General features: G+C 40.7%; 6 protein-coding genes across 31 annotated transcripts; 4 read left to right on the top strand and 2 right to left on the bottom strand.

Moving 5' to 3' along the window:
- Nucleotides 1-101,971: 101,971 nt before the first annotated feature.
- On the bottom strand, nucleotides 101,972-141,686 carry plppr5a (phospholipid phosphatase related 5a). Its single transcript, XM_079819388.1, has 6 exons — nucleotides 141,204-141,686; nucleotides 125,512-125,644; nucleotides 122,544-122,794; nucleotides 117,011-117,187; nucleotides 110,460-110,594; nucleotides 101,972-104,036 (listed from the first exon to the last, which is right to left on the bottom strand). Exons 1-6 carry the CDS (start codon nucleotides 141,405-141,407, stop codon nucleotides 104,007-104,009), a joined length of 930 nt encoding a protein of 309 aa, XP_079675514.1. The 5' UTR covers nucleotides 141,408-141,686; the 3' UTR covers nucleotides 101,972-104,006.
- Nucleotides 141,687-151,565: 9,879 nt separating this feature from the next.
- On the top strand, nucleotides 151,566-187,225 carry plppr4a (phospholipid phosphatase related 4a; the record flags this gene model as incomplete). Its single annotated transcript, XM_079819145.1, has 7 exons — nucleotides 151,566-151,643; nucleotides 156,595-156,780; nucleotides 181,316-181,445; nucleotides 181,719-181,914; nucleotides 184,353-184,410; nucleotides 184,543-184,716; nucleotides 185,726-187,225. 7 exons carry the CDS (start codon nucleotides 151,566-151,568, stop codon nucleotides 187,223-187,225), a joined length of 2,322 nt encoding a protein of 773 aa, XP_079675271.1.
- Nucleotides 187,226-216,985: 29,760 nt separating this feature from the next.
- Nucleotides 216,986-229,252, top strand: palmda (palmdelphin a). 3 transcript variants are annotated; one of them, XR_013816687.1, is made up of 9 exons: nucleotides 216,986-217,055; nucleotides 220,227-220,278; nucleotides 220,558-220,638; nucleotides 220,751-220,869; nucleotides 222,587-222,701; nucleotides 222,847-222,871; nucleotides 222,962-223,078; nucleotides 225,613-227,763; nucleotides 228,235-229,250. XR_013816687.1 is itself a non-coding variant. In XM_079819368.1 (8 exons), exons 2-8 carry the CDS (start codon nucleotides 220,234-220,236, stop codon nucleotides 226,545-226,547), a joined length of 1,437 nt encoding a protein of 478 aa, XP_079675494.1. In that variant the 5' UTR covers nucleotides 216,986-217,055; nucleotides 220,227-220,233; the 3' UTR covers nucleotides 226,548-229,252. The 3 variants fall into 3 exon arrangements, 2 of the variants coding, with proteins under 2 accessions (XP_079675494.1, XP_079675495.1); XM_079819368.1 differs by having other exon boundaries at nucleotides 225,613-229,252; XM_079819369.1 differs by lacking the exon at nucleotides 216,986-217,055 and adding an exon at nucleotides 217,667-217,792 and having other exon boundaries at nucleotides 225,613-229,246.
- Nucleotides 229,253-231,839: 2,587 nt separating this feature from the next.
- Nucleotides 231,840-239,031, top strand: LOC307127870 (uncharacterized protein). Of its 6 annotated transcripts, XM_079819361.1 has the most exons (5): nucleotides 232,052-232,123; nucleotides 232,254-232,909; nucleotides 235,740-237,783; nucleotides 237,882-237,970; nucleotides 238,140-239,031. In XM_079819361.1, the coding sequence occupies exons 2-5, from the start codon at nucleotides 232,856-232,858 to the stop codon at nucleotides 238,149-238,151; spliced, it is 2,199 nt and encodes a 732-aa protein (XP_079675487.1). In that variant the 5' UTR covers nucleotides 232,052-232,123; nucleotides 232,254-232,855; the 3' UTR covers nucleotides 238,152-239,031. The 6 variants fall into 6 exon arrangements, with proteins under 6 accessions (XP_079675490.1, XP_079675489.1, XP_079675487.1 ...); XM_079819364.1 differs by lacking the exon at nucleotides 232,254-232,909 and having other exon boundaries at nucleotides 231,840-232,123; nucleotides 238,140-239,027; XM_079819363.1 differs by lacking the exon at nucleotides 232,254-232,909 and having other exon boundaries at nucleotides 231,847-232,123; nucleotides 238,167-239,027.
- frrs1a (ferric-chelate reductase 1a) lies at nucleotides 238,424-247,096 on the bottom strand. The gene is made up of 16 exons (XM_079819367.1): nucleotides 247,075-247,096; nucleotides 245,213-245,448; nucleotides 244,945-245,084; nucleotides 244,519-244,613; nucleotides 244,250-244,394; nucleotides 243,972-244,154; nucleotides 243,777-243,875; nucleotides 243,481-243,628; nucleotides 242,024-242,137; nucleotides 241,306-241,421; nucleotides 241,064-241,150; nucleotides 240,036-240,133; nucleotides 239,864-239,922; nucleotides 239,631-239,774; nucleotides 239,350-239,408; nucleotides 238,424-239,192 (listed from the first exon to the last, which is right to left on the bottom strand). The coding sequence occupies exons 2-16, from the start codon at nucleotides 245,406-245,408 to the stop codon at nucleotides 239,100-239,102; spliced, it is 1,776 nt and encodes a 591-aa protein (XP_079675493.1). The 5' UTR covers nucleotides 245,409-245,448; nucleotides 247,075-247,096; the 3' UTR covers nucleotides 238,424-239,099.
- Nucleotides 247,097-247,372: 276 nt separating this feature from the next.
- Nucleotides 247,373-275,139, top strand: agla (amylo-alpha-1, 6-glucosidase, 4-alpha-glucanotransferase a). Of its 19 annotated transcripts, none has more exons than XM_079819343.1 (35): nucleotides 247,382-247,474; nucleotides 248,382-248,528; nucleotides 249,384-249,594; nucleotides 249,680-249,849; nucleotides 250,810-251,013; nucleotides 252,532-252,713; nucleotides 252,810-252,921; nucleotides 253,686-253,812; nucleotides 253,944-254,046; nucleotides 254,121-254,218; nucleotides 254,449-254,588; nucleotides 255,838-256,025; nucleotides 259,701-259,824; nucleotides 261,662-261,825; nucleotides 261,910-262,011; nucleotides 262,102-262,257; nucleotides 263,051-263,201; nucleotides 263,723-263,847; nucleotides 264,140-264,252; nucleotides 264,954-265,088; nucleotides 265,363-265,493; nucleotides 265,595-265,731; nucleotides 265,884-266,017; nucleotides 266,506-266,681; nucleotides 266,829-266,931; nucleotides 267,283-267,508; nucleotides 268,754-268,865; nucleotides 268,947-269,082; nucleotides 269,216-269,328; nucleotides 272,599-272,810; nucleotides 273,823-273,920; nucleotides 274,024-274,111; nucleotides 274,200-274,333; nucleotides 274,619-274,768; nucleotides 274,885-275,139. In XM_079819343.1, exons 2-34 carry the CDS (start codon nucleotides 248,450-248,452, stop codon nucleotides 274,734-274,736), a joined length of 4,602 nt encoding a protein of 1,533 aa, XP_079675469.1. In that variant the 5' UTR covers nucleotides 247,382-247,474; nucleotides 248,382-248,449; the 3' UTR covers nucleotides 274,737-274,768; nucleotides 274,885-275,139. The 19 variants fall into 19 exon arrangements, with proteins under 19 accessions (XP_079675468.1, XP_079675469.1, XP_079675472.1 ...); XM_079819346.1 differs by lacking the exon at nucleotides 259,701-259,824 and adding an exon at nucleotides 259,293-259,416; XM_079819348.1 differs by having other exon boundaries at nucleotides 247,428-247,474; nucleotides 253,950-254,046.
- The last annotated feature ends 13,219 nt before the right edge of the window (nucleotides 275,140-288,358 follow it).

The raw sequence follows: 288,358 nt of genomic DNA, 5'->3' as shown, positions 1-288,358 counted from the left end.
CAGACAGACAGACAGACAGACAGACAGACAGACAGACAGACAGACAGACAGACAGACAGACAGACAGACAGACAGATAGATAGATAGATAGATAGATAGATAGATAGATAGATAGATAGATAGATAGATAGATAGATAGATAGATAGATAGATAGATAGATAGATAGATAGATAGATAGATAGATAGGTGTGTAATATGTTTTTGTATAGGTGCTATAGGCCTATAAGCTATGTTACAAAGGTTTAGGTAACATTTTTAAACTGATTTTTATTCATTAATAACAAAAGAACAAAAAAAAATAATATAACTCAATAGAGAAAAATAAAATACAGTTGATTCAAAATGAGTAATAGTCTAATTGACTTGAATTTGTGATGTTAGACTTGAATAGTCAATATATTTCCCATATTTGTATATGTCTGATATTAACTGAGAATTATATATAAAAAAATTACGTGTTTGTTAGTAAAAAGGTTGTGAACTAGTGTTCAATACAGTGACAATTCACGTGGAATGACTCAAACGTCAAACCCGAAAGACTCGTAAGAACTAATCTTTTCTGTTTCCGCTACTGACAGCATAGACTCTATGGGACTGACAGGAAGAACGAAAGACTCAAACCCGAACTCGAAAGAACGAATCTTTTCTGTTTCCGCTACTGACAGCATACGAGCCCTATTTTTACACAGCTTACATGCAGTGTTGTAAATCCATGTGCATTCAAATAATGTATAATAATAAGCTATCTAAATATTATGTATAATCATATTTTAAATAAATGTATAATAATTTATCATTTTGACTCCTAATTTCCCTGTTCTTAAAAATAGTTTAAATTCAATTATACAATGTTCATACTTTTATAAAAATGCATTATTTATTAATACAATTTATTAACTTTATTCGATGATCGATGGCCAGTTATGCCCTTGATGGAGGCCCAAGATGACATCTCGGAGACAAGGAAAGTTGTCTTTTGTGGTCTAGTTGGGAATGATCAAAGTTCTGGAATTCCTGATGCATCCCAGTACACTTCCTGGAAAGACTTGGTTGATGCTACTTACCAGTTTCTTCACGGGGCGGCTACCCAAGACATGAGCACGCAACACCCTGATACCGGAGTGCGGAAGCACTCATATTGAGTCAATGCCAGGAGGAGACCTTCACAGAAGAGTTTAGGGCCTTGAAGGCAGTGAAACCTGTGCCTACATCCAGCCGTCTGAACACACTTGCACCAGAGTTTGATCGCACACTGCGAGTGATACGTGTGGGAGGAAGACTGCGTAAACTGGATGGCTTAAGTCAAGCTGAGATCCACACAATAGTTTTACACCCGCAGCATAAGGTGACTAAACTTCTTGTAAAGCACTTTGATGAACACCTTCTCCATCCAGGACCTGACAGGGTTTTCGCCGAACTGTGTCGCCACTACTGGATCCTGAGAGGCAGACAAGCAGTAAGGCAACATCAGAGAGAGTGCGTGGAGTGGCAGAAGTGGAGAGCCAAGCCGACTGTGCCTATCATGGCTGACTTGCCTTTAGCTCGCCTGCGACCGTACCAACCGCCTTTTTTCTCAACTGGAGTTGACTGCTTTGGTCCCTTCATTGTGAAGATTGGCCGACGCACTGAAAAGCGATGGGGAGTCATTTTCAAGTGCTTGACGACCAGATGCATTAACCTTGACCTCCTCAACAGCATTGATACGGATGCATTTTTGTTGGCACTTAGACACTTTATAGCCCGCAGAGGAACCCCATTCGAAGTCTTCTCGGATCAGGGGACCAATTTGCGAGGAGCTGAGACCGAGCTAATGGAAGCCTTCAAAGTAATGGAACCCAAACTGCAAACTGCAGTTGCTGGCTGGTTATCAGATCAACTTTAGGAGGAATCCTCCTGCCGCACCACACTACGGAGGTGCATGGGAAAGGGAGATCAGATCAGTAAAGTGACTGATCACTACCTGTGGGTAGTTGTTGGGAGCCAGTCCGTTTCAGAGGAAGTACTACGCACAGTACTGATTGAAGTACGGGCATCCTCAACAGCAAACCATTGGGATATGTCTCATCCGATGTGGCAGACATAGACCCGGTTACCCCTAACATGCTGCTTATGGGGCGGCGAGATGCCTCACTCCCCCAAGTAATCTACACTCCTGAACCACTATCAAACCACTTCTGGGCATACTATAATCTATATGTGCATTTCTGAAATACATAACATCCTTTATCCTTTATGCATTTGGCAGACGCTTTTATCCAAAGCGACTTACAGTGCCCTTATTACAGGGACAATCCCCCTGGAGCAACATGGAGTAAAGTGTCTTGCTCAAGGACACACTGGTGGTGACCGCTGGGATCGAACCAGCAACCTTCTGTGTATCAGTTCCATTTTTAACCCACTTGGCCACCATCTCAAGTGTACAAATCTATTTAAATTGTAATGTAGATGCATTTTCTGTGAAGCTGCTTTGAAACGATATGTATCGTGAAAAGCGCTATACAAATAAATTTGAATTGAATTGAATAGAATAATCGGATCGATATCGGCACCGACCAAAATGAGTTGAAAATATCGGCAAAAATCCAATATCGTGCATCGCTAGTGTTGATCACCATTGTAATTTACGCTACACGTCTTTTTTTCTTTCTTTCACACCAGGTGTAATTCTGTGTTAGAGACATAGTCTCATGACTTATGTGGCGTTCACGCGAAGGTGGACGCGTGTACATTTTGAGTTTACTCGTGCGAATCGCGCGTGACATTCACTGCACAACAGACGCGAATTCGCGTCATGGGCGGGGCTTCCGCCAGCAGCTCGTCTCGTTGAGAAATGGCTGACATGGGCTGTGTTTACATGTCTTTTTTTTTGTTAAAATCTACTGTTAATGTGTGAAAAAACGTAGTTTTAAGACTTTTTCAGTTGATAATGTGGTTGTTTAAAGCTCAAATCTGTGGTTTATTTATATAAAGAGTGGATCAATAATTTGTTCCCTGGCAAATCGTTTAGGCTGAGGGCAAAGATAAGTTTCATTACTTTATATTTTTAGGCTATAACTGTACGTTGCAGTTGTAACATTAGCCTACTAGCACTGACTTTGAATGTTTGACTGCATTGTTTGCTTTATTTAATGTATAGCTTGTTATACATTACGTATACTTTTGTATTATTGATCATACATAAACTTGCATTTAACAAAAAGAGACTGGGTTGTGTTTCATGTCATTTAATGTTATCAAAGTGATAATCATATTGTCTGAACCAGATATTAAAATACATATTTTCTCCTCATTGTTGTCACTACTAGAGCAAGCTCCTGATTGGTTAACGCGGCGCGAAATATCCGCCAAAGTTCAGAATGCCATTTCGCGTCTCCGCATTGACTTAACATGTAAATCACTCGCGCGAATCGCGTCCGTTGTGAACGCACCATTACACCCTTTCACATAAAATTGACCTTCACGAAAACTCTCAAAAATTGAGATTCACAAACGCTTCGTATACTACGGGTTCAGCAGTTAAATGTGTGTATATTAACGAATTCCAAACATTCATAAATGGGGCGAGCGTGCACGCTTATTCATAATTAGCATAATCCCCATGAGTTACAACTGCAAATGACGTGTCCAAACATAAACGCTGTGGAATCTTCTGGACTCCCTTCTCAGGTTTGGCTCCAGTATTTTGCATAAATGCTAAAGAGACTAACTGACCATATGCATAGCAATACATATTAGGGATGCACCGAATCCAGATTTTTGGGGTTCGGCCGAATACCGAATCCACTGGTTAAGATTCGGCCGAATCCGAAACCAAATACCGAATCCTTCTCCCATCCTTAGTCCCTTATCACAGTAAACACATTAATGAAGTAAACAACGTCCACAGCAGTGTAGGGATGCTATTGACCATTTAACTGTTAACCGAAAGTAAGAACTTTGACCGATTAATACTACCAGTTAAATGGTTTAATTGTTTTTTAACGCTTTTTTGTTTGTTTGTTTTTTGATGCATGGTTAAGAAAAATATGCTGTATAGCGTTATTTGTTCACTCACAGAGCACGTCAAAATTAAGCAATGGAAAAGCTTACTGTGTGGGACCATTTCGACAGAAAAATACAGCAGTAGTACAAGCTCTGACTGGTGGAAAGCAAATGAATGGCGCTTCCCGAGGCTGGCCACTCTAGCGAGGCATTATCTCTGTATTCCCGGGACATCAGTGCCATCTGAAGCCTCGTTTAATGCTTTTAATAGTGTGGTTTTGGTCAAGTTTACTAAAGTAAACATTGTCGCGCATGTTCTTCTCGCCGCTGTTTCCTGATGGTTTATAGAAAAATTACCCCGAGTCCTCTGTCGTTTCAAAGAACAACATAACGGAGAGCGCAGGAGGCGCGCTGTCAGCCGAGGCTTGCGCGCTGCAGAGACAGAAGGATTGAGGTTGTTTTCTGCCGCGGGTTTAACTGTCAACAGGCTGTGCTCCAGACTAACCCACATCACTTAGATATGTTACTTAAAAAACAAACAAACAAACAAAAACATACAAGGTGTGGATTGAGGTAGTCTAGGCCTTCTATTTTTATTTGACAAAAAAAAAAAACGATTCCGGATCTTCAAAGCTTACGGATTCAGTGTATTTTCGTTTTGTCATCTTAATTTGGTAATTATTTAAGTGAAAAATATTTAGTGTAGGCCTATGTATTTTATTCTTTTTATTTATTTTTTATCTGATCTATATGCGGCTGTTTGCACAGTAAAATAAAATACATTTTGGCTGCTGTCTGTAGATTCCTTCATGCACAACTCGTATTCTATCGGATGTTTCATACGCAAATGTTTTAACAGCGGCTGTTGTTTAGGGTCCTTGTCATCACGAGACAAATCGGCATTGCAAATTGAACATGTAGCTCGACTTGAATCACATTCTTTTGACTTAAAGTAGCTACTGCCACGTTTTCTGTTCATGAGTTCCATTTTCACTTTCAAAGGCGGCATCATTACGTTCGACCAGCCACGTTAATTACACCGGTTAAATACACGCCGATTAAATACATGATTAAATAAAGTATTCGCCCCGCGCATAGTGCAAGCTAGGGTTCGGGTTTGGTGGAAAAAAATTCTGAGGTTCGGCAGAAACCGAACCCCATCATAGAGCCCAATATTCGGCCGAATCCTGGATTCGGTGCATCCCTAATAAATATCAAATTGTGTGTCCACCACTTTAAATGTTTAGTTTTACCCAAAACATTTAGATTTGACATTTAGATTTAACATTTAGATTAAACATTTAGATTTAGATTTAGCATTTAGGTGTACATTTATGCATTTGGTAGACATTTAATATTTATATCTATATAATATTTAATATTTATAATATATATATCTGAAACCAGAATGACATTTTTTTACATTTTTTTTGCTTAAAATGGTGGTGTTTCCAAACAATAATAAACATATAATCGGGTCGATATCGGCATCGGCCAAAATGATTTGAAAAATATCGGCATATTGGCAAAAATCCAATATCGTGCATCCCTAGTGTTGATCACCATTGTAATTTATGCTACACGTCTTTTTTTCTTTCTTTCACGCCAGGTGTAATTCTGAGTTAGAGATATAGGGTCTAAGTCATGAGACTTTCACATAAAATTGACCTTCACGAAAACTCTCCTCCAGATTCACAAACGCTTTGTATACTACGGGTTCATCAGTTAAATGTGTGTAACGAATAGGGCTGAACGATACATCGAATTTTCATCGTCTTCGCGATATGAACTCGCGCGATGAACACATCACAACAGACAGCCTGACACGATAAATAAGGGAATACAGTTTATTACATGCGCCAATCTGAGTAACGTATTCTGGATACTTGGATTACTTCCACATTGAATTGCATTTTATAAGTCTAGGAATGCGGCCATCAAATCCTGCTTACTAAACATATATTATAAAATATTTAGCTAACGTCAAACGGGGCCAACGGCTCTTGGGCTAGTAAATCAGCGGCGCATAGGAGAATGTAAAGTTGCACGTCAACTAAGCAGGGAGCACCGGCGGTGGGCGGCAGTGATGCGCGGGTCAATGTATAAACAACCCGCACCCGACCGACGTTTTCAACTAACCCGCCCGCAACTCGGACCGCAAAAAAAAAAGAAGAAAATATTGTACCCGACCCGCTTCCTGACCCGCATTTTTTTAAAGTAGTAAATGCTCATCGTAGCTCATTGGGCCATTGAGAAAATGTTTCAGGCCCTGACGTGGTGTGCTCAGAGGTGCAGCAGCGAGAGCAGGAAGTTCTTGAGGCGGCCCATCATTTTCCATTTCAGCTCCAGATGCATATTATTGATGAACGCGATGTTTATGTTTCGACCCGGCTTGAAGAATTCATCAGCCCACATTTGGAAAACATTTGGAAAAGTGTGAAAGCCCTTAGGAGCGCAAACTGTTATTTTTCTGAATGCTGTATGATATAGCCTAGTGTTCTGTAATACAGGCTTGATTTATTCATTTATTTCGTTTAATTTTCTTAACAATTAAGATGCTGCATGTGTTTATCCAGTCTAATCGAAGTGTGCGTCTCTCCCCCGACTTTCCCAACAAAAATCCCGCCCCCTCTCAGAAAATACATAAAACTGACTTTAAATGCGTTTAAAAGTAGCCTATTAAAATGGTACAATGGCATTGCTCAGTTCAACGTTTTGGGAAATCGGGCATTTTGTCCCGCGTCAGCATTTATTCAAAAGTTAATAACGCTCAACATTCAAAAGGTAAATAAGGATTTATTGACGATCCGACCGACCGTGACCCGAATATCATTAAAAATATTTTTGGATGACTCGTAACCGCGGGTAACCGCGGGTGGCCGCGGGCACCCGCTCATTTTGGATCAACCCGCGCATCACTGGTGGGCGGCCAAAACACTTTTTTTTTTTTTTTTGTATGTGAAGCTGTTTCACATGAATATGACACGAGTGAAGCACAAAGCTTTATTTACTAAATAAATAATAGTTCGCAATTAAATGTTACATCACAGCCATGGAAACATATGGATTCATGCCGAACGAGAGAGGAAGCTTTTGTGTGGTGAGACAAATTTAAGTTTGCTTGCGTTTTGCTATCTGGTCACACGATTTTCCACGAATTTAACGATAGGCTTAGGCTTACTCCATTTTATTCTACTGGACATGGAATCTCTTATTTATTTTTCCCAAATCCTCATTTACGTCTCTCTCAGGGGATTAAACGTTTCTTTGTTTGATTAGGCTATATTCGCATCTTACTGTGGTAAATACGGAGTAGGACAGATACATTTAAAATTTTACTTTATTTAACACAGTTTGTTCTTGCTATTAGACTTGGTCAAGTTTATGTGTAGGCCTATAGCGTAGGCTATTTCATACACGCCGGAGATTTTTAGTTTCGCTTTCTCTCACAGCGCATAATCAAAAGCCAAAGTTCTTGACCCTGCGGAAGATAATTTCGTTCTTCACATTTTACTACAAGTATAGCCTATCAGTTTTGGAACATCAGAAGAAAACATGAAGATATTAGAAAACGATGCTTCTTTCCTGCTCGTGTCATCCCTTTCAGCGCAAAGGCAGATGACGCACGTCTGTGGGGAAATATAAACTAATCTTTTCTTTAACTAATATTTAACTTATATTATTTATATTTCGATTATTTACAGATATTTATTTAATGTTTTACAGGCTGTAGTTTATTGTTTCACTGACGGAAGTAGGCCTGATAAAATAAACACGCATGTTTGAGCCTTATATTTTTTATTTTGAAAATGTAGGCAATTTAATTGATATATATATATATATATATATCAATCTCAATTAAATAGCCTACATTTTCAAAATAAAATATAAACTAAAAATATATTTAACGAATAGGCCTATATAATGAATTTATATATAGCCTGTAATATAGGCTATATAAAAAAATATAGGTGTGCGTGCGTGTGTAGCCGCCACCCCAAACCACGAACTGCAGTGTTATATTTCGTTCTCCCTTCTCTTTCTTTAATATGAAATGCTGTTTGAATTTCCGAGAAAGAAACGCTTTATTGCCCTGGCTCTGTTGTTCTGGCTCCATCTCTACCTCTAGCTCCCGCTGCTCTTCCGACTCCAAATGTGACCGATCACGCAAACTGTGCATTTTTTCGTTTTCATATTGGGGCGTTCTGAGAAATGCCTTGAGTGGCCTTAATTTATTTAGAGAGTAAATAAACTCATGAAACAGAGAAGTATCGTTAATGTTATCCATTGATTTCAACAATGTAAATGTAGACCTATTCTAAATATCAACTATTTAAATTGTAACTGTAAAGGAATAGCCTACAGTTATGTATTCTGAATACGTAATGCCGGTTCATGTATTCCGTTACTGCCCAACACCTGAACACGACCTATTAAAGCACTAAGACGTGGGAACAGTATAGCTAACATTCACATTTGAATATTTATCGCAGGTCATATCGTCATCGCAATATTAAACAATGTTATCGCACATCGCAGCTTTTCCTCATATCGTGCAGCCCTAGTAACGAATTCCAAACATTCATAAATGGGGCGAGCGTGCACGCTCATTCATAATTAGCATAATCCCCATGAGTTACAACTGCAAATGACGTGTCCAAACATAAACGCTGTGGAATCTTCTGGACTCCCTTCTCAGGTTTGGCTCCAGGATTTTGCATAAATGCTAAAGAGACTAACTGACCATATGCATAGCAATAAAATATCAAATTGTGTGTCCACCAAAGCATTTTAGCCAGCTAAAAAAACGGCTGGTGCTCTTCTGAAAACGGCCAGCTGGTGGCGCTTGAAAGTACTTTGCAAGCTCAGCGTTTTTCCAGCTGAGATACTTCAGTTGCTGATACAGAATATCCATGGCAGTAATGTGTTACTAGTATCTAATTTTGAAGAATATTACTGAATATAAAAATGCAGTAATAAGCAATATTAACGTCATTGTTGTTCAGTCTGTGTACAAGTGGGATGATTGTTCGGTGTAGTATTTGTCCCGCCCCTCCTCCACTGTGATTGGATTGACGTGATTCTGATCGAAACCAGGTTGGATTGGTTGTCAACTCAAAACCTACTCTTGAGTTTGTTCAACTAGCTTCATGCAACAGGCCTCAGGTGTATGAACACCACCACTCAGATGGTTTACACATTTTCAACGTTTTTGAATAATTTAATTCGATAAAGTATCCACAATTTCAACCCTTTCATGACAAAAATAGAATAAAAATGGTTTAAATTAACCTATTTGGCCTATCAGTCCGCAATAGACAATGACGTACCTTCAAAGCCAGCAGGCTGCAGTTGATCGCCGCAGTCTCCACGATGGTGTGCCGATCATTGCTGCTGACATCAGTGTCACGTTCATTCCCAGCAAGATCCACCAGAGAGAACTTCCCATAGAGGTAATTCCCCCGCCTTAAGATCACTTGCAAAACCGCATGGGAATGTGATGATTTGGCATTTGCAAACGTTTAGCTACACGTTCTGGTATAGAGTGAGAGACAGTGTTAGTGTTGAACTAATTAACTGAAACTGAAATGTGACCCTGGAGCACAAAACCAGAGTCGTAAGTCTCACGGGTATATTTGTGGCAATAGCCAACAATACATTGTATGGGTCAAAATGATCCATTTTTCTTTTATGCCAAAAATCATTAGGATATTTAGATCATGTTTCATGAAGATATTTTGTAAATTTCCTACTGTAAATATATAAAAAATGTATTATTATTATTAGTAATATGCATTGCTAAGGACTACCTATATGCAGTTGGACAACTTTAAAAAGGAGATTCTCAATAAATTCTTTGCACCCTCAAATTCCAGATTTTCAATATCCTATCATAAACCATACACCAATGAAAAGCTTATTTATTCAGCTTTCAGATGATGTATAAATCTCAATTTCAAAAAAATGTATCCTTATGACTGGTTGTGTGGCTCCAGGGTAAGTTTAAGGGTAAAGTTAGGCACAGGTGTGTTGGTGAGAATAAGTTTAAGGGTAAAGTTAGGGACAGGTGTGGTGGTGTGGGTGAGTTTAAGGGTAAAGTTAGGGACAGGTGTGGTTGAGTTTAAGGGTAAAGTTAGGGACAGGTGTGGTGGTGTGGGTGAGTTTAAGGGTAAAGTTAGGGACAGGTGTGGTGGTGTGGGTAAGTTTACGGGTAAAGTTAGGGACAGGTGTGGTGGTGTGGGTAAGTTTAAGGGTAAAGTTAGGGACAGGTGTGGTGGTGTGGGTGAGTTTAAGGGTAAAGTTAGGGACAGGTGTGGTGGTGTGGGTGAGTTTACGGGTAAAGTTAGGGACAGGTGTGGTGGTGTGGGTAAGTTTACGGGTAAAGTTAGGAACAGGTGTGGTGGTGTGGGTAAGTTTACGGGTAAAGTTAGGGACAGGTGTGGTGGTGTGGGTGAGTTTAAGGGTAAAGTTAGGGACAGGTGTGGTGGTGTGGGTAAGTTTACGGGTAAAGTTAGGGACAGGTGTGGTGGTGTGGGTGAGTTTAAGGGTAAAGAGGGACAGGTGTGGTGGTGTGGGTGAGTTTAAGGGTAAAGTTAGGGACAGGTGTGGTGGTGAGGGTAAGTTTAAGGGTAAAGTTAGGGACAGGTGTGGTGGTGTGGGTGAGTTTAAGGGTAAAGTTAGGGACAGGTGTAGTGGTGTGGGTAAGTTTAAGGATAAAGTTAGGGACAGGTGTGGTGGTATGGGTAAGTTTAAGGGTAAAGTTAGGGACAGGTGTGGTGGTGTGGGTAAGTTTAAGGGTAAAGTTAGGGACAGATGTGGTGGTGTGGGTGAGTTTAAGGGTAAAGTTAGGGACAGGTGTGGTGGTGTGGGTAAGTTTAAGGGTAAAGTTAGGGACAGGTGTGGTGGTGTGGGTAAGTTTAAGGGTAAAGTTAGGGACAGGTGTGGTTGTGTGGGTGAGTTTAATGGTGAAGTTAGGGACAGGTGTGGTGGTGTGGGTGAGTTTAAGGGTGAAGTTAGGGACAGGTGTGGTGGTGTTTTTAAGTTTAAGGGTAAAGTTAGGGACAGGTATGGTCCTGTGGGTAAGTTTAAGGGTAAAGTTAGGGACAGGTGTGGTGGTGTTTTTAAGTTTAAGGGTAAAGTTAGGGACAGGTATGGTCCTGTGGGTAAGTTTAAGGGTAAAGTTAGGAGTTTTAGGGTAAAGTTAGGGACAGGTGTGGTGGTGTGGGTAAGTTTAAGGGTAAAGTTAGGAGTTTAAGGGTAAAATTAGGGACAGATGTGGTGGTGTTTTTAAGTTTAAAGGTAAAGTTAGAGACAGGTGTGGGTAAGTTTAAGGGTAAAGTTAGGGACAGGTGTGGTGGTGTGGGTAAGTTTAAAGGGTTAGTTAACCCAAAAATGAAAATTCTGTCATTAATTACTCACCCTCATGTCGTTCGACACCCGTCAGACCTCCGTTCATATTCGGAACACAAATGAAGATATTTTAGTTGAAAGCTGATGGCTGAGAAAGGCTTCAGATAGGCCTCCATTGGCATTCAGTACATTAATACTCCCAAGACCCATAAAAGGCACTTAAAACGTTGTTACAAAGTCCATCTCACCACAGTGGCTCAACAATAATTGTACGATGCGACGACAATAGTTTTTGTGCGGAAAAAAAAAATCAACATAACACCTTTATCCAACTTGTTATTGTCTTCCGTGTGTGCCTCCACGACGCATGCGCGAGAATATGACGTAGCGCCAGCGTTCGGGAATCCATGAAATGCACACTTAAGCCCAATTTTGAGAACTACGCCGAGACCTAAAGCACGATCAATGTAGAATCCAACAGCTCAGACACGCGCGTCTTCCTCTGCTTGTAAACAAATCCCTTCTGGGTCATGTGTCCGAGCGCCAGATCTGCATCATATTCTCGCGCATGCGTCGTGGAGGCACACACGGAAGACAATAACAAGTTGGATAAAGGTGTTATTTTGATTTTTTCACAACATAAATTCTTAAAACATAATTTTATTCGTTCGCTGTAATCCAAATGTTTTGAATCCATACGTTTGTGTGGAACAGATCCAAATTCAGCCCTTTGTCCAGTGATATTCATCTCCATTCTCATCAGCGACCTTAAACTTCAAATCCTGCGCTCGTTGGGATGTTTTCACATTTCAAATTCAAAAACGCGCCCTCATGAAGCGATACGACATGATTTACGGCAGTGACATCGAACGCTCATTCCCAGATAACAATTTTTGGTTCCCAGAACGTTCTGGGAACGTTAGTTTCTGGTTCCCAGAACGTTCTCAGAACGTTCCCAGAACAGACATCCTAACGTTCTCTATTGGTTAGCCAGGAAAGTTTTCTTTACGTAAATAGAACGTTCCCTGTTGGTTTGGAGAACGTTCCCCTAACCTTCCCAGAACGTTCTCAGAACGTTCCCGGAACGTTCCCCTAACCTATTTACTCCGATATAATTTACCCTGCTGTGGTTCAGTAATCGTCCAGCAATGCTCGCGTCCCATATGGTATAAGCGGCATGGAAAACGGATGAATGGACGTCAATAATCAGTAGCCAACTACAAACCATGTCTTGTTTTGAATTATTTAATCAATAGAAATAATTCAAGCACATAAACCTTCATATGGAGGAAGATAAGATTGAATTATGCATTTCGTAACTTGTATCACTGACGACACCTACTACCACAACCAGGTACGTTTAAGTGCCAAATAACAATGACTTCAACACAATATGTGGTTTTAAAATATAAATTTTATTCACATACATTAATAATGAATAAATATTACTTTAACTGGGATAACTGCATTATTTTCTTACCACTGAATTAACGGAACGTAGCCTTCTCTCTTTTGGTCAGTAAACCAAATCTCCTCGGTTAACATCATGTTGTCTTCAATTACTTGTCAAATCTCTGTGAAATCACACTATTTACACTGGTATATTTATTAATTATAACCCATTATTAAATAAAGATCGATAAACTAATGTTAGTTAGTCGGTAAAAACGAAATGACCGTTAATTTTTAAATTACGCGAGTGCGCGTCTTTCTGTGGATGACGAAAGAATGCTGGAGAAGCGCGCACAGATCAGAGGCGCGCAGTAACGAAATATACAAATAAACCTGCGTATATATTATAAAACAATGTAATCTAAAAATAACCTGCAGGGAACGTTCTGGGAAGGTTCTCTTTAGGTTATAAAATAAACCCCAAAAATAACCTGCAGGGAACGTTCTGGGAAGGTTCTCTTTAGGTTATAAAATAAACCCAAAAAATAACCTGCAGGGAACGTTCTGGGAAGGTTCTCTTTAGGTTATAAAATAAACCCCACAAATAACCTGCAGGGAACGTTCTGGGAAGGTTCTCTTTAGGTTATAAAATAAATCACAAAAATAACCTGCAGGGAACGTTCTGGGAAGGTTCTCTTTAGGTTATAAAATAAATCACAAAAATAACCTGCAGGGAACGTTCTGGGAAGGTTCTCTTTAGGTTATAAAATAACACCTCAAAAATAACCTGCAGGGAACGTTCTGGGAAGGTTCTCTTTTGGTTACAAAAACACAACCAATAGAGAACGTTCCCAGAACGTTCTTATTTGGTTCCCTACAAAAATAACCAAACGGGAACCATATGGGAACGTTAGGGGAACGTTCTGTGTTTATTGGGTTGGCTCTCGCCCATAGATATCCATCATGGATATCTATGCTCTCGCATGCTTCGTCACAGATTGTGACATGCCGTGTTTCAGTCGACTTGTATTTGAAAAAATATGGGAAAAGCGCGCCTTCACCACGGACTGAATCCGGATTAATATTTTCACTGATTAATAACTTACACCCTGCTCAGTGCTCATACAATATTATATACCACCAGAGAGTACTGCGACTGCAACACATCGTCATTTGAACTACTCTTGGTACCGCTTTTGACATTTTTGTAATAAATAAATTATTGTGATTACACTGGTCTGTCTGTTGTGCTTTTATTTATAATAAATGGTTTTAATAAATGGTTGGTAACTTAGGTGTAGGATTAGCCGTTCAAAATATATTTTTAATGCTATATTGTTACTACAATCGTCATTTTCCATCAGATTCTGTCCATTACGTTTTATTCTCTTTATATACTTTATAAAAGTGGTATTTTAGGTTTGGGGTAACGTTAGTGTTAAGGGATCGTACATTAATCCATAACATTAATTTTGGGTCGTGTTTTCGTGTGTTTTCCCGCACGGGGCTTAAAATCATTTGGAGATTGAGAAATACTGAACATCTCACTTAACCTACACGATTAACTTATAAGTCGAAATGTGTTATTTTTTGTGTTAATCGGGTCAAATTTGATCGAGAACAATGCACCAGTTCAGTGGCGCAGCAACAAATAAACGGCGCCAAAACGATCGCAAGCACTTTGAACAATCCACCTGGCATAACTTTCACAGCTGTAGCATATTTCACTCAGAATTACGATATACACATTATTTGACAGTGAGGTAAATTCTTAACTACAAAAACAAAACAAAAAAACTAATACATACCAGTAAGGAATACGCCTTAACAGTCCTCGCAGCACCAGATGAGAAAATGGTGGCCACACCGTGAGCTTGTTCTGGGTTCCATTCTCTGAGCTTGTTTTACGCATGCTCAAATTGCGCGCTCCAAAGCCCAAATTAATTTGAGTTAATCGAATTAAAATAAATCTCATAGACAGGGGCGTAGCTAAGGGGTGGCCATGGGTGGCCAGTGCCACCCCTGTTTGAAGCTTGGCCACCCCTCTGGCCACCCCTGATGTGCAGGTTGAAAAGCACTTTTGACAATGAGAAAGAGGTGACTTTTACTTCGCCGCTCTGACACTATTCTGCGCTACTCTGAACAGCGCGATGATTTACGATTGTATTGGTCATGTCAAATCACAGTACTGACCAAACACTGATCCCTAAACCTACCTGTCACTGTAACCTTAACCAATTAAATAAGCTGTAGGGCGGGGTTTCTGGTGAAGTGGTTTGTGCACAGACCTCCGTGTGTAAAGGGTAGAAGCCAAAAGCCAGCGGTAATATTTCAAGTTCAGAAACACATTTTTGCTTAGGCTACAATAGAGGGTATGCGTCGCCGTCACTTTCCCGCCGGAACACGCCCCCTCAGCCCGTGACTGAGCGGCAGAAGAGCTGCAGCATGAATGGATTTTAATAGGGGAAACGCAAGTAAAAAATGAATAAATAAACCGTTATCAGTGTCTATATTTACTTTTGTTTTATACAAAATATTCAATCAACTATGCATCATTTGAAAGCTAAACACTCAATATTCATGTTCTGAACTTGTTTTTGCAATAAATACGCCAGAGAGGAAAGGGTTAAATGAAATACTAAAACACTCGCTATTTAAACATGAACAAAATAACCGCAGTACTCAGGGTTGCCAGGTTTTTCACAACAAATTGCTCAATTGCTTCTCAAAACTAGCCCAAAACAGGGGGAGTGGTTCCTCTGTAAAAATTGTGTTCGGGGGTAAAATGTGTTTGATGGCCTAGCAACCAATCAAAAGGCATCAACTTGTGCAATATTTGTAAGCATGGAATCAATATTGCTTGTGCTCACTCGTCTGCCAGTTTTGCACACACACACAATGGAGCGCGCAGACTATTACTGACACTTCTTTTCAACTAAATTAGTTTTTACACTTTGCAAATTCTGTAAATAGTTGCTATAGTTTTTCAGTAACTGTATATGCATTATAATGACCAGTTTATTGCAGATTAATTTGAATAAAAAAAACTACTCTTTACAATCACAAATGTTCTGAAATAAATGTCCTTTTTGAAAGGACGCCTAGACTTTTCTTGACATAAAAGCTTACAGAAGCTACATTACTGAGAGAATAATCCTCATATTTGAATGAAAACATGATCAGACATTTAGGTTATTTTCAGGCTCTTAACATTCAAGTCTCATGATTTCTCCCTAAGACTTAGATTTTAAATTAACAAAAATAATTTAAAATTGTCAATTTATTTACAAGCTTACTCGCGTTTCTTTTATTCACTTAGGGCCTAAGTGAATAAAAGAAACGCGAGTAAGCTTTTAAATAAATTGACAATTTTAAATTATTTTTGTTTGTGATTTATAATTTCAGTAGAATTTGCTTTGGTACAGCATGTCACAGTCAGTAGTAAAAAAAAAAAAAAACATTTGGCCACCCCAATAAAATCACTGGGTCTTACCTGGCCACCCCTGAAAAAACATTCTGGCTACGCCCCTGCTCATAGATGAAGCTGTTTATTACGTTAGACTTATTAAATATATATAAGTATTCATCCTAATTATATATATGTAAATAAAGTGAACACAATATAAATGTGTCATATCTAAGAAGGGCTTGAATATTTTTTTATTCAGACTTAGTTTGAAAAGGCCTTACAGATATAGGTGTGATATCTGGATTAAATACAGTACCTTTCCTCTCTTTTGTGCTTCAGGAGCTATCGACAGCTGTTTGTTTGCCATCTTGCTCATTTCTGATACTGAAGACATGCGATGGCCTAGACGATTACAATTACAACAGTGCTGTAGATGTTAATAGCCACCATATCCATTATAAATCCATTATAAAAGTACTTCACACAGCTCCAGGGGTTAATAAAGGCCATCTGAAGCGAATCGATGGGTTCGTGTAAGAAAAATATCCATATTTAACACGTTATATTGTACACTCTAAAAAATGCTGGGTTAAAAACAACCCAAGTTCGGGTGAAAATGGACTAACCCAGTAATTGGGTTGTTTTAACCCAGTGAATGGGTTGTTTAACCCAGTGAATGGGTCGTTTTAACCCAGTGGTTGGGTTAAATGTTTGCTTAAAACAACCCAATCGCTGGGTTAAAACAACCCAATTGCTGGGTATGTCCATTTTCAACCCAATTTGGGTTGTTTTTAACCCAGCATTTTTAGAGTGTAAAACATCAAGCTTCCAGCAGACTGCCTTCCATATTGAACTTACAAAAAAAAGTAACTGCCGTGACGATGTCATCGGACGGAGTATAAGCATTTGAACTGCGAGAGGTATTACACTTTCTGCGCAGGTTGAATACAGAAGGCGGTCCGTCAGAAGCTAGATATTTTACTTTATACATTTTTTTAAATATGGATATTTTTCTTACACAAACCCATCAATTTGCTTCAGAAGGTCTTTATTAATCCCCCGGAGCCGTGTGGAGCAGTTTTATGATGGATAGATGCACTTTTATGATGATAGAGGCGCTTTTATGATGGATAGATGCACTTTTATGATGGATAGATGCACTTTTATGATGATAGATGCACTTTTATGATGGATAGATGCACTTTTATGATGGATGGATGCACTTTTATGATGGATGGATGCACTTTTATGATGATAGATGCACTTTTATGATGGATAGATGCACTTTTATGATGATAGAGGCGCTTTTATGATGGATAGATGCACTTTTATGATGGATAGATGCACTTTTATGATGGATGGATGCACTTTTATGATGGATAGATGCACTTTTATGATGGATAGATGCTCTTTTATGATGATAGATGCACTTTTATGATGGATAGATGCACTTTTATGATGGATAGATGCACTTTTATGATGGATGGATGCACTTTTATGATGGATAGATGCACTTTTATTATGGATAGATGCTCTTTTATGATGGATAGATGCACTTTTATGATGGATAGATGCACTTTTATGATGGATGGATGCACTTTTATGATGATAGATGCACTTTTATGATGGATAGATGCACTTTTAAGACGATAGATGCACTTTTATGATGGATAGATGCACTTTTATTATGGATAGATGCTCTTTTATGATGGATAGATGCACTTTTATGATGGATGGATGCACTTTTATGATGATAGATGCACTTTTATGATGGATAGATGCACTTTTATGACGATAGATGCACTTTTATGATGGATAGATGCACTTTTATGACGATAGATGCACTTTTATGACGATAGATGCACTTTTATGATTGATGGATGCACTTTTATGATAGATGGATGCACTTTTATGATGGATAGATGTAGATCTACAGTTCTTGTCTGTAGTGTGAATAGTTTATGTTATGATTCTGCGTCTTCATCTATGTATTCTCTTCGTGTTTATTAAAGAAAGTTAGTATTTGATCCTCATCATGATTCTGTTGACTACCACATCAGTTGTGACACTGGTCCCCACAATGTAGGTGATCTCAGGTTTTACTATCCTTGTGGGGATATTTGGTCTCGACACTTTTTTCCAGCAAAGTGCTATTTTTAGAGGTGAACTGTTATAATTTCAAAGGGATAAACATATTTACTGTTAGTTTAATAATAAACAAATGAATTGAGAAGAATAATTTACTATATCTGCCTATTTTCTTGAGTAAATTTCAGGATTTTTTTGTCTACATTTTAAAACGAAGTTTCAGCGATTTTTGCTTATTCAGATATGCAGACTGTCAAAGAAAAATTCTTGGAATAGAAAGGAGTTTTTTCTTTATTTAATATTGTAATACATTTTCTATCCAACAGATGGAGGTAAATGCACAGAACAAGTAAAAATAAAGAGGTTCCATAGAAATCTCTTCTAAAGGGTTCGATAATTTAAGCATTAAATCTTGATTGTGTCACAATGAAAATGTATGCACTGTCATACAATTATACAAGTCATACAAATACAATTATAATTCCAAATGGTAACTTTACAGCATTATGTTTCCCTTCTCTTAATTTCCTTCTCTTTATGCTGAAGATTAATTTCAGAGCAGCCCATATTGATTTCCACAAAGGCTCCAAATGAAAACTTTTTTTTGTCATGAGCACAGCAGGCAATTAAATCTGGGTAATTGCTTGAATTTACTCACATTCTTATCAAAATTCAGCTGTTCTGAATGCATGTAATTAGGCATTTAGGGAGGTGTCACTGTTAAACTGTGCTTTTGACAGCAGACTCACTGACTGTGGATGATGAGTTGACCGAAGTCTCGATTGGAAAGGAAAGCATAGCAGTGTCTAATCAATCAGTATGCCCAGCCAGTCAACCATAAGATCCTGTCCCCTCGCCCTAAACGCTAGCCAATGGACGACAACAGACAGCTTTACGGACCTGAAACCCAACAAATCAGCTGCAAGGTCCTGCTACCCCCTCCTGGGGCTACGCTGACGTCATCATCTCAGCTGTGCTCAGTGGAGTGATGAACTTCAGCCTGAGGAGTCAACAGACCACAGCAGTCAGACATATATTACACAGTTTAGTATTCTTACTCACATGTACATGCATTAGACATAACCATAAGCAACTATATAGTGAAAATAGATTTAAACCAAAAGATTCTATACTGTTCTCGGGATGCACTCTAAAAATGCTGGGTTGTTTTAACCCAAATTTGGGTCAAATATGGACAAACCCATCTGTTGGGTTAAAAATTGAATTGAAAAACATAACTCAACGGCTGGGTTTGTCCATATTTGACCCAAATTTGGGTTAAAACAACCCAGCATTTTTTAGAGTGTGGGTATTTTTCATAAATGTCAAGTCAGTGTCATGAGGTATACAATTTATAATTCAAATTATACAAATGTTATTATTTACGACTTACTTTTACTATTATTAATTTATTTTATTAAATCTAACTGTTAAATAATTAAAAATGGTTTCAAATTAAACTTTAGACTATTCTTATTTTTTATTGCAGAATTTATTATAAATGATTTATTTGTGCATGTCATAATTTAAATTCATATGCCCTAATCAAAAGAACTTCCTCTGCAATGACGACTCTTCTCTGATGACATGTTCACTGGTGCGAGGGCGGGACAACCTGTCACTCACATGAGATCAGCCAATAGCAAACCACAACTGTCCAATCAATTCCCAATGGTCAAAATCAGGTCAACTTCCGTTTCATGCTGACTTTAAGGTATGAGTCTATAAAAAAAATCCTCTGAGACATTCATTGGATTACAGTGTGACAACTTGCCCTGGCCTCTCTGTATCACATGTCTTGTGGCATGAGTAAATCCAATTAACACAGCACTGTATTATCTCTAGATATATATAGATGAAATGGCCTGTAATTGATTCACTATCAATACATCTCCTCACCGTGAACGGTCTCATACCCGTGATATCCTTATGGCAAAGAGCCCTGTGAGCTGAAGCAAATCAAGTGGTTAAATCAAGTAGTAAAAAAGCCCCTTGAGTCATTGAACATATAACAGCACAAGATATATTTTTAGCTTGGATTTCAGTCAGGCTTGAAATTTAAAAGCAGAATTGTGTTTCTTTCAAGGATTCTCACCATCTTTTCTTCCAGTGTTGAGGTACAAGTGGCCGCTTCAACAGATGCGTCCCAAACCACTGAAGAGAATCTGATGTGGAGATCTGGAAAAACAACACAAGAGCACTTCATTACACAGAGCCTGACAACAAAGATTGTTCTTCCTGGAGCTGCATCTCAAAGCACTTTAGATACCCATAAAAAAACAATACAAAAAACAACCTCTTTACAAAGCTCTTTCATCAACAGCTAAATGACTGAGAGATGGGCTGAGACATTTTTTGGTAAAATTAGTCTTTTTTTTTTTTTTTTTACAAACTTCTCAACAGCACAAACATGATTTTGACTCTACATACTTTCTGAACGTATACAATTGTATTAAATTAGTGCTGTCAATCGATTAAAAAACTTTACACTTACATTTTAAGTTTTTAATATATTTTAAAATGTAATAATTTCACAGTTAATCTCTGAAAGACAGTATATTTGAAATATTTGTTGTAATGGAATATTTGTATGAATGAAGGTCAGTATCACTGATGTCTCTATGAAACATACACCCCATTTTAAACATAAATTTACCCATTTAACATTACAGTGTAATTGAAAGCTTATCAATTTTTTTTTTTTTACATTTATTAGGCTTCAAAAAATATAAAATCTAATTTAAGTGAACTTAAAACAATCCTCACATAAACCCATAATAAATGTCATATTTACACGTGCCCTTCCTGTCTAACGGAGGAAATATTGAAAAACTGAAACGGACTTAAAACGATGTATACTGTACACACCAGGCCAGTATGTGGCGCTGTAATTCTGCCAGAGAAATACACAAAAAATGGAGAAGAAGAGTTGTGGCTAGAAGGGTTACAGCATTAAGTGAGGCAAAATCTCACAATAAAATAACAATAAATAAATTGTGTTTTATTAACGCCTACCCCAACCCCAACCCTACCCTTACAATAATGCAAATACAGTAATTAAAGTAATTTTACCATGCGGGACATGGTGTGATGACATCAACGCTTCACAAAATATACGGACTGGCTGTACACAAGAAAACGCAAGGGTGTCGTTTTCAGATTTATCCACTCTGGGACCCGGTTTTAAAAAATATCGGTTTCATGCTCCCAAAACGCCGGATCCGTGTGGACGAAACGCTGATGTGGTACAACTTTTTTACATATACAGCTAAACGCGTCTCTGTGTGGACGGGGCCATAGATTAATCCTTATTAAAGCTACAAAAGTTCTTTAGTCAAGAGCAGTGAGTGATTTTCTGTTACCATTGTTCTTTGATTAACATTAATGACCTACGTCTGCTGTCACTTTAAGATCTGCCGCTGCTGCACATGAAGCAGACCTCACATAATAATTTTCAATTTTCTCACAACTCTTTACGTTCGTTACTTAACTCATTTAAGACTGCTCTTATGAGGATACTTGACAAAACAGACATTTTAGCATAATTGTGTGTGTTATTGTTCGTTCAAGCGTAAGCATCTTTCTGTGCATTGTGTGTGTGTCACATAAGCCCAATTTATACCTCTGCGTCGAGTGTACGCCGTAGCTGTGTGTTGCACACGTAGCCTACGACGTACCCTGACGTGCACCTCTCCAAAAATTTAACAAAGTGTCAATTCTACGCAGACCGCAAGCACTGTGATTGGTCTGCCAGAACCCCTCCTTCAGGGGTTATATCATGCTCCCTCGGCAGGTGTAACTGCACGCCGACGAGGACATGAACGCAGAAGTATAAATTAAAATCGACACGTAGCCCACGGCATAGAGGCTACGGCGTAGGTCTGACGCAGAAGTATAAATCAGCCTATAGACGTTGCAACGCTACCTCATGACCAATTTATACGTATTTGTATGAGGTGTCTAAAGCCGGATGCACACTGTGCGATTTTAGCCACGATTTTAGCCATCTGAGACAAATTTTGCAAATCCTAAAAGATTCTCTGATCCTATAGGCTAAAATCTTAAGTCTTTGATCGTTAGAGTGACATGTTCACCGACAGCCCATTAACGACCGGTGCAATCAAATTTGACCTCATACGAAATTCTGGCAGTGTCAGAAGATTTGGCGCACAGTCCTGCAGTGTGACTTTTACGACGGCCGTCAAATGTCTTAGTATTTCAAGACAAACCATGACCAAAATGAGCGCTAGCGATTTCTTTGTAGCCACCATTTCAAACCCACCTGTATGCAGCTCACTATCACCGAACGCATCATTGATTTATGATATAAAACTCCGGACGAGTTTTCTTGTGCGTCCGTTTTTAATGTGCCTTGACTATCGTACAGTCTGACATTAATGGCAACTTAGATCCCACAGTGTGACATGGCTTACAGCGGGGATCATGTTCGTACAGTCTGACAAGGAACAATCGTAAAGGATTGTGTGCACCCGGCTTAATTCGTACGAATCCGTACGACCTCACTCATATGAATTTGTAGGATTTGTCTACTGCAGTGATGGGTAGGTTTTAGGGGGGGGGTAGGTCATTCGTATCATACGAATTGACCAAATTGTCAAATTTGTACGAATTATAGCCACCTCGTAAAATACAACGTTCTCTTTTGTTGTGTCGTGCTTGAATGGTTTAAAAGCATTTGCATGAATAAGAGCATGATCATAATGTAAGGCCATAGGATGACAGAAAAATGGATGCTGTATTAATTAAGTTAAATATTGTTAACATGTTCAACTGAAAAAAAAAATGTTGCATGCTTTACCATTGACAGCACTATATTAAATATATAGCCTATTAATTAAATATTTCTTCTCAACAGCACACTTTTTTGTTGTTACTACATACTTGTTGTTGAACATACAGTATACAATTTTATTAAATATATAATATTTAAATATTTAATGAGCATTTATACAATATATAATATTAATAAAAAATTGTATCTATGTTTTCGGTGCTAAATTGTCTTTTGAATTTTTACCAAATTAGCATTTCCATAAACAACAACTGAATGATCAATAAAAGTTACAAATGAGAGGGATCAGGGGCCCGTTTCAGAAAGGAGGTTAAGTGAAAACTCTGAGTAGGTTAACCCTGAAATAAGGGAAACTCTGGGTTCCCTTTCGAAAGGGAACTCTCGCTACGTCTAGCTGACGCTATGGGGAACGCCCTCGGCGTGACTGGTGTCTGAAGCTACTATCGAATCACGGCAAAGTCTTTGACCGACGTCAGCCCATGACGTCATCAACGTGCGACCCGGAAGTATAAAAGGGCGCCGTGCCAACACATACACATCTTTCTCGTCTTCAGGGACTGTCTGTTTGAACTGCTATACGAGTTAAGGTAAAACAAATTCAATTATTAATACACACGAGTGTGTATTTACTGCCTGGGATCAAGAGCATGCACAGGCAAGTTCATTTGAAGTTGTTTGTGTGTGAGTGTGAGCGGTTTTCAATCTGAGATCGCTCCACTCTAGTCTGGTTTTTTTCCTGAGGGAAGAAAGTTTGGCATCTGGGACTGGATGATGCTGTCCCGCTCAAGCTGAGGCTGAGCGTTGGCATACATCATGGGTTCTCAGATGCAGCTCGCCGATCGTCGCGACGATCTGGCGGCTAACGAGACTAAACAGCAAGTGCTCTTAGGGATGGCTGGTGAGAGTGGTATGAATCCTCTCAGCCACCTTGACCGTGTATGCTGAGCTGATGAATGTTATGGAACGTGCTACGGGCAGGCTGCTGCTGCCATGTTGGCGCGTTAGAGGAGAGATCGCTCGTGGTAGATTGCACGATCGATTTCTCCTTGGCCATAAACCATCAGCTCAGATGAGCCTTCCATTCCTTCTTGATCTTCTTACAGAGATCGAGAGGGCATGGAAGAATCCATATTCTACCCAATGTTCATCAACATCAGCGTTTTAACTTCGCTGATGTCGAGGGGATAGGGGAATATGGATATGTGTTGAGGCTACCGACTGGCGAGGAAAGTTTGCGAACTTTTCTCGCGTTTCGTGGGCATCAACACTGAAGAGCTCAAACTCTGCCTTTCTAAATCACGTTGTGCTTTAATGGCAGGGGCATACACGGCAGCGGGTCAGGCTGGTGCTGCTTTTCACACCATGGCGGTGTTTCAGGCGTACCAGGCGGACCTGCTGGAGGATCTCGACCAGGGGGCCGGGCTGTCCCCTGAGGCGGTTGCTGAGCTGCGCCGCACCACAGATCTGTCTCTCCGGGCCACCAAGCAGACTGCTGCTGCTATCGGCCGCTCTATGGCGGCTATGGTGGTTACGGAGAGGCATCTGTGGTTGGGCCTGGCTTATATCGGGGAGAGAGAAAAGGGTTTTCTCTTCGATTTGCCGGTTTCGCCTACTGAACTTTTCGGCACCTCCGTGTAGGCGGTGGTTGGAAAGTTCAGGGAGGCGAAGGCGCGCTCAGCGGCATTTAAGAATAAAACATGCATACCGCTGAGATCCGCGCCCCCACCCAGGCAGGCGGGACCTGGTCCTTCACGGTCTGAGGACCGTAGGCAGGACCAGAGTGCTAGCGTCTCCTCTCGTGCCCCCCCTCCTTGGAGGAGCAGGGTACAGAGGAGATGGGATTCCCGCTGGAAAAAGGATGTAAGGGAGGTGATCCAGGACAAACGTTCTCAACGAAGGCGTTGGTGATGGTTCACTTCCCTTGAGGGCGATTACATCATAGCCCTCTCCTTTTTCCTTTTTAATCACTTTTACCCAGGCGCTTCTTACATCAGGCCTGAGGCGGGCCTATGGTGAGTAGAACTATGTTCTGATGGCCCGCCCGGACTTGCTCAGTGAGAACGCCCCTTTCAGGCATTCAAGGGCGGTAGAACATGGTGGTGAGAACCGCACAATGAGTCTTCGCTCAGCATGCCGCAGGTGAGAGTGGTCATTTTTGTGTGTTATACTAAAAATATGTATTTCTTACAGATCCCAGGTTCCTGTATAGAGTTGGGTATTCATCAGAGAGAACAGTCTATTCCCCTGCTTAGTTAGGCTTTAACACAGCACCATTATCTGGGCTATGTTTGTGAGCGTGTGTTGGCTTTCCCTGGTTGGTCAAGATGGCGCCAGATAGGCCACCGCTTATGGTTATCAGAAGATGGGCCTCCTCTCATTTTGAGAGTAGTGTTTAGGCCGCCGCTCTGTTCTTTGAAATGTTTGCGGATTACTAGGCGGTAGCACACTTTTCTGATAGAATGTAGTGTTTGTCTACCGCCTAGGGTTACTATGTGTCTTCGGTTCCCTAAGCCACTGCAGGTTGGATTAGTTTGTCTCTGTTACGACTGAGCGCTACGGCGTCAGTTGGTATGTGGATGAAGGAGGCGCGTTGCTGAGGCACCGTCACCTTTTTTGTTGTACTTAGATCGGAGGCCTCCTCTCATTGAGAGTCGTTGGTTTTAATAGCAGTCAGTTTGTTTGTCTGGCAGTTATTTCTCGTTTTTTGCGAAACTCGTACAGCTTGTAGGCTTCTACAAGCCTCCCTGGAACGGGTCCCCATAGTAATGGGTAGCTATCATGTGTTAGGCCTCAGCAGGCCTCCATGAAAACGAGCCGTAGGGTCTAATATTACTACAACCCACATTTTTCAATATGGCTGTCCCAGTTAGCAGGAAGGATTGCACCGTTCTCAAGAGTAAACGGTGACAGTGGTAGGCCTTATCAGGCCTCTAGTAAGGCAGGTGACAATGCTTAAGCATCAAGGTACTACTAGCCTAGCTGGCTATCAGGTTAAATAGGGGTAATACGCTCTCCTGAAGGTCGGCTGTCAATTGTAGGCCTCAGTAGGCCTCTTGAACAAGGCGCATTATCAGTTGGAAGGCCTCAAACAGGCCTCACTGGAGGTATGTACCGATGTGCGCATCAGGACAGCTAGCCTGGAGGCTATCAGGTTGTAGGCCTCATCAGGCCTCCCCGAAGGCCCGCTGGTAGGTGTAAGGCCTTACTAGGCCTCCTTGAGGGTGAGCTCTCAGGTTGTGATCACTACCAGAAGCAGGTTGTAGGCCTCATCAGGCCTCCCTGAAAGGCCTGCTGTTAACTCTAAGACCTTACTAGGCTTTCCTGAGGGTGAGTTCCCAGATTGTGGTCGCTCTCAGAGGCAGGTTGTAGGCCTCATCAGGCCTCCCTGAAAGCCTGCTGTTAATTCTAGGCCTTAATAGGCCTCCCTGACTCGAACAAGGTAGTAGGCCTCATCAGGCCTCCCTAAGGTGTTCCTGGGGTCCAGTCATCTGAAACAGTTAGCACGCATTGCAAACAGGTAGCAGGCCTCTCCAGGCCTCCCTAAAGGCTGCTTATCAGGTAGTAGGCCTTAATAGGCCTCCCTTGAGGGCGAGTTCCTTAATCAGGATGCTCGAAAAGCCTGCGTAGCTTGACTGTCGAGTCCTAGATGGTGGTCACTCGAACGAGGTAGTAGGCCCCATCAGGCCTCCCTAAGGTGTTCCTGGGACCCAGTCATTTAGCACGTATTGCAATCAGGTAGTAGGCCTCTCCAGGCCTCCCTAAAGGCTGGTTATCAGGTAGTAGGCCTTAATAGGCCTCCCTTGAGGACGGGTTCCTTAAACAGGATGCCCGACTAGCCTGCGTAGCTTGACTGTCAAGTAGTAGGCCTCCATTAGGCCTCCTTGAGAAAACAAGGGTAACCTCAGCAGGCGGTATTGCTGTCAGGTAGTAGGCCTCACTAAGGCCTCCCTGAGGACGGAGTCCCGAGCCTGGATGCTTGGGTTTCCAGCATGGCTTGCGGTTAGGTAGTAGGCCTCTATAAGCCTCCCTGGAATACCCGCTATCAAGTAGTAGGCCCACAGGGCCTCCTTGAAGTTGAAGTTCCTGAGCTAGGCACTTTGATTACCAGTTCTCTGTGAGAACTTGTGGTAGTTGGGCCTATAGCTGGAGGTTACTCGCCAGGCAGGCTCAGCTGCTCCCCTCAATGAGGGTCGTCTATGAGTGCTCAGCCGCCTGAGCCTGGTCAGACGGTCGTAGGCCTCTCATGAGGCCTCCCTGTTAGATCAGTCATTAGGCCCTTTAGGCCTCCCTACTGCTTTGAAACACAAGCACCTGGTAGATCCTTGATTTGAGCAGGCAGACTCCCCTCGATAGCAAGGGTTGAAAAGCACTACGCTGAGTGTTGCTCTCTTGGATAACCCGTCTCTGAGTTCCGGGCTAAGTAAGACTTTGTTTCAGTCCCTTAGCTTGGACGCCCTTTGGGCACCATCCAGAGGCTCTGTTTTGAACAGACAGGGTTGGCTAAACCGAAGTGTCCATAACACTTAGGGCACCAGGTCAGGCCTCCCTGGTGGCACTCGGGAGAACTTTTTCCCGAGTAGTGACTGGCTGGGGTTCCTTCGGGTCCCCTAGCCACATTCCCTTGAAGGGACCCCTTCATTGGAAGTAGTGGTCCCGGGCCTTGGAGCTGTCTGGATGGAACTCCACGTAGTGCGTTAGGGTTCCGTTTAGTTGTATAGCTTGGGCTATGACCGTAGGGAGTGCTGTCACTGTCAGCCCAGGACCTGAGGGGGAGTCGCTCAGGTTTTTCTATGAATTACTTGTTACCAATGGGCAGACACTCCCCTCAGCATGGCGGCGTTGGTATATCGTTCCCCATAGCGTCAGCTAGACGCAGCGAGAGTTCCCTTTCGAAAGGGAACGTCTAAGGTTACGTATGTAACCTCTGTTCCCTGAGAACAGGGAACGAGCGCTGCGTCGCGTTGCCATGCTTCAGGGCCTATCTGCCATACAGTCCCTTCAGACGAGAAGATGTGTATGTGTTGGCACGGCGCCCTTTTATACTTCCGGGTCGCACGTTGATGACGTCATGGGCTGACGTCGGTCAAAGACTTTGCCGTGATTCGATAGTAGCTTCAGACACCAGTCACGCCGAGGGCGTTCCCCATAGCATCAGCTAGACGCAGCGCTCGTTCCCTGTTCTCAGGGAACAGAGGTTACATACGTAACCTTAGACGTTTTCTGTTTCAGAATGGGAGGTATGTCAAACCCGAGAAAGCAGGGTAAGCCAAGCCCGTTTCTGAAAGAGAGGTAACTTATATTCAGAGTCAGTTACCAGGGTAACTTACTCTGTGAACCTAACCTGGTCAGAGGCAGGTTTTCTTTGGTAAACCCAGAGTTTCTTTCGTTCTCCTCCCCCTTTTTAAAGCACCAGCAGTGTTTAAATACTTTATTCATTCATTCAAACGCCACAAATGCTTTTCTTACTGAGTATTTTGGTCGTATTTCAAGTATAAATATAAAAAAAATTATAAATTTAATCTAAATCTAAAGTAAGCAAAGTTTACTTAAAACAAATTAAATTTTCTGCCACTTGACAAAAATACAAAGTAAGAAAAGCACATGAGGACTTTGTCAAAGTGACAAAAATGGCATGTCCTTTTATACAGGATCCTGACGTTCACTTGATAATCCTTTAGAAGTATCCTAATAATTAGAATTTCCTTTAGGATTTCCAGTGGTTGGACACATTTATGACACCCATCATCACACTTTCTGAAAACGGATTATTGTATGGAATGGAAGGATGCTGCCAGATGGTAGTACGAGATATATGGTATAACCACCACCACAGCTGTTAAATACATTTATTTACATTTTTATAGTCATCTTTATTTCCTACAAATACTTTATTCTTTTTCCTGTTGGGTGTAAATATTCTTCCTCCATCTCCTCTTCATATGTCAGTGGTGCTGGAGTTTGGCTGGCCTGAGTAGAAGTCAATAATGTCATTACCCTGATTAATAAATGTAACAGGGGGGATCAGAGAACATTTCATTATGTGAAAAGAGCATAGACCCTTTTCACATTTCTGGGTTTCCGAAGCTGAAGTCGTCATAGTTGGGTTAACTCTTATAGCGGTGAATGAGAGAATACATTAAATATATATTTTTGTGTCTCCATTTGCTCAAATAGCAAAAGAAAAACTCCACAATAGTGATTTCGCAACTTTCAAAAAGATGGAAAAATTAAAGTGAGATTGATAACAGAAGTGAAAAGAGAGAAAGATGTTAATATTAACTATCACTCCCATAGACGCTGTATTAGAAACACTCTCACAACAGCGGTAACTTGATTTTTGTAATTTGATGCAAAAGTAATATAATACAAAGTATTAGTGTTATAAATGTACATACATAAAAAAAACATTAAAAAAACGTTGCAGGATTTACGATATTGATGACCATTAAAACACGTCATCACAGTCTGTGAAAAGGGTCTATGTGGGAAAAGCTGCTGCACATTGGACACTGAATGATATTTATTTAATATGTCAAATGTTTGTAAAGTCATTAAACCAACACCCATGAACATTTTATGCTTAAAGCTTTTCCTGATTGAATTATGTTTTTTTTATTTATTTTTTTAACTGCTGCCACATTCTTTGTTTGCCTTTTGGATACCATGAAAATTAAACTTAATTAAAATAATTAAGAATTAAACTTGTGTATTGACCCTGAAGTATGCAAACGTCTTTTTGTTGGGTGCTGTTGCCATGGTGAATCGTAATTTCGGAGCTCCATTGATCTTGGCTTTTCATAGTTGGAATGCATGAGCTTAACTCAGAGTCAGTCTACTCAGAGTTGATTGAACTACCTCAATTCAGCTGCTCTGAAACCCAAAACTCAGAGTTTCCCATCTCAGAGTAAGTCAACTCAGAGTTCAGGTTTAAACTCAGAGTTGGTTGAACCTCCTTTCTGAAACAGGCCCCAGGACTCAAGAGAATCTAAATTTACCATACACAGATACTTTTATGGATTAAAGGTACATAAATTATGGAAAAATTGCATAGCCAGTGTGGTCTTGAACACATGAGAAATCCCATTGTAACGAGGTATGTTTGTGTGGGAAGAAGGAGGCGGGAACCGGCGAACAATAAACATACTTTTAATAAAATAACTGAACACAAAATGAAAGTAAAAGCGGCAGCCCCTCACGGACGACTGCCGCGCACATACATAAACAAAACGTAAACAAAAATATAAATCATAGTCCAGGCCTGGGGCCCGTTCTTCGTACGTCGCTAACTCAGTTAGCTGGATTTGATTGTTGACGATTTGACATGATCTCGGATTGTTTGGTTCTTCGAAGCTCATCCTGGACTTGCTGTCATAGTAACAGGTCCATGAGCTTAAACCTGCTCATGAGCAGGCTTATTTCATGTAAACAGGATTAGATTGCATCTTGAGGTGATACTTAAAATCTGTCCCAGCCACTGCTACTTTATTACAAGAGTTCATTACTGAACCAGGGGCAATAATAATAATTTTAAAAAATAATAATTATAATATAAAAATGTTATATTGTATGAGAATGTGTATATAATATTATAATGTTGTATATAATAATATAGACACAGCCACTTGATTGAGCGATTTTATTTGTGATGGAATAATTACTTTATAATTTTATTGGAGGTTTACACACATGTACAGTTAATCTGAGCCGTGCATTAATTTAAGCAATGACAGATATTAAGGGAGTGGCTTGATGCAGCGCAAGAGATGCAGATAATTTGATCTTGACCCTTAAGAAACTTTAAAGGAACTGTATGCAAGTATGTATTTCAATTAATCATAAAATGGCCCTGATATGTCACTAGACATTAAGAAATCATGTTAATTTCAAATACTTATATCACTGACAACAGTTGTCAGGCCAAGATATTGTCATTTTAAAAGTGAAGTTGCAGCCCTCATAGTCGGGGAGCCAAAGTCTCAAAAATGGGTTGAACCTGACATGGTCTGCCATACTTTTTATTTGTGTTTTTTCTGTTAACGTTGACCCTAAGAACCAATAATTGGAGGGTCTGCTCTGCCGGAAATATCGCGAAAAAAATTTGTGGCCATTTTAGAGTATGCACCCTTTATTTTTTATCAGAAAAATGTGAAAAATGATTTTTTTCCTCAAATCCTCAGTGGGTTGGGTAGGCTGTTAATAAATGTATTCCAGATACACAGAACACATGTGCTGACAACATCCACTGAAAAAATAACTTTTAAAACACATTTCTACATGATTTTGCATCAATTTAATGCAAAAAATAGGCGTTCCCTTTCAGTCGGTCACGTTCGACGTACGTCGGAACTGACCGACGAATTGGGATCTGATCTCAGAGACCAATCTACTTCGAGTGTATTAAAAACGAGCCAATGGAGATTGGCATGCGATCCACGCATTCCACGCACCGCCCCGCAGCGCGGGTATAAATAAGGAAGTGGAATGCTTGATCATTGCTTTCTACTTCGGAGCCGAACAGTGAATGTTTCCTGTTTCTACGAAGAGTGTTTTTGACGAGTCTCGTGAGAGGATCTGCTTCCAGTGCGGGTGTGACAGCGCGTCAGCGAGTGCCGCTTCAGACGGAGATCAGCTGTTGGTTCGCTGGGCGTTTCCTATTTCTGAGTGCACACACAGGCTTGCACCTTTGTACTGTGTGGTGCCGCGGTCATCTCCCTGAGTGCTTCAGCACGTTAAAAGAGCAGTTTCCTTTCTAAAAGAGCAACACGGTTTGACCCTGCGTCTTTTTCAAGATGTCATTCAAACCGTGTGTTTCTGGATGCGGTCGATATCTGTCCCCAGCTGACGGTCACGTTCGTTGTCTCACGTGTTTGGGCGTTCAGCACGCTGAGGCTGCGTTCGTGAATGACTCATGTTCCCATTGCGGGAACATGACCATCGCAGTTTTACGGTCCAGACTCCATTACCTCGAAAGAGGCGGAGCACCATTGCGCATCCCCCGATCTAGTGGTCCTCCCGCTGCAAAGCAGAGGGCTGCTACTTTGGCTGATGGCCTTGGTGGGGACCTGAGGGTTACTGTGAGGGCTTCCCCGACGGGTCAAACGGCTCCTCGGGCCCCTCCCCCCTCCGCTGCGCCGGTGGAGCTTCCAGAAGAGCGCGCTGGCCTCCCCCGGGAGGTCCCAGGCGTTTCTTTTGGGGCTCCGGCTGAGGACATGCTGTCGATTGCAGCATCGGGGGACGAGCTAATGGGCTCTGAGGATGAAGATTCGGCTGCGCTGCCCCCTTCGGGTGTGACAGCGTTGCCCGAGTCCGACCCAGAGCTTACGGCTATGCTTTCCCGGGCCGCCGCGAGTGTCGGGCTCGAGTGGAACCCTCCACCGTGTCCCGAACCCTCGCGGTTGGACGATTGGTTTCTCGGGACGGCCCGTGCTGGTTCTCAGCGCCCCGCCCCGGTTCCTTTCTTCCCGGAAGTGCATCAGGAGATCACGAAATCGTGGGTAGCGCCTTACAACGCTCGCTCACGGTCGACTGACTCCTCCGTCCTCACTACTCTCGATGGTGGTGCGGCTAAGGGCTACGTGGGAATCCCCTCAGTCGAGCGGTCTGTGGCGATGCAACTGTGTCCCAAGACCGCTGCGGACTGGCGGGGTGCCCCGCGTCTCCCCTCCCGGGCGTGTAAGTTCTCGTCCGGTCTCACGGGCAGGGCTTACACCGCCTGCGGGGAAGCCGCATCATCTCTGCATGCTATGGCGCTCCTGCAGGTCCACCAGGCCAAGGCGCTAAAGCAATTGCACGAGGGTAGTTCCGACCAGGGTGTTATGCAGGAACTGCGTGCGGCGACTGACCTCGCTCTCCGGGCGACGAAAGTCACTGCACGCTCCCTGGGTCGGGCGATGTCCACACTAGTGGTCCAGGAACGCCACCTGTGGCTGAACCTGGCAGACATGCGTGATTCCGACAAGGTCCGGTTTCTCAACGCCCCTGTCTGTCAGGCCGGCCTCTTCGGCGACGCCATCGAGAGCTTCGCCCAGCAGTTCTCGGTGGCCCAGAAGCAGACGGAGGCCATCAAAAACATCCTGCCCCGACGACCCGCTGCTGCCTCCACCCAGTCGTCGTCGGCAGCACCTCCGCCTGCTCGTCGCCGAGGGCGTCCCCCTGCGTCCGCCTCCGCCCCTGCGAAACCCAAGCAGCAGCCTCCACCGGGAAAGCAGGGTGCCGGACGTAAGGGAGGCGCCCAACCCGCTCAGGGCTCCGCTAAACCAGCCGGCAAGCGCAAGGGGAAGCGGCCCTGAGACGGGCAGCCCAGGGAAGACGGGAGCTGCTCTGAGGGAGATGATGTCCGCATCTTTCTCCCACCCCCCGGAGGAGGACCGGGGGGCCCCGACTGGTGTTACATCTCTGCCGCTGGCTCTCCGGAGTCCAGCGGCACCCACATTCTCAATAAAAGAGCAGTTTCTATTTTCCCTGGGCCCCAAGAGGGCCAGGTTGGCAGTGCGCGACGCCCCCGGGCCTTGCCACTCCTTTCCTCCCCTCTCCCCCTCGCCAGGGGGCAGCAGTGTGGGCACCGAGAACGCCCCCGGGCCTTCTCACCCACACTCTGCCCCGCCCTGGAATATTCGGACAACACTCCGGGCCGCCTCCGGGCCTCCCGAGTCGGGTCCGTCCATTCCACTTCGCTGCCCCACCCCGGGTACGTCTGTGGTGCCGTTGGTCCCGCTTGTACGGTCTCTGGGGGCTTGGCTTCAGCTCCCCAGGCCGTCTCGCTGGCTCATCCGTACCATCAGACTCGGCTACGCGATTCAGTTCGCTCGCCGGCCTCCCAAGTACAAGGGCATCCTCTTCACCTCAGTGCGGAGCAGCGATGCCCAGGTCTTGCGGTCAGAGATCGATGTCCTGCTGGCGAAGGACGCGATCGAGCCGGTTCCTCCAGCCGATATGAAGGCGGGGTTCTACAGCCCCTACTTCATTGTACCCAAGAAAGGGGGTGGGTTACGGCCAATCTTGGACCTGCGTATCCTGAATCGGGCCCTGCACAAGCTCCCGTTCCGGATGCTAACGCAGAAACGCATTTTCGAATGCATCCGTCCCCAAGATTGGTTTGCAGCGATCGACCTGAAGGACGCGTACTTTCATGTCTCTATCCTTCCTCGACACAGACCGTTCCTACGTTTTGCGTTCGAGGGGAAGGCATATCAGTACAAAGTCTTGCCCTTCGGGCTGTCCCTGTCGCCTCGCGTCTTCACGAAAGTCGCAGAGGCAGCCATTGTTCCGCTCAGAGAACGCGGCGTTCGCGTCCTCAACTATCTCGACGACTGGCTTATACTCGCCCAGTCTCGGGAGCAGTTGTGCGAACACAGGGACATGGTGCTCAGTCACCTCAGCCTGTTGGGCCTTCGGGTCAACCGAGAGAAGAGCAAACTCTGTCCCGCACAGAGGATCTCTTATCTCGGTATGGAGCTGGATTCGGTCAGCCAGACTGCGCGCCTCACGGAAGAGCGGGTCCGGTCGGTGTTGAACTGCTTGAATTCGTTCAAGAACAGGACGGCGGTCCCACTGAAATTTTTTCAGAGGCTCCTGGGGCATATGGCATCTGCAGCCGCGGTAACGCCGCTCGGATTGCTTCATATGAGACCGCTTCAACACTGGCTCCATGGCCGAGTCCCGAGGTGGGCGTGGCAGAGCGGCCAGTACCGGGTCCCAGTGACTCCTTACTGCCGCCAAACTTTCAGCCCATGGTCCGACGCTTCGTTTCTCCGGGCCGGGGTGCCCTTAGAACAAGTGTCCAGGCATGCTGTGCTCTTCACGGATGCCTCCTCCACGGGCTGGGGGGCCACGTACAACGGGCATGCAGTTTCAGGTCTGTGGACGGGACCTCAATTGCATTGGCATATCAATTGCCTCGAGTTGTTAGCGGTACACTTGGCACTGCGCCGCCTCAAGGGGCCGCTACGTGGCAAGCATGTACTGGTCCGTACGGACAACATTGCGGCCGTTGCGTACATCAACCGTCAGGGTGGTCTACGCTCCCGTTGCATGTTCCAACTCGCCCGCCACCTCCTCCTTTGGAGTCAGAAGCATCTGAGGTCGCTTCGTGCCATTCACATCCCAGGTGCGCTGAACCAGACAGCCGACGAGCTCTCTCGCCAGTCGACACCTCCGGGGGAGTGGCGACTCCATCCCCAGGCGGTCCAGCTGATATGGGACCTCTTCGGAGCCGCACAGGTAGACCTGTTTGCCTCTCCGGACTCGACCCATTGCCAGTGGTACTATTCCCTGTCCGGGGGCACCCTCGGCACGGATGCACTGGCGCACAGCTGGCCCCGGGACCTGCGCAAATATGCGTTTCCCCCAGTGAGCCTTCTTGCACAGACCCTGTGCAAGGTCAGGGAGGACGAGGAGCAGGTCTTGTTAGTTGCGCCCTACTGGCCCAACCGGACCTGGTTCCCAGAACTAACTCTCCTCGCGACAGCCCCTCCTTGGCCGATCCCCCTGAGGAGGGACCTTCTTTCTCAGGGACGGGGCACTCTATGGCACCCGCGTCCAGACCTCTGGAAACTCCATGTCTGGTCCCTGGACGGGACGCGGAGGTTCTAGGTGGTCTACCACAGGCAGTGGTAGACACCATCTCTTCTGCTAGAGCCCCCTCTACGAGGCGCCTCTACGCTTTGAAGTGGAACCTGTTCGTTGAATGGTGCTCTTCCCACCGGGAAGACCCCCGAAGGTGTTCGATTAGTGTCGTGCTTTCTTTCCTGCAAGATGGGCTGGAGCGAAGGCTGTCTCCCTCCACCCTCAAAGTGTACGTCGCAGCAATAGCGGCGTATCACGACGCAGTCGAAGGTAAGTCCGTAGGAAAGCACGACTTAATCGTCAGGTTCCTCAGAGGTGCGAGGAGGCTAAATCCTCCTCGTCCAAACTCGTTACCCTCTTGGGACTTAGCTCTAGTGCTCAGAGCACTTCAGAGCCCTCCCTTTGAGCCTTTGCAGTCTGTGGAGCTTAAAATCCTGTCAATGAAGACAGTGCTTCTGACGGCATTGGCCTCCATCAAGAGGGTAGGGGACCTGCATGCACTTTCGGTCAACGAATCGTGCCTAGAATTCGGGCCGGCCAACTCTCACGTTGTCCTGAGACCCCGGCCTGGATACGTGCCCAAGGTTCCTACCACTCCCTTCCGGGACCAGGTAGTGAACCTGCAAGCGCTGCCTTCGGAGGAGGCAGACCCAGCCCAGGCTTTGTTATGTCCCGTCCGCGCTCTCCGCGCTTACGTCGACCGGACTCAAAGCTTTCGGACCTCAGAGCAACTCTTCGTCTGTTACGGAGGCCAGCAGAAGGGAAAGGCTGTCTCCAAGCAGAGGTTGGCCCACTGGATAGTGGATGCTATCGTCTTGGCTTACCAGTCCCAAGACGTGCCTTGCCCGTTCGGGTTGCGAGCTCACTCAACAAGGAGTGTTGCTTCTTCCTGGGCGCTGGCTCAAGGCGCCTCGCTGACAGATATATGTAGAGCTGCGGGCTGGGCGACACCTAACACGTTCGCTAGATTCTATAGCCTCCGTGTAGAGCCGGTATCTTCCCGCATCCTCGCCCCCAGTGGCCAGTAGCGCTAAGTGCCCGTTCTAAGTGTCGGCTTGCAACGCCACTCCCGCCCTCTGGGCCGGATACGTGCGTCTATTTTCTCCAGTTGTGTTCCCCGGAAACGGCTAACCCTGTCGAGCTCCTCCGTCACCCCTGCGGTGCCAGACGTTGCGGCCGTCTGACGCCAGGCCTGCACCCGTATGCTTGTGAAACGTGTGTGTAGGCTGGGTTCCATATGTAGCGGTCCCCTCACGGCTACCCCATATGTGTATTCTTCCACGGTACCAGCTACCCTACTCGGCTAGCCCCGTGTCTTTCCCTTGACAGAGCCCGCTCTGTCGTCTCTGGGCGTGTTCTTTCCCCCCTGGGACCAGGCTGGAACCACCCCAGAGACTGCCATATGTTGCACTACCCTGCCAGGTTAGTCCTTATGTGTATTCTGCCACCTAGCCTTCTACTGAAGGACGTGGCTCCGCAGCGTACCATCTCCCGAGACGGGCACGCTTTCCCAGCGTTATCCAATAGTCACACTGAGTGGGTCTTGCAGAAACAGCAGTGACTGACCTCCCTGCTTGGAGCCCTGACTTCCGTACCATCTAAGACGGTCCAGTGCGCTCAAGCAGGACGCTGGAAGGGCCAGCGCCCTGGCGTTTTGGTAGGGATCCCAATTCGTCGGTCAGTTCCGACGTACGTCGAACGTGACCGACTGAAAGGGAACGTCTCGGTTACGTATGTAACCCTCGTTCCCTGAAGGAGGGAACGGAGACGTACGTCCCGTCGCCAGGTGCTGTGCTTCCGCTAGGGGGCCGAGTCACTAGTTCGGCTCCTCAGCAGAAAAAAGCAATGATCAAGCATTCCACTTCCTTATTTATACCCGCGCTGCGGGGCGGTGCGTGGAATGCGTGGATCGCATGCCAATCTCCATTGGCTCGTTTTTAATACACTCGAAGTAGATTGGTCTCTGAGATCAGATCCCAATTCGTCGGTCAGTTCCGACGTACGTCTCCGTTCCCTCCTTCAGGGAACGAGGGTTACATACGTAACCGAGACGTTTTCTCACTTTTTTTCCCAGTATTTTCATCTTTACTTCATTGACAATCAACTATTTCCCCAAGTTATGACATCTGTCAATATGCCATTCTTTTCACCAAATAGTATACTCATTCCACAGAAAAAATTATAAAAATCCAACCAAAATCAATGGATCTGTGATGATTTCACTACTGGTTGGCGATCAACAAGCTCAGAACCTCAATAGCATTTTAGGCTACCTTTTAAAAATTCCGATAGACATACTGGATATTTAACATGGTTGTTAATGTCCACATTATTAAACATCATGGTCTAGGCATCTTTTTTAATTTCAACATAACCCTGTTCTCCCAATGGAAGAGTGTTGTGATCTTGGCAACTGCTTGGCAGACATCCTGGGCAAGGTTGAGAACTTGTTCTTGCTGCTTGGGACTGACTTTCACCCGGTCGTCCTCACCTAACTGTGGAGTTGCATCTGTTATCATCCATGCCAGGTGGTTATACAGGTTAGAGCTCACTCTTCGGGATGCGTCCAGGTATGATATCTCTAGCTGCAGTGACGGGTCTTCAGTCATACTTCCAGGCATCTGCTGACTTCCACTGGCTTGAGCTGTTCTGGCTTCTCTTGCTTCCTTCAGGATCTGCTTAAATTGGTTTTGGAGGTCCTTCCATATTCTCTTTGCAGTGTTGTAGGAAGAGACTATGGTGTCATCTGGTGTTAACTCAGATATTTGCATCATCTGAGGATTTTTTCCAGAAATAAAATCCATAATTCTCTCGTCTCAGGGGGATATGAGGGGGAAAGTACCATAATTTGAATATACTACCGGGTTTCTACTGATACAAAGCTTAATGCTAAATCACTGAAGTAACCCTTAAAGTTCCTTCAAATTTGAGAGCATGCAGCCAACATTAATTTCTGCTGGAACATTCAGGCTAGAACATACTTTCTGTTCCATTATTTTACAATTGCCACCTACTTCATTGTGCCTTCTAAGGCGGGCAATCAAGGACTGACATCTGTATGAGGTAACATTCTGAACTCCATGGCTTTCCAAGTATTTACAGAATTCATCCCTCAAAGCTGTAACTAAGAATATGGCTCTTTGAAAAAGGGCTCATCTATCCTAGATATGAGTTGGTTCAGTGCAGCATCATATGGAGTGGTGGCAGTCCTAGCCCTTTCCTGTGAACGAAGACTCTTTGTCAGGTAGTTGGTCATGCATTCCTTGTGTTACCAGAAGACCTCAGCAATTATATCAGTACACTTGTTTCCATCAGGACCACAAATCTTGTGTAGTATCTCTTCCTCTTCAAGTTTGTTTGCTTTTTCCCAAACATTCTGTCTGTCATTCATTCTGTCATAAGTGGCGATCAAAATGAGGGATCTATTCCCCCTGGTCGTGCATGCTTTACTGATCTGCCCGCATTGTCACCATGGAATAATTGAAATGAGCTGGATGAAAGAGCTTGACTTCTGGCTTTTCAACTTTTTTCCTCGTCTGGTCAACAGTTTTACGATCTGTGTACCTCGCACAACATTGTGTGTGCCACAAAGTATTCCTCCTCAGAAAGTCACATTGAGGTGTCAGCCCATTGTCAAGTCTGTATGAGACATCATCCTTTGTTGGTTACAGCATATAGGAGGGAAGGGTAGCCTTGATTTGTCAGTTTCTGAAGAGGACCAGCGTCACTGTCTGTTTTCTGACATATTATGCAAGCAGTATAGTTGGGACTGAGCAGGTTTCTCTTCAGCTGTTTGGTTGAGAACTCAGGCTTCATCCTTCATTCTTCTCCAATTCACATCACTCCTCTCCTGTTCTCTCCTGTTCACTCCTCTCCCTTCTCCTCCTCTCCTCCACGCTTCTCCTCTCTTGTTTAATCCTAAAATAAGATCAGAACCAAATCTGCAAATGGGAAATATTGTGCATTCAGGTGAAAGAAATCATCTCGGGTTACGACTGTAACCCTTGTTCGACTGAGTTCCCTCGAAAGACGTTCCCTTTCGAGGGAACTCGCACTGCATCTAACGACACTTTGGGGAACGAATACCCACTAGGCCACACGAGAATCACGCCCACCCTTGTGTGAAGCTGGAACCCAGGCACACTTAGGACGCGAGCACCCTAGCGCCAGGCGTCGCAGGGAGTTGCAGATTGTAGAATCTAATGAAGGTGTGCGGGGTGGCCCACCCGGCTGCCTCGCAGATCCTCCTGAAGCGAGATTCCAGAAAGGAGGGCCACAGAGGATGCCATGTCTCTGGAATGAGCCCTCACGGCTATCAGTGAAGGCAAATTACGCACCTGATAAGTCGTGGCTATAGCCTGGACAATCCACTTACTGATTGTCTGTTTTGGCGCAGGCAGCCCTTTCTTGGATGAGCCAAAGCACACCAACAACTGGTCTGACTTCCTCCACTGTGAAGACTTCTCCAGATAAACTCTTTTTTCCAGAACTCTGCTCTAACCGGGCAGAGCAGGTGAAGTCTCCTTTCTTCCGCCGTCACGTGAGGTGGAGGATGGAAGGCCTAAAGAACCACTGACCGTGCCACACTCGATGGCACCTTGGGCACATAGCCCGGCCTTGGAAGTAAGATGGCCTTAACTCCGCCAGGGGCAAACTCCAGGCAAGTTGGCGTAACCGACCCCGGTCCCCCACCCTCCTCAGTAAGTGATAGCAAGAAGAAAGGCCACCTTAACCCCTAGGAGTCTGAGCTGTTTTGGGGCCCTTTAGAAGTTTTGACATGCTCTGACATTTGTGTTTTTTCAGTTGCTTATAAACACATTAATGGCAAAAGTGTAATTACACTGTATTCAGCACAAACTGGGCTACTATAATATGTGAGCAACATGTATGTACATGCTTGTATTTTTGAGAGAAAAATGTTTATGCACAGATTTTGAAAAAACAAAAAAATTTGTTTTAAAATTAAGGCCTCAAAACACACAATAGATATCTGTTCCCAAGACTTTTGACTCCTGTCTGTATTTGCATAGAGTTTTTTCTTTATACTGATGTGAGAATCATTGAGCCTACTCATTCACATAAAACAATACACTGATTTAAAATTTGTAAGACAGTTTCTCTTCACAAAGCCAATATGCGAGGAGGCGTGGTATCTAATGAATAATGATGAGATAGCACCTGAGATAACAAAGGACTCGCATTAATGAGCTGCATAATGAATGAGCTTCAGGTAGGCCTATGTGACAGAGAGCAACAGAACAAAGGATCTATATTCTCTGCCACAAGAATTTATGATTTATTAAACTATAATTTATGATTTATTACACCAATTGTTTTAAATAACCTTATGTGATCTCATTTGGCTTTGGATCAAAAAATCAGACAGAAAATATATTTTACAATATTCTGCATAATTATTAAAGCTCGAGTAGCATTGCATTATATATATAATCTATTATGAAAACACCCAACATGGTATAAATAACACAGATAAGCCATATATTGTTGCAATTGTGTGTTTATTATCTTCAAACTTGTCTATCTGCATGTTAGTCTAACATTGTTAGAGCGATTTCTGGAAGCTGTTTATGTCAATGTCACATGGTGATACCTGACATATACATATCATATATATGTCAGGTATATATATATATCATGCATGATATATATCATGCAGATATATATCATGCATGAAGAAGATATCTTCTTCAGTGCGCCCTCGTGCACAATGTGTTTGAGCTGATGTGTGTGTGGGCGTCGCCTCAGTATTTGAATCTCAATAGAGCGCATGCTTCGTGGCCGTGGTCGCATTAGTCTATAATGAGCCGCTCAAGAACAACTAACATTGATCTGCTTTCAAACGGATTACATAAACACAGAATATTTGTTTTTGATTTGGTTTACAGTGTTTAAAACCTGACATTTCAGCGTTTCTTTAGACTTATGGCTCATGTTTGTCAGACAAGTATTCAATAAGATAGAGGTCATTTTCGGAAGACTATCTGAATGAACGTCTTTGACAGAGAGGCTGCAGATTGCGCATCATGTTTGATTTCTTTATTTTGCAAAAAGCACAACCATTTGTTTTTATTGTGACTGTAGTAAAAAAAATAGAATTTAACAGATTATAATGATGTATGACACTTGCCTGAATGATAAAAAACGACAGTTATTTGAGTCTCTTTGGCACTGATAAGAAAAAAAGCAAGCCAATCACCCCGGCGTGATTGCCGACTCGAGAGGGTTAAAGGTCAGGTTCTTTGCCTCATCCGACTCGGTTCGAAGGGAGCCGCAGACAACCCTTCCAGAACCACTGCCAGATCCCAAGTTGGGACTCTGGACTAAGTCGCAGTCCTCATCCTCCGAGCTCCATGGAGGAAACATACAACCAAATGGTGCTTACCCCGAGGCCCATCACCTACAGACGAGTGGAAAGCTGCAATGGAAGCCACGTACACCTTAAGTGTGGATGGGGTAAGACCGGCGGAGAAACCATCTTGGACGAACTCCAGCACTGAAGCCACTGGGCAATTGACTGGGTCCACCTAACGCTCTCTACACCAAGTGGAAAACACATTCCACTTCATGCTGTACTATCTCCTCGTGGAAGGAGCCCTGGAGCTGAGTAAGGTCTCAACTACACATGCCTATAGGCCCGCCTCTAGGTACCAGGCCCCCTCAGGGGCCAGACCCAAAGGTTCCACAGCTCTGGCCGGGGGTGAAATATTGTGCCCCCTGCCTGAGACGGGAGGCCTGCTAGCAGTGCTACGATGTTCGATAACCATACCTGGGTCGGCCAGCAGGTTGCTATTAAAAGTAGGCTGATCACTTCTTGGCAGACCCGCTCCAAGACTCCCGGGAGCAGAGTGAACGGGGGAAATGCATAGACGCAGCAGCCACGTCTGCACTTGAGAGAAAACCACAGAGGGCAGTGGGATGTCTCTCGAGACGCGAACAGATCCACTTCCACTGGGCCGAACCTCTCGCACATGGCTTTCACCACCTCTGGGTAAAGTCGCTACTCCCCAGGCCTCAGCCCCTGCCTTGACAGGACGTCTGTTCCCTGATTTTGGTCCCCGGGGACATATATCGCTCAACAGTCTCCCTTGGGACCACAGGAGGATCTGGTGTGCCAGTCTGCATAGAGGGCTGACCACTGCGACCTCAGACCCCCTTGATGAATTAGATATGAGACATGGTGGCCGCGGAGGTCCGGGAAAAAGCTCCTCAGAGCTTTGTAGACAGCCAGCATTTTAAGGCAATTTATGTGCCAAGAAGGCCAAGGACGACATCTCAATGCCGAACTGCCACTACTCGCGACTGGGCCAATATGAGCCAGTCGTCGATGTAGTTCAGTACACGGATGCCTCTGAGACTCCATGCACCCATGCATCCATGCACTTGGTGAACATGCGAGGGGGAAAAGCCAGGCCAAACTAAAGAACCTGATAATGGTATGCTTCACCCCCCGAAAACAAACCTCAGGAACTTCCTGAAGGATGGATACATGGAAGTATCGTGACAAACCAGTCCTCAAACTGGATCTGACTTACGATGGTTGGAATTGTGAGCATCTCAAATCTGCATCTCCTCAGAGAACGATTCAAGTACCTCAGATCTAAAATTGGATGCAACCCCCCCCCCCCCCCATCCTTCTTGGGAACTATGAAGTACCGGCTGTAGAACCCGTACTCCTTGTCTGGCGGAGGAACACTTTCTATGGCCTCCTTTACCAACTAAGAGTGAACTTCCTGTTCCCTTACCCGAACCTGCTCTGGGACCACTGCAGTCCAGACCAACCAGTTGAACTTGAGGAGAGGGTAATATAAGATATATTCGGAAGGCATAACCATGCACCGAGATAATCTGCTAAGGGAACCAGCCTCTCGAGGTTGGCCTCGGGTGTCAACCGAGCCTCGTTCCCGACCCCCTGAAGCGGCTGACCGGCAGGGAGCAGTCGTAGACGTACTTTAAAAAAAAATACCCCATTCCTTATGGCCGTTTAAAGAAACCACCAAAATTAGCTAAAACGGCTAAAGCTAGCTAAGTAAACTAGTAGAGAATGAATTCTGCTGCTGCTACAGGGATACGTTTGGGATGAGGAATCAACAGATATATACTTGTTTGAAGACTGGCGTGGTCCTTTCAGTTAATTACCATTACAATATCCATATTAGGCCTACCGTTCTTTTCCCAAAATGCTGGGGCAGACCTGTCACATACCACAGACAATGATGAGCAGCTTCGAAGTCCGTTGGTAACCGTTGGTTACCGTTTGTTGGCTGTTCCAAACTCATTCAAATTACTAAGATCATAAGTGTGCCATGATGCTAAATATCCAGCATGTTTTTCATAATTTTGAGAGTAGCTTAAAATTCTATTGAGGTTCTGAGCTTGTTGATCGCCAACTAGTAGTGAAATCATCACAGATCCATTGATTTTGATTGGATTTTTATACATTTTTCTGTGGAATGAGTATACTATTTGGTGAAAAGAATGGCATATTGACTGATGTCATAACTTGGGGGAATAGTTGATTGCCAATAAAGTAAAGATTGAAATATTAGAAAAAAAGTGAGAAAACGCCTATTTCTTGCATTAAATTGATGCAAAATCATGTAGAAATGTGTTTTAAGAGTTATTTTTTCAGTGGATGTTGTCAGCACATGTGTTCTGTGTATCTGGAATGCATTTATTAACAGCCTACCCAACCCACTGAGGATTTGAGGAAAAAAATCATTTTTCACATTTTTCTGATAAAAATAAAGGGTGCATACATGAAAATGGCCAAAAAAATTTTTCGCGATATTTCCGGCAGAGCAGACCCTCCAATTATTGGTTCTTAGGGTCAAAGTTAACAGAAAAAACACAAATAAAAAGTATGGCAGACCATGTCAGGTTCAACCCATTTTATTAAGCTTTTGAGACTTTGGCTCCCCGACTATCAACTGATGTTGATGTTGACATGTTGTGTCATGTCTGAAGCGCCACCCTCCACCTATCTACCAATCACGAAGTCAGTAGTGTTTCTGCATTCGGGTTGCCAGCTCTGCTCTAGTTACCACAGCTGCAGCTACAAACTTTTTGGATAAACAATGTCTAACTTTACGAAACCTAAACGACCTCGTTATGAATCAGAAAAACGTTGTGACAGTGTCCGAGATAAAACAAGGATTTGTATAAGAGATGCCTTTGAAAGATGGAGACGGCTGAAAACGGAGAATAATTTGAAGACTGATGCCAACGTTGCTAATTTTCTCCTGGACAGGTAAGGTTCATCTATGTTTGGCTAACTTGTACTTAATGTAAATGGACATTTCAAATATTCATGACAGTCGAACAAAGTTATGCATGTTCGTGCAAAGTAACGTTAGGTTAGCGCAGATGGAGGAGGTGGGTCATTGAATTGAAAAGGTAACGTTAAGGAATTGTTTGGTAAATAAAAACGGCGAGTCGTCATTGCTAACATTAGTAATGCATTATCAGAGCCCGTTTCTCTGTCATTATGCTGGGACGCTGAGGAAAACAACATTAGCACGCCTATATATGGCAATGTGAAAACGTATTTGAGACTGTAGCCTAACGTTACCTCAGTAAAAATTATTCCTCATTCGTTCTTCGCATATATAGTGGACAAAACATGCTGCAAGTGGACCTGTATGACCATTGCTAATGTTATTTAGCTTTGCTGTAATTTTACTATAGTATTTTTTCATGTGGGAATGTACTGTCACATACGAGCGTTCATATTTACGATTATATTTGGCTAATCGCCATTAGTAAATTTTTGCGATTCATAATTACTTCACAAAACATCGCTCTTGAAGCATAAACATAATTAACAGAAAGAAAAAAAACTTACTGTGTACGACACGTCACTTGCCATTGAAAGCTCCGTGTAGCAGCCTACGTTCCTGCTGCATCCTGCAGCCTAGCTGGCAACCTCGAGTCAGGGGAGGGGGAGAGGGAGAGGGGATACACCGGTCTACAGTAATTTGAAAGTGATTGCAGTACCAGTTTTGGCCACAGTCCTACATACAGCTCCTTTAATACTGTCACGTTACAAATCTGCTCCAAATTAAATTAAAAATTAAATTACAACATTGAAATAAAAATGTAAAGGGTGTACAAATACTGTATAAAATCGTGAATATAAATAATTGGTAATCATGTTAAAAAAACAAAAAACATTTATCATTTATCTACAATAACTTTTATGTTGGTTTGGTGGTTTGGCTGTTTCCTTATAAAGGTCCAGAAATTCGTGGGGTTTTTATTGTATAATTTGTCAAGTTTTTTGCCAGGTGGATTTTTTAATTATATGATGACATTGCGTTGCTGTCTTGACGCCAGCCAATCGCTGCATTGCTGATCGTGGTTTCGAGTATCGATGCATCTGCCCTCTTCAGGGAACACAAGAACGCGCAGTGATCTTAGATCATTTAATCCAGATATTTTAATCCAATCCGCAAATTCGTTTGAAGAACCAAATTAGCCAGAGATCAGTTATCACGATTAAAAGATCTGGGATCTGTCAAATCATCTCAGATGTAATAAGCAACGTACAAAGAACGGGCCCCTGGTCCTCTCTCGTCCTTCACTGTCGTCTCTCCTCCTTTATACTCCCGTCACTCCTCCGTGAGACACAAGGCCAATGCGGCACGCAGCTGGCGCTCATCATCATAATAATAATGGCCGCAGCCTCGTCCCGTTCTCACGGTCCCTCAGCCTCGCTGCTCGCCACACCCATCCACTCCAATTAAATTGATTACTGGATGTCCTCTTATAAGTTGGCATTCAGTCCTAAAGCCATCGTACATTTTCTTCGCTATGCATTATGTGGTGTTTGGACCTTAAACTCCATATAAAACCAACCCAATCTCATGGTAATTCTTATATATTTTACGAGGTGGCTAATTTGTATGATTTCGTACAAATTACCTAAACTCAAACCCAGTCCCTAAACCTACCCATCACTGCAGTGAGGTTGTATGAATTTGTATGAATTAGCCACCTCGTACAGATATGTACGAATTGGTCGTGAGATAGTGTTGATAAAACCAACAGTGTTGCCAAATATAGCATAACTGCCCTTGTCTGGATTCTGGAGGAGTATTAACACAGTTTAATATGTGTGTCCCATGCAGCAGCCTCACTGACAGCTGTGTGAATTACCGCTAATGTGTGGTAATTAGCACTGATTCTAGGGTCTTGCACAGAGGAACTGCACAGTGCATGTGTGAGAGAGAGCGAGACCCTTCTGTGCTCTATCTTTTAGAGTATGTTCAGTGCTAAATGAGTCACACTCAAGTGGTTGACTGTGCTTAATTGGTCCTGGGTTTCTCTTAGGGATCAATCAATCAATCAATCAATCAATCAATCAACCAACCAACCAACCAATCAATCAATCAATCAATCAATCAATCAATCAATCAATCAATCAATCAATCAATCAATCAATCAATCTTTACAAACTAAAAACCTTCTAGCTGTTTTAGAATTGCCTTCAGTGTGGCATTGTGTACGTTGTGTTGAACAGTTTGTGTGGAGCAGTTATGATGGATATAGATGAACTTTTATGGACTTTTAACAGGGCAACATTCACTGCCATTATAAAGCTTGGAAGAGCCAGGACATTTTTTTATATAACTCTGTTCGTTGAATGGTGCACTTCCCAACGGGAAGACTCCTAAAGGTGTCGCACAGGTATATTTTTGATGCCAACATTGTATGGGGGAAAATTATCAGTTTTTCTTTTAAGCCAAAAATCATTAGAGATATTAAGTAAAGATCATGTTCCATGAAGATATTTTGTAAATGTCCTACCGTAAATGTATCAAAATGTTATTATTATTAGTAACATGCATTGCTAAGGACTTCATTTGGACAACTTTAAAGGTGATTTTCTCAATATTTAGATTTTTTTTTTAGATAATTCAAGCCGAACAAGGTTGCAGTACAGGAGTTCAGTCTCCTAAATATATATCTTTGTATAATCTTATTTCATTTGATTATTTGAAACTATCCAGTTGAATTTGCAATTTAAGGAGGGGAAATTATTTTCTTGGTATATACAGTATATGTGTTTAAAATGTTTATCCTTCAGTGCTTTGGTAAAGTCTCTAGAAAAAAAGAGTCATGTAGGGCACACCAGGAGCCATATGTGGTTTGAAAAATATAGCATTTCAGTGTCCTGGGCATATTGATTCTTATCAGGACCTTAATTATGAAATCTTATCATTATAATTTCATTATTACTTCTCACCTTCTGCCCTATTATGGTTTGACACATTTTAATCTTTGCTCATTTTGTCACATTGGCCTGAAAGGCTTCAGATGATTAATTTTAATTCACAGCACTGTAGATTATATTTTCATCAGTTTACTCCATACTTTGCTGTCATCTAATGTTATTGCTATGGTGATACCATGGCAACATGAAGACTGCCAAAAATAAAGAACTTCCATTCCAATTAACTGTAATGAAGTATTACAAGTCTTCACTGCCCTGAGAGAATCTATGAACCTTTGTTAAATGTTAATTCCTTTATAACATTGTTTCCATCATAGCCTTCTCTTTTTAATCTTTTACTCAGTTTGCTCACTGGTGTTACAATAGTCACATGGTGCAAAAAATCCTACCCCTTCAACACAGCAGACCATCTCAGATGTAGATCATTAAAGGTTAGATGAAGGCAGAATCCATTGTGCTGGGGCTGCCATCTGGAAGAGGCCCTTCTGATGGAACTAGCAGTTCTTTGTGTCCTCTTTTAAAGAGGCTGCCCAGATCACAGACGAGTGCCACCATACTAATGCCAGGAGCAAAGGCAGGGCCTGGATGCAGGCACTTATCAAACAGATGCTCTGATGGATCATTGTGCTCATACAAAGATAATTCAGTATGCTAACTATGGATGAAAAATATCTTTGTTGTATGTATAAAAAAGCATATTTCTATACAATTACGAGCAGTGTTGAGGGTAACACATTACAAGTAGCTTGAATTACGTAATCAGATTACTTTTTCAAGTAACTAGTAAAGCATTACTTTTAAGATTTACACCAAAATATTTTTCACATTTATTTGACTGACAGCTCTCCCGAGAGTAAGTGCAGAGGCGTTCTGTGTAAACTATTATTGTAGTTCTAGAATAAATGTGAGCATTTATTCATCTCACTTGCACAATAAAGATTCAGTACTCCTCAAATTGAATCAAATCAGTCAAATGCAAAATCAGAATACATATGCAAACCTCCAATCAATTATAAGCCTAAGGCTTATTATTTCAATTTTGGTGAAATTTTGAAGGTCTTTATATTTACACAAAAAATTACTTTTTTTTGTTATAAAACAAGCCCAGCCCAGGTGAGGAAAAAAGTAACACAAAAGTAACCGCATTACTTTTGCTAAAAAGTAACCAAGTAACTAATTTAGTTACTTTTTAAGGGAGTAACGCAATATTGTAATGCATTTTCAAAGTAACTTTCCCCAACACTGATTGCGAGAATTAGGTTTCTTTTATCAAACTGTTCAATAAACAAGAAGTAAATATATAATTTTTTGCTTTTAGTAAACTAAACTTAAAGATGCCATATTATGCCTCTTTATAACGTCTTGATTTTGTTTTTGGGGTCTAGAATAGGTTTTCATGTTTGAATGTTCAAAAATCACCTTATTTTTAACGTATTTTACATTGTTGCAGTACCTCTTTTCCCAGTCTGTCTGTAACGCTCTGTTTATGAAGTCCAGTGGGTCTCTCTGAAGTCCATCCTTCTGAAATGCGTAACGTGGTCTGATTGGTCAGCTGAACCAGTGTGTTGTGATTGGTCAACTGCTTTGAGCGCGTTTCTGAAAAGTCACATCCTTTACCATTACCGTGACTTTCAACACATTTAGGCTGAATCCAAAAACGCTCCCTAAAACCTCAATCCTTCTCTATGTTAGTCCACTAATACAGTTCACTTGAAGGAGTGAATGAAAACGAGTGAGTGAATTCGGCTGTACACTCATAATTGCGTTGCATAGAATGATTGCACTCGATAACGTCCACTATGGTTTCTGACACCACTACAAACAGCTGTCCACTTCAAATAATACCCTATTTAATTGTATAGGGGGCATATAGTTTTATGCTGCCTTCGCGTGCTCTTGAAATGATTGTAAATACAAGTTTCCTAGGTAAAAATTTCACATGAACTCTTCAGTAGCTTTGAAGTTGTCATCTGATTGGTTGAATTCTACAGGATTTCAGGGAGATGTGTCACGTTTTTTAACCATTGGCCATTGTGACAACAAACCACCTCATTGGAAGACGAAACATGTTTACAACTGTGACAATAAGCACTTATCATGATCAACTAAATACTGAATTTTCAATGTGAAGTTTACAACATAGACTCTTTAAAATGCATCCAAGATTTTTTACACGCTGGTCTGTTATTGTAGGGACATCGACATTGTAACATAACGTTGAACAAAACAAACTGTGATTGGTTGCTTAACATGTCAATCAAATGCCCTCTGGGCAGTCCTTGGCCAATGAAAGCTGTTATGGAGTTCATACGCCAGTCTGAAGGTCTCTCAAGTTGTTCCAAACCTGTGAGTGTCTTCCTTCTGCTGAACACAAAAGAAGATATTTTAAATAATGTTGGTAATCAAACAGTTGACAGCACCCACTGTCTCACATAGTAGGGACTGGGAATAAAACTATGGGTAGTGCTGGGCGGTATGACCAAAAATGTATATCACGGTATTTTTCTAAATTATATCGGTTTCACGGTATATGACGGTATTTTTTCCCCTGCTATGCATGACCGGGTGTTAATCACATTTTCTACTGATTGAGAGAGGAAATACTGCAGTAGATTGACTAGAATACCCTATTTTACTGTCATGACGAGAGAATTGTAGAAGAATTCCACACTAGAGTTAATACAGGTTTGCAAAGCCCCACAAAATAATGCTATGGAGAGACAACCAATAAAACACAGACCTGCAACACACTCTTTACAGGCACATGAATATTAAAATATGACCACGGAGAGAAAATAAACAGAGTTGAGGGCACGGTGAGCATTTACAAAATCTTATATTGTTGTTATAAAAATCCTATATAACAACAAACGGCCAAAACGAGGGAGAAACGCGGATATTTGTAATACATTAAGAGCACTCTCTGAACAAATGACACACTTCAGAAACACAGAAATAATAAAGCAGTTACTTTTTTGCCAATTCTTCTTTGAATTGTCAGTTTATTTATTAACTTACATCATTCATTGTCTTTTGTATGGCAGAATAATCCATCGTGTCGTGATCAGATGGTTCAGTGAAGCCAAATCAGTGCACATTTCATTTGAAGAAGACGTGATGAAATATGTGCGCACACACGCTTCGAGTTCACGTTTAAGGCACTATAGTATATGAAATATGTCCATAAAAAACTTAAACGCGCTCGCTCTGGTCTATATCAGATATATGACCCATGTGGTGAGCGTTGTTAATCTCATCACGGTGCTCCGCGCAGAAACCGCTCTCTCGCGCGCGCCGCGTGTAGTTTGAATTCTGCACTGTGATCAAGGGCTGAATCCGAAATCGCCCCTTTTAACCTCAAATAGGGCATTATTTGGAGGGGACAGCACTTAGTGGTGTCCGAAACCATAGTGGACGTTATTGAGTGCACTCATTCTATCCCACATCGCACCGCGATAACGAGTGTACAGCTGATGTACACACAACGGTTGTCCGACTTCACGCACTCATTTTCATTCACTCCTTCAAATAAAGTGATAACGTAGGGAATAGTGAATGAGGGTATAGGAGGCGATCTCGGATTCTGTAATGTGATCTCAGCGGTGCTCTGACTGCTCAGTGCTCTCACTAGTACAGTGCAACAGTGAAATGTGTCCCCTCTCAAACAATGACGCGCTGCGCCGCGTTCCGAACGTTGTTTAAGCGACATACCGGTATTGCGGTATCATCAAAATTCATATCATAACAAAAATAAATACCGGTATTCGGTATGAACCGGTATACCGCCCAGCACTAACTATGGGGCCCATCAACTCTTTGGTACAGACATTCTTCAAAATATTTTCTTTTGTGTTCAACAGAAGACAGAAACTCATACAGTTTGGAACAACTTGAGGGTCAGTAAATGATGACAGTAATTTCATTTTTGGGTGAACTATCCCTTTAAGCGTATAGAAGTCCAAAGAGTACCGTGAAAGCAGTGGGAAGGTCAGATAGGTCCTCTATGACCACAATTTCCTCCAAGAAGATGCTGAAGCTTAGACATGTCTTTGTTTACAGCGAGAGGTTGTCCTCCATGACTTCAAGGATGCCCAGTAACGCTGGTTATATGCACATCCTAAGAAGTATATTAAACAAAAATGGTTGATTGTGTAAATTTAAAAATCAAAGCTCAAATACACTCTTGCAAACAAAACTTAAAACTTGTAAAAACTTGAGGAAAACTATTATTTAAATATTAACCAACCATTTAATAAATAATGGTGATCAATGATAATATGAGAGAAACAATAGTTGACAACCTACCAGACAGGTCTTAGATATTGTGTCACACTCCCTAAAGGTACAAGGGCAGTCCCTGTCGAGCTGTAGTGTCATAGGATGTCTGCAAGAAATAAATAAATAATTGTATTCATGATGATTTACTTCTGCATGATTACTTCATATAATCATTGAGTGTCACTGAAAATGTTTTAGGGATGGGAAGAGTATCAGAAATGAAGGGGGCAAAAATTCCACAAAAACTGACAACGGTATATCTCTTCAGGTACTTGAGAAGACAAAATGACACATTAACATTACCACTAACTCCAAGGCATTTATATGTTTAGTAATCATACCTGCATATCAAAATATTCCAGGATAGCCTTCATCTCATCTGCAAGGTGTTGTTTATTCTCTGACCGATACATTATGATGATGGAGTTGCTATGTTTGTTATTAGAGGTCATGAAATCCATTTTGTTGTTTTGAGGTCCACACAAGTGATCCTTTGGAAGAAACCTGAGGGAGTGGGATAAAATATCTGAATGTTAAAGTCTAAAAACAACCAGGTTAGTTGAATAGCGTGCAACTTAGCTCTGAACTGGGAGGACAAGAATTTGTGGACCCTATGTATGTGGACCAAGCCTGTAGTGCTTCAGTCAGAAATTGAAGCTTTCGCGCCTCGATCGCCCCCCGGTGGCCGGTCCCAGTATAGCTCCTAAACCCCGCCTCTCCATGTATTAGAATGGGCGCGAGACACACTAAACAATTTAATTACACTTCAAATAATTGTTTCCTAAAGATGGTTTCTGTCATTTTAGGCAGTTTTTATTACAATAATTTCATTTCAAGTGTTCGTTTTTTAAATAAGTTTAGTTTTAGTGAGTTATTTGATGCTATAAAAACGAGGGGTGTGACGTCATGATTGACAGCTGAGATTGACGGGTTCTCTGAATGAACTTGTCACTGAGGCACTAACGGACTTTTTTCTGGATTTTTGGGAGGAGATTGGAGCTTTAGCTTTAATTTCTACACTTTCATAACTGTTTATTTCACACCAACATAATGAATTGTTCTGCATCTGCGAGAGTGTGGGCGGGCTTTTGATAATCGCGCCTCTACTTCCTGTTCTCTACTGCGCAACTCCGGTCCCGAGATCGCTACTGCGCAGACTCGGTCCCAAGATGTCAGCGCCGTGAGCGGGCCTATGAAAGCTTCAACTTTGGTCAGCGGAAGTCAATGAAGTCGCGTCGTCCATATTTTTTTACGGTCTATGATGTGGACGAGTTTTCAACATACCTGGTGTATTGAACGTGCAGGCACACTCAATCACAACAGTGGTAAGTTACATGTCGTCCTGGGTGCCAATGCCAATACAGGTGCAGGTGTATTCACAATACCTATACTGCATGAAGTGTGTGCTCGATGTAGATCTGTATTTAAAAAAAAATACACATTGTGAATGATCAGGTTAATAACAGACAAATTAATAAGAGAATAATGAAACTTTTAGTTTATAGCTAACGGTACTGCTGCACAGCTTTGAAAATATATAATCAATAAACATTATCTCCTCATAACTTTCCATAAAGAAATCTAACGTACAACTATAAGAGCAATAACGTACTCGGTTACTTAACGTAACCTCGGTTCCCTGAGATAAGGGAAGGAGTACTGCGTCTTAAGACGCTGTATGGGTAGGTTCTCCTACTCTCGAATATACTGAAGTAATTGTAAAATCACGCAGTGCTACTGCCCAGTCAAAACAGTGTCGAGACATCTCGCACGCTATTGGCTGGCCAGTGGGAACTGCATGAACCAATGGCAGAACAGCGTAATCTGAGCGAACCAATGGGCACAAAGCCCGCGAAGCTGAGCGCAAGAGCCCGCGAAAGGGGCATATAAAATACGCTGTAACTGTCAAAAACGTCAGGTTAAATCGACTGAAGCGACGATCACCCGAGTCAGCGCCATAGCACGGCCGTCTACGCAGTACTCCTTCCCTTATCTCAGGGAACCGAGGTTACGTTAAGTAACCGAGTACGTTCCCTTTCGAACGGTCAGTTCGTACTGCGTCTTAAGACGCTGTATGGGAACCTGTAAAATCCCGCCGTGCTATGATAAGCGCAGTGACATGTACTCCCTCAAGTTTGAACACTTATTAGAAGGGCTCAAGACTAGAGTTACTGACACATCATTTATATTAATAATATATATGTACACACGTCTTATACTACTGGGCTCATAGAGGCCGGTAACTATAAGGAATGTGTAAGCATTGAAGCATATGAAGGCCCCAATGCCAACTTATGACGGGGACGGGCTTACAAGGCCGTCTGATATTCTTTAGGCCGTCTTAGTATTTTTATACAGCAAAGACTTGTGCCTGCAGTGCAGGGACATCCAGACTGAAGAATCTGGTTAAAGTAGATGGTGAGGACCAACCTGCCGATCTACAAATGTCACCCATAGAAAAAACTCCACTAGACCACGCCCAAGAGGAGGCCATGCCTCTGGTGGAGTGAGCTTTGACACCTATGGGGCATTGGAGGCCCATAGTGTCATATGCTAACGCTATCGCGTCCACTAGCCATCTGGCTAGGTTTTGTTTGGTGACCGGAAGTTCCCTAGTTCGGTCACCAAAACTTACAAAGAGCTGCTCCGACTGTCTAAAGTGGGAGGACCGCTCAATATATGCTCTAAGCGACCTAACAGGGCCGAGCAGATGTAACTGTCTCTCATCCTCCGAAGTGGGGAGGGCAGAGAGAGTGATTACCTGTGCTTTGAACGGTGTTGAAAGCACTTTAGGTACATAACCATGCCCTGGTTTGAGGATGACTTTAGAATCGCCTGGGCCAATTCTAAACATGACGCGTTCACAGATAACGCTTGAATGTCACTGACACGCTTAACAGATGCCAGTGCTAGTAGCAGGGCAGTTTTCAGCGAAAGTGGCTTTAATTCAGCCGTCTGCAGCGGCTCGAAGGGAGGTCTTTTTAGTGCTCTTAGGACCAATGAAGGTCCCAGGATGGCACCGTAGGAGGGAGAAGGGGGTTAAGCCTCCTGGCTCCTTTTAAGAATTTTATGACCATGGCGTGTCTGCGTACTGATTGGCCAGCTATAGGCGTATGAGATGCGGCGATAGCTGCCGTGTAGACTTTGAGTGTGGATGGAGTGTGTCCTGCATCCAACATCTCTTATAGAAAAACAAGAATTTGTGATATCTCGCATGACACTGGGTTATAGTTCCTGACTGAACACCAGTCAGAGAACACTGACCATTTAAGGGCATAGAGACGTCTAGTAGACGGAGCTCTAGCTTCACTGATGGTGCTCAAGACACTCACTGGGAGGTTCTTGAGCCCCCTTTGAGTTGCCAAACATGTAACGCCCACAATTTTGGGGTGGGGGTGCCGGATTGTCCCGTTCGCCTCAGAAAGGAGATCTTTCCTTAGGGGAACTGGCCATGGGGCTGCTGATAGTAACTGAATCAACTCGGGAAACCTGATGTGGGTTCACCAGAGTGGAGCCACTAGCAGGACTGTGTGCTCGCATTCCCTGATCCTTTTTAAAATCTGGGGAATGAGCGGTACTGGTGGAAAAGCATAAAGTATGCAGCTGGGCCATTTGTGGGCCAGCGCATCCTTGTTCTTTGAAAAATAGATTGGGCAATGACAGTTGTCTTCGGAGGCGAAGAGGTCGACCTCTGCCCTCCCAAAAACACTCCATATCATTTGAACCATTTAGGAATGGATGGCCCATTCCCCCGGGGACACGAGGCCCCTGGAGAGCATGTCTGCTCCCTGGTTCAGTCTGCCTGGCACATGCACTGCTTTTAGTGAATGTAATTTGCCTTTTGCCCATAGGAGGAGATGTCTGACCTGTTTGTTGAGCCATCTCGACCTGAGCCCGCCTTGGCGGTTTATGTAGGAGATCACAGTCGTGTTGTCCGTGCGGACTAGAACATGGTGACCTGAGAGACGTGGTAAAAAAGTCTTGAGGGCTAGCACTACTGCCAGCATTTCTAGGCAGTTTATGTGCAACCGTGACTCCGTGCTCGACCATGAGCCGATGGCCGGTTCGCCCTCGTACAGAGCGCCCCAAACTGAGTTGGAGGTGTCCGTGGTGACCACCATCCGTCTGGAAACTGTTTCCAAGTGACCACGGGGCCAGGGCTTTGACACAGCCGCGGCCCACTTTGATCCAAAGCTGGCCTGAATGCCACGCTTGGGAAGGAACCCGTGATTTCAGCCAGTACTGCAGGGGGCGCATGTGCTTCATACCCAGCGGAAGTACTGGAAAAGCTTTTGCCATTAGGCCTAGCATTCTCTGAAATTTTTTAGGGGTGTGTTGGTTCCCATTTTGAATGAACATGCAAGCTGCTGTGTAGTCAGAGCGCGTTCGTCCAATAGCCACGCCCTCATTTGGGCTGAGTCTAAAATCGTTCCCAGGAAGGAGGTTCTCTGCCTGGGAAGCAATAAGCTCTTGGCTGTATTTATTCTGGGACCCAGGCATTCTAGATGGCTGAGTAGCACAGATTTGTGAGATTTTATTTCTTCCTCTGACTGGGCCAGTATGAGCCAGTCGTCGAGGTAGTTCAGAATGCGCATTCCCGCTTGTCTTAAGGGGGAGAGAGCTGCATCCATGCACTTCGTGAAAGGACAGGCCAAATGGCAGGACTGTGTACTGATAAGCCTTTCCGTCGAACGGGAATCTCAAAAACGGTCTGTGACGTGGGATAATTTGGATATGAGAGTAAGCATCTTTCTGATCCAATGAGAAAAAACCAGTCCATCGGGCAGATTTGCGCGATGATCTGTTTTAATGTCGGCATTCTGAAAGGCCTTTTGATAGAGCCTTGTTCAGGTGTCTGAGATCTAAGATGGGCCTGAGGCCGCCATCTTTTTTGGGAACAAGGAAGTAGCGGTTGTAAAAAACCCTGACTCGCTCTGAGCTGGATTTTTTTTTTTTTTTTTTTTTTTTTTTTTTTTTTTTTAACTCGCCTTTATGGCGGTAGAATGCAGGGGAGCACGCATTAAAGCGGACTCGTAGTTTACATTCATTGCATGAAAAACATTCAGAACAGTATTTTTTCTCCCTGACCGGAACAAAAACGGGCCGTGGGGAGAGATGTGACACTGTGTGGACAGCATTTATGTGTAGCGGCACACACCTGTAGTGGGCGCGTGCTCTACATATAGAGCACTCTCGGCGTGAGCAGTAATCTGTGAGAACAGTGCTTATGTGCAAGGTGCATGTATTTTAGTAAGGTCGTTGTTAAAACACAGCGTTGATGTGCAGGCGAGCGTGTTTGACAACAGGCTAGTTGACTGCAATATTTACATCTCCAGTCGCCTGAACCGAGGGGATTGAGAGAATGTAAAGTAAGTCTGTAGTGGTAATCCGGCCACAGCAGGACTTTTGAGTGGTTCTATAGCGCTGAATTAACAGTGCTTATATGAAGGGGTACACCCTATGTAGGGGACACACTGCCTGCAGTCATAACAGAGGAAAGAACTCTTAATTGTTTATTAGGATCACCGTTAATACAGCATTCTGTGTACAGGCGTGCATGTTTTATAACAGGCTCGTTTACTGAGAGAAGTGGTGGAAGGCTTGGCTGCCATTCACTAAATTGAGACTCACTGAGAAACCTGTGAGAGCGGGGCTCGAACCGGCAACCCTGTGTGCGAAGTACACCGTAACAGCAGAGGGCGTGGCTATGACGTAAGTCGCGCTCTTGACGGTGTTTTCAGTGTGTGTGGCGTGCGTGTTTCATAACAGGCTCGTTTACTACACTGTTGAACCTCTCCAGTCTCCTGAATAGGGGACTGAGAGAAGTGGTGGAGGGCTTGGCCGCCATTCACTAAATTGAGACTCACTGAGAAACCTGTGAGAGCGGGGCTCGAACTGGCAACCCTGTGTGCGAAGTACACCGTAACAGCAGAGGGCGTGGCTATGACGTAAGTCGCGCTCTTGACGGTGTTTTCAGTGTGTGTGGCGTGCGTGTTTCATAACAGGCTCGTTTACTACACTGTTGAACCTCTCCAGTCGCCTGAATAGGGGACTGAGAGAAGTGATAGAGTGAAAAGACGCAGGGCTTGGCCGCCATTCACGACGCCATTATGCGCTAGACAGCGAGGCAGCAATGACGTAAGTCGCGCTCTCTATAGTGAGCGCGCTGGGAGAGAGAGGGGCGCACGCGCTGCCGCTGTAGGAAGCGCGAGCTGCAGTGACAACAGCCTGTAACGTAAGGCGCGCTCTCAATATCTCCAGCAGTCTGAGAGAAAGTAATGCAGGAAGCTCCGGCATTAGTTTGCTCGTCCACCCTGGCATTCTCTGTCCGCGGCGCTTCTTAGCGCGGCCCGAGTGAGAGAAGAGGAAGAGCGAGACGTTGGTAATCGTGCAGATTCGTCTTCCTCATTGCCGCCGAATGAGACCAAGCCCTTGGCGTCGAGTGGAGGGAGCAGGTCCGATCGAGGGAACGTCACAGGGGAAACGTCTCTCTGAGGTGAAGACGAGTCACGCGGGCACTGGGCCGACGTGAACTCGCTAGCCTCGGTATACTCAGCCCTCTGGCTCCGCCGTTCTTTCCCGCCGAGGCTCGGGCGGAAAGGGGAACGGGAGAGCGCGAGGGCCGGGTCGCGCTCTGAAAAGAGCGCTATCCGCGAACGGAGGGAGGAAATGGGCATACCCTCGCAGTGAGAGCAGCCGGACCCGGCGAGAGCAGCGTCCGCGTGGGCCTTGCCCAGACAGATCACGCACCCGTCGTGGTTATCCTCCTAGTGCAGGTAAGTACTGCACACAAGTGATATGTTTTTCTCAGTATTGTACAGAAAAGGATACACCGTAGTGTTTCACCAAAGAGCGCAGGGGAAAGGCGTGACAGCTCGCGGGATCGCTGGGGATTTGAGCGCGCTGAAAATACAGCAGGCCGCTGACTCTCGCAGGACGTCCGGGCTGGTTAGTTCGCTATTCCGCTGCAGGCTCGTCAATTCACGGTGAAGGTGGTGTAGTTCGAGTTTATCAGCGAGGACCGTAGATCGTCGCTGAAGGAGATTAATCTGACGTTTTTGACAGTTACAGCGTATTTTATATGCCCCTTTCGCGGGCTCTTGCGCTCAGCTTCGCGGGCTTTGTGCCCATTGGTTCGCTCAGATTACGCTGTTCTGCCATTGGTTCATGCAGTTCCCACTGGCCAGCCAATAGCGTGCGAGATGTCTCGACACTGTTTTGACTGGGCAGTAGCACTGCGTGATTTTACAATTACTTCAGTATATTCGAGAGTAGGAGAACCTACCCATACAGCGTCTTAAGACGCAGTACGAACTGACCGTTCGAAAGGGAATCTGAATTCTCAGATGCACTCAGTAACGTTACAGTAAATACGGAGAGTCGGGTAACGTTAATATATCATGATGCAATAGAAGTCATATGCACGACTTCAAAACACTTCAAATGAGCAGCTCGATTTAAACATTCAGGAACGTTCAAACGGAAGTAAGTTACATGTAACTGTTATGCATTTTTAATAAGTAACTGTTAGCCAACATCGACGAATGTATGAAAACTGACAACAGAGAAAGAAACAACAAGACAACGATCATCAAAAAGAAATTAAGCACACTCACCATGACGTTCCTCTGTCCACGTCGTGCTGTCTCCTTTCATGAATATGATATTTTCACATCTCCAGCCATTTGCTAAACACTGTTCATTCTCCCGCTGCCCGCATTGAAAAGTTGATGACGTACGTTGACGTTGAACTTCAAAAGTAAGCGCCACCGTAAGGGGCGTGGTTTAGCGCGAGAGAATGTTGTCTTTTTGGAAAACATGCAACAAATATATATATTTTTAAATATATGTTTTATTAAAATATAACAATTAAATAAAACGGTCCACACGCGCAAATTAGTTTTCTGTTCTGTTCTGTGCAGGGTATTACACACATGAGAGGATACCATAGGCGCGTATTCTAACGAAACTTCACAGTAAAAGTCTTCCTGCTCCCAATGTGCAATAATGCAGTATGTACGTTTTTATCAACAACAACAACAATAATAACAACAACTACAATATTATTATTATTATTATTATTATTATTAGTAGTAGTAGTAGTATACATAAACATTTTAATACTTATATTTAATCTATAGGCACATTTACATTCTTTTAAAAAAATCACTAAACCATTTTTCTCTTCATTTTCTTTTAGTATACATATTGTTTGTTTTTTTAAAATCCACAATTAGCATTTGCTATGGAGGGCAGTTCATAAATGAGATTGACTTAACTAAAATTAATACGTTGGCAGAATGTTTTTTGGATGAACTTGCAAAGCATTGTTCACAGAACTCATATTTTTAAGTTTATAAAAAATATCTTGGGTTAGGTTGACTACATGAATTAAATGTAGTTGTGCTGACTTTTTCATAGATTTTTGCTGAACCAACACAACAAAATCAATCATTTCAACTTTTTTCAAGTTGGGTTTTTTACAGTGTAGCTGTCCAGCAGAGTTTGGCTCCAACCCTGAAAGACATCTATAGAAGCTCTTATTGAGAATTAACAGAGATTTAGATGTTGATGTTTTATTGAAAATAACAGACCATTATGGTGATCAGTGTTTCATTTAGTTGGTCAGTTTGACTCTTGGCTTTCTCGTATAGACCATTTGAGGATCTATACGAGAATACAACACACTACTAAAAGAACTCAACCAGGCCTTGCTCCTTTTATTCTCCATATGTCTTGGGTGGGAATTATTTAAATGAGGGATATTTTGACGTCTACAGAAGAAAACTCAAGACTACAATCGAGGCATTTCAGGGAGTTCAGAAACAATGCTTACTGAAATAGAGAATAATAATTCCCTTTGGAGTGGAATTTGCTTTGTAACTTTGTAGACCTTTTCAGGCTCAAACAGCAACATTACACAATAAAGACAGTTAAAAATGTAAAAAAGCATAATAGGTCCTCTTTAATCTACTGTATTTATCCAGTTGATTTGTCAAATAAAAAAAATGTGGAAAAAAAAAATTAAGTTATCTCAACTTTTGGGAAGTACAGAAAACTCAAAAAGCCCATGCCAAACCAACGTCTAGTTGAGAATTTTATAGTGTAGTTCCAAACAAAGCGACAGCAGAATCAAGTTAAGTCTCTGAGCATCACAGAGTTTAGTTTTTTTTTTCTTTTTACCTAATGAATCATTGTTTTTGAATTAATCTGTTAAATTAATAATTCAATGACCCACTCGTAAAGTGTCTGAAATTGCCCCCTTTACCCTTATGTAGTGCACTAAGGGGACAGCCATGTGTATTGTGTATTGTATATATTATAGAGTGCACCCCTTCAATACAAATACACCTCAATAACAAATGTGCAACCAATGTAAACTGAACACCTAGCCCCTGGAGAATACCCATGCATTGTGAGTGATGCACTGAATGAATTCCTGCATCATGTCTACAGCACTTCTGGCTATAGTGGAATACTGTTGAAAATAGTGAATGAGGGTACAGGGGGTGATTTCGGATAGTTTTCGGAAGTTAGTATCAGGAACGTGCAAGCACAGACAAGTGAAGATATTCAAATGGTGAAAAGTCACTGTGTTGTTTCTATCAGCACTACTGAAAATTCCACTTGACCAATCAAATTCGAGGATAAGCTATAATAAATTTAGTGCATGTATGTATCACCAAAGTCCCTTTAAGACAAGTCATTTCACTTGGCGGCCATCTTTGAAACGCCTCTCGGCCATGCAAGTGCAGCTCCTATCTCTTTGAATGGGGAAACAAATTCTCCAAAGCTGTTTGCCAAGCATACGATTAAATTTCATATTTGAAATCACTTGAAAGTCCTATAGGAGGCGAAGTTCCTAATGGCAGCAGCAGTGACTTTACCAATTTGGCGATTGATGACTTTACCAATCAGCGATTGGCTCTTATTTAGAAGACGGGACCTATTGCGTGTTGCACTTTCTAGTGGTACAATTATACCATTGTTTTCCTCTACTTAGAGCAGGGGTAGGCAAGTTCGGTCCTAGACAGTCGCTGTCCTGCAGAGTTTGGCTCCAACCCTGAAAGACATCTATAGAAGCTCTTATTGAGAATTAACAGAGGTTTAGATGTTGATGTTTTATTGAAAATTTAGTTGGGCAGTTTGACTCTTGGCTTTTTATGTGAGTTTGTGTTTTTTGTTACAGTGTTAACAAAACATATAATCTGTTCAACAAAAATTGTCATGAAGAAAAATGTTTGACTTAACTCATCACTGACTAAAAATGTTAATAAATAATATTCACCAACAACACTTTCTTGCCACAGATCAGACATTCTGAGTTTTGATTTTTAAATACATTCTAGGGGGAAAGAAGTTCAGATGCACACATATATCAAGAATCAGCATATGAATCTCAACAATGGTGACATACTTAATGCTGCAATGCATGCTGGGAGCCATGAGTTTTATACCGTGGTGGCTTAGTAGGGTATGGAGCTAAACTCTGCAGGACATCAGCTCTCTAGGAACAAACTTGCCTACCCCTGACTTAGAGGTACAAAAATGTACCCTTAAGGGTACCACCCCAGTGACGGCCACTTGTACCTTTTTTTTGAGAGTGTTGTGTTCTTAAATCAATTTTAAACAACACTTTATGCCAAAAAAGGTTCTAAGCTCTATAGGCTGTAAAATATTTTATTGCATAGAAATTGTGAGTGAGAGGAGCCTTCAAATATTGTTGTGGGAAAAAAAGTCAAAAAGGTTGAGATCCACTGCACTAAAAGGTTCTATATATAAAGCGCCTGATAGAACCATTTGAGGATCTATATAGAAGCTTTTCAAATGAGTGATTATACAGGTTATAACTTGAACATTATCAGTCAAACAAAACCATGTGTAGGTCTGACCTGATGATAATGAAGGAAACGTTCCTTCCAGATGGATTGAGACTGCTGTGAAAAAAAGGAGAGGGCTCAGCGTCAGGTTGGTTATAATCACATGTGAGGTGTCGTGTCCTAAGGTCACACTAAGCTCAGACAGAGGCAGCTCACATCAGATAAATATGTTTTTCTTCCCGGCACAAAAGACACTAAAACACTGTGGCCTTGAACATCACTCTTAAACACAGAAGAATTCATTTAGCCACTGATGAAATTCAATCTAAAAACCTTTATAGGGAGGCCAGAGGTCTGTTGGCATTGAAATGTCGATATTTCTAATATATGTGCTGACCGGTCAAGTGAAAATTAAAAAAGGGGAAAATTACTGTTATCACACACAGAATGATTTGTCCATAAGTGAACTACTCAAATATGTCTTTGAAAGTATGTAGATAATGTCATAAAATGAGTCATGCAATTATGATTAAAATTCCTCATTCTTGAAGTCTTGCTGTAAAACTGCAATATGAAGGACACCAACATATATTAGATTCAGAAGCACATTCTGTTTCTTTTAATTTTTTATGGAAATTCAATGATTCCATAAACAGTTCAACAATTATAAGTCACTATACTGTGTGAAATATGTTTTCTTTATTTCAACTGAAACAACCACTAAGACTTGGTCTTAAACACTTATAGGTGTTTTTCCCAGAAGGTTGAAATTGAGACAGTAGTATGCTTTAATCAAGAATAGTTAATCATGGCTTAAAAATAGCTTTCTGAAACACAGATTAGCATGACTGAGGTTGCCTATATGAAAATCCAGGGAAAACAAACTTTACTGAACAAAAGGAAACTCTTTTAAAGCAATAGTAAAAAAACACACACACACACACACACACACACACACACACACAAAAAACAGCACACATCAGCTGTGGAATCAAAGAAAATGAATGCCTAGAAATCTATTTGTAATTAATTTAATGGGTAACACTTTACAATATGGGTGCACTAATATGCATTAATTCATGCTTAACTAATGCACAGATAATCATGAGTTAATGTATGACTCATGAAGAACTAAACCATTTATTAATGATTAATGCATCAGCAACTAATGAACATTCTATATGATTAATAGATTAAGTAATATATTAATTGCTATTAATTAAATATAACAATGTATTAATTCCCTAATTACACATTATATTAACTAATAATGTAAATTAATGCGTTAATTACCACAATGTGTCAAAGCCATGCATTTCAACTTTCATTTGTCTGCTTGAATTAATCATTAGCTAACAATTTGCAAAGGTATCATGTTATGACTTTACTTGTTAGGGCACATGACTATTAACTAATTGTTAAGTAATATGTCATAGTGGTTGCTTTTGAATTAATTTTGAATTAGTTAACAGTCATGTGCCTCAACAAGTAAAGTCATAACATAATGATACCTTTGCAAATCGTTAGCTAATGATTCATTAAAGCAGACAACTGGAAGTTGAAATACATGGCTTTGACCCATTGTGGTAATTAACGCATGAATTTACACTATTATGTTATTAGGGAATTAATACAATATGACACATTTAACTAATTTAACGATTACTTAATTTATTAATCATGTAGAATCTTCATAAGTTGCTAATGCATTAATCATTGATAAATGGTTTAGTTCTTCATGAGTCATACATTAACTCATGATCATCTGTGCATTAGTTAAGCATGAATTACAGTTTTTCTCAGTCGCTTTGGTACATTTCTCAGATCAGAATTGAAATTCTCAAAACTACCTGTTCAATCTTCACATCATTGTGTCACTTGTGCACATCAAAAAAGCAGTTTCTCATTTCTTTGAACAAGTTGCAAATGCTTTGGTACATCCATGCAAATGATTATGTACAATTCTTTGCTGTTTCCTACATTATCAATTACTTACGTTATGTTGATCAAAATGTATTATAATGGGTCTCTGTTGAATAGTCTCACCGCCCACAACATTTAGCCATTAGTTCATAGCATAAGTCTTTACATGCAAAATGGTTGAACAAGTTGTCATAATATGTCAAGCATATTTCTATACATTTCCATTAGACGTTCACATTTCTACTTTTTTTCTTTCTTTTTTTTCTTTGTGCTATGCAGTGCTATCTTTTCCTTTCTATATCGCAATGGCATGGTCTGTCAACAAATTACAGTAAAAACAGTAAAAGCGTAAATGTGAATCTTGTCCAGTCTCTTGCAATCAAACTCCCACATACACTAAGGTGTAACCTACAATTTACAATAATTGTCATCAAAACTTTAGCCATATTTACATCAGAACATCCCTCTAGTGTACACGGTTATATTGACAACATGACTAAGCAATTTGACCGTCTTATCCGTACACAAGGACACTAGGACTTGTCATTCTGATGGCACTGACATGTTCATTGACACAGATATTTACTTTTGAGAGATGAACTAAGGATTTTGAGCAAGAGACTGGCTTTTGCAGGTAATCCATGGTGTTTTGCTATTTGTACGAATTGTTTTGAGAAATGCACTTACTATTTTGCAAATGTCGAGGATGATTCGAGAAATGTACCAAAGCGACTGAGAAAAACTGTAATGCATATTAGTGCAACCCGTATTGTAAAGTTTTACCATTTAATGCAAATGAACACATATATACAAGAACAATAACACGTTCAGTCTTAATCATCAGCTTTATTACCTTACTGTTCTGTGTGGGTTGACATTACAGCAGTTATGCATAAAGGTGTTATGGAAGAATATAAAAATAAACCATAAAAAAAAACTGCTGCCTGTCTCAGTTATGTTCCGTTTGTTTTCATCAGTCACATGTGTTCCTTTGTTCTTTTTCCCACCACAATCTGTCACCACGGACACTAACCACATTCCCCACAGCTTTTTGTCATTTTAGTTAATCATCTGTGTATTTAAGTTCCTGCTTGTTTTCAGTTCTTTGTCTGGTGTTGTCTGTGCACGAGCACAGTTTCAACAACAGTTTTGCATGTTGTCTTGTAATTTGCATCTTATTAATAAAACCCCGTGATATCTTCATCTTCATCTTCATCTTCATCTTCCCAGAACCTGAGGAAGTTACACTGCCGACACGTGAAGAGAGAGGTTTAAGACTGGGGGAGGATCTGCAAATAAAGATGCCAAACAGTTGGATCAATTACTGACAAGTGTATCATAATTTTCTTTTGACTTTAAGTTATTTTGCCCATTTGAACCCTTTCTTACTGCAAATAAATACATATACATACTTTTGCATGACAGTCAACGGAGAACAGTTGTCTAAAATGTTACGCCACCTACCAGCAGGGACCATGTTAACCAGCCAAACCTTGACCCCTTTGGCTTCATCATTATGTATTTGTCACTAATAATGCATTAATTCCTTATCAAAATTTGTGTGTGAGGAAATACACTCTTAACCCATGACTCTATTGACAAATACTTAGCACAGCTTATTAAAGAGCACCGTGACAGACAGTGAAACATGTTCTTAATCAGAGTTTTGTGCTGGACTGTCGCATTCAGATCGTCAGAACAATAGCTTTGCCCACTCAGCCGGCCGTCCATCCACTAAGTTGACCCAAAGTTCACTCGCTGATAAGAGAGCAGAGGCAGGTGTGATGTCAGCCTGTTGCTCAGCCTGTCGGAGTACATCAGCAGGAGCTGTGATGTAGAAAGAGGGACACTGGACTGAGTGGCACAGCGGCTCAGCGCCTCACAGTAACAAAGAGAAACAAGTCAAGTGGAGCCACTTATGCTTTCTAGACAATGCATTCCCTTAAGAAAAGACCTGGATGCTGGTGATGACACTAGAGACCTCCATGATCAACCATCATCAGAGGAACTATGCATGTCAGACAGATTCAGTAGAAAAGTTACGCAAATGAGCAACATGAATTAGACACCACCAAAAAACGGTCAACCATGTGTCTGTCAAAAGCTTAAAGAAATCAAAGTAGGCTTTAAGGGTTGAGTCTGTAATGCATCTATTCATGGAGAACATCCCTGGATTTATTTAGATGGTATGAATGAGATAACGCAAAGTCTACAGTGTTTATCAACCGGAAAAAAAAGGTTCACAACTGAGTCATTCACTTTTTTTAAATGATAATTGAGAATTATATTATTTTATTACTTAATCATTTCAAGGTATTGGAAGCACTCTATTAACCCCTAGGAGTCTGAGCTGTTTTGGGGCCAATTAGAAGTTTTGACATGCTCTGACATTTTTTTTTTCAGTTGCTTATAAACACATCAGTGGCAAAAGTGTAATTACACTGTATTCAGCACAAACTTGGCTACCATAATATCTGAGCAACATGTATGTACATGCTTGTATTTTTGAGAGAAAAATGTTTATGCACGGATTTTGAAAAAAACAAAAAAAAAAATTTAAATGAAGGCCTCGAAACACACAATAGATATCTGTTCCCAAGACTTTTGACTCCTGTCTGTATTTGTATATAGTTTTTTATTTAAACTGATGTGAGAATCATTGAGCCTACTCATTCACATAAAACAAATACACTGATTTAAAATTTGTAAGACAATTTCTCTTCACAAAGCCAATATGCGAGGAGGCGTGATATCTAATGAATAATGATGAGATAGCACCTGAGATAACAAAGGACTCGCATTAATGAGCTGCATAATGAATGAGCTTCAGGTAAGTCTGTGACAGAGAGCAACAGAGCAAAGGAAATATATATTTTTTGTAGTTTATTTTATTTGGAATGTAATCAACAAAGGCCTATTATATTTTAAATGATCAGAAGATTTGACTATACTGCAAAAAATGCTCTTCTTATTTGGTATTTTTTCTTGTTTCCAGTCCAAATATTTTAAATTCTTAAATCAAGATTAATTTACTAGATAAGTACAAATTTCTGGGGGGGAAATCAAAATGAAGTGAGTTTTTGCCTAGTTAGTTAACTTTATTGTCCCCAAGGGGAAATTAGGCACAGTGCAAAGTTGCTTCATAAAGGTAGACCAGATAACTTAAAACAATCTATACTGTAATCTGTGCTGTTTTGCTCTTATCTGAAAATATATTTTAAACATATTTCATCGTTTGACATCTTTTGTTGAAACAAACAAGGCCACATATTAAGGTCTGGGTGGTAAGCAAACAATCAGTTCTCGTAATCACTGTGTTGGATACAGGAGAAATGGGAGATCTAAGTGACTTTGACAAGGGCCAAATTGTAATGGCAAGTCGACTTTGTCTGAATATCCCTGAAACGGCATGGCTTGGGTGTTGCTCCCAGCAGTGGTGAGAATTTACCAACAGTGGTTCGAAGAGGGACAAGGCTCATTGATGCACAAGGGCAACGAAGGCTATCCCGTCTGGTCCAAGCCAACAGAAGGTCTACTGTGGCACAACGCACACAAAATTGTAATGATGCTTGTGGGAGGAATGTGTTGTGGGGCTGCGTATGGGGCTACATAGTCGCTGATCAGTGCTTATGCATCCACCGTCGAAAGTGAGCATCGGAACTGGACCTTGGAGCAGTGGAAGGAGTTCGGGTCCAATGAGTCCCGTTTTCCTTGACATCATGTAGACTGCCATGCACATGTGCGCCGTTTACCTGGGGAAATAACCAGGATGCACTGTGGGATAACAACAAGCCGGTGGAGGGACTGTGATGCTCTGGGCTATGTTCTGCTGGGAAAGCCGGGTCCTGCCATTCATGTGGACGAATATTGGACACACGCCACTTACTTGTTGCCACTACTTGCCACCTACACAAGTGGACTCTTTCAGCAGGATATTGAACTCTGCCACACTGCACACATTGTTCAGGAATGGTTTGAGGGACTTGATGAAGAGTTCAAGGTGCTGCAGTGGCCTCCAAATTACCCAGATCTCAATCCAATTGTATAGGTAATACAACTTAATATAATCATCATAACAATTTGCAATTTCTGAGAGACTTTTATTTTTTAATTTTCAGCCAACCTCGTCTTATGCTGCCTTCATGTGCTAGAAATTTCCTACTTCCCACTTCTGAAGTTGTGATTACGAGCTCATCACATTCAGATTTTGACTTGAGAGGGCGTTCATGTCCAATTTTTTAACTAGGAAACTAGTTCAGTAATTCCTATAGCACGTGAAGGCAGCATAAGATGTCAGTTGAGCAGGAGGTGACGTTTGCCTACCACACCATAGGTGAAATGAAGTATATCATAGTATGAAATTGCGCTTATAGTGTATGGAATGCTTTTTAAAGAAAATTTGCGGGGGGGGGGGGGATGTTTAGATGAAGTAATGGAGACGGTGTGAACATGGCCTTCACATGTTACAGCGTGTTAGAGCTGGAGGTGTCTTCAGTAGCTTGCTTTCTGATTGGGTATTGTTTCGTTTCACGTGATAATCTCCAGAGCGCGCACGCTTGTCCTCGGGATAGAGATATATAATATAAGTATAACTATGAATAATAATAATATAACAAGTATAACTATGAATAACTGCTGTTGCACAAGTTGTTACCTCATCTGTCCATGAACAAATTTAGATGAGATAAACCATTTCTCACACATTTTCCCTCTGTTTTGTTTCAGATCAGCCATCAGTAGTTTACCAGTATGGAGGCCAGCCAAGACCAACTGGGATATTTTGTTCATAATTTTTGTTTCCATATCGTCATGATCTCTGCTTTGATTTGTTGTTATGAATTCAGTTCTCTATTTTTTTTTTTTTTTTTTTTTAATTGATTGTGACGGTGAATAAAAAATATACTGATGTACATGGACTCAAGCCTCTTATTTGGAATTTGTTAAATGTATTATTTATTTTATTGCATTCATGTAAAATATTCAAAATAAAGTAATAACATATTAACATATGCATATTTTGTAAAATAAAAAGTAAAATAAATTACAGTAAAATTACTGTAAAAATGATTATACTGTAAAAATAAATTGCGGTAAGGGCATCATACTGTAAAATGAAATTGCGGTAAGGGCATCATACTGTAAAATTAAATTACAGTAAGGGCATCATACTGTAAAACACATTTACAGGTAAGCTACTGTAAAGGGGCAATTACAGTAACTTACTGGCAATAGTGCTGCCAGTAAGTTACCGCAAAAATACAATAAAATGTCTAACAGTGTAAAATGTTACCTGTGAGAGAGAGAGAGAGAAAGAGAAAGAGAGAGCCAAAGAGCAGCTCTCTCTAGAGAAAGCCAGAGAATCCAAAGAGCGCGAGCTACAGTTGAAATCCTCTTTTATCCTCTTCCCTGATGTCACCAAATTCAAATCTGACTCTTTTAAAACTGACCAATCAGACCAAACCGTAAGACGTTTGAAAGTAACCAATCAGACAAAACTTCCCCCATTGAATCAAAGGTGTAAAAACCATTTGGCCAGCCAGCCATTCTTTTAACAAATCCTTAATATTCCATAACATTTATTTGTTTTACAAATGTACTGTTTTTTATTTGAACCCATGGGACAAATTATAGCTCTATATAAATTTGCCCCAAACTATCTATGAGCTGATGTTTATAAAAACAATACACTCCATTATGTCTCTGTGCAAGTGGCCAGTGTATATAGAGACAGAAATGCAAGCAAGTGTAAGCCCAGGGAGCTCTCTGCTCTTTCAGCTTTCTGTTTTATCTCTGCAGTGAAAACTCTCATTGTAAGAGAGGATGCATTTGGGGCACTGAGATACTCTCCTGATTCAATGAGACAGAGAGGCAGGCAGCTCATCGTGACCATTCTTCTCGCTCTCTCTCTTTCTCTCTTTTTTAACTCTCTGAAATCCCCTAGCTCTGTGGCATATAGTCTAAAGAGACACACTCAACCTGCTTACTGAGGGATAACATTTACTTTAAATATATTTCCTTTTACATATGAGACCTTTGAATTCTGTACAACTCTACTATCAGTCCTTGTAGCTCTTTAAAAGTTTCTAAACATGGGTGTACACTGTAAAAAAAAAATGTAATTTTACAGGTAATGGTCTTTATTTTTTGTACAGAATTTCCCCGTTTTGTCATTATACAAAGAAATGCCTGTTGTTTTACAATGTATAAGTAGGCCTACTTAATTTAGAGGTTGAAGTTGTGAGTGGTTCTGTAAAAATAAAGATTGATACTGTAAATATGCAAACATTTGTTTTTGAATTTATTTGCTTACTGCATTTTTATAAATAATATCTTAGTTATTGTACATGGAAAACCTATATTTTAAAAGTAAATTACTGTAGATGGACAAAAACCTTAAATTTGCAGAGATTAGTTGTTTTATTTGGTTTATTGCATGTAATTTAATGAAATGTTTTTTTTTTACTGTAATTTGACGGAATCTGTCTGGAAACTTTGCTGTCAGAGAGTTACCGTTTTTAAATGTGTTTTTTTTTACAGTGTAGATCTCCCAAAATCTGGTGATAGTGCTGAATCATAAGAAGTTGAGAAACACAATCAGTGGCCAAGTATCACCATCATACACCAATTACAGCATGATCTTTCCAGACAGATATTACCAACGTACCAGAATCACAGTCCAGGCACGATAGCTCAAGCTGAAAAAATCGCAACAGAACAAGCTAAGCCTTTTAAATGCAAACTGGAGACATAGATTCATCAGATTTGACACTTCGCTCACCCAAATGAACCATATCACAGCTAAAATAGCTCTCATTAAAATACATCTGTTAAGACTCATAGCATCAAATCAAGGGGTAGAGGGAATAATATTAAAGTTGGGAGAAACGCATATGCATAGCATACTAATAACCAACTAAGGTGGCAAGGCAAACACAAGAGGCCATGATTTGCTGCAAACACACAATTTATTTACACTGTGAGGATAGAAGTAAACAAAAAATATTGGCTAATACTGTATAGGGAGGAGAGTATTGGAGAAGGGCGTCCTTTCCTTTCCAAATCAAAGGAATAATCAAAACCAAGCTAACTTGCAAGTTTCCCTACTAACAAAAATAATAAAATCTTCAGTGGCTCAGGTGCCCTAACTTACACTTGCTTGCCAAAATGAAAAGTACAGAGGATGAAGCTTGCCCCTTTCCTAATGTTTCGAATACAACTCAAAGTGAACCCCTATGTGTGCTCAATGTACACTCACCTAAAGGATTATTAGGAACACCTGTTCAATTTCTCATTAATGCAATTATCTAATCAACCAATCACATGGCAGTTGCTTCAATGCATTTAGGGGTGTGGCCCTGGTCAACACAATCTCCTGAACTCCAAACTGAATGTCAGAATGGGATGGTTGTTGGTGCCAGACGGGCCGGTCTGAGTATTTCACAATCAGCTCAGTTACTGGGATTTTCACGCACAACCATTTCTAGGGTTTACAAAAAATGGTGTGAAAAGGGAAAAACATCCAGTATGCGGCAGTCCTGTGGGCGAAAATGCCTTGTTGATGCTAGAGGTCAGAGGAGAATGGGCCGACTGAAGAGCAACTTTGACTGAAATAACCACTCGTTACAACAGAGGTATGCAGCAAAGCATTTGTGAAGCCACAACACGCACAACCTTGAGGCGGATGGGCTACAACAGCAGAAGACCCCACCGGGTACCACTCATCTCCACTACACCACTCCACTCCACTAGGAAAAAGAGGCTACAATTTGCACAAGCTCACCAAAATTGGACAGTTGAAGAAGAAATGTTACCTGGTCTGATGAGTCTCGATTTCTGTTGAGACATTCAGATGATAGAGTCAGAATTTGGCATAAACAGAATGAGAACATGGATCCATCATGCCTTGTTACCACTGTGCAGGCTGGTGGTGGTGGTGTAATGGTGTGGGGGATGTTTTCTTAGTGCCAATTGGGCATCGTTTAAATGCCACGGCCTACCTGAGCATTGTTTCTGACCATGTCCATCCCTTTATGACCACCATGTACCCATCCTCTGATGGCTACTTTCAGCAGGATAATGCACCATGTCACAAAGCTTGAATCATTTCAAATTGGTTTCTTCAACATGATAATGAGTTCACTGTACTAAAATGGCCCCCACAGTCACCAGATCTCAACCCAATAGAGCATCTTTGGGATGTGGTGAAACGGGAGCTTCGTGCCCTGGATGTGCATCCCACAAATCTCCATCAACTGCAAGATGCTATCCTATCAATATGGGCCAACATTTCTAAAGAATGCTTTCAGCACCTTGTTGAATCAATGCCACGTAGAATTAAGGCAGTTCTGAAGGCGAAAGGGGGTCAAACACAGTATTAGTATGGTGTTCCTAATAATCCTTTAGGTGAGTGTATGTCGCGCAACTTGCTTACCTGTCCTCTTCCCCAACCTTGAACACGACAAAACGCAGCAACGAGAGGTGAGACGAATGAGAAATCACTGCAAAATACTGCACAGATTAGTCAGATTACACAATAACTAAACACATAGGGAATACACAGGGATGAAGTCAATACAACAAGCAAAAGGTGAGGCTATAAAAATTTAAATCAAAGTTCCAGGCTGTGTCCAAATTCAAAGGCTGCATCCTTCTAAGGATTCTGACAAAAAAAAGGTGCGTTCACGCCATGTTGTAATTATGAGATTTCAACTTGTAAAAAACATTCACGTCCTCATAGAGCTCATAATTACAGATTTTCAGACAGGAATTTTCTGAGAGGTCCTACTTGTACCAAGTGACCGCTGTACCACCTGACTGCTGCACCACCTGACCGCTGCAGAATCATTTAAGTTTTGATAGTGTTGCCATAGAAACGCATAATTCCCAGTCCGAGGATGTGAACAGCTTTGAATAGAACGTCACATGTTGTCATCTCGAGACTATGGTAAATAAGACACGGCGTGAACGCAGCATTAGCATATCAAACCAACAGAATGTCAGTTGCACCATGCTTACATCATATTTCCCCTCAAATAATTACAGTATAAGCTCTTCAGGATTCAACTACACGAATAAATGTTAGAAACATGAATAAAGTACATGTCTTGTAGAAACACATTATGTGTACTTGGTTAGCTGACGTTGAAATGTATAGACAAATCATGTTTATTTTAGTTCTTCAGACGCAGCCTCTAATATCTGGACTTAATTATTAATGATAATAAATAATAAAATGCTTGCAGCAAACAACTCTGGTATATTCTAGCTTTCCTGCAGCTAGGGGTGTTTCTTTCTGCTCTAAAAATGTGTTCAATAGGCCTAAATAAAGGCATTTGTTGTCTAGTATAGTATTAAACTATTAGTAAGTATATTATATTACTGTATTATATTCTCCTTTGCTCATTTGTTTTTCCTGATATACCATCACATAAGTTTTAATGTCTTTTGCTTCTTGATGCATCTTGGTCTCATCCTGAGTTAAACCTATACTCTGTAATTCTACTCTAACCTATACTCAACTGATGTTGCATTGACTCTGATTTTTAAAAATAGACACAACGCAAGAGGGACCAGCTCTAAATTTATACCAAATGCAATTACATTGGTCATTTGTAAAACTAAACCTTGTGCTGTTTTCGGGTCCTCGGCCTGATAAAACATTGCAATGAGTCTTGATTTATGTCAAATCAAGTGCAGCTTCATGCAATGCAGAGTTTGGGTCTCAGCAAAGGAAAGCATCCAATTATTGTGCCCCAATGAAATTGCAGCCTACATCCACATGGCTGCTGAAAACATTGGTGCTGTGAGACCTTGGTGCACATTGGCAGATGCGTGTTTGTTATTCACCTCACTCTGCTGTGTGTTTGGATTGTGGAATGCTTTGTGATTTAACCAGGAAGGACACTTGTTCAGACTTACGCACCCTCCAGAAGCTTGCGTTCTGCAAGTGAACGACGCCTCGTATGCCATCCCAAAGAGGCACGAAATCACTTTCACAGACCTTTTCCTGGACCGTTCTAACTTGGTGGAATAAAACTCAATTCGAGCAGCTGAGTCTGTAGCCATTTTCAAAAAACATCTAAAGACACATCTTTTCCAGCAGCACCTGACCAATTAAGACCAGCACTTAACTAACTTAACTATTCTATTCGGTTTTCTTTTTATCATTAAAATGTGCTATATAGACGTGTGCTATTATTTGTCTAGCACACGTCTCAGTGTGCTAGACAAACTGAGACGTGTTACAGCACTTGCATGTTGTTGCCCCTTGTTTGTCTGATTGCTTCTATTGCTCTCCTCATTTGAAAGTCGCTTTGGATAAAAGCATCTGCTAAATGATTAAATGTAAATATAAATGTAAGAACATGATTCTGGATCAATATTCTTACCCTAATCCTAAACCTTTACCTCTAAAATCACAGGGAACATGCTTTTGAAGCCCTGAACACCGACTTGATTTACAGTGACTTCAGTATTGGTAACATAAACAAAAAATAATATTACAATTATTAAAAAGTGCACATTTAAGCCCATTTAAACTAAACTAAACAGACCTTTCCCATTACGATCACATTATGAATATAATAGCAGCATACTCAGTTGTCACAATCCATAGCAGTGTAGATGGGTTAAGTGTTTATGGCTGAAAAAGTACTGAGAAATTGTATTTAAGTTGTACTTAAAGTTAAAGTACAGATACCATGTCAAAAAATTTACTCAATTTAAAGTCTAAGTAGCGAACCAAAAAGTGAGTGAAAGTAAGTGTATCCACATTTACTTGTACTTAAACTTAAACACTTTTCTCAGCTTTTTAAAAATAACTTTTGAAAACAAGAGGCATTAGAGATTTCCCCCTTTTTATGCCAAAACTGTGTAAAGAAACCTGTCAAAAATCACTATTCTCTCAATGTTCTCATGTAACAGAACAATACAAAAGATGTTAAAGTAAACCATTAGCAGCAGAGGATTTTACAGTGGTTACATTAGATTAGAACATAGTGATGAATAATCAAACTAACCATGAACCGTGTTCACCCTTGACTCAAGTTCATCCATCTGCGACAATTGGTACACATTATTGGTACAGTTGACAATTGGTATAGCTCAGAGTCTGTCTGAAAAGGATAGTTCACTCAAAAATGACCATTCTGTCATCATTTACTCACCTCTGTTTTTCTGAGACACTATAGAATAAAGAAAAATACTATTTTTATTTTTAAATAATTGAGAAACAATTTAAGTCGTATGTATTTTGTCATGTTAAGTCTACATGAAACTGTAATAGTGTAACAAGTATTATTTTACTTTGTAAATATAAAAATACAAGTGTCCAGTAAAGTACTGGTACTGATCAAGTAAAGTACTGATTCTCTCAAATAACTCTTAGTTACTATTACTCAAATATTTTACTCCTCTAAATGTTTATCACCCAGTTCATGGTCACACGAACTGAGCTTTTACATTACTCACAGATGAGAACTTCACACACAGAATATGAGAGACATATGCCTGTGTTCTCTGCTATGTGATCTGCAAATGAATGGAGAAGAGTCGAGGATGAAAGAGTTGCTGTAGCCAACTGACACATGATCAACAACCTTTCTCAAGGTCAGAGTGTGAGTTACTCATGAAGAAATCAGAACATACAACTGACTTCTACACAACTGTGAGATCAGCTCAACACCTCCTCATAAGGTCATTCAGGCAATGAATCCTAGAAATAAAATCATGTGAAATGTGAATGTGACACCACTGAATATAGGCAGGTCATGCTGGGCCATGATACTTTCATCATCACCAAAAAAGAACTTCCCTCATATGTAGAGACTGGACTGATCAAACACACACTATTTACTATTTAATCTCCTTAAGGCAGACAGGCTCCATGATGTTGCCCCACTGTGAATTTGCACTCTGATGCTAATTCATGACACTTGGGCTGAGTTCTCAAATGAGAGAACAGTACAACCAACAGACTCTCAATCCCCTATAGACATGGAATTCTATCCACTAATTCATTGACAGTCTGTTTAATGAAGGAACATGCATTTTCCCCAGTACATTTTGTGTATCATTACTGTTTGTATCTTGTTTTTTTATATTGTATAATGTTATGCATGCTTGATGATAGAACTACTAGTTAATGTTAGCCCATCTAGCTGGTGTCTCCTATCAAAATATTCCTCATTTAATGACTCACGCTTTGGTGGACATCACTTTCTTATATAATGCAGTGTGATCATTTTATTTATCAGAATACAAATGAACGCACAAATTTTCAACGAGAATGAGTCAGCCTTTTGTTCAAAACAAAGGAACTCTCCCGCTGAATTCCTCATTGGTCAAGCCAAAACTCAAAGGTGTGGCGCGTCGGCCAGCCACACACACACACACACACACACACACCAAGCCATGTGGACCTTTTTCAACCATCACAGAGTCTCTGCAAGTTCACGGTCGTTCCTTTGCTCAACACAGAAGGAATCGATTGCAGCTGCAACAACATCGGACCGAACTATCAAGACTTTCTCCTGCGACTGTATATCTGGATGCCTTTCAAGGCACATACAAGAAATGTATGATATACAAATTCGCTGTGTAGTTAGTTAAAGCTGTAAACCCCTTTGTTCAAACAAAGGCGCTTGTTGTCTTAACTGGTGGTTCTCTCAGGTTTTAGACTCTTTTCATTGCTTCATTCCTCTGTTCTGATCCAGTTTCTCTGTCACTTCCACTTTCCATTCTACCCCATGTTTGTATGATTTTGTGTTGTACGTTTATGTTAGTTATGTGTTTGTGTTTTAGTTAAATAAACTCTTGTGCACAGTTGTACGAGTTGATTCTGGTCTGCTTATAAATAAATTGCCACTTTAACAAATCGATCATCATACAAGCTAAGAAAGAGTTTTTTTTCTGTGGTTAATCAATTGATAGACAATCAGTACTGAATGTTCGCTGGACAAACAGATTATTTGATTATAATATTAATTCAGTTACATTAATTTAATTCGGTTAACTGATCCACATATTCATAATTAATTGTAACAAGTTATGATTAATTATAAATGTTTCCCCTTTGAGCTAATTTGTTACATATATATTCTCCCATAGTTTATTAAATATGTAAAAAGTACTGTCAACTGTTTTGTGTTTAAAAAATGTTCCCATTCAGTCGGTCACTCTCGACGCCACGTCGGAGTACTGACGAATAGGAATCTCGCTCGCGAGAGCCAATCTACTTCGAGTGTAACTAAACGAGCCAATGCACATTGGTATGCAATGATTGCACCAGGTGCTCATGCTACGCCGTGCGGGTATAAATGAGACACAGGTGATTGCAACAAATCAGCCTTTTGCTTCGGAGCCGGGTGGTAGATGGTAACGCCAGATATCACTCACTACTTCGCAGTCCTGACTGAAGACGGAAGCCGCCTTTCGGAAGCGATCTCTTCAGTCGGTGTTGGTGTGACGGCACAGCAGCGGTCGCATGGTTTTTGGATCATCTCTCTGTGTTGTTTGTTTAGAGCAATCACAAAGGCTGTTCTCACAGCTGGTTCGGTGCGCTAGGTGGAGAGCGCTGAAAAGCCGTTCTTACGGCTGGTAAGAGAGCGCCTTCGTGTGAGTGAGCGCGCACGTCAGGCTGCACCCACCCCCTGACTGTGTCGCCGCGACCCCGCCCCCTGCGTGCTTCAGCACCAAGGAGAGCGTCCTTCTGAAAGAGCAAACACAGATAGAGCTTGCGTCTTTTTTAAGATGACATTCTATCTGTGTGTTTCTGGATGCGGTGGTTACCTGTCACCAAGGGATGGTCACCAGCGCTGTATCTCGTGTTTGGGCGTTCAGCACGCTGAGGCAGCGTTGGTGGATGACTCATGTTCTCACTGCGGGAACATGACCATCTCGGAGTTGCGGTCTAGACTCCATCTCGCAAGGGGCGGAGTCCCCGTGCCTCTGCCTCGATCTAACCCTCCACAGAGGATTACTTCAGGTAGTAGCACGGGTGATTTGAGGGTTACGGTGAGCGCGCTTCCCCCAGGGAACCAACCCCCGGGGAACCCTCATCCCTCACGCACTCCGCAGCCAGTAGAGCTGCCGTTGGAACGTGGTGGGCCGTCCTCGAGATGTGCACCATCCGTATCCCTCGGGGCTCCCCCTGATGATCAGATGTCCATCGCTGCATCGGAGAGAGGGTCAGACTTCTCTGGAGATGACGTGTCGGCGCAGGGGGCTCCTTCGGGAAGATCCGCTGTGCCCGATACGGATCCAGAGATGACGGCCATGCTTTCCCGGGCCGCCGAGAAGATCGGGCTCGTGTGGAACCCTCCACCGTGTCCCGAACCTTCAAGGTTGGATGATTGGTTTCTCGGGGTGGCCCGTGCTGGTTCTCAGCGCCCCACCCCGGTTCCTTTCTTCCCGGAGGTGCACGAGGAGCTCACTAGGTCATGGACGGCACCTTTTACTGCCCGAAACCGGCCCAGTGGATCCTCCTCCCTCACCACCCTCGATGGCGGACCTGCAAAGGGTTACACGCAGGTTCCTCCCGTGGAACGGGCCGTTGCTATGCAACTGTGCCCTAACTCCACATCCAGGGGGAACCCGTGTCTCCCCTCCCGAGCCTGTAGGTACTCGTCCGATCTGATCGGAAAGGCCTACCAGGCTTGTGGAGAGGCAGGCTCGGCCTTACACGCTATGGCGTTGTTGCAGGTTCATCAGGCCCAGGCACTGAAGAACCTGCACGAGGGTGGTCACGATCCCGCAGTTCTCCAAGAACTGAGAACCGCAACGGACCTCGCGCTTCGTGCGACGAAGGTTACGGCACGGGCCGTGGGTCGAGCGATGTCCACTATGGTGGTCCAGGAACGCCATCTCTGGCTGTGTCTGGCAGACATGAGGGAGACCGACAAGATCAGGTTCCTTAACTCCCCCGTCTCCCAGACCGGCCTCTTGAACTTCGCCCAGCAGTTCTCGGCCGCACAGAAGCAGACTGAGGCCATCAGTCACATCCTGCCACGGCGGTCAGCTGCTGTCTCCACCCCGCCGCCGGCAGCACCTCAGTCTGCTCGTCACCGAGGGCGGCCGCCTGCGTCTGCCTCCGCTCCCGCATCGCAGCAGCAGCCTCCACCCAAGCGACGTCGTGGAGCCGGGCGCAAGCAGGCCGCCCAGCCCGTCCAGGCTCCTGCCAAGAGAGGTGGCAAAGGCAGGGGCAAGGGCAAGCGGCCCTGAGACGGGCGACCCGGAGATGGGGAGGACTGCTCTTCTGGAGACGGTGACCGCACCGCTCCATCCCCCGGAGGAGGGCCGGGAGGAGAATCTTGTGTTCCGTTTTGTTTCTGTTCCGCCGCTGGGCTCAGCCCCAGCGGTACCCAAATTTTCAATAAAAGAGCAGTTTCCTCCATCTCTGGGTCCTCAGGGGGCTCGGAGAGTTGTGGCCGGTCAAACACCGGACCACACTCATCCTCCCCCTTCGCCAGCGGGCAGCAGTGGACGACCTCCTCACGTTCCTCCTGCCCACCTGTGGAATCAGGTAAGTGTTGCACAGCACACTCTCAGCTCGCTGCGGGCCGCCTCCACGAGACAGCCGCCCTAGCCCGGTACCTGCATTCCACCTCGCTGCCCCACGGTGGGTACGCCGGTGGTCCCTATGGTCCCGCTTGCACGGTCTCTGCGAGCCTGGCTAGAGCTCCCCAGTCCGTCTCGCTGGCTCATTCGGACCATCAGGCTCGGCTATGCGATTCAGTTCACCCGGCGCCCCCCCAGGTTCAAGGGCGTCCGCTTCAACTCGGTGAATGCTGCAGATGCCCATGTCCTGCGTGCGGAAATCGCTGTCCTACTGGCGAAGGACGCGATAGAGCCGGTCCCTCCAGCCGATATGAAGACCGGCTTCTACAGCCCGTACTTCATTGTACCCAAGAAAACGGTGGGTTACGGCCAATCTTGGACCTGCGAGTCCTGAATCGGAGCCTCCACAAGCTACCGTTCAAGATGCTCACGCAGAAACGCATTACATTCATGTCTCGATTCTTCCTCGACACAGGCCGTTTCTGCACTTTGCGTTCGAGGGTCGAGCATATCAGTACAGAGTCCTGCCCTTCGGGCTGTCCCTGTCCCCCCGTGTCTTCACGAAAGTCACGGAGGGGGCCCTTGTGCCCATGAGAGAACAGGGCGTTCGCATCCTCAACTATCTCGACGACTGGCTCATTCTAGCACAGTCCAAGGATCAGTTGTGCGAACACAGGGACCTGGTGCTCAGACACCTCAGCCAGTTGGGTCTTCGGGTCAACTGGGAAAAGAGCAAACTCGCCCCCGTGCAGAGGATCTCTTTTCTCGGTATGGAGTTGGATTCGGTCGAACAGACAGCGCGCCTCACGGAGGAGCGTGTCCAGTCGATGCTGAGCTGCCTGAACACGTTTCAAGGCAGGATGGCGGTTCCACTGAAACAGTTTCAGAGGCTCCTGGGTCAGACCCCTCGTTCCTTCGGGCCGGAGTGCCCCTGGAACAGGTGTCCAGGCACGCTGTGGTTTTCACGGATGCCTCTGCCATGGGCTGGGGAGCCACGTACAACGGGCATGCAGTGTCAGGGGTTTGGACAGGCCCGCACCTGCATTGGCATATCAATTGCCTCAAGTTGCTAGCAGTGCATCTTGCTCTGAGCCGCCTCAAAGCGCGGTTACGGGGCAAAGATGTACTGGTCCGCACGGACAACACTGCGACCGTTGCGTATATCAACCGACAAGGTGGTCTGCGCTCCCGTCGCATGTCACAACTCGCCCGCCATCTCCTCCTCTGGAGTCAGAAGTGTCTGAGGTCGCTTCGGGCCATTCATGTCCCTGGTGTGCACAACCGTGTGGCCGACGAGCTTTCACGAGCTGCGCTCTCAGGCGAGTGGCGACTCCACCCCCAGATGGTTCAGCTGATTTGGAGACAGTTCGGGGTGGCACAGGTCGACCTGTTTGCCTCCCCAGAAACGTCCCACTGCCAGTGGTTCTATTCGCTGACCGAGGGTACACTCGGCACGGATGCCCTGGCGCACAGCTGGCCCCAGGGGCTGCGCAAATATGCGTTTCCCCCAGTGAGCCTACTTGCACAGACTCTGTGCAAGGTCAGGGAGGACGAGGAGCAGGTCCTGTTGGTGGCGCCGTACTGGCCCAACCGGACCTGGTTTCCAGAACTTATGCTCCTCGCGACAGCCCCTCCTTGGCCGATTCCTCTGAGGAAGGACCTTCTGACTCAGAGACGGGGCACCCTTTGGCACCCGCGTCCAGACCTGTGGAAGCTTCATGTCTGGCCCCTGGACGGGACGCGGAGGTTCTAGGAGACTTACCCCAAGAGGTAGTTAACACCATCACTTCGGCACGAGCGCCGTCTACAAGACAGGCTTACACCTTGAAGTGGAACCTGTTCGTCGAGTGGTGTTCTTCTCACGGAGAAGACCCCCGAAGATGTTCGATCGCGTCTGTGCTTTCCTTCCTGCAACAGGGGTTGGAGCGTAGGCTGTCGCCCTCCACCCTCAAGGTTTATGTTGCTGCAATATCCGCCTATCACGACCATGTAGAAGGTAAGAAGGTTGGGAAGCACGACCTGGTCGTCAGGTTCCTTAGGGGGGCGAGACGGTTAAATCCTCCTCGCCCCCCCTCCATACCCTCTTGGGATCTTGCTCTGGTGCTCCGAGCACTTCAGAATGCCCCATTTGAGCCTTTGCAGTCAGCAGAGCTAAAGATTCTGTCAATGAAGACTTTGCTGTTGGCTGCATTGGCCTCCATCAAGAGGGTAGGGGACCTGCAGGCATTTTCGGTCGACGAATCGTGCCTAGAGTTCGGGCCGGGTGATACCCACGTGGTGTTGAGACCCCGGCCTGGCTATGTGCCCAAGGTTCCTACCACTCCCTTCAGGGACCAGGTGGTGAACCTGCAAGCGCTGCCCCCGCAGCCCCCTAGCTTTGCTCTGTCCCGTCCGCGCTCTGCGGGTTTACGTGGATAGAACTCAAAGCTTCAGAACCTCAGATCAGCTCTTTGTCTGTCACGGAGGCCAGCAGAAGGGAAAGGCTGTCTCCAAGCAGAGGATGGCCCACTGGATAGTGGATGCCATCACCTTGGCTTACCAAGCACAAGGTGTGCCCTGTCCGCTCAGGGTGCGAGCACACTCTACTAGAAGTGTTGCATCCTCCTGGGCGCTGGCACGTGGCGCCTCGCTGTCAGACATCTGTAGAGCTGCGGGCTGGGCGACACCCAACACGTTCGCTAGATTCTATAGCCTACGTGTAGAGCCGGTCTCCTCCTGTGTTCTCACCTCAAACGGCTAGAAGCACTGAGAGGCCCCGGCTCTTGTCGGCTTGCTGCGCTACGGCGCTTATATTCTCCAGAAGCAAACTCTGTGAGTCCTCCACCGCCCTCGGTGCCGGACGTGGCGGAACGTCTGGCATCAGGCCCCTTGCCGCTGAATCCTTGAGAACCGGTATTGGGCTTGGGCCATATGAGTGACCCTGCGGGGATCCCATATTTTCTTCCACGGTCGCTCCTACGGGAAGCCTGTGTCTTTCCCTTGGGAGAGCCTTCCCTGCAGTGGGACTGAGCCCCCTTCTCCTTGCGGGCTACGGCTCAGCATTGTACTCCACATAACTCCTTCGGGGTACGATGTGGGCTCCGCAGCGTTCCCTTCTCTAGGGCACGCTTTCCCAGTGTTATCCTATAATCACTGAGCGGGTCATGCGGAACAGCAGTGATGGACTTCCCGGTGTGAGCCCCGTCTCATCAGGTAAGAGAGCTCAGGTGGCTCACACAGGGCACTGGATGGGGGCAGAAGCCATGGCGCTTTGGTAGGGATTACTATTCGTCGGTACTCCGACGTGGCGTCGAGAGTGACCGACTGAATGGGAACGTCTCGGTTACGTATGTAACCCTCGTTCCCTGAGGGAGGGAACGGAGACGCCACGTCCCGTCGCCATGTCCTCTGTACCCTGCTGGGGTGCCTGTCTACCTACCCGGCTCCTCAGCAAAAGGCTGATTTGATGCAATCACCTGTGTCTCATTTATACCCGCACGGCGTGGCATGAGCACCTGGTGCAATCATTGCATGCCAATGTGCATTGGCTCGTTTAGTTACACTCGAAGTAGATTGGCTCTCGCAAGCGAGATTCCTATTCGTCGGTACTCCGACGTGGCGTCTCCGTTCCCTCCCTCAGGGAACGAGGGTTACATACGTAACCGAGACGTTCTCTTTATTTAATGCCAGGGGTACACACAGTTTGGGTACAGTGTCAAACTTATACTCAAAAGTCAAAGTTTACAAACACATACCCAAGTGAAGTAACAAAGTTTCCACATTTAATTCCACTATACTAAAAAACAACAATAAAATAATAATAATGCATTTCTGTTCATGTTCATGGTTTGAACTCAAATGAACCAATCTGATATAATCTAGCTTGAATGAACTGTAAGCCACTTTGGCATCAAATATATCTACCAAACATATAAAAACAAAAACAGCTTTTAAAATTGACTTATGAATAGACATTTAAGATTTTTTTTTTATTGAAGCAACCTGATTAATCGTCTTTCTCATTTTCCTTATATCCTGACTGCATATGATTCTATTAGACACACCAGATGTTTACAGAAAACCAATATCCTAAAACCTTTCACTGCAATTACAAAATAATACATTGCAGATTATTTTATTGTTGTTTATAAACGGATCACGTTTATACTCGAGTCAAATTATTTTTTAATGATGTTTATTAACCAAAATAATTAATTGGACTTGTTAGGTTAGCAAGACAAGAAATATACTTTATATACACAACCATTTAAAAGTTTGAGGTCAGTAGAATTTTATTCTGCAAGGATGCATTACATTGATCAAAAGTTACAGTAAAGACTTTTTACATTGTTACAAAAAACTTCTACAGTATCAAATAAACACATGACATGAAAACTGGCGTAACAGCTGAAAACAGTTACTTTAAATTGTAATATCAAATTCTGACAATATTGTTTTTACTGTATTTTTGCTAGCACCAGGTTCTTGACGGGCATAAGTATATAAACAGTATATAAAATTATATAAATATATGTAATACATTTATATGTATCATGCTGACTACTGAAATTTGTTCTTTGTATTTAAAGGTCTAAATGAAAATATAAGTTTTTAAAAGTATTTTCTTTCCTTAGAAATATAATTGGATAAAATTTCACTGGTAAATTACACACAAAACATTTTATATATAGCAATGAAAGACAATTGCTCAAGTAATTTAAAGGGGACGTGTGTCCAATTCCTGCGGCTCCTTTACATGAGCTTTGGATACAACATCAACACAGATGTTGACGTCGGACACAGATGGAGACTCAGGAAGAGCTTGCAACTTTAAGACTGCACCTGGACGTTTCTGAATGGTGAGTGGATGTTACATCGATTCAACTCATCTACTAGTATGTACCATCATGTTAATCTATAAATTATTGTATAGGTGCTCATGTGGGAGCGTAACACGTCCATCACCTGACTATATAATGTATAATAAATGTGTGTTTATGAATTACGCAGACGGTGAGCGTTTACAGGATAAAACTAACGCCATAGCTCTAGTCTCTGTGAATACAGTCAGACACTATATGGTAACTTTAGTATGAGCCAGATTAGCCATACAGTATTCTATAAAGCTCATTTAGAAAGGAAATTTGCAAACATTCACAAAATATGAAGTGCCATACTTGTTCTGGATATGAAGAGCATGAAGTGTTGGTATATTGACCCATCCTTCAGAAACAACTTTTTCACAAATCCAGTGTTGTACTGACCCTCATTGGAGAAGCAAATATATAACGTTTTACCGACATTCTTCAGCACATTTCCTTCAAAAATGAAATTCAACCACGATGCCCTCAGTGGCTCAGATGCCGGGAGTCTATGGAGACTTGTATGTTCGTTGGTTAATCCAACAACAGAACATTTGTAATGTTTTTTGGCACTGAACAGCGAGTCAACAGAAATGGCGGTCTCTTTGCTTCTCATGTGTCTATGTTAAAAGGGCAGATCATCAACAGTCCTTGGGCAGTGTTTCCCTACTCTTATAGGAGTATGGGGAATATGAAACAGCGTGTTATGAGAGATTGATAATGATTGATGGGGATTATTAAAGTATTGGGTGGATTTTTACCATTATAGGCTTGTTGTTTACACACACTGTGGACACACATCTGTGTTCAAACACCTTATGTGTGACTTTTGCATATATGTCCCGTTAGCAGTACAAAATAAAATGGATCAAGATTCATTACCATGTAGTGTAAACATGAAAAGTGTGATGTGTAATGATACTGAAATATGTTTCTGCTCAAATATATCTCAGTATCTCATACACTGTGTTTACTAGTGTTCTTTTATCTGGACAATGACTCATGCCCTTGTCATGCCCTTCCTTTGAATTAAATTCATTTTATGAGAAGCCTGAATGAAATCTTCAGATAAAATAAAATCAAGATTGCCGCTGGGTACAGAGTTCTTGAAATGTCATTCAAAACATCCAATGAATTTTTCATTTACATTTTGTCCATGGGAGACTTGCACTGTAAATGGGGCAGAGGGGAGGTGGTGGGCATATGCACTGGGACTCACCCACCACACATGAGCTTCATTAACAGAGGAGATGAAAGCAGGATGTCCAGGAGCACCCCTGAACTCCAGCATCTTTATCCTTGGACCAGCAGCTCTGTGTCTGATACATGACCAGAGAACTGATATAACCAGAAAAAACACAGCACACATGGTCCTACATCTCTATTCATATGTGATGTGAATGTTTGGATGATGGATACAAGATAGCTTGTAAAACATATTATGTTAGCAATGTAACATATTGAGCAATGTAAATAACAGCACATCCCTAGAATAGTAAGATAAGACCAGCTTGACTGAAATTGATGATAACTAGCCTGTATGAAAGAAACTTAAGTGCAACTGAAACAGCATCTAGCGTAATTAAGATCACTGGAAACATTCCCATTTTTTAAAATTTAGTTTTCTTGTCTTTTTTTTGCTTCTGCCTGCCAGTCAGTCAGACTAGCTGGACAATGTAGGGGAGAGCGGTTAGGGAAACCTAACGCTTTTTTACTGTCTTAGTTTGTGTAAATCCACTTGGGGTTCAGAGTATTTATTTTGTCCCACATTAATTTCCCACATGTCTAGTAGAATTATGTGGTTTTGTTTAATTAATACAGTATACTTTTTTTCTTGATTTATCCCAAAAGAATGGATGTTAAATGTGACAACATGCCCCATAGGTGGGGTACATTGTAACATGTGAGGGGCACACTGTAACATGACCAAGTGACAGCTTAAAATGTTGGTATCTGATATAGGGGGAGACCGGGGATGGTTGTAACATTTTTGACCTTTCTGTCTCTATCTTGGAGTACTTTTAAGCCAGTGTGTTCAAAATGTGATTAAAACTATACAAGTGTCTGCTATTAAATGACATAGCTTTGCAACACAAATAGAAAATGCATGGTTTAGTTTCAAACACGAGGAGTGAAATGTTACAATTCACCCCATAGTCTTTGTTAGTTGTAACATACCCTGGGGTGAGATGTAACATTATGAAATAAGGATTATGACAAAAAAATTGATTTTGAAAGCTTTTTATTCAACACTGACTTTTCAATATAACTGATGTGAGTGTCTGTGTGTGTGTCACTCTCATTCTCAATGTGTTTGTCACTCTCAGTCATAGTAGTTGATAATAATACATTTAACTTGAACAATTGAGGAGGTTATTCTTGTTCCTCAGTGAAGACCCCCTTTTCACTGTGGTATACTCTTGGAAGTTCACCTGATCCCTTCTCTTCTAACATCTTCCAAGACCTAGGCATACTGAAAATCAAATAAAACATATATAAATTCAACAACATTTTCTTGGGGTAGATTATAACGTTTCATTGTTGTTACAACTAACCCCGAGTCTTGTTGTTAGAACTAACCCAGAGTCATGTAGCCATGAACTAGCTCACCTTACAGCTAACAGCTAAAACATTAGAACTAACAACTTGCATGAAAAATATCTACACAGACACACAATAGGCCTAAACATAATTTAACTTTGATGAGTTTAACAACAGAGCAGAAATTCCCATAGCAAAAATATACAAAGTAAAAAAAGTTACTTTCTTACCTCAAAATTGTTTTTTCCACTCTAACATCTGCTGTGTCTGCCAGAGTGATCTACTTTATCACTTGTGGAATAAGGACTAAACTGAGCATGTGTGAAGTGAATCAGGTGATTTGTAACTAGTTCCTGATTGGAGAAATTGGAAGTGTTACAACTGACCCATGTTACAACCATCCCCGGTCTCCTCCTAATAAAAAAAAAAATTCAATATTTTGCATTTGACAACAAACACATAGCTAAATACAGCTATACAGCATAGTTAAAAACATAAAAAATAATGAATAATTTCTGAACATTGACTCTCAGTCGTTATTCATCCTTTTCTCATGGTTTCTCAAAAGAATTCATAAACGTATAGAATATAATAGCATATTTCTAATAGGGGCTCATTGTAACGCAGTGTTACAATGCACCCCACCTGCGCAACAGGGATTTAAACCACAGCTCGTGTCTTCTGATGGTTAGATCAGCATTAAAGAACTATCTCAATAACAGATATAAGATTAAAATAATATCAATATTGTTTTATTTTAAATAAACACAAAAAACGAAATTTACTTTTGCTATGGTTAAATAAATGTTCAGAGATATCTTGCGAAGATTGTTTTAATTTTGGTGCAATTTTTTCTCTAAATAAGTTTCGTCATCCTGGCATGTGCGGAAAGTTATTAAACCATGCGTGTTACAACTAACCCCGCGTTAGGTTGTGCAGCGCGCTCCCCGACAATAACTGCTCGGGTTATGTATATAACCCTTGTTCCCTGAGAAGGGGAACGAGCACTGCATCGGAACGACGCTTTGGGGATGCTCCCTTAGCATCAGCGAATCTGAAACCAGAATGCCAACTAGGCCAATCCGATTGGCGTGCGTGATGACGTCATTGTGACGGCATACCCGGAAGTATAAAAGGGGAGCTGGAACGTAATGGCGGTAGTAATTGCTCTAAAGCATGCGCTCCTGGCGCGCCGAGGTGTGGCGTCGGGATGCAGTGCTCGTTCCCCTTCTCAGGGAACAAGGGTTATATACATAACCCGAGCAGTTCCCTTTCGAGGGAACTCGCACTGCATCGGAACGACGCTTTGGGGAACGAGTACCCACTAGGCCACACCGAAAGGTAGCACCTGCCCTAGTGTGAAGCCGGAGACCGGGCACAGCTAGGACTGGAGCACCCTAGCACCAGGCGTCGTAGGGAGATCCAGGCTATAGAACCTGATAAAAGTGTGTGGGGTAGCCCACCCGGCCGCCTCGCAGATATCCTGCAAGGGGACCCCAGAAAGAAGGGCCACCGAAGAGGCCATGCCTCTGGTGGAATGAGCCCTCACGGCCACAGGTGAAGGCAAACTGCGCACCTGGTAGGCCATGGTAATCGCCTGGACAATCCAATTACTGATTGTCTGAGTAGACGCAGGCAATCCCTTCTTAGGTGAGCCAAAACACACCAACAGTTGTTGCGATCTCCTCCACTGTGCAGACTTCGCCAGATAGACTCTAAGGCCCCTAACCGGGCAGAGTAGGTGAAGCCTCCCCTCTTCCGCCGTCACGTGAGGTGGAGGATGGAATGCCTGCAGGACCAATGACCTGACCACCCTTGAAGGCACCTTAGGCACGTAGCCCGGCCTAGGGTGTAAGATGGCTTTTACTCCTCCCGGGGCAAACTCCAGGCAGGTCGGCGTTACCGCCAAGGCCTGGAGATCTCCCACTCTCCTAAGAGAGGTAATGGCAAGGAGAAAAGCCACCTTAAGGGTCAGGTCCTTTGGTCCAGCCGACTCCAATGGTTCGAAGGGGGCCTCAGCCAATCCTTCAAGAACCACTGCCAGGTCCCAGGTTGGAACTCTGGAATGAGCCGCAGGCCTCATCCTCCGAGCCCCACGGAGGAATTGTACAACCAGATGGTGCCTACCCAGAGGCCCATCACCCATAGGAGCGTGGAAAGCCGCAATGGCAGCCACGTACACCTTGAGTGTGGACGGGGTAAGCCCTGCAGAGAAGCGATCTTGGAGGAACTCCAGCACTGAAGCCACCGGGCAGTTAACTGTGTCCACCTCACGCTCCCTGCACCAAGTGGAAAATACATTCCACTTGAGGCTGTACAGTCTCCTCGTAGACGGAGCCCTGGAACTGAGTAAGGTCTCTATCACCTCCGCCGATAGGCCAGCCTCTACGTACCTGGTCCCCTCAGGGGCCAGACCCATAGGTTCCAAATCTCTGGGCGGGGGTAAAATATCGTACCCGCCGCCTGAGACAGAAGATCCCTCCTCAGAGGAATCTCCCACGGCTGACCTGCTAGCAGAGCTATGATATCCGAGAACCAAACTCGAGTCGGCCAACGGGGTGCTACCAGAAGTAGACTGACCCCCTGTTGCCGGACCCTTTCCAGGACTCCCGGGAGCAGAGCAATCGGGGGAAATGCGTACAGACGCAGCCTCGGCCACGTCTGAACCATAGCATCCAGCCCCAGCGGACACACAGTGGACAGTGGGACGTCTCTTGAGACGCAAACAGATCCACTTCCACTGGGCCGAACCTCTTGCATATGGCCTCCACCACCTCTGGGTGGAGTCGCCACTCCCCGGGCCTCAGCCCCTGCCTCGACAGGATGTCTGCTCGCTGATTTTGGACCTCTGGGACATACATTGCCCTGATGGACAATATTTTCCCCTGGGACCACAGGAGGACTTGACGCGCCAGTCTGTAAAGAGGGCGCGACCTCAATCCCCCCTGGCGGTTGATGTACGCTACGACAGACATATTGTCTGTCCGTACCAGTACATGTTGGCCGCAGAGGTCCGGGAAAAAGCTCCTGAGAGCTTTGTAGAACGCCATCATCTCCAGGCAATTTATGTGCCAGGAGGAATGACGGCCCTCCCGTGGGCCCCTCGCAAAGCGGCCGTCCATGACCGTGCCCCAACCAGTGAGGGAGGCGTCTGTTGAAACGGATTTCCGGCAACAGGACGCTCCCAACACTGGCCCCTGGGACAGAAACCAAGGTTTCTTCCATATGACTAGGGAACGAAGGCATTTGTGCGTTACCCTGATCATACGGAAAGGATTCCCTCTGGGGGAAAACCCCTTGGTTTTCAGCCACCACTGGAGGGGTCTCATGTTCAGCAGGCCAGAAGGTATTACTGTGTCTCTGAAAGTGCTTCACAGTGATGTTGTGGCCTAACCTTATTTCTGAGACCATCGCCAGTATGGTCTCGACTCGCGCGGGAGACAATTGTGCCCGCATCGTCGTCGAATCCCACACGACCCGAGGAACGTTGTCCTCTGGGACGGCGTCAACACGCTCTTTCTCGTGTTGAGTCTCAGCCCCAGGCACTTTATGTGGTTCAGAACGACATCTCGATGCCGGACCGCCACTTCGTACGACTGGGCCAGTATGAGCCAGTCGTCGATATAATTCAGCACACAGATGCCCTGAAGGGGCATCCCCTGCTTCCTCGAATGTACTGAACCCTTATGAAATTTTGTGGGCGAGAATTCATTGGCCAATGGTGTTCAAGCGTGATAAAATAGTGGCGTCTCCCACATTCTATAAGGCGACGCTGGGCGCCATTACCTCAGAATCTTTCTCCATCTACAAGAAGCCCTCTACAGGTTGAGGTACGCTCATCAGGGGACGGTGCCTGGATGCCGCTCCCCGGCAGCATTCTGGTGAGTATGACATTTTTCTTTCCGATTCTTTTGTGGCCGATACCCACTCAGAAGCAGCGCTGCATGTGTCCGTCTGCCCATTAAGGAGGCTGGTGAAGAGCTCATGCCAACTAAGCATCCGCTTCCCTTTTACCCAACCCTGCTTTCATAAGGAAGTGTAGTGTTGCTTATGGTACTGATAGTTTTTCATATAGGGGTGAAGTGTTGCTTACACTAGCCACTGTACACTCTGGTGCTGACTCCAGACATAGCTATGTCCAGCGCTCTGCACAGTGCTCTGCATGACTGTTATCTAGACCCACCTCAGCCCCTTGCATAGAGCCTGAGCCAGTTATGAATCCAGAGAACTATATCGGAACTCTCTTCTGTAGTACGATAGTAAACCTCCGTCTTAAGTGACATGTTCTGCTTGGCCCTCTAGAGAGTGCATTATCAGAACGCTCCCTCGGACTGCTCACGCTGAATCAGATCTGTCTCGCAGGCTGGCCGGAGGACTGTTTATTTCAGTGCATCTGGAGAATGCCTGCTTTTATATTCAAAACATCACATGTCTCTGAGGTAGCTTCATAGCAATCACAGACTCAACACCTTCTTAGGGAGTGGAGCTGGGCTTTATTGTCTCACAGGGGCCCTCCTGTAATTTACTCTCCCACTGAGTTTGAACAGAGAAGTTTCTACCTTTAAGATTTCTCAGGAAACCAGGTTTTGATAGTGTGCTAGCTGGGATTGGCACTCCTTGCAAGAAACTCACTTTTTAAGTGTGTCTAGGGGTGGTGAAGTAGTCAGCAAGCCCCACATGACCACTGCACTATGGCTATTTGGGCATTATATTGATAAGTCATGTGATGTGTAAGGCACATACATTGCCACTGCTTTCCTTGCATTCAGTCGTGGTGTTCAACCAGGTCCAGTAGCTCAGCATTACTGTGATATAAAAAAAAAACTGCCCACAAAACCTCTCACAATACAACTTTAACTTAGAAGGATGTCCTGTCACTTTATCCACTACAGTAAAAGACATGGGTGTTATATTAGACCGCAACTTGTCTTTCGAAAATCATATTTCATATGTCACAAGAACGGCATTTTTTCCACCTTAGAAACATTGCTAAGCTACGTAACATGCTATCTATTTCTGATGCAGAAAGTTAGTTCATGCATTCATGACCACGAGACTAGATTACTGTAATGCTTTATTAGCTGGTTGTCCTGCATCATCAATAAACAAGCTACAGTTAGTCCAAAACGCAGCTGCTAGAGTTCTTACTAGGTCAAGAAAATATGATCATATAACACCAATTTTATCATCTCTACACTGGTTACCTATTAAGTTCCGTATCAATTATAAAGTATTGCTACTGACCTATAAAGCCCTAAATGGTTTAGCTCCAGTGTATTTAACGGATCTTCTATCGCCCTACAATCCATCGCGCTCTTTAAGATCACTAAACTCGAGGCTTCTGGTCATTCCTAGGATATCTAAATCCACTAAAGGAGGGAGGGCATTTTCACATTTAGCTCCTAAACTCTGGAATAGTCTTCCTGATATTGTTCGAGGTTCAGACTCGCTGTCCCAGTTTAAAACTAGATTAAAGATGCATCTCTTTAGCCAAGCATTCACATTATAATTACCTTTTATACTACACTTAAATCGGATCAAAAGCATTAATATTCTGAACAGCAGCTATGCTAATTATTTCCCATCTGCTTTTCTGTTGTTATCTCGGGACACTAGTCCCGAGGTAACTAGTTCGTCAGCTCCAGTTTGTATCCACCCAGGTGAAAAAGAAATATATTTAAATTGTGCTTTTTTGGACATATTTATTATATTTAAATTATACTATACTAAATGCATATTAAATGTATTATTTTGAAACAACTTTAAGTATATTAAGTGCATTTTAAGATATGCTTAAGATCAATTTTAAGCTATTTGCAATATATTTTAATATATTAAATTGTGCTAAAATGGAACAACTTTAAGTACATTTAGTGCAATTTAAATGTATTTCTTTAAAATTTATTTAAAATATATTTTTAATAATTCATTTTAATGCACTTCAAGAACATTTTAATAGCATTTTTAGTACATTAGAAATGCATTAGTATTACACTACTAGTATATTATAAAGCTGTTTTTTTAGCATTCAAAATGGTATAAAAAGGTGCAAAATTATTAAATATATATGATAAGACACGTACACACTTTGAAATCTAGAACACTTTAATGTACTATATCATTATAAACATTACAAAATAAATTCCTTGAGTACATTAAAAAGGTACAGCAGCATACATAATCTCTTGACAAATACATTATAATAAATGAAAGATCAGTGAAATGCTATGGCAGGGCTATTTTCATCCACTTGTGGAACATTTAAGTTATACCTATATTACTGAAAAGCATACTATGAATATGACATTGAATAAAAGTCAGAAACAAAGCCCAGGTGAAAAAGACATACTATCAAATGTATTAGAAATGCAATTAAAATTCAAGTAGTATGTTTATATTATATTTGATTTTTACTAAAAACATACAAGTACATTTTTAATACATTTAATAGTGTCTTTTTCACCTGGGACCTTAACAAACAAGCCTGCAAAAGGCTGAACCAAACAATGAAACAGAAGAGTTTAAATGCCACATCATCTTCAAGTGGACGCTCACTTCGGAGTACGACTTGCATTGTCTGCAACTGAGGGCTTGCGATTCAGACTCTGTAATGTTTGAAGACTTCTTTATCACAGGATCTGTGAAAGCGAAAAAAATATTTATATAAAATGAATCAATGATTAACAGTTTTGCATCCATGTTTGAATATAATATTTAATATATAATTTACATAGATATGCATTACAATTCCTTGACTTCTCAGTTTACCTTTCAAATCTTTGACTATATCTTCATCAAGCTTGTCCATTTGTGTCCTCTTGTCTGTCGTCACTAGACAGACCTCTATGAGTTACAATGAACATAAGATTAGAAGAAGACCAACAACACCACTTACAGTGAGCAGAGATTCATCAGTCACTGATATTTTTATTTGAAGCAATAATGCAACCTGTGTATTTCAGGTTATATACCAGGTTCAGGTATTTCAACATATATAAATGCAGTCCAATTACCATTTACATCACTTTGTAGGCCAAAACACGGAAGCGAGTTAGCATTTGGCACTTCCGGTTCTCTCGTACCGATGTGATGAACAACATGTGAATCTATGATATGAATAAGTATGCATATTGAAATGCTTAATAATAGTTTGTAAATGTTTATAATACATATAATTTGGTACATTTTAAATGTTAAATGTTTTTAAAAAAATATATTTTGAAAATATTAAAAAGATAAATGCATAAATATATTATATATGTATTATATATTGCATAAATATATTGCATATATAAATACACTAAAGATATGTTTCTTAAAAGTATAATTAAGCATATATTTATTACCAAAGTACTTCTAGTATACTTTTTAGAAATATATTAAAAGTATGCTTGTGTTTAGCATATTTCTTAAAAGTATAATTAAGCAAATATTTATTACCAAAGTACTTCTAGTATACTTTTTAGAAATATATTAAAAGTATGCTTGTGTTTAGCATATTTCTTAAAAGTATAATTAAGCATATATTTATTACCAAAGTACTTCTAGAATACTTTTTAGAAATATATTAAAAGTATGCTTGTGTTTAGCATATTTCTTAAAAGTATAATTAAGCAAATATTTATTACCAAAGTACTTCTAGTATACTTTTTAGAAATATATTAAAAGTATGCTTGTGTTTAGCATATTTCTTAAAAGTATAATTAAGCATATATTTATTACCAAAGTACTTCTAGTATACTTTTTAGAAATATATTAAAAGTATGCTTGTGTTTAGCATATTTCTTAAAAGTATAATTAAGTATATATTTATTACCAAAGTACTTCTAGTATACTTTTTAGAAATATATTAAAAGTAGGCTTGTGTTTAGCATATTTTTTAAAAGTATAATTAAGTATTTATTACCAAAGTACTTTTAGTATACTTTTTAGAAATATATTAAAATGCAATTCAATATATTTTTAATGCACTTCAAATAAGCATGTTGGGAATACAAATGTATTATAAGCATGCTACTTGAATTCCAAGTATATTTTTATATATTTAATAGTACGACTTTTTCACCTGGGCAGCCTCTCATGGAGACTTCAGATGCCCCAACACCTGTGATGAGACGACTCGACGCCTGTGAAGAGACGACTCAACGCCAGCGTTATGGCCTAAAATAATACATGATTGATTAACTTATTCTAACATTTTTCTTTAACATTCTCTTTCTAACATTTTTCAATGTACATTTATTAAATGCACTTCCTGTAAAGCTGCTTTGAAACAACGTGTATTGTGAAAAGCGCTATACAAGTAAATTTGAATTGAATTGAATTGAATATAAACAATAGTGTCAGCTCTCTCTTATAATGGTGATAGTTAGAATGTCACCGCTCTTATGTCTGTTCTCACGGTGGATATGGGATTTTATGAGATCACCATAGCGTCAACTCTGATACAATGTCGAAAGTCTCTGGTTACCTAACATAATCTTGGTTCCCTGAGAGGAGAAAACAAGACATTACGTAAGCTGCTGTGTTACATGGGACACCCTACGGTCTTGTAGACACGTGGCGGGCCATTTTAAGTCCACAAGATGGCAAGTGCACATGAAGAGTGTCATTTGGGACAGGGCCATAGTGTGCATGGATCCACACTTCGATAATCTAGACCATCCGGGGACTTTTGGTACACTCTTTCTTTACAACATACTATGCTTTGGGACACAGGAATTGTCTAATTATGAGAGATGCAAAGGTCTGTGGCTCTACCTTTGGAGAAAGTGTACAGCTAACTTGGATCACGTGTTCCTTGATAACCAATCACATTAAAACCTTGACAACAGTTGTACAACAGTCAATCACTGTTTGTGGATACCATAGAAATGAAAGAGAAGTGCTGTAAATTGAATCATACCTTTCGCACAATTGTCCGTGGCTTTATTCAGCGTAGTGAAGCCTAAAAAGTTAAAGAGTCGTTTCAATGATTCTCAGGCATTAATCACTCAAAAGTGTTAAAAGCCTTATCGTGTTGCAGCAAAAAAAAAAAAAAAAAAAATCATTACTATGCAATGTGATAGCCATTTATTAAAAAATATATAAATTAAACTATATTTTACTGTATTGCATTTAACAAAAAGTACTCATTTAAGACATTTCAGATAAAACATCAAGATTTTCACCGGTCAGGCATTACATCATGACCTAATATTGTGTTGGTCCCCCTTTTGCTGCCAAAACAGCCCTGACCCATCAAGGCATGGACTCCACTAGACCCCTGAAGGTGTGCTGTGGTATCTGGCACCAAAAGCAGAAGATCCTTTAAGTCCTATAAGTTGCAAGGTGGGACCTCCATGGATCCGACTTGTTTGTTCAGCACATCCCACAGATGCTCGATTTAATTGAGATCTGGGGAATTTGAAGGCCAAGTCAACACCTCAAACTCGTTGTTGTGCTCCTCAAACCATTCCTGAACCATTTTTGCTTTGTGGCAGGGCGCATTATCCTGTTGAAAGAGGCCATAGCAGGGGAATACCGTTTCCATGAAAGGGTGTACATGGTCTGCAGCGATGCTTAGTGGTACGTGTCAAAGTAACATCCAGATGGATGGCAGGACCCAAGGTTTCCCAGCACATTGCCCAAAGCATCACACTGCCTCCGCCGGCTTGCCATCTTCCCATAGTGCATCCTGGTGCTATGTGTTCCCCAGGTAAGCAACGCACACGCACCCGGCCACGTGATGTAAAAGAAAACGCGATTCATCAGACCAGGCCACCTTCTTCCATTGCTCTGTGGTCCAGTTCTGATGCTCACGTGCCTACTGTTGGCGCTTTCGGTGGTGGACAGGGGTCAGCATGGGCACCCTGACTGGTCAGCAGCTATGCATCCCCATATGCAACAAACTGCGATGCACTGTGTATTCTGACACTGTTCTATCAGAACCAGCATTAACTTCTTGAGCAATTTGAGCTACAGTAGCTCGTCTGTTTGATCGGACCACGGGCCAGCCTTCACTCCCCATGTGCATCAATGAGCCTGTCGCCGGTTCACCACTGTTCCTTCCTTGGACCACTTTTGATAGAGACTGACCACTGCATCCCGGGAACACCCCACAAGAGCTGCAGTTTTGGAGATGCTCTGACCCAGTCGTCTAGCCATCACAATTTAGCCCTTGTCAAACTCGCTCAAATCCTTATGCTTGCCCATTTTTCCTGCTTCTAACACATCAACTTTGAAAACAAAATGTTCACTTGCTGCCTAATATGCTGTCCACCTACTAACATGTGCCATGATGAAGAGATAATTAGTGTTATTCACTTCACCTGTCATAAAGTTATGCCTGATCGGTGTTAACTATTACAAATTACTTATTGTTTATTTTAGCTTTATCATCCAGCCCAGACAAAGTTAACATACACACAGTTCGGAATTTTTTTTTTTTTTTTACATAACAGTTGTAGCGACTATGAGTCAGATAAAATAATAACTCAACGGGGAACTGAATTAAAATTAAAGAGACTCAAATGACACTATAATTTATAAATAATTCAGAATTAATGTTTACACTAGGGATGCACCGAATATTCGGCCACCGAAAATTTTCGGCCGAAAATGCCCCAAAAGTGCATTTTCGGTTTTCGGCCGAAAGACTTTTATCACCGAAACAACATGGCCGAAATGTTGTGATGACGCAAACAGAAACCGCGACCTGCACGTGCTTGTCTGAAGCAACATGTCTGCGGTGTGGACGTGTTTCAGTATATCTGAGAAACACCCACGTCTGCTCTATGCACAAGCACTGACAGTTAGAGCTCAGAGCTGTTCATGTTCTCGATGAGAAGAGGACCAGACTTCACTGTGAAACCGAACGCAATCTTTAACATGTGGGCATGTTTTAAGCGCGGAACACACTTCAATCTGGCGGCAGCGCGCGCGCGTGAACGCGATCATCTGTGAGCGCGATCGATCATCTCTTCCTAAAGAATAAACATGAATGAACATCTAAGGTGTGTTGAGGATACATTACAACTTACTGTCATGTGTATATATGTGGTGTAATCGCTCAATCAGTGTTTCAACGGCGGAAAGACCTCAATAACTGCTGTAAACTAAACAGTCATGTAGCATCATTTACCTCAGTGTCCACAGCTGTTAGTTCACTAGAGAAATCAACTCTTTCACTAAATATATGACCTATATTAGCCGTTATATTCATTATATTCTACTTAACCTGTTAATGATATCTTGATTATTTCATGTATGTTTAAATAAAATGACAGACACTGTGTATAAATGATTATATTTCAACAACGGATTGGATAAAAAACTATTTTATAATTAGATTTAGAAGTTATTGCAAAAACTGCCTTATGTGAAGTGTACATGTTTGTGTACGATGTTATTTGAGTGTTGATTATTAGACCTAAAAATACATAGCAACTGAATTTAGGCTAATAGTTTGGGCTCTGTTTTTAACCTTTAATATTAATGTGCAAGTAAGGGCTCCCTATATAGTTTAGAGCAATATATTCAATAAACTTTTAGTTATAATTTAATTCATTTAAGGACAGACTTTTTTTTTTCAGTTAACCAATACAAATAAATAAAAAGCAATTTTGTAAAACTGCTGTACCGAACCGTCAGTTTTGTGTACCGTTACACCCCTATTCTACAGTTAACATATGGGCTATGGCAGTCTTTGTTTTGATACACTATTATGTTAAAGGCCTACAGAGAAAATAAATGTATCTTTAAGCAGTTGCACTTGTTCTGAATGCACTTTCTTGTAGTAGTCCTACAGAGAACAATTTTAAATGCCCTAGACCTAAATGCACTTTGTTTTTATGAGAGAACATTTAATTTTAAAATCTTTCTGTAGGCCTGTACATTATTATTTAATGCACAAATGAGTGGGGTCAAGTTAAACATTTTAGTTTGAATTTTATTTTATACTGTGCATTGTTGCAATGTGCTAAATAAATATTGGCATAACTTGTAATTGATTTATTCTTTGAAACTTTAATATTAATGTATGCAATTGCAATGCCTTGATTTTAGTAAAGTTAGTACACAGTCATAGCCATAAATGCAATGGTACTAATATTTGGCATAATTTCTTTCGGTGTTTCGGTTTTCGGCTTTCGGCCTTGGTTTCCTCTTTTTCGGTTTTCGGTTTCGGCCAAGAATTTTCATTTCGGTGCATCCCTAGTTTACACCTTAACTTATTCGTCCGCCGATATGTAAGAACTTAAAGGGGGCTCAGTTAAAGGGAAACATGTATATTTAGCTCAAATGAATGAATGAATGAATTCATAGGGAATTTTGACAGTCTATTTTACAGCCGAGCAAATGACTCTTCTAGCGTTCATTTGAACGGGCCGTAAATATCAACTCTGCAGCGGATATTAATATCCGAACAATAGTGAAACACTATTTAACAGCCAGGTAACTTAGATCGGCAGTTCAAGACATTAAATTGATAAGCACATAACACAAGAACAGTTATCTTTGAATACAAACGGAACTTTATTGATTACTCTAACACATCAAACTAATATCTAACATAAACACACGCACTCGCACATTCACACGTTGCAGAAAGGAAGAAGGTGAGGAAAGAATAAGTTCTAAGAGAGAGAAATTATGAAATCCTAAGCAATCTATGCATTTATGAAACATGACCTGAAGAAACCATTGATCAGTAATTTAACCTCCTATCATTTCTTAGGCAGGGTTATTACATTTGATCTAATGCACCAGTTCAGCTCGAAATCAAGAGGCGTTACTTGCGTTTGTGTTTCGCGTGTCGTCTGACAAGGGGGATTCCCTTTTCCTGGCTGGACAGGGGTTTTCCCGGATCTTTGATTCGCTGAAGGTCTGGTCGACGTCTGGTGAAGCCAACCACGTGGCGTGTTGGCGGCTGGATGAAAGTCTTGTGGGCGTTGTTTGAAGTTGGAGCGCGCTGTTAGAAACTCGTTGTTGAGAGACTTTTGCGGCGAAACTTAACAGAACCCGAGACTTAACGGAAATAAAATAAACTTTAAGTAAAAGAAAGGAAAGTGAGAGAAAAGCAGATGGCCTGAATGAAATCGTTGTTAACCCATTTTCTCTGATGTTGGTCTGTCACGACCGTCAGATTGTCTCCTGGGAGCTCTCCGTTCAGAACTCACTCTGGTCATACTGCTAGGACTGAGCTCATCTCTGAACTGCGAACAGGCCGCGAACCAGCTCGAACCGAACTGGTTGTGACGTGAAAACTGAACTCTGCACTGCACTGGTCTGAACTGAACAGAACAGAACTTTTCGTTCGTGTTCTGAGATTAAACTCAAACATTTGCCCATCCCCTGGGTGGGTTCTGGCCAATTAGGCTTCAGGGGTGACTGTGTCTCCACCCCTCCCACAAAATTGGGTTATCTATAGAATTTAGTTTCCTGCTCTTAAGCAGAGAGTAAATTTAGACCTAATTTCTCACTATAAGGACATGATCAATTCTATAAAGATTTCATTCAGCTCATCTGTTGGATTATACCCATACGAACACACCGGTATCAAACATGATACATTTTCATCCACTCATTCAATAGTTACATAATTGCATGAATTGGGAGTAATGTACATGCATAATAGTCACGTGTATCAGTTGTAAACACACTAACAAGTTATGTCGAAGGCTATTTGAATGAAAGTCCAATAATCAGCGATTTGGTGCACTCATATGTAACAGTTTCTGTGAGCTTGCTTGGAGTTTTAGCTGTCACGTGGAGTTCTTTTACCGCTCATTGAAAAGACAGAGATCTGGTTTGTTTCTTTGTCTTGTGACCACAAGCGTCCTCTGTCCTCTTTTGTCTAGGCTTTGGTCACAAGTCCATAGGAAATCGAGTAATTATTAACTAAACTAGTAGCTCCGGGCAGAATCGAGCCTCCATCTCTCTTGTGATCGATGGTCGATTTCCTGAGGTCTAGAGCAGCTGAATTGGGCTTTTGTGAAAAGGATGTTAATTTGATCGAATCATTTGGAAGATTAATTAATCTATATGTCTGCGGCCATAATTGCTACACAGTAAATTGTACATTTAAAATAAGAAAATGCATTTTCAAATTACATATTATGAACATCATTTTTTTTTTTTATAACAACGTGAGAGATCATACATAAAAGATACAGAGTGACAGTGAGTCTGAGGGTAAATATTTTATTACTGTTTGACACCTCGGGCTCAGGGAAGATCTGCTTACCTTTCCAGCTTAGTCTCAAGAGGTCATTGATAGACCATCAACACAAGCTGTTTAAATATACTGTCCAACATATATACAATATGGTCCGTATGGTTTTACAATATAAAAACACTTCAAGCTTTTTCACAATCAAAATTTCATTCACAATTTCTGGGTTTTGGGCATCAAATCCTATTGCAAACCAAATATGAAGGAAAGTATGTATACTTGTAAACAACTTTTTAAAAGTTTGTTAAAAAAAATCTTGTAGGAAAAAATGAGTCATCATCTCTGTCGCTTTCATGACAGGAACATAAACTCAAACATATATATGCATATCACATACTGTACCAATCCTGTTTGGGGGGAGGAATCACACAACCATCATTAGAAATGGCCCTGAATTAAAGTCATTGTGCAATTAATGCAGTAGCTCTATCTGATTAATTTGAATTTCAATTTATATAGCACTTTCACGATCACAAGGCAGCTTGACAAAGCATTCCAAACTCCTCAGTGAGCCAGCCAAAAAGTCTCCAAGTAGTTATATTCACAAGCTTTCCATGATGAAAGCATCAACTGTTGACACTAACAGTGGACATTAAAGGGTTGGGAATGTTCAGTAGTACTACTTGAATGAGATTTGAAAATCAAACCTCATCACTGGTCAGTGAGAGATCAAACATATGCTCAGTATAATGTATAAAATCACTTTCCAGAATGTAAATTCAACCAAACACAACCTTTGATGCTACAAGGTCTGTGATACAATTTAAACACATACAACTGCGAAATCGCAAATGTGTCCAAATGTAAACGCACACATATATATGTATAACGTATATATGAACATACTGAGATACATTGTTTTCCATACAATGAAGGTACATCCCCTCTTTCCATCTCAATCTCTCTTTGACAGGTACAGGTATTATTCCAGCTCAGTGTTTGCCACGAAAAAAAGGCCTCCTCTAAGCCACTAGAGACTACATTTTTACAGAGACGACATTAAGGGCAAACTCACAAATGCTCACACTGGCACACAAACCAATCCTTCATACACAACCTAGCAGCCTCTTTGGGCAAAAGTCTGAGCATCTAATCTTTTGTGAGGCTTGTAATCAATTGCCAGTCACAATTAAAGCCATCAGTTCTGCCCAAGGTGCTCTCTGCCATTATGACACCAAAATCAATCATGATTTCGGTTTATCACCTTATGCCACATCAGGCCACTTTAAAAACCCTGTGAAATCAAAATTTTAGGTCCATTGAGATCATGTATATGCTAATATAGTCTTATAGGTTTCTGGAAATACTCATTCTGTACTACAATGAGTTCGGACCAATCAGATGCTCTCTAGAATCAGACTCTCTCATGTCTCTCCCACAATGTGCACTAGCAAGTAGAAATCATGGTTCATGACTGCAACATAACTAAAGACTATTGGATATTTAAACATGCTTCAAAATACGGAGAATAACATCTGATGCAACAGTGAAATAGTTTGCTGTTCTAAAAGAAAATGCACTCTGTAAATGTGACTGATATATTTTGGGAAGAAGAAAGATTTGTATAAAAAAAAATAATTAAAAAAAATACTAGGATCAGAGAAAATCTCAGAAGAACCATATTTCAATGAGAATCAACAACAATATTTCTTGACCTCTTCAAAAATCCTATTATGGGCTCACAGTTGTGAATGGAACATCATAATCTATTAAACACATTTGATTGGACATCATGTTGCAATCCCACATTCACTCCATAACCTCCGTACCACACAAATGCTAACAGTGATATGTTTGTATAAAAATATGGATGAGAACCTACCATACCTATTTTCAAAAAGAGTTACAAGGAGGACATTTTTTTTCACACACTTGAAAATAGAAGTCTAAAAGTAGCACATATCGACATTGCACTCAAAGTAAGAAGTCGCACTGGAGCAGCAACATTATCCACAGCATTCTTCTGGCTAGTGGGCTTTTCATTGTCATGTAATCTCAGCATAGGTGATGGGATTCTGAAAATCAAACGAAAAATACAGTTTAACACCTGGGTCAATTACGTCACACTCATTTGTTTTGTCCAGATGCAACTCATAGATACTATCATTTCAAAACACCCCTTCTGTCCTGAGCAATGTCTGAATTAAAATGTTTTTGGTGTGCATAATGCCAGGTTGATACAACTGTCCTTATAACAAAAGAAATGAAAAATCCTAATAAAAAGATGAAATTCTTACAAAAAATAACCTTATTATTGAAACCCGGATATTAAAAATAAAAACATTATAATGATACTTATTAAAGCATCACTGCTTATTAACTTTTGATACAGAAAAAAAAATACAAAAAACATAAATGAGATCATCCCTTTTGACTGTATGTCCGTATTCTGTTAAAATATCTGATAATTTGACCTTTTTATGACAAGACAAGGTTTGTTTAGGTTGTTAAATGCATCCCTCTAAAACAAATTAATAATTCATGGTATTTGAAAAATATAGTTATAAACTTTTTGAAAAACACTGTCAGAACTCCAGGCTGATCAGCCCTGTTCTTTCTTTTCTGTTTGTGCTTTGCGGTTGCCATGTGCTCTTTTGTTTGTTATGTCTTTACCCCACCCCCTTGTTTCCTTTTCATTAGTCTATTTACCTCACCCACCTCTTATTACCCTCTTAGTTTGCTGCCCTATTTATTTCCCTTGTATGTGCCAGATAGTTTTTTGCCGCTGCGCTCACAAAATCCAGTTAGTATTTTTTGTCGGCTGTCCAGTTTTTTTGGGCTCTAGGATTCTCTCCCTTGCCTTTTTGACTACCACTGCCTGGCTTAGTCTGCCTAATGTGGCCTGACTAGGAACCTGAGGTTTTCTTCTCCTGACCTGGTTCTGTTCGCCTGGACTGTTGGATCTTTCCCTTTCTCCTGCCCCGGGCTGCCAAGCCAGCACACCTGCCTGTTTCCTGAATTCTCCAGTGGTCAACTTTTGTGTTTTGTGGTCCGCGAGCAGCCTGCCCTCCAATCTGTCCATCCACTGTTTCTGCCTGCCCTACTGGCTCTGACCCTTGCCTGCCCTGACATCAGTACAAGCCTGCCCCTTTTGGGTTTTCTTGCCTGCTCGATTCCCCTGCCCCCTGCATTTGGGTTCTCTCTCTGTTATTGGCCCTGACAGAACTATCTGGTCGAGCAGGTGAAGATTCTGTGATATTGGCTCTTGCCCAGAAGGGGGCTCTTCCGGGTCGCTGTGAAAGTCAGCTCTTCTCATCCAATTGAACCCTGGAGATGATGGCATCACAGATAGCTGACCTCATAGCCCAGCTTCAGCATCTCTGCTCTTACCAAGATCCACTGTTACATCTTCCCTTTCTGCCCAATGTGCTCCAGAACCCCTGGTGAATTCTCCTCCTTGCTATGATGGGGATCCTTCTGTCTGTCAAGCTTTATTGACTCAGTGTTTTTTTGTTTCTTTTCTGAAGAGTGCAAGGTAGCAAGACATTTGGTTTCACTCCACCAAGGGGATTGTTATGTTTCTGACTATTTTGTTCAGTTTCAAACCCAGGCACATTGGAATGCAGTGGCTCAATGAGTCCAGTTTTTTTATTTCCTGTTGTCCGGGTTTACATGCAAACCAATAACCCAACAACGCAAATAAACTGTGTTTACAAGACTTTATTAATAAATCAGGTTATTTCCCGGTTGTGATGTCAAAAGGTGTCTTTGTCTATCTGGATGATATCCTGATTTTCTCCCGTTCCCTCCAGATACATATCCAGCATGTGATGTGCAGGTGTTGCAATGGCTGATGGAGAACCAGCTGTATGTTAAGGCTGAGAAGTGCTTGTTCCATGCTAGGTCCGTTCCATTCCTGGGGTTTATCATCTTGGCGGAGGGGATCCATGTAGATCCAGCCAAGTTACGGGCAGTCTCTAACTGGTCGACTCCTGACCCTTGACGGCTCTCACCTCCACTAGGACTCCCTTTCTGTGGTCCTCTCAGGCTCAGGCTGCCTTTGAGAGGCTTGTTTTTCCTCTTGTTTTCTTTCTTCCCCATTTTGTCTTTTCCAGATCCTGAGTGACAGTTTATTGAAGAGGTAGATGCCTCAGAGGTCAGGGTTGGGGCTGGTCCAGGTCCTTTCCCAGCAGTCCCAAGGATATGGCAAATTTGCCTATTACTCCCATCGCCTGTCCCCAGCTAAGCAGAACTATAACAAAGGTAACAGGGAGCTGCTGGTGTTTAAGTTGACTTTGGAGGAGTGGCGCTACTGACTAGAGGGGGCTGCAGAAGTCTTCTTGGTCTGGACAGATGACAAAAATCTTCAGTCTATCCCTTCAACCAAGAGATTAAATTCTCAGCAGGCTCGCTTGGCATAGTTCTTTAGGTGCTTAAGTTTTACTTTGTCTTATTCTCCTAACTCCAAAAATGTCAAGCCAGATGCCTTGTCCCGCCAGTGGCCCAGACAAAAGCCTCAATTCTGAACCTATTATCCATCCTGAACAGGTGATGGCGGCTGTTGTTTTGGGCATTGAGACGTAGGTCAGAGAGGCCCTTCGGGTGGCTGAGGTGCCTGAGGAATGCCCAGAGAACCTTTTATTTGAACTTAAAATACTCATGTCTGTCTTTCTGTTGGCCACTTAGTTAGGCTTGCTTGCCACCCAGGAGTGAGTACGACGCTGGCATCCATCCGTCAGGACTCCGGGCTGATCAGCCCGTTTCTATCTTGGTTGGCTTCTGTTTGTTTTGTTTGCCATGTGCTCCTTTGTTTGTCACGTCATTGTCCCACCCCTCGTTTCCTTTTTATTAGTCTATTTTCCTCCTCTGTTGTCTCTTATTAACCTCTTAGTTTTCTATGACCCCTATTTATTTCCCATGTGTGTGCTGTTCTGTGCCAGCTAGTTGTTTGTGCCTTCCTTCCAATCTGCCCATCCAGTGTTTCTGCCTGCCCTATTGGATCTGACCCTTGCCTGCCTCAACATCAGTACCAGCCTGCCCCTTCTGGGTTTTTTGCCTGCTTAATTTTTTCCTTCCTGCTACTCACTGTCTGTTTTTTCCTGGCTAAGGATTGTTTTTGTTTTGACCTTCTTGGGCTGGATTTTGAGTTTTGACTTTTGCAAATAAACATTTACTATTCATCTGCATTTGGTTTCTCTCTGTTACTGGCCCTGACACAAACGTATTCAAGGTGTAAAGATAATACGAATCGCTAAGGCTACGTCCACACCGTAATTTTTTGGGATTGACAACCGCATTTTCTTACAGGTGTGAGTCTCGAAATGTCCCGTTCACACAGCCACTTATAGTAGCGTCTCGAATACTGTCTATATGAACGTGCAACGGAAGTAAAGCCTGTATTCTAACCATAGCGACAGTGACCAAAATAATATCAAAGTTGTGACGTCCATAAAACTGAAAAGTCTTATCACATTTGACATAATGAGAGTCCAATTGAGTTACGAGTTTATCCGTCAAATCTTCATTAACCGGTAGAAGCTTCAATGTAAACACGCTAGCCAGACCCTTTCGCGCATGACACAACATTTGAGTCGAGCATAGAACACAAAACTGACGGGAGTCGCTCCAGTGGAGAACAGTGACTGAATCTAGAAACTTCAGATGACACACAGCTCATATCTCCGCCGCTGTAAGTTACCGAAACTGAAACTATACACGAAACCTCTTAGCGATTCTCTCGCACTGTATGATGTGTCAGACAACCAGTTGTTCAGCGCTGTTCCATTCACACAGTGCGGAATGCGGTTGTGATTCTGAAAATTTACTGGTTGTGAAATGCGGTTGTCACTCCCATTAATAACCGTACTGTGTGAACATAACCATATTAAGGAGTAAAATACAGGACTGACAACCGTATTCTGCTGCTGTGTGAACATGGCCTAATACATTATGTGGTAAACATGTTAAATAGGGTATTTTTACTTGGTTACAGTGTTTTTAGATGCCTTAAATTTAAACTTTTCTTGAAAATAGTATACACATTTTTTTAAACCATATGAAACAAACATAACCAGCAACAAATGTGCCACATTTGAAACTAAATGTTTAAATATTTTTGGTAATTGAGACTTGGAGCATTAACAGCTGATTTTCACAGTTGCTTTTCTACCTCTCCTTCTCATTGCAAAATTAAAGAACTGGTGCAGACTTTTCTATGGCTGTGGGAATAAGTAATAAAAACCTTAAAGATTAATGATGTATCCTTGAAATAACCAAGTGTGATGTGATTGCTAGCCATGCATTGCAGGTGCATACGTCTTGGGCTTATACTTTATCTTGATGAACTGCCTCACGGAGCCCCTGGGCTCACCCTTATATGAATCCGAAATGAATCCTGGGAAGTCATATTGAACTATTAATCAAAGATGGGCGGGACTTCTGTTGATTGTGATGAATAATGGAGTTCAAAGGCAACGATATCTGCAACCGGGCTGTGGGTTAATGAACTCATGACTACCTGTTGAATATTGTATGGCAGCCCTGCTGAACAATGCTGTTGAATACTGAAATAATCAGCAGTGTATATCTGAACTGAGGATATCTGATCTGCAATTTTATAATTAGCTCTCTGAGGTGGAAAACATAGGATCAAGCCTGCTGCACTCGTGTTGAAAACTGAAGCCAAAGCGCCTTGATCGCCCCCAGGTGGTTGGTCCCAGTATAGTTCATAACCCCCGCCCCTCCATGATTTCTAATGGACGTGAGACAAACTAAACAAGCAAAGTACACATATTTTTTCCCAAAGATGGCTTCTGTCATTTTAGGTCGTTTTTATCACGATTATTTCATTTCAAGTGTTCGTTTTTTAAATAAGTTTGGTTTTAGTTAGTTATTTGATACTATAAAAACGGGGGGATGTGATGTCATGATTGACAGCTGCTGAGTGAAGTTGTCACTGAGGCACAAACAGACTTTTTTTCGGATTTTCGGGAGGAGATTGGTAGCCTGGCTCCGCCCTCCTACGTACGTCCGCTCAATTTTGCTCTAAAAGTCTGGGATTGCGGTATATTATTTGGTTTTCGCCAAACAATTTTAGCTGGTCCAATCAACGAACAGAGGGAGTGGCTGAGAACGGTGACGTTGATGTCGTGCGCTAGTTTGAGATGACATACGTCACGACCAAACGTTAGCGATTGGTTATGGCAGATCCAGAGTGGCTCTGGACAGATCCAGAGTGGCTCTAGACAGATCCAATAGTTTTAAACTTCAACAGAGTACCCGCCTTCAAGGAAGTTAACGCTTGTCAATGAAGAGTGGCCAGACTCTCGGTACAAATTAAATGTACGAGAGTCTGGTAGGACCAGGCTAGGAGATTGGACCTTCAGCTTTAATTTCTACATTTCCATAACTGTTTATTGTTTCCATAAATGTTTACACCAACATAATAAATTGGTTTGCATCTGCGAGAGTGTGGGCAGGCTTTTGATATCGCGGCTCTACTTTCTGCTCTCTACTGCGCAGACTACAGTCCCAAGGTCACTACTGCGCAGACTCAGTCCCAAATCTGCGCAAGATGTCAGCGCCATATTCAGATGTTGACGGCTTCACTTTTCTTCAGTGGAATGTAGTGAAGACACGTCGTCCATATTTTTTTACGGTCTATGCATAGGATTTAAAAGCCTGATTCATGCAACCTGGAAATCAGAAAGGTGTGTATATCTAATGAATTGTTTTGGTTCAAAAGCAGTAAGTATAAATTATATATTCAGCTGCATGTGCCTATTTTTTCTGAGACTGGAAGATAAAGCCACTCACTAACTCTGATCTCTTGTGACACAGATACAAGAAATTCTGGCCTGCAGCAAAGGAGCTGAATGAACATACTGAAAAGATATCATGGGATTTACTAGGGAAGAACTTTTAACATTCAGAACAAAATATTCAGTGTCCAAAGGCTGTTCAATGTGATGGCTGTCATCAAAAGTATTGTATTATTCTTGAAGGAGCTAAAGTGGACCGAGATTAAATTCAGTACTCAAAAAAGAAGCTAAAAGGAAAGTTCTGTGTATCACACAGCTGTATTCCTTGTGATTTCATCTATGATATTTGTGACATCCCCATTACTAAAAGATTGTGTATAATACCGTTTAAGGTTTTATCTTCATGACCAAACAGTTAAAAATGTAATGCTGAAAAAAACAAAACAGAAAACTGCCACAGGGAAACTCATAAGATGACCCACATAAGGCTGACATCTTGTTTTGCACATTTTTAAAGTGTGGATGAATGATCTTTGTAAGAAGCTCATCTACATTAGAGTAAAGGACTTTCACACCAAGGACAATAACTATAACGATAATAAACGATAATAAATATCACTCTAATTCTATGAGAATAGCAAAGTCGGCCACTTAAATGGCCACTTACTATAAAGCATTTCATTAATGACTGAATTTTATTAATGCTTCTAGTGTACATGAAGGCTTGAGGTTGAATACCTGGGACGCTATGTATTTCTCCATGGTGTTCTCCATCCTGGGCTGAGTGATCATGGGACCACTGGACACACTCTCCTCTGGCGGTATCTCATCCAGTAAGGGCTTCCCTTTGAATTTTTTCACCACACACAACACCTAACGCAAGAGCGCCCATAAGGAAAAGCAAAAGGAAAGAGAGAAAAGAGGGAAGTTTTACATCTCTAAAAGGCTTTTTGTAGCGCACATACACATGCATGGCTTTTCTTGGGCTGTAAATGATGATTTATGTAAGTCTCGAAAGGGCAAAGATGCTCGCATGACTTGTTGCCCGAAGTAAAAAGGCTCTGTGCTCTTTCGGGAGGGAGGAAACATGCGAGTCCATGTCCTGGAGGAAATTCATCCATTATCGGACCAAAATGAGTCTTTCAATGAGACACTACAGGCAATGCTCTGCTAGACTGCAGCATAATGCAAGGAAGGGTTTCAGGGCGTTCTCATTCCCAGAGCCCTACGTTGAACTAAAAAGATGGAGGAATTAATTTTCTGTGTTTGTGTGTGCTGCCCTTACCATTTTCTAAACTGTAGAGCAGGGCTGAAATATAAAAATGACCCTGGGCCTGTCTGAGAGGATGGAGGAAAGTTTTGTGTTGTCATTTTCTTTTGGATATTGATCATGTATTTGTGTTCTTATACCTTATAAATGAAAATTGATTTTGGGGATGTACTGAGCATTGTTGTCCAATTGTACTGTCGCTAAGGAAGCACTGTCCACTTGGCTAATATCGCTGTGATTTTATCACAACAAAAATAATGACTTGTGATAGTATTAGAAGTATCAGAACTGAATGATATCAATAATGTTTTGCCACTAAAAGTGATTAGTAATATATAGATGTCATTTCGCTACTTTTTTTGTAAAGAAAACATACTTAAATACTCAATTACGCAACAACTCTTACTGCAAGTTACATCGATACACCATTAGGTGGTGACAAGTCTTCACAAGAGTTAATGAATCATTCACTAAAGTGATTCATTCAGAAACAAAACAAGTAAACTGGCTGCATCCGAAATCCAAGGACGGATTACGCATAGCCCAGACCTACCCTGAGGTAGACCCTGTAGAGATGGGGGCCCTGTCAGCACAACACACCCCCACTGCAAACGCTCTACACCCTATTTACTATCACATGAGGCCACGGGAGAGGATTTGTGAATGGCAGTACAGCAACGTAACATGATAATGGCATGGTGAATGAAATACGTCCAGACAACATTCCAGTGTTAATTTTGACAGACATTTTTGATTTAGTCTTAGTCTTCAGACTAAAATGCTTATTAGTCTTAGTCACATTTTAGTTATTTTGTCTTTCATAGTTTTAGTCAAACTTTCGTTACCAACATTAATTTTTCTCTATTTAGACCAATTCAATTAAGCTTATGAGAAACGTAAATCTAGGCAACAGACTGTATTGACATTGCACTCTTAGTAGCAGCAATTGTGCAATGCTACATATCCCTTTTCCTTAGTTAGATAGCCTATGCTGTGCTGTCCGCTAATTTCGAAGGTAGGATCATACATGAAGGATAGATAAAAATGGTATTATAGTTCAAGAATCAAGTAAAACAAACTCTCTCAGCAAATGCCTGAGATGCAGGCACAGCGAGAAGGTCTTGGGCCAGGGGTTTTAGAAGCTGATAGGTAGAGCCATGCGTGCACAAAGCTTTCTGAACTTTATACTGTTCAAATAAAAAAAAGGAAGAAAATGTTTGATATATTACTTTAACAATAAAGTTTTGATAATGTATTATTATTACTTTAGTGTTAGTATTATTATTACACTCACTGAGACGCATCTAAATTCTACTGTACAACAGTAATGTATTTGTCAAGTTAAACCAAACTTTAATTTTGACGGGTTGTCGTGAATACCTTTGAGTTTCTGTGTGTTTATGATGGTAGTTTTTCTCAAATGAAACGGTAAAATGCTCATGAAGTGACTCTCAGAGCGGCTCTGGAGATGACGGACATGCGTTCATGTCCTCGTATGAGATGGAAACATGCGATCGTCACACGCAATTCTCTGTGTGTGTGTGAGAGAGAGAGAGTAAATAAACTGCAGTTCAGCGCCATTCATTCACACAGAGACATGCAGGAAACATATTTAAATAGTCTTTTTGCTGTTTACTATTCACAGACACTAGTCTATACCACCAGATGCGTTCTCAACTTCTCAGGTACCCTCAGGTAGATAGTAATTTGGACGTAATTCGGTCCGTGCCCTTAAAAGTGTTCGGTACCCAATCCTAATAGCACAGGGTTTCTCTCCGTATTCTGTGACATTGCAAAATGTTTTCCCTTCAGATAACATAACAGAAATGCTTCCGTAGGTGCTGAAGAAACCATTGTTGCCGCGAGCTCGCTATTTCGAGTTTTGGTAGCCTAGACAACCCGTACCTGTGACGTCAGCTACCGCTGCAGCAGCCTAAGACGGACGCACATTTTTGAGACAGCATAGGAAGAAGAGATCATGTATTTTTAATGTTCGATATTCCGAAACCTGGAAAATGCTGCCTTCGGAGGACACATTTCAAGGTAGGAAGGCATTAAGGTACGTCTAAATCTAATGTCTCCTGAGATAACTTCATCTGATCGATTTTTGAAGGCAGCATATTTGTATCCTTCGCTGCCTTTGCTATCCCACAATCCTGTGCTTTCCATTCTGTGACAGTTGAGCTGGGAAAAAAAGATGGCGTCCGAAAGTTGTGTTTGCTGGTCAGTTTGTGTGTAAATGTATGTTTTTTTACAAACATTTTCCACTTCTGATGTCATTTCTAGCGAGAAATTACTAATGTAGTATTCAAATATTTGTTTAGTTCTCACCAAAGCTCTCTCTATTTTGCTGTAGATCATTAAACTGTTACACTGCCTTAGAAGTTTGTCCGAAATCAGTTTCATGAGGTGCCTTCATGCACAAACGCTGCCTTACAAGCCATTGTCTGATAAGGCAGCGAGGCAACAAGTCAGCTGCCTAGGTTTTTCGGACACAGCTGAAGTGTGAATCTTTAAAGGGGTACTTCACCGCTGGAAAGATGAATGTGCATTTAAATTGGGTCATTTATGTAGTAGAAATTATTTTAGAAGTTGGTGCCTAGACTGAGAAAAGCCAGAAAATGTATTTTTGGCTCATATGGATGAAAGACAACAACTCCCAGAATGCACTTGCTTCGCTGCCGACAAGCCTGTAGTGCTCCAGTCAGAAATTGAAGCTTCCGCGCCTCGATCGCCCCCCGGTGGCCGGTCCCAGTACAGCTCCTAAACCCCGCCTCTCCATGTATTTGAATGGGCGCGAGACACACTAAACAATTTAATTACACTTCAAATAATTGTTTCCTAAAGATGGTTTCTGTCATTTTAGGCAGTTTTTATTACAATAATTTCATTTCAAGTGTTCGTTTTTTAAATAAGTTTAGTTTTAGTGAGTTATTTGATGCTATAAAAACGGGGGGTGTGACGTCATGATTGACAGCTGAGATTGACGGCTTCTCTGAGTGAAGTTGTCACTGAGGCACTAACAGACTTTTTTCTGGATTTTTGGGAGGAGATTGGAGCTTTAGCTTTAATTTCTACATTTCCATAACTGTTTATTTCACACCAACATAATAAATTGTTCTGCATCTGCGAGAGTGTGGGCGGGCTTTTGATAATCACGCCTCTACTTCCTGTTCTCTACAGCGCAACTCCGGTCCCGAGATCGCTACTGCGCAGACTCGGTCCCAAGATGTCAGCGCCATGAGCGGGCCTATGAAAGCTTCAACTTTGGTCAGCGGAAGTCAATGAAGTCGCGTCGTCCATATTTTTTTACGGTCTATGTGCCACGAGGCCACTCCCAGCCACGCCTACCGGTTACATCACTTGCCCACCGCGGCACCACCCCACCGTCGTGTTCATTTTTATAGTAAAAAAATCATTTATTTCATTTAGAGAACAGACACTACAATTAAAAACTGAACGTGTCTGCTCAATACAGCATGAGCCGAACGAGAGTCGCAGCACAAACGCAGCAGGACAGGAGTCAGATTTCATTCATCACAAGAGCAAACAGCTGACAGACAAGATGATCGCGGAAGATTTGGTTTCAAAGCGAAATGTAAAAGCGCCTATTTAAGTGAGTTTGTCATTGAACCGTTTTGTTGTTGTGTTTTTCATTAAGAATAATAGGCTAATGGACCCACAATTCAAGCAACCCCCTCCCAAATTGGTGCTAATTCTATAATGAAACTAAAATGAGCACGGCCACCCGGCATTCATTCACGGCCACATTGTCATTTATTCACGGCCTCACAGTCATTCACGGTGTGTGTCCAGTCTGGTGCGTTTTCAGTTCATGTCTATGGAAGCTTAACTTTCATAGGAATTCATTGAGAACACTCGCTTTACTCCGCACCGCTCCGTTGTGAATTCCCAAACGGCCATGCTCATTTTACATTCTGTGAGTGAGATCCCACCCCTATGGGCGGGTTGAAAACACAACAGAACTAACTCCTACTAGTGGCTGTATCTCTGACCTCTGGCCTAAAAAGGCTCCGATGACGCAAAATGGCGATATTTGCGTCATCAGAGGCTTTTTTCCAGACATAAAATACATAAATCTCTCGTCTCAGGGGGATATGAGGTGGGGGGGAGCACAATCATTCAAATATACTACTGGGTTTCTACTGATTAGCTTAATGCTAATCGCTGAAGTATCCCTTTAAATCATTCACTCTGATTTGAACACGGATTTATTCAAGAATCAAACGCCACTACTGTGTATTGCTTGGAGACGTTCTGCTTTAGCTTACGTCTCTTGATATTCGAAACAACAGCCCTCTTGCATGCATGTTACTGCTTTAAAAAAAAATTCTGACACAAATAAAAGGTCAAGTAAAATCTGAACTCTCCTGTCCTGACAATGTCAGCGGGGGTGGTGGGGGGACTCATAATTGAGTTGAGCCCTGAGCTGAACACCATTTGCAAAACAAACTGCTAAGGAAGCAGAAGGAAACATTAACAAGGAGGCATTAGCAAGAATTACTGAAATGCCTTTACTTAAACACAAACTGTTTGTGTCCCCGCTACTGCCTCCTTTCTGATGACATGACGTTTAAGAGATTTGATCTGACCATGAGTTTGATGTCTGTATTCACCTTCCTCCCTGCACCCCCTCCCCCAACCCACCCTAACAGCAGAAATAGGTCAGTGCATATCTCATACAGTATGACTAAAGCACCAAAAAAAAACATTCACGCTTCCACAAACTCACTCAAAATGATGTTATGCCTAATGCGAGGCAAGCACGCATGAATTCATGTGTGACCCTTCTCTAAAACTCACAATGTGTTTCTCATCTTCACTGTGCACTCTTCAAACAACAGTGTGCCCAGCACAGTAAAAACGGTTGTGTTTTGAAGCCTCAAATGTGCCCTATCCTGTGGCCTGACCTAATTACCTAGCCATATGTCCAATTCTTCTCGAGTGTAACATTACTTTATGAATTACCATTTTTTCATATAAATAATGCACATATAAGATTAGATTTTAGAAATAGATGTATTTCTTGTTTTTGCTGAGAAATACAAATGAAATATTTTCTTTTAGTATGTAGGAATATGCAGTTTGTGTGATGGCCAAAAGTCTGCATAAGATCAGTGGTTCGCTGGCTGCTATGTGGCTTTTTTTAGATGGCTTGAAGGCAACTCAGTGCCGCAGATCCCTCCAAACTCTCTGTAAAGATGTAATGTGTATTGTAAAAAATTGTGTACATTCAGGCACTTTCTTTTAAAACAGGAATTTGAACAGAAGCTTGCATTTCTATTAAAGCACTACTTACATTTTCAGTAGAATAATGTTTATTTATAATTTGTCTAAAATTTAAATCAGGTGTCTTCAAACTTTTTGATGCCCACAACACTGCTTAGAAATGTCTGCCTGATTACACACAGTTGCATAAGACCAGATTTACAGGAGTTGCAATGAAATGTTTGCTTTAACTGTTCCCCAACACATTATTTAAAAACAGTTTTTTTGTGTTGCATTTTTGGTACTTAGATTTCTGCATAACATGTAATATATCCCTTAAATAACATAATTTGCTTGTTTTTTTTCAATCACAAAATATAAAAACGCAAAAGGAACAACATTGCATAAGGCTATATTTTATGCTCAATGGGGTTTTATGTGTTATAACTCCATGAGAGAATATCTTTAGATTTAAGTGATGGATTATGAGCTCTTTTTAATAGTGAGAATCTGCTGTAAAAAAATGCGGTGCCATTTTCCACAATCTGAGCATGTTTCATGAAGCTACGAGCAAAGACGTGACATAAATGTCACTGGCTGTACACTTTGGGCTTATATGGTTAATAAAAGGTATTCAAAAATTAGAACAAACAGTTAATTAGAAACACTCAGTACTTGTGTATGTAAATATTCAAGATTATCAACTATATCAAATACTGTACATTTGCACTAAAAAATTAACTGAATGTGTATCTTTCTTATCAATGTGTGTTCTCATATGTGACCTCACCATAAAGACAGCAATGGCTCCACCGATGATGAAGCCAGCAATGACATCAGACCAGTGGTTGCGGTACTCCACCACTCGATTAATCCCAGTTAGGAAGGCCAGACACATGAGCCCCAGAGAGAGCACAGGCTTGGCCAGCCGTGTCCCTTTGGCCTTCACAGAGCATGTGATGTACATCTGAGAAAGAACAGAGCACTCTGTAATACATCTTCATTCTAACCACTGTGTAAACGCTTCTCATAGTTCATTCATTCCCTGCTCACGTGTGGACATGTTTGTCAGAATACACATATGTATCCTTTTAACTGTTTAAACACTGGCTTTCACAATAATAAACTGCACTCTAACAGGCACCAATTACTCTGATCAGTGTACGCAAACATTTGAATGTGTCTGATGCTGCTGACATGCAGGTGCTTTTCAAATGAAATACATTAGCATGGTTCAGCTACATCGTTTCAATTATCCAAGACATTGGCATTGACTGGAAGGGTGACATTTGAAGGCTAGTCTGGTGGTATTTGAGAAAACCAGCGTTGCTTTAGTCCAGGATCAAGCCCAAGGGGAAAGAGGGATGGTGGAGTAAGGCATGGTTGTATTCATCTCACTGTGAGGGTTTGATCAAGTACAAATCTTAGGGCCTTATCATACACCCGACGTAGTGCGACGCCAGGCTCATGCGACGCAAGTGTTTTCTGCTAGTTTCAGCCCGGCGCAGTAAGCATTTTCATGTCCAGCACCCACATTGTTTAAATAGCAAATGCACTCGCCCCATCTGTTCGTCCATGGGCGTGCTGGTCTGATAACGAGATGTGTTCAGGTCAGTGGCGGTTCTAGACCACGGTAACTAGGGGGGCCAGGCAGGGGCCACTTGTGCTTTTAGGGGGCACACGTTAACATTTATCTTAACCAGTAGTTAAATAGGTAGTTCATCTAAAAATGAAAATTCTATCACCATTTACTCACCCCCATGTCGTTCCAAATATGACTTTCTTATGTTGATCACAATATTAACTTTTTTTTTTCATTAAACTGTTGTATAAGATCAGTATCGCATTTGCACTCATGCTATTCTGGGTAGAAAAACAGAACTCGTGTGATATTGCACTCGTTACTCATGTTATAGCCTATTGCTTATACTGTAGTGTAGTCTATATCATGATGTAAATGTGAGGCCGATTTCACACTGGCAGTTTAGTTAGAATAATTGGTAATGTGAAAGTTGTCATGCAGACCCGGGTGAGCTGAGCTCAGGGGAACTGAATTCGAGACTGCCTGAAGGAGGTGGTCTGAGTTTGGTTGCGCAAATTGCGCTCGAGCTGTGCAGCAATTCATGTGAATGTGAAAGCAACAAGGACTCGAGTGTGCAAGAAAAGTAACCTGCGCATGCATTTTATCAGATGATGATGTATTTAGTTCAATTAAACACATGTAAGGGTAAGGGATGATAGTGTTGATGATTTACCTTGGATACGAGCCTGTGGTGTATTCGCTGTGTAGAACGCGCTCTGATGTGGACCACAGCAAACGTGCCCAGTGTAAAAACGAGACTAAAACTCAAACAGGGGCATTTTTGCCGCATATCTTGAATTTTATGGACATTCTAACTAAGAAGCACTGAAATGGTTTGTTTAACGACATTCTAACTATTACAGGTTTTTGGAACAACACGAGGGTGAGTTATATTAGGTGTTTTTATTTTCTTTTTGGGGAAACTAACCCTTTAACTTATTTTCCGGATTATTGAAAGTCTTTTTTATTTAGCCATGTACTGTATCACTCTGTAGTCTCTACACGTGAAGTAAAATAATTTTAAGTTAATTTATTTATTTGAAAAGTAATGTATCTGTACTAATAATTCTGTCATTATATATATTCGGGGTGTCTATTCACACAAAGTGCAAATAGCGTGCCTTGTTGGCAAGTGCTATTCGCATTAGCTCCGCCTAACAATGCCTGTTTGGGACAAACAAGATTTAAAAAAGCGCTAGAATTTCAACGTCTTCAGTGGTGCAATCAGTAAAGCCTATGGCTAATGGATCTTGATTTTGCCACCATTTACATGGGTTCGAATCCACCTTTTGCAGTTTGTTCTTATCTCTTTTCTCATCACAAATCACACCAGAAATGCTTATACTTTCAATAAAAATTAAGAAAATATTCTAAATGTGGAAATATAGTGCCTAACGAAATGTTTAAAGGGATAGTTCACCCAAAAATGAAAATTTGACATTTATCTGCTTACCCCCAGGCCATCCAAGGTGTAGGTGTCTTTGTTTCTTCAGTAGAACACAAATGGAGATTTTTAACTTCAACCGTTGCTGTGTGTCACTCATAGAATGCATGTCAATGGGGTCTAATTCTATTAGGGTAAAAAAAACATGCACAGACAACTTCAAATTAATCCATGCGGCTCGTGACGACACATTAATGTCTTAAGGGAAAGAAGGTCAATGTACATGATCTAGTGTAGAGACATCACTTCCTGTGTGTGATGTATCTACACTAGATCGTGTACATTGACCTTCTTTCCCGGAAGTGCTGCGCTTTCGGGGCTGTTGGACATGGTGTTGTATTTGAGGTAAAAAATGATATAAATACCGTTGGGTTTCTCTCAGAAACCGATCGTTTCATATCTTAAGACATTAATGTGCCGTCACGAGCCGCTGGGTTTAATTTGAAGTTGTCTGTGCATGTTTTTTTACCCTAATATAATTAGACCCCATTGACATGCATTCTATGAGTGACACACAGCAACGGCTGCAGTTAAAAATCTCCATTTGTGTTCTACTGAAGAAACAAAGACACCTACACCTTGGATGGCCTGGGGGTAAGCAGATAAATGTCAAATTTTCATTTTTGGGTGAACTATCCCTTTAATAATATTAAAAGCATTTATTGGGTAGGGTTAGGGGTAGGTGTAGTGAGGGCTTTTATTGTCCCATTAAGGCGGCATCCATTTAATAATTTTAATAAATATAACCTTTACACTCTATGTTATTATTGCATCCTGTTAATGTACAACAATAATGAGGTGCAAATAGTATGTATTTGTCAAAATAAAGAACACAAAAGTAGACATTTTTGAAGATTTGTTTAATAGAACTTGTCATTTTGGTCAAATATTAAAGTTGAATATTTTTTTTTAATCTGGATGCAAGCTAGATGCAAACTTCATCACTGTTATGGTGTATTTTAGAGCTCACGAATTTGTACTTTTGTGCTACACTGGACAAAGATAACAGCAAATGGGTTTATAATGAGTGAGTGAGTGAGTAAATAGTGACAGAATTTAGATTTTCAGGTGGAGTGACATTTTAAGATTCCATCACAGGCAAAATGACGTGATTAAGTAATAGAGCAACCCTTAGGCATGGCAGATCTATTGATTTTCCTCCTCTCCAGTCTATGACACAATGCCATTTGGATATGACAGATGAACGTTTTTTTCTGTCTATAGGGAAGTTGTTTGTTTTATTATTGTCATAGGAGCCATTAAAATGAATCTCCTAGAAGGCCAATTTGGGCGTCTTACCATCTGCCTTGAGGCTGTTAGCATTTAAATGTGTCGATTTGGAATGTAAACCATTGCAGATTTATTTAATGACTAGAGTAATTAATTTGATTAGTATGATTAAGGTTTCAAGGTTGCTAGGTGAAATATGCACTTACATCATTCTTTTTTATTTATTTATTTCTGTCTTAAAAGACATTTCTGGAAAAGCACAAAAATGTGACGTTTGCTGTGTACAATAACTTGTGAAGTTACTGCTTAACGTCTAATGGATGTGACGTTCATACAAAGCCCTGAGAACGCATTCAATCTCACAGGTCACTCCAGCAGATGTTAACATGATGAAAAATCAGAAAGCAAGGCAAAGTAACTTAAAAGCCTTCAGACAACTGATGGAAAATGAAAATCAATTTTCTCTGGCCCAAATTAATGCTGTGTTGCTGGAACAGGCCTTGTTGCTTTTAGACTTCAAGAATAAATGGAAAACAGCTTTTTATGATTTTTAAAAAGGGGTACCATTTTTGAAAAACATGTTATGAAGCCTTATTCATGCCTGGATCAATAACATAGTATGGACTAAAAGCTTCTCTCATTAGAAGTTGAAGGAATGCTAGAAAAAATCATTTTATGCTCTGTCTAAAATCTTGAATCTGACAAGAAGTTTACTTTTCCCTGAGCTCCACATAATATTTGCTGATTTAACTTCTACATAAACAGCCTCTTCACATGGGGAAAAAACATGCATAAAGCTTCCATGAACAGAATGCAACTGGTTCCAAACCTGTTTAGCTGTAGAAAACAAGATACCTATTTGTCATTCTGGCACAAACAATTTAAAGGGTTAGTTCTCCTAAAGATGAAAATTCTGTCATTAATTACTCACCCTCATGTCATTCCAAACCCGTAAGACCTTTGTTCATCTTCGGAACACAAATTAAGATATTTTTTTATGAAATCCGAGAGGCAGCACCGTAATTGCAACTTTCAATGCCGAGAAAGGTAGTAAACACATTGTTAAAATAGTACATGTGACTACAGTGGTTCATCAATACTTTTGTGTGCAAAAATAAATGCTTTATTCAACAATATATTCTCGTCTGTGTCAGACTCCTCCGCAGCGCATCGCTTCCTGGTTCTACTTCAGAACGCCAGCTCACCATTGGCCAAAGCTGTTTACATGAGCACCATGATGCATGCGGTGCTGACGCAGGATAAGGCAGCGTTCTACTTTTCTGGGCCTTGAAAGTTGCAATGACGTTGCTGCCTATGGATGGTTCAGAAACCTTTCGGATTTCATCAAACATATCTTAATTCGTGTTCCGAAGATGAACGAAGGCCTTACCGGTTTGGAACAACATAAGGGTAATTATTGACAGAATTTTCATTTTTGGGTGAAATGCCCTTTAAAATTGCAAAATTCGCTTTTATAAGGTGTTTCAACACAGATGTGTGTCCATAGTTAGTGTAAACAACCAGCCTATAATGGTAAAAATCCACAGAATACTTTTTTAATAATCCCCATTAATCACTGTCAATCTCTCATAACGCAGTGTTTCATATTTCCCCATACTCCTATAAGAGTAGGGAAACACTGGCCATGACTGTTGATGATCTGCCCTTTTAGCATAGACACCCTTGAGTGAGAAGCACAGAGACCGCCATTTCTGTTCACTCGCTGTATCAGCTAGCTAGAGTATTTCAATGTCTGCGCCAAAAAACATTACGAATGTTCTGTTGTTGGATGTACCAACGAACATACAAGTCTCCATAGACTCCCGGCATCCGAGCCACTGAGGACACAGAAGAATGAAGGCAAATTTGACAAGCTATAATAAATTATCTTTATCTATAATAAATGACACCAGAGATTTATATTACATCTTGTGAAAATGGGCAGAATATGTCCCCTTTAATGCCAGTTTATTAACATTACACATTTTTTTTTTGCTGTTTAGACTACAGAGTTTGACCCATCCCTTTCTATTGTGTTCTGTATGTGTACAAGTAGGGTTTACTCACAGCAACATAAAGAGCTGCATAAACACTGATGGCCGCCTCTTTGGATGGAAAGGATTTGCGAGCACGCATAATATCATCCTCATTGCCTGTGCAGGCTTCCTTTTGGTTGATGAAACGCACCACCTGTTGGCACCCCAGCGCTGTGTAGTTTGGTTTGCACACCGACAGGAAGTAGGGGGTCAGATCTCCTGTTACCACCTGCCCGGCATTTACAAAGATGTCTGTGGCAAAGAGTCCAAAAGCGTACACACCTGGAGGGACAAAGACACTGTTTAATCCAGAGGCAAATCTAGGATTTCAGTCTTGCGTTCGAAAGTTTGGGGTCAGTAAGATTTTAGGTTGAAAGAAGTCTCTTATGCTCACCAAGGCTGCGTTCATTTGATCAAAAATAAAGTAATATTGTGAAATATTATTAAAGGAACACGCCGACTTTTTGGGACTTATTCACCGTATCCGCCAGAGTTAGATAATTCCATACATACCATTCTCATCTCCGTGCGTGCCATAACTCTGTCTGACGCACCCACCGCTAGCCTAGCTTAGCATAAAGACTGGAGGTAAACGGCTCCAGCTAGCCTACTGCTCAATAAGTGACAAAATAACGCCAACATTGTCCTATTTACATGTTGTGATGTGTTTAGTTACATCGTGTACTAAGACCGACGAAAAATGAAAAGTTGCGATTTTCTAGACCGATATGGCTAGGAACTATTCTCTCATTCCTGCGCAATAATCAAGGAACTTTGCTGCCATACCATGGGTGCAGCGGCGCAATGATATTATGCAGCGCCTGAAAGTATTCCCCAGCATGCTCTCTGCGCAAGCAAGTTGTCACGTTGGTTATGTTGACGGAAGTTGGCCTATTTTCAGGCGCTGTGCTGCGTAATATCATTGCAGCTCTGCACCCATGGTACGGCAGCGAAGTTCCTTTTCATTTTCCGTCGGTATTAGTACACAATGTAACTATACACATCCCAACATGTAAATAGGAAAATGTTGGCGTTATTTTGTCACTTATTGAGCAGTAGGCTAGCTGGAGCCGTTAACCTCCAGTCTTTATGCTAAGCTAGGCTAGCAGTGGATGCGTCTGATAGAGTTATGACATACACGGAGATGAGAATGGTATGTATGGACTTATCTAACTCTGGGGGATATGGTGAATAAGCTAAAGTCCCAAAAAATCAGCGTGTTCCTTTAACGTTTGAAATAACTGTTTTGTATTTTAAGATATTTTAACATGTAATGTATTCCTGTAATTTTCAGCATCATTACTCCAGTCTTCAGTGTCACATGATCTTCAGAAATCATTCTAATATACTGTTTTGCTGCTCAAGAAACATTTCTTAAAAAGGTTTAAAGCAGTTGTGCTGCTTAATATTTTTGTGGAAGTTAATACTTTTTATAGGTTTCATGGATGAATAGAAAAGTCAAAAGAACAGCATTTATTTGAAATAATATAACACTATGTCTTCACTGTCACTTTTGATCATTTTAATGATTCCTTTCTGAATAAAATAATTAATTTCTTTTTTAAAAAAACATTCTGACCCAAAACTTTTGAACAGAAGTGTGCATATGAGTCAAGGGGATGATTAATTCCGCATTATTAATCACACTAAATGAACATGTAATATAGATAGCCCCAATATTAATTTCTCACAAAAGCAATGAGTTATAGACGACTTCTGTTGTTTGCCTGTAATGCCTATTCACTAAACAAATCCTGAAAAGCTAAATGATGCCAAATTGCAATCACATCATGGAAAATGACAGCCCATTCAGCGCTGAGTGAGTCTACAGCTCTTTTACAATCAGAATATTGGGCACGAAAGCAGAGGAACGAGACTCAACTCTTAATGTGCGCGTGGGCAGCTTTGTCACATTGAATGTTGTTTATGAGCGAAGCTTGGAGACGCAGCGGTCTGAAACTAGTTTACAATGAGCTCTACCGCTGTCAGTTTACTCACAGCTCCTCCGTCTGCCCCCATGTTAACATGCTTATTCATTACGCTCCAGAGGACTCCATTTTTAACCAGAAAGCTAACGTGGCACAGCACTGAATTCCAACTGAGATGTTCTTAAAACAAAATTCAAGCGTAATCATATGGTTCATAAAACAAATGATTGCACATTTAGATGAGAAGCGAGAGGATCAGCGTAACAGACAAGCCAGTAAATTTACTGTGCTGGAATAATTCAGAAACTATGCATCTTCTCTCTAGCACTTACTGCATTAGTGCAAATACAGTATTTGTTTCAGGATAAACTCGTGAAGGGTTCACGCTCAGGCCATTGGGTCTTTTCTTAAATTCTTCATTTTGCAGGCCGGCTTCTAAATGCTAGATTGTAGAAGATGGAGCAGACCATCACAATCTGGCATACTTTGCTGGGACTCTGCAATATTGATCTCCTACTGCAGAGTAGACACCTGAATCAGCTCTTTAACATACAATGTACGTAAACTTACAATCTTGTTTGGTTTCCAGGTGGTTAGTAACCATGATCTGGTTTTTGAGCTGAAATACCATTGTTTAGTTCATTTCTTTTAAACATATAAGTGGGGACGGAGTCAAAAAGTAAATTTAAAATATTTTTGCTTGATTTTGTAAGAGTATAAAGGCTATGAAGGTACTAAAATAAATATAATGAGGGGGAGGTTGTGCTTCCCTTTTAGTGTTTGCTGGAGTTATGGGAGCTAATATCTAGTCTGGTCTGATTTCAGGGCAAGGAACATCCCATAGTTTTCCCCTTTAACTCCTCTCTGCAGAAGAAATACTATAAATAATTGAAGTGAATGCTTTGACATGAACCATGAGCGTCTTGCAAGAAACTTGCAAGTACTGTATGTGTGTCTGACATCTCGATTTGCCTTTTCTTCTGCTGCAGACACGAATGCACCAGGAATGGAAAAAAAAGTCTAAATCTACATTTGTCCTAATTAGTGCCGATCCAGCCTGTGAAGACATACCAAGAAAGCGAAATGTCCTTCGGACCAGAGGGTTGAGGTAACAACAGTCGCCCATCACAATGATCTTCTCTCGGTTGTCTAGATCCTCAGAGACATACTGCAGCAAGAAGAGCACGGACTCTGTCACTGTAATCTGCAGACAAAACCAAAAAATCAAACAAGGCTTTTAATGGCACATTTCGTTTGTAGGCTCTCTCTCTCTCTTTTGCTTTTTTCCTTGATCTTTACTTAGATATAAGATGTAAATGAAGCTAAAATCTAATTTTTGGCTTGAAGGCAAAATCAAGAAAACATGCTGTATTTCGGCTATTTGTAACACTGGAGGAGCATAAAGACCAATTCATGAGCACAATGGAAATGATTAGAGGTCTGATTTTCCGCCGGCCAGATGCCAGTTCCCAGCTAGCTCTTGAACTTGATTTTGCCAAACTGGCAGGGAGCACCAGGGTCAAAGGAACACTCGCAATTAGTGCTGGATCGGTTTGAAAGAATAAAGCTGTTGACGGCTATGGGGGGTTTCGGGACAACTTGCGTTGATGTATGAAAAAGTTAGAATGTCTGTCTATAAGACATTAATCTAAATCTCTATATTATTTGACATATATTTTGACAAAATATCCAATTTATGGGAAACCCAGGATCTTTTGCATGACCTTTATGAATTGACCTTTATATTATATATATATTAGTATGTCATGTCACTTTAAAGTCATCATGAAACAGAAGTTGCAAATATCTTTTCTTCCCTATTGTAATGTATATCTGAGTAAAACGGCTTCTCAAACAAGAAAAAAGGATGACTTGATTTTGTCCATTGTTAATTGATTGGATCGTTGGATCATTGTGTTTTGCTAATGCTGTGATCTCATATGAGTGACAGGTTGTCCGGCCCTTGCACCAGTCATCAGAGAAGAGACACCTTTTAGGGGTAAATAAGGAAAAGACATCTCTTTGAGTTTGAGGGAACTGCCACAGTGACAAGCTGTTGTACCCCTAAAGGTAAAATTGTATCACATTTTTTTCTGAGATTGTGCCCAAAGAAAGGTGAAACTAGTTAAAACTAGTCTTAAGCCTTGTTCAGTGTTGTTTGTGCATATCCGATTATTTATAGCAAGTGTGAACAGAAAAAAAAAAAACACATGAAATCTGATTTTTACAAATCCGCTACAAGCTACATTCATATGTAGTCTTAAATCCTATTAAAATCTCCTTCCTGGAAATCCATTTCAGTCTGAGCGCCCTGATTGGATTTCGCATAGCTTTTCTGCCTATATCTCACTTTCTCACACCACATAAAATGTAAACACGTTAGATGTTGTTGCAGGGTTTGTGTTGTCAATGTGCAGGTCATGCAGAAAATGATAATTTAATGGAGATATTTCTGTGGTCCAGTGATGAGGTGTTACACGTAGTAGTAGTCCAGTGCTGTGACTACACTTTATTTGTCATATCCTATTGCAAACCCCTCCATGTTATTTTTGGCGTAGTTCTACCAATGCAATGTCATTGCCATGGAAACCAACACAAACATTCCAGGAAACGAAAGACAGCCACGGAACACACATATCGGATCTGAACAGTTGCGATACACAGTGTGGACTGTCAATAATTTAGATCAGATTCCAATCGGATTACAAATAATCGGATTTGGACTGACAGTCTGTACAAGTAACAAAAAAAAAAAGTTGTTTCGCTAACCAATGTTCGTCGAGCCCTTTTTTCCTGCGACTTTTGTTGTAACTCAAATACATGATTTCATTGTGTACTGTGTACACTTCCTGTTTTCTTGCTACCTGTAGAGGGGTGCAGGTATGACATCACTTTGTAGGACAAAACATGGAAGCGAGTTAGCATTTTAAGCACTTCCGGTTCCCTCGTCCTGAAGTCAATGGGTTTTTTGAACGGGGTCTTGGTTAAATGGCTGAAATAAAGTCTGTGGTCAACACCAGTGTTAATTTCGTTGATGAATAATTTGTCATAATTTTCGTCCGCAACCTTTTTTCACTGACGAAAACGAGACGTTAACTAAATAAAAACTAGTGTTGGAAGACAAAAACTATGACGAAAATCAACTGTCATTTTCGTCAACAAATAAAAACGAGACGAAAATGTTAGGGAGGGACGATTAGGGAAGAGATCCAGTCAGAACTGATGTCCTGTGTAACGATGCGCACATTTGATTTGAACCAGCTGATCTAACCGCTGGAGAACACAGGCTCACGCATCCCCAATACAGCGCTCTAGAGCGGCTCACAATCAATGAATAGCGCACATTTATGCCATGCAATTGTTTATGAACTAATGCTGATGAATAATGACAATGTTTACTTTACGATGTTTATATAGTAATATGTTTTAGACGGTTGTAACAATGTATATTTTATCTCTCTCATCTGAACTTGAATGAGCAACAGAGGTGCAGACATTTCAAAATAAGAGTTCCGGTGTATTTCGAGCTTGTTTATAATTAAAAGTTATGCATTATATATTCGTTTTTGGTAACACAATTAACTGTACTTAATTGAATTCCCTTTTAATCTATAGTCAGGAGGAAAGACCAGTATTTGACACATATTCAATAAAGTATCAGGGTTATAATAGTTAACTAAAACCATTAAAAAAAACTTCATTACTTGAAATTAAATAAATGTTAACTGAAATTAAAAATAAATAAACAAACTTATTTGAAGCAATACAAAGTTATAAAAACTATATAGCTGTTTTTAAAAAAACAGACAAAAAAGTGAATTGAGCTCTCTTTTGTGTATTTTTAATGTCAAAAACAAAATGATGTCAAAATGTCAGTTCAAGTGACAGTCGGTTATGTAATGTTTAAATGCATGACAATTTAACTAAACTCATTAGATTTTATGATATTTAGTCGACTAAAACTAAAAACAATTCAGGTGACTGAAATATGACTAAAACTAAATGGCATTTTAGTCAAAAGACTATGACAAAAAAATGTATGTCAAAATTAACACTGGTCAACACAAGCTCAAGTCGAGCTAAAAATTGGCTAAATGGGACTACAGAGGCTGTCTGGGACATTAAACGTCATCACGCGAACAGGTAAAAGTTTGACCTTAGTTTGTTTATAGCCTACCTTTAGCTTTTTACTTCTGGCGACAGCATTTAGGTTTCAAAATTCATAAAGGATTTGTTCATCTCTTATAATTATCTTGATGGACAAAACGTGTAAACTTTTGTTGATCACAGAGCTTGTTTTTAGCGACAATCCAAAAGCCTATGGGAAAATCCTATTGGGTTTTTGTCGAAGGAACAAGTGTGATGCTAACTCCAGGTTGGCCTACAAAGTGACTTCATACCTGCACCACTCTATAGCAGCCTCATAAAATGCTTACTCATGTTACTCATTTGCAACTTTGTTTCATGTCACAACTAACCAGTTCACAGCATGCTAAGTGTTAAGCTGCATCAGAGCCTGGCACCCTTATTCCAATACTTTTACCAATGTGAAAAATCACAGGAAGTGACAGGTGAACTTGTGAACCCTTGTGCTAAACTCAACAGTGCAGCAAACTCCAGGTTACAACAACGGCAGTAATATCTCAATATTAGCATGGCTGAGCGAGCTTTTGAAGTGGGAACTCTACGCCAAGAGTCTGAGGATATATCACTTTGACATCACTTGTTAGTACTGCAGTATGAATCTCTACTATTTATTGATTACATCTGAGGTATGTACAATAAGCTCAGAAAGACAAATTACATGTATTAAATGTAGAAACTTGGAATTCAAAAGTTAGAGGCTTCATATAAATGTGGTGGTTGAATCTTTCTCTAAGACGGATATTAGAGAATGACATTTGTTATTTTTGTTTACTTCACTTTCATTACATAATCCTTTAGATCATCAACAGAAAATTGTTAATAAGATGGCAAAGTCTGAGATTTATGAAAGTACACGTTTTCATAATTAACTATAAATAAGGTCTGATCTTAATAAGGGACGACAAATCCTTTCATGGCTTCTACAAAAGGAATTCAATTTTCTTAACAAATGCAATTCGGGACTGGGAACGTGGATTGGCATGCCTCACTGTTCACTTCTAATATACATCATGCCATCCTGGCCCATAAATGTCACACAACCAAGGCTGATGAGTGAGACGGTTCCTCAAACTGTCATATGGGCCATCAAAGAATTCTTTAATTTATTTTTTATCTGTTTTCACATTCATATTTAATTTGAAGAATGTGAGATGCAGCCCAAAATAAGAATTCTATGGATCTGCCTTCAGCCTCCAACAACACATGGCCTAGAGTCAAGACATTCTCCTCTTTTATCGGGCGTTCAAAGACATTTGTGTTGAGAAGATTTACTGTTTAGGTAATGCAGCAATCAGGGTGCTTTCCCAAACTTGTATGTGCACTAGCGAACCACATCTGAGCCCGCTTGAAAGGGTCGTCTAAAGGTGCAGTCACATTAAATTAGCGTAATTTTAACAAAAAAGCTCTATTGTCAATAGTGTAGGGATGTGTGAAGATCACACAGAAGTCACTTTTAAACAAAGTGTTCTGTTGGTCAACGTAGTGAATTCACATGAGCATCTTGAACCCATTGCGAAATCGAGTGGATTCCAATTGAAACGACTGAATTTCACCCAGGAAAATGTAGGGAACAATGATAAATGTGACCATACATTAAAGGGTTAATTCACCCAAAAATAAAATTTCTGTCATTAATTACTTACCCTCATGTCGTTCGACACCCGTAAGACCGTTCATCTTCGGAACACAAATGAAGATATATTTTAAGATATTTTAGTTGAAATCCGATGTCTCAGAAAGGCCTCCATTGGCACAATGTACTTTTACACTCTCAAGATCCATAAAAGGTACTAAAGACATCGTTACAAAGTCCATCTCACTACAGTGGTTCTACAATAATTTTATGAATCGAGTTTTTGTGCGCAAAAAACCTAAATAACAACTAATATAGTGATGACCGATTTCAAAACACTGCATCATGAAGCTTCGAAGCGTTATGATTCAGTGAGTCGATTCAGCGGTTTGGATTGCCAAAGTCACCTGATTTCAGCAGTTTGGCGGTTTGACATGCGATCCGAAAAACTATTCTCGTCGATTCATAAAATTATTGTAGAACCACTGTAGTGAGATGGACTTTGTAACAACGTCTTTAGTACCTTTTATGGATCTTGAGAGTGTAAAAGTACCTTTCTGAGACATCGGATTTCAACTAAAATATCTTTGTTTGTGTTCCGAAGATGAACGGAGGTCTTACGGGTGTCGAAAGACATGAGGGTAAGTATTTAATGACAGAATTTTAATTTCTGGGTGAACTAACCCTTTAAGGCAGGAGTTTTCAAACAGGGGTCTGGGGACCCCCAAAGAGCTATAACAGTTAGGGAGTCCTCACAAAAGTTCTCAGAATTGTTTTAATTTTTATAAAACATTATGGCAAACATTGTGGCAAACAGCGAGGCAGAGGGACCGTGAGAACGGGGCGAGGCCGGTGGTGAGTAGGCCTGTCGCGATAGTCAATAAATCAATTAATCGCACGATAAAAAAAAATGAGCTCAATAATTTTTCCGGCCGCCATAATTTCCAGCATCCGTTTTTATATCCATTTTTGCCGAGCGTTACATATGATCACGCTCTTATACATGTAAATGCTTCTAAACGCGACAAGACACAAGATAATGCGCCGTATGTCAATGTCCTGTCTGTGTGTGTGTGTGTGTGTGTGTGTGTGTGTGTGTGTGTGTGTGTGTGTGTGTGTGTGTGTGTGTGTGTGTGTGTGTGTGTGTGTGTGTGTGTGTGTGTGTCAGTGTCCTGTCTGTGTGGCTGCGTCTCATTTCAGCTAATGGAGGGACACTCTGACACACACACACATACACTCGACGCACAGTCAGTCTCCTGCTCACTTCGAGTTATCTTTTGCTCATGTACAAACAATAACAACAACACAGATCATTTTGAGTATTCTCATATTAGGAGTCTTAAATTAGTTAAATAATGTCTTAAATGAACTTAAAGAGTTGTGAGGAAATGAGATGCGCGGGACATTGTGTGAGATCCGCATCATGTTCGCCAGCGGCCGTTCTTAAAGTGACAGTAGCACTGATGATGTGATGAAATTGTAGCTATAATGATGATTAATCTATATTTCATGTATTATTTATGCCGTTAAGAAAGGTGTTTGATAACTATTACATTTCTGTATATGTCTGTATATATAACAAGGAAGGCACAGGAAAAATAATATTTATTATAATGGGGTTATATAGATTTTGTTTTAAGTTCACTTAAATTAAAAGTTGTTTTTTTGAAAGCCTAATAAATGTTGAAATTGGTAGCTTTCAGTTATACTGTAATGTAACGTCATTAATGTTTCATAGAGACATTAGTATCAGTGACACTGGCCTTCATTCATAAAAACAACATATTGACAATACAACACATATTTAAAATACAGTATGCTGTCAAGAAATTGTTTCTACATTAATTTGGAGAGTAACTGAAATTATTACAATATCAAAACATTAAAAACGTATTAATCGTGATTAATTACAGAAAAAAAATGTGATTAATTAGTTGATTTATTTTAATCGATTCCCAGCACTACCTAAAACACAATCATCCGTTGCAGTTTTTCAGCTGTTTATTCAAGAGCATTTGTTTGTTAACAGACTCAGAGTCCATTGCTTTTTTTGTTTCGGTTGTTTTGTTCATTTATTGTGGATATTTAAAAATGCTTTCCGTTTTCAGAGTTAAATAGTCTTTAGAAATAAAAGTTCATTGATCTTTGAAAAGGTGTAGGCCTACCTGCATTATTATGCCATTATCATTGTTTTAGATCAAAATGGTCTCAGAACGACAATATTATCGTTTATCGCAATAATTTCTTGGCCAATTTATCGTCCAGCAAAATTTGTTATCGTGACAGGCCTAGTGGTGAGTGATAATGAGCGCCAGCTGTGCGCCGCACCGGTCTCGTTTCTCAAGGAGGGCTGCCACGCACACACATAATAAAACGTAAACAAAACATAACATAAAATCCAGGCCTGGCCCTTTCTCGTCCTTCATTGTCGTCGCTCCTCCTTTTATGTGTCTGAGCTCCTCCGTGAGACACGAGACTGGTGCGGCGAGCAGCTGTCGCTCATTATCACTCACCACCGCCTTCGCCCCGTTCTCACAGTCCCTCGGCCTCACTGCTTTCCACAACCATCACAAATGATTACAGTGGTGGCCAAAATTATTAGAAAACTTGGCATCTGGGAGTTGTCTTATTGGGCCTGGATTTATTTTACAAAAGGACAATGACCCGAAACATTCTTTTAACTATTGCCGGAACTACCTGCGACGGAAGGAATCTGCTGAAACATTGAAAATGATGGACTGGCCCCCTCAAAGTCCGGACCTCAACCCAAACGAGCACTTTTGGGGCGAGTTGGAAAATAAACTGGGCTGATCTATTGTACATTCAAAGGAAAGCCTTTGGCTTCAGTTGCAGAAGGCATGGGATAACATTAGTGTTGAAGTTCTCAGAGGAAATATATTGACAGACTGCTGAAATTCCTGCAAAAGGTGGACATACCAAATATTAAAGTTAAAAGTGGATAAAAACAGTACGACTCACTTCATCTGATATTTGATGGTTAGAGCAACCATCTGCATGTTTCATGAACATTATTAAATGAAATCATATTTGGAGGCAAAAAAAAAATATAGACAGATATTTTCAGATCTGTCAGTTGTTCTAATAATTTTGTCCACCATGTTCTAAAAATGTTTTGGATAAAAATCCAAAAACAAATAAACCTAATAGAAAGATTTTTTTTAATATTACATTTTTCACAGCTTAAATGGATCTGCATACATGAAAATGCTGCCTATATATTAAAATTATCTTCATATTTGGGGGTCCTCATTTGTAATCCATCCTAATGTATAATTTGCATCATTGCATGCATTAGGTCACAATTATAATGCATTTCTCATAGTTTCTTGTTTCCAAATGAATTGCAGAGGCAGTGGGAAGGGTAGGAATCATACTCCGGTTCGAACCAAATAAAAGCCTAAAGGGCAGTTCAAGCTTTGGAAAGTATTCAAAATAAGTTTGGTGGTCATGTTGAAATTGGAGAGAGTAGTGCAAGTTGAACCCTGTTAGTTAAAACCCTCTGTCTGGCAGGTTTTTGCCGTTTAAAACTTGGAAGGTACAAAGGTTAGCATATATAAACGCTCTGAAAGCACATATAACCGCGACATCATACAAGAGGTGTTTGGTTGTTTGATTTCAGAGCGCTTATTTATGCTGACCTGCTAAAGCCACCATCATTGTTCAGTGTGCTTTTACCTTTGTACCTTCCCCGTTTTTTAAATGGCAAGTTTTGATGCCTGAGACACCACCGGTCGGTATACACACACTGTACAAGTGCCACGGCAAGCAACTGTATGTTTGTTAAGTGCTTCTCCAAATACAGAGGCTGACTTAGTTTGGCCAAAATTAAAAGTGATGCCATCAATTAATCATCCTCATGTCGTTCCAAATTCATATGATGTTTTCCTTTTATCAAACACAAAAAGAGAAATTTTGAATACTGGTGATTTTGTCCATTCACTTACATTAACTTTGAGCTTTCAAGCTTCAAAAGTACACAACCGCACTTTAAATGTATAATAAAGAAGTATAGTTATATGTGATAAACAAAACGAAATCTATGAAATCCCATTTCCACCACATAAGATAAAGATAATCATAATATGACATAAAAAGTCAAAATAATGAAATAAGAAGTTGAAATTTTGACAAAGTAATAATTATGACATAAACATTTTTTATGTCATAATCACAACTAATCTCATAATTATGACATAGTACGTCATAATTTAAATGGTTTATCTTAGAATAATAACAGCTCACTGGACAGGAAGATTGTATTTTTTTTACCCCATACACAAAGCTATCATATAAATTCAGAAAGTGTTGTAATATAGCACAGTCATTGACTACATTTATTGTAATTTTGGATTTGAAACTTAAAAGCTCCCGTCAGCATTACTTATAATTTCACGCCTAAATGACTTACAGTTTTCCACAGAACAAAATTACAAAGTTTGAAACAACACGAGGATAAGTACTGCTTCATAAAATTCTCAGATACTGTAATCTTATCAGTTGTCATGTCAGAAATGGCCAAATTCAGCATGCCAGCAATATTTGGGACTAACACTGTATAAGCCTTGCACTTTTAGAACCCGTCAGGATGATAGCTGACCTTTACTGTCCACCGCAGAGCACGCTTGAGACCAGATCGAAGTTTTCACTCCACACTTGACTCAAAAATGATGCTTTCAGCAAATGGGTGATAATAATAGTCATTTGGGGGTGAATTTGTGTGGCCTTAATATAAGCCCATGCCAAATGTTTTCAGATCAATTGAGCAAATCCATTGGAATTCTTACAAGAGATGAGAGCAGGGAGGCTCTGTAGTGCTTTTGGTGCTCTTTAATTGATCCTCGGAGCTGCCAATATCTTGCTCATCATAAATTCTCTTTTAATATACTGTAGGCACACAGAGCTAGAGTCTAGAGCCAAAAAAGGACTCTCAAAGACAGATTCCAAAATTTAGTGTGGCCAACATAGCAAACATTAAGCAATGGCAATGCAGCTTTTCAACTTACTGACCTCTTTCATATTTCAATTTTTTCTACACAACAATAAGATTAAAAGAAGACTGCATTATTTTATAATGTTTATAATACACTTATAATGTTAGTATTAGTAGTGGGAAGTTCGGATCATTTTACTGACTCGGATCTTTGAGTCTCGTTCAGCAAAATGAACTAATCTTTTTTCGAGTCATTTCGTTCATTTCAGAAAAATATAATTAAAATGACATGTTAAATAGCCCAACCCATCTAGTACTTATGGAAATGTTGATTACATTTGTAAAACTAAATAAAAATAAACTATAGGGTACTGCAACCAAAAACCAAATGATAAGAAACTGAAACGTTTAAGTAATTGATTAGTTGTTGGGTCAGGCTATTGCAGTCTAACTCTGTTAGTTCACCTCCTGATCCGAGACATTCTTTCTTTTGCAACTTCATATTTATCACGTTTGTTCTCCGCCTCTCGTGTCTTCGAACTCCTCGAGACGTTAGTTGTCGACTCGTCTGTGTCTGACTCTGATCTGGGGCTGGGCCAGGCCATGTGACACAGGTCCGGGAACAGAATGATTAGTTCATCTTTCGAGTCTCGAGTCTCGAGTCTCGAATCTCGAGTCTCGAGTTCGGGTTTGAGTCTTTGGTTCTTCCTGTCAGTCCCATAGAGTCTATGCTGTCAGTAACGGAAACAGAAAAGATTCGTTCTTTCGAGTTCGGGCTTGAGTCTTTCGTTCTTCCTGTCAGTCCCATAGAGTCTATGCTGTCAGTAGCGGAAACAGAAAAGATTCGTTCTTTCGAGTTCGGGTTTGAGTCTTTCGTTCTTCCTGTCAGTCCCATAGAGTCTATGCTGTCAGTAGCGGAAACAGAAAAGATTCGTTCTTTCGAGTTCGGGTTTGAGTCTTTCGTTCTTCCTGTCAGTCCCATAGAGTCTATGCTGTCAGTAGCGGAAACAGAAAAGATTAGTTCTTACTGTCTTTCGGGTTTGACGTTTGAGTCATTCGTTCTTTTGCCACGTGACTTGTCACTGTATTGAACACTAGTTCACAACCTTTTTACTAACAAGCACGTAGTTATTTTTTTATTTAATTTTTTTATATATATATAATTCTCAGTTAATATCAGACATAAACAAATATGGGAAGTATATTGACTATTCAAGTCTAACATCACAAATTCAAGTCAATTAGTCTATACTCATTTTGAATCATATAGCACAAACACACACACACACATATATATACATATATATATATATACATATACACATATATATATATATATATATACATATATACATATATATATATATATATACATATATATATACATATATATACATATATATATATATGTGTGTGTGTGTGTAATATGTTTTTGTATAGGCGCTATAGGCCCATAAGCTATGTTACAAAGGTTTAGGTAACATTTTTAAACTGATTTTTATTCATTAATAACACAAGGACAAAAAAATTATAATATAACTCAATAGAGAAAAATAAAATACAGTTGATTCAAAATGAGTAATAGTCTAATTGACTTGAATTTGTGATGTTAGACTTGAATAGTCAATATATTTCCCATATTTGTATATGTCTGATATTAACTGAGAATTATATATAAAAATAAAAATAAAATAAAAAAATAACTACGTGCTTGTTAGTAAAAAGGTTGTGAACTAGTGTTCAATACAGTGACAAGTTACGTGGCAAAAGAACGAATGACTCAAACGTCAAACCCGAAAGACTCGTAAGAACTAATCTTTTCTGTTTCCGCTACTGACAGCATAGACTCAATGGGACTGACAGGAAGAATGAAAGACTCAAACCCGAACTCGAAAGAACAATTCTTTTCTGTTTCCGCTACTGACAGCATAGACTCTATGGGACTGACAGGAAGAATGAAAGACTCAAACCCGAACTCGAGACTCGAAAGATGAACTAATCATTTTTGTTCTTTCCAGTACAGATTCAGCGTAATGTGCATGCGCAGTCAACAAAATGAACGAATCACTCTCTGAGACAACTCGGTAGTCCCGAGTCATATTAAAGATTCGTTCAAAATGAACGAATCGTTCATGAACGACACATCACTAGTTAGTATATTTTACATAAAAAAGTGATGATTATTAGCCTAGAAATCTAGACGCACCCTAGCAGGAGGCAAATCTAATTTGCCGCGAGTGTAGTCTAGCAACTCTCGGTAGACCTGCGAGCTGGAAAAACCAAACTCTGGTCAGGCCAATCACAGCGTGTATAGAGTCGGTCGGCGGGCTTCACATAATGACAGCACATCACGGCAGAGTTGCGGCGGTTCCGCGTGCTACTCGTAAACAAAGAAGCTGGCGAACAGCGGCCTTTCGAAACGGCTTTGGCCGCGACTCTGGAAGACTTTGAGTTAAGCTTTTCTTTGAGAAAAGAACAAAGTACGGGACTAAAGTCATTCTTAAGAAATGAAGGTGTGTTCGGAGTTTTGCCGACCGGATACGGCGAAAGTTTAATCCATCAACTAGCTCCACCTCACGTTGCCCTCTGGTTGGTTGTAGAGCTATCCTATTGCGTGCAGAGGAAATTTGAAAGACAACCGTTTGTCCCGCCCCTCGGATTGAGCCCTGCCAATGCTGAGTTCCCAGACCCAACATCTTGATGTGGGTCTGGCTTGTCAGGCTAGTTGATTATAGCATTATATTTAGATTGTGGGATGAAAGGTTACAGTGATGAGCATGTAGCCAGACATGTTGAGTGCATGAATTCCGTGATCTCGCCATTGTCAACTCGATTTCTGCACACTAATAGATGTTTTCATCATAGCTAACAGTGCAAACACAATATAAATAAGAGATTTGTTGATTCGAAAGGGGAGTTTTGGCGAGAGTCCAGAACACTCGCGCTGTTTGATTGACAGTTCCAGCGATTGTAAAGGGAGCGTTCTTTGATCGCTCTTTATATATGATTTAATCAGCTTACAGTTTTTCTCAGTTGCTTTGGTACATTTCTCAGATCTGAATTGAAATTCTCAAAACTACCTGTTCAGCATCATTGTGTCACTTGTGCACATCAAAAAAGCAGTTTCTCATTTCTTTGAACAAGTTGCAAATGCTTTGGTACATCCATGCCAATGATTATGTACAATTATCTGCTGTTTCCTACATTGTCAATTGCTTATGTTGAATAGTCTCTCTCACCCCCCACAACATTTAGATATTAGTTCATAGCATAAGTCTTTACATGCAAAATGGTTGAACAATTTGTCATAATATGTCAAGCATAATTCTATACATTTCCATTAGACTTTTTTTCTAAAGATATTTGTTGTGATTCCTACAGCACTGCATGTACAGTTTTCCCTAAGGAGATTGTCCTATGTTCCCATTTCTACTAGACATGTGCCGGTATACGGTAATATGATATATCACAATAATGAACATTCATGATATTGTTATCGTGGGCACTTCAACATACCCTGAATAATTATTTATTACGAATTATTCAGATTTTTAGAATGCATTTTAAGAATACTTTACCCATCAACCGTTTAAAATGAACAACACGTCAAAGAGGAACGCGCACTGATGTAAACAAACCCAACGTGTTTACACTAGCTTACACTAACTAACAGTTGCTTTTTTTAAATAACGTTATCAAAGAATAATAACTTCTGTAAAAATTTAGCTATTCGCTCTTTGTTAATGTTAATGCATTAACTGGTGAGACATTATTGCAAAGTGTTACCTATTGTTCTTTATCATTCTTTTGCACTTTAATCTGTTTTAAATATTTGTTTACTTAATACATTTTTGTGTATTGCTTTATTGTATTTAAATGTTCGGTTTCTTAGTTATAAGAAAGTTATTAAACCTGTTATAGTATGACAACACTTTTTTTGCAACGTATTTCAATATCGTGATAATACCGTATACTGTGATAAAAGCTTCAGCAATTAATCGCAACATGAAAATTTGATACCGGCACATGCCTAATTTCTACTTTCGTTTTTTTGTGTTTTGTTTTTCTTTGTGCTATGCAGTGCTGTCTTTGCCATTCTGTATCGCAATGACATGGTCTGGCAACAAATTACAGTACAAACAGTAAAAGAGTAATTGGGAATCTTGTCCAGTCTCTTGCAATCAAACTCCCACATACACTAAGGTGTAACCTACAATTTACAATAATTGTCATCAAAACTTTAGCCATAGTTTACATCAGAACATCCCTCCAGAGTACACTGTTATATTGACAACTTGACTAAGCAATTTCTTATCTAATTAGTCTTATCCGTACACAATGACACAAGGACTTGTCATTCTGATGGCATTGACATGTTCATTCACACAAATATTTACTTTTGAGAGATGGACTAAGGATTTTGAGCAAGAGACTGGCTTTTGTAGGTAATCCATGGTATTTTGCTATTTGTACGAACTGTTTTGAGAAATGCACTTACTGTTTTGCAGATGTCGAGGATGATTCGAGAAATGTACCAAAGCGACTGAGAAAAACTGTAAATAACAGATTATTTTCATCCTACTGAGAGAAACAATGTGAAGTTGACCGTTTAGTCACTGGTTTGTACAATAAACAATTCTGAGACAAAAACATCTGACTGTAGGCCTACATCAATCATTCACTGGTGATTTTGGTTAGACGTGTACACATAATCAGTACATATCAGTAACAAAGCAATGGTGACACAGTAAAAACTTTTTTACTCACATAAGTGTGTTGCGCAGTTCCTGTCGGATCCAATATAGAAGGCACAGCATAGTTTCTTTAATTTCAGGCTCTCTGCTAATTCAATGCAGCTACTGTGTTTTTCCACAACATGTTGCACTCTTCAAAGGCAAATTTATCGCTTAGTTGCTCGATCCAGTATGAGCGTTACATCTGTTATTTACCTATTACTACTTGTCGTGCTTGAAATAGGGGGCGGGGCTACTGGACTTTAGGGTTTGTGATGTCACCAACCCAGGAAGAAGTTTGTTGTAGTCTACCAGCTGTTTGTTGTGGTCCTTAAAAATTGATTTCTGTGAAAGAACATATCTCCCTTTGCATTGAATTGAGTGTTGTAACTTTGCAGATGCTCAAACAGCAACACTACACACTAACTAAAGTTAAAAAAGTGAAATCATAATTAAGTCTTCTCAGACAGAGTAATCTAGGGTTAACTCTAGAGTTTATGAAGAGATCTCAACAATGTAACAAACTTTCTTTAGACAAAATGTTTTAAAAAGATTTAAAAGTCAAACTAAAGCTCAATTTAACATCAAAGATTTCATTATAAAACATTTCTCCTTAAAAGACCAACTTCTCTGAACTATGCTATGTTAATTTAATAAGTGTCAACATGTGTTTGTTGTCTTGCTTTGGTTTCTATTTTTGAAAGATAATATTGTGAAATATTATAGCAATTTAAAATGACTTTTCTTTTTTAAATATATTTTAACATGTAATTTAATCCTGTGATGGCAATGTAGATTTTTTTTGCATTTTTGCTAATACTCCAGTGTCAAATAATCCTTTGGAAATCATTCTAATATGCTGATTGATGCTCAAGAAAGATTTTGTATTATTATCAATGTTGCACAACTCAATATTAATATGGGTCTATTATATTAATATGGGTCTACAATATTAATATTTTATTTTCAGGATTCTTTGAATAACAGAACAGCATTTATTTGAAATATAGGTTATAGGCTACGTGTCTTGACATTATTGTAACAATTTAATGAAGCCTTGATGAATAAAAGGGTTCATTTATTTTCTTTTTCTGAGCCAAAATTTGATACACTGACCCACCATGAAAGGTGCAAACATACACTGTTAGACTGTAATCAGAAACCACAATGGATCATTCATTTTAAATATAATAAAGCATAATCAAATATACACAATTAATGTGTTGCACTATTAATATGTTATCTACTTACTTTGCAACCAGGCTAACTATGAGACTCCAACAGGACATTTTAACTATCTCTACAAATCACAAACTGATCATGTACTCCTCGTTCTAAACTCCTTTCAACACACACTCACCACAAGTGCAGGGACTCCTGCGACCACCGCGTACAGGACAGCTGGTGGAATCGCGCCGGTCTCCTCTGGTCCGAGATAGGGCTTCGTATAAGCATTATCATGACAGAAAAATCCCTGGATGTGCACGTTGAAAGTATCGGTGTACTCAAAGTAGTATGCCAGCATGACAGTACCTGCCATGATCACCAACTGAAAGTAAAGCATTGTCGATAAGGGTCAAACAGATCCTGGAAAATGAATGATCTTCGGCTTCGTCTCCTAGTCCTACGATAGCATTGGCATGATTTCTTCTTATTCCATTATCACTCCTCCTAATAAATCCACCAGAAATAGTAGCGCATTGTGTCAGTGACAGTCCGAGCGTCCAGCGCTGTAAAGTGCGTTGTAGTCTATGAGAATGAATTCAATTGGGTTAGAGCTCGCGCATGCTGGGCAGCTGCACGCTCTGTAGGCGTGCCTCACCGCTTGCATTTTTTTGTGAGTGATGGGATGCCTGAAAAAAAAGAAAAATTACACGTCTTGAACTGTGTTATCTTAAGTTATTATAGATAATCGAATCCTTCATGCAATGTGACTCCAAATATTTCATACTTTGCTGTTGCTCATTAGCATAAGGACTTGCGAAGCAATTAAGTCGCAAAGTTCCAAAGTCTAAACATAAACGCATAAATACTGAATACTGAAACAATCCCTGGAAATTTGGTAAGCCATTCTGCAACCCTCATTGATAAATCAATAAAACTAAATTAATTGACAATTAATTGTCTTTCTTCAGGACATTTCATTTGCATACTGTTGATGTAGAACGGAGGAAAGTACGGCTTCGATGTTTTTTTGAAGACTTTTGAGGATGGTGAGGAACTGTGCGCTGCTGCCCTCTTGTGAATGTTTGTTAGACTTTGAAAATTATTTATCAGTTTCCCTTTTTACAAGTAACATAAAGGATTAGTTCACTTCAAAATTAACATTTCCTGCATTTTTTACTCACCCCATTCCCATCCAAGATGTTCGTGGATATTCCTGGCTTTTTCTCCACATCATAGACTTCCATGGCAACCAAACAGTTGAAGGTCCAAATCAATGCAGTTTAATGGGCATCGAAGTGTTTCAGAGGCACTGCGCGATCCCAGAGGAGGATGGGTCTTATCGTGAAACGATCTGTCATTTACACACACACACACACACACACACACACACACACACACACACACACACACACACACACACACACACACACACACACACACACACACACACACACACACACACACACACAAACAAAGAATATACATTTTAACCTAAATTGCTCATCTTGCGCTGCTCTGCGACGTGCCAAGGATTGCGTAATCACGTCGGAAAGGTCAGGCTAGACGTATGTAGAAGGAGGTTTTTTTTTTTTTTACCAAAAAAAAGGTACAACAACGACCTCGGATGATTTTGAAGTTGAAGATGGAGTGTTTTTTGGTAAAGGGCGTTTGGGCGTGAGTACACCCAATGGGTGTACTCACACTAGGCACGATTGCCTTGTACCGCGCTCGAGCGCGATTGTCCCCCCTCCCCACTCCCCCGCTGGCCTGCACTCACATTGCACTTAACGTACCGGGCCGGAGCACGCTTAAGTCATTCACGATGCAACTTTTTGTTTTGAAGAAGACAGGAAGAAAAGCGCTTTCGCTAATAGACTGCCTAATACATTTATAATTTATGCCGCGCAGCGATTTTCACTTGATTGCACTGCACATATCAGAAGATTATTACGGAGGCAGCTGACTTTGACGGAGGAATTTGCAGCTTTACCCGCAAACTTCAATTCATGTTCATCAATAAGGTGAAAACCAGAACCATTATAAACCTAAATATTATTGAATTAATTGAAAAGTGTATCCAAGTAGTAATAGTTTGGTGTTTGCTGTTGTAATGTTGATAGTAGCGCGGAGCTGTTCCGTGCTCCAGCACGGTTAGCGCTCACACTGCATGCGAACCGCGCCCGAGTCCAACTGAACCGCGCTCTGGCCCACCTCTTCCAAGCGGGCCAGGGCCGGCTAATCGAGCCGCGCCCGAGCACGGTTCGGATCACTCACACTAGTCAAACGAACCGCGCTTTGGTGGTCAAACGTCTCGGGCACGGTTCAAACTGGCTAGTGTGAGTACACCTTAGTCCTCGCGCGTTTGCTTGGGGCCGTACTTCCGCCTTCATCTAGCATGACCTTTCCGACGTGATTGCGCAATTACTGGGGAGCGCAGAGCAGCGCAAGATGAGCAATTTAGGTTAAAAAGTATACACATTTTATTTTTTTAAATGCCCGTTCGTTTCGCTAGATAAGACCCTATTCCTCGTCTGGGATCGCGCAGAACCCTTTCCTTTGAAACTGCATTGATTTGGACCTTTAACATTTTGGTTGCCATGGAAGTCAATGGTGTGGAGAAAAATCTTGGAATGTTTTCCTCAAAAAAACGTAATTTCTTTTCAACTGAAGAAGGAAAGACGTTAACATCTTGGATGAGATGGGGGTGAGTAAAAATCAGGAAATTTTCATTTTGAAGTGAACTAATCCTTTAAAAAAAAAAAAAAACATGTCAAATAATGTAAATGGGAAATGTGCCTATTAAAGGTAGACTTACATTTTGTTTGTGCAGCTGGCTCTCTTATTCCTCCAAATAATGCGCTTGTTTTGGGTTTTGTATTGACGCTTACTGGTCTAGATGCAGTTTTATAGCGGATTTGTTTGTTTTTCTTTTTCTCTGGTCTGTTCATACTGGATTTTTGGATTCAGTCAACATTCTTCCCACGTTGTTTCAACAAGGTTTGTTTCATCACTGCAGCAGGTATAGCCTACTGTTTGGACTTTTTGTTTTTCCACTCTGTGTGTTTGATTTGACTGTTTTGTTTAGATTGTAGCCCATATATTTAAATAGTCTGGCTGTAACACCAGAGATGGTCTTATTATTGGGAAATATCAGGGTCTGTGGTTCTCCCTTTGGAGAGAGTGTAACAGCCATCTTGGATTACGTGTGCCTTGGTAACCAATCATATTACAGCCTTGACGTGTTTGGCTGAATCCGAAATTGCCCCCTAAACCCTCAATCACTATTCCTTATGTTAGTCCACTAATACAGTTCACTTGAAGGAGTGAATGAAAACAAGTGAGCGAATTTGGACAGCCGTCGAGTGTACATCGTCTGTACATGTGGGACAGAATGAGCGCACTCGATAACGTCAAAGTCCCTTTAAGACAAGTCATTTCACTCGGCGGCCATCTTTGAAACGCCTCTCGGGCATGCAAGTGCAGCTCTTACCTCTTTGAATGGGGAAACATCAAATTCTCCAAAACTGTTCGCAAAGTTTGCGATTAAGTTTCATATTTGAAATCACCAATGAAATCTGAGAACAACTGTCTCATAAAATTGGTTTCTAAATGCGCAAGTCATGACAAAAAACTGCATTTTTGACCCTGGACAAAGCTAATGTGCATGTGCAATCCTAAATGCGCACCTCAGAACATTGCCTGTTTCTATAGCAACCGCCACCTGGAGTGGATGACTTTCCTGCAGGACGACTTTCCTAAGCAACAATTGGCTCTTTCATTTAGAAGGCGGGGCTTATTCACCATATAGAGACAGAGGGTATTTAGGCCACGCCCACACCGGGGGGGAAAACAATCCAATGCTCTCCATTGACTTTGCATTGCGTGAGGCTGCCTCATTGTCATTTCAGACTTATAACAAAAAAAGAACAATGTCTAAAAGCTGATATGTGACAAGGTGTACAGCAAACAAGCTAAAAAACACAGAAATAAGTTTTTATAAGCTGTCGACCCAAAAAAACGAGCGTTTAAGAAGATAAAAGTGGATACAGGCACTACGAAGTGAAGCTTCAGCAGGAAGAATGGGTAAATTTTGGGATCCTGACACTCAGTATGCCTCAATATGTCTATGTGTGCAGTAAATATGTTGTCACTGTTAAGTCAAATATCCAAATGTCCGTTTTATATATTATATTTCCTGTCGCTGATTACGTTCCCCTCTAGTCGCCGTAGTTCTCAGTGTAATATGACCCATCGCGCGCTGTCTCAATGGCCTGAATCCACTTTTTTGTCCTTAAACGCTCGTTTTTTGGGTCAACAGCTTATAAAAACGTCTGGGTTTTTGCTTCTGGGTTTTGTTTAGCTTGTTTGCAGTACACTTTGGCTGCGTTCACACTGCAGGCTGAAACGACCCAATTCCGATTTTTTTCCCCTTATGCGACCTGTATCTGATCTTTTCATGACAGTCTGAACGACACAGATCCGATCTTTTCAAATGCGACCCAGGCCACTTGGGTATGTGGTCCAAATCCGATACATATCCGATCTTTTGAAATGCGCCTTCAGAACTGCCAGGTCACATGTATCCGACCCGCACGTCGTTGATACGCAACAAACGTCATCATTGTACGTTGAAGTAGGCGGGAATGAGAAGATAAACAACTATGTACCACTGCTCCACAAAACGCCATGGCCAAAAACCTTGCTCTCCTCCTCTTTTTTAATTTTCTTCTTAACATGAGAAGGTTGTAATGGTGCTGGCTCCGTTGCGAAAATAACTTTAATAAAGCTAAACGAACTCCAATGCTGACACCCACATTTGGCTCTGCAGTGTGAACGCAGCCTTTGTCACATATCAGCTTTTATACATTGTTCAGTTTTTTGTTATAAGTCCGAAATGACAAGGAGGCAGCCTCCCACAATGCAAAGTCAATGGAGACGGTTTGATTGTTTTCCCCCCCGGTGGGCGGGGTCTTCAGATTATGACGCGTGTTGCTCTGTCTCTATTGGGCGTTGCACTTTCTCCCATTCATTAGTAATCGGTGTGCACCGTCTTCCTATAAAGTCTTTGATAACGTCCACTATGGTTTCGGACACCACTACAAATGGCTGTCCCTTCAAATTATACCCTGTTTGAGGGTATGGGGGGCGATTTCGGATTCAGCTCTTGAATTTCTTTCAGAGTTGTGCGACAGTCAATCACTGTTTGCGGATTCCATCGAAATTAATGAGAACTGAATCCTAACTGTCGCAAAATTGTCCATGACCTCTTATAAAAACAGCTTTTTTTCGTTGTAAACTCTAAAAATGGATGAATCCAAAACTAATGTTTAACGGAAAACATGTTGAAGATTAACCAATAGGCTGTTTTCCCACAAAGCAGTTTATTCAGTGTAGTGAAGCCTCTCCTCCATTGATTTAAAAAACAACCTCTGGTCTCCGGCCTTCCCTTCGACCAGCAGTGTTATGGTTTTTTTCCCCCTAAACTTAGAGACTTGTCTTAAAGTGACTTTGGTAATTCTCCATTTAGTTCCGGTCTCTATGAAGCCCCTCCTTCCGAGAAGCGCAATGCACTCTTTGGTCGGCTTGCCAGTTGTGTTGTGATTGGACAACCGCTTCAAGCATGCTTTGGAAATGTCATGCTCCTAGTCCTTAGTGTAACCACAAGCTTCAACACACTATTAATGTAACTCAACCAGGTCTCGCCCACTTTTTGGTAAATGCCTTGGGCAGGAATTATTTACATAAGGGATTTTGTGACCTGGTCTTCAGAGCTTACTGATATAGAGAATAACTCCCTTCAGAGTGGACTTTGTGCTTTGTAACTTGGCAAACTTTTTTGTATTTACACTGTTTTTGATATATGTTATATTTAATTAATCTCATAACATAATTCATGCAATTGCACCTACAGTGTAAATGTATTCATGGTGTCTCTGAGCTGGATTTAAACAGTCTGAGTAAATACATCTAAATGACACTTAAGTTGCGGCTTCTGTGCCACCTCTGCTGTGCAAAGATTGTGAGAAGGATTTTGATAAAGATATAATTTGATTGGTAATAGCCCTATAGTGTCTTCTAATTTCTTCTATTGAATAAATGTAAGACTTTGCATGTTCATAAAAATGTGAATTTTTGACCGAACAATTTAAAGGGTTTTTTTTAGAATTTTTTACTTCATCGTAATGGTACAACAAAACTTGGTAAACGTTTTGACACTTGCTATGTGAACACACACACACAAAAACATGGACATGATTCGAAAAGGTTAAATTGTCCTGAAAAAAAAATAGTCACACTTGTGGTCAAAAATGACCGCACTGGAAACGAAGGGAAGACTAATTTCATCTAGTGGAAACTTTTGGTACTGCTCCCAAACAAAATCTTACTGAAAGCAATTTTTTTGAGATATCAAGCTCAAATTTGGAACACAACATGTTTATATTTAGGCATTGATTATCTTGCAAAAAATATCTTGCAGTTTTTTATATAAATATATATTTCATATCAAAATTGAAAATGGTATTTTGTGCATTTTTCATAACAATAAACATAAAATTCAATATTTTTTTAAGTTCACTTTTTTAAACTTTATAATATGCCAAGTGTCTTCTTTGAAAATAATTCAAACTTAAGTCTGTGCTCTAAAGCATTCAAGATTTATGACAGTTTAAGTTGGAAATTTAATTTGTCTGCTCAAAAAGTGATCAATGTAAAAAAAATAATAATAATGTAATAACCTACTCAATCACTACAGTATCACAACCATGAACTGAACAGCATTTGCCTCATTGAATATTCAAACTTTTAAAAAATTTGAGACAGCGTCACCTAGTGGTTGGAAAAAAAGATAACCTTTTTTGCATATCGTTCTTTCTTTTTTTGTTATAGTAATTCTTTAGATCAGTGCTTCCAAACCTTTTGTCAAACAATTCAACCAAATTAAAAATAAAAGTAATTCACTATCTTTTGAATCATAATAATTAAATGTAATTGTATTGTTTTTATTTAATAATGTTTAAATATTTTATATTGAACGATTTTATTAATAATAAATTACATTTTATGCCTTTTTATATTGTAGGATATCGTTTTAGGATAGCAACACTGGGTGTAAAGAAAGAACAGTTTTGAACCACTCTACGTTTTCCCATAATTACTGTTGCTCTTCACAGTTATATTTTAGTAGTTTGACAAGGCTGGTCATGTGATGTGAACATGATGGCACCCATGACAAAACATAATGTTTGCTGGTATGTAAATTGTTTTCCTTGTATGTAGAAATGGAGAAATTTCTCAATGGAGAAAATCAGGATGCACTGTGTAAACCCTAACGCTCAAAATAAATAATTGTTGAATAGAGCCAACTCAAATTAAACAAATATTTTCAAACAAATGAACTTCTATGAGTATTTAGAACTTTCTTTTTCATTTTGAGTTCTCAAAACTGACACATTTTAAGTAATCTGAATTGTTTCATTGTTTTGAGTTTTATGAACTTGTTTCTTTTAACTTAAATATAAACTGGGCTGGGATTTCTATTTCCCAGCATGCTTTGCCATGATACTCAAAAGGGGCAGTAAAAGCCAAAATTAAGTGTTATATTATGTTTTTGTTTTTTTTGCAAGATTAACGTTAAGTGGGAGATTTAGTGATTAATGATGTGTTATGCTATTTAGAAGAGTTTCTGTGTTTTTATTTTTTATTTTTTTTGTAGGGTTACCATCATGGTGACGAGCATGAGCTTAGTTTGAGAACAGATATGTTAAATATATTATATTGCTGTCCTCATTCAGCAAGTGCTATGCTAATAAAGTTGTGTAACCAATTATCAAGGTGGCATTTATTGAATTAGCTAGTTAAAGCTATAGTCAAGTTTCCACTACTAAAATTTGACATTACATATTTTTAATTTAAACATATGAATTAGCTTACTCAAATATTTCAAGTTCAGAGCAATTAAAATCTGCAAGTTCAGCTTACTTAAACTTTATGGCCCGGTTTCACAGACATGGCTTAGACTAAGCCAGGATTAGGCCTTAGTTCAATTAGGACATTTAAGTAACTTTTATAAACGTGTCATATAAAAAAACATTGCTGGTGTGCATCTTGAGACAAAACAATGACACTGACATATTTTAAGATATCTCAGTGCAAGTTGCTTTCAGTTAAAACTGCTCAAACATGCATTTTAGTCTAGGACTAGCTTAAGCCTTGTCTGTGAAACCGGGGGTAAATGTCTTAACTTAAAAGATTTGAGGCAACTGATTGCCTCCATTTTTTTGAGTTTTGCCAATTTATTCGGGTTGCAGTGTGGGATTGGGCCAAATCTAGTCAAACTAGCCTATATGTAGAGTTTGTGAACTGTTTAACAATGCAGACAATTAAAAAGTACCATTTTTGACTGCTTTAAAGCTTGATAAAGTTGGAGGTAGAAATGGGCTACATTTTAAAACGCTTGCAGTCAACACTCATCCATCTACATCTAAGATGTCTTGAAATATCCACTAGATGGCATGTGTGCCCACTGAAACAACATTCAAAGAAAAGTAATTGGCTATATGTTGGATTTTTGCTATTTCTGATTTATCTCAGAATGAGTTTAGGAGAACATTTAAGAAAACTCTGGAAAAATCAATAGGCTGACGTCAATTGTAGTTATGTAGAACTCCAGATAGAGTCCAATTTTATAAAGTAGCCTCTAGCCTTTTTTTATTCACGTATCACTTTATGCATATTTGACAAAAGGACTAGCATGTTTGTATGATGTCTGATATGTTTATTGTAGCCTAAATATTTTGCGCAATGCAATATTCTGTAAGGGATTATTTCATGTTGAATGCAATATTTACAGATAATAGCCTATTTGAGACTCCTCCAAATATACCAAAAACTGCATCTTTAATTTTAATGTCTATGCTTTGCGGTGGATATATAGCCTATGAGGTATGTTACCTAACATTATTCTAACGTTCCCAGAACGTTCCCCTAACCTCTTTACTCCTGAATCATTAACCCACTGTACGCCAATCATCCAGTATAAGCGGTAGCCTATGAAGATGGATGTACGCCTATAATCAGTAGGCCTATTATACAAACCATATCTTGCTTTTATTTTTTGTTTAATTAATCAAGAGCATAATATGGAAGATTAAATTTGTCCATTAATAGGTAGGTATAGGTATAGATTTACTATAGCTACTTCACGGCGTAGCACATAGATTTTACATTTCTTCAGCACCAAATGACTTCAACACTATAGTTTTTGAAATATGAAATGTATTCACAGACATAAAAAAAATAATAAACAATTATTTGACTTAAAGTGGGATATCGGTACTTTTATTTTTTACCACTGAATTGTAGGCCTATACAGTTTAGTGGGACATGCTTTTTGTCCATAGGCCTAAACAAAAACTTCTTGATTATCATGTCCTCTTCAATAGCCTATGGGTGTTAAATTTATCCAAAATCATATTTACTCTCACATCTAGTCTATATATAAATTATAAGTAAATATTCAATAAAGATAAAGAAATGTTAATTAGTCAGCCAGTAAATGAGGGAGCACGTGATGGAGAAGCGCGTGCAGATGCAGGCGCGCCGCCCGTAGCCTAAATGAAGATAGAAACAATCCCAGGAATTAATGATTTCTGTTCTTTTTCACACTATGCTTAATCCTGGCTTAATATTTTAGCTATAAAGATAGATTTATCTGATCAGTATAACGCGTGTTGATCTCATTTCAACATAAATGCGGCATTAAACTAATTTCAGAGCTCTCATTACTCAAAAACATATGCAACCTTTTAATTATTTTACAAGGTTATTAAATAATAACCTAAAAATAACCATTAGGGAAAGTTGGCTATATTTAAGTTCTTAAAATAACCACCATGCAACATTCTGGGAGCGTTATTTTATGGTATGCTCCCTGCAACGGGGTTTTATGTTTGCAAAACAAAAAAAACACACAAAAAAAACACGTTAGAACGTTATTATTTGGTTCTCAAACAAATAACCAAACGGGAACCGGGTTTATGGCTGGGCAAATCATTACAGTGCCCTAAATGTCTAAAAGCCATTTATCCAGTAGGCATATCAGACAGTAATATTGTTTTATCGGCCTAATAAAAAAAAATAATTAAAAAAGCTATTTGACAATCATGAGTATGAAGCGTGAACGCCCCCACCTCACACACACGTGCGCGCGCTTCTGGTGAAAATGGGTTTTTAGCACACCTCTGACGTCATCTGGTCAGCATATTGCCTCTAATCAGAAGGTTGAATGTTGCCTTGAAACATTAATCGGCGTTGGACACTGTTAACATCTCCATCGGCGTGTCCTCAGGGGATGGTGGTTGTGTTGTCATGGTTTCAGTCATGATGTCGGCAGGTTCGATACAGCATCTTTGCGTGTGTCTGTATCCGCAGTAAAAGTGCACTTGGGGATGGAGAAAGCGACAGCCTGAAGGAGCGCAATTACTGCAGACGGGGAGAAATTCAGTATTCCTCTCTTCACGCACCGCGTTATAAAGGGACGTACCGTTCGTTTATCATGTCTGCGAAGGAAAGACTCAAAGGCAAGATGACCAAAGACAGCGTTACCTTGCTGCCCTGCTTTTATTTCGTGGAGGTAAGTGAGTATAGTACACATTGACAGAGCTGTGTCTTATGTATTATGGATAATTAATAGAGAGTTAAGGGTATGGTGGTCTTCACGCGATGGGCACGTTCGAAATCTAAGCAATCAAGCGGATTGGAACCACAGTCTGTTCATTCTGCATGACTGCTCCTTAACTTCTATGCAGTTATGGTCGTGAGAAGGACAAAATGCATTGCACTTGTTGTATGTCATGTCCATGTTAAGGGAATATGCATGACATGTGATGAAAATACATAGCCTGGATACATTGCTCGCTTTTTGCGCATCAGTTATGGCTTGCTTATTGATGTCAGCCATTCAGAAACACTCTTTTCCTGATTGTAAGGTGCAGCATTTTCTGGCATAGACAACATGGCCTTAGTAAAGTGTTACTTCAAAGTCAAGGTGAAGGGAATCATCCATATCGTTCATAAAACAGAGGTGGAAACCTGAAAATAAGTATTGGTAATAAACAATGTTGTCTGTCACAGGATTAAGAGGACACCATTGAGCATAAATGGGGTTAGAATATGGGCAGTTATTATATGAAGGCTAAGCTGAAGTGGCCTAGATATCACAAACAAATGAGTGCTGATCACTGGTGTCATGGAGATAATGGTGGCGGTCTTTGATCTGTCTTGTTTACTTGTCAAGCTGCAAGTACTGAATTCCCTATTTTTGAATATTGAAGAATATTAAACATTCTGTTCTATTAAACAGCGTGATCATGAACAATTGATGTTGTCTTTCTATTCTGCTTTAAAAGTTAATTTTCATTGGAGAATTACTGCAAGATGTAAGCTATACATATGAAAACCTTAGTGTTTTCCCCCCATATAGACAAGATTTGCGAGTGACTGATTGTTAATAAGGCTTTACTCAAATATGTTTATTGATATTTACAGATTATCTTTGTCATTTTAGCAGTTTGAAAGATTTCATGATACATATATGCTCCAGATCCTGTGTAAACCAAGTGTATAAAGCTTCTGTAAACCCCTAACCTGGAATAGTCTGTTTTGTCAGATCAGACAGAATCAAAGCTCATTGGCCGCACTGAAATTAATATCATGTTCCCAGGTGTGACCTGGTTGCCTTCTATAGAGTTGCTTTGCTTCAGAGACCTTGTTTCTGTCCTGAGCGGAGAATGAATTAAAAACAGAGTCATTTAATCTGCTTCACTTCACTAATTTTGGCTAATTAACTTCCCTGTTTCACTAATACGTTTCAGTTTACAAAATAAATTACAATATGTCCGGGAAATTTAACTTGTCCTCCCACAAGATAAAAAAGAGAGATTATTTTGATATAAAAACTTCATGTACACAATGTGCTGACAGATCTCACTTTCGGTTGTAAGTTACCATGCCAGCCTTCTACAGTACATTCCCACATTTTTACAAAACGTTTCCACAATTACTTATAATGATGTAAATCCCAAATTGGTTCTTGTTCATTTGCTCAGCCATAGTTAGTCAGCCCAGTTAAAGGAGTAGTTCACTTTAAAATAAAAATTACCCTATCATTTATTCACCCTCAAGTCATCCTAGGTGTATATGACTTCTTCTTTCTGATGAATACAATCGGAGTTATATTAATAAATATCCTGACGCTTCCAAGCTTTATAATGGTAGTGATGGGGACCATTGAGTTTGAATCTCAAAAAAGTGCATCCATCTAATAAAGTTTTAAATATGGATATTTTTCTGACAAAACTCGATTGCTTCACTTTAGAAGGTCTTTATTAAGTTTATGATGGATGGATGCACTTTTTTGAGCTTCAAATTCAATGGAGTTTGAAGCTTGGAAGCGTCAGGATATTTATTAATATAAGAAAGTCATATACACCTAGGATGGCTTGAGGGTGAGTAAATCATGGTGTAATTTTTCATTTTAAAGTGAACTACTCCTTTAATGCTGTTTAGAATAAAACACTGTTTTGTATGTGACATTAATATCAAAATATGATTTTATTTTGGTATTTAGATACAGATGTGCTGATAGTATACCGATATCAATGGCCGATACCGATAAGCAGATTATTTCTGTCCGATAACCAATGAATAGCTGATATAAAAATATCCTATTCCATTTTATATAAAAATAAAATAAAAAAAAATTTTAAACACGAAAATTAAAATAAAGTGTTTTCAATTTAAGTTAATTTAGCCATCAAAACATTTAAGTAATCATTACAGCAAAGGTAAAAATTGGGGAATTCAGAATGCACCATTAAATATCCAATATACACTCACCTAAAGGATTATTAGGAACACCATACTAATACTGTGTTTGACCCCCTTTCGCCTTCAGAACTGCCTTAATTCTACGTGGCATTGATTCAACAAGGTGCTGAAAGCATTCTTTAGAAATGTTGGCCCATATTGATAGGATAGCATCTTGCAGTTGATGGAGATTTGTGGGATGCACATCCAGGGCACGAAGCTCCCGTTCCACCACATCCCAAAGATGCTCTATTGGGTTGAGATCTGGTGACTGTGCGGGCCATTTTAGTACAGTGAACTCATTGTCATGTTCAAGAAACCAATTTAAAAATGATTCGAGCTTTGTGACATGTTGCTTTATCCTGCTGGAAGTAGCAATCAGAGGATGGGTACATGGTGGTCATAAAGGCATGGACATGGTCAGAAACAATGCTCAGGTAGGCTGTGGCATTTAAACGATGCCCAATTGGCACTAAGGGGCCTAAAGTGTGCCAAGAAAACATCCCCCACACCATTACACCACCACCACCAGCCTGCACAGTGGTAACAAGGCATGATGGATCCATGTTCTCATTCTGTTTACGCCAAATTCTGACTCTACCATCTGAATGTCTCAAAAGAAATCGAGACTCATCAGACCAGGCAACATTTTTCCAGTCTTCAACTGTCCAATTTTGGTGAGCTTGTGCAAATTTTTGCCTCTTTTTCCTATTTGTAGTGGAGATGAGTGGTACCCGGTGGGGTCTTCTGCTGTTGTAGCCCATCCGCCTCAAGATTGTGCGTGTTGTGGCTTCACAAATGCTTTGCTGCATCCCTCGGTTGTAACGAGTGGTTATTTCAGTCAAAGTTGCTCTTCTATCAGCTTGAATCAGTCGGCCCATTCTACTCTGACCTCTAGCATCAACAAGGCATTTTCGCCCACAGGACTGCCGCATACTGGATGTTTTTCCCTTTTCACACCATTCTTTGTAAACCCTAGAAATGGATGTGCGTGAAAATGCCAGTAACTGAGCAGATTGTGAAATACTCAGACCGGCCTGTCTGGCACCAACAACCATGCCACGCTCAAAATTGCTTAAATCACCTTTCTTTCCCATTCTGACATTCAGTTTGGAGTTCAGGAGATTGTGTTGACCAGGACCACACCCCTAAATGCATTGAAGCAACTGCCAAGTGATTGGTTGATTAGATAATTGCATTAATGAGAAATTGAACAGGTGTTCCTAATAATCCTTTAGGTGAGTGTATGACAATATATCCAATATTGATAAATTTAAAAAATCTTCAATATCCGTCGATAACCGATATAGTACAGATATATTATACATTCCTAGGTTTATATAAAGACATGCATGTGCACTCTTGAACCTTTTTATCTTTGTGGCAACAAATGTTGTTTAACAAGTAAACTGTTTTAAAATTTAATTTCAGTTATTGCATTATTGTCAAAGGTATATGGACACAGTTTTGTTCTGGTTGTTGTGTATTAAAGTATGTGCATTATAAGTTGAGTACTAGTACAAAATATGAAAAATGAAAATAGTTTGAAGTTTATGACACTTTTAATTGCAATTCGCTGTTCAACATCTGTATATGCAGTCAAAGTACAGAATTAGTTATGGTTATGGCTGGTACTGCTAATCGATCCAGCGCTATATAGCACCTTAGCCAAAGAACCGCTGAAGAACCACTGAAGCACCAAGATTGGTGCTATATAGCACTTAAAAGGGTTCCCCTATAACTACGAGCCAAGAACAACTTTTAGTACCATATAGAACCTTTTTTTTTGTTGAGTGTATTAGTAGCTATCTGTGCTGTAAGCTGTAGCATCAATAGGAGTTTAGACCACAGGGGCTTTTTCTGTAGATGCTCTCCCCTTTTTAGAAGGGGATTGATTACAGTAATTAAACCCCCTACCCCCACCTTTGATCTTCATGCTGTCCACTTAAGTTTCATAATTATTCAGTACGATGCCACACTCCCACTTTGCATAGCACAGCGCAATATATTTCTTCCTGGGAGCTCTGCCACGTCAAAGACATCTCCAGCTGATCCTTGTTCGCTGAGATGATATGGGGTGAACTGTGTCAATGACAACAGTAATTCTAGGATATCTAAAGACGTTCCATGCATATTCACCTGAGAATAACCTTCATTGTGCCGTAATCACACATCTTCTGTCTAACCTTAGCATGAACCTGGTATCATTGAAGAGTGTGAAAAGCCTTAAGGGATGTAACTCCAGCATAGCTTCATCCAAACCCATGTATCAGAGTACGAAGCTCATTTGAGGCTGATCTGAAGCAGTTAGCTTGACAAGCGACAATCTCCCAATGTATTTCCTGCTTCAACATTGCTTTTTCATTTTTAGGAGATAAGAGTTGCGATGATTGAGAACAACTATTACGAAATGTGGAAGGATAACAGCGGATCGAATAAGCTTAATCTGTTACCACTGAAATCCTAAGCATGAAGCAGTGGCAAAATACAGTTCAAAAATGTCACATGATCAGACGCAGAGCATCCATTGTGCTATAATTGGCTGATTGCCTTGTCAATGGAATAATTACTTTCTATCATGTTTGCAAATCAGCCTGGATGAGTCGAACAAGCAAACTATGGGACTGTGCCCCATTTGATACATTTCGCATGCTTTTATTATTGTTCACTTCTCATCTTGCTTATTTACCGCATTCCTTCTGTGTTTATCTCTCCAGCTCCCGATTCTGGTGTCCTCCGTGGTCAGCTTGTACTTCTTGGAGTTGACAGACATTTTTAAGCCAGTGCGTTCAGGCTACAGCTGCAATGACCGCAGTCTCAGCATGCCTTACATTGAGCCCACAAAGGAGGTCATCCCCTTCCTCATGCTCTTCAGTCTGGCTTTCGCCGGGCCAGCAGCAACGGTAAATGCCATATGTGCCACTCTTGCTCTTATTTAGTTTAGAGGGCACTCATACTTATTCATGCAGGCTTAGCGTTTGATCTCAGTTTAGAGGGGAAAGGATGAATATTAAAGTGAATATTAAGTTATCTATTTGAGGGTATGACTCAAAATATTATATATGACCATTTCTATGTAGTCACTTGAAGTTGAATGTGGCAGATGATTTTTTTTAGCTGTATTTGGTCGTAAATTGTTGCTATAGCTTTGCACAAATTCACAGTTCATGTTAAAGGCTCTATGAAATTGCTTGATGGCTTCAGCCTCGTCTTAGCCATGAACAATGAATTGCTGCTTCCTAGTCATTTGCAGGTGGTATTAGGGAGAGGGACATTCTCGAGAGCTTCTGATTGGACAAAGATCTGAGTAGTGTAGGATGAGTCATCAATATTTTTGACTTAGATGGCTTCAAAGCTAATAGAAAGATATGCCAATGAAAATTATGTAATTTAAAGGTAGGGCTTTTTAAGCATAAGATCCCTCTCTCCCTTCAGAGAATCTCCAAAGCCACGCATCCTCCAAAACACATGAGCGCACACAGCAGCATCTGCAAAGAATCACGAGCGACTGCCTTAAATTACCTAATTTCTCAAAGCACATAACATTACAATAATAATGAATATTATAGTTTTTCTATTGAAACTCATAAATCTAAATCTGAGGACGTGAACATCTCCGGGTAGTACATCACAGGTTGCCATCTTTTAAGCAACATAAGGTCATTGTTTTGGTTCAGGAGGAAATGTAAAAGATGGCTTCTGTTTTGTGGCATCTCATCATAGCCTCATGGAATGTGATGTCTGCACGAGCAGGGTGCGCGGAGGTATGGAAATACATAGGTTGACAGGCAGGCAGGACATCATATAATTGCCTCCTAAGACTTCCACAGAAGATATATGTAAACATTTTTACATTACATAACATTTCTAAAAATGTATATGAAAAACATTGCCTACCAGTGGTGGCTGATCAATAGGGGGCGCTGGAGGCCCCTTCTAGCCTGACCCACATCAAGATGTTGGGTCTGGAAACTCACCATTGACAGGGCTCAATCCGAGGGGCGGGATAAACGGTTGTCTTTTAAATTCCCTCTGCGCGCAATTGGATAGCGCCATCCGCCATGAGCGCCACAACCAATCAGAGCGAAGTAAAAGGTGAAGCCGAGCTAACGTTAGTTGATAGACTTTCGCTGTATCCGGTAGGCAAAACTTCGAACATATCTTCTTTTCTTAAGAATGACTTCAGTGCCGTTCTTTGTTCTTTTCTCAAAGAAAAGCTTAACTCCAAGTCTTCCAGAGTCGCGGCCAAAACAGATTCAAAAGACTGCTGTTCGTCAGCTTTGTTTATGAGTAGCACGCAGACCCTCCGCAACTCTGCCGTGACGTGCCGTCATTATGTTAAGCCCGCCCACTTACTCTACACACGCTGTGATTGGCCTGACCAGAGTTTGGTTTTTCCAGCTCTCAGGTCTACCGAGAGTTGCTAGACTAGGCTTCTTCAACATGTTGAAATAAAGTTAAATATATATTGCAAAATAATTACGAAATAACATTATTTAGTCATAATATTCGACTGATAGTCATGTTAGCATCTATTAAAAATAAATAAATTCTAAATTGTATTTCGTTCGTTTTGTGTGTGCGGGGCGCCTAACAAATGGATGTTGCAGGTATGATGTCACTTTGTAGGCCAACCGGCAATTAGCATCGCACGGGTTCCCTTGAGAAAAACACCATAGGATTTTCCTATAGGCTTTTGGATTATCGCAAAAAACAAGCTCAGTGATCAACAAAAGTTTGTGATACTTAAACATTTGTCCATCAAGATAATTATCACAGATGAATAAAATTTTATGATTTTTGAAGCCTAAATGCAGTCGCCAGAAGTAAAAAGCTAAAGGTAGGCTATAAATTATCTACACCACGGTCGCTCGATTTCAACATTACCATCACTAAGCTTCCAGCAACTCTTTCAGTTTTTTATCTAAAACATTTTCTCAGAACGTTTGGGTAAGACTATGCGAGCAAAATTATGAGCATAATGAGGCTGTAAAAGCAGACTGAACTGACCTTTTCTGCGTGATGACGTTTAATCTCCTCGACTGCCTCTGTAGTCACATTTATAAAAAAATAAGGATCATGGAGCTTGGATTGGATTGTTGGAGTTGGCTAGCTGGATACGATGCATGTCATGCCTTTTATTGTTTTCCCTGTCCTGTCACCGAAGCATTGTGGGCACTGACAAAGAAGGTAAATGAAACAATACATTTTAACTTTAGGTGATCATTGGGGTCCAAGCACAATAGCTTGTGTAGATGATATGTATAGTTATACATTGGACATGTCTCTTTTCAAATAAAATATGAGGGTCTCTTTATGGAAGTATTATTACTATATTAAAATAGACAAATAATATAGTGTCTCTTCTTCAATTTGGACATACATTATTCAGTTATATCTGCAACTTGACAAATATGTTGTCAATATCATTAGAATTAAAATTAAGATAAAAAATGAGTGGTATTTTGGAGATCACAGTTTTTGCAAACATATTGGGCTTTATTAAACAGTCAATTTATTGAACAATTTTAACTCTTTAAACTGATTTGAAAGGATTTGCTATCCTATCCCTATTTGCTATATCTGGTAGACAACATTAGTATTCATCTCTGTATCGCATTGATATAAATGGCTGATCATTTTTGAATGATAAAAAAATATTTTAATGATTGATTTATTACTGATAATATACCCACATCAAACTCAAATTTGCTGATTCGTGTAACCTTATTTCATGCTTTAACAGTTTAATTTTCAACTTCCATGATACATTATATCACTTGTTAAATGGTTATTTAACAAATACATTCAGTCCTGCATTAACAGTGTGATTCAGTTTGTTTGCGTACCCCCACATTTTTTTTGCACCAGCCACCAGTCTTGCCTACCCTACCTTTTAGGTATAGGTTTCTTGGTTTTCACCTCGCCTAAATTGTTGTTAGCATTCCTATTCAAGGTCTTGCTTGGTGTCTTTCTTTCTTTCTTTCTTTCTTTCTTTCTTTCTTTCTTTCTCTCTCTCTCTCTCTCTTTATTCTTGTTCTCCCTGTCTCTTTTCATTTTGTCTTTTCCCCAAACTGTCAGAGAACTTTTGACTACCGCCCACCCAGCATGCATTTCGAAAATCAGCTGGGTGACAAGGCTCTAAGCCTCTCCAGGCATGTTGTGAGTGTATTATCAAGACCCTGGGTGATGAACTCATGAGTCTAATAGATTGTCCTTAATTGCATTTCACCATCTGTACATGTTGAGGTTTACAACAGTGTCCCTGCAAAGGCAACTCGGTAGAAATATCTCCAATAGCTAATTATCACATTTCCTTTCAAACGTTCAAAAGTTGGAAGTTTGGAAATGTTTGGAAAGTGAAGCTTTTGAGAGCCATATAAACTACCATTTTAGGGCCAAGAAGAATTTTTTTTTTTTTTTTTTTAAATGAATCCTTTTATTCAGCAAGGATGCATTAAACGGATCAAAAGTGACAGTAAAGACAGGGGTGGCTCAGTACTTACAATGCAGGAAATACTAATGATAGTTTGTAATTTCACAAACAGTGTAACATAAACACGTGAGCTGTGTGTAAAGGAAACATTTCTGAACATGTACTGCTTGGTGAAGGCTAAATAAACGTGTAAATTTCCATCCCATTACCATCACATTACCTGATAGCTCACCCATTACATTACTGTTACATGCGGTTGGTGATAACGGTCTTACATTATTGTGTAGGCTATTTTTAACAACGAAAATAAGTCCATAGCACCATTCAATGGCAAATTTATGTAGGCCTATCTTCCTAAAACAACAATATAAATATGATTCAGCACATAATTACATTTCACTGAAAAAGAGTATAGTTACCATTGACTTGGAGGTGTTAGTAAGGATTTTCTTTGTAAAACTGTTTAAAACAATATGCACTGTAAAAACAAATGCCTTGAGTTGAGTGTGAAAACATTGAAATGTGCAAACATTTTTATTTGACAATTGTAATATCTATTAAAAAATATGTCTAAAATACAAGGAAGGAAAATATTGAACAAGGAAGGGATGATGCAATATGAAGATGTGAAATGAACAGATTGAGATAAAAAAAAACAAGTTATCTTTTGGGGGACATTTGCTGCTGAATAAAGGTAACAAATTGCAATATATGATATTGCAATACTCAGCATATTGGAAACCCCTAGTAAAGACATTTATAATGTTACAAAAGATTTTTATTTGGAATAAATCTTGTTCTTTTGAACTTTCTATTCATTCATTCAGGATTCGTTTTTCAGTATCCTGAAAAAAGTATCATGGTTTTTACAATTATATTAAACAGCACAACTGTATTCAACATTGATGATAATAATAAGAAATGTTTCTTGAGCACCAAATCAGCATATTAGAATGATTTCTGGAGGATCATGTGACACTGATTACTGGAGTAATGATGCTGAAAATTCACCATCACAGGAATATATTACATTTTTTAAATATATTTAAATTGAGGTTATTTTAAATTGTAATATTTCACAATATTATTTTTTACTGTAATTCTGTAATAAATGCAGCCCGGGTGAGTATAAGAGACTTGTGCATAAAAACATTTTAAAAAATCTTACAGACCCCAAACTTTTGAACGGTATAGTGTAGCTTTTTAATAAATAGGTTACTGGGTCAATGAAACTTACACTGTCCAAAAAAAATCCATGATAAAACACATGTCATTTCTTTGAAATTGACTCTTTGTATTCATGTAATTTATTTAAAAATGACATGAATGTTATGTGCTGTAGCCATCAAGTAAAAAGAAATAACATATTTTCCTTACTTGAATCTTAATCATTATAGCCATGTCACACTGTAAAGTTCCAAGGTTGACAACCGCATTTAAATACAGAAATGAATCCCCTGAATTATATTTCTGTGTTTATACAGAATATGACTCACTCCCAAAAATTTAGATGATTGACACTATGGATACCATAGCAAAGTTTTGACGTCATGTACTTTGTATCCGCTATTTTTGACCAAAACAAAATTACAGTAACCAAAGACTTATATGTTGCTGCTTTATAGAGCCTGCTCTTGAAATTTTGCCATTTCCTCTTATTATAACCGTTTTTAGGTTTGTTGTTTGCGCAATCAAGTTTATGAAGTTAAAGGATTATGATGTCCCAAACCCGTAAGACTTTCATTCATCTTTGGAAGACAAATTAAGATCTAAGAGTTTTCTGTCCCTCCATTGACAGTCTAAGCAACAGACACTTTGATGCTTCAAAAAGTTCATAAAGAGATCGTAAAAAGAATTCATAAGAATTAAGCGGTTTAGTCCCAAATTTTGGAAGAGACACAACCGGGGCTATAAAAAACAAATTAGGCTATTAAAGCCTAAATTAAATCTGTTCATCATATAAAGTGATTGTGTCTCTTACTGCTCGATTCATATGGATTAGTTTTACAATCTCTTTATGAACTTTTTGAAGCGTCAAAGTGGTAGTTGCGTAAATTGTCAATGGAAGGGCAGAAAGCTCTCAGATTTTTTATTAAAAAGATCATAATTTATGTACCGAAGATGAACAAAAGTCGTATTTAGTCATTAATGAGAGAATTTTCATTTTTGGGTGAACTATCCCTTTAACAATGTGGGCTGGTGCAGGTCACAATACTTTGGTCTTGTTTTCAGTATGAAGTATTTAGATTTATTTTGGGCTTGTTCTTGTTAGCAGGATCTGGCAACATAAATGAGTCAAAGAAAGGCTAGTACCTCCTTCCCTCTGTGGTTTTCTCTCACTGCGCACAGAGAGAAACATCCCTGATGCACGTTAATATGTCATTGTTCAGGTCAGTTCTGTACACTATGCATAGGATTTTGTAATTGTGGTTGTCATTCTCGTAAATTACTGGATTAAGCACTAAAACGTCTCGGTTACGTATGGTAACCCTCGTTCCCTGAAGGAGGGAACGGAGACGGACGTCGGACGTACCGACGAATTGGGATCACTTCTGGGAGCCCCTATCAGCTTTGAGCTATATAGAACCGGCCAATGAACAATTGGCGTGCGAGATTTGCATCTTGCGCTCCGCCCCGCACTGCGGGTATAAACTGGAAGCGAGAGCGAATGCACGCTGTTTTTCACTGAGGAGCCAAACGTAGTGGCTCAACCTGCAGTGATGGTACAGCAACTGTGGCGACGGGACGTACGTCTCCGTTCCCTCCTTCAGGGAACGAGGGTTACCATTCGTAACCGAGACGTTCCCTTTCAGTCGTCGGACGTACCGACGAATTGGGATCCCTTTGGAAAACGCCATAGTTACTACCACTTCCAGCGCCCAGCGATGAGCCCCTCAGACCCCGATCTGATGCGGGCGGGGAAATTCACGCAGGGAGAGTCCAAGCTGCTGTTCCGCAAGACCCATTCAGCTGACTGTATTGGATAATGCTGGGAAAGTGTGCCTGTGAAGGCCGCTGCGGAAGCCACATCATGCCCAGAGGGAGTTACCATGTGGAGAATACACGTATGGGCTGGCCGTGAGCACCACAACATACGGAAGTCCCAGGGGTGGCCCCGGCCAATTAGAGGAGGGGGACTGAGACGGCAGAGGAAAAGACACGGGCTCGCCGTAGGGAGCCGTACCATGGAAGAATACACATATGGGACCGCCGTGGGGGTCACTACATATGGAACCCAGCCTAACACAAGTTCCACCAATGCATACGAGTGTTAGACCTGGCGTCGAACGCTCCGCCACGTCCGACTGCCGTGGGTTGCGGAGGACTCAACAGGGTTCGCCGTTCTGGGGAACTCGACTGGAGCAGATAAGCGCACGTATCTGTCTACCATAGGGGAGGGAATGGTGCAGCAAGCCGACACTAGAACAGGCACTGTTCGGTGTATACTGACTATGGGAAGTGAGCACACAGGAAGATACCGGCTCTACACGGAGGCTATAGAATCTAGCGAACGTGTTAGGTGTCGCCCAGCCCGCAGCTCTACAAATATCTGTCAGCGAGGCGCCACGAGCCAGCGCCCAGGAAGAGGCAACACCCCTAGTGGAGTGGGCTCTTAACCCGAGCGGGCAGGGCACGTCTTGGGACTCATAAGCCAAGACGATGGCATCCACTATCCAGTGGGCCATCCTCTGCTTGGAGACAGCCTTTCCCTTCTGCTGTCCTCCGTAACAGACGAAGAGCTGCTCTGAGGTCCTGAAGCTTTGCGTTCTGTCCATGTAAGTCCGGAGAGCACGGACGGGACAGAGAAAAGCTAGGGCTGGGTCTGCCTCCTCCGAAGGCAGCGCTTGCAGGCTCACCACTTGGTCCCGGAAGGGAGTAGTGGGAACCTTGGGCACATATCCAGGCCGGGGTCTCATGATCACATGAGAGTTACCGGGCCCGAATTCCAGGCACGATTCGTCGACCGAAAATGCCTGCAGGTCCCCTACCCTCTTGATGGAGGCCAACGCAGTCAGGAGTATTGTCTTTAACGACAAAATGTTCAACTCAGCTGACTGCAGAGGCTCAAAGGGTTCTCTCTGTAGTGCAGTTAGCACCAGAGTCAAGTCCCAAGAGGGTATGGAGGGAGGACGAGGCAGATTTAGTCTCCTCGCCCCCCTAAGGAACCTGATGACCAGATCGTGCTTACCTAGAGACTTTCCATCTACTAGCTCATGATTAGCGGCGATAGCGGCAACATAGACTTTGAGGGTGGAGGGAGACAGCCTTCGCTCCAACCCATCTTGTAGAAGGGCAAGCACAGATCCGATCGAACATCTTCGGGGGTCTTCTCGGCGAGAAGAGCACCAATCGACGAACAGGTTCCACTTCAACGCATAGAGGCGCCTCGTAGGGGGCTCTAGCGGAAGTGATGGTGTCAACTACCGCTTGCGGTAGGTCACCTAGAACCTCTGCGTCCCGTCCAGGGACCAGACATAGAGTTTCCAGAGGTCTGGACGCGGGTGCCATAGGGTGCCCCGTCTCTGAGTCAGGAGGTCCTTCCTCAGAGGAATGGGCCAGGGAGGTGCTGTCGCAAGGAGCACTAGTTCCGGGAACCAAGTCCGGTTGGGCCAATACGGAGCGACCAACAGGACTTGCTCCTCGTCCTCCCTGACTTTGCACAGTGTCTGCGCAAGAAGGCTCACTGGGGGAAACGCATACTTGCGTTCTTCCCGGGGCCAGCTGTGGGCCAGGGCATCCGACCCGAGGGTTCCCTCGGTCAAGGAATAAAACCACTGACAGTGGGTCGTCCCTGGGGAGGCAAACAGGTCTACCTGTGCGGCCCCAAAACGACTCCAGATTATCTGGACCGCCTGGGGATGGAGTCGCCACTCTCCCGGAAGCACCGGCTGACGTGACAGCTCGTCGGCTGCACGATTGAGCAGGCCCGGAATGTGAATGGCACGAAGCGACCTCAGATGCTTCTGACTCCATAAGATGAGATGGCGGGCGTGTTGTTACATGCGACGGGAGCGTAGACCACCCTGTTTGTTGATGTACACTACGGCCGCAGTGTTGTCCGTCCGGACCAGAACGTGCTTGCCTCTGAGCGGCACTTTGAAACGGCTGAGTGCAAGACGAACTGCTAACAACTCGAGGCAATTGATATGCCATTGCAGTTGAGGCCCCGTCCACAGACCCGAAACTGCAAGCCCGTACGTGGCACCCCAACCCGTGGATGAGGCATCCGTGGAGACAACGGAGTGCCTGGACACTTGTCCCGTAGAAACAAAGGGTTCGACCACGGGCCGAAGGTTTGGCGGCACCTCGGAGTCACTTGGACACGGAGGGATCCGCTGTGCCACGCCCATCTCGGGACTCGGTCGTGTAGCCAGCGTTGAAGCGGTCTCATATGAAGCAATCCGAGCGGCGTTACTGCGGCTGCGGATGCCATATGCCCCAGGAGCCTCTGAAAATGTTTCAGTGGTACCGCTGTCCTGCCTTTGAACGAATTCAAGCAGTTCAACACTCGGTGAGGCGCGCTGTCATGGCGACCGAGTCTATCTCCATACCGAGAAAAGAGATCCTCTCTGTGGGACAGAGTTTGCTCTTCTCCCAGTTGACCCGAAGTCCCAACTGGCTGAGGTGACTGAGCACCTTGTCCCTGTGTTCGCACAACTGCTCTCGCGACTGGGCAAGGATCAGCCAGTCGTCGAGGTAGTTGAGGATGCGAACGCCATGCTCTCTCATGGGAGCAATGGCCGCCTCCGCAACCTTCGTAAAGATGCGGGGCGACAGGGACAGGCCGAAGGGCAAGACGCGGTACTGATATGCCCGTCCCTCGAACGTGAAGCGCAGAAAGGGCCGGTGTCGAGGGAGAATCGAGACATGAAAGTACGCGTCCTTCAGGTCGATCGCTGCAAACCAATCTCGGGGACGGATGCACCTGAAGATGCGCTTCTGCGTTAGCATCCTGAACGGCAGCCTGTGAAGGGACCGGTTCAGGAATCGCAGGTCCAAGATCGGTCGTAACCCGCCGCCTTTCTTGGGTACAATGAAATATGGGCTGTAGAACCCAGACCTCATATCGACTTGAGGGACCGGCTCTATCGCGTCCTTCGCCAGTAGGACAGCGATCTCCGCCCTGAGCACGGGGGCGTTCGCCTCCACTACAGTCGTGAAGTGAACGCCCCTGAACTTGGGGGGACACCGGGCAAACTGAATCGCATAGCCGAGTCTGATGAAACGGAGGAGCCACCGAGACGGGCTGGGAAGCGCTAGCCAGGCTCCCAACTCCGAGCAAGGGGGATCAACGGCACCACAGACGTACCCGCAGCGGGGCAGCGAGGCGGAACGCAGGGATCCGGCTCGGACGGCATGGGAGCGGCCCGAAGCGGGATCTGAGTGTGCTGTGCAACACTTACCTGCATCCACGGAGGGGACGTGCGAGTGTGGGGAGGCCGCTTGTGTGCGTCCCGACAGCCGGCGTCCCCTGCTGGCGAAGGGAGAGGTACCTGAGGGTGGCGAGGCATGGGAGCGTCGACCACCGCCAAGCGCGCTCTCTTGGCACCCAGAGATATTGGAAACTGCTCTTTTATTGAAGTTTTGGGTGCCAGACAAACAAAAGATTCTCCCCCGGCCCTCCTCCGGGGGAGGGAGTGGTGCTGCAGCCATCTCCCGAAGAGCAGTTTCCTCCATCTCTGGGCAGGCCGTCTCAGGGTTGCTTGCGACGTCGCTTGCCACCTGGCTTGGCAGCGGCCTAAGCGGGCTGGACATTCTTCCCACGGCCGGCCCCACGCCGTCGGCTGGTGTTAGGCTGCTGCAGTGCCTTGGCGGGGGCGGAGGCGGCAGCGGGTGGACGTCCTCGGCGACGAGCAGTCGGAGGCGGTGCTGCCGGCGGCGGGGTGGAGGCAGCAGCGGGCCGCCGGGGCAGGATGTGCTTAATCGCCTCCGTCTGCTTCTGGGCGGCCGAGAACTGTTGGGCGAAGCTCTCGACCGCGTCGCCGAATAACCCAGCTGATGAGATGGGGGAGTCCAGGAACCGATACTTATCAGTCTCCCTCATGTCAGCTAGGTTTAGCCAGAGATGACGCTCCTGGACCACAAGCGTGGACATCACCTGACCAATGGCACGGGCGGTGACTTTCGTCGCCCGGAGGAGCTCTGGGTCAGGCCTACCCTCGTGCATGTCAAGGAGTGCTTGGGCCTGGTGGACCTGAAGTAGTGCCATGCCATGCAAGGTGGATGCAGCCTGTCCGCAAGTCTTGTAAGTCTTTCCAGTCAGACCGGAAAAGAACTTACAGGCTCGGGACGGGAGACGTGGGTCACCGCGGCAGTTAGAGGCGGTCGCCGGACACAGTTGCATCGCGACGGCGCGCTCCACTGGCGGGATCCCCACGTAACCCTTGGCTGGTCCACCGTCGACGGTAGTGAGGGGGGAGGAGTCACTCGGCCAGTTTCTGGCAGAAAAAGGTGCCATCCACGACCTCGTGAGCTCCTCATGCACCTCCGGGAAGAAAGGAGGAACCAATCGTCCAACCTAGAGGGTTCGGGACACGGTGGAGGGTTCCACACGAGCCCTACCCTTTCGGCGGCCCGGGCAAGCATAGCAGCCATCTCGGGGTCCGGGGCAGCCGTTGCCACTCTCCCAGAGGGAGGCAGTACAGCTGACCCTTCATCCTCCGAGGACTGAAACTCCCCCTCCGATGTAGCGATCGACATCTGTTCATCCGCTGGAGCTCCAAAAGTCACCACTGGTCTCCCGTGGGAGGGTCCAGCGGGTTCTCTCGGAGGCTCTACCGGCTGCGGAACTGAGGGATTAGGGGCCTGCGGAGATTCACTCGGCGGGTTTGCCCTAAACGTAATCCTCAGATCACCCTGGCCATCCAAAGAAGTAGGTCTACCCGGGTTAGGGGTAGAACTAGATCGTGGGATGGGTAAGGGGACTCCCCCAGCCCGGAGGTAGGAGAGTCTAGATCTTAGTTCCGAGATAGTCATGTTCCCGCAGTGGGAACATGAAATATCCACAAACGCCGACTCAGCGTGCTGTTTGCCCAAACACGTGAGACAGCGATTTGAATTGACAGCCAAATGTATCTGTAGTGTGTATATGGCCCTTTTGTGTTTTAATATATAATTAATTATTAATTAATTCATATTATTTCATGATGAATTGAAATATGTAAATTGTTTTTTTTATTTTTTATTAATAGATCCAAACCAAAAAGGGCTTTATGTCGTTGTCCCAGCTGCTTATATATTCACAATGTCTTTTTCAAAGTTTGTTGTTCCACTGTTGGTCTCATCAACATCATCTTAAAAAATTGCCTCGCTCCACCTAGATTCATCAGAGAGCAGATTCGTTTAATGTTTAATGACATATTTGTTTCATCAACTCCCCAGCACGTCGCTTGGGTGTTTTCATCACATTGGGTGCTCCACCATACTGGCCTAATTAATTTCGCAAGGCGGCAATGCTCTTTTAAGTGCTATCACTGTTGGTTATCCTGTTCATTATGCAATTGTCAGCCATTGTAAATGAAAGGAGACTTGGACTTGGGTCTGCAATGAAGCATGAATACCAATCTCCTAAGGGTGCTCTGATCAGAATGTTTGAGGCTGATCACCCATCAATGATCACAGGAAGCAGTATCAACCAATAACGATTACTGATACCGATCATTGGGTCTATTTGAAACCTTTTTATCATGTAGCATTTTTTTTATAGGATTCTCCAATCAGGTTTTTAGAGACATTAATTCAGGGCCTGACTTCCGCCATAATGTGACTCTTTTGTGGAGGATTATTTTTATTTGAGGAGCGAGTTGGGGAGGGGGATTTTTAAAATATTTTTTCCAAAAATATATATAATTATGCCATCTAAATGTTTGATCATTCAATGCATTTTTGTTTTCAATTGTGTTGCGCAATTCCTTACACACAGCACAAGCCTGATTTCAAACTTTGAATTAAATTTACAAAAAAAGACAAGTAAACAGTCAGCCATAAAATAAGAACAAATAAACAAATGACAAGCTATGGAACAATTAAATACAATAGAATAAAGATACAAATTAAATTAAAGCTGCAAGCAGCGATGAAAGGGCCCTCTCACCCATGCCACTGCCACCCAGTGGCTTTAGGAAAACAGAGCACGGTGGGCAATATGCATTTAAGTATATAAAAATAGGAGGACTACATCAGTCATTTGTATTTCCCACATTTCCTGCTACCAGCTGGTGGCGCTATGACTATAACTACGAGTTTGAGTTGTTTAATGACATGACGATAATAACATACTTTAGCACTCAGCTAAGTGTCGCTAGCATGTTTAGTACTCAATTGCATATTTTAATATGTTTCTAGTAGTGTATCACAGTGTTAAACACGTCACTTCCTGTTGCCAGTGGGTGGCGCTATTACTATAAATGAATATTGTCATGTAGATGTGTTCAGGGCTGGACTCTTCTCAAACATGTGAAGTCTAGGGCAGATTGGACATTGTATGTCTGAGTTACAACAACTTCCTGTTTCGCATAGGGGTGTAACGGTACACAAAACTGACGGTTCGGTACGTACCTCGGTTTTGAAATCATGGTTCGGTACGGGTTCGGTACAGCAGTTGCAAAATTGCTTTTTATTTATTTTATTAAACAGTGGTTTACTGAAGAAGAAAAAAAAGGGTCTGTCCTTAAATGTATTAAATTATAACTAAAAGTTTATTAAAGCTACACTGTGTGATATTTTCCCCCATCTAGTGGTGAAAAGGTATATGACCATCCAGTGAATTTTAGTTTCTGTTCCTCTCAATTCCGATTTCGTTTCAACTCCTACGGTGGCCGATTTAGTCCAAGATTAACATGGCTTCCAGTTCGACCTCGTCCACATTCAACACGGTGCCTGTGGGATATTCTGTGCGCAGTGGGATGGTTGGAACTCAACTGGCCTAATTATTCGGCTAGAAAGAATTGCAGCTAATCCAGAGTGAACTTTGATGATAGTAATGTTTATTCAGTCATCCAATTGCAAGGCATAAACAGGTTTGCGTGGATATGTACATAAATGTGGTTTCTGTGAGAGAACAAATAAGGATGGTAAATATACATACACAGTTAAGAACTGTATAACTATACTTATAAGTTACATTTGTATAATGTAACCGTAAACCAGAGCTTATTGTACCATATATAGGCGCTAAATGCAGCTGCATTAAAAGGAGCGGAGCTGCCGCTGCTGCTGCTAACAAGCAGTGTCGGGTTACAAAAGTGTGTGCGCCGCTTTAACGTTAGCACTGCAGTGCGCTCTGTATAACAATTGTTAATATGCCCATCAGACCTGATACATATTTCCATCAACATACATTACAAGCAAATATTTTCTATAAACGAATAAACATTGTTGATAACAAAATAATTATTCAAATAGGTGAGCATTACGCTATTGTATGTTGACACAAAAATACTTCTGAGGTGACATCAACTGAATTACGCGATGACACTCTGAAACACATCTACAATGACAATAACTATTATTACTTACGGAGTTATTAACGCACAGAAATACCACACAAGGAAAAACAGACTTTTGAGGAATAAACAAGCCAGGAAAACTCCATATAACTCTGTTACTGGACGCTGCTGAGATGAAAACTCTCTGCACATGCACCAGACAAGTCTGAACAAGTTGACGCGCACATGCGCGAGGCAGAGAATTTTGTACAGTGCCATCGAGTATTAAAACCGGTTAAAACGCGAAAGGCGAAGCTTGAATTTACGGGTATGTCCCTCTTTGGCTAATGTACTTTCAAGATGGAGGGGCAACATGGCGACCCGCATTCGAACCCATTACCCATATGTATTTTCAATGGCAAATTATAAACTTACGAGAATACTTTATTACTTGAAAGAAGTAAATATACATTAATGAGCACATATATTTTTGAAAGAACTAAGTGTTTTTAGCTAAGAATAGACTAAAAAAGTTACACAGTGTAGCTTTAAAGATATTGATGTAAACTATATAAGGAGCCCTTACTTGTACTTTACTATAATATTAAAGGACAGAGCCCAAACTATTAGCCTAAATTCAGTTGCTATTTATTTTTATGTATAATAATCAACACTCAAATAACATAGTACGCAAACATGTAAACTTCACATAAGGCGGGTTTTCGCAATAACTTCTAAACCTCTAATTATAAAATAGTTTTTTCAATTCGTTGTTGTAAATCATTTATACACAGTGTCTGTCATATTCATGACAGGTTTATTTAAACATATATGAAATAATCAAGACATCACTAACAGGTTAAGTAGAATATAATGAATATATAGGCTAATATAGTGCATAGTTGATTTCTCTAGTGCAGGGTTATTCAAATCTTGCCCTGGAGGTCCAATGCGCTGCAGAGTTTAGCTCTGACCCTGATCAAACTCACCTACCTGTGATTTTCTAATGAACCTGAAGACATTGATTAGCATGTTCAGGTGTGTTTGATTAGGGTTGGAGCTAAACTCTGCAGCGCATTGGACCTCCAGGGCAAGATTTGAATAACCCTGCTCTAGTGAATACAATTCTGTGGACACTGAATGACTGCCTGAGGTAAATGTGATGCTACATGACATTGTTTAGTTTTCAAGCAGTTATATTGAGGTCTTTCCACCGTTGAAACACTGATTGAGCGATTACACCAAATATGATACGTGACAGTAAGTTGTAATGTATCCTCAACATACCTTCAGATGTTCATTCATGTTTATTCTTTAGGAAGAGATGATCGATCCGCACGGCTGCTTGAACTGTGATCGGTGATCAGTTACACCACATTAAAGAGCGTCTAAACGGCATTCATCGTTTGAATTTTGTGCTAAAATGGACTGAATACTTAATATGTTCGTGTGGGAACTCGGATTGAAGTGTGTTCCGCACTTAAAACAAGCCTACGCTTAAAACAAGTTAACTGTTATTGCAAATAAGCTGTTATTTGGTACACGCGTGCACCAAACCGAAAGCCCTGTACCGAAACGGTTCGGTACGAATATGTATACCCAGTGCTTAATTTGTAAAGTGGGAGGTCCCGGAGCGCAGAGAGGGGTGTGGATCCGGCGACTCAAAATGCAGGTTGGAGGTAACGAAACAAAAAAAAATTACACTGCCTATAGCAGTGCTTCTCAATCTTTTTTCAATTACGTACCCCCTATCAATTTTTTTTTCTCAGCCAAGTTATTAAAAATCATTTGAGATAGAAATAAAAGTTATGACTATAGTGATGTGCCCAGTTAGAATTATTCGATTTATTAAACAAATGAAAAACATTTGCAATAATAAACAATATCACTACCGATAACGATCATCATATATAAATAAAGTATAGGCCTATATATATGATGTATTTATAACATTTTTGCTATAAAAAACAATTGTAATAAAAGATAGGATCATAAGATGCGCAAATTCGGGTGACATGATTTTTTACCACTTTCATTACGTTTTGCTTTGTAGAAAGCCTTTCTTTGAAACGAATTTCGTTTTGTATAAATTGTATATTAATTTTAGTAAATGTTGCATCAACTAATTGCTTGTATTTAATAAATAAAAAGCAAATATAACAGACAATATAATAATCGTGACATGGAGGCACTGGTGCGCCGCGTTCACTTGCATTGTGCGTGAACTGCAGCGCATCTAATCATAAATAACACTGCATGAAAAAAGGTGTATCCGGACCAGGATACTCCTGTATACACTGCTGAAATTCGGAAGAATCCAGGAGTATACTGGCCGGATAGGTCAAATTCCATGGATCCGTATATGTCCGTATTCATCCGAAATGGTACCAAATCGGATGTATGTTGTGGCCGTATACTCCCATGCTACAGCCATTTGTTGCCATGGCAAATAATCCCATCAAGTTTTTCCCAGGAGACATTTTCACACCTCTAAACAGCTTTGCCTTCCACCCCCTATTGGTCCTTCATCTCAAACTGGATTGGGTTTTTTTTTTAAAACCACTCCCAAAACCCAGACTGCTATTGGAGGACAGGACGCATTGAAAACCCAGTCAAGTGACTTTATTGGTTACTTCTAAGGCTAAGGGTGGGCTAGGTTTTGTAGCATAGGGACTTGATTGGTTATAGGCCAGCTATGCAGATTTTGCTAATTAATATATAATATATATATATATAAAAAATAATCCCCTCTCCCTCCCAAAAGAAAAATACACACAAAACAATTTGAGAAAGTCTGAAATATTTATTAAAAAGGTATATATAAAAAAAAAAAACATTCTTAACAGCATTATAAACGAACATTAAAACAATGGTGAAACAAAAACAAGTGAACTAAATGTATTTAAAAGGGATGAAAATGTAAAGGAACAAATGTAAAAATATAAACAGTCCAAAGAACATAAATATACGTGAAATTGAATTGGTAAAGAAACAAAAAGGGAAAAAAAATTAACAAAATGCATTTAAAAGACAGATGTAAAGGAATAAAATACACAGTGAACATAAAAAGGAAAAGAATAAATATACAAATTAAACAATATAAAATGAGAACAATAAATTTATAAGACAAAAAAAAGTGTATATAAAATACACATAAATATTCCAAGTAAACAATATAACCAAATAAAAAGAACAAAGAGCATTATAAACATACATTCAAATGAATGGGGGAAAAGATAAGTGAACAAAATGTTTCTAAAGGAAGGCGACGTAAGAGGAACAACAATACAAAACGTGGAGATCAAAAGCAACATGGACATCTAAAAAGGAACAAACATACAAAGTATACATTATAAAACGAGACAAAGAAATCTATAAATTAAAAAGTGTATATAAAATATATGTAAATGTTCTATATATGGGAACCAATAAAAGTATAAGTATATAAACATAGGAATAAAGAAAATATAAAATGGAACAATTGAATATTAAAATTATAATTATAAAATAATTGTGACCAACTCTAACACAATGTTGTTTGAGCTAGCCAAACCATCCACACTGGCCTTCCATCAACAACAGCATCATCTTCATCTTCATCAGGTCTATAGTTGCGGTCTTCCACAGGTTCTGTGTTGGTTTGTGCAACCCTGGACCTGGTCTCCAGCAACTGCAAAACATGACAGTAAATTAACCACTAAAACTCAGAGAGGAGTATAGTAACATTCTGGAGGGAAAAAGCTTAACCGGTTTCTTAACTTACCCGTCTCTTTCTCTGACGGTTCTGTGTGATGTTCTTCATAGTGTTTCTTTTCTGGGCCTTTTCAGACTGAGCCAAAGAATACTTCCTCAGCAAAGTCTCACAAAATAAAATACATCTTGCGACCTGCCAAATAATACATTAATAATATATAGTTAATGCCAATAAAAGTAAGTAAAACAATTCAATTAAAATGTATTTGTATAGCGCTTTTCACAATACATATTCAGGGTTTTTCCTGGGTCAAAAATGGTCTTCGGTGGTGGCTGACAGACATGGTCACACACACACACACACACACACACACACACACACACACACACACACACACACACACACACACACACACACACACACACACACACACACACACACACACACACACAAAAAAAAATACCCTACCCACTTGATCTGCAAGCACAAAACTGACAATAAATTTGAAATAAATTCAAAGAAAGTTTGTAACTTTTGCTTATCTTATTTTGATACCTTGATGTTTGTTTTTTTTCCTCATTTTTACACTATTTACTGATAATTGTTTGTTTTGGTAATCATATCAATATTAAAAAAATGAACAAATAGCCTAATTTTCTGCCATATACAATCAGCTAGCTAACAACAACTTTGTTCTGGGTTCACCTCACTCCAGTCTAAACTAAATGATTTTAGGCGATTTATTTTACTACACATTATGAACATAAATAAGCTGAAAGACTGTTGATAATTAAAACTAATTCTTACTATCCACTCTTGCTAAAGTGGGTAAGCACACTTGTGTTCTCATTTCAAGTGTTGTTCTGAGTAAATGATTAAACTGCTTTGTGAGTTCAGTGTTGGACAGATCAGTTGTTCTAACCAGTTGTTAAAATGATTCAGTTCAAAGGAGTCATTAGGTGGCAAATCGGACATTAGCAGACGCGTTGTGTGTGAATCCCGTCTTTAGAACATCGCGAAAGATTTGTCAACACACAGAAAACACTTCATAACCGGATAGGATTTGTTTCCTGTTTATTTAAAGTATGCTTTATTGCAGCTGGTCAGAGAATCAGTCAATGTTTTGAGCGCATTTCACACCCAGCGGTAATTAAAGGAAGACGTCTGATAGCGCCACGTGCAACATGGATTCGGTCTTCCGACCTTTTGATTTTGATTAACGTAAAATGTGAAACATTAGAAAGCTAAGAATGCTTATTTTGAAGACAGAGAGCGTGCGAGCGGGAGGAGCTCACTGGTCGTTCTCTCTGTCACTCAGTTAACTCAAGTGCAGCAGTCATCTGTTCTACATCACTCATAAATCACAATAACTCATCAAATAAGGCTTTGGCGGGACAAAAAAAATTTTGGCGGCCGGCAAAATTTTCAATGTAGGAAAAACCCTGATATTGTTTCAAAGCAACTTCACAGAAAATGCATGCGTCTACATTACAGAAAAAAAACAGAGAACATTAAAATAATGACAACATTTTTAAGATTACCTTTTACACATTCAGGGTCAACATCTGTAAAAGTTCTTCAGGATCATGGATCCAAAACTTCTGGATCATGAGGGGGGAAGAAACATGCACACAAACAAATGAATATTAATTTGTTTGATAAAACATTAATATTAATTATCAACTTACGGACAAGGACTTGCAAAACATACTCACCAGGCCCATACAAAAACTTTACAGTAGATCCAAAATCCTGGTTTGCCTATAATTCTTCAGAGTCCAAGTATGGTGGATTCCTGTCCTCTCTGTTGAACAAGTGTACATGACAGTGTTCTCAGATTACTCATTCCAAAACTCTGTTACATTTTATGACAAGCTTGATCTTAAAACTAGCTGACAGTAGGGATGGGCATTATGACCATATAATTATACATACATGAGAAATTTTATTTTACAATAACGATATCACAATATATTTATTTTGATGGATATTTTATTAAAATGCTACAGAATAATACTGCTTTAAAAGTCTTCACTGTATGATATTCAATTAATTAATATCACTTGATTCTTAAAGAAGCAGAAGGTCTTCTCTATTCTTTTGTTTTATTAAAATGATGACAAAGCTGCAGCCCCTTTAAGAACTGATGCACAGAATGACACGCATCCGGGTTTCCCCACATTAACTTGAACTGTTTGACTTTACTTTAGACATAACTGACTGTTTAAATCAAGTGAATACCTCACATGAGAGGCTTACTGAGATAACTGTGTGCATTTTACAGAAAGATAATTGATTTCGGGATCGCATGCTGTCTGAGAGAGGCTTATTTAAACACATGCATGTCCCGTTCATTATTCTACATTCATGCATGTTTCCTTGTCAAAATGTCAAAAAGTTTTAGTACAGTCAGTGCTGCGTTATATACGCTATATTCCCATTCCGCAATATAAAAAGGTAATGTTAACGTTTACAGCAAAATCGCTAACAATAGTCAGTATCATCAGATCGCCATAACACCCAGCCCTATCTTAACAATATTACAACACAACAAAACACAGAAACAGAATATGTAAGTTAATCACGATTAGCATATGACTTTAATGCACTAACGTTATATCTTGATGAGCAGTAGAAACAATATAAAGGGATTTACGTTACCTTCTGCCGTCTGCTGTCCGCCATTGAAACCTTAGTCTGTTCGTATTCATGTTTTTTCGTTCTCAGTCGACATCCCACCATCAAAATTCGTCCAAAATAAGATTTTAACAGGTTTAAATGGTCCATGCAATGCCATTAATAGACCGACGTGAAGATTAGAAGCCGCGATCGCGTCGCGTCCCCGCGAGCCACGATCAACTCCAACGGCAACGGGTGTATAATTCAAACTGAAGGCGCGCACTGTCATTGGCCAGATTTCTGGATGACGTTCAGATTGACCAATCACGCTCAAAAGAACACGGAAAGACAGCAAATAGCCTTGCAAATATAGAAAAAACTTGTTTTAAACAACAGTTAGAAAATGTGTATATTTATTTTTATTTGCTGTTATATTTAATTAATTGGTCAAATGGTGTTTTGTGGTATGGGCAGAAGTTTCAACCTGGAGAGCAGTGCAGATTTGTACTCTTTAAAAACAATTATTGTTTGATATTTAGTTTGCTATATATTTTGTTATATTTGTATCCAGAATTGAATGTAAAAATACACCTTCACTGTAAAACAGAAAATTAAATTAAAATATCTTAATTTAAATAAGGAAAAATCTGTAAACTAATAGTGTTTTCTCTAAAACGTTTAATGTAAATTTCTGTGAAGTTTTTTAACTTTATTTGACTTAAGATATTTGACTTTAATTTTACGGTTTTTGTTTTGCAGCTGTAGCTGCTGTTTTTTTAGGTTTTTATTTTTACAGTGTAAATATAAAACTAATAAGATTTACTTCAAAATGACAAAGAATAATGTTAAATTGTTAGTATGGACATAAACATAAATCTTTAATATAATGAGCTAAATATTGTATTACAGTTGTTAATTTACAGATATTGTTTGTAATTTTGCATGAATTTGTTATTTATGAAAACAGAAAAATAATACAGTTATGTTCCTGTATAAAAAAAATGAGAATTACTGTAGTTTGTCATTAATTATATAATCCTTAAAATAACAGTCAAGTTGTTTATTTAGATATTGTTTGTAATTTTACATCGTTTTAAACATAATTCAAAATTACAAGAAAATACTGTAAATAAACTGAAGTTTTTTTCTGTAAAATTAGGATTATTTTTATTGGTTGCCTTATTTTTATTGGTAACCTTATTGGTTGCACCTACATCTATTGTGAGTGGTGGATTTCAAACCTCAAAACCCAACTTTTTTGCAGCGTGTTAAAGTTAAGAATCTTGGAGTGACACTTTTTGTTAACAGTTGCAGAGCTGAAAGATCTGCTTGTGTTTCTGTGTTTCTTGAGCAAGTGAATCCCTGCTCTTTTTTATTCCATATTTTTATTTTGAGCATATCAGTTTTTGGTGTTTTTAAAACAAACTTTTTCATTTTCCACATTTCATCTCCTCTTTATTTAATTCTATTATTGCCTACAATTTGTAAAACTTTGCAAAAATTGTTTGGGGATAGTCTAAAATGTTTGGTTAATTATCCTTTGTTAATTCCATTACATTTCTTTGTTTATTTCATTACATATTCAGATTTTTTTGTGAACGTATATGTTCAGACAGGGTTTTTATTTTGTACTGTTTTTATAAAAAATATTTGATTAAGAGACTCTTTTCATGCAGTGGTTTTAAGGCCCTGACACACCATTCTGATGGTTTGGCCCAGACCCAGGCAACGTGAACCAACCCCACAGTCGGCTTTAGTCATTGCTAGTTCAGTTTAGTGTTTCAGGGCCTTAAGAATTCTTTTTTCTGTGCAAAAAGCTTGTTTGCTGTAGCCTACAGTAGCCCAGAGATAATTCTCAATCCTGAAGTCCTCCCCTGCCCCCCTCCTTCTGAGAACAGCCAGCACTAGTGTCAGTCATTAACATATGAAAGGTCTTCTTCACACCTAACAGTCTTCAGTCCTAGCACACCCAGCAGTGTTTCAGCTGTATATGTCCGTGAAATTTCACGGATTCCTGTATACGTCCGCATACGTGAGGTTTCTGGGTTTTTCTGGAAATATACTGTTCCGTGTTACTCTGATCCGCTTTTTCCCACATACATCCGGTAAACATCAAATTACACAGGAGTATACCATGCCCGGATAGTGCCGGATTTCAGTGTTTTCATGCAGTGTAAATGATTATGCATACATTAGCCATTAAATATATTTGTTGCATTGGATGGATCAGTATCCTTTCTACAACAGACCAGGGCTTTCTCGCTGCTCGCATCAGCAGAGCATTGCATCGTCAATAGAAAGCAAAACAATTTTTTTTTTAGACGATTAATTTGAATAGTGACATATGAGGTGCCGGATTCAATAAAAAAGGTTCTGGATTCAACATCGGAGGTGCCGGAACATGTTCCGGCGTGTTCCTGCTCAAATTAAGCCCTGCGTGTACCGTTACACCCCTAGTTTCGCATGATTTAACTTGTTTCTTGCATGTTTGGCCCTTTGTGCCATATTTAAATGTGTTTCTGGGAGTGAATTACAGTGTAAAGCATGCCATTTCCTGTTGCCAACAGGTGGCGCTATGGCTAACTAATATTGGGATATAGATGTCTTCATGCCAGGACTCTTATCAAACTTGTGAAGTTTGGGGCAGATCGGACATTGAATGCCTGACTTCCTGTTTCATGGCGAAATATCAGACTTTGTCAGGCCGCCACGGACAAACCCTTCAGGGAAAACTCAAGATCTTCACAATTTAACATCGCTAAGGCCTTTAGATTAGACTGACCAAATATGATGTTGATCTGGTTAAATGTTAAAGAGGAGTTAATCACAGTGTGTTATACATGACATTTCATGTTGCCCGCAGGTGGCGCTATGACTGTAACTGAATATTGTCATGTAGCTTTCTTCAGGCCAGGACTCTAATAGAACATGTTTGGGGCAGATTGAACATTGTATGCCTGAGTTACAACAACTACTTTTTTCATGGCGAAACATCAAATTTTGTCAGCCCGCCACAGACACGCCCTTCAGTGAAAACTCAAGATCTTCACAATTTAACATTGCAAAGGCCTTTAGATTAGACTGACCAAATAAGATTTTGATCTGATTAAATCACTAGGCGGAGGAGGAGTTAAAGTACGTCTGGAAATGGCAAAAACTGCACACAAAAAAAATGTGCAGAGGAAATTCTAAATATCACACTTCCTGTTGGGTTTTCAAATTTTGCTCCAGGGACTTTTTTGTAGGTATTGGGCTGTTAGACGTGTCTACCGAATTTTTTATACTTGTATGTGAAACGTAGTGCGAACAACGCTTAATGTAAATGTTGTAGGCAGCGCTATTTAGCCATTTTGCCACACCTAATTCTGAAACTCATATCAGACGTAAATTTTCACCACTTCTAACGTGTGTGCACAGTTTCATGAGTTTTCGAGCATGTTTAGGCCCTCGTATGCAATTCATTTCTGAGAAGATTAATAGGCCCCTAATAAAAAGTGTTTACATTTTTTTTCCAGGTAGGTGTAACAGTAGTATTCAGGTAAGAAATACTACAGAAATTGAATAAGGAATCAAATATAAAATATTATATGGATAGTCTTCCCTGAATAAATTTAATACAGATTAATCCTTGTTTAAAAGATGTATGAAATGTACTTCACCTTCAGCATTATAATTATTTTACCCACTCCGGACAGAGATTGAGACGGCGCCGCTGCAATCATGTACTCAGCACTGCATGGGTATGATGGCTGAGCCTGTGCTAGCAGGCAGCATGTGAATGTGTTTCCTGCTGGTAGCTCCAGCTGTTATGGTAGTGCCTGCTACACTCGAGTGCTGCACTTGACTGTAGATGTGTGGCAAGTGTGATCTCAGGGGGGTATGATCACTTGTTCATCTCTTTCGCTCTCTATCTCGTCATTCACAGCAGATGCCCCCTTGCAGAAGCATTTACATATACATCTATTGGTTTCTGCTTTTCATTTACATGGAATTAACAGTTATATGTAATAGTGGAGGCCTGGATGACTTACAAGATACCCCCTTCCCCTCATCGGTTTTTACAGTTTTGGATGAAATCCCCTCATATGGCTATGAATGAATGGATGGAAGGATGAGAGTGATTACTTTAATTACAGTAATGGCTTTGATGTGTCAGTGATTCTATTAGAATTGACCCCTGGAAGCCACTAGAAAGGGGAGGGGTGGCAGTTTAACAAAAATGCTGTATGTTTGGGTAAACACAGATGACCATCTTCCCACAGATTATGATTGGGGAAGGGATCCTGTACTGCTGCTTAGCCAGAAGAAACATCGCCATCAAAACAGAGGCTAACATAAATGCCGCTGGCTGCAATTTCAACTCTTACATCCGACGGGCTGTGAGGTTTGTGGGTGGGTGTATATTTTTCTGCCCTTTGTGACTCTATAAAAAGCCATAAAGCTTGTAAAAATATTGTTTGGAATACACTTTTGATCTTGACTCATTCTGTCTGTTTTATAGTCTTGTACTATATTGAGTTTGATATTAATGATGAAAGCTCCGTCTATTTTATCACAGGCTTATGAAGTCTACTTTCTACTTATGAAATCTAGTATTTGAAAAAGCAGTGTGTGTGTGTGTGTGTGTGTGTGTGTGTGTGTGTGTGTCTTTTGTCTCATTTTCAGGGGTCCACGTGTTTGGCCTGTGCATTACAGCACTCATCACAGATATTATCCAGCTGGCTACAGGATATCACGCCCCCTACTTCCTTACAGTGTGCAAGCCCAACTACACAAGCCTCAACACTTCCTGTGATGAGAACGCTTTCATTGTGGATGACATCTGCTCTGGGCCTGATCCAGCTGCCATCAACGCTGGCAGGTCAGAGAGCGGTATCTGTGTCATATTGTAGTTGTCAACCCAATGCATAAGCATGCTCAATAAAGGTCTACATTTGGACCAGGTATTACATTCTATTTTAAAGTCAACATTAAATGTTGTTCGCAACACTTTTTACTTCCATATTGTGATGCATTTCCAAGTGAAACTTTTTGAATTATATTCATCGGGAATAATTTGGGAGTTGGAAAGGGGAGTGTTTTAAATCAGAATGGAAACAGACTCAATGTGAGTTTGCTAAAACTGTGTGTATATAGCTATTTGGCTATCGGTTAACATTATCCAATAGCCTGTGTGGTCAAAATGATGTCAGGGGCAAAGGAAGGCCATTTTAGAGGCAGAGCAAGTAACTGATACTGTATATTTAGATTAAAGATTTTTCTTTGTAAGAACATGCAACAACGAGTCACAGTTTTATATGACAATACGAATGTGAGCATGAGTTTAGAAAGTAAATAGGGTCCATTATTTTGATTTAATCTGGTCTTTAAAGTTATTAAAACAAATTCTCTATGGACTAGGGATGGCGAAAGCTAAACATTTTCTTGACCGACCACCGAGCCTCATTAGCCGGTTGAAACCGGTTAACTGATTAGTTTAAAATGTGCTGCGCTATTTGAAATAACAGCCGCAAGCCGCGTCTGCAATTTCGCAACTCTGTCGCATCTCTCTGCCGCTCTGCCTCCCGTTCTCACACACACACTGTCCCAGCGCCACCGCCTCCCTTCCACTCACGTCACTTTTTTAAAATCCCCTACAGTGTGAAACATGAGTCCCGCAAACGCGGCGCCGAGGAGCTTGTTTGTAATCGGAGGACAAATGGCTCCTTACTTTCGAAATGGTTTGGGTACAAGGTGATCGTGTTGAAAATAAAGGCATTTGTCTAGCGTTAGAAGCTCATTTGAAACATTGCCGCGGCTCATTTAAGAAAATGACAGCTCCGAAGAGACGCCGCTTTAGTTCGAGGTAGTGCTAACAATAATAAAGAAAGATGATGATCAACACCTTATGTGTTACCACTGAAATGTAGATGTAATATATTTCCAAATGTAAGCCCATCTTATGCGGAATGTTGTCTAATAGACTGCAACACGATAAAACAGGCACCTTCAGAATGCGTAAAAGACGCACCGGCCAAGGCAGGTCTAACTCACTGTGTGCCTTCTAATTAAGCACTGTATCACACAAGTTGCAACTTACATCTGTGTCGTTCTTTTTGGTGAAATGGTCCCACACACTACTTTTCTTTGCACGCTTCATACTGTCGTCTGGCCTGGCTCTAACCTCTGTTTTTATTGGTTTATTAAGTACAAACAGGCGAGTTATGAAAAATTGAGTGTGAGGGATTTGTTCACTTCACACAAAAAAGATTTTGGAAGGAGATGGCTAACTGTAGTAGAGTTTAGTCCACTGTCTATAATAGCCTAATTTAGAGATCACTTTTCTTTTTTTTTTACCGACAACCGACAACTTTGATCGGTTAACGTTGATACGGTCAACCATCGGTCAAACGGTCATCGGTTAACATCCCTTCTATGGACTGAGATTTTCCTCCCTCCAACCAGGATAATCTGATTCTTAAAGACAGTTAGTTCACTCCCGCTTGAGTTCAAGATTTTTGTACCATTTCAAGATTTTTCCTCAAGCAACTGCAATTAAAATACTTGTGTCATGAAATGATGCAAGACTGACCTTATGAAAAACTCTCTCTGAAACTCAGATGATGGAGTGTGAGTGATTAGCAATATAACCAAACAAAGATGATTAGTCATATTGTGGCTGACAAAATTTAATTGGACCTGCTGCGCGACAACTCTACTTACAGTAAAGGTCTGATTGGATCAATAGATTTGTATATAATCATTGCTGTAAACAGTGTAGATAAATGTGAAGGCAGCAGAATGAACGTGGCGCTTTCCTCTGGCACATGGCGTTCCTGTAAAACCCACACAGGGTTCAGTCTTGATGCTTCACTCACAACCCGGCTGCCCATTCTAGCACACCCACACACATCCATTTGCACAGCTCTGCTTTTCAATCTTCCACTCATTTCATGCACTCTCAATAGCCACAATTATATGTTGTGCAGACATTTTGTAAAACGTAAAAATTAGACGCAAAAAGGGTCAGTGTGGTGCGTCTGTCCCTGAAAGCTTACACTACTGTGACGTATATTGAAATGTCTCTCCAGAATATCTAGCTGACATGCATATCCAAACATATAGCTTGGTTTTATGAGAACTTTCTTGGAAATAAAAACCCTGATCCTCTTTGCTGCACTATATGAATTATGGCACTAAGGACGTGATCATCTGTGGCTTTCCGTTTCCATCTGTCCATTTGCATGGTACAGTACCTCAAATGTGTTCAGTGTGAAAAAGATCCAATGATCTGACAAGGCTGTCTGTCTCTCTTTACAGGAAGTCCTTCCCATCTCAGCATGCCACTCTGGCAGCCTTTGCGGCTGTGTACATCTCCGTAAGTAATCCACTTGACTCATGGCACAGTTGACTCAAGCGATTTCTAACTGCTTGCCAAATAATCTCACAGTCCTTTCCACTATTAAGAATTTCCTAAAAATTCAGTCAAAAGGCTGGTCTCCTTCCACAGATGTACTTTAATGCCACTCTGACTGACTCGTCCAAGCTCCTGAAGCCACTCCTGGTGTTCTCCTTCATCATCTGCGGCATTATCTGCGGCCTTACTCGCATCATTCAGTTCAAGAACCATGCCGTGGATGTCTACTGTGGCTTTCTTATCGGAGGGAGCATAGCTGTCTACCTGGTGAGTCCTGCTGTCACAGAGATGCAGAAACAAAGGCAATGCGTGGATGGTAATTAATTTCATAATCCCATGATCAATCTATATTACTCTATGAAACCTGACTCTGGAGAAGAATCAGAGAATTAGCAATGTGCCATAAGACAATGCTGTTTTAATAGAGGTAAAAATAGCTCACACATGCAAATCCCTTGTGGCTCCTTTTCTGCTCTCCACCCACACACCCCCCTCAAATTCCTCCCACCATTTCTTTCGTTTTTCCTCACTCTCTCTCCTTACTCTCTGCTCAATCTGCTCTGAGGGCCATGTACATCCTGCGATTTCTAACACCGACAACAATGCCAAAACACCTTTAGGAGGAATTGACATAGCTGAGGCAAATCAGTACATCAGGTCTTGGTTTTATTGTTTGCTTAACATAAAGTACATTAATCAGGCCAAGCGATTAGCTATGTAATGCTGTTTGATACTCTGACTGTGAAGTCCCAGATTCGGTGTATAGACCATAGTATGAGGAAAGTTCTTTGAAGTTAATGTATGCTCATAATGCACCTTAGTCATAATGGGTTCCATATTTCTTCTCTTTTTCTTTTTTTTTAATGAATCAACCAGGTACTAGAATTAACGTTGAAATATGTCTTGGCAAAACAATTATTGGTTCCATTGGACCTTAGGACAACCCGGTTCGGAAAAGATCCCCTGGTCAGGCTGGTCTGTCGACTGGTCCTAGAGGGGTTTGGGTACTTTACAGGTGGTCAGGCTGGGAGACTTGCTGGCTAGGGCTACTGAGCTTAATCAGACAAACACCAGCTTGGTCAGCTTAAAACAGCTAGAAGGTTTTTTTCAGCAGGCAATACAACCTTTTAAACAGAATGTGCAAGTATCTCTCAAAGCCTCAATTTCATGTGCAAACAAATACGTATCACTATCCTGACTAGCATCTTTCTGGCATCTTAACTTTATCTGCATTGATTCATTGTGGTAAAAATTCTGACTTTTTGCACTATTTTAGGGTCTGTATGCAGTCGGGAACTTTAAACCTAGTGAAGACACATCTTTGAAGACACATGTACATCCTCCAATCCGGCAACCACAGCCACCACAGCCTCCACCGCAGCCCCAGCCAGTAATGCCTCCACCTGCTATGCGGGAGCCTCTGAGACCTCTACCCAACTTGAACACAGATCCACCACGCTTACTGCCACCTAAGAGCCTGAGCATGCGGGAACGTCCCACATCGGCACGCTCTGAAAGTATCCTGCTACGTGGCCCGTCCTACAGAGAGCACTCCATGTCCAGCTTGAAGAGGGCAAGCACAGAGGTGGAGTGCATTACGCCACCCAGTCCTCTCTGCAAGGAGAGCTTTGTGACATTCAGTAACACCCTTCCTCGGGTGCATTCAACTGGAATCGAAGAACCGGTGCCTCGCCGCCATGCTGCTATCCATGCCTCCATGGACTCCACACGTTCCAAGCAGCTGCTCTCACAATGGAAGACCAAGAACGAGAACCGCAAGATGTCTCTGCAGATGATGGAGGCTGAGGCTGCACAACTATCTCCCCAGCGAAGTATGGAGTTTCGCTGCAGCTCTGAACCCTCAGCTGTGGGCTTGGATGGTGAACTCCGTGGTGGACCTCCCGGACAGTACATGAAGCTTGCCGCTAGTGCTGTGCCATTAGCCAATCATAATAACTCTGGTGGCCTAGCTGGTGGAGCTAGGGTATCTATCCAGTCACGACCAGGATCTTCCCAACTGGTGCACATCCCTGAGGAGACCCAAGAGAACGTGAACTCCTTACCTCAGGAGGATTGTGGAGAGGTGAGTGATGGTGGGGGTGGGACAGCACGGTCAAAATGGTTGAAGGTGGCTGAGAAGAGCACCGCCTGCCGGACTAACAGCCAGCCACGTATCATGCAGGTCATCGCAATGTCCAAGCAGCAAGGCATGTTGCATGGTAGTCCTAAAAGTGAGGGCAGCACCGTGAGTTGTACTGGATCCATCCGTTACAAAGCCCTGATGGATCAGGAACCTAACTCGGGCATTGTTCGAGTGGAGGCCCACCCTGAGAACAAGCCCGTGGTTAAACCACCATCCACAGATGGCAGTGGGTCCTGGAGGTGGAAACCGCAGGAGCGGGTCAGCATCCGGCAGTCCCTCGAGCTCAATGACCTGAACCGGGACTCCGAAAGCTGCGAGTCATTGAAAGATGGCTACGGCTCCATAGATGGCAACCGGAGCCTACCTGACATCAGCAACCCCCATCATCCCCATTTCCACCATCACCACCACCAACAGAGTATCACCACCATCCGAGTCACACCGGTGGAAGCCAGCAGTGAAGCCACCTCGGAAACTCTCTCTACCACCTCCAGTCGAGACTCCACCCTACGCAGGAAAGGCAACATCATCCTGCTGCCTGACAGAGGACCTAGTCCTGAGAACACCAGGAACCTGCCTCACTTTTTCAAATCCTCCCCTACACCTCCCCCCATTTTGACTTTCAAAGAGTGACAAAAACCCCTTTTCTGTACCAATCCTAAGAGTTGCCTTGCTCTCTGAACTCTGAAGACTGGAGGCTCTGAGAAAGGAATGAGGAGACCCAGTCATTCTGGGTACATCTACATTCCCTGACCATTAGATACACATGAACTCTCCAGAACACTTAAGGCAACGTTGTGCATTTTCAATCTACATTCTGTAGGTCTCGTTACTAAAAAAATAAGCACAAAATATGACATTTGGGGCTGTTTGGTAAAGGTCATTGTTTGATTTGCCTTTGATTTTCTGGATTAGTTTTGTTATTGAATCCATTGTCTTATCGGAATCTGTCTGTTGTCTCATGGCAACGTGGGTGCTTTTAAAAACTTTGTACATTTATATATATTTTCTGAATATAAACATTTGTATGTATACTGGACCACTCAATCACATGCTTAAGGAAAATAAATGTTTCCACTATGTCGCTATGAAATATTTAAAACAGGCTTTCAATCAGACTCATAGCTTTTAGACAAATAGGAGAATGTTATTGTGATGTTTACAGAAGGTTTTAACGACAGTGTTTTAACCAAATGGATGTTTTGTTTAGTGGGCTTGTTCTACCATATGCACTGTGTGTTTTGGTGACCATGAATGAGCAATTTTCATTCAGACAGCTGAAAGCGCTCTTTGCTGGCATAGAGACAATGAATTTATAGAGAGTCTGCCTTTGGCATTGTAATGTAGAGAACAATACATTCTTCAGACATTAATGTCATATTGCCTTTGTGTAATATAGAACTTTTATTTGGTTCCATAGGCCAATGAGCACTATTTCAGTCATATATATTGATTTGCAAGCCCTTGTATTTTGTGCTAATGTGCTTTGAGCACAGGTATAATTGTGTTTTATGGCCCATTGCTGTATGTTTGCAGTAATGTATTGTGCATATTTTCTTGGTTGTCCCCCCATTTTGCCTGGCAGGATGGGGTTATTTAGCTACTGAGGTACGTCGTCCTCTTCATTTTTAAGCGTGTGGGCATAAAAAAATGACTCATACTTCACTGCACATTGCAGAGAAGCATACACAATATAAGAGCAATAGGAGGCCCCCAAAGGTACTAGTGGGAATTCATTGCTTATTTTTGTAAACGTCTAAAAACACTAATAATCATATTCATAGAGTGCCTCAAAAAGATTGATTTGCCTATTAGCTAGCGATTACTTAGCTCCATCTTGCAGTAACTGTACAAAAAGTTTCTGCTGTTATTAATATGGTGCAGAATAAGTGCTGCATAAACTAAAGTTTTAATAAAATCCACATAATAGACAATGTTAGGATTCGTCCTGTGTGACGTGTGTATTTCTAAACAGTTCTAAACTGTGTATTTGTATTTCTAGCTCATTGTTTACATCCTTGTTAGGATCATATTGTAATATACATAAATATTGCCAAATAAGAATGTATGTTGAACAAGGGGACAGATACATTTAGTTAATTCATGTACAGTGTAATTTATATGATGTTGGGTTTTTTATTGAACATAGATTTCAATATATATATATATACCTATTTTAATGTGTCTGTTTTAAAAAAGTGAATCAGAACCAACACATTTTAAAGTTTTATATGTGCTTGTACAGTATAATTGTACCCCACATTATGGCTTTAACCTGTCCTTACATATGCATGGTGACTTAAAACTCTATGTACTGTAACTAAAGGATTTGTTTTGTTTTGCTTTTCTTTTGTAAATGATGCCTTTAATAGTGATGGCTGGTACATTCTGCAGAATCAACCAGATAATCATTCAATCTTTTTACCCCTGTAAATAGTATTTGTAACTTTGCCAGCAAATTGTGGAGATGTGAAAGAGATCAGTCGGTTATTATTTGAGTGTCATTGACACACTTCCTTTATTAGTGCCCTAAATCAGATACAGTAAATCAGAGAAATGGCCTTTCAGTTGAACCTGTTGACAGATATTTGGAAGTTTCGCCTTGTGGGGTTTTGTTTAGCAATGTATTTTGACTGAGGATGATATGTCTTAATATATTGAAATAAATATTTGGTATCACAGCCGAAATAAGCATTTTTCTTTTTTATTTCCACACTTTCACGTAGTAGCATAAAAGATCAAAAAGTATATCAAGTGTACCACATTGTTTATGTGCGTTTTTGTGAAGTGGTCTGTTTCTTCCACATTTATAGCAAAATACACCTTGTATATTTGACGGTATATACTCTCAGCCTCAGACGACATGCCCACGGACCACCCACAGTCCGTTCACTAACTATCTGATGCATATTGTCTATCTAAGCATATGCATATTCGAATAATAATAGATTGTTTGCTAATCTGTGTGCTTTGTATATGTGCATTTCTGAAATGCATAACATGTACAAATCAATTTAAATTGTAATGTAGATGCATTTTCTGTGAAGCTGCTTTGAAACAATATGTATCGTGAAAAGCGTTATACAAAGAAATTTGAATTGAATTGAATTGAATATTGTACACAAAACTAGCAAGCACTTTCTCGATCTCGAAGCACTTTCTTGTGTAAATCTAACTGGCTTGGTAATTTCCGTGAGTAAGAGAACAGACGTTTTTATCAGTCTGAAAAACAACAGTTGTTTGCCAGGTTAGTGACATCAAATCTTTGAAATATTCTCATAGTTTTGTTCAACTATATATCTGCTTTGATTTCATAATAATTTTTGTGAAATAATACTTATTTCCAATATACTGTCCTGTCATGTATTTTCTATTTTCTTCAGATTTTCAGAAGCTGTCCTCAGCAGATTTTGGGAATTATTTGCTCAACAGTTTACAGACGGAGCCGCAAGGTAACATCCCAAATGCAATACATTCCATACGTCTGTTTAGTGACTTTGTCACTTAGAGTGAGATAACTAACGCGTCAAGGCGAGTTTTCTACTCTAAGTTTCCAATTTCTTTTCCAAATTTTGGGGCACTCACCATGGACCAAGAAGAAGGAAAAGGAGAGGTCTCTAATTGCAGCACAGCTCCGTACTAGTTGTAGCGTTGTGGTGGACTTACGGTAGGAAGAGGGTGCAGGCTCCATCATGGCCACTGCGAAAGAGCCAGGTCATCCTCCACATCCTTGCGCTTGTGGAATATGGATTTCTGTGAAGGATTCACACGGTCACATCTATGGCGAACCATTTGCACCATTTGAGGAGGATATTCGGACTATCAGGTCCTGCTCCACCACAACAGCCGGGAAACGCGGCCCCACAGTCAAAGCCCGGTTTTTTTAAACCAAAAGGCAGAAGGGGCAGTCGACCTGATACGTCAGTTTGGCATCAGGAAAGGTTTGGAGACAACACCCAGAGTTTCTCTGCCCCATCCCTTCGGAACAATTCCTCTCTCCCTCCCAGTGGGAAAAGAAGAAGGAATTTAAATGTGAAATGTGTTCATGTGGACAGTTCAATATGTGCGGGAATATGGCCCATCTTCTTCAGGTGAAGGCGAGAAGGGCCCACTCGCTGCTCAGGCAGTGAACTGGCATGCATGCACAGTTCATCCCTGGGTTTTAACCACTATAGACAGTGGATACAGATTTCAATTCACTGTAAAACCTCCTGTGTTAATTAGTGGTAATTTAAGTGGCCCAAGGGGGATCAGCTCATGTTATTTTGAGGAAGAAATATCCACTTTAATGAGAAAAGGAGTGATAAGAGTGATTCCAGCTGAAGAAAACCACAGGCTCTTTCCCTCCGTATTTTTTTTTTTAATTCCCAAAAGAGGGGGGAGGACTCCGTCCCATTTTGGATTTACGGGTCCTCAACAAATACAAATTCAAAATGGTTTCACTCAGAACCTTTTGTCAAAATTTCAGGATGTGTCTTCGGTTACTAGGTCTGATGGCCTCAACAGTGTCAGTAGTTCTTCTGGGACTGCTGCGAATGAGGGATTTTCAGAACTGGAAAGCGTCACAGGGCATTCGCCCCAAGAGCCGTCTCAGCTGCAGAGTGTGCGTCTCAGCAGAATGCATGAGTGCTCTCTGTCAGTAGAGCAGATCTACTGTCCAGAGAGAATCCTCTGTATGGGGAGTGGAGACTCCATCCCGAGTGATCCTCATGGTGTGGCAGAGATTAGGCCGGGCAGATCTCTTCGCATTGTGCGAAAATGTGCAATGTCCCCTGTTCTTCTCTCTGGCCAGCAACGATGCACCGTTGGGTGTGGATGCTCTAGCCCACGAGTGGCCTGACGTCTTACTTTACGCATTCCGTCCGTTGAGCCTGATCAAGGCGACACTATGGAGGTATCAGGAATGCAGACATGCAATGATTTTGATCACGACATACTGGCAGGGAAACTGTGGCTGGCGGAGATTGCGCAACAGCTCTACGACCAGCCATGGCTGTTAGGTCGTGCAGGGATCTTCTCTCACAAGCACGGGGGTGAAATATTCCACCCTTCCCCTCAGAAACTAGCTCTCTGGGCCTGGCCCGTTAGAGGTTGAATCTGAATGCAGCTGAGTTACCTCCGAAAGTGAGGACTGCTTCTAAACGTTCTTTATATAATCTCAAATGAAGGGTGTTTGAGGGATGGTGCCTTATCCACGGTTAAGGTTTATCTGTCTCAGCATGTCATATTGGTCTTGACTCGGGTACTATTGGCCAACACCCTCTCGTCTGTCGATTTATGAGAGGTGTGTGTAGGCTACACCCAGTATCAAAGCCGCTGGTCCCAACTTGGGACTTGTCCGTAGTCCCTTTCTGTAGACTGGATGTGACAGAACCCTCTCTGGCCCACTCAGTCCTGGGAGTGAGTGGTCAGGTTGTATAATGTAGTTTTTATTAGGGACGAATTCCTGATATTATTCTGTTTTCACCTCCACAACTAGTCTGCTTCATCAGCATATCGCCAATACAGGAGTTGTCTATATCCCATACATAGTGAGATAACGAACAAATATTAAAAATAGAATGTGAGATTAATTGACGTAACCCCGGTTCTCTGATAACATGAAGTGAGGTATCTCACAACATTGCCTTGCCTGTCCTGCACGGAGAAGAGATATAGAAGGTAGCTGCGGTTTATATACAGGGATACAGGAATCCCTGAATGTTGCAGCGATTGGTCTGCCATTTTTAGCAGACATGGTGTCATTGGTGCTTCTGCGATCAGTCACGCCTTAGGCGTTCCCATGGTGAGATACCTCATATTATGTTATCAGAGAACCTAACATTAGGTTTAATACCCAAATATGACAAATAGTAATAGTGATGCTGTAAAAAAATTCCCTAAAGTTGACATCTCAGAGCGACAGCTCTGAACCCATTTGTTACATAGTTGCATATTGTAAATGGAAAAAAGTGGGTACAGCTAAACAAAGACCCTGTTTTCAGCATCTTATTTCAGAAATTGCACAACAGCAGAAAGTATTTTGTATGTGTGCTATAAGGTTGCTTCAGTCTGTCTGTGTTGAAACCAATGAGTTGTAGTTTCCATGGCTTTGTACAAGTGTATCCAAGCCTTGTCTGTCCTTAGGACATATCTTAAGTAAACGCACTGACCAGCTCTAACAAATGACCTCACATTATGTTCATAGCTAGAATCAAAGGTCTTCTTCCCTTCACAATCACTTCAATTTTATTTATATGCTCTGCCAAGCTCAGTGTTTGGCTCGGAGTACATGTGGCATTTTGGATTAAACACATTCCTCTAGGAAGTGTTAAAAGCCGGGAAAGTGGGTCTGGTTAGCATTGCTGAATCCAATCAGTGGGTCCTAAGTAGGTCAGAAAGCTGACCTAAATTGAGGAAGAGATTCTCACCCCCCTTCATTTTATACAGCATCCCCTGAAGACCAAATGCATTGTGTTGAGAGGGGAGTAGAGCGTGAATAGCCCTGTAATGTATCAGAGACTAAGACAACAAGGAAACTGAGACAGCTAAGAGAAAAAGTGATTAATAGATGCCTGATCCATTACTTTCAAGCTTGTCATTGGGCCGATGCACATCATGTTATTGCCCTGAAGCAAAGAGCCATTGCTCACTAAAAATACTGCAACATGAAATATCTCTCATGTCATCTGGCAAATGCAAACAACAGCACAGCATCTGTTAAAATGAAGGTGAGTAATGTTTGAGTCCCTTATCATTTCAACATTAGAAGGTGTATTTTTAAATATTCATGTTTCTTTCATTTGTTCCATTAAACTGTCATTTCAAACCTGATAGCACATAGTGTTTATTCTCTGATATGTATCAGCATGTAATTTGGCAGAAAATAATATTGCGTACATCCAAACCATCTGTCCTATAGATATATATATGACAGCAGACTGTCTATAATAAGACTAAGTCTGATTTCAGTATCGCACAGTATTAATGTGCTGTTTTGTGCATTACTACTGTCTTATTTCAAGACTTTGAAGAGACAATTTTGGTTTTCAAAAAATGAGACATTTATCTGAATAAACTGGTGTTATCTGTTTTTTGTTTTTTTTAGGTTTTTTTTCTGAACTGATGGTTTAGAAGTTTATCTGCATCTAGACTAGTCTAGTCAATTCTTTACTTTGTGTCAATAAGGACGGTAAGTACCTGAACCCCACTTGAGAGAAAGTCCGTTCAGATTTTTGGGGTCGGTGTGGTTTTTTTAATTTTTTATGTTTCATTCAGCAAGGACACAGTGAATTTATCAAAAGTGACAGTTAAGACTTTTACATTGTAAAAAAAAAAAAAAAATATATATATATATATATATATATATATATATATATATATATATATATATATATATATATATATATATATATATATATATATATATATATATATATATATATATATATATATATATATATATATATATATATATATATATATATTTCAAATCAATGCTGCTCATTTCAATTTTCTATTCATCAAAGAATCCTGGAAAATCAGTTTTGCCTTCACAGTAATACATTAAATCTCACAAAAGCTAGTACTTTTGAAAAACAAAACAAAAGTTTTTGGACAAAAACTTTTGAGATTATGCATGCAAGGACGTCTGAACTTGCTTTTTATGATCCAAGCGATTTTTGTACACAGAGGGAGACATATGGAGGGGTCATCTGGCAAAGATAATGCGTCCACAAATCAGCTGCAAGGGTGAGAGACATTGTCAAGATCATTTCATGGCTGTCAGGCATGACCTGTCAAGGTGATGTCAAGGTGATTCCTCCAACAGAGAGGGACAGGCATGACTGTCAAATAAAGTATTCACACAGCAGACATCTCGTTATACCTTGCATATTCTGGACCAGAGGTTTTCAAACTTTATGATGCTAAGGACCCCCAAATATGATGAACCTTTTATGAGGGACCCCCTTCCTAAAATCCATCTATATATTTTTATGTATGAAAAAACATTCAAACTGTTAGATAAGTAGTAAGTGTGACATATTAAATACAACATATTGTTTCCAAAATTAAATCGGCTATGCTTAATGTTGGATGTATAAACCCGAAGAAGAACATTTTCAATTAAAAATTATTTGTATAAACAACTTTCACAATAAATGTATGTAAGAAGCTTACGTACTGCGTTAAAATACTGCCTTACAACCCCAGCAAGATAAAGGGGACCATAGTGTAAAAACTCACTAGAAAGATACAAAGCAAACATATACTAGGGGAGAGCAGGGACGAAAGTATCATTTTTCAGAAAAACGTAATTTTAAAAGATAATATTTTAGACCGAGATATATTTTTGCTGTTGTCAATAACTCACAAATGTGGTCTATAAATAGCAGGTGGTATTTTGTACAAATGTAGAATGACTACAGTATATTTTCACTTTGAACATAAGCTGCACATTGTTACTTTTGACCCCATCAGGTGGGACGAAAGTAACACACAAGTGGGTCAAAAGTAACACAACAATACAAGCTAGATTTTTTTGTGATACTCTTGTTTTTTTTTTTTAAACATACCTGACTATGACCATGTTAATATGTAACTGCAACATATTTTGTCCTTTATCTTTGCAAAATAAATATTAAATTACATTTTCATTTTAAATGTGAAAGTTTATCAAATGTTTCAAATGTAACCTGACAGGACAAACTTGAATTGTTTAGAATATTTTTTATTTGCAATGTAAATCTATTTGATAAGTTTTTTCTTCAACAGAATGAACAATATGAAAATTAAATTAAACTAAATTAGCATAATATGCATTATATATATATATAATAGCGGGACAAAAGTAACAAGTGTTACTTTCGTCCCGACAGGAAGTCCTGACATTTAAACACGATTTACTTTTATACTGACTCTGAAAACTCTGAAAAGACAAACCTTCAGGGTGTGTAACAGCACTAAATAACCTGTAGATTGATCATTACTGTGATACAGGAAACAAGAAACACAACTTGTAATTAGAAAAAAAAGTACCGCTTCATTAATTTACTTGCCGTACTTGAAAACTGTATTTCGGACCTAACCGCGGAAAACAATGACGGAATCACGTGATATTTGGCAGATCCATCAAGGGTTGTGTGCTGAACGTGCTGTCATAGCTTGGAATGCAAATGTAGTCAAGGGCTCTGAGAAAATCGCTTTGTTACTTTCGTCCCGTGTTACTTTCGCCCTGGTTCTCCCCTACAATTCTGGAAAGTAAGTATACTAGTGTTGTCAAAAGTACCGACCGCGATATCAAGTCAGTACTGAAATTTTAAAAATGGGACGCTTTGAGCGCTGTTGAGCTGGAATCGTAAACACATCTGACTGGCCATTGTGCTCATGCGCTCATCGGATGTGTCTGTGATTGGCTACAATGATCAATGCGCGGGAGCATCTGAAAGCACAAGTAGGCGTCGACCAACGGACCGGTAGGCTAGGCGCCTACATTCAAACGCTCCCGTGTGTATCTGTGTGAGCGGAGCGCTCTGTGAAAAGTATCATTGATGTATATTTACAACATGTTTTTGAAGCGCTGGTCATTGTAGCCAATCACAGACATATTTAATGAGTGTGTGAACACATTGAGCAATTCCGACGATTCCGCTCAACAGCGCACAAATCGTCACATTTTTTACATTTCAGTACCGACTTGATATTGCGGTCGGTACTTTTGAACACTAATGTATACGGCAAGAAAGGTGAGAAACATTTAGAAATGAAACCGTTAGAATATTCGGAAGACTTTATCCATTTTTGCTTTGTCTTTTTATTCTCTGAAACTTTCTGGGGACCCCCTTCTGGAGGACCCCTGGGGGTCCCCGGACCCCAGTTTGAAAACCCCTGTTCTGGACTCTATTGCATGTTGTATTCCTTTTAGACCATATTCACAGGTAACATTGGCGGCACATCAAAATTATTTGTCACCTGGCAAATGCAAAAAACAGCACAGCATCTGTTAAAATGAAGGTGAGTAATGTCTGAGTCACTTATAATTTCAACATTGGATAGTACATAGAGTATTTTTAAATGTTCATGTTTCTTTCATTTGTTCCATTTCAAACCTGATAGCACATATTGTGTTTATTCTCTGATATGTAGTATCAGCATGTAATTTGGCAGAAAATAACATTGCATACATCCAAACCATCTGTCAAATAAAGTATTCACACAGCAGACCTCCCGTTATACTTTTCATATTCTGGACTATATTGCATGTTGCATTCCTTTTAGACCATATTCACAGATAACATTGGCGGCACATAAATATTATTTGCTCTTTTGATGCCTTAACACAGAATATGACTTGTTGCTGGTTGACAAGGCACCATTATGTCACATCTAATGATCTAGAAGCAACTTCAAGTGAGCTTTAGACATAACCAAGCAAATATTTAATGACAGAGCTCATTTATTAGCAGAAATTCAACCTTAAAGGGATAGTTCACCCCCCCCCCCCCCCCCAATGTATGATCCAGATTTAATCCAAGTCCCATGAAGATATAGGATTGCTTAATGAGCAGATTAACACACATACTGTACATAGATGCAGGCACATTTGAGCTTCCGTGTTTACCATATTTGATGTGCTCTATGTACACTCACCTAAAGGATTATTAGGAACACCATACTAATACTGTGTTTGACCCCCTTTCGCCTTCAGAACTGCCTTAATTCTACGTGGCATTGATTCAACAAGGTGCTGAAAGCATTCTTTAGAAATGTTGGCCCATATTGATAGGATAGCATTGGTGGATAGCAGTACTGAAATTTTAAAAATGGGACGCTTTGAGCGCTGTTGAGCTGGAATCGTAAACACATCTGACTGGCCATTGTGCTCATGCGCTCATCGGATGTGTCTGTGATTGGCTACAATGATCAATGCGCGGGAGCATCTGAAAGCACAAGTAGGCGTCGACCAACGGACCGGTAGGCTAGGCGCCTACATTCAAACGCTCCCGTGTGTATCTGTGTGAGCGGAGCGCTCTGTGAAAAGTATCATTGATGTATATTTACAACATGTTTTTGAAGCGCTGGTCATTGTAGCCAATCACAGACATATTTAATGAGTGTGTGAACACATTGAGCAATTCCGACGATTCCGCTCAACAGCGCACAAATCGTCACATTTTTTACATTTCAGTACCGACTTGATATTGCGGTCGGTACTTTTGAACACTAATGTATACGGCAAGAAAGGTGAGAAACATTTAGAAATGAAACCGTTAGAATATTCGGAAGACTTTATCCATTTTTGCTTTGTCTTTTTATTCTCTGAAACTTTCTGGGGACCCCCTTCTGGAGGACCCCTGGGGGTCCCCGGACCCCAGTTTGAAAACCCCTGTTCTGGACTCTATTGCATGTTGTATTCCTTTTAGACCATATTCACAGGTAACATTGGCGGCACATCAAAATTATTTGTCACCTGGCAAATGCAAAAAACAGCACAGCATCTGTTAAAATGAAGGTGAGTAATGTCTGAGTCACTTATAATTTCAACATTGGATAGTACATAGAGTATTTTTAAATGTTCATGTTTCTTTCATTTGTTCCATTTCAAACCTGATAGCACATATTGTGTTTATTCTCTGATATGTAGTATCAGCATGTAATTTGGCAGAAAATAACATTGCATACATCCAAACCATCTGTCAAATAAAGTATTCACACAGCAGACCTCCCGTTATACTTTTCATATTCTGGACTATATTGCATGTTGCATTCCTTTTAGACCATATTCACAGATAACATTGGCGGCACATAAATATTATTTGCTCTTTTGATGCCTTAACACAGAATATGACTTGTTGCTGGTTGACAAGGCACCATTATGTCACATCTAATGATCTAGAAGCAACTTCAAGTGAGCTTTAGACATAACCAAGCAAATATTTAATGACAGAGCTCATTTATTAGCAGAAATTCAACCTTAAAGGGATAGTTCACCCCCCCCCCCCCCCCCCCCCCAATGTATGATCCAGATTTAATCCAAGTCCCATGAAGATATAGGATTGCTTAATGAGCAGATTAACACACATACTGTACATAGATGCAGGCACATTTGAGCTTCCGTGTTTACCATATTTGATGTGCTCTATGTACACTCACCTAAAGGATTATTAGGAACACCATACTAATACTGTGTTTGACCCCCTTTCGCCTTCAGAACTGCCTTAATTCTACGTGGCATTGATTCAACAAGGTGCTGAAAGCATTCTTTAGAAATGTTGGCCCATATTGATAGGATAGCATCTTGCAGTTGATGGAGATTTGTGGGATGCACATCCAGAGCACGAAGCTCCCGTTTCACCACATCCCAAAGATGCTCTATTGGGTTGAGATCTGGTGACTGTGGGGGCCATTTTAGTACAGTGAACTCATTGTCATGTTCAAGAAACCAATTTGAAATGATTCGAGCTTTGTGACATGGTGCATTCTCCTGCTGGAAGTAGCCATCAGAGGATGGGTACATGGTGGTCATAAAGGGATGGACACAGTCAGAAACAATGCTCAGGTAGGCCGTGCCACTAAGGGGCCTAAAGTGTGCCAAGAAAACATCCCCCACACCATTACACCACCACCACCAGCCTGCACAGTGGTAACAAGGCATGATGGATCCATGTTCTTATTCTGTTTACGCCAAATTCTGACTCTACCATCTGAATGTATCAACAGAAATCGAGACTCATCAGACCAGGCAACATTTTTCCAGTCTTCAACTGTCCAATTTTGGTGAGCTTGTGCAAATTGTAGCCTCTTTTTCCTATTTGTAGTGGAGATGAGTGGTACCCGGTGGGGTCTTCTGCTGTTGTAGCCCATCCGCCTCAAGGTTGTGCGTGTTGTGGCTTCACAAATGCTTTGCTGCATACCTCGGTTGTAACGAGTGGTTATTTCAGTCAAAGTTGCTCTTCTATCAGCTTGAATCAGTCGGCACATTCTCCTCTGACCTCTAGCACAACAAGGCATTTTCGCCCACAGGACTGCCGCATACTGGATGTTTTTCCCTTTTCACACCATTCTTTGTAAACCCTAGAAATGGTTGTGCGTGAAAATCCCAGTAACTGAGCAGATTATGAAATACTCAGACCGGCCCGTCTGGCACCAACAACCATGCCACGCTCAAAATTGCTTAAATCACCTTTCTTTCCCATTCTGACATTCAGTTTGGAGTTAAGGAGATTGTCTTGACCAGGACCACACCCCTAAATGTATTGAAGCAACTGCCATGTGATTGGTTGATTAGATTAATTGCATTAATGAGAAATTGAACAGGTGTTCCTACTAATCCTTTAGGTCAGTGTATATGTGTTTATATAAGCCTACATTAGATCATCATACAAAGCGATCATATCTCATAAGACTTGAATTAATGCGCCCGCTTCATTTTACTAAACCATTATGACCTTTTTGGATCTTCTAAGTTTTGGTGGAATAAATGGAGGGATAGAAACCTCTCCGATTTCATTAAAAAAAAATAATTTGTGTTTCGAAGAATAATAAATAACCAACATCCTATGGGTTTGGAATGACATGAGAGTAAGTAAATGATAACAGGGTGAGCCATGCCTTTAAGTTAAATAAAAGGGGGGAAAATACTTTCATGAATTCATTTACTTTCAATGTATTCATGATTTTATTTGCATACAGTAATAAACCACACGCACGTCATGGTTTCTTCAAAAACCATCCATACAAAGGCATCTTAGTTGACAGGATGTCGCGTAAACAGTGGATTCGGACATGCTTTGAATCCCTCCTGCCTCTATTGTCTTAGAAAGGGGTATTTTTCCAGAATCACATATGTACTTTCATTAACAGATATACACAGAGACATCAAGTGCATGTACCTAACACAATCGGGTCCGTCCATCACACACAGTGCTATCAACACCACACTGTCATATTCAACCACAACCCGACGATGAATCTGTGAGGCAAAGAACTGCAAGTTTTCCATCTCTGCGAGGTTGCCATGGCAACTCCGCAGCAGACTCTGGATAGAACGAGAGTGTTTCCAATCAATGCTTTTTTTCCCTCTAAGATGAGTGTGAGAGCACATTGTGTAGCCGATGGCCTTGGCGGTGCCGCTTCTGAATCTGAAAAACAACATTTTAGACACTATTCATACCCTCCTGCTTGATATAAGCAAGGTGCAAAACGCTTGTGCAGACATCTTGAGGTTACCAGAAGGACAGGACGCCTACGCTTTTCCTTGGATGAAGATTATTTTACACATTGCAGCACAAGCCACTGAACATTTGCATGTCTACAGTGTTATGTCTCTTCTTACAACACCACATTATGGTGCGAGGCAACAGAAGCAGGCAAATAAAGCTGAACTTTTAATGGAAGCCAGCCTATTATGGTGAGCCTGGGGTTTAACCGCAAAATGAAAACTCTCTCACGAGCTGAATGAGGAAATTGTATTTCTGTTTCCTGCAGAGTTTTTTCCTAATTTAATGGGATCGCCCTGGGAGGCACAAAGAGCTGCCTGGGAATAGTGATGCGTAAATAAGTTGCAAAACTGTATTCATGCACAACCTGGCATGTAAATGAAGTCGTTTGGCTATTATGATATCATATCATTCATTCCCATGTGAATCTAAGAGAGACTGTGCATGATGATGTAGCAGTATTATCAGTCTAGATGCTTCCACTGGGAATCTGCACTAATTTTTCTCTCCTGTTTATTTTAATCTTTATGGTTCCTCACAGCATGAGCAGAAGGAACAGGAAGTTACTTTTCTAATGATGACAATATTCTTTGTATGCGGAAGCATCTTGCTTAAAAAATAATCTCATAACGTGACTATATCTCATAATTAACTTTATTTCGAACTATTTTATCTTTAAATCTCACAATATAACTGTATGTTTCGCATTTTAAATGTTATTTCTAACAATGTTGACTTCATGTGTCACAACTACAACCTTTTTTCTTATAATTTTAATTTCACGCCTCACAATGTGACATACAATTGTTTTTCTCATCATTCTGATTTTATAACACACAATTACAATGTTATTACATGTGAGCATGACCTTATTGTCACATGTCTGTTTGTTTGTTAGGCCTTTCAGTTGTGTTTTGATTCTGTCACGTGTTCCTTTGTCGTAGTTTCCCGCCACTAGATGCTTCCTATGGTTACCCTCATTAGTTAATTTGTCCCAGCTGTGTCTTGTTAATCATCTTGTTTCTGTTCACTACTTAAGGCCATGTCCACACTAATACGTTTTTAGTTGAAAACGCATCTTTTTCTCTCCGTTTTGGCCTTCCGTCCACACTGAGGCAGCGTTTTAAGTCAACAAAAACGTAGCTTTTTGAAAACGCTCTCCGAAGCGGATAAATTTGAAAACGCCGTCTTCGCGTCGTAGTGTGGACTGTGAAGACGGAGGTATTTGAAAACGATGACGCATAGTCATGTGATGTATATTGTACCAATAGATTTGTATGTTTACTTTCACACAGTTTTTTCTACTTTGCACACTTCATATCACAGTCCTGCAAGGATGACAGAAAATGTACTCACATTTGCTGTCCTGTGGCAAAACACGAGTTGAGTTATCATAGGGGAACCTTTTTTAGTGCTATATAGCACCAATTTTGGTGCTTCAGTGGTTCTTCAGCAGTTCTTCAGAGGTGCTATATAGCACCTTAGTTAAAGAACCGGTGAAGAACTGCTGAAGAACCACTGAAGCACCAAAATTGGTGCTATATAGCATTAAAAAAGGTTCCCCTATGATTACGAGCCAAGAACCCTTTTTGGTGCTATATAGAACCTTTTTTTTTTTAGAGTGTAAATGTTTGTCATGTGGACCAAACAAACCAAGTAAACCGAATTACAAGTGTGAACATACCCTTAATGGTAAAAAAGAAAAGTAATTATGACCATTTTAATTTTAATTGACCAAGTTTAATATGTAAATATGGTACTCTATGTACTAGAAAAGTCAAACAGATAATTTATCCAATTAATATGTGAAAACAGCTAATGACACCGGGTTATCAGCAGAAATACAGCAGGAGGGTTGCAGCAGAAGGTCTGGCTGCTGTCTGAATTTGTTGAGCCAATCCAAAAGCAAATGTGTTGGTAATGAAGTAGTAGACATCATCATTCAGTCTCATTCATTCTGCTGCAGGGTTGTTTTCCTCCCCTCCCTCAGCAGATAGATCAATCCTTCTGTTTTATATGCTCCTCACCTCAGTGTGCAGCATGTAGTAAGTGCCATGTTCTCAGAACAGACACAAGTTCATGCACACGTCACTGAGTTTTCACTGCTTTTCACTTTTTTGCAGGATCAACGATCCATTTATGCTTTTTGTTGTTGTATCTGTTTCGCATTTCTCTCAGGCTTTGTGAATTTTCATGTAACTTTAGCTGAAAGGTCGTAGCTGTGTGTCCTTTGGGCTTAAACACCTGAAAATGGTGATTGTGGAAAATGTAGGTCATGCCGTGTGAGACCCCCAAATCCTGTTACAAGGATCCGAACAGAGGCTTTGGGAATGCTAAAGACACTGAAGTGTTGATGTAACAGAAATACTTCTGATACAATATCTAGCTGTTTACTAAAATATGCTGATCCACATAAAATGTGGGCTAAGTTGGAATATGTGGATTGTTTTTGTATTTCTGGCCCTGATTTTGAGGGAAATTCTGAAGATTTAAACATGGTATATGTGTTAAAAAGATCTGAGAGTAATATACTCTTATTGTTAGATAATGAGTGACATTGATGAACTATTGCTTATTGCTGTACGTATGTATGTACATTTTAATGTACACATTTCTCTACTTTATCAGAGCATTGACAAATCCATTTAAACAAATCAAATGGACTCTTGTCAAGCATCTAAATGTGAAGCTGGATGACAAAAACTCTACACAGCTATAACATGGAACGTTCTCACGACTTTGGCTAACGTTCTGGCAAGGTTCTCTCAAAACTATGAAAAAACATTCTTTCAGTAACATTAAATAAATTTTGGTCTTTATTTGTTTTTTACACATTGTTCATGGAACCTTTTTTCCTTAAACATTTTGGTTGGATGTTTTTTTTTATTTCAGAATGTTCAGACATATCAAAAGTAGAATATTCCCATAATGTTTGTGTAACCCCTCCTGTTTGAATCGCCCGCTCCAAGCAGAACTCGAACCCGGGTTACTCGCACAGCAAATATTAGCTGGCCTCCGTTACACTCACCCCCCTAAACCTCACTCCCATCCGGGTCACGGCACCAATGTAACCCCTCCTGTTCAAACCACTCCAAGCGGGACTCGAACACGGGTCCGTCAGCATGAGAGTCGGACGCTATAACAAGGAGGTTAAAGGCTGCATCCTCTAGCATCGGTCCCAAAAAAAGGAGTGAGGTTTACTCGCACAGCAACTACTAGCTGGCCTCCGTTACATTTGCAAAATGATAAAATGGAATGTTCCCTTAAAGTTCATATAACCAATAAAAACTATTTAAACCATTTAATAAATTGGACAGCAAAACATTCTTATAACATATTTTTGTTAGCTAGGTAGTTAATGTGAGAATTATATTTCATGGTTTGTTTTGTGCATGGACCCTCTGTAATATTGAAGAGAAACATGTATAGTGTTTGCTTGTGGATTGGAGTGATCATCATCAGATGGTTTCATTGCCTGTAGGGGAAGAAACTGTTCTCATGCATGTGAACGTGCAGCAGCCTTTGAGAAAGAAAAAAAACCTTTTTAGCCTCCCCCCTGCTGGGCAGCACACACAGAACTGCACAGAGCTGGCAGAAGCTCAGCCTGTATGTAGGAAGTTATACGCCTTGGCCTGGATGAGAGTCAGAAGAGTTTGAATTGAGTGGTAAAGTAAATGTGTTGTTACAGGCAGTGATGGAAGATCTCAAACCCACCAGGGTTGCAATACCCAAGACAAAATGGATATAAAGCATTTGCTTTCTGCAAAAAACACTTTTCATTATACTCGTCGCCATGTCTTTTCAGTCCTGTTTTATTTTCTTCCTTCAGTGAAACACAAAAGCAGATGTTAGGCAGAATGTCTGGGCTTCTGTTGTTCAAAATAGGATTTTCACTACCGTTCAAAAGTGTGTTTTTTAAAGAAATTAATACTTTTAATCAGCAAATATTAAAATTGTTTAAAAGTGACAGTAAAGACATAATGTTAAAAAGATTAATGTTTCAAATAAATGCTGTTCTTGAACCTTCCATTCATCAAAGAATATTATGAAAAATACATATCATGATTTTTACAAAAATATCGAGCCGCACAACTGTTTTCAACATTGATAACTATAAAAAATATTTCTAAAGGATCCTGTGACACTGAAAATGGAGTAATATAGTATCCTGTGTGGTCCATAAGACTATTCCAATTTATTTGTCACATTAAGGTCCAGATGATGAAAAGGAATGCCAAAAGGATGAAAATAAAGCAAGGTTTATTAAATAATTCAACACAGGTAATCCAAAGAACAAACAAACTCCACGAAACAAACAATACCAGACAATGAGGAACTGAAAACAGCATTTTTACACAAGATAACAAACTAAATGTCAAGCAGGTGTGATCGTTAAATGAGTGTCCATAGTAACAGATTAATGGCAGCAAACTAAGACAAAGGAAACTGACTGTGAACAAACTGAGGCCACATCCACAGAAAGCCAAAGCTTTCCCTATCCAATCTTTTTTTTTCCCTCAAGAAGTATCTTCGTACACACGTAACCACTGAAACCGACTCAAAACGATGTAGTATACATGCCAGACCAGTGTGTGGCGTTGTAATTCTGTCACAGAAATACACTAAAAAGTGAGAAGAAGAGTCGTGGCTAAAAGGGAAGTGAGGCAAAATCTTATGATAAAATGACAATAAATTTGCTACTTACCAGATTGTGTTTTATTAACGCCTACACCTACCCCAACCCTAAACCTACCCTTACAATAATGCAAATACAGTAATTCAATGAAGCAATATTGATGCGCGCATGCCCATTGCCCGTAGTTGTATCCCTTCTAGTCTTTACCGTGCGGGACGTGGTGTGATGACATCACAGTTTCACAAAATATACGGATTGTGCTGTGCACATCCACTCTGGGACCCGGTTTAAAAAAATATTGGTTTCATGCTCCCAAAACACTGGATCCGTGTGGACGAAACGCTGATACTATACGACATTTTTACAGCTGTCTCCGTGTGGACAGGGCCTAAAAGTCCATGATAGGCTACAGAATATCCCTGCGAAATCAAATAATAGTTTAATGTGACAGACATTTTAGCCATTATTCACTGAAAATAATCTGACATTCTGCATAACATTTCATTTTAAGTTCATGCAAATAAATAAAATAATATACAATTGGAAATTATCAGAATTATCTTGTAATTTATTTACAGTCAGTCACAACAGTATATGATTTATCACATGCATCATAGAAATAAATGTGGGGAAACAAAAGTCAAAAGTCAAGCTATTTGTGAAATACGAGTTCATATAAGTACACTCAAGATTGCTCCGTCTTTGCAAACTCAGTGATGTCCCTTCTGTATAATAGACAGGAAGTGGGTGAATCATCTTCAGCTCATGAATGACACTCATTAGGAATCATCCTGACAGGGACAGAATCTTTGAAGAACTTACACTGTGTGCTTGTGTCTACTTGGCTAAATTAGTCTGTGGATCTGCAAGCATGCATGATTGTGTGTCTGAGTACACTGTAACCCAGAGGTCTTCACGGGGGGTCTGTGGTGGTACTGCAGGGGGTCCCCCAATTATTGTTTGATCTTAAACTAAGTTTTTGTGGGGTGAAATTAATATGCATAAACAAAAATGTAAAATCAAAGTGAACGAAAGTTCAGCTAAAGTGCAGCTAAATGTTTTACTGTGGACAAAAAGCATTACAGTAAGTTCAGGAATGTATACATACCATTCAAAAGTTTGGGGTCAGTAAGATTTATAAAAAGGGGGTACGGCAAGATTTTTATGCAAAATAAACCTCTTCAGGGTGATACAAGACCCCATTGGGAAAATTTTGGGAACCAATGCATTAGTATTAGTAGAGGAATAAAGGGGACCTATTATGCAAAATTCACTTTTATAAGGTGTTTGAACTCAGATGTGTGTCCACAGTGTGTGTGTGTAAATAACCAGCCTATAATGGTAAATCCACCCAATACTTTTTTTTATAATCCCCATCAATCATCTCTCATAACGCAGTGTTTCATATTTCCCCCTACTCCTACGCAAGAGTAGGGCAACACTGCCCATGACTGTTGATGATCTGCCCTTTTAGCATAGACACACCCCCTGAGTGAGAAGCACAGAGACCGGCATTTCTGTTTACTCGCTGTATCAGCTAGCTAGAGTATTATAATGTCTGTGCCAAAAAACAGTACTGGATGTACCAACGAACATAGAAGTCTCCATGTTAGATTTTCACGCAAATCATTTTACGCATAACTGCTTCTCCAGTGAGGGTCAGTACCATGCTGGATTTGGAAAAAGTTGTTTCTGAAGGATGGGTCAATACCAACACTTCGTGCTCTAACTTCATATCCAGAACAAGTAAGGATGGCACTTCATATTTTGTGAATGTTTGCAAATTTCCGTTCTAAATGAGCTTTCTAGAATGCTGTATGGCTAATATGGCTAAAGTTACCATATAGTCTCTGACTGAATTAACAGAGACTAGAGCTATGGCGTTAGTTTTATCCTGAAAACGCTCACCGTCTGCGTGATTCATAACCACATATTTATTATGCATTGTATAGTCAGGTGACAGACTTTTTTACGTTCCCACATGAGCACCTATCAATTTATAGATTAACATGACAGCACATGCTAGTCGATGAGTTGAATCAACATAACTCCACTACAATGTATCCACTAACCATTTAGAAACGTTCAGGTGCAGTCTAAAAATTGCAAGCTCTTCCTGAGTCTCTCCATCTGTGTCCGACTCCGTTTCAAACATGTAAGGCTGCACTCCACAACTGGTTATTTCTGACATTTTGGCTGAGTGAGATTCACCTGTTTTGTTGTTGATGGAGTATCCGTAGCTCCACCCATAAAAGCTAAAGGATACACCCTCTTCTGGAAGGGGGGCGGGGAGAAGTAGCTCATTTGCATTTAAAGGGCCCACACCCAAATAGGGGAAAATTTGACAAGCTATAATAAATGATCTAGGGCAGGGGTCTCAAACTTGCGGCCCGCAGGATGATATTTTGTCAAAGTTTAGTGTTAGTGCGGCCTGCGGTTTGCTCTGAAAAGCACCTTTTGCTGAGTCGTTGCGTGTGCAGCGTTTGCCGTGCTTGCCACGCTTGCTGCCTCCTGTGTGTGTGTGTGTGTGTGTGTGTGTGTGTGTGTGTGTGTGTGTGTGTGTGTGTGTGTGTGTGTGTGTGTGTGTGTGTGTGTGTGTGTGTGTGTGTGTGTGTGTGTGTGTGTGTGTGTGTGTGTGTGTGTGTGAGAGAGAGAGAGAGAGTTGGCTCGCCCCTCCCTCGTGCAGTATAATTGGTTGACAGCGCGTGATTGACAGAAACAGACGAACGAAGCTGATCAGACAGTTGAAACGAATGTGGTCTAACAGCGCTCGTCAATGTCAAAATGATTGAGATGACCAATCAAATCAAATTATGCAGGGTTTACTTTCTCTTTTGGCTCGTGCACACTGCTCAGTCCTCACACACAGACGAGCGCGTCAATCTATCGCTTAATGCCGTTGCTGAGAGAGAATCTATTATTTCCGGTGAAATCACCAAACAAAATGCAAACGTGTCCATGGTCTTATTATACAATCATTGATGAACATCTTTGATTTCTAATGAAGAAAAACTATATGAGAGCAGATTAGAACCCGGAACCTTTGACATGGTTGACAAAAATTCTACCACCAGACCACTAGGGAATCCATCAGTAAATCTCGGATCTATGTATTTATGCACTCACTCATGCGAAGAATATCAGGACTAATAATATATTTGACGCAAATTAATGCAAATATTGTTTACAAATAGTCCCAAAAAGATTATTTCCCAACTAGAATTAGACCTAGAATTTCGCTCACTGTTCTGTTTGACCTGGTTACGGCCTTGCTGTGAATTAGTCTATTATTTAAAATAAAATTAAAATCATTCATTATTTCATATTACATGATTTAATTTCTATTGGCTATATTAAGTTCAAATTTAGAGGAACAGTTCATGTTCAGAAGAAACATTCTTTTTGTAACAGAACATGAACTGTTAATAATAAAGATTGTGAAGATTGGATCAGTTGTGTTACTTTTTTTTGGAATACTTGAAACACTTTTTATGTGTAATACTTGATGCGGCCCAACCTGACCCAGAGTCTAACTCCAGCGGCCCCCAGGTAAAATGAGTTTGAGACCCCTGATCTAGGGGGTATTTTGAGCCGAAACTTCACAGACACACAATGGGGACACCAGAGATTTATATTACATCTTGTGAAAAGGGGATCTCCCCTTTAAATGAGTTTTAGTAGACTATAGGGTTAGGAATATTAGAATAAGGAGTCAGGGCAAGTAGAATAAGTTGACCTGTACAGTACTTGCAAAGTTACTTATAGTCAGTAGAATGTCTGTTGGGAGACCATTACAATAACGTATTAGCAGATATTAAGCAGACAATACTAATACTCAGTTAGTTGACATGTAGATATAATGTTAACTAGTCAACAGAATGTCGTCAAAATAAAGTATTACCCAGTTTTATACAATATGTAGCAGATTCCCTTCTGCTCCATCTCTCTATCCACCAATGAATCCTTGGCATAAAAAAAGATTAAAGACCCCTGCTGTATAAACATTTCTCACTTACAGCACTTCTATATTAGTGTGTTTACTGTATATTTTGTTTGAACAACAAAGATGGCATCAGTTTAGCAATGTAAAAATAAACATACATGTTTGTGATTATGATTCACATCTAAATGATCTGAAATTTTATTTTGACACACTGATTAAAGAGATATGTGGGTAAGTGTGCCATAAAGGTGACTTTACAGATGTGACATTTCAGGGGTGATTGCACACCTGTTTTCAATCAATACATCCCATACTTACCAGTTAGAGATACAATAGCCATTAAAATGAATCAGTTACATTTCCTTTAGCAATTACATCCCTCTGATCTTCTTTGATTATGAATAATGTTCATATAATCTAAGAAAACCTAAACCTTAGATTTAGGGGCAGAGAGAACCAAAGTATTGGAAAAAATGTTTACAGAGAGAGGCATAAAAGACCTTCGTTTTTTTCCAAAGCATTTTCACAGTTAGCTGCATGACATACTGTGGAGGGTACTAGAGAACATGCAATCCACCGTTGCCCATGTGAAAATTCACCATAGCAACCATGCCACTGAAGCAACTAGAGCGTCATTCACTGCAATAGACGACTCAGCTTGACACAGCACAGCCCGAATACTGTCACGTCCTTGAATATTACAGATTAATCTTTTAATAAAAACAGTATTCACCTGTGCATTATAATAAACTAATCAATTGTGCATTTAATTCATGCATACACATTAGCATGTACGTTTTGGCAGGTATTATTCATGTGTCCTGATGTCAGTAGGCATGTTATTTGCGTGTTCAAGTGTATAAATGTGAAGGTAGGTGTGCTGTTATCACAACCCCTATCAAAGAACATTGAAGTGTTATTTGGCGATGCCTCAAAACCTTTGTTAAATCAAACTGAAGTGTGTGATTGAGGCTACATCAGGGGTATTAGCATATTAAAGCCCTTGGAGGTGCAAATCCACTGGGGGGGGGGGGGGGGGGTTTAAGCTCAAATGAGTCTGGACAGACTGAATGACAAAGGTGAGGACCTTTTTTTTGAAGGTACCATAATGTAATAGAATAATTCACATGACTGTATTGTAGTCATGCCAATCTGCTTTCATATAGCACAGGCCACGGTACAAAAATGATTCAAAGAATAGCTCTTGATTCATCACTTGAGTGAAGCAGCTTTTCAGAATGGAAAGCTCTTATCAAATGTTGCAATGTCAACACGCTTCCATTATGTGGGACGTTACTTATTTCTATGATGCTATTGCACAACTGGGTTATCATAGTGTCTTCACCACCAACACTGTCTGTGTCAAGCTACTGTACGTTAGATATGCGTTAGATATCTTTTGAGCAAGCCACCTGGTTTGAGCATCTGATGCAGAGCAATGCCCTCTACTGGAACTATGAATAAAGCACAATTTATAAATCAATGTTGACATGTCTATTTTTTCTTATTGTCTTTGAAATTAAAATTGTATGACTGAACTTTTTTAAGGTGTTTAACTGAAAACTGTTCTTGACAGCTGAACAATCTACAGGTATTTTACTTAAAGGTTTTTATTTTATTTTAGATCATTCAAATGTAGGTTCCACTTCTATTATTCTGAACTATTATTCCTGAAAGCTAAAACTATAACTTTATTATTACAGCATATTAATACTGTAAATATTACAGTTTTATATAATCGGGCCAGCACTTGATATTCTTTCTCATTCAAAGTTTAAGCCCACCGGCAACTATAGTTGCCGCAGTGTATAGTTGTCAATTTCCTTTTGTAAGTATTTTTCTAGATATAGGCCTAGTATCCATGTTTTATATCTCAATGACATGCAAGAAAACAACCAAATAAAGGATTTCAAGAGAAAAAAAAGGTATTAACTTCCTTCCTGTCACATGAGACTGCCAACTTCCTACCCCTACTTCCAGTAAGCATTACGAAGGCAAACCCTCCCAAAGAAATGTTATTTTCATGTTACTAATAAGTATTTTTTTTGTTGACATATATATGTATACATAATCGTGAAGGTCTCTAGAATCATCCAAACAAAACAATTCTTACAAGAGATCTATAGTTTTTTGTATACTTAGTCAAAAGTCCAAGCGGCAACTATAGTTGCCGGTGGGCAAATGACTTGTAAGTACATAATGGGGAAATGGGGTATACTGTGTTAATAGGTTAATAAATCAAGAATTTTGGTCTTGTTTAGTGCTTTTTGCTTTCATAATATCCCACCTAAAACATAACTTAACCCTTTAACTGACATCTCTACTGTACAGTAGACCTTAATTCGATAGGGAATTATTTTATGATATTATGTCTTGTAAGGGCCAAAATATTGAGGACCCTTCATCCAGTTTGGAATGGATGCGTTTCATTCGGTCAAGGACCCTAATTCTTTTTATGACTAGCAGCTTATGATTTCATTATAATGTGGAAATTCAGACAAGTATGAGTTTACATATACATTATTATATGAAATCACTGTCAGCCATTGAATACTATGGGACTATTTATTTATTTTTGTTATATAGCTATATAGCTATATATAGTTTGTATAGTATATGTTGTATAGATGTAATTTTTTCGTCATTATATTCATTTATTTTCATTTAACTTTTTGATACACAATGCCCTGTTAAGACAAAAGTATTTGTTGTTTGTTGTATTTTCATATTCAACAGATTATAAGATAGATGCAGATTTTTTGAGTTTGCATCGAATGTTCTTCGACTTTTATACATAATACATTTGTTTGTGATTGTTTGTTTAAAGATTGATCCGTTGAAAGCAGTTATTTTGAGTTAGATGGCAAATTTTCTCATCCTAGTCAAATTTGACATTGAAGGGGTGCATACAACATGCCCACCGGCAACTATAGTTCCGCACATTCAAATACGATTTCAAGAAAAAAAAACTAAAACTTTCAGAAAAATTTGGGCACAAATGGGTTAATGCTCCCAGATGCTGTTTTGCTATGTGTACTGTATGTTTTTGTGATAGAAATACAAAAAATGAAATCTAAATAATAAAAATAACGAATATCTAATCCTAAAAATTATAACTGTATGGATTTTGTCACTATTTAAATAGAGTTTAAACAAGAGATTATGCTTCTGGAACCATGATCAGAACAAATAAATTAAAGGTCAAAATCTAAGAAACAACATTATCATTCAGGCTGGTAAAAAGAGCTGCTCTAGACAGGAATCCTTTCTCTTGTGTACGCTTTTGATTTTAAATGTACATTTATTTTCTACTGTCAAGGACCAGTTCACAGTGACTAATGACAGGCTGCTAGAATGTGGTGTCCATGGCAATAGTAATAACACTGAACAACAGCTTTTTACTTTGCTTTATTCTCATTTGTTGCTTAATATGGGTTAATGTTTTTTTTTCTTCTTTTATTATTCCACATATACCTTGCGTAAGATATATATTTTACAGTATATGACTCATTACAACAATAAAAAAATTAGTTCAGCCCCAGAATATCCACTTAACAAAGCACTTTCTCACCTCTCATTACATTCCTGTCACTTTTCTGTTCCTTCTAAGTGTTACAGCACTAAATGTTCTTGGGAAGGAAGGTCTCTCTGAAGTCATTTTGTATGACTTGGCAACAGAGCTCGAAAATTAGCGCATTTCTCAGGTATCCATTTTTATGGGGATGACCAGACCTTGGTTGTCTCACAAGAACCCCACAAATGCCTTTCTGCTGTGTAACATTTAGTACACGCAAATTTATGAGTAAAAAAATGACAGGGCATGGGAAAATATGATCTGGTCATGATAAATAATAACATTATTTAAACAGAATAGAAGGTAAATGGAGCTCTGAAACTCTGTGACTTTTACAGTATGTAACTTTTGCTTCCATGGAAGAACATTGTTTTGCTTGTGCTTCGGCTCTGCATGACTGTGTGGATGAATATGACCCTTCACAATTGATAATGCTGATAATACAATTAACTCCTTACCCACCTGATGAGTAATAAAAATGTCATCTCCGTGTCGCTTTTTTTTTTAAAACATTTCAAATGATTCATTATTTAAATTTTAAAAGGTACATAGTGCACCTTTAAGTTGAGTTTGAGGATTGTGTGACTTTTGAACACACACACTCTAAACACTCAATTTGTCTGATCAATACCCTGTGGAAAGAGTCACAGTCTTATTGGATTAGGACAGAAAAGTGGGTTAAGCATCTTTTGGATGCCACAAATATATCAGATGTAAAGATGCATCGTATCACTTTCCAAACAGGGAAAAAAGGCCTTGAATTCTGTATAACTTTTGAAGAGTTAAAAGTGATAGAGACAAACTAGGTCTCATCTCTAGAGGGCAGTAAAGAACGTTTGACAGCTGATCTGATCAGATCTGGGGCCTGTACCATGATGGTAGTTTAACAAACTCAGGGTTACAGTATTAGTTTTGAGTTGACAAAACCAAACCAATCTATTCAGGCTTTGTTGGTCACATGATGCTGATCATCAACTTTCTCTGTCAACTCAGGCTTTGATCCTGAGTTTAGGAGTTTAGCTGTGACATCAGCAGTGAACAGCCAATCACACGCTGTGGATCAGTAAAACTGAGATTCACTTCTCACGAGAGAAGCAGTGTGATTCACTTCACTCTTCTGCAGAATATTACATGATTGAAAAATATTACGAATTTAAACAAATTTACACAGAAGAAAAGAGCTGTCGAGGAAAACTTTAAGAAAAATCTTATACGTCAATGCAAGTAAAAGTTATGAAGTTAGTTTAGTTGATATATAGAGAGAATTGAACATTTATGCTCACATTTAATTTTTTATAGATTTAGTTATTGAATTTAAAGCTTATTTGTATGACCTTTATATAGGCTATTTATTTTAATATTAACAAAATGCATATTAATGATTGATTTACTAAAATTATACATGTGTAATTGATTATGGGTATAATAATTACATAAATTATTTTTAAATAATTCAAAATTATTATTATTATAAATAAGCATTGTTAAAAGCCAGAGGCTTAAGTCTTTAATAGCCATTTGCTATGCAGTGACCTTTAATTTGGAGAAGAAAAAGGGGAGTGACTTTATTGCATCAGATGTGTGTCACTTTGCTCACAGCTGATTGGTCCAATTTCAGTTTGAGATCTCTTATCCAGAACATAACCTGCCCTGGAGCAGGTTAGCTGTGGAGGGTAAGTTACTATGGAGATGAACACAGCTAAAAGCCAAACCACTTTAATGGTACCTTAAACCCAGGATTGGCACAAACTAAGCTTAAACATATCTGGCTAGCCAGCTAAACCGGCTTCATGGTATAGCCCCCCGATCAAGTTCACACTAGTTAAATAAATATGTATTTACTGAAAATTAATTAATTAAAAAAAGTTTATTGACAAGAATATATTTTACAATACTTTATATTATATTAAATGAATAAAATAATTTTGATATAAAATAATTTAATTACATTGAATCTTGCTTAAAGGGATAGTTCACCCAAAAATGAAAATATATATTATATTATATATATATATATATATATATATATATATATATATATATATATATATATATATATATATATATATATATATATATATATATATATATATATATATATATATATATATATATATATATATATATATATATATATATATATATATATATATATATATTAAAAATTATCAGTAAATGTGTCTCTCTACAATGGTAACAAATGTTATCAATATGCTACTTGAAGCAGGCTTACAGACTTGTGATTGTATGTTTTTTCCGGAGGTCTTTGTAAAAGCATTGGGTGACCTCAGCTGTCACTAGGGCAAGAGCCTGTGAGTGCCCCACCTCACACATACCCTAAATATCTAAATGCACGTGTCATTTAATCAGGAAGCAGAAAGTATGACAGATGCTACTGCAGGATGGCTTGTACATGAATAGTTTTTCTTTACGTGCAGTCTGTTTCTCCATGCATTCACAAACACAAGAGTGCATGCTCTTGAATTTTAAATATTTTTACATTGATTATTTTGTTGTATTTTTAAAATTGCAATATAGATCTTATGGTAGAAAAAAATAATCAACTATATTCAAATAAAATTGAAATGCATGGACCAATGCATCATTTTGAGCTGTATGTTCAGGAAAGACTTCTTCATTCAGCATTCTTCATTCTGTTCATTAGATGCAACAGTCAGAATGTCCCATCCTGCTGTGGGTCTCATTTTCTACAGCTAGTGTGAATAAACAGGAGAGTGCATGTAGGAATGTCTGACACTTGACTGCAGCTTGTGAGTCGCCTCATGTCAAAATGATTTGTGACACTGTTTTTCTGCGCCGAAAGCAGCTCTGAAGTGTATAGCGTAATGGTAATTTGAAGTGAAGAGACACTGCTGTAGTGTACACCCTAAAGCCCAGTAAAAATTAAACAAAATATATTAAAAGAACAGTTTTCCAGGGAAATCATATACTGTATCCTATTCTGCCCTACAAAGGCAAAATGCAATATAGGCCTAACACTGAAACTGAGAATAATGGCTAACAAGCTTTCCTTATTAATTGATTAAAGGGATAGTTCACCCGAAAATGTAAATTAGCCCATTATTTACTCACCCTCAAGTAATCATAGGTGTATATGACATTCTTCTTTCAGACAAATACAATCAGAGTTATTTAAAAAAATGTCCTGGCTCTTCCAAACTTTATAATGGCAGTGAATGGATGTTTCTGTTTTGAAGAAAAGTGCATCCACAGTATCCATCATAAAAGTGCTCCACACGGCTCCAGGGAGTTAATAAAGGCCGTCTGAAGTGAAGCGATGCGTTTGTGTAAGAAAAATATTCATATTTAAACTTTAATCTCTATGTACATTCTGCAATAAAATATTATTATTATTTTTTTTTTTTTTAAATCTCTATCTTCCGCTAACTGTCATACACACGTTCATGAGAGACTGGTGTCCTACATCATACACTGGAACGCCAGTCTCTCTTGAATGCGCGTATGACAGTTAGTGGAAGTTAGAGATTTCAGTTTTAAATATGGATTTTTCTTACACAAATGCATCACTTCACCCCCCCAACCCACAGACACACACACACACACACACACACACACTTCTATGGACTCCAAACCAAAAACAACCATTCAATGTTATTATAAAGCTTGGAAGCGCCTGGACATTTTTTTTACTTTAATGATGTGCAGGAACAAATCAATTATAATGAATATTGCAATATTTCATAAAGAAAATAACAATTGTCGATTTTGATTTCATGTTGACTTTAAGTGAAAAATAATCTACTTTTTCAAGTTTTCCAGCATTTTATTATGGTGTGTTTCTCCAAGAAAATGCTGTTTCCAAAAGTTTGTTCACCTCCACTGATATCAAACACAACACAGAAGCATAAACTGACACAAGCCTACATGGGTGTGGGCTGTCGTCATTCACTGATGAAACTGATGAGACTGAACAACTGAACAAGCTCACTGGCATTTCATTGGCTGAGGGGAGGACTGTCAATCATGCCTACAGCACCTGCGAGCGCTGCAGCCATTAAATGAGCGCTGCGTGACGACTGCGCGTGAACTCAGAAAGCCCTTCTGGATATCCGATCGTCTTCAGCGGCCCGGTAAGTGTGTTCTCTCCTGTTTTACTTCTCTTAGTGGATTCACAGACAACATGGTGTGAAAGTCAAGTAACTGATGCCATAATATGCCTAGGATTTGTGTAAAGTTTTGTAGAATTAACTTGATTCATTTGTAAATGAAGTCTGGTATATCATCTCAAATTCTTCTGTCACTTCTACGAATCCTGTAAACTTGGTGACATTTAGTTTGGAAAAAGTTAATGTAAGGTGAAACTTTAAACCCACACAAGTCATTAAAAGAGTCGTTAAAATATTCTGTGACATGGAAACAGTCCGTTTTCTATATTTTTACACACATGAGCACACCTGCATGCTAACAAAAACGAAACAAAATGTTGTTGCTGTTTTTTTTAATTATTGGATTTTTTTTGGGGGGGGGGGGGGGGGGGGATAAGGCCTAGAATTAGAGCTAATAGGTTTAGGATTTTCATTATCTTTATTATTCAAAATAACTGTACAGTTCCTGTATGTTTGTCCAGTCAGGATATTGTTGTTGTGAGCAGATGCCACAAGAGATTTACATCTTAACTGACTGTTGATTAGATTAGAGGAGATTAGAGAGAACCTTCCTCCTGACAGGGAAATTGACCATTGGCAGGAGCAGCCTGCAAAGAATAGGAGGATATAGAATATTCATGTGATGGTATCGGCCAATCATTTTGTTCAGTTTGCTTTGGATCTATGCTAAAATGTTTCCGTATGCCATAAAGCTGTCAGCTGTAAGTAACCCAAACTGTCTACATTGTCACTCTTAATCCTTTGTTTTCATATAGGCAAATGCAAATCAAATGTATCTGGTTATCTTTGCATTTCTTTTGGGTTTTAAACCCTGACCTCATTCAAAGGTTAATTTGAAGGCATCAGAGTGTTTGTTAATAGCCTAATTTATTGCTCATGCTATCCTTTATTTACATCAGCTTCACTTGTATCCCTTTGATGATCTGTTCCAGAACAATTGGTGGGTTTTTGTGGCAGGGAGAACAGAGACCTAGTGCTCTGGTGTGCCACCACCTCAGACTCATTAGGCAATGAATGTACCCCTGGGTGGCCTTGCTATTTTTAGATTGTTCCTGAGTCTAGTGGAATTCTGGAGCATATGGGGTTCGTAGATAGATGTACAGATAGATGGATAACTTGATAGGTTGTATTGGGAATTTGAGTTTTATGCTAAAAGCTTTGGTAGCTGTATGGGTCAGGGCATGTGGTTTCTTTGAAGTAAAGTGGGTACAGAAATTGTAGAAAGGTTTAAGATAAGATAAAATCCATTTCAAACACAGTGTTCTACTTAGTTTTGATATTAATTACACTACATTTTTCAACTAAATATCCAAATAAATCTAATTGTTAAACTAAATTAACCATATAAACTAAATTACTGATCTAATTACTATTCCATTATTTTCCTGTTTAAAACTGTGAAGCTGCTTTGAAACAATCTGAAAGCACTATATAAATAAAGTTGACTTGACTTAATTAAAATGATTAATCAGATAAAATTATTCTATCTCTCCTAGAAACATTTATATTATCGTTAAACAATAATTGTATTTACACATTTCATTTCTTTATCTAATACTAAGCAAATAAATTTGGGAAAAATGTCCTATAGGCCTAAACTACTGTTCAATTTTATTTACTTATTTATTTATGACTTATTAATTATTAATTTGGAAAATAAACTAAAACTTTTATTCAGCAATAATTAAGCATTAAGTTGATTAAAAGTGACAGCGAAGACTTTTACATTGACCTTTTTGAACTTTTGAACTTTCTATTTATCAAAGAATACTGAAGAAAACAAAAAAATCAGGAAGCACAAATGTTTTCAAAGTTGATCATAAGAAGAAATGTTTTTTGAGCACCAGATCAGCATATTTGGATGATTGCTGTAGGATCATGTGACACTGACTGAAGAAACCTGTTGTAATAATTGTAATAATATTTCACAATATTACTGTTTTTACTGAATTTCGATCAACTAAATGCATCCTTTGTGAGCACAAGTCATACTGATTTGTCATTATTTGAGTAATGTTTTTATTGTGCGGTAATATCGATTGCATAATCATAGAGCGGTTTCTCTTGTGATCTGTAAAAAGCAGCTTTTAGAATATGTTACTGGAATTAACATTGCAATGTTGAACAGTGCAGGGTAGTGAGAGGCCTTATATCTAAAGCAGATGAGCAGGGTTGTGTTGAGTCAGCGCTGGATACTGTCTATGTATGAAACGAGGACAGAGACAAGAAGTCTGGAGTCGGTCTCACATTTCCTGGGAAAAGAGAGAGCAGCCTGGGGACCCACAGACACAGGCCCCGCTGTCACTATAACATGGCAGTGTTACATTTTAAAAGTTCAAATACTTTGAACGTATTGGTCTAAAACTTCTAACTGAGGTATATTTAGCAAAGAAACGACTGACATGGTATCGGAAGTGGATGATGTAAATTTAAATGCATTCTATATAGAAAGTGACGGTCAACTGCAGTGCTTTTCTGTACCTTTCCTACTTTTCAGCATATTTTACCCTATTAAATATACTGCAAAATAAAGCAAAGACAGCATGTCTTTCAATTGCTTTGTCTTTGTGGCTGCATGCAAAACAAACATGCAGGACAACCCTTATAGATTTATGAGGTCAAAATGTCAGCATAACTTCGTATCTGTAAACATGTACTTAAAATTACACATGCTAATAAAACACAATGCTGTAAAGTGCTTGCATTGCACTGATGTGGCAATCACAGCAGGTCTCATCTGGCCTGTTGTAAAAGATATTTAACTGAATGGGGCATGAAGCTAATTCAAGGGGGAAGTTTTAGCCTAAGGCCTTACTTGGATGTCTATTAAACCGGACAATATCTACAAGGGGTCACCCACTCAGACACGGGCAACCAAATCCTGTCAGGCAGATTATTTATGGTGCATCGCAGAGACTGTTTTACCACTGTTGCTATTCATGGAACCACAGTGATCTTTAGAAAGCAGGAAGCAAGTGGTGATGAATGGACATTAACTTAAGTATCAAAATATCAGTGTCACTGTATGGAGCTTGACCTACATATCGGCCAACACCCTTTCAAGGGCCCACTAGTATGGAGGATGATTTTATAGAGTCATATAAAGGTAAATGTTTCTCTTTTTTTATTTTCCAGAGTCAGGATGGAGGAAGCAGAACTCTTAAAGGAGCGTCTTCAAGCTATTACGGTAACCTCACTTGGGTTTGTCTACTTATTTCATTGTGATTGGTTAAAAGCTGCAACCTCTTCTTAAATATTTCTGTATAGTGATCACTAAACTTCTTATTTACAATTATAGTATGTATTATTTTGAATTTGCTATTTTTTATATTTTCAGTTTATTTTAATTTGTTAATTATTTTATGTTTATTATTTTTCAACAATGAACTGTATAGTTGACATCAGGCAACCGCTTTCCTATCGTATAGCTGTGCTACTGTAGTTCCATGTCTCCATTTGCCCACAGAATAAGAAAAAAATCCAAGAGGAAATTGCCCACAAACGGCTCGAGATCGACAGAGAGAAACTGAAGCTTCAGCATGTTAAGGTACCTTCTTGATGTTTGAAGTATAGTTTCATATTCATCAGCATTTTTCTGAATTTTATGGTTTGAATTTTAAGGGTCTGGAATTTGACGTATATCCCTGTATCTTTCATAGAAAAGATCTATGAGAGATCTGTGGCTCATGGATGGGATGAACAGCAGTAATGCACAGGAAACACAAAAAGCTCTTGACGATGCCCAACAAACGAAACACCTCAAGAGTAATATACATCGGTAAGACAAATTATTGTATTGTGCCTTATTTTTTCATTTCAATGGTTTCATAACTGCAGTATTATTTATACCATCTCTACCACAAGAGAGTGGCTGTTGAGCCAAACACCATTTTTCTGTTTAAGATTTTTGAACGCTATCTCACAACTACGGATGCACTGAATCCAGGATTCGGATTCGAATTCGGCCGAATATTGGGCTCTTTGAAGGGATTGGGTTTCTGCCGAACCTTTAGAATATTTTTCCACCGAACCCTAGGGTTGCACTACGCGCGCTACACTGGTCGACGTAATGGTGCCACCGTTGATTATGGGAACGTGTTTACTAGGTGGACCGTTCGAATGCAGTCGGCTGTAAGAAGGTGAAAATGGAACTTGTGAGCAGAAAAAAGTATTGTTTGGCAGTACTAAGAAGGCGATTCAAGTCGAGCTACATGTTCCATTTGCAATGCCGATTTGTCGCATTGTGACAAGGACCCTTAACAATAGCCGCTGTTAAAACATTTGCGTATAAAACATCCGAAAGAATACGAGTTGTGCATGAAGGAATCTACAGACAGTAGCCAAAATGCAGCAACTTCAGGTATGGCAAAGGATGGACAGTCATCCTGGCATAATGTTGCCTATTCTTTCTTTGTTACAGTTCAAATGAAATTAAATGAAAAATACACTGCTGTGGACGTTGTTTACTTCATTAATGTGTTTACTGTGATAATGGACTGAGGATGGGAGTAGGATTCGTTATTCGGATTCGGCAGTGGATTCGGTATTTGGCCGAACCCCAAAAATCTGGATTCGGTGCATCCCTACTCACAACCAATTCATACTTATTTTACGAGGTGACTAATTCGTAGAAGTTGTACGACCTCACTCGTACAAATTCATATGATTTGTCTAAACCAGTGACGGGTAGGTTTAGCGGTAGGTCATTCGTACAAATTTATACGAATTGGACAACTAGTAAAATGCATATGATTTAGCAAAAATCGTACGAATTTGTACGAGTGAGGTCGAATGAATTTGTACGAATTAGCCACCTCGTAAAATCCTTAAGAATTGCCGTGAGATCGGTTTGGATTTTTCCATAAAGAATGTCAGTTATTTTATTGAGATGATCATAGATTATCACATGCATACTAGCATCTGAATACAGTTAAAACATTTCCAATCAGATTTTAAGGGTCTTTTGAATTTAGCTTCAGGGGTTGGCCTGATGTTTTCTCAGCTTTCTCATTTGCCCTGTGGTGCCCTTATGAAGTATGAGGCAAGCGGTGTGCAATGCTTTGTAATCGCATTGCATTGTAGTAGGCAATGAAGTCAGAGAAGGATGCTTAAAAAAGCTTTCCCCATGTCCTTGAAAAGCTGCTATATGCAGGTCACACCCTGGTACAAATATTGCTGTTGGTTTCATTCTTTGCGAGTGTGTTAAATGATTCAGACTGAACCTCAGTCGTATGAGAGTGTAAATTCTTATGTCTTTAAATAAATATTTGTTTATAATGTATTCATACCCTCTTAACAACTCATTGTGTCTTTAACCTATTGGATCTAGCATGTCTATGCAACAAAAAGTACAAACAGAGCGACAGGTGCTTTCTCACTATTGTGTGACTTAACCCAGTAACAGAGGCCAATCTCAGTGTGTGTGATGAGAACTCTAGAGGACAGAGGGTTTAGAAAGTCTTATTTAAACAATTATTATCACAAATTATCTGTAGGATAGAGAAAGAGATTGAAGCGTTGGAGAGAGAGGAAATGAACATCTCAACAAATGAGGGGCTGATTCTAAAGAGGCTAAAAGCCGTTGAAAAATCTCCAGAGGACATAATTAAGGTACAGTGCTTTTGTCAAAATGAACAGAAACTGTGTCTTTTGCTTTAATTAACTACCGGTATGTAAAATAAAAAAAATAGGCTTTATACATTGGAAAATTAAAGACACTTTACATTAAAGGTTGATTCTGTTTGTATCTTCACAGGCAGTGAATGCAGATTTCATATCAGGTAAATACTGTAAAAATACATCACAATCACAAAACAATTGTTTTGAATTCTGGATTATTTATGAATATTGTTACTTTTGTTTTTTTGCAGACCCAATATATATACATTCAACAATTCCAAATATGCTAAAGCCCAGCACACCTCTATTAAATCAGAGGAAGAAACGAGACTTGGAAACTGAAGCAAAAAATGACCACGCCAAACCTGGTAAACTGAATGAAGATTTCAAACCATCTTATATTTCTATATTTGATATATTGGTAACCCTTTACAATAAGGTTGTATTAGTTAACATTAGTTAATGCATTAGTTAACATGAACTAACCATGAACAACACCTCTGTTCAGCATTAGTTAATCTTTGTTAACGTTAGTTCATAAAAATCTAGCTGTTCATGGTTTGTTCATGTTAGTTCACAGTGCATTAACTAATGTTTGCAAGATTTTAATAATGCATTAGTAAATGTCGAAATGAACATTAACAAAGATCAATAAATGCTTTAAAAGTGCAGTTCATTATTAGTTCATGTTAACTAATGTTAACTAATGAACCTTATTGTAAAGTGTTACCGATACATTTCTATAATGCAGAACAGCAAAACAAATCTGTTAAAACAGGGTTTCACAAATCCCTGGGGAATAACAATAAATTGTGAGTTGATTAATTAATTAATAAATGTAAATGTGAGCTTTGGGTCATGACCGAAAGGACAAGATCCCGGATACAGGCGGCCGAAATGAGTTTTCTCCGCAGGGTGGCTGGGCGCTCCCTTAGAGATAGGGTGAGGAGCTCAGTCACTCGGGAGGAACTCGGAGTAGAGCCGCTGCTCCTCCACATCGAGAGGGGACAGCTGAGGTGGCTCGGGCATCTGTTCCGGATGCCTCCTGAACGCCTTCCCGGGAAGGTGTTTCGGGCATGTCCAACCGGGAGGAGGCCCCGGGGAAGACCTAGGACACGCTGGAGGGACTATGTCTTCCGGCTGGCCTGGGAACGCCTCGGTGTCCCCCCGGAAGAGCTGGAGGAAGTGTCTAGGGAGAGGGAAGTCTGGGCATCTCTGCTTAGACTGCTGCCCCCGCGACCCGGCCCTGGATAAAGCGGAAGAAGATGGATGGATGGATGGAAAATGTGTTAATTAAATCATAATTTATTAAAAAATTTAATAAAAACAAAAAAAAATGAAACGTGTACCAAACCAAGATCAAAAATGTAATTTGTTTACCTGCTTGTCATGTGACCATTAACCAAAAGCAGATAACTGTGAACATGCAAATATATATTTTTAATTATTGAAATATTCACTTAAAATCATGTCATTTTTGTGCCACCAAATAGAACAAAATAATGATCATTTTCAAACAGGTTTCACTTCAAACAAACAGGGCAAACAAGGTTGATCATAGAGACTATTGGTGCCAATGGTTCTACGATCTACTTAGGCTTATGAAATGCAGCCCTGGGGTCCGTTCTTCGTACCTGAGATGATTTGACAGATCCCAGATCTTTTCATCGTGATAACTGATCTCTGGCTAATTTGGTTCTTCAAACAAATTTGCAGATTGGATTAAAATATCTGGATTAAGTTATCTAAGATTACTGCGCATTCCTGTGTTCACTGAAGAGGGCAGATGCATCTATATTCGAAACCACGATCAGCAATGCAGCAATTAGCTGGCGGTAAAACGTAATGACCTCATATAATTAATAAAGCCACCTGGCAAAAAAAACATAACAACTTTTTTTAAAAAACACGAATTTCTGGACCTTTAATAAGGAAACAGCCAAATGACAAAACCAACAGTTGAAAAAATGAAAAGTTCAACATGAAAAGTTATAATTATTTATATTCATGACTTTATAGTATTTGTACAAATCATCAACAATCAAATCCAGCTAACTGAGTTGGTGATATACAAAGAACTGACCCCTGGGCTGCGTTCAGCCCCGACAAAACGTTGCACAACGTTTTTTAAATGGAAACAGTGGTGCGTTGGACACCCTGTTCTGATTTCTTGCAACTATGGCAGCTGAGAAGGCCATTCTTTGTGTTCTTTTTGAAGAATTTTCTGAGCCTGATAAAACGGTTTAAATACGTGTTTAATACTGCAAAATACGATCAATGTTACTGACACTGCCCTTGCCGTCCAGAATAAAAGTCGAACATCCCAATTGAGTGAAGGGATTTGTGGAAACTGTGGTTCCTAATTATTGTAATCCAACATTTGCCTCGTATTTCAGGCTGAAAAGACAAACATGTCTTCTAATATCTTCAATTGTTGCGTAAACCGAGCTGCAGCAAACACATTTGTAAATGACTTTACTTGGACCCATTGTGTGAACTGTCCCTTTAATACTGCGTGGTTTATATACATGTTGCTGCTGATTGGACATTTTTGACACGTTTTCTCTTGTTTGGTGGATGTATCTCAAAGCCGTTGCACACAGTTTCCAGGAAACATGTCGTTCAACCCAGAAACGTTGTGCATCGGTTTGAGCTTGAATGTGCCCCAGGTGTCATTGGTGTTCAAACAAAGTCCCGCCTCCAAAATCACACCATTGTTTGAGCTAATGTTTTTATGTTGTGATGCTCAAATAGAGCAACGTTTTATATGCAAAGATAATGGTAAATATTTCAACTTAATATTTAAATATTGTAATATATAATATTAAATATATAAATATTTAATCTTCATACAATTAAAAAAAATCTTATATATTACACACATTCCATTTGTCTCTTACAGCTTTGTTTGCCATGGAAATTAACGTTCAGAAGGACTTGCGCACAGGTGAAAGCCAAGTGCTGTCCACCTCCGCCATTTCTCCCCAAGAGCTCCAGCAGAGAGGCATCAAAGTCTATGACGATGGCCGGAAGTCTGTCTACGCCTTACGCACGGACGGCCACCAGCCTGGTGCGAACGGAGTGGATGAACTCAGTCCCGTGGAGGTTGAAGAGCTGCTGAGACAGGCCTCTGAGAAAAAGAAGAGGTCCAGTCAGGTTCAAATGGGCCCTTCACATCCCTACAACATCTCCCATGAACTACAATCAGACCCCAACAACAGAGAGAAGCACAAATCCAACGGAAACCAAGATCCCTACAGCATTGACTTGTCTGCATGGCCCGAGCTTGTGTACAAAGATGGTGTTCGCTATCCAGAGGATGCGGGTCATAGACTTCCACTCCTTCCAATGCCTGATTATAATGACCGGCAAGACGAATACTATCAGAACGGCAATGGGAACAACTACAGCCGTGAGTTATATAGCGGGGAAAGACACGCGCATGGACAATATTACAACCGAAGAGAGAACAACCAGGGAACGCAGCATTTGGATTGTGACATCAGAAACCACAGCCTGTGCTCGGCCTACTCTGAGGACTCTAAAGTCAGCATCCTGAACGCCATGCCATCGGACGAGCCCGTCACCATGATCTTCATGGGCTACCAGAATGCCGAAGATGACAGCCAGAGCTATGAGGGCTCAGTTCGGGCAGAGCTGGTGATCATTGGAGACGGTGAAGATGATGCAAGCAAGAGCTCCACCGCCAACAATGCCTTTTCCTACTCTGCTGGACGAAAGGGCAAAAGAGATGGCATGAAGGACCCGTCAACTACAGGTAACCGAAAGATAAAAAAAGTCAAAGGGAGACACAAGCACTGCTGTGTGCTGATGTAGTATCACTAACACTCAGCTCTTCTATGATGCAGCTTCTCACCAGACTGGCTTTCCTCACTCTGCATGCTGGACACTGCTGTGGTTTTCAGTTTTTCAGTGTCTTAAACTGTCCTTCATGTTGTCATTTGCTTATGTTGTCTGACAGTGTTTGTAGAAACACTTTGTCGTATGTTTAGCTTTAGACCAGGGGTCTTCATCTGCAGGGGGTCCAACAATTATCCTTTAAAATCTATAATAAGTTAACTAAAAACAAATCTAAGATCATCTAAATACACTACAGTTCATGGGCGTCGGAAGCAAAAAAATTTTGGTTGGGTCCTCTCTCAGAAACATTTTACCGGAGTAGATGCCATTTACATTAAGTACAAAAGTATTGAAATCATTATATCATTGAGAGTGACAATAGTGTAGGGGTAAGACGCATGACATCAAGTTTTTACGCATATCGACCCGAGGTTCGAATCTGCCTTTTGCTGAACTCCCTCTACTCCCTTTCCCCATCACATCGGAAAGGCATTTATTTTCCATCAAAATTAAGAAAATACTAGAAAAGTGGAAATAAAGCGTCTAACATGTGTTTAATATTAAGTGTTTATCAGTTAGGGGTAGGTAAACAGACGTGCTGAATTAGAGGCGATAAAAGTGAGTGGGTCCAATATCATTGATCGTTAAAAGTGGGTGGGTCTTGTCCCACCCACATACAATGGTTCCGATGCCCATGCTACAGTTTAAAAGTTTTGGGTTAGTAAGACTTTTTAATGTTTTTAAGGAAGACATTATACTCTCCAAGGCTCCCATTTATTTGATCAAAAATCCCGCACACCAATGTGCATTGGCTCGTTTTGTATACACTTGAAGATGATAGGGCTCCCAGAAGTGATCCCAATTCGTCGGTGACGTCCGACTGAAAGGGAACCGTGATACATTTTCTTCTCTGATGAATACAGTTGAAAAATAAATTTAATAATATATATGAAATAAATTTCTAAAGAACAGCATTTATTTTAAACAGTAAAAAAAACAAAAAGAGAAACAGTCTTTACTGTCACTTTTGATCAAGTAAGTGCATCTTTGCTGAATTAAATCATTAATTTAAAAAAATAATATACAGAATATCTTCTGGCTCCAAAAAGGGAAGTGTATGTCATTGTACCTTCCATATTAAAGGTGCACTATGAAACTTTTTTTTTAAAGTAAAATATCCAAAAACCACAAGGCCAGTGTTAAATATTTCGTTCAGTTGAGTACTTACAATATCCCAAATGTTTCCAACTATTTCTAAAACGTGAGAAATTTGTTATTTTAACCAAGGTACCTGAATTGCGTCAATTGCGTCATATCTGCGTTACCCTCAGTTTCTGTTTTTTTGTTTTGTTTTTATTTTGCAGAAACGCTTTACTCTTAGGCCCTGTCCCAAATGGCACCCTAAACCCTCACGGTTTTCCTCTGTGTCCGCACTTTCACGACGTAATGCCGCTTTGACTGCCGAGAGAAGTCTACTGCGTAACCAGAAGTGCGCATCGAGAGCGCATATTGACCTCAAAGTGGGCGCTCGCGAGCACCCTTCTGAGACATAAAATGACAAATGGGACACCCAGCGGTCTCGTGGACTTAACGGACACGCGCACACCTGCCATTGTAAGTCCACAAGACCGAAAGTGCACATGAAGTGTGCCATTTGGGACAGGGCCTACTGCAGTGTGCAACAAGTGTCATCGCAGCCGCAGAGTGAAAGCACAGCGTAACGTCATAACATCATTTTCAACCCGCTCAAATGTATCTAATATGATAAACAGAGCTGCGTTACCTCATACTCATGACCGGAAAAGCGGAAATGGCGCCGACGACTGTGGCATAATAAAAGTCCTGCTGCTCGCGAGGCGTTACATTCATCGTATTAACAATCGCTCCAGCAGCCTTGCTCAGCTCCCACAACACTCGGTCCTGCTCTGCTTCATACTACAGTAACGTTAATAATCGCATGAACATGATTTCTGCCCAAGTCCTATCCCGATTCTTTTCCACCGGCTGTGAGGTGAAGACCACATGTCCCAGGATTCTGCTCTCAAACGTGGCGTCATCAAACTACGCCTTTGTTTTGAATAGGCGACCTCTAGTGGACGGAAAAGTTGCATAGTGCACCTTTAAGATGTACATGACATTTCTTAATATGTGATTCTGTAAATAAATACTGGTCATTTTAATAATTTTGCAATATAAACATCATAAGTATGCTTTCATACGGGCCTATTCAGGTTATTAATGGTCAAGCTTAAAATACCTAAATTAAATTTTACACAAAATGCATCTCTATCCACTCTTTCCTCCTTGGAAAAAAAGACCCCTGATTTAGAGCTTTACCTCCCTCTAGTGGTGAAAGGGAAGAATTTCACATCTCTTTCAAAATAATACATAAAATATGCAATCACTTTCCTTTGTTTTCGCCTGCCAAACTTTCTATGCTATTTCTTTCTCTTTTTTTTCACATTTTGCATATAATTTCCTCACTGTGCTTTTGCCACTTGCAATAATAAGCATGACAGCATGCCGTCTGCTTTGACATATGAACCGTCATGCTTGCTGTCATGGATTGTGTTTTTTTTTTCCTGTCATGCATCCTTTCTTTTGCTTTGACATTGTGTGTATGAGAGTGTTGTGTGAAAAGAGTGAGAGATGAATCTTTGTAATAAAACGGATTGAATGAGTCTTGTTTTTTGTCTTTTCAGTAGTTTCAGTAGTTCTTAAGTAGTTTGAAGGGATAGTTCACCCAGAAAATGCGAATGAATCAGTGTTTTTTATTATTTATTTGCTATTATATTCATTATTATTTTGAATTTGATTTTTTTTTTTCAGTTTTCATTTAAATTGTAGGGTTTTTTTTGTATTCTGTTATGTGTGTTTAAGGTTTTTTTATAGTTAGCTTTAATTTATTTTTATTTCACTTTTACTACTTCAACAGACTTATTTTATTTGTTTATTGCCAAAGAAACATGTATTATTTTCAATTAATATGTATATTTTATTTTATTTCAGCTTTAATTAACAATAACGGTTAGTTTTAGCTTTAGTTAACAATAGTATATTGTATAGCATACAATATTTTTTTTCACGGAACACAAAAGGAGCTTCACAGCTGCTGTTAAAGCCACTATTGACTTATTATATTGTACGTTTTTTTTTTTTGAAGAAAAAAAAAATCCTTTTGTGTTCCACTGATAATGTCACAGCACACACATTCTCAAGTCATGAGTAAATGACAGAATATTCATTTTTGAGTGATCTATTCCTTTAATGCTGAAAAACAAGCTGGTTATGGCATCACCACCCACACAAATGTTGCATGAAAAGATAAGTGACTCACAACTTTTGACGCCACACTAACTTAAAGCCATTATGACAATATTTTGCTGCTATAGACATCATATAAATGATGTCGTTTAACAGTATGCTTTATCTTAAAAAAAGGGGGGAGGACACCCCCACACATGGCCCCCTCTCTGTCATCTCTTCATTGTAGAATACGCAATCCAGCCCTGCCAATCTTCTTCAGAAACACGCACACTCTGAGCGCCCCAGTGGTGGGCAGATAATTTGCTGCGCATGTCTTCCAACCTTAAGAGGCTTTTAAGAAGGCTGGGTGGTGTGCTTGAAACACTCTTATATAATCAATCTTTGGGGATTATATAAATGGGCATAGCTTGTTTCATGAGGTCTTTATAGCTTGAGTTATTAAGATGACCCTTTTACTTAAACTGCATGCCCTTACACAAAAGATTAGTCGGTGAGGAGGTGGAGCACTGCTGAGAGGTATCACAGGAAAGCTACTGGTGTGCATCAGCTGTCCATTAACTTCTGTTTGGTTGGGAGGATAGAATTGAGCAGCTAAATCAATGTCTTTTCTCTCATGCTCCCTACAGCATTACAGATCCAGATGGAGAAACTGGGTCAAACCGCATAGTGCCCAACACGCACATTTTGTGGAACTCACATGCGCACCCTGAGAATCTTGTACGATTGTCCGAAGTGGCCGGCGAGACGAGAAACATTGATCAACATCTTCTGAAAGTGAAGGGAGGATGTACTATTAACACTTTTCAAGAAAAAATACTTGATAACTCTATGGCTTACATTTTGTGCCTCTGTCAGTTTCTTTTATTAAAAATTGTACTAATACAACTGTATATTGCCAAAAAAAACTCAATAGCTATACATGAGACTGTAGGCTAAGAGACTGAACCTCTTAAAGGGAAGAGATTACTGTCATACGTCACTGAAGCTTCCTTTCAGATGTGTTCTCCTTGTAGCAAAACCTATAATGACAGTCAAACCTCATGATGTGTGTGTGTGTGTGTGTGTGTGTGTGTGTGTGTGTGTGTGTGTGTGTGTGTGTGTGTGTGTGTGTGTGTGTGTGTGTGTGTGTGTGTGTGTGTGTGTGTGTGTGTGTGTGTGTGTGTGTGTGTGTGTGTGTGTGTGTGTGTGTGTGTGTGTGTGTGTGTGTGTGTGTGTGTGTGTGTGTGTGTGTGTGTGTGTGTGTGTGTGTGTGTGTGTGTGTGTGTGTGTGTGTGTGTGTGTGTGTGTGTGTGGCTGACAGCTGTTTGGGACACCTTTATTATCTGTGCTAATGAATTAATCTTTCTGCCTTGTTTTTTTTTTTTTTTTTTTTTTATATCAGATGTCCATGTCAAGGTCATCTTAGTGAGCCCTTATTCGCTGTTAATAAGGGTTCATTGTTTTTTTTTGTGTTATTTTTGTTGTTTTTTAGATAAAATAGTACGTGTGGCCTTTATTAAAACTAAAAATGAAAGGCATAGCTCACCCAAAAATCTGTCAAAAAATGTTCAACCTCATTTTATAAAACTTTCTCTCTTCCGATAAGCCGATATTTTTCAATGTTAATTAAGGATTTGTCATTTCTGATATTTTTGAAACCGTTTTCTGTCAGTGAAAGTGAATGGGGACCAGCAGGGACAGTCGTAGTCTCTATGCGTTCTCATTATGGAAAAGACAATCTGCTAAATATATCTTTCACAGAGTCATACAGGGATTTTTGTAACAACATGAGGGTGAGTAAATAATGACTTTTTGGGTGAACTGTCCCTTTTATGAAATAGCCTATCTGACAAATATTGTTCTTGCATAAACACCCTATAATGTTGTTTTTGGTCACTCTGTAGTTTTGCAAAAGTGATGGTCGAGCGAAAAAATAAATAATAAAACACTAAATCAGATTAAAGCTGATCCTTTAATACACTGAGCCTCTGTATTTGATTCTGTTCACTGGCGACTCACAGTAAACTGTCTGATAACAGACGTCTGGTGTGAGCTTTTTTTCCAGAGCAGTGTGCAAATAATATTTTTTAGGTATATTCTCCTTTGATGCGTCTGTGTGTGTTTGAGCTTGAGCTTGTCATGTCTGTCAGTGGAGTTACTGTGATGCCATTGGTCGATTCCCACACATTCAATCAGAGCTGTTGCTTTTGTCACACATATTCACACACACTAACACACATACATGCACTCAGAGAAAGAAACGAGACCTTCACTGTTAAACCAGCCAACCTCAGAGCTCCATTACTGTAAGTATTCATTCCAAACTTTTGTATTGATATGTAATACACATTACTAGTGTGACATTTGTCTGGATGCATGGGGAGAGTCATTGTGCACCTGCGTCTGGTGAGAAACCTTTTTATGTATCTTCAACAGAGTTTAAAATCGGCTCAGATGTACACTTTGGAGTTTTGGCAAATCTGTGTATTGTAGTGGGAAGGTCTTGAGGAGAAAAGACGGAGGAGAGAGAGAGAGAGAAAGAGAGACGATGCCTTTTTTGGTGTTACATTTGCAATTTGTTGGAGTGTACTCATGCTGCTTTTCCGTCAAGTGTGTGGGATGGTAGCTATACAAAAACAGAGAAGATGGGGAGGAAAATGATGCAGAGACTGAGCCAGTAACACAGGCTGCAAACAGACAGAATATCCTCCACCAAACTTACTTCCATTATTTTACTATGATGCTCTGCAAGCAGAGTTGAACTGCTTATTCTAAACGGAAGCTTTCCCTCATTCCCTGCCGTATCCAATCTCAGTTTATGTACAAGATGCATTGGATCTTTACATTTGTCAATTTGCAATCAGATCACCAAAAATGTGTGTTAAATATGGTCTAAAAACCATGATAAGTTTCAACAAAAAGAAATGCATTGTCAAAACATTGTCACTTTAACCCATGCTAATTTCATGATCAAGCCATTAGATTTGTTGTTTTACAAAAAGACGTAAACATTTGGATATGAAGTGTGGAATTACACAATGAATAGAGTTTGCATCATATGTGACATCACTGCAATAGAACAGATGTGGCAGGTGAGTAATACTGAATTCTGGATTATTCCTGGAAAAACATAATGATACATGAGGATTGCTTTGGCTTAGAGCCTAAGTGGAGGATGAGAGGCTGAATTTTGTCCATAAACTAGATAGATAGATAGATAGATAGATAGATAGATAGATAGATAGATAGATAGATAGATAGATAGATAGGTAGATAGATAGATAGATAGATAGATAGATAGATAGATAGATAGATAGATAGATAGATAGATAGATGCCTATTATTTTTTATCAATTTTTAAAATTACGAATTATTTTAAGGGTTATTATTCAGTATTTCCATGAATTAGTAAATTTTTAGACATATTTGCTTTCATTAAAACCTATAGGTTAGTGGAGTGAAAACAACAAATTTGCATTCATAGTGTTGCCATTATGACATATCTTCAATTAAAATATGGTCAATTAAATAAATCAATATGTATATGCCTGTCATAGAATAATTTTACCTTTCAGATGAATCTCTTTCACTGGGATTCTGCTTTGTCTGTCATCAGTTATTCAATTATTATCAACTAAATTGTCAACAACAACAAAGAGTTAAATACAATAGTATTTAGTATTTAACATTATGACACTTTAAGCAATATAAGCATAAATATTAATAAGAATGATATAAAAAGTAATTTATACATTCTGCACAAGTTTATCAAGGGGGGCTTCTTACCCCAGGTAGGAGGGGGGGGGGGGGGGGGGGGGGGGGTCAACTTGTCCCAGTAGGGGCCATCTTACCCCTCTTTAAATATTTTACATTTGTTGCTACTACAACTAAATTAGCAAATAAGCATCATATCTAAATATGTTACCATTTAAAAGTAAATCCACATTGTTGTTAAGGGGGGCATCCCCAATCCTACCAATATATAAAAGAAGAGTCCAACAGTGACCTTGCACAGAATATGGACTGCATGTTCAAAAATCGCGTGGGCAAAGCCAAGCGTTCGATAGTTGGTTGAGAAAGTGTGGGCGCCCAGAGGGACAGAGCGGCTCCGTTTCATTGCAACCAGTGCTGGCGGGGCTCATGCGTTCAGTCGCGGTCGTTTCTGTCAATATCTTTATCTGCTCTATTTCACATTTGACAATAGCTGACGGCTCGATAAGTCTGAACAGGAATTTGTCGCGAGCTTGATTTTCCCTCTTCGAGTTCAACCATATGAATTACTCGCGACGCGTCGCTATTTGGTTACTCGCGTTATCTGTGCAAATTATTCAGGCATGTGCGTATTGCGGTAGATTGGAGATGATATCCGTTTGGCTCCTCTTTTTAAAGCTGCTGGTAGGTATCAAAATACTGAAGCTTTGTGCATCTGTTGCATCCGCATCTGCTTTGGCGAACATCTGCATGCGCAAGGCAGGCACGAATGATGCAGGAATTCTGTGCGCTGCATTTGTACTGTCGTGCTTGGCAGAGTGTCCAGTGTATTTAAAGTGTTATGATGCTGCATTGTCTATATCTGAAATCACCATGAATGATCGGTATAAATTCCATATCTGCTTGTAGTGGCAACACTGCAGTGATACAGAATATACCCAGAGAGAAGTTTGACTTAAAGGGATAAATCACCTTCACCACAAAAAGCAAACCCATATTACGTTTTGTGGAAAACAAAACGAGATGTTGGGCAGAATGACATTAGTCACCATTAACTTTCATTGAATGGAAACAAGATGCAATGAAAGTAAATGGTGACTGAGGCTGTTAAACACTTCTTAATTCTGGGGTGATCTATCCCTTTAATGCAACAGTCACACTTATTGGATAATATCGATGACATCGTTTTGCTATCTGCAGAATTCCACCTCTGGCAAAGTGGATGTAATGTTCAGACATCAGAAATGTATTTTCCAAAACAGACAGGCTGGATCTGGGGTTAATGGTCACAGCACCAGCAGGCATGCATAAAAGAACATCCTATCTGCTCGATATGAGCAATAGATTTGTTTCTCTGTCTCTATTACTGGATAAACTCAGGCTGATAGCTCTAATAAACCTACTGCATGGCACTTTGATAAGGTTGTCTCTGACTAGTCAGCTGCTTCTATATGGCTCGTACTGTATAATAAACAAGACAGCCTCCTCAGATACAGCATGTTGCTAGGCAACCACTACTTTTCTGGGGGAAAAACACAAAACAGACCCTCTGAAGTCATATGACAGTATTAAATTAAATGGCATTATGATCATCCACATACTGGAAGCTCCTCTTATGTTTTATGAGTGTGAGCATTGAAGCAGCACAAAGGGGAATGATAAACTATTAAGTGATAAATGAGGAAAAGGGAATCGTTGTAGCTGAGTTCAGTCATCCAATCAGCTTTTGGATTGATAGTACTTTCAAAAAAGTTGTGCACTTTGTACGAAGTGTTACCCTTCACTTTATTTAAGCTTATAAAAGGTTTTGTGATCGCAACTTGAACTGGTTGGGATATTTTAGTATCCTCAAAGAAAATCTGAATTTTACCCATAATTTTAATGAAAGAAAGGTTTGATGTAGATTTTCAGCCCACTTTGAGATTGCATGCTTTGTTAGAAAGCACACTTCGAATGCTTTCATTGGTATCCAAGATATCCGCCCACTTCTCACAGCATGAATGCTAGAATAGTTTGATGAAACTAATGCGACACTGTGCAATTCTGCTGAAAGTAGCACACGGCTGGTTCTTCTAGATCAAGGTTGTCTATGTTAATTGTATCCGAGAATTTTCAAGGATGTTAGCGTTTGTCGTGTTTGATTTTTTTAGTCTTCCTAAGCTTGGTGTTCCTTTAATTCTAAACAGATCTTTTTCAATGTAACTTTCATAGAGAGCCACAGCTGGTGTGCGAAGGTCATATGAAAGTGAACTAAATGAAGGCGAAAGCACCTCTGTAAATCAGCAACAAAAAGAGCAGAAATACCTCTCTGAAACAGTCACCATGGAGACCAGCCAGCTTTCAGAAATGGCTGATCTAACAGACTGTAAAATGGATCCTGGGTGTACAGAGGACCAGACATGCCAATTTACTGAGGAGGTAAATGAATGTTTTGTCACATATTTCTCAGAGTGCCTGGATACCAGAAAGAGCAACTCCCACGAAGACCTCGATGGGCAAGACAACAAAGGCATAACCAATGCAAGTGATAGCTCAGGTGAATCTGATGGGAGCAAAGAATCTCAAGAAAGCGTTATGGCAAAGGTCAACGAACAAGAACAGCCAGATGGTGGAGAATCTTTGACTTCTGAGTCTCACGAAGACCCTCACATGAACGACCAACCAGAAGAGGAAATGGAAATCAACAATTCTGATGATGCCCAGGAGGAGGAACACAATGAACCTGAAGAGAGGGTAGAGGCAGAAGAAGAGTCTGTGCTGGAGCAGCAAATGGACGAGCTAGTGATTTCTGAAGTCCAGACTGAAACTTGTCCGGAGGTGGATCGAGATGACCTGAGTGACTGTCTGCTTGTGGAAATGGCCATCATTTCATCAGACAGTGATGCTGAGGAGCCGTGGAGATCTTTAGTTCCCCCAGATGTCGACAAAGAAGAGATTGAGGAGATCGGTGATCTCTTGGCTATGGATGAAGCAGAGGTAAACCTGGAAGACCAATCAAGTCAGGAAGACGTTGAAGTGATTGATAGCAATCCTGAACCTGAAGATGAAGCCCTGGCTGAACACATTACTGAAAGTGAGATTCTAGAGCAACCAGAGTGTCCCACCGAATGTGAGCTGCAAGATATTTCTTTGGACTCCTCTGTCCATTACTGCAGCTTAACAAAGATTGCAGAGGATGAAGATGAGCTTGGGAAAACCTCGAAGCACAACCTGCAGCGCCTGTCTTGTTCAACTTCAGAGCTCGACAAGAAGTTGCCGCAGGACTTCTGCGTGGTTCAGGAAATCAAGAGCGAGAATGTCAGCACAGAGCATCTGGATTTCAGGGTGGCTCGTAAGCAATGGCAGAAGATGGAAGAGCAAACCAAGGGTCTGGTGCATCGGCCAGTGATGAAGCTGGGATCTTGCCAGGGTGGACACAGCTTCATGTATACACCGGTCCGCAACATTGATCGTCCCAGAAGAGACCCTGACGTAGAGAGTCTTGGTCTGGGGGATTACCAGTACACTCAATTCAGCCCCTGTTCTGAGGACTCTGGTCTGGATGACACAAGCTACAGGTCTCCTTACGATGAGCCAGAGACTCCAGTGGAGCGGGAGATCCGTGAAGCTCTCGAGCGAGAGGAGAATTTCAGACGAGAGAGGGCAATGGCAAATATGTCCACTGGTGACGCGACACAAGTTCAACCCAGTCCTAGTGTTCTTCACCACAGTAGATCAGAGCCTGGCGAGAAAGGACGGATGTTTGACACACCGGAGGACAGATGCAGGTCTCAGAGGTCCCCTAGTGCAAGAACTCCAACTTTGTCCATCACTGCCTCTTCTGGAAAAACTCCCACATACCATGAAATGACTGCCAACAATGTCATTATACTCGAGCCGGATTCGTACCCCACCACTCCACGGAATCGAGGAAAAGGTGGGTTGCTCTCTCCAGGGACGAGCACTTTCCAAGAATGGCCATCAGACATGAACAACGTGATCATCCTGGAGACATCGAATCTCATCATTCGAAGTGCCTCGGAATTCTGCCTGAGCACGGCATGTCAAGAGGCACAAGAGAGCACGTTTCAGAACAATCCCTTCTTTAAACTGCGCTCTCACAGCACCCAATCTCTGGTGGATCAGGAGATCAAGTTGGTGAGGCAAAGAGAAGAGGAGCTTAGGAGGCAGAGAGCACAACTATATGTAAAGGAGAGGTATGACACAGTCCTCGTGTCCCCCAACCAACTGCAGAATTTCAGTTACGAGAGGCCAGGTATAGAACACTTAGCAAGTAGAGTATTTACTTCATTGATGTTATACATAAAGATGTAGTTCAGCAAATGTCCTTTCTTTTATTTGGACACTTTACAGGAGAGGTACCATCAAAATCGAAGTCATCTCCCTCATCTCCATCGAAGACACGCAAAATGGATCGCTCCGCTTTGTCCTGCGACCAGAAGGTACTTTACATTTAGGCATGCTGATTCAAAGTTTTTCTGTTTGTCCTCTCATGTACTATCATTTTTAACTGTTCTGAATTCCATTGCAAAGCATCTGTATTTCATCTGTTTCGTTTGACATCTCATTGATCTGTGCCCATTTCACCTTGAAACTGGAAACTGCATGCAGTTTTACAGGTGAAGCTTTCTCCTTTAGTTCCCTGAGGCTCCTTTCCCTCGAGTCAGACGAAAAAGTGCCCTGGCCCAGAGGTGGGAGGCAGGTATCTTTGCCAATCATCAGCAACAAGACTGAATGATTTGCCTAAATGAAGCACCGAAGCACAAATCAAGTTTCCATTACAGTATAAGCATGTAGAAATAGATTCAGAGTAAAAGAATAATTAGAACAAACCTGGGACTTAATAGGTGAGTAAAAATATTCACAACTGATGTCTTAACTTTTTTTTATTTTTTGGATGCGAATAGTATTTTCTTTCTGAATTGGTACACTTTTATATTATTGCAGATGAAACATTTATAAATTGCACTATGTACAAAAATAACGCCAAACACTGAGAAATATATTATTCTGATTTCACATAACATACATGGTTTTAAAAAAAATAGTAATTTTGAGTCTTATATTAACAAATCAGTTTCTTGTTTATAAGATATTTTGTCACTTTAACCATACAGTGGAAAACAGAAGTAAATAAAAATACATTCATCTTTGATTTAATCTGATTCAAAGTGCAATTTAAGACAAGAGAAACCGCTTCTTGGAATGTCTATTTTAGAGTATATTATGGATGTAGCTTCCAGAGATGTTACAGATAAGTAGCTGGCTTCTGTACCATTATTACATTGTGAACCTTTCAAATATGTTATGCTTCGATTGCCTGCGTATAATGTGAACATTTATTCCTGTGTGAAAATAGTAATAAAAAATATGTGTGACTTTCAACTTCATAATATTCATGTTTGAAATGACATCTTAATAGATATGTTTCTTCCTTGCAGGATGTTTTCAATGCAAAATACTGTTCAAACCTTGCAATAAAATGAAACGATAATTGATAATGATTTGTTCTGCTGTAGGCATTCATCTGAATTTATGTCCTGAAAAGCTGCCATATGTTTCATACGTTGGTTATACGTCCCCTATGGAGCCGAGCAGTGAGATACAGAAAGCTGAGTTTCCGAGCACAAACACAGCAAGGGCAGCCACTCTAAACTTAGTATCCTGTGGGAGCAGAAAGAATTGAGATGCTTAGATGTACATTATGTACATTATTGAGCCTTATAATTCGATTTTTAAATTCTCGTTGTGCATATCGCAATACACACTGATTTCTTTTAATATTAACATTAAGGATTACATCTGAGTAAAGTGAACTTACCCAGTTTACATTCCCTGAAAAGTCTGAGAAAAGCGGAATTTCTTCTTCATTGCCACTTCCTGCTGAAACAAGAGAAATGACTAAATATATAATGTTACATTATCTTTGAAAACATATATTGCTTCATTTCACTCTCAGTTGGAATCATCTTTCAATTTATGCCTGAACCACAGGAAGAGGGAACGTGACTGAACAGGCAATGTGAACTTCCAAATGAATCAGACTTTTGCTTTTGCACAGTTTTTCAAAGGTTATTTAATGTGAAAATGATTTATACAAACCTTTTCTAATAACATAATGCTTATGAAGTTTTAACACAAGCTTTAACACAATGGTCCAAACCACAAAAGCAGAGAGAACCCCTGTGGTCCACGGGTAAGGTAGCAAAAGAGACTGTTGCTTCATTCCAAAAAATAAGGAAACCACTGCAACAATATATATATATAAAAAAGAATCATTACAGATGGAAATAAATGTATTTCTAAACAACAAAATTCCAAAGAGTGAAATTCACCAGCAATTATTTCAGCAGCATTTCCAACACCCCGGTGCAACCATTTGAATATCCACCTCCTGGGAAAAGCAAATGATTATCCTGGTGTATACTCACTTCATTATGGTCAATTCATATATGTAAGCAGAACATGTACATTTGAGTTATTTGAGTTTTGAGTTTGAGTCATTACCTTGAGGAGTCTGGAGCTGGTCTGAATGCAGCCATTATGGGCTGACAGAAAGAGAGAATCATGACGGTGCAGCCTAGGTATGGATGAGCACCTGCTCTCTGTTAAGACATTTGATAATAATATTAAAGGGATAGTTCACCCAAAAAAGAAAATTCTGTCATCATTTACTGACCCTCAAGTTGTTCCAAACCTGTATGAGTTTCTTTGTTCTGCTGAACACAAAAGAAGATATTTAGAAAAATGTTTGTGACCAAGCAGATTGAGCAACTTTTGACTACCATATAGAAAAAAAATATATGGTAGTCAATAGTTGCTCTATCTGCTTTGTTACAAACATTCTTCACTCTATCTTCTTTTTGTGTTCAGCAGAACAAAGAAACTCATACAGGTTTGGAACAACTTGAGGGTGAGTAAATGATGACAGAATTTTCATTTTGAGTGAACTATACCTTTAACTACAACAACTATTAAACTATTTTCAGAAATGTAAATAAATCTGAAATAAATGGAAATCTAAATATTAGATGAAAAAAACTTACAACTTACTAACAACGAACAAATTTTTTTACAACATACACTAACCTTTGTTAAATGAATGTTCACAATCATGCTGATGTTAACAATGACTAGGATTAATAAATGCTGTAGCGGTATTGTTCATTGTTAGTTCATAACTAAACAAATGAAACCTGATTATAAAGTGTTACTCTTAAACTAAAATTAAAACGAAACCTGAAAACAAAAGTAAAAGCCACTCCAAAATATTAATAAATACTATACTTAATAAATACTACTGTACAGATAACACATATTATAGACAATACAACATTGGCTAAAACATAACCACACCATAATAATAAGCACTCCCTCTGATGCTGAAATTGGTCTTAAATGAAATACGGCGGCCTCTATTGGCAAGGAGTGAAACTGTGGCATTTAATATTGTCTGTAGAAAAAGTGTTGTTTAAACTGTTTAAAATATGCAATGCATTTTATTGCAAATCATTGTCTAGGCAGGGTTTACTCACTGTGCTCCATTTTCCTCGGTAGATAAAAGGAAAAATGAAGCCCAAAGCCATGAGCAAAACAGTAAGGGACATCAACATGCGATGCACCTGTGAACAAAGAAAATATTTAAACTATGAAAAATATATGCAGTAATGAAAACCTGATTACAAGTGAAATGTGCAGAAAACTGAAAAATAGCAACCACCCTAAAAACACCCTTTTTTTGAAGCATAAATATACTGTACAAAAACATACTTCATACCTGGAACCATATTTTTTGCCCAAACAATGTTCGATCTGGCCAATCAGGTTTAAAATAGCCAGCGATTAATGTTCCAGTGGTTCCTGCTAGCATCCAGGCAATCAGCATTAGAGCTCCTGCATTTACATTTGGAAAGTATATTTGGAAACTTGCAAATTACAGCATTTTGCAATTTATTCATAACATGTAGTGGTTTATCTAATTACCAATTTGTCATTTAACTGATGCTTTTATTCCACCGCAGTTAAAATACACTTTCAATGGCACAACAATGATAATTGCACTTACACATCGTCACCTTCCTAAAATAACTGCCTAAGTCTTTTTTTTTTGGCATAAGTCATCTCATGATGCTGACCACCTCTGGTAAAATCGCCCACATCCTCAGTTGAACAGATCATGCAATTTTACCTCTGTAGTATAATGGCCTAGGCTATGTCAAGAGTGTGACTTAGGCCGTTTTATTTTGCCTAAGTCAAAAGACAATGAGACTTTTACAAGCTTTTCAAGATGGCAGCTGCATCGAGAAGAACAAAAATCTACTCAACTTCTCAATTATTGGTTCAGTTTTTTGTGTTTTCTGAGAAACTTGAAAAAATGACTTGGGCAATTTTAGGAAGGTGACAACATGCAACATTTCCTTTTCCTGACAATGTATTTAACCATTCATGGAATTCTCAGTATCCTGCAGTAAACATAATTACAGCGAGACACTTACCATGACATTTCATGAGCAGTGGAGATCGAGAACCTGTCAGTATCTCATGAGGGCCGGTAATGATCTGATGGTGGGATGATATCAGCGGCTGCCTCGTGTGTCTATGGATCATACCTGCAGCACAACAAAACAACAATAAAACTGATGAGATAACTTGGATAAAGCACAATTTCAAACAATTTCTATCAATAAAAATTGTGATTTATCACACAATAAAGATTAGAAAAAAATCTGACACAATTGCTGTAAATCGTTTAGAACTTGTGCTTGTTTCCTTGTAAAAGTTTAATTCAAACTTTAGCAAGCCAGCTGCAGCTATTTTATTCCCTGTGCACCCAGTAACCCTGCCATAAAATAAATGACAGGAAACAAGTACTGATTGCTCAGGCCATCACAGACACTTGTTAACCAGCAAGGTCAGAAATCCGGATCTGTGGAGTAACACACAGGGGGGAGGCCATAAAAAAGTTTAATGTGACTCTGTATCCGATGAGATGCATGATCATTTGCGGTCGTGATGACCGGAAAGACAATTCCTGCTATTTCATCATGCTGTAAATCTAGCAGTTAAAAAAAGAGCCAACACACATATAACACACACAGCACGTAATATGTCATCAGTGTTATTTTAGTATTATATATATATATATTAAGTAAAGATGATGTTCCATGAAGATATTTTGTAAAATTCCTACCATAAATATATACAAAATTTATTAGTAGTAATATGCATTGATGAGGACTTCATTTGGACAACTTTAAAGGCGATTTTCTCAGCCAAATATTGTCCTATCCTAACAATCCATCAATGAAAAGCGTATTTATTCAACTTTTAGATGATGTATAAATCTCAATTTCCAAAAATATGATTGGTTTTGTGGTCCAGGGTCACCATATCTAATCATATAAATATATATATATTTATATGGCCACTGAGCTCATATATATATATATATATATACATATATATATATATATATATATATATATATATATATATATATATATATATACATATATATACATATATATATATATATATATATATATATATATATATATATATATACATATATATATATATATATATATATATATATACATATATATATATATATATATATATATATACATATATATATATATATATATATATATATATATATATATATATATATATACATATATATATATATATATATATATACATATATATATATATATATATACATATATATATATATATATATATACATATATATATATATATATATACATATATATATATATATATATATATATATATATATATATATATATATATATATATATATATATATATATATATATATATATATATATAGAGCTAGATTTCAATTAGTGAAAATGAAAATGATTTTTAATAGCTTTATTTGACAATAAAAACTCTCTATATCATTGATGCGATTGAAGCTCACCATTTTCCGCAGTGCCGTGTGCTACGAACAGGTAGTAACTGTTGTTAAGACTGAATCGGACGGGATCCTGAGGGGTGTAGATGGATCTAGAGAACTTGCACTGAATGACCCCGTCAGAAACTCTCCAGCCTACATCAGTCAGCACTGACTGCAGAGGAAGTGAAAATCCTGCTGATTACATTTACGACAGACACTGCATAAAGTTTAATGGAGATGCTGTCATCTTTTTGGACTATTATGTTTTTATGGTTTTAAAATGATGTTGTAACAATACTGCAATACTGAAATACTCTCACCTTGGATGCCACCTCTGGGTATGTCCTGCCTTTTGTGTGTGCAGCCTCAACGCTTACACGACCCCCGTCATTTACACACAAGTACGCATCATCATCTCCCTAGCAAACATTAAGATCTTCAGGGTCACACAAATAGAATACATCTAAAGTCAGTTCATTATAATGCAGATGTGAAATGCATTTGTTCATGCTCACCATCCATTTATCCTTGGACAGGGCAAAGGAGACGTATCCCTGTGCAGGGCCACTGAGCTCAAATGAAACTGTCTGGCCCAAAGTAGAATAAGAAAGGAAGAAGCAGTTTGTGTCTGTAGAAGGTTTACAGCCGACAGGGTCATTGAGACAAGACTTCCACCTGCCACATCCCTCTGAAGTGAACTGTAAGAGAAGTGGAATCATGCACAGTTTTTACAATAAATGGCTATGTAAAGCAGCTTATAAGAGCAGAATATATTTAGTATTTTGGCACGTACTGGCTCAGGCAGTATAGAGGTGCTTGCAGACTTTGTAGACATGATGGTGGTAGATTGAGGTGGAGCAGGAGTCACGTCTCCTTGAGATATGACCGGACCAGGAAGTTTGAGCCAGAATGTCTTATAGTGGGCAAGAACTGTGGCACTTGATGTGGGGAAAAAAAGAGATTGAACATAATACATTTTACTATATACACAAATATTGGTTTGAAATACAGTTTGTGAACTATATAGTGAAGTATTTTAATATTGATCAGAAACACACTCACAAAAACTGTACAGTGGGAGGAGCATTCGACGGGGCTATCCAGATCACCTGAATTTCTGTCTTTTTGGCATTACTGGTGTGACTAACGGCAGAACCCTTTAAAAGACATCATACTTTCATTATACGACAACTCTTTAACATTAAAAGCAGATTTTTAGGCACATTTCAACATACTTTGTAATACCATATATTTTATGGTAATTGTGATTTATACAACAGCAGGGCTGTGATCAGCCAATCAAATGATATTTAGTATTATAATGGAACTTTTGCTCATGCGATATTTCTTAAATACAGTACCAGTTAAAAGTTAGGGTTGGTATTGAATGTTTTTGAAAAAAGTCTCTTATGCTCACCAAGGCTCATCTTTTATTTAATCAAAAATATAGTAACATTATGTTATACTCATACATATATACTACAGTACCTTTATGTTGTTGCATGTCAAACGCTGAGAAATCTTGGGATCTACCAATGCGAATGAGCCAACAGCTGGCCCATCAGGGTTTGTGGCATCTCGGGCCTGAATTAGAAAGCCTTTAAAGTGCTCACTTCCAGAGAGAGTGACTGTGGACAGTGAAAGTGTCAATAAATAAAGGCAACTAGCAAAAGGAAGCTACATGGTTGATCAACTGTACTCAAAACATCAAAATTGGCCAAAATGATAATCATTGGTTAGTGTTTTTCCCCCTCACCTCTGATGTCCATCCCTGGGCTGAATTTACTGGCATTCGCGGTCAGTGTATATGGACTGGCAGTAGTGTTGGGTTGGCTGTGATGCTCTGGCATCATGCTCTCGCAAGATTTCTCCACCTTTCCATTTTTGTATCCACTTACAGCTGTCAAACACAAAGTCCCAAGGATTGCCAGAGAAGTTTGCAGATTCCACATTTCCAGCAGAGGCAAAGTGATTCTCTTCTATGGATAGATCCTGAGGGGAGTACAGTTATGGACTTTAGTCAGTCCTTATGTTAGAGATTATCCCTTGATCCTTAGGATTTATATTACATTACATTACAGGGTTCTCACATTTATTGACAAATTTAAGATTTTTTCTTACAGGATTAATTCACTTTTAAATAAACTTTTGCTGATAATTTACTCTCCCCCATGTCATCTAAGATGTCCATGTCTTTCTTTCTGCAGTCGAAAAGAAATGAAGGTTTTTGATGAAAACATTCCAGGATTTTTCTCCATATAATGGACTTCAATGGGCTCCAAACGGTTTATGGTCCAAATGACAGTTTCAGTACAGCTTCAAAGGGCTTTAAACGATATCAAACAATACCAGACGATGAATAAGGGTCTTATCTAGCTAAACGATCAGTTTCAGCAAGAAACCGAGCAGTATTTATGCTATTATTTTACCTCTTATCAGACGAACGTGATCCTCTCTGAGCTCCGCCATAACTTCCGCGAAGGGAGGTCAAAATACGAGCGTGGTCATAGATATATCGATCGTAGATGCCTCATTCTACTGATCCGTGCAGTCGCTAATGGTCATCTATGACCATGCTCGTATTTTGACCTCACTTAGCGGATGTTATGGCGGAGCTGAGAGATGATCACGTTCGTCTGATAAGAGGTAAAATAATAGCATAAATACTGCTCGGTTTCTCGCAGAAATTGATCGTTTGGCTAGATAAGACCCTTATCCATCGTCTGGTATCGTTTGATATCGTTTAAAGCCCTTTGAAGCTGCACTGAAACTGTCATTTGGACCTTGAACCGTTTGGACTCCCATTGAAGTCCATTATATGGAGAAAAATCCTGGAATGTTTTCATCAAAAACCTTTACTTTCTTTTTGACCGCAGAAAGAAAGACATGGACATCTTGGATGACATGGGGGTGAGTAAATTATCAGCAAAAGTTTATTTAAAAGTGAACTAATCCTTTAAAGCTGCAGTCAGTAACTTTTTGCGCTCTAGCGGTTAATAAAACAGAATTGCATGCGTCTTGCGGAAGAACATTGCTGCCGGAGCTACTTCTCTCTGTTTATGTCTATGGCGAGTCACGCAGGGACTGTGCTCCTCCGCAGCAGTTCCTACCAGACCGCTCTGAAATAGTCCCAATATAAACACTTATTATAAGTGTACCATAATAGACAAAAACACGGTTTGGAAAATGGATTCATGTTGTACATTCTCATTATATTATTTTTTGCAAATCTTGAACTCAAAAAAAGATACGGACAGCAGCTTTAAATTTTCCAGTCATTTGTGATTTCTGGAAATGTATTATTATTATTATTATTATTATTATTATTATTATTATTATTATTTTAAATTCTATTTTTATGTCAGTTACCAGCCATTAGAAGTAGGCTAATAGGCTATATAAAAGTTATATAAAATAAAGCATTTTTTAATATAAAAAAAATGTCCTGAATTCACTTTCTCTTGTGAAAAAGTCATTAGTAATTTGCTGCCCAATTTATTTAGTTTTCCATGACTTTTCCACACTCAATTTAACAATGACAATATGTATGTGTGTAAATATTAAAGATATTGATATAAAAAGTTAACGAAGGGTTTCAAAAGTAAGTACTGCTCTTACCTTGTCAGCAACCTGTCTGCTCAGGTAATGTTGTCTGATAATAGTTTTATGGTTTGAACATGAATGGGCGGGTTATGTCGTCTCTAGGCCTACCACCACACGATGGAGACAAAATCTGAAACTACTCCTAGCAGGTCTGTTTGTTTATTTATTCGTTATTTAGCCTATTGTGTATTTATTTACACGTGAATTTAATTCCAATACGTGAATAGTAGCAGTGTTTTCTATCTAATCATTTGCATAAGCATACACTCTCTGAAAACATTTCATTGAAATGTAATGTGTTATATTTTAGTGTATTTACGGTAGAGGGAAGCAGAGAATTGCTGCCGTGCACACGACACGCCTCCTTCACCAGCGACTGGAACGTCCTTAAGCCGAAAACAGGAAAAATACACTGGTGTGTCTTTTAACCCTACTGCTCTTTAACATTGTATTGTCGTGCAAAAGTGATCTAAATGTTTATATCAGTTTATATTTTAGACTGTCGTGCACCAGAATAGGACAGTAGGCTATGTATGTTGCAATGTTGGCTTGGCAAATGTTATTGTTGCCCCGATTACTCATTTAAAATAGACTTGTTTGGCCTTTATCCGCTAGATTCTTAACCTCGACCAGTTAGAGATAGAGGACACTTTTTGGCCCGTGACTTTTAAATGTCAGTCATGTTTACTGTAGTGATGGGAAGTCCGATTAATATCCGCCAGTCGGTTCTTTCGAACCTTTGTTTCAAAGAGCCGTTTTAAAAAACGATTCAGTGATTCTTTTTACATCTCGGTGTGGCATAGTGCTTTAGACGAAAATAATCTTGTAAATACGTACACATATTGGTGGTTATTAAGGACGATTAGAATAATTTTAATACTGTTTACTGCAAAATTTATTTTCGCCCCAATTAGTCAGATTCTCGAATCGGACATGTTCTAGCCAATGAACCGGTTCAACCAATTGAAAAGATCCGACTCATATGAACGATTTGTTCACGAATCGGACACTGTTTAACTAATAGAGGTGGTTATGGTGCGTAGTAGCCTAACGCACGGATACAAATCTTGACAATATTGAGGTATGGTCCAAATATGTAGCTATTCTGGCAGAGCTCTCTGGCAGTTTGGGTTGTAGTGCTTATCGTGTTGTGACTCGTACATTGTCATGAAAATGTTGCAATAATTTGTATTGTAAAGGAAACTGTTGCAATTCTGTGGTTATTCGGAAGCTGCACTACGGGCTTTTGTTAAGTTAAATTAAATGTCATCTATTTTAATACAGTGCGGGATGAATTGCATATCTTGTGGTTCACTTTTCAGTGAATGGGGTCCCGTTAAATTCCTGTTCATCGTTGTATTAAGGACGTTCTAAAATAAGGAGGGCAATCATGACACCAAAACAAATAAGAGTGATGGTCCTCAACGACATGGAGAAACTAGACAGGACCCTCTTCCGTCTGGACCAAGGCAAGTTTCAGCTCACGTTTGCTTTGCATTGCCATGAGGCATGACAGAAGTACTAGTGTATTTATTGTAGTGTGATAATGGCCAGTATAGTCTGTTACGTGCGGGACGTTTGTGGTTATTTATAGATGGTGTGGTGGTGTTTTCAGGAGCCAACTTTATGTCTGAGTACCGATTCATTCATGCACTAACAGTAAATATAGCAGAGGAGTTTGGCACTGGCTATATGATACATTTGAGAATCTTGAACAGAACTTTTACTCTTGTGAAGAGGTTGACATTTGTCTCAATGTATATGTTAAAATTCATATGAATCCTTTTCGTCAGATACTCTTAATACATAATTTCAAAACAGTTGAATATAGTAAGTGTTTAGTTTTTAATCTAATTTACATATGTTAAAACTGAGAAGAAAATCGTATGTATCCTATATGGAATGTGCTTTTATATGCCTCTATATTAATAATAATAATAATAATAATAATAATAATAATAGTAGTAGTAATATAATTATTATAAATAATATTATAATAAGACTAATAGTATGAGCCCTATAGATCCTTCATAACTACATAATATGGTATGTTACACTTTAAGGAACTTTTGAAGTACCATGTAAATATCATGGCATAATTATTTAGAATCAATACCGTTACTATGGTACCACAAGACATTGAAATATATATTAGTATTAGAAACTATTTGAAGAAAAGAAAGAAAGATTGTTTGATTGATTAAATACATATGCCATGAATAGTTTTGGGCCCTGTATTTGTATCAATTAGTTTATTATTGATTTATGATAACTAAAAAACAGCAAGATTTGTGTCACAAAGCTTATGTTGTGTTTCTCCTCAGGGTTTGAGCTCCAGTTTCGCCTGGGTCCCACTCTTCAGGGGAAACATGTGCGTGTTTACACCAACTACCCCGCAGAAGGCGAGCGTTTTGAGCGCCTCAAGTTCCACGCCATAGACTGGATTAACCCTATTGGAAGACAGGATGATTCGGACAAATTCTGCACCCTTGACCTCAAGATTTCAGGCTCATACCAGTACTATTTTGGCCATGGGTGAGTTAGTTTCATTAAAAAAAAATGTTTAGTATACTGTCAGTTTTGCATTTATAATATTGCTCATTTATTTTTTACTCTTCAGAGATAAGGATAAGTCTGGTGGTGGATATATTGTGGTGGACCCAGTGCTCCGGGTAGGGGCGGACAACCACATCTTGCCCCTAGACTGCATCAGTATCCAGACATACCTGTCCAAATGCCTCGGTCCCCTGGATGAGTGGCCGGACAGGCTTAGAGTCGCTAAAGAGGCAGGTAAGAAAACAACTGCCGATATATTAGGTACACTAACAATTTTACCCAATTGTTTACCAACTTTTGTTTTGAACTTCTCTTATCTCCTTCTCTGCAGTCTATTTGATTACTTGAATAAATCAATAACTATGCAGAAACTGAACAAATAGATTTAAAGAGGTTAAGTTAGTCTAAGTTAGTTTTGGCCAAGTTAGTTTTTCAAAGTGAAAATGTTTTCCTTTATGTGTGAGTGGCGCGTGTTCCTGTCACGGGTTTCTACTGACGAGGCAAGTTGTTGGACCCAAGTGCAGTTTAATCAAAAATATCAAAACATAAAACAAAGACTTGGCAATACTCAAAACAAAGACTTGACATGGCAAACATAAACCTCACCTATACAGCAGCTAACAACATCAATAACAGACGAAGACACATGGCAAACATGAGGGCTAAATACACACAGACTAATGACAAGACAAGTGACACCTGTGAACAGTGATTAAACAATGAACCAATGACATGACACTCAAACATTACTTGAACATAATCAACTTAAAACATGAACAAGGAACAATGAACATGAACCAACACCAAAACACCCTGTGACAGTTCCTTGCATTTTACTGTGAAATTAGAGTTCTGTGTCTTTATTAAAATCAATATATTAATGATGATTGATGACCTACCTGCAATTAATTGGAATCATATATTTTTTTATTACTTGGCCCGACCAACCAACGGATTATACGCAGTATATCATTATCACTAATGTGACCGTATATAATCATACACAGTAAGGCCTATCATTGAAATGCAAGTAATGTTTCCCATGAGCAATATGCCTTCAAGATTAATTTATGAAGGTATATGGCTAATTTTGTATGTCATAGTTGGCTTTGGATTGCATTTATGTGGTTCTGAAATATCTCATAATATTCAGTTAAGTAACTGATTTCATATTTCATGTGCATCTTTTTTTAGGGTATAATATGATTCACTTCACACCACTGCAGACGCTGGGTGAATCTCGCTCTTGTTACTCTCTGGCCGATCAGCTGGAGCTTAACCCAGACTTCTCGCCTCCTGGACAAGCTTACACCTGGACAGATGTTGGCAACCTGGTGGAGAAAATGAAGAATGAGTGGAATATGCTCTGCATCACGGATGTGGTTTACAATCATACGGGTGCACATTTTTCCATTTTTATTATCTAATTTATAGACAATTTTCATCCATGCTTCATGCTTTTTTGGTAGTTCAAGCACAACTTTTTAACTATCCTAATAACTCATAAACGCTACAAGCATAATCGTTATAAAAGAATTGGCAAAAGGTTAACATGTCACCCCCACATCACTTCTCAAAAGTATTGCATGTCAATTATACGTTTGCAGGGTCCAGCTATAGTGGGTTCTCTTATTCCAATGGAAAAGGCCAAAGTTCCAATGTGATTGACTGTAATCTCCTGTAAGCCCCCACTAAAAGCCTTTGCATTGACTTCAATTCTAAAAATAGTTTATTTTCAGGGGACAAGAGCTATGGGTGCAACATTTGGCCTGTCTGATATAGTGCTGTGCTGCGTTTCAGCTGTTGTATGGTGCTGCTAGCAAGACCCAATATGTGAGCAGAATACTAAAGAGAAGCACATTAAAACTTTCTTTCAGAAACGCTGACTGACTGTGGAGGTTTAGGGAAGGCCAATGTGTTTACAGATGAATAACCGCAGGGGAATTTGAACTGTTAACTTGCTTTGCGTAGTCTTGTTACAGAGCTTCCTCAGTCTCTGTTTGACATCTCTAAGCATGTCATTATAAGACCATGCTTCTTTTAATCTTTTAATCTTTTCTTGCTGTGCATGGATGTGTTAGAGTAGTCAGGCTTAATAGAAAGCAAAGTTCGTAGTTCATTGTTTCTGCCAGAACTCAGCACAGCTAAAGGTCAGGGGGTGTGTGATACCTTATCTGGAGCTGTGTACAGATGCCACACATTGAAACAAGGGGAAGTCCAGTGCGGCGTGGTGTATGCATATTTGTGCAGGTTACATATATACAGTGGGGTCCAAAAGTCTGAGGCCACATTATGAATCTGGGAATCAAAGTCAAATTTAAAACTCTAAATATAAAATGCTATTTAAAAAATACACTTATGTGTAAAAGTTTATTGAAAAATATATTAAAAACCGTAATATTTTAAAATAATATTAGTTAAGTTTAAGTTTCTATTAATTATGAAATGTCATTTATTCCTGTAATGTCAAAGCTGAATTTTCAGCATCATTACTCCAGTCTTCAGTGTCACATGATCCTTCAGAAATCACTCAAATATGCTGATTTGCTGCTCAGGAAACATTTCTTATTTTTATAACAGTTGAAAAAAGATTGTGCTGCTTAATTTTTTTTTTTTTAAACCACAATACATTATTTCAGGTTCTTTTTATTATTAGAAAATTAATAAGAACATAATTTATTTGATTTCTTACTAAATAATAAATAAGTAATAAAATAATATAATAAATGTTATGGAATTATGGAAAACTATGGAATTATAGTTATTGCATTAAATGAGGAAAATGCAAAATAGGCACATTTTTTGGTTTGTTTAAGCAAAAGTAGAATTACCAATTCAGTGAATTGCAGTGACTTACGTGATGTCTGTTTCATATTCAATGTCATGATAACCGCTGTGTTTTCCTGCCTTTCTCAGCTTCTAACAGCAAATGGATTGAGAAACATCCTGAGTGTGGTTATAACCTGGTGAACTCTCCTCATATGAAGCCGGCCTGGGTGCTGGACAGGGCCCTGTGGCACGTCACCTGTGCTTTAGCTGATGGCAAATACAAAGACAGGGGTCTCCCTGCCCTAATCCAGGATCACCAGCACCTCCATGTGAGTGAATTGCTGTCTGTAATGGAATTCATTTTGAAGTGTAACTGTAAGGGGCTCTTATTTCCTTCAACACTAACTGTAATGTGTTTTCTCTAGGCCATTCGTGGAGTTCTCTGGCAGGATGTGTTTCCCAAGATTAAACTGTGGGAGTTCTTCCAAGTCAAAATAGAACCGGCAGTGGAGCAGTTCAGAGCTTTACTACAAAGCGGTGAGTTCCTGGATGGTTCTCAGACACTTATGTTAAGAGAAATTCAAATGTTATTGTCGGCACGAAATGGAAGCTGCGATAGTTTTTTCTTCACTATTGTTATTTTCGAACAAGGAAAAATGTAGGGCGGGACTTTATTTTGCCCATCAGGGAATTTATTGGATTGTTCGATGGTTGACAGGTTGTCCCACCCTCGCACCAGATCACAGAAGAGATTTTGCTGCAAGTGGGAGAGACAGATATTTCCATTAAAGATTATGAGGGCACATGAATTAAAAAAAAAAAAATGATGTGCACAGATACATCATTTATAATAAATACTTCATTATTCCACATTTCATGGTGACTTTAAAGGGTTTGTTTACCCAAAAATTTTAATTCTGTCCTCAATTACTCACCCTCTTGTTGTTCCAAACCCATAATACTTTCATTCATCTTTGGATCACAAATGAAAATTAAAAAAATTAGATAATAATAATTTATTTAAAATGAAATCAGAGAGATGTCTGTCCCTCCATTGAAATTCTATTCACCCAAACCTCAGATGCTTCAAAAATTTCATAAAGAAATGGTAAAATAAATTCATATGAATCGAATAGTTGAATCCAAGTCTTCTGAAGAGACAAAAGCGCATTATATGATGAAAAGATTTAATTTGGGCTTTTATTCACATATGAACATTGACTAGTCTTATGGGTTTGGAGTGTCATTTAATTTGTGAGCCTTTAATGTGTTTAGTGGTTTGTTCTAAATTATCTGTACAGGAGCCAAACCGGATAGGATCAAGACTGATGGCAAACAGCAACTGAAGATCATTCAGGACCCTCAGTACAGACGCTTTGGTAACACAGTGGACATGAACTCCGCTCTGGAAACCTTTGTGCCCCATGGGTCAGTATTCTGCTGCACATTTGAACATGTGTTCAGTGTAGACCATGTAGTTCAGTTTTGCACCCCTGCTGTAGACTGTTTATTATGCTTTATTTGGTATTCTACAGATGAATTATACATTTATGTTGTAGGAGCAGTCCTGGTGCCATTGAAGATTGCTGTAACTGGCTGAGGAGGAAACTAGAGGAACTCAATGGTGAACAGTTTCATGAAATTAAGCACCATCAGGAGCAGGTGAGTCTCTCTCTGTACCTTTGCCTCTAATTTCAATGTAGTCCAGTGCAGTAATCTAATTTCTTTACTTTCAGGCTACTAACTGCATTGATGGAACCGTAAGCTATGAAAGACTGGCTGACCATGGACCCAAGCTGGGCCCCGTCACCAGGAAGCATCCTCTGGTTACCAGGTAGCACAGTTCATTCCATCAGCCTCTGCTGAATTTTTAGCATCATTCCTTTGTGTATTAAAATGAATGCATACAATCGGGGCTGTAGCTAAGATATGCGGGGCCCCGATGTGAGTTGAAATCGCAAAGGCTCTAGACTCATCACCACCTTTTGCCCCTCTATCGATGGCCCTGTATACAATACAATATATGTAATTATGGCGCTTCTGAAAAAATGTGTCTGTATGCAGATATTTTACTTTCCCATTCGAGGAGGCAACTTTGGAGGAAGATCTGGAGCTGATAAATCAACCAGAAAAGTCATGTCACTTCTTGGCCCACAATGGCTGGGTCATGGCGGACGATCCCCTGAGGAACTTCGCTGATCCAGGTTTAGCAGTCTGCCTTAACTAACAGAATTTTGTAACATGTGCCCTTTAATTATGTAAATATAGTAGTTTATATATGGACCGTAAAGAAACTTTTTAAATGAAGTTGGTATAATTATAACCATCCATTCAGTGGCTGATAAAAGCTTTCACTAAATTGCATGTTGCATTGATTTGTTTTTGTAAGTTTGAAAGAGCTTTGATAATATACATTATTGTTCAAAAGTTTGGGGTCAGTAAGATTAAAAAAAAAAAATCAATATAAATAAATGAATGCTTTTATTCAGTAAGGACGCATTCAATTTCTATTTCCAAAAAAGCTGTTTTCGATGAATACTAAAAAATCAGGTTTTTCTCAGAAATATTAAGCAGCACAACTGTTTCCAACATTGGTAATAATAAGAAATGTTGGAAATGCACCAAATTAGCATATTAGAATGATTTCTGGAGGATCATCTGACACTAAATAATCATATTAATCAATCAATTAATAAAAAACTTACTTTAGCTTTTCTTCTAAAACAAAATTTATATAAATGAAGGTGACTTGACTAAAGATTAGAGTAATGATGCTGAAAATTTTGCTTTGCCATCACAGAAATAAATTGCATTTAAAATAAAATTTACATGAATAAAAAAAAACATATATATATTTTTCTTAATATAAATTAGATTTTAAATGTAATTTATTTATGTGATGGCAAAGCTGAAATTTCAGCATCATTACTCTAATCTTTATATATATATATAAATATAAATGGTGCATATATACAAATATATATGTATTTGTATATGTGTATGTGTATGTATAATATCCATAAGCCTTGGTCAGCATAATAGACCTCTTTCTAAAACATAAAAAAATCTTACTGACCCCAAACTAAACAGTAGTGGAATTAAGTTTTTGTTTGTTTGTTTAAAAAGGTAAAACTTTTAATGCTAATTCTTTTTTAAATCCTCTACGTTTTTTAAGATTTAATATTCTCAGTTCTGAAGTTTAACTCCTTTAACCATATTTAAATCCACTCCTCAGAAATACACAGATTTTCCTGTACAATTACAAGTTTTTAAAAAAGTGTATTTGTCAGTGTGTGTATTTGTTAAGAGGGCAGTGATGTCATTCTGACTTTAAACACAAGGTGGCGATATCAACACATGTGTAAATCCTAATCATTGGCAACACTTTGCCAAGCCTTTTTGGCATTGAGGTGAATCATAGTTGCTTTTTCTTCTTCACTTCATTCTGGTCAGGGTCCAATGTCTACATCAGGAGGGAGCTGATCTGTTGGGGTGACAGTGTTAAACTGCGGTATGGCAACGGGCCCGAGGACTGCCCCTACCTGTGGGCCCACATGCAGAAATACACCGAGATCACAGCCAAGCACTTTGTGGGAGTGCGTCTGGATAACTGCCATTCAACTCCACTGCATGTGGCTGAGGTACCACGGCCGTGTCAAAAGATGGATTATTACTTTTGGCTAGATCGCAGATAAATAACCTGTTTGAGATTAACTATGTGTAAAGATGAATATTAGACATAGGGGGCAGGAATGTTTTTTTCCCCTACACATTTTTATACGGCGAGCTCGTTAGTTACTGTCTTGGTTAGTACGTTTTGGCTGCTGATTGTTCCCCATCCACCAATAGCTCCGTCATTTGCTGTACTTCACACTAAGAAATATTAAGTGTGGCTTATTCTCCGTCCTATGCTTATTGACACATCAGTGATGGTATAAGAGTCATGCTATGCAACTGAAGCCTTTTCCAGTTAACATGGTGATTTTTAAATAAAAAAAAGGTGGCTCCACTTTATATTAGGTGTCTTTAACTACTATATACTTACATAAAAATAATAATATGTACTTATTGTTTTCATTTTGTATTGCAAAACACATTTGCTGTTATTGAGGTGGGCGACAGGTAAGGTTAAGACAGGTTTGGTGGTTTGGGTAGGTGTAAGGGTGAGTTACGGAAAGATAAGGGAAAGATAACAGTGCAATTATAGATGTAATTACATGCAGGTATTTTTAACTATACAGTAAGTACAATGTAAAAACATGAATGTACACAATAAGTGCATTGTAACAAATTATTCATTTAAATGCTAGTACATAGTAGATAAATACACTTAATATAAAGTGTGACCCAAAAGATTTCATATAATTTTAAGGGCCCTATTTTAACGATCTGAAACGCAAGTGTCAAAGCGCGAAGCGCAAGTAACTTTGTGGGCGGGTCTCGGCGCTGTTGCTATTTTCCCGGCGGGATAAATGGCTCTTGCGCCCGGCGCAAATCTAAAATGGGTTGGTCTGAAGTAGCTTCATTATTCATAGGTGTGGTTTGGGCGTAACGTGAATAAACAAATCCGAGCGTCATCCAACATTCCCTTTAAAAGCAGGTGCGCAAGTTCCATTATGGATTGCTATTATTATGGCGTATTTACCAGGCGCACGCCAGGAGCGGTTCACAGCCGAGGAGACTGATGTTCTTGTAAGAGCAGTGAAAGACAGAGAAGTGAAGTTGTAATGTTGTACATTATGGTAAAGGTGATTTCACAGTCTTTTTTTTTTTCAGTCTTTCAGTTTTTTCAGTTTTTCAGTCGATTTTTTTTCCTGGTTCTTGACGGACAAACCAATTTGTCAGATGTCCTTATATACATATATGTCTTGCCACTATTGGGCAAACAGGTCTTATCCTTAATTATTACAATTAGCCTGAATCATTTGTAAGCTAGATTTATGCCTATTTTTTCACATCTTCGTGGCACACCACAATGATTTCCGTCATCTCATGTGTTAATATTTTTTTAGTGTAACAATTTATGATTTGCAAAAATAACTGTTGCATCTGTGTAGATTACATGAGCAAAGTGTATGCGCGTTGTGCACGCTATACATTATGGTCAAGCATGCGCCCTTAAAATAGCATAATGAACAAAGCGCAACGCGCCACTGACTTTAGACTAGGTTTTTTCTGGTCAGTGGCGCAATTGTTTAATGGAACAGCAAAATAGCACCAGGGATTGTTTGCGCCGGAACACGCCTCCTTTTTTGCGCTGAACCGCCCAGGGAGCGCAAGTTCATTCACTAGTTTAGCGACGTGCTTCTGTGGAGGGAAAAGCGCGCTTTGCGCGGGTGCAAAATAGGAATGACACATGCGTCGGTGTACAAAGTCAATTGCGCTGGGTGCAAGATAGGGCCCTAAATCTTTTATTAGAGAAATTAATATGTTTGAATCTTAATAAATTGCATTGTACCATCTTAAGTCGTGTTGGGATGTAGTTATGCCCTCAGAGGGATTGACCGGTTGACCGTTTTTCTGTTTAATATGACATTACAAGCCTAGTGCTCAAGAGGAGGGAACTACAGGTTTGTTTAAAGATGTGATGCTGATGTTTTCAGTTATCGGTTTACTACACAAAATCATAGAAAGAGATTGTCTCTTAAACAGAGTTCACTTCTTTAAAGTGAAACTGACATTAAAATAATGTTGCATAAACATTTATATAAAATTTGACACCTGGGAACAATTTTAAGTCTTTTTCTTTACTTAAGACTACTGAAGATAACTTTATGATTTTACTCAAATGTAAAAATATGGAAGGCATAAAGACAATTTGATAGCTTTCAAAATGTTCATATTTGCTAATACAGCAAGGAGAAGTTGAAAACAGGGCAAAAACCTCATGAAAAAATGAAAAGAGTAAAACATGAAATAAAGTTGTTATAATAATAATAAAAAAGTATTATTGCTGGTGCGTTTCTAAAAATATCTATAATAACACACAAATTTGGAAGCAGCTGTTCTTTGTTAACCCAAGAATGCATAACGGGGGTCAAATTGACCTGTATTCATTTCCTATGGTCTTTTTGGATACATTTTCATGTCTATAATATTTTATAATATGCTAGTCAAGAATTTACCTCAGACACCAACCCTATGTCTCAATACACATATATCCCTACTTTATAATACGTGAAAAGCAGTATGTGAAATGATTAGTATTGTCTGAATTCACCGTATTCATAAAACAGTAGGCAAAAAAGTATCCGGATGACCTATTACTTCTGCCATGATTCTGAAGTTCACATCCAATGGACACTTTACTATTCATATAATGACAGAGAAATGACACAACTCTCTCCTATAGCTCACATGAAAAGTGGTGGATGTATAGTAGTACATTCAGACTGCATTAATACTACACACGTTCTTGCTTGAAAATATTCATATACACATGCATACTTTTGTAACAGTCATGAAGAGGTGCAACTCTGCCCAAAAGTTATGCTTAGAAAGTTTTCACAATATTCTCTACAGTAGATCTATATTAGTTTAGAGATTAAGAAAAAGTACAACTGCATTTAAAAAAGTATTTTGTAATGCAAAGTGGACAATACAACTTGTTTAAAAATATATATTATATATTTATATATTATATATTATATAATATATATTTAAAAATGAGTGTATCATCAATTTTTATTATTATTTAATTAATAGGACACCACATTTTTTGAAGAAAACCATTTATTCTAATACGGGTCGTTTTGACCCCCTTTATTCATTCGTGTAGATTTTTTGGTTCATGAATTTTAGGGTTTAAGTTATTTTAACGCTTGTATATAAGGGACATGAATGAAACTCAGTTGACGGTTTTGTAGGCAGCAACACTTTTCACTTTTAACAAATGTTGTGCCCTGCAGGCCATGCTGGCGGCAGCCAGAGCAGTCAGACCCAATCTCTATGTGATAGCCGAGCTCTTTACAGGCAGCGAGCTGATTGACAATGTGTTTGTAAACCGGCTCGGAATAACCAGTCTCATCAGAGGTACTGATGTCTGTAAGCATGACACTAACAATGTCTTATCTGTTTGTTTCTCTCTCTTTGCACTGCATCACCTATCATTTCCTCTCTGAACTATTTTTCCTGAATATTTACGTCCCAAAACTCTCTCCTGGATCTTGTTTTCTGTTGAACTCATTTTGGCTTCATTTGAGGCATGACTTTCCCCCTTTTCTGAACCCATTTTTTTGCACCTCACCCGACATACTAACACCCGTGGTTTGGTTTCCTCTTGCCTGTGCGTCTTGCACTAACCCTGCTTGCTGCAGTTCATGCTAGATGCCGCCCGCACACTGAGGCCTGACCTGTACGTGGTGGCCGAGCTCTTCACAGGCAGCGAGGAGCTGGATAATGTCTTTGTGACTAGATTAGGAATCTCGTCACTCATAAGAGGTATGGCCTTCTAATAACCCAGGTCTGTGTTCTTATATTGTTCTTACCTTAGTGTATGATTTGAAATCTAACTCCATTATCAAACATCCTGAATTGTTACACTACCATTCAAACGTTTGGGGTCAGTAAGGATTCAAATGTTTTTGAAAGATGTCTTTTATGCTCAACATTGCTGCATTAGATCAAAAATGCAGTAAAAACAGCAATATTGTGAAATATTATTACTATTCAATACTATCATTCTAATATGCTGATTTGCTGCTCAAAGAAACATTTCTTATTAGTATTCATGTTGAAAACCGTTGCGCTGCTTAAAATTGTGTAAAAACTGATACCATTTTTTTCAGGATTCATTGATGAATATAAAGCAATCATTTGAAATATAAATATTTTGTAACTTTATAGATGTCTAGTTTAATGCATCCTTGCTTAAATACAAGTAGTCATTTCTTTCAAAATAAAAATCTGACTGACCCCTAACCTTTGTATGGGAGCGTAAGTGTACAGAAAACATCATTCTGATTCTACACAGCTTAACCACAATATGATTGACATCAGTGTTCTTTAGCTTTTCATCATTTACTCGCCTCATATTGTGCCAAACCTGTAAGACTTTCTTTCTTCTGCACTGTAGAGCTTTAAAGAGCACCAAAAACTATCTAAAACAACCCTAAAAGTAGTCCACATTACAAGTTTTCTGATGTTATACAATATATATGGGTAAGAAACAGATTGAATTTGAAGTTGTTTACTGAAAATCTTGACATTTAGCTCTCCTTGGCACGTTCATGAGAGGTAGTGTCCGATTTATTATGAATGACTTTTTTTCAGTTAGATCTTTTCAATGAATCTTGATCTGGTTAGCAAAACTGGTACAAATTTGATTGCATACCATTTTGAAAATGAAACTACAGGTTTGCAATGATATGAATGTGAGTGAATGATGATGAAGATTCTCACTTTCATTTTTAAGTCAAGTAAGTAGCACACATTAAAGTGCCCCTATTATACATTTTCGGATATTACCGTTCATGTAGTACGTGATATAGCTGTTTGTGAACGTAAAAGTTCTGCAAAGTTTCAAAAATCAAAGTGCACAATAAACAGAGATGTTGTCTCCCAAAAGAAAGATGCAATTCTTAACTGCCTGAAATTAGTCGTCAGTAATTCCAGTCTCACTTCTTGCACGAATTTACGTAGGTTTGTAACAAATTTGCGTAATCTCAGCCTACAGTCTTCCTCGGCTGCCTGCATACGTCTACTCTGACTCGCCCTCAAATACTGTAGTTGTAGGAAAGGGTTTGTTTTGTGTTGTTGAGATGAGAAGACGCTTTTTCTGCACTGCGAAAGCGAAGCCACATTGCATGCACTTTCCAAAGGATAAGGCTTGGGGTTCAAATTGGTATGTTAAAACCGGCGCCATCTTTACTGTTCGTATCACTGTGTATGCAAATGCTGAGGAAGCACTCAAAGCTAAAATTCAGGTATGTTAATTGCCATTTTATTTGTGGTTCGACAATCACAACAGATTGGGCCGTCTGACCAATCAGAGGAGAGTAGGCTCAAAATCTCCAAAGAACCGTTTTCAGACTCTTTCAGAGAAATAAGGTGATGTGTAATATATATTTTGAGAATTTCGTGTTTTTTGACCTTGGATACTTGTAAACCTACTGTAAGAAACCTCTAAAACAAAACGAGGAACCTTTAAAATAGCATAATAGGGTCACTTTAAACTGATGGAGTATTGATACTTTGCATTGCGTTACATGTCATTCTTTGTGCTGTTGTAGAGGCAATGAGTGCATTGCGTTACATGTCATTCTTTGTGCTGTTGTAGAGGCAATGAGTGCAGGAGACAGTCATGAGGAGGGCAGGCTAGTGCACCGGTATGGAGGGGAACCAGTGGGGGCTTTTCTTCAACCCAGTCTCAGGCCTCTGGTGCCCAGCATTGCCCACGCCATGTTCCTAGATGTCACACATGATAATGAGTGCCCTATACAGGTATACCATTTCAAACAAGTTGTATTAGGTTAATGTTCAGGGAATTTCTTGAATTAATTCTTATATTGATGGTCTGTGTTGTAGATCCGCTCTGTATATGATTCACTGCCAAGCTCTGCTGTTGTTTCTATGGCCTGCTGTGCCACTGGTAGCACCAGAGGCTACGATGAGTTAATACCCCACCAGGCAAGATATTAACTTCACACAGACTCACAAAACATGGTTTGTTTTTTTGAGTACATATTGAAAGTCATTCTTTTGTGTCTCTACCATCAGATCTCAGTGGTAACAGAGGAGCGCTTTTATAGCAAATGGAATCCTCAGGCTAAGCCGTCATCCCCTGATGAGGTCAACCTGCAGTCAGGAATCATTGCCGGAAAGCTGGCCCTCAATCGGCTACACCAGGAACTGGCTGCAAAAGGCTTTAACCAGGTAAATGAAGCCCTGGGGGTCCACAGTGATTGTTATGCTTTCACACTGGAGAAATGTTTTCATAGTTTCTATAACTATTGGCGGAAATATGCTTTTTGGCGTGTACACAATCACACCGCAGAAACTGGGAACAATTTTAGCTTTTTTGCTCTTTCAATCACTTCACTTATAGGTCTACATTCCATCTCCATTATCACAAAGCCCACAACACGCAACAAAAACACAGCTCCGATCATGGCGTCCACCATCCTCCAGTTGTTGATGTTGTTGAATTCCACACTTAAATGAAATTTAAGTGCAAATGTAACCAGGAAAATGGCCCTAGGGGAAAATGTAGTTCTTGGGGGACTGTCATGGTGGCTAGTTCCTATAACTACCCTTTGGGAAAGCCCCTGTAGACTGTTGAGTGGTAGTCCACGGTGAAGTCTGTACAAATGCAGGTTTGGCAGGAGGGTGCATCATGACCACAAAGCGGGACTTGTGTGTAAATCAATAAAAATAAGAAATATATATATGCAGATGGCGATATGAAGTAAAATTGCCAGTACTTGTTTAAAGTTCATCAAGCAAGTTTTGCCAACTCATTAAAATATTATGTTAAAACATCCATTTGAATATTATCAAAGTATTTCATATTTTATATATTTGATTTATAGTATGCTATATATATTAAATGCTATATAAAATTATGAACTAGAAATTTGTAAACAATATTAAGATAAAAATCTAACCGAAATTCAAAACTATAATAACCTTTGACAAGCTTTATCAATGTCTTTGGGTGTTTTCTTAGGTGTTTGTGGACCAAGTGGATGAGGACATTGTGGCAGTCACCCGTCATTGTCCCAGCACGCACCAGTCAGTGGTGGCTGTGTGCCGCACTGCATTCAAGAACCCTAAACTCCATCGCTATACAGACGAGGTTCCACCTATGTGCATCCCAGGTGTGTCACAGGCTCTCTGCTCCTTATCAGAGACAATGAACCTTCTTTGTGTTTAACTGGATGAGATATCCTCTTTCACTTGCTCCCACTAGTTACGTTTACATGGACACCTTTTGTTTCAATCGGAATGAATTAAATCCAATTGATGAATCCGAACGTAGTGTTTACATGAATGCTAAATAAAGTGATCGGGTTGTTGTGCGTGTTTATACGTCACAAGCTTCAAATCGGAATCGATTTTTTTGACATCCGATCAAGTGTTTATGTCCTCTCAATCGGATTAGAAATGGTTTAAACCACCCCTCACAATCCAAATAAAATTTCAAACAGATTTGGCCAACCGATTGACTTTTTTTTTCTGATTGTGCTACTAGTCCGATTACAATTGTATTATTAGGTTCCATGTAAACGCAGCTGAGTTTCAGTTCTGGTATCTGGTTTTATTCTGTTTTATTCTTTGTACTTAATACCTGACTGGAAGCCAATCCCTGAAATCTCTTGAAACAAATCCTCTCTCACAGGTAAGATAGAGGAAGTGGTGCTGGAGGCGCGTACTGTGGAGAGGCAGGCGGGCTCCTACAAAAAAGATGAGAGGAGCATTAATGGCATGCCTGAGTACACTGTGGAAATTAAAGAGCACATCCAGGTAACTTGAGTGCTGTGAGACCGCTTTAATTATAACCGTTCTAAGCCGACACAATGACCTCAGCAGAGACCACTCATTCACAAAACTGCAAAAGCTCTACCCCTATAACCCTCAAAGAGCTCTCGTTTCATCTCAACAAATTGTTTTGGTAAACCTCCCTTTCCTGCCTGGTTGTAAAAGTCTGCCGTCTGGACTTGCACGGCCTTTTGATTTGCTGTACTGTCAACTCTGCACGAGTCAATCTAATCTTTTGGTCTCAGAGGTTCCTTTGTTTGCATCTCTGTCTGCTCAGCTGGAGGACAGCAAGGTGGTGCGGCAGGCCGGGGTGACATCTCAAGGGCGCAGTGAATATGTGCAGGAGATCGTGTTTGAGCAGCTGACGCCTGGAAGCGTTATTGCTTTCAGGTTAGACTTCAACAGCTTTACTGTCCCTAAACCAATCTATGACAGTGGTTTTCAAATGGTTTTACATCAGGATTTTACCTAGATTTTGCACTGGACATTAAGTGGTGATCCAAAAAAAAAATTATTTTACTTTACTGACTTTAAAAAGGCCAAGTGGAGTTTGATTGGACACAATCTTTAATGTCAACAACAAACAATTGAAAGCGTTTTGAAAAGTTTGGTTTAATGTTTTTAAAAGAAGTCTCTTATGCTCAACATGGCTGTATTTATTTGATCAAATAATAAAAACAGCCTTAAATGTGAAATATTACTGCCATTCAAAATAACAGTTTCTCTATTGAAATATATTTCAAAATGTAATTTATTCCTGTGATGTCAAAGCTGAATTTTCAGCATCATTACTTCTGTCTTCGGTGTCACATTTTCCTTCAGAAATCATTGTAATATCAATGTTGAAAGCATTTGTGCTATTTAATATTCCTGTGGAAACATTTTATTTCAGGATTCTTTAATGAAATTCAATTTTATTACTTGCATTTATAACTGTTTCTGCCTGCTATACACGCTTAGCTGATACAGTACAGACTTGTGACCTCACCACTGAGAACCACTGACTTATGGGGAAAAAGTTTGGACTTTTAGCAACTAAATAAAGTTTATTTAGTAGTATGTTTAAGTGGTGATATGTCTTTGTTTCACAGGGTGAGTCTGGACCCCAAATCCCAGGAGCTGGTTGGTGTGTTGAGGAACCATCTCATTCAGTTCAATCCTCTGTACAAAGCAGGAAGTCTGTCTGATCCAAACACACCCGACATACTGAAGAGCACCCTGACACAGTGAGTTCACACTAACACATTTCAGCTTTTGAGTTTTAGATGTGACGTAACACTGTTTTTTCTTCGGTGCCCAGTCTAGATCCGTGCCGCACATTTCCACGGACATTAATGGACATCCCGTTCCTCTTTTTGTTGTGCTTAACAGTTACTGCAGCCATATAGTCTTTCTGTCCCACATAGATTGTCTTTCTTTGCACAGAGGACAGAACATGTATGTATTGGTAATTGTTGTGGAGTTCTGAAGAAGCTTTTTCGTGTTTTTCCTTAACACCAGGATCATGTCTAAGATGACTCTGGCTGATATGAACATTCTGCTCTTTCGCTGTGATGCAGAGGAGAAGGAAGACGGAGGGGGCTGCTACAACATCCCCGGCTGGACGCCTCTCAAATATGGTGGTTTGCAAGGTACAGATTGATATTTAAATTTGTTTTCAAAACGACAATTTCCAGATGTCTTAAATAAATCACAGTAACTGGCCATAACTGTTGTGATTTTACCCACACAGGTCTGTTGTCGGTGATGGCAGACATTCGACCCAAAAACGATCTTGGCCACCCGCTCTGTGACAACCTGAGGCAAGGGGATTGGATGATCGAATATGTGAGCAATAGACTGATGTCACGCGGGGGCACACTGGCTGAGGTGAATGAGTCAAGCGATTAAAATAAATACTATTATACCTGATAATCTCAGAGTGTTATCTGCGGTTAAAAGCTTTGGGAAGAGCCAAAGTTAAAAACTGCTGCTCCTATTTTTAAATCCAGGAGTTAAATTTGTAACTTACGTGTGCTTAGGTGGGTCAGTGGTTCCAGGCTATGTTTGTTTACCTGAAGCACATCCCTCGCTACCTCATCCCCTGTTACTTTGATGCCATCCTGGTTGGGGCCTACACCACTGCACTTGATGTGACCTTCAAACAGATGTCAAGGTCAGTGTCTACCCTAGCCCATCCTCAACTTGTTGGGCTGTATGATTATGATTATTATGGTTACACCCTCAAAAGCAGCTGTATTACAGGGTGTGTGCATCACTGATTAAATAAATAGTTAAGTCATGAAACTCTTTTGAGTAGCTGATTAATTCTCCTAAGCCGGCAACCAAGCAATCTCTATTTCCTTTAGTAACCTTATTTATTCCCATCGCAACCTGATCCAGCTCAATACTGTGTGACATGGGAATTTTCTTTAGCCCTCCTCCCCAGCACCACTTGTCTAGATCTGCTATTGGGTTCTACCTACTTTACCTTGCAGAAGCAGAACACATCCTAATGCCTGTAATTCTGAACAGCATTGCAGATCTAGTCCACCAAGTTAAATCCTACCTACACTTAAAAGCTGTTTTGAGAGTTGTCATTGGGTTATTTTCTTTGGGCTGTTATAAGATTGCTATTATTTTGTACATGTGTGTGTCTGTTAGTTTTGTGCAGAATGGCTCATCTTTTGTGAAGCTGTTGGCTCTGGGATCAGTCCAAATGTGTGGCGTGGGACGACTTCCAGCTCTTCCACCTCTCTCACCAGCCCTGAGTGACGTGCCTTACCGTGTCAATGAAATCACTAAGCAAAAGGAGCAGTGCTGTGTTTCCTTGGCTGCAGGTGACTCTATAGTTACCCATAGACAATCCTAAATATGTCACAAGCTGCACAGGTCACCAGAGTAAATTAACTATTTAGGGCTGCTAGGCTGCTAACATAGGATTGTAGGTTTAAACTCACTATGACCATGATTTCCTCATTCTATAGGTCTGCCGCATTTCTCTGCTGGAATTTTTCGTTGCTGGGGTAGGGACACGTTTATTGCCCTGCGAGGACTGATGCTGGTCACTGGCCGTCACCTGGAGGCCAGGTACTGAATTAAAAACATTTCTATAGCAATCAACTGAGACCAATGTGAAATAGGCATAACAATCTTTAGGCACCTCACAATTTGATTTTAATTTAAGGACTGGGAGTTTTTCAGCAACAGTGCAAGAGCAAACATTTTGGCAAGTTTGGGTATAAATTCAGCATATTTAAATTACCGCTCCATCCACAATCATTTAAGAAAGATTTGTGATACAACCGTTAATGGATTATATTCCCCTTCTGCTAATATGGATTACCTCAGACTGAGAAAAAGGAGAAGGATTTTATTCTTGAGCGACTAGTAGATTTCTCCCTCTTAGTTCTTTCTGTTTCTCTTCATCCTGCTTTACAGGAACATCATCCTGGCCTTTGCAGGCACACTGAGACATGGCTTGATCCCTAACCTGCTGGGAGAGGGTGTAGGGGCCCGTTTTAATTGCCGTGATGCAGTGTGGTGGTGGCTGCAGTGCATTCAGGACTACTGTACTATGGTGCCCAATGGCAATGACATCCTCCAATGCCCCGTGTCCAGGATGTACCCTACAGACGACTCAAAAGCCCTGACACATGGCACTGTGGTGAGCACACCACCAAAAAAACCTGACCTTTTTTTTTCTTTTTCTTTTTGTGATTACCACTAAAATGTATTTTAAATTTATACATTTATCCTTAAAGGAACACTCCACTTTTTTTTAAATTAGGATCATTTTCCAACTCCCCTAGAGTTAAACAGTTGAGTTTTACTGTTTTCGAATCCATTCAGCCGATCTCTGGGTCTGGCGGTAGAACTTTTAGCATAGCTTAGCATAGATCATTGAATCTGATTAGACCGCTAGCATATCGCTCAAAAATGACCAAAGACTTAAGATATTTTTCCTATTTAAAACTTGACTCTTCTGTAGTTACATTGTGTACTAAGACCGACGGAAAATAAAAAGTTGCAATTTTCTAGACCAATATGGCTAGGAACTATACTCTCATTTCTGCGTAATAATCAAGGGAATTTGCTGCCGTACCATGGGTGCAGCGGCGCAATGATATTACGCAGCACAGCACATGAAAATAGGCCAACTTCCATCAACATAAACAACGTGACAACCTGCTTGCACAGGGAGCGTGCTGGGGACTATTTTCAGGCGCTGCATAATATCATTGCACCTGCTGCACACATGGTACAGCGGCAAAGTTCCTTGATTATTACGCAGGAATGAGAGTATAGTTCAGAGAGTATAGTAGCCATATCGGCCTAGACCTAATTTTCTGTCTGTAAAATATCTAAAGTCTTTGGTCATTTTGGAGTGAGATGCTAACGGTCTAATCAGATTCAATGATCTATGCTAAGCTATGCTAAAAGTGCTACCGCCAGACCTGTAGATCGGCTGAATGGATTCGAAAACGGTAAAACTCAACTGTTTAACTCTAGGGGAGCTGGAAAATGAGCCTATTTTCAAAAAAAGTGTAGTGTTTATCTTTAAAACAAGATAAATCATTCTAATATACAGATTTTGTGTTCAAGAAATATGTCGTATAATTATCAATGTTTTAAACAATTGTGCTGTTTAATATTTCTGTGAGAACATGATAATTTTTTTCAGGATACTTTGATGAATAGAAAGTTCATTAGAACAACATTGATTTGAAATAGAAATCTTTTGTAACATTATTAGTGTCTTTGCTGTAACTTTTGATCAATTTAATTTATCCTTGCTGAATAAAAGTATTAATTTCTTTTAGAAAATAGACCATTTCATGCATTGCGAATGAGTTTGGCTTCACTGTTTCCCAGATGTCACCAGTATTGTTTTGTTTTGGTGATGCCACAGGATCAGCTGCTGTATGAGGTCATTCATGAAGCCATGGCACGCCACATGCAGGGTATAGAGTTCAGAGAGAGGAACGCCGGACCACAGATTGATAGCAACATGAGAGATGAAGGTAAACCCTTTTAAAATAATTTTTAGACTTTTTTCAAAGATTTCTTTGAAAAGAATTATGATTTATTATGGACTTTCTCAGGCTTCAATATAGTGGCCAAGGTGAACCCCGACACTGGCTTTGTGTATGGTGGAAATCAGTTTAACTGTGGGACCTGGATGGACAAAATGGGAGAGAGCGAGAGGGCCCGCAATAAAGGGATACCAGCTACACCCAGGCATGCACTGAAATCTCTTAAAGCCACATATATTCTATTTATAAGACACCATTTATAAGTGGATCTCTTTTCTTTGTCTCACAGTCCATGTCTGTTCCCATGATTGAATATGACTCTTTTGTTCCTAATGCAGAGATGGCTCAGCGGTGGAAATAGTGGGTCTGTGCAAATCTACATTGCGCTGGCTGGTGGAGCTACACAAGCAAGGGCTCTTTCCTTACAAAACTGTGACCATACACAAAGACGGTGAGATCAGATGGCCCTGGCATAACATTAGCTTTACCCATAGCTTTTTCCATAACTTAGTCAGCTGCCTACCTAGAAAGCATTTTAAGGCATCATCAGGCAAACTCCCGATGCAAGTGGTCTTAAAGGTCCCGTTTTTCGTGTTTTTTTGAAGCTTTGATTGTGTTTACAGTGTGCAATATAACATGTGTTCATGTTTCGCGTGTAAAAAAACACAGTATTTTTCACACAATTTACTTATCTGTATACTGCTGTTTTCACTGTCCTCAAAACGGCTTGAAAGATTTCCCTGTTCTATGAAGTCCCTCCTTCAGAAACACGTAACGAGTTCTGATTGTGCCAGCGGTTTTCCGTGTTGTGATTCGACAGCAGTTTAGTGCACGCAGAGCGCATGTTACCGGAAAGGTCACGCCTCTCACCATAACGGGGATGCATGATCTCAATGATCTGTAAGTACAGCGTCCCTGGGAAAGCCAAACAAAGGTGACTTGACTCCGGGATGAAAATAACAGCGTCTCGACGACATGGCGACAAACAAACTATACGAACGCAACCGAACGCAACACTTCCTAATCTCCACGCGGGAGCAACAAGACCACGCCCCCTTTTTCGCGTGTTCTTGTGGGCGGAGGTTAGTCGACAAACTGCTCTACTGACGTAATTAAAGCAGGAAATACCAGGATGTAGTCCTAACCGGCCGTTCGCTGTAGGCTTTGAAAGGGAACTTATGTTAAATAAAATATCTCGCTTGGCATTGAACTTTGAGCTTTATAATTTTACAGGTATTATAAATGCTCTAACAGCAACATTACACACTAACTAAAGTTTGAAAAATGGGATCACGAAGAACAGGACCTTTAATTTCTAAGATACATTGTAATAGTGTAATACAGTGGTTCTCAAATGGGGGTACGCGTACCCCTGGGGGTACGTGAAAGCACTCCAGGGGGTACGTGAGATTTTAAAATATAGCCTACATATATTTAAAAAGTAGCATCCATACAAAAATCCTTTAAAAATAATTATTTAATAAATATTTCAGGAAAATATAAGTATAAGTTCATAAAATGAATTTTATATTCAGTTGGCTATTCAATTTAATTATCCTAAAACCCAGAGTCTCCCCCATACCAGGATGGTTTGACCCAACCTCTCGCTGCCTGGCATCACCTGTCAGTCACTTGGATCAACGATAGGGTGACCAGACGTCCCCGTTTCCCGGGGACAGTCCCGGTTTTTAATGTTCTATCCCCGACTGGAGTTGTCCCCGGAAATGTCCCCGTTTTACAGCTCGTTCCAAACAACCCGCAGATATATTGGAAAAAAGCGCCCAACCAACATACAGCTGCTACGCTGACTCTACTTGGTCGCGCGCACGCGCGCCGTCCGCTACTACTTCATGAAGAACGTAGTCGAGAGCAAACAGAGCGCCATTATTGTCAAATATCAAAAGAAACCTCGTTGTCGCTTTCAAGGTAGTAACATACTAAATATTCGTTTTTAATTTAAAGTAATATTGTTTGTATGTGCTTTATAACAGACCCTCAACAAGGTGGGGGATTGTTTTGTCCCCAAAAGTTCCGCAGTCACAACGCAGTGATTACCACACATCTGAACTATAACTTAAATATAAAAACCCTAACCCCAAACAATTACACTTGAAACCAATTATACATGTGCAGAATACATATACTTTCTGCTTAAAATAATCCTAAAATGCTAAATAACAAGACCAATTAAGGATAGTAAGAATAATTTTCAAGCATAAACGTAAAACTTTTGAAGTAAAAAAAGTAATTTATATAGTATAAACTTAAATACTATTATAAAATGTTACAATATTTGTTGAATAGTTTTATTTATCGTATTTATTTTATTTTTGTAATGTGTTTTTGTTAATTTGTGTAATTAATTGTAAATTACAATATTGTTTTGAACTGCTTATTTACAATGGTTAGCTTACCATTAACTGTTTTTGTGTTTTTTTTATTGTATTAAATCCAGACCAAAAATCCTAATAATCAAACTAAATCATAATACTTATTAATGTTAATAATAATATACTAATATAATAGGACTCCACAACAACAACAAAAACATTCAAAATGTATTGTCCCTGTTTTTTAATTAAAATATAATAACAAATTAGATTTGAGTGATATTTTCACCACTCAAATAGGAAATTTCCCCGTTTTCCATTTCAGAAATATGGTCACTGTTTTCACTACATTAGTTTGAATCACTACATTTTAGTGATGAGAAATATTTGCAATACATTTAGTCATGGATTATTATCATTTAAAATGTTCGAAATAATTTATTTTTTTCAAATGTTTGAATTTTGTATGTGTTTATCTGTTCCAAAGTTTAATAAATCAGACACTGATGGCACAGTGCTCTGTTTTAAGTCTTTTTTTTTTCAACCAAAAATGCTTTTCACTGGTTAGGGGGTACTTGGCTGTAAAAATATTTCACAGGGGGTACATCACTGAAAAAAGGTTGAGAACCACTGGTGTAATAGACGTAATAGATGTCTAACCATAGCCCAAGAATAGACTAGTTATCTAGAATATGAAAATATCATATGAAATTTCATATGAAATGAAACCGAACACCTTGTAATCACTGTTGACTTTGCTTACATCAGGGGTGTCCAAAGTCCGGCCCGGGGGTGAATTTCAAACATTTGGCCCGCAGCTTGTCTATTAAAACACATTATCTGTGGCCTGCCATGCATAATTTAAAAATCATTTGTTTCACAATGTCAAGACAAGGTAGCAGTACCCTTTGTTTCTTCGTATTATTACTAAGTTAGAACTCTATTCTTATTTAAATGAACGAGCACTCTATTTAGATCACCACAGGTAAAACCTCAAACCTAAAATAGAAAAGGAACCGGCCCCCAGGTATGTCCACAACATCGAATCTGGCCCCCTTTTGGTCTTAATTTCTAAGATACATTGTTCAAAAAGTTCTGAGAAAAAAATCATCCATGATGGCAGGCAAGTTGAGAGTAATGGCAGCTATAAACATGTTTAATTCAGTGCCGAAAGCATAAATAATCTCTGGAACTAATGATTTATCGTTTTCTCCAATCATTTGTGTGTTTTTAAGCATTTCAAATCACTCACAGAGGTTCCATTTAAAACCATAGGATGCTGCCTTCGTAGACAATAAACAATAAGCTTTGGAACAAGAGAGAATATTTGTGACCGGTCCATTCCGTCATCCAGAATCTTTGAATCACAAATGTCTATGTTATACCTGCAGGCAAACAGCTCTCTGTGTCCTATGAAGAGTGGGACAGAAAAATCCAAGAGAACTTTGAGAAGATGTTCTATGTGTCTCAAGACCCAAATGACCCCAACGAGAAGCATCCTGAGTTGGTCCATAAGCGGGGGATTTACAAAGACAGCTACGGAGCCTCCAGCCCTTGGTGTGACTACCAGCTGAGACCCAACTTTACCATTGCCATGGTGGTGGTGAGGATTCATTCTAAATGTAACACACTAGGTCTTGGTCAGATCTAAAAGATCAAAGATTCCTTCACTTCATTTAGCATGAGCAGGGGTGCCGTAATGGTGGATATAATATTATTATATTTATATAAAATAATATTTAAAATGTTTAAAATAATATTTTAAATAATATTTATACAAATAATTTAGCTTGTTTGCGTTTAATAGCCATAGTCCAAACACAGCCCTGACGTCTAGGTTAAAACAAGGCAAAATTTGGGCTGTCAGTGAAAATGTAATAGACGTCTAACCACAGCCCAAGAATAGACTAGTCATTTCGAATATGAACATGTCAAAGAAATGAAACTGAACACCTTGTAATCACTGTTGACTTTGCTTACCATCAGAGGTGTCCAAAGTCCGGCCCGGGGATGAATTTCAAACATTTGGCCCACAGCTTGTCTATTAAAACATTATCTGTGGCCTGTCACACATAATTTACAATTCGTGCAGTTTCACAATGTCAAGACAAGGTAGCAGTACCTTTTGTTTTTTCGTATTATTACTAAGTTAGAACTCTATTCTTATTTAAAATAACGAGCACTCTATTTAGATCACCACAGGTAAAACCTCAAACCTAAAATAGAAAAGGAACCGGGCCTCAGCTATGTCCACAACATCGAATCTGGCCCCTTTTAAAAAAGTGTGGACACCCCTGGCTTACATAATGGAATCTCATAAGTTATTTTGGCAAAAACAACATGTAACAAAATTGACTACTTTTAGCTGGACTCTATCGGTCTATAGGCTATTGCTTGCTGGGCATATTTATTTATTATATTTTTTAACATTTGGTCTATTTAATGTTTTATCATAATCTTTAATATTTACTGCTTTTTTTTTGTTTTATGTCCACTTGATTTTATATGTAGCACCAATAAATACTTAGATCGACAGTTTATTTAAATGAGATCATTTAAGTTAAGTATTTAAATGGGCGACATGCTGAGTCGTTTCTAATGGTTTTCCTTCCCAGGCTCCAGAGCTGTTTACTGTGGAGCATGCTTGGGAAGCACTGAATGTTACAGAGGAGAAACTGCTTGGACCTCTTGGGATGAAGACCTTAGACCCAGAGTGAGAGTCCATGTTTTCCTATTGGCTTGCATTAACTATACTGCATTACCAGTAATATTATTCCTACTTCCTGTAAGTGACTCAAGATCATTTATTTGCATAGTGACATGGTTTATTGTGGCGTTTATGACAACTCTCTGGACAATGATAACAACAACCTTGCCAAGGGCTTCAACTACCATCAAGGCCCTGTAAGATCCCTATGCACTAATTCATCAGCACATTTTCAGCTTTTCTGTCTAGTGATTACTTACCATTCTGTTCATTTACCCTCATCAGGAGTGGCTCTGGCCTATCGGTTACTTCCTCCGAGCAAAGATCTACTTTGCTAAGAAGTTGGGCAAAGACACTTATGACAAAACAGTGTATTTGGTGAAGAATGTCCTCTCTCGCCATTATATCCACATGGAACGGTAAACATTGCATGGATTTTTAAATCCCTGGTGCCTGACTAATGGCTGGTATAATGCAAATGAGATGGACAGTACACAAGTGTTCAATAATCCAATTTAAAGTGTGTCATTTCAATACCACTGTAGTCATCAAAATGCGGTTCCAACAACTGAGAAACTATGCTGCACTTTTTAAATGTGAATGATTACAAAAACAGATGATTAAATCTCATGCCGTATATCTGCGTAATGTGACCTGCAAAAGCATGTCATCTGGATCTGATATATCTGTCTTTTGTTCCTCAGGTCATCCTGGAAGGGACTGCCAGAGCTCACTAATGAGAATGGCCAGTACTGCCCTTTCAGCTGTGAAACTCAGGCCTGGTCTCTTGCCGCTGTGCTTGAGGTTCTTTATGACCTGTGAGCAGAGATCCTGTGCAATTTTTGCTTAAACAGGTCTGAGGACACGTTACCACCCTGAGCTATAATGTAAAGTACAACACATTATTCTGTACTTTCAGTATTGTTAATAATATACTTCCTTGTTTTATTGCCCTCCCTCCCTCATCCAGCTTCTACTAGAGACTGTGAATTTGACCTTCATGTAGCTGAATTGAGGTGCATAGACAAAATGTTGTTGTTACTCTGCCAGAATATTCTGGATTGGTCTGGTATAACCTATAATTAACCCATTGTTAGTACTGTAAGTTAATGTGTAGTGTTTGTCCTTCTTCTTTGCACACAACGTTTGCATGTTTGAAATCACTGAATAATTAGGAAAACTGAAAACAGGGATGAATGTGAAATAAAAGGTTTAAAGACTCAGTATCTGGAAAATATTATTTTTCAAACGTTATAACTTTTTGTTTTTAATTCAGAAAGCGCAGACATTTCTGTTGCCGGCTTTTTATTTTATTACATGTTTTAAGTATTCACATTCTCAACAATTATTGCAGGGCTAACTTTTATCATCAAGTTTTATTACCTTTGATATGAAGCTTTAGTGTTTTCTATATATCTATTTATACGTATCAAAGGTTGATCGAGGTAAAGGTCAGTGCAAGGAGAGTCACAGTGAGTTGCATCACACTCAGATGTGTGTTTTCGTGGCAGGAATTCTGTCAGGGGAAAAAAAAACATTCAAGCACCCAGTGAGGAGTAAATGAGGAGCATGTCTTTCAGAATACTCACTGGTAAAGAGCTAGTTTGTTGAGAACCAGCCGGTGTAGTGTTGTCAGGTGATGCGCTTGGAGGGGGTTGATTGTCAACTGACCGAATTGTGGAGCTGTTCACCATGGTCCAGAAAACTGTATAGCTTCTAACAAATGTCACACTGTAAGGGCATTGAAATAATGGAGAATTAGGATCAAGGAGTTTTCATTTTAACTTAAGAGATTGCAAATGTATCATTTGGCCGTTTAAACGTGTTAAATGCATACAAAAACTGAATATCGACCAGGGAGGAGTCCGTCGGTGCTTCCCATGTAGCCTCAAACTGGGATTTCTTGTCTGCAGATGCTTGGCTGAGAGTTGAGTTCTGAGGGCCAAAACCAGAGTGTTTCCATGACTCATGCCTCATTTTAGCATTAAAGCATATATCGCAGCTAATATTTAAATGTCTGCGATGAATACGAATGAGCAATGCAATACATTGACTCCATCTTAAAATAACAATAAAGCACCTCTATATTAGAGCAGTTCAGGGCACGGGATTGGACGGTATTTATTGATGTGAAGCGTCCCACTGCAGATTTTCCATCCACCTCTCGAGCCTGTAACATGAAGCCTTGGAATTCAGAGGCATTCTCCGCCGCCTGCAGGGTTACTGAGAGTTAAACACAGAGATGTGTGTTGACCTCTCCAGGCCTGTCAGCGCAACTCGGGTTGACCCCTGCTGCTTACATAATCTTGAGCTTTTCATCATTGAGGAAACTACAATGGTAATGATGTGGAATAATGTGAGACCATGAAATCACTCCTAATAACACATCGTTTTAAGGTGTTGAGGTAGAATTACAAATGAAAGTCGTTAAGAAGAACCAATGAAATAAAGAATAATGTGGCTTTTAGTCCATATATCTCTATTCGTTTCGAGGTTATTTATAGACCTTATGTAACCACACCTTTTTTCGGCGCTGCGCTCGTTGAACATGAAGGTAAGATAACGATTTAAGAATGAATCGCTCGTTTTCAAATGTTCCCAGTCTGATGACATCTGCATAACGTCCGCTTCAAATATTACAACGCTCATGATAATTTTTTTTTAACTCTACAATAAGTAAATCCACTTCACCAGCTATTACTCTTCGTCAGTGATGCCAGAAATATACAGAGCTACCGCCAAAAAGTGCACGTTCAAACGAAATTCTAAAGATGGCTACCCGTGCTTGTTGAGAAATTCCGTTCTCTTACGAGAGGTTCTCTCGTATTGCGTAAGTTCCTTACGCTACGGGAAAGTATTCTTTCTTCGAGATTTCTGAAAAACCCAAAATTATCCTTAATTTTGTAACATTGTCAACGCAGTGCGGCAGCCTGGCAGACCATAGCAGGCTATTCCAGCGTGCTATTGGCTGCTCTGCTGGCAACTGCAGCAGCCTATCGGTGAGCCCGCGTGACGTGGCGACCAATGAGCCCACCTGGCTTCATTTGCCTACAGGTGGGGCGTGGCCACGTGTATATAAGCAGGGCTCACGGGCTGCATATTCGATTTTCTTTTCTTCAGCGAAGCCCTTCGCATCGCTGGATCTGGAACCCGCCGCCGTGACCGCGCAGACAAGCAAGCAGAGGACAGCGCCTGAGGAAGCCGGCAGCATCACGCCACCTTCAGCCTTTCGTGCCTGCTCTGCTATCCGGCAGCCCCATATCCTTTTACGCTCAAAGTGTTGTCGCCGCTGCGTCACACTTTTCACAAAAAGAGCCGAGCGTTGATACAAATGTCTCGTTCCACCTGCGGCTCGTGTCACGCGCAGCTCAGCTCCGGGGACCGCCATGTGATCTGCGCTCTCTGCCTGGGCCGTGATCACGCCGCCGCCGCACTCCACGCTGGCGGATGCCAAGAGTGCGAAGAACTGACGATGTCGACCCTGCGGGCTCGACTCGTCCTGTTCGAAGATGATATCCCTCCAGTCCCTGCCACGCCGCGCAAGAAGAAGCGCCGCTCGCAGCGGACTCCGGAGCTCGCAGAGAGAAGCTCGCCGGAACCTTTCCCGCCCGCTTCACTCTCGCCTTCCCCGCCCCCACCCCAGGCCGCCATTTCTGTTGCCGCCTCCGGGGATGAGGCGGATGCGGCCGCGGAACGCGCCGACAGCTGCTCCATCATGGCTTCCGACAGCGAGGACTGGTCTTCCGCGTCCTCTTCAGTCCGGGGCTCCGGACGCTCTCGAGCGGGTGAGGACGCCGAACTCTTGCGCCTTCTCACCCGGGCTGTCGAGCAGCTAGGCCTCGAATGGGCCCCGCCCAAGGTGGCAGCGCCGAACCGACTTGACGGATGCTTCCTAAACAGTCGCCGCCGTGCGCCCACCTCCAGGACTGCACCCTTTTTGCCGGAGCTTCACGAGGAGCTCGCAAAGTCCTGGAATGCGCCATTCTCCGCGAGGGTCTCGTCTCAGGCTTCTTCGACGCTCTCACAAGTTGACGGCGCGGCCGAGAAAGGCTACAACGCTATCCCTCCGGTGGAAGAGGCGGTCGCAGCGCACCTTTGCCCGCCTTCTGGTTGGCGCTCAAAGGCTGCCCTCCCGTCTAAGGCCTGCAGAGTGACGTCATCGCTGATCGGCCGCGCTTTCGCTGCCTCCGGTCAAGCTGCGTCCGCTCTGCACTCTATGGCCGTGCTGCAAATCCTCCAAGCTAATCTCCTCCGCGACATGGACGAGAAATGCTGTGACGCTGAGTTAATCACGGATTTGCGAAGCGCGACGGATCTCTCCCTTCGCGCCACCAAGACCGCAGCACAGGCCCTCGGACGCTCTATGGCCTCCCTCACGGTAGCTGAGCGCCACCTCTGGCTCACGCTCGCGGACATGCGAGAAACAGAGCGCACGGCCTTCCTAAACGCCCCGCTCTCTCCGTCTGGGCTTTTCGGACCAGCGGTCAAGGGGATCGTCGACCGTTTCTCCGAAGTGCAGAAAACGACGCAGGCCATGAACCTTTTCCTGCCTCGACGCCCCGGCGCTAGCAATAGCTAAAAAAGCGCGGCATTTCGAGCCCGGAGGCCGTTCTATCCCGTGTGGCGCACGCGAGAGCGTGGGAAGCCATTCCAGGTGTATCAGAATGGGTGCTGAAAACAGTGAAGCACGGCTACACTCTGCAGTTCGCTCGCCGCCCTCCGCGCTTCTGTGCGCGTACAGAGACGAGAGTGAGCGAGGAAGTAGCACATCTACTTCGAGCAGAAATAGCCACGCTGCTGTGCAAAGGGGCTATAGAACCGGTTCCCCACTCTATGAGCGAGTCAGGCTTTTACAGCCGGTATTTTCTCGTGCCAAAAAGGGATGGGTCGCTCAGACCGATTCTGGATCTGAGGCGTCTGAACAAAGCTCTTATGAAAAGATCGTTCAAGATGCTCACGACCAAGCAGATCCTCGCGCATATTCGCCCGAGAGACTGGCTAATCTCCCTAGATTTGAAAGATGCATATTTTCAAATCAAGATAACGCCGCGTCACAGGCCATTCTTACGATTCGCCTTCGACGGCCAGGCTTATCAATACACCGTCCTTCCGTTCGGCCTGTCACTAGCACCCCGTACATTTACGAAGTGCATGGACGCGGCCCTCGCTCCTCTGAGAAATCGAGGGATGCGAGTATTGAACTATCTGGACGATTGGCTCATCCTGGCGCAGTCGGAGGCCGAGCTCCTCGCCCACAGGGCAATGCTGCTCAGCCATCTGGACAGACTAGGGCTCACGGTCAATTGGACCAAGAGCTCATTAGTGCCCACGCAATCAACCTCATTTCTGGGTTTGAATCTGGACACTGTGGCAATGTCAGCCCGCCTGTCACCCCATCGCGCGCGCCAAGTTCGGCGCATGGCTGCGTACTTTCGGCCAGGCAAAATCGCACCTCTCAAGCTGTTTCAGAGGATGCTGGGACGTATGGCCTCAGCTGCAGCTGTGCTCCAGCTGGGCTTAATGCGCATGCGCCCGCTGCAATGCTGGTTAAACGCCCGAGTGCCTCACAGGGCCTGGGCGTCCGGTGGCTTCAGGATCAGAGTGACTCAGGGCTGCGTGTCAGCCCTAGAGCCCTGGTTAGTAGCCGACTGGTACCAGAGGGGAGTGACGATGGGAGCCATCTCACACCGCAAGGTCATCTCGACGGACGCCTCCACCACGGGTTGGGGCGCCGTTTTCGAGGGCAGATCAGCCTCGGGCCTTTGGTCGAGCGAGGAAAAACTCCTACACATAAACTGTTTGGAGATGATAGCGGTAGAGAACGCGCTCAAGCAGTTTCTCCCGCTTATACGAGGACACCATGTGTTAGTCCGGTCGGACAACACCACAGTGGTGTCCTACGTGAACCGGCAGGGCGGTGTCAGGTCCAGAGGTCTGGGCAATCTGACAGAACGCCTGCTCGTGTGGGCACACAGCTCGCTGCGCTCGTTGAGAGCTGCGCACGTGCCGGGCCACCTCAATGTGGGCCCGGACAAGCTGTCCAGGGGCCTCATTCTCCCAGGAGAATGGTCCCTGCACCCCCAGACAGTCCAGCTGGTATGGCGCCTGTTCGGCAGAGCGGAGCTCGACCTCTTTGCAACAAAAGAGAACGCCCGCTGCCCGACGTTTCTGTCCAAAAGCGAGGATGCGCTGTCCCAAACTTGGCCCAGCCTCCCGCTGTATGCTTTCCCGCCGATCTCCCTATTGCCCCAGGTCATAGCGAAAATCAGGGAAACGCGCCGTCCGGTGCTCCTTATAGCACCGCGCTGGGAGAACCAGATTTGGTACCCAGAGCTGGTGAAGCTGTCGCACTCACCCCCCTGGCCAGTTCCGCTGAGAGCAGACCTTCTCTCTCAAGCAGGAGGCTCAGTTTGGCATCCCCATCCAGAGCGATGGTCTCTGCATGTATGGGTGACCAACGGATACCCGTTGACCTGCCCGAAGGGGTTATGAACACGATTTCACACTCTAGAGCCCCCTCGACGAGGCGGTTATATAGTTCTAAGTGGTCGGTGTTCACTGAGTGGTGTGTTTCCAAGGGATTGGACCCACAGCAATGTGGGGTCCAGCGGGTGCTCTCCTTCCTCCAAGAGCTTTTGGAATTGGGCAGGTCCCCTTCCACGCTCAAAGTGTATGTGGCGGCTATAGCAGCGTTCGCTCAGACGACGCTAGGTAGCACGCTAGGAAGGAACGAGCTCATCGTCCGTTTCCTCAGAGGAGCCAGACGGATGAATCCCCCGCGGCCCCCGTCGGTTCCTATATGGGATCTGGCCTTGGTCCTAGAGGCCCTGAAGGCTCATCCCTTTGAACCGCTCGAGACTGTGGAACCAAGGTTCCTTTCGCTGAAAACCACGTTTCTGATAGCTCTGGCTTCAGTGAAACGCGTGGGGGATCTACACGCGCTCTCAGTGAGCCCGACGTGTATGGAGTTCGGTCCTAATGACTCTAAGGTCATTCTCAGACCGAGGCATGGTTATGTCCCCAAAGCGATCGGCACTCCCTTCAGGGCGCAGATTATCTCCCTCTCGGCTCTGCCAGCATCCGATGAGGGGGACGGTGGCAATTTCCTCTGCCCTGTCAGGGCATTGAGGGTTTATGTCACACGCTCCGCCGCCTTCAGGCGTTCTGAGCAGCTATTTGTTTCGTTTGGTGGGCGCACTAAAGGTCTCGCCTCCTCGAAACAGACCCTGTCCAGGTGGATAGTGGACGCGATTGCAACTGCATACGCTTCCAAACACCTGCAGTGCCCGCTAGGTGTCAGAGCACACTCCACCAGAGGCATGGCCTCTTCGTGGGCTTGGGCCAGAGGGATTTCCATCCACGATATCTGTATGGCGGCAGGCTGGGCCTCCCCGTCTACGTTCGTGAGATTTTACAATCTGGAAGTTCCTGCCTTACAGGCGAAAGTGTTATCAGTTCAATAGGGCCGTTGGTTCTGCCCAGTGATTCTGCGCAGACATAGCTCACATACTGGTAGTAAGTTCGGTACTAGGCTCATGTGAATTTGAAGGAGACCGGCGGTGCCGTTCCCTCATTTACGAGACGAGCTGTTGTGAGTTTGAAGGTGACCGGCGGTGCCGTTACCTCACTCATATAACAAGATATTGTGAATTTGAAGGCGACCGGCGTTGCCGCTCCCTCATTCATGAGACAAGGTGTGGTGAATTTGAAGGAGACCGGCAGGTGCCGTTCCCTCATTCATGGGACAGGGTGTTGTAACCACCCGTCGTAAACCACCCGTCAGTTCGAATGAAGTGTCTGTATATGTGGTGGCCCGTTTTTTCTTTACCGGCCACCCTGCCCGAGCAGTGTTATGGTCCCCGGTTCCCTGGGATACATATGCTGTATGCGAGGCGCGCACGGCGTTGACAATATGTTCCCGTAGCGTAAGGAACTTACGCAATACGAGAGAACCTCTCGTAAGAGAACGATACTCGGTTACTTAACGTAACCTCGGTTCTCTCTAGAAGAGGGAACGAGTATTGCGTTCCTTGCCGTGCGCCCCGCTGGCTTTTACGCTTCAGAACTAAGAAAACCGAATATGCAGCCCGTGAGCCCTGCTTATATACACGTGGCCACGCCCCACCTGTAGGCAAATGAAGCCAGGTGGGCGCGAAGCGCCCTCATTGGTCGCCACGTCACGCGGGCTCACCGATAGGCTGCTGCAGTTGCCAGCAGAGCAGCCAATAGCACGCTGGAATAGCCTGCTATGGTCTGCCAGGCTGCCGCACTGCGTTGACAATGTTACAAAATTAAGGATAATTTTGGGTTCCCATTCAGTCGGTCACGTTCGACGTACGTCGGACGTACCGACGAATTGGGATCACTTCTGGGAGCCCCTATCAGCTTCGAGCTATCTAGAACCGGCCAATGAACAATTGGCGTGCGAGATTTGCATCTCGCGCTCCGCCCCGCGCCGCGGGTATAAACAGGAAGCGAGAGCGAATGCACGCTGTCATTCACTTCGGAGCCACACAGGCGTATGAAGGACTCACTCTCTTCATTCAAGACGAGTATTTTTCGCTGCTATCAGCAAGACTGTCTACAGACACCGGAAAGCCAGAGGAGGACGCGTGTTGGAGAAACGGCACCTTTCAGTGGGATCGCGCTGAACTCATCGAGCTGCCTCTGAGTGCAGAAAAACTGCTGTTATCACAGCAACCTGTTGGTCTGGGTAGAGCGTTTTCCTGCTGAGTACAGGCACGGGCTGCACTAACAATCCCGTGCGCTGTCGCGTTTCCCCCTGAGTGCTTCAGCACAGAGCGTTTTCCTCACAAAAGAGCTTCACGGGTGACGTGCCGTCTTTTTCAAGATGTCTTACCACTCGTGCGTTTCTGGATGCGGTTGTTTCCTGTCCTGACGGCCACGATCCATCTCGCATAAACATGTTGAGACTGTGTCGTGGGTGATCCATGTTCTCCCAGGGGAACGGGATCACGTCGACGCGCTGGTCATCTCACCTTCCGCGTGAGGGTTTGAGTGTTCAGCGCGCCGTGTGCCGTCTGGCTGCCGGGTGACAGCGCGGGTTGCCACGGCAACTCTGCGCGCGTCACTCGGCGCCTCCGATGCGCGGTCGAGACTATGATGCCTCAAACGGGGTTGAGTCCCTTCGCTTGTACCCCGATCTAGTCTCTTTTCTGGTGCACCAGAGGGGGGACTATTTTGGCTGATAAGCCTGGGTGGCCTGAGGATTACAGTGAGGCTTCCCCGCCGCGTACATCTCTGTGGGCCCCTCACTCCTCTATCGCATCGCAAGCATGTTGAGACTGTGTTCGTGGGTGGTCTATGCTCTCTCACGAGAGCATGGCCACGTCGGCGCGCTGTTCGTCTTGCCTTTTTCATAAGGGCTTGAGTGTTCAGCGCGCCGTGTGCCGTCTCAAGGCCACGCCCACTGTCTCACGTGTCTGCTGGTAGCTTACAGATGGGATTGCTGGTCCTTGAAAGGGGACCTAGCATTTCATTTGGGGCTCTAGCAGAGGACAGATGTCAATCGCTGCATCGGAGAGAGGGCTGTTATGTGTTGAAAATGAAGATGATGCTGAGATTCCCACCGTAATAGTGGGCGCTCGTGCTGAATCAGATTCATACTTGACAGCCATGCTTTCCCGGATGGCTGAGGCATAGTGCAACGCGTAAATCGCCTTGCCTGCCCCTTGCCTTTTTTCGGATGTGCATTGGAAGGCTTTGGCATTGTGGAACTATTGGTGCCAAAATATGGAACACCAATAGGGCCATAATCTGTATAAAGTTTTCCTCTCTCTCACTACCCTCATCGGTGGGGTGGCAGTGCCACTGGCAGGCCACCTCCGCCCTGCTTAGTGCACAAGGGTAGTTCTGAGCTGAGGTTGAGCTGCGCACAACGCTGGCCCTTGGCTAGACGATGTCCACCCTGGTCCAGAAGCACAATTGACCCGGATTTGGTCTGGAACTGTTCTTCCCCGGAGGAGGGCCGGGTGGAAAACCATTAGTAATTCTGTTCCGCCACTGATGTTAAAAACAGCCAGTGGTACCAAAAAAAAAAAAAAAAAAGAGCAGTTCCAATACCTCTGGGTCTCAGGAGTTCAGGAATGGCAGCGTGTGACGCTACAGAGCCTCGCCGCTTTCATTCCCCTCCCCACAAGAGGGCGAGAATGGCAGTGTGTGTGACGCTACAAAGCCTCGCCACTCTCATTCCCCTCTTCTCAGCGGTGCGTGGACAACAGTGCGTGACGCTATGCCTCGCCACTCTTGTTCCCCGCTGAGGAAGGAGGTGAGGCAGACCGTGTGCAACGCCACAAAGCCTTGCCACGCTCAGCCCCTCCTTCATTTGGGAGCGCGCTTGGCGGTGGTCGACGCTCCCATGCCTCGCCACCCTCAGACGCCTCTCCCTTCGCCAGCAGGGGGCGCCGGCTGTGGGAACGCACTCAAGCGGCCTCCCCACACTCGCACGCCCCCTCCGCGGACGCAGGTAAGTGTTGCACAGCACACTCAGATCCCACTTCGGGCCGCTCCATGCCGTCCGAGTCGGATCCCTGCATTCCGCGTCGCTGCCCCGCTGCGGGTACGTCTGTGGTTAATCCCCTTGCTCGGTGTCTGGAAGCCTGGCTAGAGCTTCCCAGCCCGTCTCGGGGCCGTACCATCAGACTCGGCTATGCGATTCAGTTCGCCAGGCGTCCCCCTAAGTTTGGGGGCGTTCACTTTCCAGTAGCGAAGGAGAACGCCCCCGTGCTCCGGGCGGAGATCGCAGTCCTACTGGCGAAGGACGCGATGGAGCCGGTCCCTCCAGCCGATATGAGGTCCGGGTTCTACAGCCCGTACTTCATTGTACCCAAGAAAGGCGGCGGGTTATGGCCGGTCTTGGACCTGCGGTTCTTGAACCGGTCCCTTCACAGGCTGCCGTTCAGAATGCTAACGCAGAAGCACATCTTCAGGTGCGTCCGTCCCCAAGATTGGTTTGCAGCGATCGACCTGAAGGACGCGTACTTTCATTCTCGTTTCCCCTCGACCGGCCCTTTCTGCGCTTCGCGTTCGAGGGACGGGTATGTCAGTACCGCGTCTTACCCTTCGGCCTGTCCCTCTCGCCCCGCGTCTTTACGAAGGTTGCGGAGGCGGCCATTGCTCCCATGAGAGAGCATGGTGTTCGCATCCTCAACTACCTCGACGACTGGCTGATTCTTGCCCAGTCGCGAGAGCAGTTGTGCGAACACAGGGACAAGGTGCTCAGTCACCTCAGCCAGTTGGGACTTCGGGTCAACTGGGAGAAGAGCAAACTCTGCCCCACGCAGAGGATCTCTTTTCTCGGTATGGAGATAGACTCGGTCGCCATGACTGCGCGCCTCACCGAGGAGCGCGTCCAGTCGGTGTTGAACTGCCTGAATTCGTTCAAAGGCAGGACAGCGGTTCCACTGAAACATTTTCAGAGGCTCCTGGGGCATATGGCATCCGCAGCTGCAGTAACGCCGCTCGGATTGCTTCATATGAGACCGCTTCAACGCTGGCTACTCGATCGAGTCCCGAGATGGGCGTGGCACAGCGGTTCCCTCCGCGTCCAAGTGACTCCGAGGTGCCGCCAAACCTTCGGCCCGTGGTCGGACCCCTTGTTTCTCCAGGCGGGAATCCCCCTAGAACAAGTGTCCAGGCACTCCGTTGTCTCCACGGATGCCTCATCCACGGGTTGGGGTGCCACGTACAACGGGCTTGCAGCTTCGGGCCTGTGGACGGGGCCTCAGCTGCAATGGCATATCAATTGCCTCGAGTTGTTAGCAGTTCGTCTTGCACTCAGCCGCTTCAAAGTGCCGCTCAGAGGCAAGCGCGTTCTGGTCCGGACGGACAACACTGCGGCCGTAGCGTACATCAACAAACAGGGTGGTCTACGCTCCCGTCGCATGTCGCAACTCGCCCGCCATCTCCTCTTATGGAGTCAGAAGCATCTGAGGTCGCTTCGTGCTATTCACATTCCGGGCCTGCTCAATCGTGCGGCCGACGAGCTGTCACGTCAGCAGGTACTTCCGCGAGAATGGCGACTCCATCCCCAGGCGGTCCAGCTAATCTGGAGTCGTTTCGGGGCCGCACAGGTAGACCTGTTTGCCTCCCCAGAGACGACCCACTGTCAGTGGTTTTATTCCTTGACCGAGGGGACCCTCTGGTCGGATGCCCTGGCCCACAGCTGGCCCCGGGAAGAACGCAAGTATGCGTTTCCCCCAGTGAGCCTTCTTGCGCAGACACTGTGCAAAGTCAGGGAGGACGAGGAGCAGGTCCTGTTGGTCGCTCCGTATTGGCCCAACCGGTCTTGGTTCCTGGAACTAGTGCTCCTTGCGACAGCACCTCCCTGGCCCATTCCTCTGAGGCAGGACCTCCTGACTCAGAGACGGGGCACCCTGGCACCCGCGTCCAGACCTCTGGAAACTCCATGTCTGGTCCCTGGACGGGACGCGGAGGTTCTAGGTGACCTACCGCAAGCGGTAGTTGACACCATCACTTCCGCTAGAGCCCGCTCTACGAGGCGCCTCTATGCGTTGAAGTGGAACCTGTTCGTCGATTGGTGCTCTTCTCGCCGAGAAGACCCCCGAAGATGTTCGATCGCATCTGTGCTTACCTTTCTACAGGATGGGTTGGAGCGAAGGCTGTCTCCCTCCACCCTCAAGGTCTATGTCGCCGCTATCGCCGCTAATCATGAGCTCGTAGATGGGAAATCTCTAGGTAAGCACGATCTGATCGTCAGGTTCCTTAGGGGAGCGAGGAGATTAAATCCGCCTCGTCCTCCCTCTATACCCTCTTGGGACTTAGCTCTGGTGCTTACTGCACTACAGAGAGAACCCTTTTGAGCCTCTGCAGTCAGCTGAGTTAAAAATCCTGTCGTTAAAGACTATACTCCTGATTGCGTTGGCCTCCATCAAGAGGGTAGGGGACCTGCAGGCATTTTCGGTCGACGAATCGTGCCTGGAATTCGGGCCCGGTAACTCTCATGTGATCATGAGACCCCGGCCTGGATACGTGCCCAAGGTTCCCGCTACTCCCTTCCGGGACCAAGTGGTGAGCCTGCAAGCGCTGCCTTCGGAGGAGGCAGACCCAGCCCTAGCTTTTCTCTGTCCCGTCCGTGCTCTCCGGACTTATGTGGACAGAACGCAAAGCTTCAGGACCTCAGAGCAGCTCTTCGTCTGTTACGGAGGACAGCAGAAGGGAAAGGCTGTCTCCAAGCAGAGGATGGCCCACTGGATAGTGGATGCCATCGTCTTGGCTTATCAGTCCCAAGACGTGCCCTGCCCGCTCGGGTTAAGAGCCCACTCCACTAGGGGTGTTGCCTCTTCCTGGGCGCTGGCTCGTGGCGCCTCGCTGACAGATATTGTAGAGCTGCGGGCTGGGCGACACCTAACACGTTCGCTAGATTCTATAGCCTCCGTGTAGAGCCGGTTTCTTCCTGTGTGCTCACTTCCCATAGTCAGTAACACCGAAGTGCCCGTTCTAGTGTCGGCTTGCTGCGCCATTCCCTCCCCTATGGTAGACGGATGCGTGCGCTTATTCTGCTCCAGTCGAGTTCCCCGGATCGGCGAACCCTGTTGAGTCCTCCGCAACCCGCGGCAGTCAGACGTGGCGGAGCGTTCGACGCCAGGTCTAACACTCGTATGCATTAGTGGAACTTGTGTTAGGCTGGGTTCCGTATGTAGTGACCCCCACGGCGGTCCCATATGTGTATTCTTCCACGGTACGGCTCCCTACGGCGAGCCCGTGTCTTTCCCTCGGCAGAGTTCCTCTGCCGTCCCAGGTACGTGTTGTTCCCCCTCCACGAATTGGCCGGGGCCACCCCTGGGACTTCCGTATGTTGTGCTGCCCACGGCCAGCCCATACGTGTATTCTCCACATGTTAACTCCCTCTGGGCATGATGTGGCTTCCGCAGCTGCCTTCACAGGCACGCTTTCCCAGCGTTATCCAATACAGTCAGCTGAGTGGGTCTTGCGGAACAGCAGCTTTGACTCTCCCTGCGTGAACCTACCCGCCCGCATCAGATCGGGGTCTGTGGGGCTCATCGCTGGGCGCTGGAAGTGGTAGTAACTATGGCGTTTTCCATAGGGGATCCCAATTCGTCGGTACGTCCGACGTACGTCGAACGTGACCGACTGAATGGGAACGTCTCGGTTACGTATGGTAACCCTCGTTCCCTGAAGGAGGGAACGGAGACGTACGTCCCGTCGCCACAGTTGCTGTACCATCACTGCAGGTCGAGCCACTACGTGTGGCTCCTCAGTGAAAAACAGCGTGCATTCGCTCTCGCTTCCTGTTTATACCCGCGGCGCGGGGCGGAGCGCGAGATGCAAATCTCGCACGCCAATTGTTCATTGGCCGGTTCTAGATAGCTCGAAGCTGATAGGGGCTCCCAGAAGTGATCCCAATTCGTCGGTACGTCCGACGTACGTCTCCGTTCCCTCCT

Source organism: Gobio gobio (genome assembly GCF_949357685.1).
Source record: "Gobio gobio genome assembly, chromosome: 6".
Taxonomy (NCBI): Eukaryota; Metazoa; Chordata; class Actinopteri; order Cypriniformes; family Gobionidae; genus Gobio; species Gobio gobio.
The sequence above is the reverse complement of the archived record's forward strand: the minus strand, read 5'-3'. Positions and strand labels throughout refer to the sequence as shown.

Excerpts from the sequence above, each read along its gene's own strand:
- palmda (XM_079819368.1), top strand. The coding sequence starts at position 220,234 with ATGGAGGAAGCAGAACTCTTAAAGGAGCGTCTTCAAGCTATTACG. Across the intron at positions 220,279-220,557 it reads AGCGTCTTCAAGCTATTACG|AATAAGAAAAAAATCCAAGA; the intron begins GTAACCTCACTT and ends ATTTGCCCACAG. Across the intron at positions 220,639-220,750 it reads TGAAGCTTCAGCATGTTAAG|AAAAGATCTATGAGAGATCT; the intron begins GTACCTTCTTGA and ends TATCTTTCATAG.
- agla (XM_079819342.1), top strand. The coding sequence starts at position 248,450 with ATGACACCAAAACAAATAAGAGTGATGGTCCTCAACGACATGGAGAAA. Across the intron at positions 261,826-261,909 it reads ATAATGAGTGCCCTATACAG|ATCCGCTCTGTATATGATTC; the intron begins GTATACCATTTC and ends TCTGTGTTGTAG. Across the intron at positions 269,329-272,598 it reads TGTGACCATACACAAAGACG|GCAAACAGCTCTCTGTGTCC; the intron begins GTGAGATCAGAT and ends TTATACCTGCAG.
- frrs1a (XM_079819367.1), bottom strand. The coding sequence starts at position 245,408 with ATGTGGAATCTGCAAACTTCTCTGGCAATCCTTGGGACTTTGTGTTTG. Across the intron at positions 244,395-244,518 it reads CCTCCCACTGTACAGTTTTT|TGCCACAGTTCTTGCCCACT; the intron begins GTGAGTGTGTTT and ends CCCCACATCAAG. Across the intron at positions 241,422-242,023 it reads ACTGCTCATGAAATGTCATG|GAGCTCTAATGCTGATTGCC; the intron begins GTAAGTGTCTCG and ends ATGTAAATGCAG.
- LOC307127870 (XM_079819360.1), top strand. The coding sequence starts at position 234,090 with ATGAATTACTCGCGACGCGTCGCTATTTGGTTACTCGCGTTATCTGTG. Across the intron at positions 234,213-235,739 it reads TCCTCTTTTTAAAGCTGCTG|AGAGCCACAGCTGGTGTGCG; the intron begins GTAGGTATCAAA and ends TAACTTTCATAG. Across the intron at positions 237,784-237,881 it reads TTTCAGTTACGAGAGGCCAG|GAGAGGTACCATCAAAATCG; the intron begins GTATAGAACACT and ends GACACTTTACAG.
- plppr5a (XM_079819388.1), bottom strand. The coding sequence starts at position 141,407 with ATGCTTTACTTTCAGTTGGTGATCATGGCAGGTACTGTCATGCTGGCA. Across the intron at positions 122,795-125,511 it reads AAGGACATTTCGCTTTCTTG|GTGTGTACGCTTTTGGACTC; the intron begins GTATGTCTTCAC and ends TTGTCCCTCCAG. Across the intron at positions 117,188-122,543 it reads ATGCAGCTCTTTATGTTGCT|ATGTACATCACATGCTCTGT; the intron begins GTGAGTAAACCC and ends GTTCTTTCTCAG.